This window comes from Callospermophilus lateralis, chromosome 4 (genome assembly GCF_048772815.1).
Source record: "Callospermophilus lateralis isolate mCalLat2 chromosome 4, mCalLat2.hap1, whole genome shotgun sequence".
Taxonomy (NCBI): Eukaryota; Metazoa; Chordata; class Mammalia; order Rodentia; family Sciuridae; genus Callospermophilus; species Callospermophilus lateralis.
Genome location: NC_135308.1, coordinates 48,767,310 through 48,999,286, shown reverse-complemented (window position 1 = coordinate 48,999,286; position 231,977 = coordinate 48,767,310). Strand labels below are relative to the sequence as shown.

The 231,977-nt window shown below is 37.3% G+C and overlaps 3 protein-coding genes across 14 annotated transcripts; 2 read left to right on the top strand and 1 right to left on the bottom strand.

The window, feature by feature from the left end:
• Window positions 1-5,078: 5,078 nt before the first annotated feature.
• Window positions 5,079-18,387, top strand: Vdac3 (voltage dependent anion channel 3). The gene is made up of 9 exons (XM_076852468.1): window positions 5,079-5,328; window positions 8,064-8,132; window positions 8,689-8,738; window positions 11,958-12,110; window positions 13,066-13,118; window positions 14,437-14,664; window positions 16,259-16,409; window positions 17,224-17,281; window positions 17,863-18,387. The coding sequence occupies exons 2-9, from the start codon at window positions 8,066-8,068 to the stop codon at window positions 17,952-17,954; spliced, it is 852 nt and encodes a 283-aa protein (XP_076708583.1). The 5' UTR covers window positions 5,079-5,328; window positions 8,064-8,065; the 3' UTR covers window positions 17,955-18,387.
• Window positions 18,388-28,090: 9,703 nt separating this feature from the next.
• On the bottom strand, window positions 28,091-129,625 carry Slc20a2 (solute carrier family 20 member 2). Of its 10 annotated transcripts, none has more exons than XM_076853789.1 (14): window positions 129,082-129,179; window positions 126,110-127,376; window positions 125,125-125,423; window positions 123,847-124,027; window positions 73,314-73,866; window positions 68,612-68,752; window positions 67,275-67,360; window positions 62,706-62,802; window positions 53,569-53,685; window positions 47,392-47,595; window positions 45,282-45,873; window positions 41,428-41,613; window positions 38,377-38,461; window positions 28,091-29,675 (listed from the first exon to the last, which is right to left on the bottom strand). In XM_076853789.1, exons 5-14 carry the CDS (start codon window positions 73,600-73,602, stop codon window positions 29,511-29,513), a joined length of 1,962 nt encoding a protein of 653 aa, XP_076709904.1. In that variant the 5' UTR covers window positions 73,603-73,866; window positions 123,847-124,027; window positions 125,125-125,423; window positions 126,110-127,376; window positions 129,082-129,179; the 3' UTR covers window positions 28,091-29,510. The 10 variants fall into 10 exon arrangements, with proteins under 10 accessions (XP_076709904.1, XP_076709909.1, XP_076709905.1 ...); XM_076853794.1 differs by lacking the exon at window positions 129,082-129,179 and adding an exon at window positions 115,327-115,636 and having other exon boundaries at window positions 126,110-129,056; XM_076853790.1 differs by lacking the exons at window positions 126,110-127,376; window positions 129,082-129,179 and adding an exon at window positions 129,484-129,625.
• On the top strand, window positions 129,525-142,040 carry Smim19 (small integral membrane protein 19). Of its 3 annotated transcripts, XM_076853800.1 has the most exons (6): window positions 129,525-129,646; window positions 133,042-133,118; window positions 133,578-133,715; window positions 135,357-135,478; window positions 138,140-138,228; window positions 139,938-142,040. In XM_076853800.1, the coding sequence occupies exons 3-5, from the start codon at window positions 133,582-133,584 to the stop codon at window positions 138,202-138,204; spliced, it is 321 nt and encodes a 106-aa protein (XP_076709915.1). In that variant the 5' UTR covers window positions 129,525-129,646; window positions 133,042-133,118; window positions 133,578-133,581; the 3' UTR covers window positions 138,205-138,228; window positions 139,938-142,040. The 3 variants fall into 3 exon arrangements, with proteins under 3 accessions (XP_076709915.1, XP_076709914.1, XP_076709916.1); XM_076853799.1 differs by lacking the exon at window positions 139,938-142,040 and having other exon boundaries at window positions 138,140-139,800; XM_076853801.1 differs by lacking the exons at window positions 129,525-129,646; window positions 139,938-142,040 and adding an exon at window positions 132,665-132,838 and having other exon boundaries at window positions 138,140-139,800.
• Window positions 142,041-231,977: the final 89,937 nt, after the last annotated feature.

The window sequence follows — 231,977 nt, the reverse complement described above, 5'->3', positions numbered from 1 at the left end:
CCCTGTAACCCCACTTATTGTTTCCCACTTTTTCAATACAAATATTCTCTCAAATTTGATGATGTTCTGGTGGCATTTTGAGCCTAAAGGGAATGGTAAGCTGATCCTTAGTTCTGTCCCTTGTGACCTTTGGTGCCTATGTTGAGATGGTGGCCTCCTCTATGTGGGCTTGTGATTCACTGTCTCCAGGAACCTAGTCCAGAGTGGTGTCTTGTGCATAAAAGGCTAGAAGGGTTGTAGAGGTGGGAAAGGACCGTAAGCTCCACAGCAACACTGTGTGTGACTTGGGGCAGAGGCTGTCATTACCAGGTAGTCCACAAGCCCTAGGAAGACTTTTTCATGGAAGGAGTAAGCAAAGAGGGATCCTCTAGGTCTGCAGCCTCTTCCCAATTGACAAAATATGTTCTGCCATGATGCAGACCAAACTGGGTCTGTATTTTTTTCTCAAAAGTAAGTGGTGAACCCCATTGTATTAGAACACTTCAAATCTGCTAAAGTCCTAAATCTGAAAAAAAAAAAAAAAACTTTAAAAGACTAACGTTACCCATAACCTATGCACAACATGAGCTCTGGAATCCCCTACTGGAGAAAAGAGGCTGTGTGCCTTTAATTTCCCTGGGTGTTAGTGGGTGTTACATGATTCTAATATCCCTCCCCATTACCACTCCCACTTCAGGGTGAGTCTTCACCTAATTATTCCATCTTCCTGGTGTTGTGGTATATCTGAGTCACTGGGTATGATCATGGCTCCTCTGTTCCAGGCTTTCAGGTGTGGTCTAAGTCTTCCTAGGACTTTGGCCAAAGAAAGTCTGTCTGCGGCTGAAACCTCCCTCTGGGTGGGCCCCATCTTACCATGAGTTTATTCTGGGGATCTCCATTTTAAAAATGAAGACAGTGAGTTCAGAGAGATCAAGCAGTTTGCCTGAGGTCACATGGCTTGTGAGTTACAGACCTAGGATTTAAACATTTTCTGGTTCCAAAGTGTATTCTTCCCTCCATACCACATTACATAGCTCATGAGCTGAAGTCCATCCCCAAACTTATCAAGTCGATTGGAACATAGATGTATATATATATATTCAATAAAAAAATCACAGGGAACTGTGTTGTTGTTCTTAGGTTATATGTAACTGTAGGGATGTCACCTTTTTTCCAATCTTTGGGGTAAATAGTACTTCACTAGGAAGTGCTTATGATTAAATAACTCTTTGGTTGTGTCAGCCAGGGTCTACCCCAACCTGTGGTACATTGAAAACTGGTTTTATCATAACTTTATAAACATTTGAAGCTCCTTTGGACACTCAAATTTGACTCTAACTTTGATATAAAGTCCCCAAACATACTATCCAATCCTGATTCACAACTATGAGAATCTAGAAGATCTTGAATCAGGTTTGGGGGAGTAAGAGGAAGGTTAGGGTTTTTGTCTTGACAATAGGAAACTGGCCCTTTAGGTTTAGCTTGACTTTTACCTTGTCATCTTGCTCCCTCTTGTGGCCAAAAGTGGGCCAATCAGAAAGCCTAATGTAAATTCCAGGTATGTGTGATTCCAGAAACATTTCCCAATTTCTGGGGGAAATTCCCCAAGGAACAGCACTCTCCTCCTCATAAATCTAGGTACTTCCCCACCTTATGAAAGTATGTCAAACTTTTCTAATTATAAAAGAAATACATGTTTCCAAATTTTAGAAATTTTGGAAAATATAGAAAAGGGTGAAGAAAATTAAAATAACTTATGCTCTGATTCAGCAAAAATAGTTACTGTCTGACTTTGGTAAATTTTACCAATTTTCTTTTTTTTTATATGCAGCTACATATACATATATACATGCAGCATTTATTTAATATGCAATGTTTCATCTATCATCAGCTCCATAATTAGTCATTACTTGTGCCCATATCTACTCCGTGAGCACCCTCTACCAAGTTCCACTGTTTCCCCATTGGAGGTAGACACTGATGTTTATCACTCCCTTGCTTCTTCTTAAAATGAAATCACAACACACACATACACACACACACACACACACACACACACACACACACTGATTATACTAGATATACCTTTGTTTCCTCCTTTTTTTTTTTCCTTCCGCCAAGGCTTTCTCCTGGATAATCAAATATTATCAGGCATGATTGAATCATAACCCAGAACATGGATGTAGTATACTTTATTTAATGAATCTTCTAAATGTTAGCCATTTAGAGTCTTTTATATTTTTTGCAACTTTAAATTATTTAAGCAATTAATGATAAATCTGGGTATAAATATATGATCACTTCCTTGAAGTGAGTGGATTCTAAGGTTATGAAATAAGTCCTTGATTCTGCTTTCCCTCTGCTGTGGAAGCCATTCCCCTCTTGTCCACATGAACCATTAAAAGAAGTCTTTAGTTTCCTCCCAGGTTCAAATAGGTGCTGGCACTGCTGTGTTCCTGTGCTCAGCTGCCTCCTTGTTATAAGGTGCCTTCTTCTCTTCAAAGATACCATCAGCATCAGTTCAGTAGGTAAGGGATCTTCAGGTCTCATCAGAATTTTTGAGTCCTTGAAAAGAAGCACATGGGCCCTTTTTCTATAAAGAAGGAAAATTAACACCATTGGCTTTAGAATCATATAGTATTCTTAACCCTTAGAGTCATTGAGCTACCAAAGCTTCACAGTAGTACTTCTGTTCTCAGCTGTTTTTTAAAATTTCTGAGAATATATCTATGCTAATTTTATGAATTTTTCATTCTAAAAGGCAATATAATCAGATCAGCAAGTTATCCTGATGATCTGAACAGGTGACCTGGATCCTGTGAACCCATTCATGGGGTGATACCATCTCTCTGGGCCTCTCAACCTGATGACTCTGCCACTTTGGGAAGTTTCTTCAAATATTACCTCTAAGCACAATGCCCTGTACACAGTAAATACTTAGCACATGTCTCTCAAAGGAAGGAGTCTAAAGTCCCTTTCTGCTCTAAAATTCTATAATTCTATAAAAATTCCATAGGAACAGAAGATTATTTACTACAATTTATGAGAACCAACTGCAGTTTTGAGGTAGTGAAGGCCAGAGTGTTGATATGGTCACTCTTAATCTCGATCCAGCTAACTTGACAGGGAGCAAAGGAAGGATGCCTTTCTGCAGCAGTTGTCTTCTGGAATGGTTTCTTTTATTGCCTTCCTGCTTCACTTGTTGGAGAGACAGCAGGTCTCTCTGGATGACCTGGGACTGGTCATGTCAGGTCCTTTCAGAAGACAAAACTTTGAAAAACAGGAGACAAGGAAAGAATGCTGCTAAATTCCTAAAGTGCTCTTTTAATGCCTGCTATACTTGACAAAGGTCAGGTCTGAGCCAAATAGGCAAATGAATAAATATGGGTTTTACTTGTACAGCTTTTAAACTCCTATTGCATATTAATTTTCATGTTGTTAACTAATAAACATTTTCCATCTGCCAGGTAGATTATGAACTCTGAATACAACATTTAATATCCATTATAATTTCACGAGGTACATATCATTTAGTTCTGTTTCACTGCTGTGGAAACAGATATAGAGAAGCTAAGTTGCTTGCCTAAGATCAGAGTTGGCAGAGCTGGAACACAAACTCAGCCTCTTTTGACTCCAAAGTTCATTTTTATTTAGACTACCAGGTTATACTGCTCTGTTCTTATGACATTTTTCACATTCTGTCTTATTCAGCAGATATCTGTCCAAGTCTTACCTTATGAGTCCCTCAGGGGCATTTAACTTACTTATCTCCCATTGACTGAAATTCCTTATGGCAGACAAGCAACAGTATTTGCCTATTGATTCAAGCAGCAACCTGTATTGTATAATGATATCCAGACTTTATGGTGTTGTTTTCTCCCTTTTATTTTAAAAAATTTAAAACTTACTGGAAAGTTTCAGTAAAATCTGTCTGTCTGTCTATCTATATATCTCTATATATCTTCTATCTAGATTCACCAATTGTTAACATTTTGTCACATTTGGTTTTTCTTTCTTTTTTTTTCTAAACGATTTGAGAGTTAGTTGCAGATATACTTTTAAATATTTCAGAATGTATCTCCTAAAAACAAGGTCACTTCTGCATAATCAAAACACATTATCCTCAAAACATTTTACATTGTTACAATACTAATATAATCTGCATTCAAAATTTCTCCAATTGTACTAATAATGTTTTTCAAGAGCTGTTTCTTATCCAGGGTCCACTTAGAATCACACATTGCTTTTAATGTCATATCTTTCTTTTGTCTCTTTTGCTGCAGAACAGCCCACTAGCCTTTCCAAAAACAAACAAACAAAACCATGAAACCGATTTTTTTTTTTTTTTTTTTTTGGTAGAAGTTCCCTCATTTTGGGTTTTTCTGATTCTTTCCTGATGAATAGGAACAATTACACAAGTTTGGCCAGAAAATTATCTTTTGTGTTCTTCTCTGCAACACATCGCCAGGCACATAACGTCATTCTCTACCATCCATGGTGAAGTTAAGTTTGGTTATTTAGTTAAGGGTGAATTTCTTGATGTGAAGGTACCCTTTTCTCTTGATAAGCAGCCTATGGGGCGATTCTTTGAAACCATAGCAATATCCTACCCAACCATCGTTTTTTTTTTTTTTTTTTTTTGCCTGAATCAATTACTACTACAGTGGTTCCAAATTGGTGGTTTTCTATTTACATAATCTCTCCTACACACTCATTACTTGGTATTCTCCTCTGAAGAGCTTTCCCTCCTCCATCTCCTCTCCCCCTCTTGAGTTATCTACTTCTACTTACCCTTTGGGGACCTATGTTTTCTCATCCTTAAGATGACGCAAGGGTGACATTCTTGTCACTCTGAGATGAAATTCCCAAAAAGATCTGCTAGACATCTACCAGAGAATGAGTATGGATGTCGTGCCCGCGGGAGTATCCATCCGGATACAGCAGGGTCCCCATCTCTAAGTGCCTTCCCCGCGCCCCTCCATGGCAACTGTAGCTAGGTGCCTTCAGGCGTTCTCGCGAGAACGAGCCCCTACAGGGACAAAGCTAGGAGCCCTGGACTCCGCCGCACCACGTCAACCCTCGCCCCAGCCACCTGCGCGCTGGACCCTCCTGCGCACGCGCGCCAGAGAAGTCGGACAGTTGGTGCCCATCCACCCGGGCGGCTCCTCTCAGCACCCAGACCCGAGGCGCGCGAGCGCGACAAGACACCACGGCGTAAACGCGCTCGGGGGCGTCAGGGGCGCGCAGGCGCCGCGGGGGGAGTGAGGCCGCGCAGGCGCGGACGGCGTTGGTTTGAAGAAGACCTTCAGCGTTGCCCTGGCGGAGCCGAGACAGGCCCTTAGGTTGGAGGTGAGGCGAGCTGAGGCCGCGTACCCGGAAGACCTGGGAAGGCCGGAGAGTGGGGGGACTTGATCCAGGGGAGATCGACGGAGGCGGGCTTAACAGAGGGCGGTGGAGGGAGACAGCGGTCTAACGGGGCGCGGGCCGGGCAGGCCGCGGAGGGCAGAGGGGACGCCGGCTCCTGCCAGGAACCTTGCTCCTTGGCCGCCTCAGGTGATGGAGCCGCAGCGAGCCGCGACCTTCCTACCACCCCGCGTGCGGACAGGACTTTGTAAGGCTAGAAAGGAGGTCGGTTTCTAGGGAAGTTGGGTCCTTGAACCCCAAACCACTCCCGCACCCTCATCCTCACCTTTCTCTCTGGAATTGTTGACCAGCGGGGTCTTACACTGCTGGCCGAAGGGAGGATGCTGTTCGTGCAACTTAAAAAGCAGAATCGAGGAACAAAAGGGGGCTCTCTACTGACAAGTTTGTGGTTGTGTAAAGCAATATTATCTAGTTAACGCCTTTTTAAAAATTCCAGTCTGCGTCTAATGCAACCTCGGTACACGGTGCATGTCTACGAAGTACATTTTGTAGAGCTAATAGAAATATGTGGTTATAGCTCCAGTAACAGGAAATCTCCCTGACTTCTTGCTTTTTGCTTGATCATACCAGCAATGCATTTCCCGTCAGAATCATGGACCTGAAAAATAATATTAAATTAGGCAGAATTGAGATCAGTAAACTAAATCAGCTACTTGACTTTTGCAAAGTATCTGATACTGGTTTTGAAAAATGACAAAATGAAAAAGATTATAACTAGTACCTAGAGGAATATATATGGGTGCTTGTGAATATTTCAGTGTATCTTTTCTCTTGTCACTAAGAAAAACTGAAAGCCTTACCCATTTCTATTTGAATATATAATTCCTGCTTTTCTATAATGATCTCCCAAAATACAGGCTTCTGGCAAAATTTCAACAAATGAATACTAGCATCCACTGTGATCATAATATGAAGTTAGAATTCAGAATATGTAAAAGTCTTGAATTGATTATTGGAGTATAAGGGACTGAATTGTAAAATAATTGCTCTGAAGTGAACTATGAAACTCTGTAGCTTAGAGCAAAGTTTTATTCTGGTTTGAGTCAACATATCCATACCACTCTTTTACCTTTACTACATTCTTTCCTCTTTGTTTTATAATTTGGTGGTGGTGGGGAATCGAACTTGGGGCCTCCTGCATGCCAGGCTAGCATTCCACCACTGAGCTACATTGCTAGCTTATATTCCTCTAAACTTTCTATATGGTTTTATATATATTGTACATGAAATTATGCATGTATGTATATAAAATACTCTGTCCTCTTAACTTTATATCATAGTGTCTGTTATATTTGACAGGTTTAGATTAAGGAACAAACTTTAATGAATTCTCAGTTAAGAAGTGCATGAGGGCTGGGGTTGTAGTTCAATGGTACACTTGCCTAGTCTCTGTGAGGCACTGGGTTCCATCCTCAGCACCATACAAAAATAAACAAATAATAAAGCTATTGTGTCCAACTATAACTAAAAAAATGTTTTTTTAAATTCCTCTTTAAAAAAATGTAGTACATGAAGCACTTCGAGTATGATGGTCAAGTATGATGGCATAGATAGAAACTTAGCAGAAGTTCAGATTAAGAGCTAGACTAAATATAAATAGCTGGACTAAATATAAATAATGTGTAAATAAATAGTTTGAATGCCTAGATGATTCAGATGTAGTAATTGTAAGTGCTAGCTGAAACTCTGGATTTTTCTGGTGTAATAAAAGTGTGTTCATGGAACTGGTTAAAGTGGTTCTGTAATTGGTTAGACATGGCTTTTGAATCTGTGAGAGGCACACAGCAGAACCTGCTGCAGGAAAGAGCTTCCATTATAGAAAAAGGGCAAAGGAATTGTATGTTCAGTAGTGTTGGTAGCTTTGGCGACTTTGATGTGAGGGTCATGTTGGCAGTAGACAAGTTGGGGCAAGATGTAAAGTCAAGGCAGCTTAGGTTTTCAAAGTTATAACTGCAGAGTTTACATCAACTTTGGTAAACAGATTACTGAAGATAGAATTTATCCTATTTTAGATAATGATAAAATTATAAACTTTAAGAAGAGCTTTGAAAAAGACCATATTCTGGATGAATATGTTTCAATTAGTATGGTAGCTTTTATTTAAGGCTTCTTTTAAGCCTTGTTTCAGAGAAGCAAAATGCTAATCCTGAGGATTTTTTCCTTTGTGTGTATGTGTGTGGTGCTGGGTATTGAACCCGGGACTTTGCTCATGTGTGCCATCACTGAACTACATTCCTTGCCCCAACTCTGAAGGTTTTGGTTACATATATTGTTACAGTTCCATAAAAATTTTACCTTGTGGCTGTACGCAGCTCATTGGCTATATAAAGTCCAGTAAAGCTTTTTCTGAAGTAAGTTTTGAAGGTTTTGTTTTGTTTTTAGAAGAGTATCATTTAACAGAGCACCCCCCTTCAACCTGTGAGAACTTTCTTTTCTTTGAAATGTAGTCAGAAAGATAACTTCTGACTCTCATGAGAAAACCTTTTATTTTCTAGTGTTCTGGAAAGCTCTTTTTTTAAGGAGCAGAATGCCTTTTCTTAACTTTGACATTAATGATGCAAAGGAAGAAAAAACTATGCCTCACAGGAGGAAAGAGTAGAACAACTTTAGGTGAATACAGACTAAGTGATTACTCCTTTGTTCTCATCTTTCTTTATAAGATATGTGTAACACACCGACTTACTGTGACCTAGGAAAGGCTGCCAAGGATGTCTTCAACAAGGGATATGGTAAGGATATACTATTCTAAATCTCCAGGTTTGGGTAAGGGTTAGTGTTGAATAGCTACTGTGTGTACAATAATGTGTTAGTAAAATAATGGTAAGCCAACATTAATTTACTTTACAAACTTTAAGGGGATAACTATTAACAGGCTATTAGACTTCATTCTTTAGAGAGAGTTCCTCAAAGCATTTATTTTTAGGTTTTAAAATTTTAGGCTGTGCACATTTAATTTTTTCCTGATAATATTAATTGTATGTTTCAACTTGTATATATATATTTGCATAATATTTTCCAGTAATTTTGTTTCTTGGAATAGTAAATATTCCTTTCATTCATTTGTTCTTTAACTTATATTTTAAAAGTATGTCTTTATTCATTTTGAGGGTCTTAAAAATTATACTTATTTCATTGTAATGCAGTTTCTTTCTGGAATACTCACCTAATGAGAATACCATGTATTTTCCATTTGGAAAGTATTCTGTGCTATTTTCTTAATTTCTGAGTGAAAAAAAATGGTGTGTCACATTTTATATATTACTTTGTTTTTGTTTGTGTATCTAGGGTTTGGCATGGTCAAAATAGATCTGAGAACCAAGTCTTGTAGTGGAGTGGTGAGTAGCTATTATATTTTGAATAGATGTAGCATAATTAACTTAAAAGGAACTTGCTTAAAAATAATTAATCTAGTTAAGTGGATTGGCATACTTTTGGAACTGTGCTCTTTCTTACAGTTTTGTTCTGCTCTTGATTTCACTAACTCAGCCAGTGAAACCTATAGACAATCAGATTAAATGTGGCAGAGATACTTGTGTTTGTCATAATGAGAATATTCTCCATCATACTCTTAGAAGATAGAGAATATGTATTTTTGACTCATATCATATCTTTGCATTCATGAAAATATATTACCAAAAACTTTATTGCCATTATAATGGGTTCATGTACGTTTTTTAATTAATTTCAATTTTAGTCTCTTCATGATTAGTTGAAACAAAATGTAGTAATAAAAGTATTTCTACATGTATGCACATGGGTAATTAATTCTTTAATTTTTAACTGATGATGTTCTTAACTTCCAGTCTTGTTCTCTCCCTTTTTTTTTTTTTCCTGGTGGTGCTGGGGATTCAGTTTTGAGGATTCAGTTGTCTCATGCTAGACAAGCATTATACTACTGAGCTATGTCCCTAGCCCCAACTTGTCCTTTTTTCCCCTGGAAGTAAGAATATAGTAAAGGATGTATTGACATTTTTTCAAAGCATCATTAGCCAAAGTTTTTATTCAATAAATCTCAGCAAATAGGTTAACTTTTTATTAACTTCATTCTCTGATTTCTCCTCATGAGCTCATCTTTTGTTTGTATTTACCTATTTGAACCCACGCAAAGTTTATTTCTGGAAATAAAGATTTAATTAGAAGGACAGAGGCATGGGGAATTCCTATATATTTTCTGTTGGACTCTATATAATTTTTGGTTTGTCACTATCATTCTTTTTCTGGGATTCTGTAGCATAAATAAATATACATATTCACCTGCCCTACTAATATTGGCATATTGTATGTATGTCTATGTGAAAAGAGAGAAATCATACATGTTTTGAGTAGGTTTTGGAATTTGTGCAAGTTATGTTTGTGTTGTGAATGTTATCAACTAAATTTTATCTCCCCTTTCATGCTGCTGTGGTGTGATTATATTCATTCAGATGGTAAGGAAAAAAGCTTATTTGTTTTTATGGTTGCTTTTGGTCTTGGTACTTGAAATTTAGGATACATTTCATTCACTGTTTCTTAGATTGTATCTGCATATTTTTATCATACAGTATCTATTTAACAGTAACATTTTTGTTCTGTTGCTTACTAACATGTAATATAGAGCTGTGGATGTTATATGCATGTTATAAATATATTTTTCACTTATTTGACCTAAGTATGAAATTAGACTGAAGCAGTTGTGGTTATGGAGTTCAACTTCTCTGAGATTTTTACCTTAGCATTTTAGTTTCTTGACAGAGCTTCAAACTAAGAAAAGTTGACAGTAACAAGGAAGACATGTAGACTATATCACTTTAATTTTATTCATAAAATTTTTCTAACACCAAAATTAATATCTGTGTTTCCTATGCTTGTCAAATTTATGAAAATATAAAAATACTAAAACAAAACAATTGTCACATTAAAGAATTACAAGGACTGTTAAACATGACTAACATTTTATCGCTTTTTTTCTAAGGCCTTGCTCTAAATGTGCAGCATGATAGTCTCTTTGAAAGCTTTCTGTGTGGTGCTGATAAACAGATCACAGTTTCCCAGTTGTTTCTTCTGCCTGTGGAACTCGAGTTAGGGGGCAGAGTTTTGTTAAAGGGAGGATTCATATTGCAGGCAGTGAAACAGAACTGGTCACGGTTGGCAGCCTTTTATTCTGTTGGCAGTATTTCAGAAATGCTCCTTGCAAACAGGACCAATCAGAATGTTTTTTTCTTGACAGTTGTAGATTGTCAGTGACAGGTGTTGACTGTTTGCATGCCCCTAGAAGGAGGTCTGTTTCTAATTGCTTATTGTCATATGACTGAAAGGATACTTAAATTGGGAGGAGGATATACTTAAGGCATTCATAGTAGCTGTTGGTAGAAAGCAACTTTATAAGGTAACAGGATGGAGAAGAAGGAAAGAAGGATAAATTGTAGCATTCTACTTTATTGTGAGAAATAGGTAGATAATTTCAAGTATTGAAATTGTTTATGTTGAAAGTTTTGTGGATAGTGTTGTAGACAAAAGCGGTTATTGTTTTCACAACATTGTGAATGTACTTAATACTTCACGTTAACATGTACGCTGTACACTTGAAAACTGTTAAAATGCTAAATTTTATGTTAAATGTATTTTTCCACAATAAAAATACATTAGAAAAAGTAATAGGCTGGGGGTTTAGCTTAGTGTTAGAGTGCTTGCCTAACCATGCACAAAGCCCTGGGTTTGATTACTTGTGCTGCAAAAATCAAACAAAAAACAAAACCCAAAGCACTGATTCTGTTAATGGGGAGGGGTAGTGCTTTGGGCTTTTTAAGGACTTCTAGATTTAATTAGTAGTTTGAAAGGCATTACAGAGAACTGATGATGTTTTTTAGACCATGAAAGTAAAATGTTTAAGATTCAATAATTTTGTCTTTTGGCATTTATTTTTAGTAAAGATATATTTCTTAAGGAGAGAATTATTTTTATTGTTTGCTTGTTTATTTATTTATTTTGATACTAGGGTTTAAACCCAGGGGTACTTTACCCCTGAGCTACATCTCCAGCTTTTTAAAAAAATTTTATAATAATTTTTTATAATAATTATTTTATTTGTTTATTTTTATACAGAACTAAGGATCAAACCCAGTGCCTCACGCATGCTAGGCAAGCAGTCTGCCACTGAGCTACAGCCCAAACCTCTAGCTCTTTTTATTTTTTATTTTGAGACAGGGTCTTGCAAAAAGTTGTGTAGGGCCTCACTGAGTTTGCTGAGGATGGCTTCAAACTTATAATCTTCCTGCCTCAGGCTCCTGAGTCACTGGGATTACAGAGTGTGTGCCACCACCCACAGCTTGAAGGAGAGAATTTAAGGTGCCCATTTAGGAAGAGTATATAGACCATTAAATATCAAAAAAGAAAGATGATTAATTAAGATATATATTAAGAGAGGAAAAGCAGAAGGAAAGCAGGATTGCTGTAAAGTAGGGTACTGGTATAAAAGTAAATTGTATTAGTTTCTGATGCATTGAGCTCTGCTTTCTGAAATTAATGTTTTCTCTTGGATGAGATAATTTTAAAGTAATTATCTTTTTGTTTACCAGGAATTTTCTACTTCGGGTCATGCTTATACTGATACAGGGAAAGCGTCGGGCAACCTAGAGACCAAATATAAGGTCTGTAACTATGGACTTACCTTCACCCAAAAATGGAACACAGACAATACTCTTGGGACAGAAATCTCTTTGGAGAATAAGGTAAGAGAAAGCATTAGAAGTTATTTGTAGGTTCAGTTTCTCTTGAAGATTGAATGATGAACAAACCCCAAATATAATCTGAATGAGGTCTTACGCCATATCTAATAGCTATATTTTTTCTATGCATGTGTTTTTTTTTTTTTGGTATATCTTACATTTCTAGAAATAAGGCTTTGTTTGTGAGTCCTGTGATTATTACATAACATCTTTTCTGATCAGTTCTGATTATTTTGTTATATAGTTGAACTTTTTCTGAGTAGAATAAACTATTTGCAGTAGTTGAGTTTTGTAATCATTGTAAAATTGGCTCCACAAAAAAATGTTTCTAAAATTCTTTAACATTTTCAAGAAGAAATATCAGTAGACATCTGTCAAGTGTCCACTATGTACAGGGCACTGTTTTTAAAAGTGTATCTGTATGCACGTTGTCATATAAACACATTACAGCTGAATAAATTATTTAAGTTGACTTGTTATATCATTACAGTAACTTCAAGAGAATGTAGCAAGATTATTTTGTTGTATTGGAATTTATTATTTTTGTTCTATAATTTATGTTATTTGCCTTAATAGGATTTGGCCTATACATTTTAACCTCCTTTTTTGAGATGGGGTCTCACGATGTTGGCCGAGCTGGCTTTGAGTTCCTGGGCTTAAGGGATCCTCCTGCCTCAGCCTCCGAAATAGCTGGGACTACAAGTACCTGCCCAGTTGGCTCAGCTTATAACCTGTTTTTTGATGGGAGAACCATGCGGAAGGCTAGGGGTGAGGGACGAAGAATAAGGGGACAGGGAAGGATGGGAGGTAATTTATTATATAATTTAATATCTGGCTTTCTTTAATGACTTCCTATTTTTGTTAAAGAGGAAGTTAGAGGAAACTTAAGAATTGGCTCTTTGAGTCAAATAAAGTATTAAAAATTACTAATTGTTCATTTAAAATCTTTGTTTTTCAGTTGGCTGATGGGTTGAAACTGACTCTTGATACCATATTTGTACCGAACACAGGGTAATTATCTAAACCCTATTTTATGAATTGTTTTTGAAGCCTTAAAGGTTTAGAAAGGAGTTTCGATGAAAGTTTAGAGGCAGGGAAAAATTAGGAGGCTCCTGTTAAGAATACTAGAGACATTGTGTATGAAAAGATAAAGAAAGATCCTTGAAGTAGGATAGCATTTTCATTTGAAAATTGAACAGATGAACAAAAATTTATGTATCTATTCCAGAGAGGCATATTGTAGAAAAAAAGTTTGGGAGCCAGAAGGGTCTAAGACCATAGGTATATCTTAAGCTGTTCTAAAGATTGATGGGTATGATATTCTTCTGAGAAGTTAATTTCTGAAGCAAATAATCTTCAGAATATAATATAATTTATGGACTCTAGAACACCATAATGAATAGTTTTGCTACTGACTTGATTTCTTAGCATACTCTGTAAAGAATGTGGATGTGTTATTTCCTCTAAGTTGGTTCCCGGCTATCTGAAGGACAAAGGTGCTGCATAAATGGAAAGTAGAATTTCTTCTCAGTTGTAACTAGTATCTTTCCTGTTACATGCTTAGTTACCTTTAGGACAAATATTCTCATCAGAGATTTGACTGGAATAGGACATGGATTATTAAGAACTAATTTTGTCTGTTCAGTATTATTCTTCAAAATAATACATTTCTTTCCATGATAAGTTAATAATGTGTATTGGGTGTTACTTTTGTGGCATTTGCAAACTTATAAAGAGATTTAGTTCTCATATGTCTGTGTACCTACATCTCCAGTATTAATTTGGCACTGAAAAATTTTATTCCTTTTTAAATAAAGTTTTAATTGACATTTTACATGTTTTATGGGTATTATGTGGTGTTTTGATATTTGTATACATTGTGTAATGTTCAAGTCATAATAAACGTCTCTGAACATTTATCATTTCATGGTGAAAACATCAAATCCTTTTTTCTTTTTTGAATTATATATAGTACATTATCTCTATGTATAGTAACCATACTGTGCAATAGAATGCCAAAGCTTAATATTTCCCATCTAACTTAGAAACTGTTGACCAACCTTTCCCCTTATAGTTTTATTTATGCCTTTATAAAATTAATCATGAAGGTACCCTGTTATTTGAACTTGCAGTGAAGAATAGATAATAATAGTATGTACATTTCTAATATTAGTAAACTTACATTTGTAGAGCTAAGAAATCTGAAACATTTTTACCATCCTTATGCCATCTACCAAAACAGTATTTACTTTGGGAGAGAGAGGGTCTTACCTCTAAAGATTCCTGCGTAATGGTTGAAACTTATGTTGTTCTCATTTGTTTTTTACAGAAAGAAGAGTGGGAAATTGAAGGCCTCCTATAAACGGGATTGTTTCAGTGTTGGCAGTAATGTTGATATAGATTTTTCTGGGCCAACCATTTATGGCTGGGCTGTATTGGCTTTTGAAGGTTGGCTTGCTGGCTATCAGATGAGTTTTGACACAGCTAAATCCAAACTGTCTCAGAATAATTTCGCCCTGGGTTATAAGGCTGCAGACTTCCAATTGCACACTCATGTGTGAGTATTTATACATTGATTCTTCTTTAGTACCAGTGCATTTGCCCCCCAAAAGGTGATAGTTAGCATATTGAGAAGATTAGAAGTGATGGTAATATGCCGTAGAGGATACCCAGCCTTGCTGTGTTTTCATTGTCAGCAGAACACTGTCAGGAGGCCAGTGCAGTAGTGCATATTGCTGCACTACTGGTAGTTACTGGCTTCTCAATCTTTACCCCAAGCTTTATTAAGCTCTAGAAACTGTAGGAGAACCACTACTTAAGAGACAACCCAGAACATGGGTTATCCTCTGGGTATAAAAAATCTTTTGGAGAGTTCTGCTTCTTCCTCTGCTACCCTGCTACCTATGCCATCTGGGCCATATCTGGAAACTGGTCTGTTTGGATTACTAAGAACATCTTCTGTTCTTCTATATTGATTGGAGCATCCTCAGTAATTCTATGGAGGCTTTCAGGTATCCTTGGTCAGAACTGCTTCTCCTATTACATTCAGAAGTAACAGAAGTCCTTAGAACTGTCCTGGGATTCAGTTGTGTAGCCTGTACTCTGTTGGCTGAACGAATCTGTACTTGTATTTTAAGTCTTGGCCAACTGAATATTGTACTGTACCAGGACATAAAAGAAAAGGGTGAGCCAGGCATGGTGGCAAACACCTGTAATCCCAGCGCCCTGGGAGGCTGAGACAGGAGGATCATTAGTTCAAAGCCAGCCTCAGCAAAAGCAAGGTGCTAAGCAACTCAGTGAGACACCCTGTCTCTAAATAAAATGCAAAATAGGGCTGGGGATGTGGCTCAGTGGTTGAGTGTCCCTGAGTTCAATCCCTGGTACCAAAAGAAGATAAAAGGGTAAGCTAAGTGTTTTTGAAGTATTACAGATTGCTCTCCACTAGATACTCTTATTCACTTATGATGGCTAAACAGAGTCAAACAGTGATATAGATAGGCATTGATACTGGTAAAATGGGAAACATGAAAGCTCATCTGTGATGTTTTAAATCTATAATTAGGTGCTTCTCTGGTGCCCCCTCAATATCTTAGGGATATGTTTTCTCTAGGGCTATGTTTTAAACAACATCCAGATTTGGCTTTCCTATATTTCTGCTTTTTAAAAATTTTCATAATCTTTATTGAACTCTCCTTTGAAGTTTCTAAATTTTATGAACATCCCAAAGATCATATTTACCTGCCTTTGTACAAAATTGAATCAGTCTAAGAAACTTACATTATAGCTGGGTGTGGTGGTGAATACCTGTAATCCCAGCAACTAAGTAGTCTAAGCAGGAAGATCACAGTTTGAGGCCAGCCTCAGCAATGTAGGGAGACCCTCTCTCAAAATAAACAATAAAAAGGACTAGGGATGTAGCTCAGTGATGGAGCAATAAATGAATCAAATGTTACTGTGTTCTCATTAGGTGATTATAAATTGCACAGTTGGATTAAGTTCCTTGTTTAATGGTCATTTATGTTAGAAATTTGCAGAAATCTTTAGTTGCAAAATGTAATCTATATTTAGATACTCTTAGAATTTGTTTCCATGTCAGAATAATGAATGGTACAAACTAATATTTATGACTTTTTCTTATGCTATGAAAACAGGAATGATGGCACTGAATTTGGAGGTTCTATCTACCAGAAAGTTAATGAGAAGATTGAAACATCAATAAACCTTGCATGGACAGCTGGTAGCAACAATACCCGTTTTGGCATTGCTGCTAAATATAAGCTGGATTGTAGAACTTCTCTATCTGTAAGAATGTGCTACCAGTTTGGATCTGCTCTTATGTTTTCATCTCAGCTATAGTTGAATGTTGTGATATGATTGTAGTTTGTGCATTCTTTATTAACTTTAATGAGATAGTTCATTGTGTAGTAAAAAGGTAATTGTGCCTGGGGGTAGGAATTATGGATTCTAGTCCTAGCTCTTCCTCTATTTGGCTATTGTCTGACCTTCTGAAGTAGTTTGATCTCTTTGGCCTTAGCAATTTCTTATCTGTAAACTCATGGGATAGGATTACTATTCTTGTTGTTATTGGTAGCTCTTAATAATAGTAAATCTACTCTTAGATTTCAGGGACTTAATGCTTAGGCTTTCCATATACTATTTCATTTAATCCTCCCTACTGTATGTGATGAGCAGTGTATATTTATCTCTGATTTATAAATGAGAAAACTGGTCTAGAAAGGTCAAAGTCACAGTTTGTGGCAGTGTCAAGATTTGAACCCATATCTGATTTTCTGTCAGCAGAGTTCATATTATAACCACTGTCAGGTTGTAAACTAGCATTTCAAAGAATTTAATTCATAGGCATATACCGTGAATTAAAAGAAATTTGCTCAGGGCCTTTAAGCACACATTCTCAAAGTTGCCACTATTCCTCCCAGCCCTATTGACTTCTTAAAAGGCTAATCTTTTTATTTATACAATTTTCAGTTTTACTAATTCTAGTTTGGCTCCAAAGTGCTTTTAGTTTTGGAAACTTGATGCATGAAGTAGTGGTTGTATTGGCTTACATATTGTGAAATTGATTGTCTTCTGTTTTTATTCCATCTCTTAATCTTAGGCTAAAGTAAACAATGCCAGCTTGATTGGACTGGGTTATACTCAGACTCTTCGACCAGGTATGTAAAAAAATTAATAACAGAGGGGTTCAGGTAGAAGGTGATAAAGGAACCATAAGAATAACTTATAGAAAGACATCCTACAGGGCTGAGGTTGTGGTTCAGCAGTAGAGTGCTCGTCTAACATGTGCAAGGCACTGGGTTCAATCCTCAGCGCCACATTAAAATAAATAAATAAAGTTATTATGTCCACCTACAGCTAAAAAGAAATCTATTAAAGAAAAAGAAAGATAACCTATAATCATTGTAGGTTGATTTCAGACCATTTTATAACATTTGATCAAGTACTTTCAGATCAAATACTTTCACATAGAAAGGGTTTATTTCTAACTATAATTTGGTCACTCTGGCTTTTTAGTTTGGTTGATCACTTATTGTTTGTAACCCTGAACTCCAAATAAAAGTTTGCTGTGATCATGCTTTAAGCATGTCAGATCAGAGGATAATGGATAACCCTATTCCAATTTAGTACAGCTTATACCCAGCTTATAATTCATGGAATTGACTGTCCATTAGTTCTAGAAACTTAGATCTGATTGTAATGTTGGCAATAACCGACTGTGGTGTTTTCTTCTTTCTAGGAGTCAAACTGACCCTGTCAGCTTTAATCGATGGAAAGAACTTCAGTGCAGGAGGGCACAAGGTTGGATTGGGATTTGAACTGGAAGCTTAATGTGGTTTTGAGTAAAGCATCAGATTTGTTCTTGGAAGTGAAGAGAAATGAACCCACTATGTTTTGGCCTTAAAATTCTTCTGTGAAATTTCAAAAGTGTGAACTTTTTATTCTTCCAAAGAATTGTAAATCTCCCCACACTGAAGTCTAGAGATTGCAAGTCCATCCTAAGGGAGGTTCTTGAAGGCATGCCTGGAAGTTGTCATGTTTGTGCCACATTTCAGTTGAGTTCTGCAGTGTTAATTTAAATTTTTTCCTCAGCGACAGTGTAGTGTCATGTTAAAGGAAATGATCTGATCCTCAAGTTTGTACATTACGTCCTGCATGTACCATACCACTTTTTCATGATGTTTTAATATATTGGTCTCTGTGCTATAGTGGAATCTTTGGTTTTGCATCAGAGTAAAATAAAATAAACCCATCACACTTGGAACACGATTGCTTATCTGATTTGCTAGTGGTGGTTTTCTTGTATTTGATGTGGTCTTTTCAAAAATACTTTCATAGATGGGATATGTATCAAAAGTGGTATTTCTAGAATGCTGTTGCCTATCCTTTCTACTTTCATTACCCTCACACTTTCATTGCTTGGGCTGAAGGATGAAAAGGTAGGTTTTGTTCTTCTGGGGAGAAATACGTCTGTTGAGGTACTTGCTTTCTCTTGTGGTGTGACAGGGTAGTGTCGTGATAGTAGTTTCATAAGTCTCCTGAGAAAGAGGGAGGGTGGGATTTGGTGAAAAGATGGAGCAAAGAAAAGAGTACGATTTGGGGAAATATTGGACGGGAAGTGATACTGGTAGAATAGCGCCAAAGCTATAGAAGGATGCCTCTGGATCCTCTGGGGCTTCAGAAAAATATTTTTGATTAGTTTATCTAGAAAAATGATAAGCAAAGAAGGAAGTACCATTGAGTACTTCCTTCTTTGCTTATCAGTAGATTTTAAGATTTTCAGGGCTTTCTAAAATCATATTATTTTTAAAAATCTATCTTCTTTTTTTTTTTTTTCTCTTTCGGGACAGGTCTCTCTTTGTTGTCCAGACTGACCTCAGATTTTCAGTCCTCTTGACTTAGCCTCCCAGGCAGCTGGGATTATAAACATATGCCACTATGCGTGGCTACCCTGTCTCTCTCTTTTTTAGTATACAAGTAATATATGCTGGTTGTAATAAATTCAAACTACCTAGAAATAAAAGTACCAATTCCCATTCCTTTTTCCAATCTTTTTTTTTCACTATTACTTTTATATACATATCCTTGCAGATATTTTTTTATTGTCTATAGATTTCATAAATACCTATACATAAAATGTTAAAAATGCATATCTTGTTTTGCAATATACTTTTTTTGGTGGGGGGAGGGTGTGGCACTGGGCATTGAACCCAGGGATGCTTTACCACAGAACCACAGCCCCAGTCCTTTTTCTTTCTTTCTTTCTTTTTTTAACTTCAGACTTGCAGTCCTCCTGTCTCACTTCCTAAGTTGCTGAGATTACAGGCATATGCCAATTACAATTGACTGCAATATATTTTTAAATTTAACATCATACCAGAGTCTGCTTTGTTCATGTCTGCTTCATATTTTTTATTTGCATGCTTTAGTGTAAATGTGACATAATTTATTCCCCCCAACACTTTTTTTTTTTTTTTTTTTTTTTTTGCTTTTTAACCAATGTAACATTGAATGTCATCATTCACTTTTGTGAACGAAGCACAGCAGCACTGCCTGGTAGAATTTTCTGTGATGATGAAATGATCTACATCTGCACTGCCCTATATAGTGGGCATGGTCCACAACATACCAATGATTTTTGAGCACATAAGGTGAAATAAGGGCAACTCAGTAAATGAACTTCTCATTTTATTTTATTTTAGTTAATTTAAAATAGCCCCATATAGCTAGTGGCTATTGGGCAGTGTAGTTCGGTAAGGGTTTTCTAACCATGAGATGGTCAAGTCAAGGTATAGGCATGTGGTAGGTAGTACAAAAATGACCTTTCAAAAATTTTGAACCTATTTATATTTCTTCCTAATGGTGTTCAAGTGCCTATTTTATTACATCCTAAGAAACACTGAATGTTAGCAGACTTTGAAATTATTACAAGGTTTGTTTATTTATTTGTTTTCGTGGTATTGGAAATTGAACCCAAGGCTTCACATGTGCCAGGTAAGTGTTCTACTACTAAACCACATCCCCAGCCCTTTATCACTTTTGTAGGAGAAAATATACTGGTTTTCCCCCATATTTTTATTGTATTATAGTTGTACATAATGGTGGGATTTGTTGTTATGTGTTTGTACATGCTCACAATGTAATAGTATAATTTGACTAATACCATTCCTAGTATTTCCCCTTCCTAGTATTTCCCCTTTCCCTCTCTTTCTCCCTCCCACTGGTCCTTTTTCTTTCTCTCTTTTTTTTTTTTTGTGTGTGTGTTTGTGTGTGTGTACTAGGGATTGAACCCAGGGGCGCTAAACCACTGAGCCGCATCCCGGCCCTTTTTGTGTTTTGAGACAAGTTCTTACTAAGTTGCTGAGGGACCTCGTGGAGTTACTGAGACTGGCTTTGAACTCGCTATCCTCCTGTCTTAGCTTCCCGAGCTTCTGGGATCCCAGGCGTGGAATACCACGCCTGGCCCTTTTCTCTACTGATCTTTGATTTTCATGAGATCTGCTGCCCCCCTGTCAGTAGACACATTTGCTTTTTGAAAATTTTTTGTGCAAGTTACCCCTCAGACCACCAAAACTGTCTTAACTTTACTAGACAATATCCTTTACCCAAATTATGGGTAAATGGGTAATAACTTGATATCACTTATATCTATAATACAAATCACATCATTTTATTTTTTCTAATATTATCTTTAGGGTTGAACCCTCATTACAAGTAATAAAATATAACATGAAGGTGGGTAAGCCATAAATTAGTTCTGCCTCAATTAACACCCCAATTTAATTAACATGTAGCTAGTGGCTATTGGGCAGTGTAGTTCTTACAAGAGAGTCCTGCTTCATGTGTGTGTGTGTGGATGGGATGCTGAGGTGGGCTGACTAGAGTGCGCCCAGGAATTCCATCATGGTGTGGGTTGGAGGAATGAGTCCTGCAAATTGGAGCCAGCTATAGTGTGTTTGAGAGCTTTGCTATCCAAGGGCAGTTCTTCAGTCTAGTATGATTAAAGATAATGGATAGAAATGATGGGGATTGGAACTCATAAGGATACGTGCAAGGAATTGCTGATGAGAATCACCCTTAATTATTTGTTATTTATGCCTGAGATGGTTTGTGTTTATGGCCTAGAATAGATGAGAAGGGGATTGCTATATTTTTGTATTTTTTTCCCTTTTGCTGTTTCTTTCAAATGATGTAATTGATATTGCAGAGCTGAAACCAAATTTTGTATTAATGATACAGTCATGTAAATATAAACATAAGTTCAGCCTTTATTCAGTAATTGTATTGAGTCATGGCTGTTTGGACTGTCTGCTAAGAATCCTTATCACTGACAGAGACATTAAGTTCTAGTAGAAAGAAAAGGATATAAGCTTTTGTATAAGCATCATGCTGGCCTTTTTATAAGAACCAATCTAATCCTGAAAACATCTTGGAGTCCAGAAATCCAGAAAAGAACACCATGAGAGAGGTTTCCCAGAACAGAATAGTTCGTGTGGTTTCTCATGGCTTCCTTCTCTCCCCCAGGAAATGCAAGCATTGCTGCTCACCTGTGCTGCTCCCCAACCCTTCTTGCCTCCTCCCTACCCCAGCTCTCTCTCCGCCATGTCTGTTTGGCCCTCACCACAGCCTGTGCTTGGCACACAGGAGCAAAAACTAACATGATAAATATATATTTTAACATCAGTGGCCTCATTGGTTCAGTGGCTTCACTCCTAGGAATTTACCTTGAGGAAATCATCAGAGATGCACTGATTTATGTGCACAGTTTCTCTCTGCAGTGTTCTTTGTAAGGATGAAAAATTGATAACCATTCAAATGTGGACCAGTAGGGCAATAGTTAAATAAATGATGGTATATTCATTAAATGGAATATTTGTCTGCCATTACATTCCATTTTTCTAAAGGAAACAGGACATTTCACAGTATAGTGTTAAACAGAAAAAAATAAAAGATTAATCTCAATTTTATTTAAAAAAATCTGTATGCAAATATGGGAGAAAATGCTCCAAAATATCTGTAGTCATTAGCCCAGGAAGGTAGAATTATAAGTAATTTTACTTTTTTATACTTTATATTTCCAGTTTTCTAAAGTGAATTTATTATTTCTGTAATAGAAAAAAGAAAAAAAAACTTCTACCGATTATTTGAAAAAAAAGGCAGAGGTGCCTAGAGTAGCACAACAGGCAGGGTGTCTAACAGGTGATGAGTGACTTCAAGGCTGAGCACTCAGGGTCCAGAGGCATTGGCCAAGACAAGAAATGCCATTCGTTCCTACCTGCTACCCTTTGGAAAGTTATCAAGTATTGGTGTTGCTTCTGAGAAACTAATAGGCATGAGGTTTTTATTTAAGTTTGTAATGAAAAATTAAAGTTAACCAGTAGTATTAATGGCTTCTGCAAGTGACCAGGAATATGTCTCAGTCCATTGCTAATTTAACGTCATACTCTCAGTATCTGTTCAGGGACAGAAGAGGACAATAAATATCTTAAAGTTTTATTTGGTTACTAAATGTCTGCTCTTGAAGATCACTGTGAACTTGGCTAGGGCTCAGGTTCTAGAACCTTGGATAGAAAGAGATCTAAGAAAGAGCTGAAGCCATTTCTGTGACTCTCTTGTGTTGTCGTTTGTGTGTCTATGTGTGAGGATTGCTGTTTTCTACACACACAGTCTGTATTCCCTTTAAACCTGTGCCTCTCATTCTGGATGCTTGATACTCTGTTTCCTCTGCTAGTTTTTCAGAGGACAGATCCCCCCGCTTTTGCTCTCACTTAGATGTTGGCATTCAGGTTCTGTCCTCACCTTCCCTGACTCTATACACTGGTTCTTAGTATATGTTGTTATATTTGTGTGAGGAGCTTTTGCTAATTACATTCACTTTTACCCAGGGGTTCCTATATACCTCTGGGGCCTTCCTGGAATAAGGATAATCTATTGAAGCCCCATTCTTCCTCACCCAGGTTTTAAACAAATTGTAAATTAAGACAAATTGTTAGTAGATAGAAGTAAAAATCATCCTTGCTACTGCTGGAAGCTGGTTGATGCTCTAGCTTAGGGTGAGAGTCGTAAGCTATACTGGGCCAGGACTGACGTCCCCTCCTTCCAGGCTGGATGGCATGGACCAGGGGAATGCTTTACTCCTAAGAGGAATTGACTCCATCATGTTCAGTTCATTCTTCCCCAGTGGCCAGCGATGAGGGGCGTAGCTCAGATAGAGCACATATGTAGCACATGCAAGGCCCCATATTCAATTTCTAGCTCCCAGCGGGGGAAAACCCCAAACCCCAAACCAAGCCAAAACAACAACAAACAACTAACTACACTTCCTTCCTTTGTTGGGTGAATGAAAGGGTACAGAGTGGGTTTTAAATATGGCCGAGGCACATGGAACTGGGAATAGTATTTTGTGTGTGCACTTTGAAGCTGTAGTTGGTTCCTACCTTTTCCCAGAAATTGATTTGTTGACCTAGGGAATGTGCCCAAAACTTGAGTTGCTGGGGCAAGTACAGTGTGTTCTTTGACACATCTTCCTAGAGATTCTCATGTTCCGACTTCACTCTGCCTTTAGACACCCTTACTCCCATCTGGTTCCTGGACAGCTGCTTCCTAAAGCCAGCTAGAATTCCCTCCTGAACTCCAAATCTCCTGTCAGATATTTCTCCTTTGACATTCTGCAGGCATCCAGAACCCACTTTCCCAAACAACCTATGCTTTCCAGGACCACTCTGCACTTGCAGTCTCTGCCAAATTTCAACCTTTTGTCTGAAAACTTCTCTGATTTCCTCAAATCACTTAGCAGCCCTTGCCCACGGCTCCTGCTCTGCCCCAAAGCCTCAGGATGGCAGCAGTCCCACTGCAGTTGTGTTTAATCTGTCTCCTCTCCTGCCTGTGAACTCCTAGCGGTCTTTTCATCTTCCTACCCTGGCCAGGTCAGTACCTGGCACATGAGGCTCTCCTGGATGTTTGCTGAAAGAATGAAAATAAGCCATTATAGGCAGGTGAGCCAAGTCAGACTCTCCAGTAATGAGGACTTTTGCAAGTGATCATGGTCACCTAAGACCATAAAAGGAAGCACAGATAATTTCTGGCATTTTTTTGCAACTCTAAATTATGATAACACTGTGTGAGACGACTTCCCTGCTGCAATTTTAAAGGGTCTGAAAAGATAGTCATAGTTGTAATTAAACTTAACGCCACTAGGTGCCGCTCTGGTTACCTGGGTGGTGCTTTCTGTCTTTGGAGTCATTCAATCCTTGCCCCTTCCCTATGAACTCATGGTTTGGAATCTCTTAAATTCAGGGTTTAGTTTAAACTTATGGGGCAAATCTGGGGAAAGGCAAAAAAATTGTTCATTCTGCTCTGGCCAAAATCCCTTTTGCTTTTTAAGTAGGTTTAGATCTTGCCACATGGAGAACTGTTGGTTGTTCTCAATACCTTGGAGAACGCTTTAATTAAAATCATATTTAATTCTTCATATTTCCTTCATAGAAACAGGCAGAACAAACCCCTTCCTTTTCTTCCTAGACTTCCTTTTCAAGTTCTTAATCACTGGTCAGTGTTCCTTCTCTAAATCTTCCTTCTAGATCTAGACTTTTTTGTTTGTTTACATTTTTTTTATCTTTGTTATAAACACATATCCTTTAAAAATTAATAATCCTGATTTTTTAGAGCAGCTTTAGTTTTACAGAAATCTGAACAGAAAGTAACAATATTCCCACATATTTGTTCGCTTCCTCAGCCCCTTACACTAGCATTCCTATTATTAACAGAGTGTATTAATATAGCACATTTGTTACAATCAATGAACCGCCAACAAATAGAGTTTGCTTTTTTGCACAGTCCTCCTTTTTATGGAGACTGCAGGGGAGGACAGTCTGACAGCCACTAAATTGGAAGAGACTGAGATAAGGGTCAGGAATCCTGGGGTCTTCTCCATCCCTGTTACCATTTGGCTACCTAAATGTTTTCTCATTCTGTGCCTTCATTTCCCTAGTGCCTGGCCAGGTCCAGGTGTTTCAAAGACCAAATAAAATAAGGGAAATGAAAATGTTTCAAAAAGGATGGAGGTGGGATGATGGTGTAGTGGGGATTTTTTTTCCTTTTTTTCATAATATGCTTCAGGTTGTTCTGTTGCTTTTTTGAGAGTAAAGGATGATATATTATAGAAATATGAGGGTGAAAATTCAAGTGTAGGGTTACATTTCCTATTTAACCACATTGTATAGGTCTCACCCATTTTTTTTTTTTTCCCATCAAGCAAGCAGATAACCCACACTCCACTTTCTTTTAGTCTGTAGGCAGTTTTGTCTTGTTAAGCTAGCTGTTTCCAGCACCCATTTCAGTGTTCTCAGAGGAGTTCTGGGGGGAATTGTTCAAAAAAAAAAATTGAAGCAGTGAGATTGGTTGTGGTGGTGCTCACAGCACTTGTAATCCTAGCTATTCAGGAGGTTGAGGCAGGAGAATCTAAAGTTCAAGACCAGTCTCAGCAACTTAGTGAGATCCTCTCTCAAATAATATAAAGGATTGGGGATGTAGCCTAGTGGCAAAGCTCCCCTGGGTTCAATCTCTAGTACAAAAAAAAAAAAAAAAAAATTGAGGTGGTGAGATCAGGTATGGAACACTCCCAGAATTCTATTCAGGAAGCTGAGGCAGGAAAGTCCACTAGTTGGAGGTCAGCCTGGGCAAGACAGACACCCTCCCATCTCAAAAAAAGAAAAAAGAAAAGTAATGAATAAAGGCTTCATGTACAGGAAAGGAAAACAAGCACTAGCATAGAGTCCTTGTTCTGGGCCAAGCCCTTCAATATACAGTCCTGTGAGATGGTCTCAATGTACACATTTTGCATATGAAACTGGAGCTAACAAGAGACTAAGGAAATTTCCCAAAGTCATTGCAATAAGCAGGAGCTGAAATCTGAAATCAGTTTTGCCTGACTCCAGGAGCTGCTCCTCCAGGATCATTATAAGGTAACAGGCAAATTTGGTTTCCCACAGTTAAGCAGAGTCTGGATACAATCTCATTTTAGAACAGCAAAACACTGCATAATCATCCTTTTTTTAAAAATTTTTGTCTTTATTCATTTATTTTTATGTGGTGCTGAGGATCGAGCCCAGTGCGTCATATATGCTAGGCAAGTGCTTTACCACTGAGCCACAACCCCAGCCCCAGTGTGTAGTCTAAATTCTTAAAGTGCCTTTTCCTGGTTCTGCTTTATAATTGAGTAAAATCATTGATGACACTGATCTTTACATTTTATTTTCCAAACTACAGGATTTAAATTTTTTTTCTTCTACTACTTGAGAATTCTGAAGCTTAATGCTGTAGTTTAGGAAGTGGAGGTGGAAGGACTTATTTAAAAAATTACCTCGCTGAAGATATTAGATAGTTGCTCACAAGTTCAGTCCCTCTGGAAGGAAGAAATCGAAGAAAAAGACAACTGTCTAAGGAGTTCCAGCTGCTTTTAATAGTATTCCAGCTCTGCCCCTGGGGAGCCCAGACACTGGGCAAGAGTCTCCAGGGTCCTTCCTCCCTTTGTAGGGCTCTCCTGTCTGTCCCAGGCTGTTCTCTTCTGTGTAGGAAAGCTGTCTAGAACACACACTAAGATGCCAGTGATTCATGTGTTTCCTTCTTAGAGTGTTTGCATTATTAAAGGGAGAGGCTGGTGAACTCTGAGGAAAGACTCTCAGGGATAACTGCAGGCTACTGGCCCACCAGAGCCTTCTACAAGCATCCCCTCCCCTGTGACATAACTCACCCTCTACCTGACCAGATTAACCTACCATCACCAATTGGCTAATCAGGGCATCTGCTTCCCCATCCTGTGGCCTGACGGGCTCCACCATTCACCAGAGCATTTGCTGTGCAATGACTTGAGGGGGACGAGTCTGGGTTAGAGTGGATTTTTCCCCTCCTCTAGGGGGTTCAGTTGTCAAGTGGTTAGCCCATCTATTTGTCAGATAATAAAACCTGGGAAAGGGGAGTGTAGTGTGCAAGGCTTCTCTCAAAACATTGCTGGTGAGGCGTGACCTTTGTCCCCATTCACTTGCTGGAAATCTGCCTCTGCCACCCGCCTACTTGGAGCTGCATCAGGACTCAGGTGGCAGTTCTCCAAGGACAGGGGCTGCAAACTAGAAAGGATCTACTGCCTGCATCCAGCAGACTGGTTTGTGCAATATTGCTTGCACTGTGTTGTGTTGCTATTTTTGTTATAGATTTTGGAACATATTGCACTTTCTTTATCAAAATCTTTATCAAAAGTGGGAAAATGAAAGGCATCAGGTGACTTAAAAAAATCAGTGATTCAGCATGGGGGCATGCTCCTGTAGGCGATCACCTGAGCTCAGAAATTAGAGGCCAACCTGGGCTACAGAGTAAGACGCCATCTCAAAAAACAGAGTTGGAGGACTAGATTTCTTTGTGGAGATGGAGTGTTCACACCTGGCCAGTGTTGTTCATCTGCTACCTCCTTAGCTCCTGAAGGGAAGGCAGCTTTTGGCTGCTGCTGCTGCTGCAGAATATTAAGGGGGATATTTTCCTCTGAAGCCTCAGGTGTTTTGTTGTTGTTGGCTGCTTGTGCCCAGATAGATAGGACCTGCACTTACCTGCTGGCCCTTAGCCTGGAAGTATGGCTAACTTAAGAGCCAAGCTGGAGAGGCTGAGCAGGAAGAGGGGTACTTCCTTTAGCAAAGTCCTGATCCAGGGACAAACCCTGTGGTCAGACAGCTCCAATATGTATGTGTTTGTTCCCAGTAGGGATTTCTGAATCCTGGCTGTGTAGGCCATTCTTTCCTTTTCTCGTTCCTGTGTATTTTCTGCATAACATGTAAGGGTAGTAAAATAGGGGAGAAAATGTATCTGAAAACTAAGAGGCCAAATTACATAGCTTTTATTTTTGTGGAAACTCTGAAAGATAAACATTTTGTAGCTATTCAGAAAAAGACTTCAGAAGCAAACTTTTGAGGGGCATTTTTTATTATAAATTTAATATGGTTGATTAATGAAAAATCACAATGAAGTACCGAGAAAATGTTTGTCAATATAAAAATTTTAGCAGCATTTCCATAGTTTCAGGCTCTAACATTAGTCATATTTCCTCCCGCTATCAAAAGAGAAGAGAATCCAGTGGGACTACAAGAGAGCATCAGGATCTCCCACTTAATAAAGGCCTCAAGGAAATCCTCACACCCAGTGTACCTTTAGTATTCAACTCCAGCCCCTGAATTTCTAGAATGTCAAAGCACATAAAAAAGCCTCACTGGCTTTAAAGTTAGAGACAATCCCTTTTTTTCAAGCTGCAGGGAAGAACAGGGATGGAAATTTAAACTGGACTTGATGTGTAGTGTCTAGTTACACATCTTTACATCTGTACATTCTCCACGCTGGTGACAATGAAAGGCCACTGCAGGGCTGACCAGTATCTGGTATGTGGCAGCAGTGGTGGTGCTGGTGGGGTGGGGAATCCAAGAGTGACATGAACAGGATGGGCGCTGGTGTCTCAACCACACACAATGCTCTGGGGCAAGTCAGAGCTTGGGTGGTCTTACTACATCCAGGTTAATGAGGAGGGGGTACAAACAACATGAAAAAATAATACTGGCAAACTATTCCCCTGCTTCTTTGGTACTTTCCAAAATTCTCTGATCAAAAAAGTATAAGGGAAGCACACCATTAAAAAATTACAGTTTTAAGTATTTACAAAAGTAATTATGATATATTACACAATAATCCATACATAGTATATGAACAAATACTTCAGTGAAAGCACTTGTGAACTCTGTCCTGGTATTATTTAATCACATGTGGGCCTATGTACACCTGCCCAAGTTTGTATTGTGTATCTTGTATCTCATTTATCTTACAGTATATTAAAGAAGAAAGTATCATGGAGGGGGGCAAAAAAAGATTTTCCAATCTATACTTTCTTTTGAAAAAGCCTTAACATTTGCCACAGAAATCATTATGTACAAGATTTATTGAATATTGAATTCTAGGCAATAACCTCCACTCCCATTTTGAATGTTTGAAATAATGCTACCTATTCTATGTATACAATATATATTTAATATATAAGTAACTGCACCACATTATATCACCACGATAACAGTTTAATACATATTACTATGTACAGTAGTTAAGTTAGCTCTGGAAGATGAATTTCTGCAGCCTGGGTGAGGTGTGTGGTCTGGAACCATTTGAAAAGGATGTGGAGAGCTGGTTGGGAGACAGCTGTGTGTGGTTGGGATGTGTGTGTGTGTGTGTGTGTGTGTGTGTGTCGGGGGCGGGGGAGGGAGGGAGAGGGGTGGAGAGAGAGAGAGACAGAGATATGAAGGAACACCTTCCACATATCCATGCTAGACTATCCCTTTAGTTTACTGGTTGGAAGAAGACAAATCACACATATGGAAGGATCCCATATATGAGAAGAGCCATGATAGCAGCACTGAATAACCCAGCCACTGGGACAGTCACAAACCAGGCCACAAAGATATTACGGAAGAGGCGCCAGTCCACGGCCTTTCGGGAGCGGATCCAGCCCACAGCCACCACGGAACCCACCTGCAGAAGCACAAACATTTAAAAGTAAAAACGAGGCCCCTGTATTTAAAGGTGAGACACAAAATTTACATTTAGCCAATGTAAATAGGCTAAGCACAGAAATAAACTACATTATAAAATTGACATTTATTTCCCCTAAGTTTGTTAAATGTTTGTTAGGCACAATTGTTTTAAGATTATTCCATTCCATATATAGTTGTGATGTACTTTTTCAACTACAATTCACATAAATATTATTGAATCTAAACTATCAACTATGACTCATAAGGTGACAGATATGGACATGTGCAAATTAGAATGTTAATAAATTCAAGTATTTTTCAAAAACACTCAAAGTTCATTTATGGCTTGTTGAAATTTTTGAAAGAAAAAAAAAAAGAAAACGTTATCCTAGAAAATGAAAATCCTAAGAAAATACAATGCTTTTAATATCTCATGCCTCACAGGGGGACTGATTATGCTGAGAGTTTAATAGGGTGCCCCTTGGTCACATGCAAGTTGGATTTTAAAGAACTATATAAAATATGCTTTGTCTCTATTAATCTCCAAACACTTAACAGTGGCCAATGAGATTCAAACAGGAAAGGTGATTTAAAGCATGAGTAATTTAACTACAGAAAAATAAAATAGAACACTTAAGATGGAAGCAAACTGGAAACCAAAAAACTAGCATATTTAAGTCTTTAGCCCAGTTTGCATATCTTTAATCACAACTAAGGCTGAACTTCATTTTTTTTTTAAGACTGGGAATTGAACCCAGGGGCACTTTACCATTGAGCTACATCCCCAGGGCTTTTTATTTTTTGAGACAGGGTCTTAGTTACTTAGGGCTTTGCTAAATTGCTGAGACTAGAGACTCCAACTTGTGATCTGTGCCTCAGTTTCCCCAGTTGCTGGGATTATAGGTGTACACTTCTGTGCCAGTTAAACTTTCTTTTGTGTAGTTACCCAATTTCATTCCTTCTAGTTTTTAACATATAAAAGTTGTTTAGTTTGAATATTTGACAAATACCTAATTATACATTATTTTAAATTTTCTAAAATAAAATTCTATTTTATTCTAAATTTAATAATATTCTTAAAATATTATTTAAAGCCATCAATTTATGTTCATGTAATTGGAGAGCTGTGGGTCTAATTTTGTTTTTCTAGCTACTCAATGTCACTTACTGGTTAATTTTTTTCTTCCTATAAACATGCTCATATATGATAGGTTTCATCTGTTCTTATACAAATATGTATTTTTAAAAATATTATTGTGATAAAATATGCATAACATAAAACTTACCATTTTAACTATTTTTAAAGGCATTTAAGTACATCTAATTGTTGTGCAACCTTCATCACCATCCACCTCCAGACCATTTTCATCACCCCAAATTGAAACTTAGTACTCACTAAACACTACGGAAACAGTAACAACGTATGAAACATAAAGGGAAACTAAATTTTAAATAATAGTGAAGAAAAAGGGAGAAGAGCTCCTTTCCCCCAGCACCTACTTTTAACTTATATTTCCTTAGAACACATACCATTAGTCTCTCCTCATCACTTCTCTTTTTACACCATTTGATACTCCTGATAATTTATCCTACCCCGAATAATCCCATTTTATAAAGTACCAAGAAAAATTCTGTGAGCAGGGGCAGGTATGTTGGAGATATCTTTATAAAACCTAGTTTCCCCCATCCCATCTCACAGTATGTTCTCATTCTGGTTTTCTTTCATATCTCTAAGCAAAGACTTAGGCCTTTTACATATATATCATTCACATTTCTTACTAGGATTATTCTAAAATGACTCCCCCCCCCACCCCCTGAAATCAATTTCCGTTATCTTTTCTAACTGGCTATGATGATAAGCTCTAGATTTTTTCTTTCTCTTGGGCTTGGGGTTTTTACTCTAGATGTCCTCGTACCTTTCCTGGAACTCAGCACATTTCTGTGGATCCCCTGTGAGGTCAGGCCCCACAGAGATGGAGAATTCACAGAGCCTACTTCCTGATAATCCAGAAGGTTGTAAACTTACAAGTGCTGAAATGTTCTTTTGATGTCATTTATTAACATCCTAAAGTTTTAAATCAATATTCATAGGTGAAGATAGGTTTTTGTTTGTGATTTTTTTGTGGGTGGATTTGTTTGTTTTTTACTTAATGATATACATACAGAAAGTACTCAGGTAGACAATGTACTGGGCAGCAGGTGTACAACAGTGTGAATGTACTTACTGACACACAGTTTTACACTTAAAATGGTTAAAGCAATACATTTTATGTTCCCTATATTCTTACATTTTACCACAATTTGCTGAATTTTCACAATTGTTTGTGATATTTTAAGTTAGATTTTCAGAATTAGGGTTATTCAGTGTATGCTTTATAGAATAAACTGGAAATATTCTAGTTTTGTTTTGCTTTCTTTTCCTCCTACATTGTGGAAAATTTATATGGTAATGGAATTATCTATTATTATTTTTTAATGGAAATGATGAATTAGAACAGGAGTCAGAAGTGCCACATTCTTTTTGCTCTTTTGGGGAGGATAACTTTTTTTGGAGAACTCCCTTATTTTCATTCTATTGCTCTGGTCAGGTTTCTCTACATTTTTCTACCTCTTATGTCAGTATTTTTTTGTCATGTACATTTTGCAAAAGCTAACTCATTTCACATTGATTTTCAGATCCTTCACATATAGCTGTGTGGTTCCTTTCATGATCTAAAAAAAAAAAAAAAAAAAAAAGAATTCTCTTCAAACTGGACAGGGTAGAGCACACCTGGAGTCCTAGCTGCTTGGGAGGCTGAGGTGGGAGGATTGCTGGAGCCCAGAAGTTCAAGGCCAACCTTGGCAACATAGTAACACCATTTCAAGAAAACACCAAATTCTCTATATCTGTTCGTACAATGTCTTTTCTCCTTTTAACTTAACTCCTCTTCCTTTGTTTTCCTTTGATGTGATTTGATAAATTTTATTAGTAACCACTCCATCTCCTTCTTCACTATTTTAAAAAATTTGCTTTAAATACTTCTTAAATCTTTCTTTTTTTCAGTTGACCATCTTTTTTTTAATTTTAAAATTTGTTTTAATTGGTTATACTCTTATATCTTTCTCCAGAATTTTTATTGTTGTGGACTTTTTATAAAATCCTAATTTGAATATTTGCTTATTTTATTTTTCCTTTGATAAACTGAACCATTTAAAGATAGGCATTTTCATTTTAGTGGAGCTTCAGTTGCCACAGGTTTTGCTATGTGTACACACAGAAACACACATGCACAGAGTTTTTAGTATTTTCCAAGAAAGCTGTCACTGTATTGTTTTTAAAACTCCTTGATTCAATTGTTACTTTAAAAAGCATTAAAAACTGTTCAAGGGGACATCTGTGTGTGTGTGTGTGTGTGTGTGTGTGTGTGTGTATAGTACTGGGGATTGAGCCCAGGGGAGCTCTACCACTGAGCTACATTCCTAGCCCCTTCTACTTTCTATTTTGAGACAGGGTTTCACTAAATTGCTGGGGCTGCCCTCAAACTTTTAATCTCCCTGCCTCAGCCTCCTGGCTCAGCCTCCTGAGTTAATGGCAGTTATAGGCACGTGCCACTGCATCCAGCTCCAAGGGATACATTCTTATTCCAATATTTACTTAATTTCTAGCTTGACACACTGTGATTAGAGGTTGTAGTTAGTTAATACAACTTCTATTTTTAAAATTTTGTCAATGGTCTTCTGAATTTATGATTAATTTTCATGATACCCAATAAGAAAGCCTATGATTAGTAGGGTACCAATTTGATATACAGCTGGTAATTATACTGTGTAAGTCCTTTTTTTACCCCTCAGTACTTTTCCTCTGCTTCATTTGTTATAGGATTGGACATACTAATGTCTAAGTTGTGACAGTTTCACTTAATGTACATGATTTAGTTGTTATATGTTATTTGGCTCATAAAAATTCCACAGTATTATGTCATCACTACTGATTGTGTCTTTTGTTGATATAAAAGAACATTTTTTGCTGTATTCTAACTTGCCTTTTAATAAATTAAATATGGGTCCAGCTTAAGATCATCATCATAAAACCAATAGCAGAACTACTAAGGAGTAGGGAAAACAGAGAGCAAAATCAGAGATTAAATTAGAAATTGTAATTCTAAATTTTTAAATCCTTAGAGTTTCTTATATGCTGTTCTAAATCCTAACACCAGTTGAAATCATCTATGTCACTAACAGGTTGACAATGTGGATAATTCACAAATGACAGTAATCTCAATCCAGACCACTATGGAATTAAAAAATTTTAAATAAGACAACACAGAATTACTATTAGAAAGCTCACAAACAAGTGTTTGTGTTCAGCAATGGTCTTAATGTGGTATGCGTTATGCTTTAGAGCTAAAGATCAAAGTGGATTAAGGTTCACAGAAGTGAACAATTAACAAATTGCTGAATATTTCAGGATATTTTTATTTCAAAGGCTAGTTTATATTTCTTTAATGAAGACTTTTTTTTTTTTTAAAAGGGCCCCAGATTCTCTTTTTAATTTTTTTTTTTTAGTTGTAGATGGACACAATACCTTTATTTATTTATTTATTTTTACATGGTACTGGGGATAGAACCCAGTGCCTCATGCATGCTAGACGAGCACTCTACCACTGAACCACAACCCCAAGCTTTTGACCTTACTCAGAGGTTTTACTCCAGGAAAATATCTAGTAAACTGAGCCCTCTGATATGAAACACAAAAATGTATAAAATGTAAATGCTTTTAGAGAGCAAAATCTATAATCAAAGGAGATTGTTTTATATGTGCTTTTGAAATAAAATGTGATACACTTTTTCTATTTGTTCTTTTCTGAATTATACATTCAGCTAACATTCATATCACAAAACATCTTAAATAGGTTATGACAAAATTTAAACTATGCACTAAATTATGTTCCCTTAGGTGAAAGTATGAATAAATGAAATCTACCCAGATAAACTCAAAAGCTCATTTAAAAAAAAGAGTTTCCATCTTTTTTCCTGCCAATTTCCCTTCAAATGAATGGCTCCAAGCAAGAAACTTAAAAATCAAATGCAGGATAATTACTCTTGAAAATCAGATGCAATCTAGTTATGATTTTATGTGGACATCAACACCCTCTGAATGTGTATGGACTCATGGCTCCCCCCACACAGGCCCCATTCTTAATACCGTCCCACATCTCTCATACTTCATCCCACGTTTGCCATTTGGGGATTGTTGCATGCAGAGGAAATATGCGATCTAAGAGAGTAAGTGTTATGGGGCGATGGCAGCTATGACCTCTTCCTAGCAATTCTATTATCTGGACTTGATGTGAGTGGTTTGCTCTCCCACAGCCCTGTATGTTCTCATGAGCCAGGACTCTACTTGTGCCTCCTAGAGTGACTAGCTCTAGTCTTTGTCCAGAAGTCCATGATCAATGACACTGAACAAACTGATAAGAATCCAAGTTGAGCTCTATCTTGTCCATTTCACTGATGACATCCCACTGTGGTCCAATGAGAAGAAGACTTGCTTTAGGTGCCAACAAGTATCACATCCCACAGACACAAAACTTATCAAATGCTTTGTATAGCTACTTTAGGTCAACAATAACATATTCATTCACAAAGGTCCTGTACAAACTGGATATAAATCCCTTAATAACATCTCTTTATTATAGTGTAAATATAAATACTGGGAAATGATATTAAAAGATAAAAATGAATAGATTACTTTTTAAAGGCATTTTATACTTTTCATCTATTTCTAGAAGTTGTGTTTTAGATTTTAGTGTTACTAGCAAAGTCAGTATTATCAGTTATAATACTTTACACATTAGTGTAAATGCTAATGTAGTTAGGTAAGTAACAGTTACCTAGGAAAAACAAACTGGTGCTGTTTTTTTTTTTTTAAGAGATATTTCAACTAGTGTGAGAGTATGCTTTTAAAAGTTTGCTAAAGTGCAGTTAACCATTAAAAAGACAGTGATTATTTATGCCTACAGAAAAGTTAAAAAGTTTAAGGGTTTAACAATCTTGTTAATATTTTCAAAGAGTCAACTATTGCTATATTAACCTTTATGCTATGTGCATGTACAGATATATCACAATGAATCCCACTTTTACGTATAATTATAATGCACCCATTGAAGGGAAACCAGGAGAGTAGAAGAAGGGGATTGGAGGGTGGGGGCAGGCAAGAGTACTTGGGCACACTGGGATTGAAATTGATGAATAACTCACAATGACTCCTACTATTGTGTATAAGTATAATGTACCAATAAAAACATAAAAAAGTAAAAGCCTTGGAAAAAAATCTTGGAAAACAATATGTATTTTTTCTATGTTCCCACATAGTGAAATGGAGAATTGAAGTGAGGTACAATAGGGGGAAGAAGATGGTCAGTTTTCCGGGTTTTTTTTTGTAAGTATTGGGGATTGCACACAGGGTCACTTCCTTTACCACTGAGCCATATCCCAGCCCTTTTTATTTTTTATTTTGAGGCAGGGTCTTCCTGAGGCTGGCCTCAAACTTGCAATTCTTCTGCCTCAGTCTTCTGATGGCCATTTTTCATTCATAGTTTCACATTGTTTGAAATATTTCAATAAATATGTACTTCTTTAGTAATTCTTATTTTTATATACTGTGGTACTAGGGATGGAACCCAGGGCCTCATGTATGCTAGGTGAGTGCTCTACCACTGAGCTACAACCCCAGTCCCTTTGGTAATTTTTTAAATAATCAAAATTAGAAAAATAACAATGATGATTGATAGGAGCACCTCACAACTTTCCCTGTCCTCTCCCTTATCCTGAAGAGGCAAGAGCAGAGAATTGGGGAGCAGGGCTTGGAACCACACAGACTATGTTGATACCTCAGTGTGACCATTCCTTGCTTGTGCAGCCTTGGGCACATTACTTAACCTTTCTAAGCCCTGGTTTCCACATCTGTGAAACTGGAGAAATCTTAGTATCCACCTCAAAAGGTTCTTGGGAAGGGCTGGGGTTGTAGCTCAGTGGAAGAGTGCTTTCCCGCATGTGGAAGGCTCTGGGTTTGATCCTCAGCACCATATAAAAAAATAAAATAAAGGCACTGTGTCTCTCTCTCTATATATATATTTTTAAAGTTCTTGGTAAGATAAAATGAATTAATATTTTATCTCTTTGGGTACACTCCAAAGAGTACCCAGCAAATACTTGCCCTAAACATGTTAGTCATGGGTTGGTTACCATGACAATGACTATCATGACTACAATTAGGAGGTACATAGCATGAGATGAAGATTTGAATCCTGGTTCTATCACATGATAACTCTATGATTTTTGGAAAGTGACCTAACTCCGGAGGCCTCAGTTTTCTCATCTATAAACTGGGAATAATTACTAATTTCACAGGGTTACTATGGGAAGTTAATGTTGTATTGTGCAGGAATAAAGCACTAAGCACAGGGCCTGGAATTCTGCATATACTTGGTAAGTGGAAGTGATTTTTATAGTGAGAATTTATAAAAATTGAGGTTTTTCTAATTGTAGCAAAAAAAAGGAAAAAACAAAACAAAACATAACAAGAAACTTCTTTCCACTGAGGCTGACTCTTCAAACCGCATGTCCCAGCTTTGTCTTAAACATTCTGGCCCACTTAGAATACTCTTATAAATGCCACCCTATCTAAACGTTTGAAGTACAAAGTCATTTGCATTTAACTGGCATTTGTTTATAAACATATTGGCTGGAATTTTAAAGTCATAGGTAAATGTAGATAACCATGTCTATCTTGTGGCTGCTGTATTCCCCCAGGAGCCCAGAGCATGGCAAGTACAAATGAGCTTTTCTTGAATGAAACTAGGGAAAAAATCTAGAAGTGGCTTTTGCTTTGTTGAGGGTGGTGAGTATTTCTGCACACAGAAGGCCCATGGGGGATATTTTGGAATTATCTTCAGATTCTGGGCAGACTTAGGCTATCGTAACTGTATTCTAGTCCTGGTTCCCTCTGCTTGACTTTAGATAATCTCCCGAAACTCATGGAGTCTATTTCTTCTTCATTAATCATCAAAACTCCTCATTGCTCCATTTGACCACCATGACAAGGAATTCCCTCTTGTTCAGCTCTGCGTCTTAGAGCATTCAGCAAGGGTCCATACTGGGAATTTAAGTTCATTTGGAACTTACTCTAAGGCTTTATAGTCACTTTGAACATGATATAGGAGGAGAAAAACCCTGACACAGCCATTGAGATGATTTATTTCTATTTCTACTTCCATGGTCAAGCCCTGGAACCCAGTAATGAGTTGGAACTCAGGGGCATGCCCTATTTGAGCCACACGGTTAGCACACACATGACCTTAATGCAAAATCCAGAGTGGAAACAATGAGGGAGGCACAAGCCAAAACAGAAGCATGAAGCCCATGTGTAAGGAAGGAAGGTCCTTGTATTCATGCATTGAGAGAGCAAAGTTTGAACTGTAAAAGGTGCCGTACTACAGAGCAGGAAAGACGGTTGGTCAGAAGGGCCAGTTTGAGGAAAGCAAATACGCACATCCAACAAGCTTCTGGCAGACCTGGCAAACCCTGAGATGCTTTTTTCCACTCCCCACACAATCACATATAAAAAGAGCTACCAGCTTTTCTGGAATTCACTTGGTGACTCTGGGCTGATCCTAGCAGCCCCATGAAAGGACAATCCTCTGCTGGCAGAGGCCTACCTTGCAGTGTGTGGTGCTGACAGGAAGCCCAATGTTGGAGGCGATGACCACAGTGAATGCCGAGGCCAGTTCAATGGTGAAGCCGCTGCAGGAGGGAGCACAAGAAGACATATCATAGGCGCTCTTTGTTGGCCTCACTGACACCCCGTGGGTGCAAAGTCTTACCAGAACATTCTTTGGTTGACTGCTGACTAGGACAGACTGCCATTAGCAGAACAAGAAACTGCTGCATAATGGCAACAATTCACACTAAGACTTTGCATTATACTTGTTGACAGTCCCAAACAGCCTTTTTTTTTCTGATATGTTTTCAAAAATCCCACACTACAGGAACTGGGTCAGAAATTCCTGCTGTGTAATAAGATGATAAATTAGTCATTTTTCTAAAGGAGCATAAGAAAAATATGCTTTCATTTTTTAAATGTGTGCTTATTACAAAAAAGCAATTTTTTCACAGATTATTAATGTTTCTTCAAAGAAAACTTCTAAAAGAATCTTGTTAAAATGAAGCTCAAGGGGTAAACTGAAAATCAGAAAAAAATTGCAAATGAAGAGGTCTAGTACATTTTAAAACAAGAGCAAAGACTTCCTGTAATAGGTAGTTGTATTCTGAAAGTTCTAAGTTTGTCAGTTAACCCCTTATATATCTAGAAGCTGTATGAGAGAACGACCACATGTAAAGCTCCGGACCCCCCTCCCACCCCCGCCCCACCCCCGCCCCAGAATAGCAGGGGCACATCCCATCTGGCTGAGCTAGAAGGAGGATGCCTAAGGTAACTACAGAAGGATGGTGGGTGAGAGCTGGGGTGGATGGAGAATTTTTAGGAAAGGAAGGCACTACTTTGGATCTTTTTGTTGTTGTTCTTTTTAGATATATATGACAGTAGAGTGTATTTTGACACATTATACATATGTGGAATATGACTTATTCTAATTAGGATCCCATTTCTTGTGGTTGTACATGATGTGGAGTTACACTGGTTGTGTATTCATATATAAGGAAAGGAAAGTTATGTCTGATTCATTCTCCTGTCTTTCCCATTCCCATCTTTCTTCCCTTCCCTTCATTCCCCTTTGTCTAATCCAATAAACTTCTAATATTTCCCTCCCTATTCTCCCTTGTTGCGGATTAGCATCAACATATCAGAGAGCACATTCAGCATTTGGTTTTTTTGGGTTGGCTTATTTCACTTAGCATCATATTCTCCAATTCCATCCATTTACTGGCAAATACCATAATTTCATTCTTCTTTATGGCTGAGTAATATTCCATTATGTATATATACCATGTCTTTTTTTTATCCATTCATCTGTTGTAGGGCACCTAGATTGGTTCCATAGCTTGGCTATTATAAGTTGAACTGCTGTAAACATTGCACAAGAAGTAAAATCAAGCATCAATATATGGGATTGTATCAAACTAAAAGGCTTTTTTTTTTTTAATGGGGGGGGGGGAGAATTCTTTAATATTCATTTTCTAGTTTTTGGCAGACCAACATCTTTGTTTTATATGTGGTGCTGAGGATCCAACCCGGGCCGCACGCATGCCAGGCAAGCGTGCTACCACTTGAGCCACATCCCCAGCCCCTAAAAGGCTTCTTCACAGCAAAGGAAATAATCAAGACCATGAACAGAGCACCTACAGAATGGGAGAAAATCTTTATCACCTGTACCTCAGATAGAGTACTAATCTCCAGGATATATAAAGAACTCAAAAAACTTAATACCAAAACCCCCCCCACCCCCAAAAATAAAAAAACAAAGAACCCAATCAATAAATGGGGAAAAGAACTGAACAGGCACTTCACAGAAGAAATATGAGTGGTCAAAAAATATATGAAAAAACTTTTTTAACATCTCTAACAATTAGAGAAATGCAAATTAAAACTACACCGAGATTCCATCTCACTCTAGTCAGAATGGTAATTATCAAGAATGCAAGTAACAATAAATGTTGGCGAGGATGTGGGGGGAAAAGCACACTCATACATTACTGGTGGGACTGCAAATTGGTGTAGCCAATATGGAAAGCAGTATGGAGATTCCTCAGAAATCTTGGAATGGAACCATCATTTGACCAACTTATTCCACTCCTTGGTATATACCCAAAGGACTTAAAATCAGAATACTACACTGACACAGCAGCATCGATGTTTATACTTTGGATCCTTAATGTCTTCCACAGACCCATGCATTAAAGGCCTGATCACCAGGATAGTATATCGAGAGGTGGTAGAACTTTTAGGAGATGGGACCTAGTGGGAAATCCTTAGGTCACCGGGGTGTGCCCTCGAAAGAGATGTTGAGACCCCAGCTTTTTCTTTCTCTCTGGCTTGAGAGGTGAGTGGTTTTTCTCTGCTACATGTTCCTGCCAGAGTGCTGCCTCATCACCGGTCCAAAGCAATGAGGCCAACCTATGATGGACTAGAACCTCTAAATCTCTTCTAAGTTGGTTATCTCAGGTATTTGGTTTGTTTTTAGATGCTAGGGATTGAACCCAGGGTCTCATGCATGCTAGGTAAGTGCTCTCCTACTAAACTACCTCTCCAGGTATTTTGTTATAGTGCTGAAAATCAAAAAGAAAAGAAGCCTGATGTGCTCTGATGATAGCTTCCCTAGAAAGGTAGAGCTGATGTGCATAAGGAATTTTGGAGAAAGATGGGCCCAGACACTGGTGCTGTTTGCCCTAGCCCTTCCTCTCCACTTGCTCTCAGGGTTTCACAATGGGAAAACCAACAGTGGAAGGACACTGGGGGCTGCCACAGGCTTTCCATTTTCCCTTCCCTCCTGCTCTGCTTCAGCTACTACTTCCCTCTGAACCTTTCTGTTCCACATCTCAGTGCCACTGTAGGTGAGTCAGGGGAGTGTGGTGACAGAGGGGGGTGACCAGTGGTGAACAAAAGTGGAAGAGGGGGTCACTCTTGTCCTTTGCCCCTTCCTCACTTGTGATCATCGATGGTGGACAAGCAGCATGGGTGCTCTCAGACACCAACTCAGGCTTGACAGCAGGCCTCAACAGCCAAGCCCTGTCAACCCAACCTGTTGGCTCACCTGGAAGGTGTGATTGGAGTGAGGTCTTTCCCCATGGTCTGGATCACTCTTCTTCCCCAAACCCAGAGACCTGTACAAATTCCAACTCCTCCATAAAACAGCAGCCAGACAGGAGTAGCTGCTTCTTGCATTACTCCACCGTGTTCATAAATCAACCACAAAGCTACCAGGGGACCAATGGCATTACTGGAAAGAAAAAGATTAATTATACATACACATGGTACACAATATACAGTGACTTCTCAGTCTCAAGAATGAGTCTTACTTTACTTGTGGCTTATCGCATAGTCTAGTGGTGATAAAACTTTTTTTGTATAGTCAAAAGCAGAAGCTGGAATTATTGTCTTAGTCATTTTTAAGTGTAGAGTTAAATAATTTTAAGTACACTTACACTGCTGTGAAATAGGTCTCTAGAACTTTTTTTTTTATCTTGCAAATGTAAAACTCTATATTCAGTAAACAGCAATCCTATGCACTTCTCCCCCAAGCGACTGGCAACTGTCACTCTGCTTTCTGGTTCTGATTTTGACCATTTCAGATGCCTTGGATAATTGGAATATAGTATTTATCTCTTTATTCAGGTTTATTTCACTTAAGTCTTCAGGGTTAATTCATGATGTAGCATGTGACAGGATTTCCTTTTTTTAAGTCTGACTGATACTCCACTGTATTTATATACCACATTTTGTTTAGCCATTGATCCTTCATTGGATATTTATGTTGCTTCCACCTCTTGGCTATTGTAAATAAGGCTGCTTTGACCATGTGTGTACAAATTATCTCTGAAACTCTGCACTAAATTCTTTGGGATTTGTACCCAGAAGTAGGATTGTTAGATCAAATGGTAGTTTTATCTTTAAATTTTTGAGGAATCTCCATTCTGTTTTCCATAGTGGTTAAGCCATTTTATATTCCTACTAATAGAGTACAGAGGTTCTAATTTTTCCACATCTTGCCAACATTTCTGTTTTTTTTTTTCTCCTGACAGTCATCCTAATGGGTGTGTCATTTACTAACTCTTTAAAAAGTTCTGAAAAATCACAAGAAGTGGACATAATAACCAAGTTCTGTTTTTCTTCTTTTTCCCCCCCAAATTTCTTTCCATTTCCACTGCCACATCTGCTACTGCTACTAATACTAGCTCCTGGTTTTGGTAGATCTGTCTGGTTCCATACGATGAAATCACAATTATTATTGCTCACCATGAATTCATGCAACCCCCCTGCAAACTAGGCAATGCCACTTTCTTTTTCCTGATGAGGAAACCAAGGCCAAGGTCAAGTTGCTGGCATGAAGAAGGACTGAGGCATGAATTCAGGCTCACTCAGGCACTCGCACCTAGGACATGCTATTGCCCCTCAGGCCTTAGGCAGCCCCGCAGAGAACTGACATGTTGTTTGTTTGTTTGTTTTTGGGTACTTGGGATTTAACCCAGGATTGCTTAACCACTGAGCCAATTCCCAGCCCTTTTAAAAAAATATTTTATTTAGAGATGGGGTTTCACTGAGTTGCTTAGTGCCTTGCTCAGTTGCTGAGGTTGTCTTTGAACCTGTGATCCTCCTGCCACAGTCTCCTGAGCCACTGGAATTACAAACGTGTGCCACCGTGCCCAGCACATGTGGGATTTTAATAGCTTTGCTAGCTCTAGTTTCCTCCTGCAGTCCAGCTGTGCAGAGTATAAGCTGAGAGTCACAAAGAACTGGCTCCCAAGTCTGCTTCTTTTTAGCTATGTGATCTTGGTGTCTTTGAAGGCTATTGCTTACCTGGCTCAAAGGGTTGTTTTCAAAAGGATTAGAATACGTTAGAAATGGTTCAGTATTGAAGCCTACTGCAAACTTTTCTTCGTTATTGTTTCTAGAACCTGGCTGTGATCAGGAGGCATCCTGCGCAAAGTCTCAAAACCAGAACCAAATTGCAAGCAATTGTTCCAAACTCTGGTCATCTAAAGTACTGAACACCCGGATTCTTCCTCTGAACTTGAAATACTGTTTTGGGGTGGTTTGTTACTTTTTCATAGATATGTTTGTCTAATCTCCCTAACTAAAGCTTAGTCTCCTAGAGGTGAGGAGCCCAATTCATAACACTCTGTCAGTACCAGGCCTTCAATGAAGAATTCTTAAAAATGAGGAGGAATGCAGTGGTGTGAGGGGCACACAAAAGTTAAGATAGGACATAACATGGAGCCCCAAATAAAATCACATGGAAATACCCATAAGACACTGAACAGAGCAGAGGATGCCCAGGCTTGTCTGGCTTCAAGACTTCTTTTAAAAAGAACAGAAGTGAAGTTTCGTATACATAGGCTAGGTACAGCACCCACAGAGAAGTCAATAATTGGGCAGTAAAAAAAAGTGGCAGCATGTTGTCCTAATTCAGACCAAAACATGAGCCCTGCATGTTAATGATAATAATAGGAGTGGTGACAATGGATTGGTTGCTGAGTATGTGAGGAAAACTGTCATAAGCATGAGATACCAGAATCTTACATCATCCTCACGGAAACCCTACGAATTTGGAACTAATTCGACCCTATTTTACAGATTGGGAAACTGAGGCTTTGGGGAGGCATATGACTTGTCTAGGGCTACACAACTAGAAGAGAATGAAGACTCAAAGTTGAGGCCCCTAGATTCTAGCAGACTTTGCTGCCTCCTCCAGAGTAAAGGCCTGGGGCTGAGCCAAGGCCACACCCTCCCCCAGTCTGATTCCCTCTGTTGCAGGAAGAAATGCCTCCACATAATCACACTGAAAGCCATAACTTAAAGCTACACCAGGTAGCTATGTAGTCTGCAAATGTGGAGTGGGGAAGACTACAGAGACCACAGGTGGTGCTGACCCTCCTCACAAGACGCCACTGAAGGAAAAGTGCTCAGTTACTCGATTTATCTCACACTTTGTAGTCCAACTGTCCTTCCACCCAGAGTCCAATCCTGGGGACTGTTGCTGCACCAGTGATCCTCTCCTGCAGCAGCCCTTCTGTGCAGCCTCCAGGGCTCTGCACAATCCCACCTAAATGCCTCTCGCTGGGATTCTGGAGCCACAGACACTGGCTGCTGCTGCTCCAGTGTGACCACAAGCCAGCAGTTCCTGAGTACAGCCTGGCTCTCATCACAGACTCTAGCCTGTGTGACATCCGCCATGCCTTTGCATGTGCTAACACTAACACCACAGTTGTCACTGGGAATAACTAAGACGGACATGTTATTGCCATTGGATTCTGGGAGCTGTTTTTTTATTTTACAGGGGAGAAAAATTGAGGCAAGAGGGCCTAAATATATAACATTTCCTCCAAGTAAATGCCTGTGCCCATTTTCTGCTTTGAAAACTCCTGTTAAACCTCCCAAGCCCTGTTTCAATGCTATCTGCCTGCCTCAGTCTCCTGAGTTACTGGGACCTGCACCCTGAAGATAGAAATTCTTTTCTGTGCTCTGGGGCCCTACATATTTCAGGTCTGACTGACTTGCTGACTATACAGTCTCCACTCTCTCCTCTCTCAAAGCTCTTGCTCTTCCTAGAGTATCCCAAGTACTCTCTGTCTTTGGCCTTTACACCTGCTGTTCCCTCTTCCCACGACATTCACCTGGCTGGCTCTCTCACCTCCTTCAGACCTGGCTCAACACGCTCTTCCCTGCACACTTACCTATCACTGCAGCCCTCCGCCAGCTCCCCCTTTCTATTTGATTATTCTTTGAACCTTCGTCACTATCTAGCGCACTATGCATGTCACTCCTGTGTTTATTATCAGTGCACTCCCCCCAGTAGGAGGGATTTTTGTCTGTGTTGTCTACTGCTATATTCTGGAACCCAAGAGACCCTCAATACAGACTCATTAAACAAATAAACATTTCGCTTACCTCACATCATTGCCACCATGAGCAAAGGACCCAAAACAGGCAGTGAGGACTTGCAGAAAATGGAACAGGAGATGGACCTCAGCAGTGTCCTTCTCTTCCTTTTCTTCTTCTGCAGGATCCTCTCGAGGCTGGCCAGGATCTGTCAGCTCAGATGCTAGTTTCATTTCCACACCACCCTCCTCTGCCTCGATCTCAGCTTCTGCAACTGCATTGCAATAGCTGGAGTAGCTGTCATAGCGAAGTCTCTTTTTAGAATAGGACACAGTGTCACCCACCAGTTTCTCACTATCTTCTGGGGCAGAGGACGAGTCAGTAGCTTTGAAAGTGGAGTGAACTGGCATCCCACAAATGGCTGCGGTGTAGCATGTGTAACTGTTGTTTCGTCGCAGGAGCCTGTAGTTGTTTTCCTGGGCAGGCTTCTCCTCGGGGCCCCTGTCTATGTGAATTTTGTGCAGCAAGTCTTTGTAGAGCCCCGAGTCTTTGTGTACAGTGTGATACACATGCCCGTCACTCCTCGTGTGGCCATCAAAGCCAAATGTGCCATTGGAGATCGGTGATTTTATAGAACCATGAGTCATGGAAAGGGCCCTTCCTGAAAAGGATTTTACAAAGTTTTATTTAAGACTAGAGGTGTAGCTCAGTGGTAAGAGAGCACACTTAATATGCAAAGGCTCTGGGTTCCATCCCTGGCACCAATCAAACAAAATGTTTTGTTTTTTAGCATCTTGAATATAAACCATGTCTGCAAAGAAATACTCCCTACCATTTCCTGGCATTGGTCCTGGAAGGTTGGATTATACAAAATTTTAATTCTTTTCTGTTTGCTTCATTTTCTAACTATAAAGTACAGTAATAGGGTTAAAATTAAAAATATAAACAAACTTGGAAGCATATAACAAAAGGGCAGAACTAACAACATAGTATGTCAAAATGATAAGTTCTTTTCAAAAGTATCTTCCAGAAATACAGCACTCTTTTCTGCTTCTAGCTATCTATAAAGGGAGAATTCTAATACGAAATTTTAGAAGAACTTCATACATGACGCTGGGTATGGTGATGCACACTTATAATCCCAGTGACTAGGGAGGCTGAGGCAGGAGGGTCACAAGTTTGAGGCCAGCCTCAGCAACTTACTAAGACCCTGTCTAAAAAGAAAGAAAAAAAAGATCTGGGGATATAGCTCAGGGGTAAAGTACCCCTGGGCCAATCCCAGTACCTCTGTACTACAGGAAAAAAAAAAATGGAAAAGGAAAAAAAAAAAAAACCTTAATTATATGAGGCAAAATACAGTTCACATTAGATAGGTAGTGTACTATGTGCTTCTTAACAGTGGGAGGCAGTATGTGTCAGATCAGCAGAACAAAATTAATTTTCCACCTTTAGAGGACTAGGAATATAGCTCAGTGGTAAAGCATATGTTCACCATGCAGGAGGCACACACAAAAACCAAAACCAATTTGTTTTCTCTGAGCTGTGCCTGAAAATAAACCTATGGAAAGCAGGTGCTGGGGGCCCACCTTGCAGGAGGGGAAGTGGCTAGACAGTCTTGAGCAGTCACTGTACATCAGGTTATAAGGCTAAAGGTTACCCCAGGTGGTCTGGGTGGTTTCTAAGGTTTCTGTGATTCTAGGTAGGATCATGTCCATGGGTTCCAATCTTAGCCTTCACTTCTTGTCTTCCCCGAGGAAGACGTCTGCAGTAGCCAAGTGAACCAGTCTTCAGCATTGGGGGAAGATTTGAGCAGATAAGCTGGGTGAGTGCAGCACGGCCACTGGCTGCGGTGGGCCCTTGGCACCTCAGAAAAGAATAAATAGCTCTGGGAAGAAAATCACAGGACAGGAGAGAGCCTGCTCTGGTGCCTGGAATGGCTTTCTGAGGTCTCTTTAGCTTCTGGGTTTTCTCAAAACATAGAATTAATTGAGGGACTAGAGATGTAGCACAGGGGTGAAGTGCAGGCTTAGTACATGAGGAGCCTTGGGTTCAACTCTAGCACCAACACTGAAACTCATGACATTGGGGAAAACTTTTGGATCTTCACACAGGCCTGGCTGGTTATCTGAGAAATGCCTTAGCACCTCTGGTAACCCCAAGTTCTGCAGGCGAGTCTTACCATAGGAGGCGCGTGGGTGGTTCCCCGACGACGTGCCTTCTGAGGCCCCAGATGCTTCCCCAGATGATCCTGTTAGAGGGACGGTGCTGTCATCATTTGCCTTGACACCTGGGAGCTCTTTGAAGACAGGGGACTCCGCTTCTTGGACTTTATTGAGGCTTTCCTCAGATACTCGTGATAAAGCACCCTCTTTCTGTAATTTTCCTAGAGAAAATAGAATCATAACTACAACTTTCGGAAGAGAATTCTGTTACTGAAAAGTGAATATTAAAATGTGAATATATCTCTATGCTTTAGTACTTACTTTGAGAGAAAATAAGGTACAGCTAGCCTGAGAAAATAAAGTAAAAAGCTTAATTATCTGTAAAACTCTAGCCGGGAAATTTATCTACTAAGGAAAAAGATGAGTATTTAGGGCCTGAGTTACTACATCTAAAAACCACAAAAAAGAGAGGGTTAAATTTGATCACCCAGAGCTCTCCCAGGGACAATGTTCTGTAAATCCACAATCATCTAGACTGGCCTCCTATTTCCTTAAACTAACCTCAGAATCACCGACATTTTCCAGTTTATCCTTTCTGTCTTCATAGATATTGTTCTAGCATTTTTTATTTTCTTCTGGTCTACGAATTATTGGTTTCAGATTTCTTTATCATACCAAATTTTATGAAACAAGAAAATATTTTTCCATCAAAGGAATAGGAAGATCCTACTTACTTAAAAAAAAAATCCTTCACTTTAAAAAGAAACAAAGAAGGGTGGTGGTGGCCTATGCCTGTAGTCCCAGCTACTCAGGAGGCTGAGGCAGGAGCATGGCTTGGGTCCAGGGGTTTGTGGCCAGCCTGGACGACATAAAACAAAACAAAAAATGAACTATGAAATTTTAAGAAGTTGTTTTAAAGCTCAAAAGTATTATTTTAATCAAATCTGATACATGGTGCTGCTAATAATTATCTTGAGCAAATTGCTAAGCTCTCACCTACATAAATGAAATGAAAATGAACTTTCAGTTCCTCTTCTGGACACCCTTGCACATATCTGTCTCTATCATCCATCTTTCTCTCTACCTAGACAGTCAGATTATAGAGATTGATTTTTTTAAAATGAAATTTGTTATGTCTTACAGGGAACACATATGTAAAAATATAAAATATACATAGGACTGCAGGTGTGACTCAGGGTCATATTGAAGCTCTGGGTTTTATCCCTAGCACTGCAAAAAGAAAAAAAAAGTACATAATGATTGCTCATCTTAAGTTGTTTATAATCTAGATGAAAGATAATATTTGTAAATATTATAACAAAAATTAACATTTATATGACAGGTATTATTATTTTTTCTCATTTTGCTAGTGAACAAACTGAGGCACAGAGAGATTAAGTCATTGGCCCCAGCCAGCTCACACAGATAGTAAGTGGCATTTAAATTTAACATTTATTTATTTATTTTGATTTTGATTTGTTATATATGACAACAGAATGCATTACAATTCATATTACACATTTAGAGCACAATTTTTCATATCTCTGGTTGTACACAAAGTAGAGTCACATCCTTCTTGTCTTCTCACAGGTACTTAGGGTAATGATGACCATTGCATTCCACCATCTTTCCTACCCCTATGCCCCCTCCCTTCCCTTTTCCTTTTTGCCCTAAGATTTAAATTCAGTCAGTAGCTTTGTGGTCCTGGTCCATGCCCTTAATCACTAATCTGTACTTAAAATACACACATAAAAAGAATATTTTTTTTGAAATATTGAATACTTTTTGAAGTACTGAAATCTCAAAATATACAAATTTTATTAAATAAAAACCTTGTAGAAAGCTAGCATGGGAATAGTATCAATTTCCTATTATGACATTACAGCCCAAACCTGGAAAGGAAAGATTTTAAGGTCTTGACATTAAGGTTTAGTTATCAGGAACAGTATTTAAAAATCAAAGCATTTATGTACATTTCATGACTCCAACAGATTAAACCAGGCAAATAGCATGAGTAAGAATGGCTCATCTCAGGATAGTTGTCTGTGTGAATGCAGACGGGAATGTTAATTCTCACGATAGGACAGGGCAGGAAGCAGCTCCATAGGATTAAGAAGCTGGGTTTTAATTAATTAGTGATATGGTTTCACTAATTAGTTTGATGTTGTATGCATTAATGTGAATTTTAAAAATTATTAGTTTTTAAATTTACATGCACTAATCTGATTATGTGTCTGTATAAATCTGACTTTTAAAACAAACAGAACTGTGTATTTAGTGGTGATTACCAGAACATCGAAAGTTCCACTGTCCCTCAAAACTCTGCCCCATCATAACGATGACAACCAGTGATCTGGTCTCTGACCTGACACTTTTGCTTTCTTCAGAAAGTCATCTAAATAAAATCATGACATGTCATTTTTTGAGACTGGCTCCTTTTTACTCAGCATAATGCCTTTCGATTCACCCATAAATTGACAGTTTATTCCTTTCAAATGTTGAGAGTAGGATTCCAATGTGTGGGGGCACCAAGATTTATTAATCTATTCTGTGGATATTCTGGATTGTTTCCAGCTTTTAGTGATATAAATAAAGGTGCTGTGAACAGTTTTTTTGTGTGAACTTAAGTTTTCATTTCTCTGGGGAATTACTCAAGAGTGGTATTTATGGTAAATATATTTTTAACTTTGTAAAAACACTGCCCAATTGTCTTCCTGTACCATTTTACATTCCCACCAGGAATATATGAGAGTTCCAGCTGTTCTTCTTCCTCATCAGTGTTTAGCATTGTCAGGTTTTTTTTTGTTTTTTGTTTTTTTTTTAAAGCGCCATTCAAATAGGAATGTAGTGATATTTCATGGTTATTTCATTTCCCTGATGGTTAGTGATGCTGAACACCTTGTCAGGGGCTTATTTGCAATTCATCTCTCTTCTCTGGTGAAGTGCCTACTCAAATACTTAGCTGTTTTAACTGGGTTACTTGTTTTCTGAAATTTCTTTATATATTATGAATACAAGAAGCTTCTCTTAATAGTACTTCTAAGAAAACAATAGTTTCTCATTTTGGTAAAGTGTAATTTATCAATTTCTTCTTACATGGATCATGTTTTAGGGGTCATATGTTAACCCTTGCTTAACCCAATATCATAAAAGTTTTTCCTTCTGTTTTTCTCCCCCGAAAGTCTTGTTTTTTTATTTTCCATTTATATATACAGTGCTTTTTTAGTTAATTTTTTTTGAGAGAGAGAGAGAGAGAGAGAGAGAGAGAGAGAGAGAGAGAGAGAGAATGTTTTAATATTTATTTTTTAGTTTTCAGTGGACACATCTTTATTTTATTTTTATGTGGTGCTGAGGATTGAACCCAGCGTCCCGTGCATGCCAGGCAAGCACGCTACCGCTTGAGCCACATCCCCAGCCCTTAATTTTTATAAGGTTTAAGATTTAGGGTAAAGTTCTTATTTTGGCATATGGATATTTGGTAGTTCCAATACCATTTGTTGAAAAGATTATCCCTTCTCCCTGATTTTCTAGGCATATTTTTCCTTTGAATCTTTGTGAAGAACTCATTTGCCAAATTTGTGTGGGTCTATTTCTGTATTGTATTCTGTTCCATTAATTTTACATGTCTATCTCTTCATAAATCACATTGTCATGTAGCTTTACAGTAAGTCTTTTTTTTTTTTCTTCTTTTCATTTCTTTCCAGTAATGGGGTGTAGCTCACCAATGAGCTCCTATAGTCCTACAGGACAATAAGTCCTATAGTCAGTTAGTAGGAATCCTCCAACTTTATTCTAATTTTTCAGAAATTATTTTGGCTATTCTAGTTTCTTTGAACTTATATATATAAATATTATAAGTATTCTGTCTAGATCAACAAAACATCCTCCTGGGATTTTTATTTTAATTATTTCAGTCTGTAGATCAATCTGAGAAGAACCAACATCTTTGCTGTACTGACTCTTGCATATTATCTAATTTTTTTTGAAACATGGATTTTCGAATTCAGATATGCCCATATTGAAACATGACTGTAAGGCTCATTAAAGGAATATAAATATTTCTCTCTCTTTTTGTGAGCCCCATAAAAGCATGTGGCTTCAAGGTTTGATGCTGAGAGCCATTGCCAAGTAGGAATGACGCATGGCAATTTCTTTGTCAGCCTACCCCATGTTGCTTAGAGGAAGTACTCTTCATTGTGGACCCAGGTCATTTGCAGTGACTTTGGATGAAAAGTGACCTTGCTCAATGACCAGGGCGGATCCAGGTTTAGGGTGGATCAGGGTTTAGGGCAGATCGGGATTTAGGGCGGTTCCAGGTTTAAGGTGATTCCTGCTGGGAATAGGGCGTATCCTGCTGCCTCAGGTGCCTTGAGTTCCCCTTGAGTTCTCACGGGAGAGAGAGAGTTTTTGGGATTCAGAGCCCAGTGGAGAGTGTGGATTTTGCCCAGAACGTGCTTGTAGAATGCCAGTGTGAGTTCGGGAATAAAGAATTGCTGTTTGAATCTACAAGGCTGTGAGTGGCTCGTGATTTTGTGCCCAGCTAGACTGCAGCAGTTTCAAATTCAACTATGTTGCTGGTAATAATAGCAAAATACCCTGACTGATTTTCTAGGCATATTTTATCTCCTTCCTTCCTTCCTTTGCTTGTAGTGCTGGGGACCAAACCCAGCCACTGAGTCACATAACCAGCCTAACCATAGTTTAGGTAGTTCTTCTTTTAGTTTTTTGTTTTTTTGACTGGGGATGAACCCTGTGGTGTTTTTACATTGAGCTGCATCTCTTGCTTTTTTTTACTTTTTATTTTGAGGCAGGGTCTTGCTAAATTGCTGGGCCTCACTAAGTTGCTAAAGCTGGCCTTGAACTTGTGATCTTCCTGCCTCAGTCTCCAGAGTCTCTGGGATAACTATGCCCATATTAAAAAATTTTTTTGAGGTATAATTTACATATGATAATATCCAGATTGACTGTCTATCTAATTAACTATTTTGGGGACCAAGGATTGAACCCAGGGGCCTTTATCCACTGAGCCACATCCCCAGCCCTTTTTGAGACAGGTTTCACTACGTTGTTTAGGGCCTCATTAAGTTGCTGAGACTGGCTTTGAACTTGCAATCCTCCTGCCTCAGTCTCTCCAGTCACTAGGATTTCAGGTATGTGCCAATGCACCTAGCAAAATCCAGATATTTTAAATGGTGAATAATCTGTAACAAATCAGCATATCCTATGACCATTTCCCCAATTAAAACATGAATAAATATTCCCATGTTCCTGAAAAGTTCCTTTGTGTCCCTTTAAATCATTTTCCAAACTCCCAGGCAACTGGTGATTTCTTCATTTTCACTTAGTTTTCACTATACTTGAATTTTAAGGAAACATCCATAAAATTTCTTAAGGTAAACTTACAGAGAGTTTATGAAACATGGAGTCATATGGCGTATGCATTCTTTTGTATCTGGCTTCTTTTGTTCAATATAACATCTATGAAATTCCTTATACGGTGTTCAATTCTCCTTATTGCTAAGTAGTCTTCTATTATACAAATATATAAACCACTTACCTGCTGGTGAACACTGGATTGTTTCCATTTTGGGGCTATTATGACTAAAAGATTTGTATGTAGATGTAGTATGTCTTTTTATGAACTTACATCTTTATTTCTCTTGGATAACTACTTAGGAGTGAAACTTCTGTGTCATATGGTAAGTATATGGTTACCTTTATAAAACAACTGCTAAGCTAATTTTCAAAGTGGTTGAATTACTTTACATTTTACCATAAGCGTATGAGAATTGCAGTTATTTCATTTCCTCACCAACACTTGGAATTACTTGTTTGTTTCAAATTTTTACTGATTCTTGTGGGTTGGAAGTAATATCTCCTGTGTTATTAATTTGCATCTCCCTGAAGGGTATTGATTTTCATCAGGCTGATAGAACTTGGCTGCATAGTTTATTTCCTGTTACTAATGGCAATGAGAGCCCCTGCTCACCTGAGTCACAAGTTACTAAGAAAAAGTTTAAGCCAGAAATTAGTTAGGAGCCAAGAGCCACGAGACTGGGCTTGTATCCCAATGTATGTTCTGGAGTTAACTGTACTTCCATTTCCTCCATTTGTGAGGAACTTGTTTGTTACATGGGAAATCACAGGAATTGGGAGAAATTTTTGTAATTCCAAAGAAATAAAAAAGTGCTTACCTGCTATTTTCCTCCGCATCCATGGACACACAAAGAGCCATACAAAAAGAGCGAAGAGTAGAGCAACACCAAAGGAAATGAGTGCTATTGCCCAGATGGGAAGAACCAGACCTAGCACTGGGAAATAAAAATGAAGAGCAATGTTGTCATTGGTCAAGTCTCATCTGTCATTGTGTTTTCCATTCTCTCAATCTTAAATGAATCAACTGGACTGTGTATTTAATAAAACTCTCAACCAAACCAAACCAAACCAAACATACTGTATGTATTCTTGGGCATAGAAAGCCATATTTTTTAAGACACTATACTTTATAAATATGTACTTAACCTGTCATTAAATTGATTACTAAAATATCACCAATTTGGCCAATCAGCATATTAAGTTGGGAATAAAGCCATTAATTGCATGTTATGTCACTATCTAAATTTCTGGGTGGATAAATGTGACTAAGAAGGAGTCAGCTGCCTTCCATCCTGACGGGCAGCCCATTTCTACCAGCGGGAAGAAGCTGAAATGTGGATGCTGCACGGCTCTGGGGTTGCTACCTTTTTGGTTCTTCATTAGTCAGCAGCCCTGCTTTAATGCACATGGCACTCTGACTACATATATGACCCTTTTTAACAAATCAGCTTAGAAATAAAAGTTGTTCAGAGGACATTGACTTTCAAGTGTAACTATGGAATTATAACAGAAAAACTTTCCATTGAAGTCTAGCAATGCACTTTGAGCAGTAATTATATTAATCAGTAAAAGGGAGGAAGTGAACGTGGTTTAGGAACGTCATCTTCCCACAGTGCTGTTTTGTGTTCAGAGCTCATCACTCTGATTTTGTCCATTTTCTCTCAGACACATTCATGAAGTATACAACTTAAGCATGCTCACCCATGAACACACATACACACACACATATATATATATATAGACCTACTATATTTTTACTTGTAATGGTAAGAATTTGCATTAGTTAATATATGCATCATCACAGAAATGTAAAATAATCACAGTACACAGTCATAAAAATAAGGCAGGCTGAGGTACACTGACAAGGAAAGAGGCCCAGGTGATAGAAGTCAGCTATATAATATATGTGCAGTTGTGACTCAATTTATGTTTAAAACAGAAAAAAAAAAACCCCAATTCCTAACTCCTGACATATATGCTAACACACAGAAAAAGTTCTGGAAAGATGCAGTGGTTTCTTCTATGGAGAAATGGGAAATTGGTGTGGGGCTTTAACTTCTTGATACAAGTACTTTTATACTGGCAACTTCCAAAATCCACAATAAGAATGTCACTTTGTAGTTTTTAAAACATTTTAAATTAATGACCTATTTAAAACTTAGCTCTTAAATAAGTAAAGTTTTTTTTTAATAATGCAGGCTTTGTTACCTTGTTCACTATTTTATATAAATAAACCAGCTCCACGCTACTCAATCATTATTAAATATTTTGATAACTGTAAGAGGTTACAGAATGGGTAGCCAATAATATCAGGGGGGAAGTTATATTAATGTGTATCAATATTTTAGAAAAACAACAGAGTTACCTAGTCTTTTTACAGCTAGAATGCCACTGGTAGAAATGTTGGCACTACTCCATTCTAAAACTCCAGGTGACATCAGACAGCTATGGACTTAGCACCATCCTCAGGCTGCACTGTTTTAAGTGGCAGCTGGTTCCACTCCAGCTCTGCCCATGAACCTGAAGCCCAGGGCTGCTCATAAAACCACAGGAGCTGACTCCACTGGGTTCTATTTCTGGCCATGGCTTCCTGGCTTCTGTTTTATATCTGCAAGTCACGGTCTTCACACTGTAACAAAGGATCACTCCACAGCTATTTCTTGCCCAAGTGAGTGGTAACTGTTCATTTACCAAAGTCAAACTGATAAACTAACAGCAAACCTACATTCTTACAGCTTCAAAGCATTTGGATTTGGAAGAGGTTTTCCCTTCTATGGTTTAGTTGATGATAAAACTGTCAAGTGTGTTACTTTTGGCTTCATTGCCTTAGCCTGGTCTAAGAGAGGGAAATCATACATATTGTGGGGGAGAGACTAACAATTTGAGTTACTTGATTTTTTTTGGTGAGTGAACACTTTTGCTATCAGGCCCTATATATTTTTTTTAAATTCTCTACTTATCTCCCCAAAGTAGAGAAGGCTGCTTCCTGTGCTTCTTCAAGCCCATCTCTACACTTCCCATTAGGGACATGTGAGGTCCTAAATGGTGACAGGGCCAAAAGGGGAAACTGAGGTCAATTTCAAGACTTTGATCCTTTGCTTAAACACTAAGACACTGTATCACTTGAGTTTGTACCTCTGTATCATTACATCTGCCTTGCTATCCATTTGACCTGGGCCAGAAAGTTCTGAGGTTACCCTCCTGGTCATGAAAATCTAGAATGGAAAGCAGGGTATAGACATAGTCTATCTGAGTGTGGGAGAAGTGGGGAGACAAAGTAAACAAATCCAAGAAAACAGGGGAAAAATTGTTCACAGTAAGAAAGGAGAAAGGAACCAAATGGGGATGGAGATCTTACCAAATTGTTCCAAGAATTTAGCAATTTAAGAGAGGATTGAAAGAAACAAGCCATTACTCTTAAAGCCTGCATGTAAGAAATGTAAGCTGATAGCTATTTATGTTATACATTCGCACTCTACACTAAACATATAAAATTGAGTTTCATGGATTATTAAAAAAACAGAGGGTTGGGGCTGTGGCTCAGCGGTAATGCACTTTCCTGGCATGTGAGAGGCACTGGGTTCGATTCTCAGCACCACATATAAATAAATAAAAATAAAGATCTATCAACAACTAAAAAAATATAAAAAAATAAAAAACTGAAAAAAATAAAAAAACAATTCTGCATAAAAGTTCATTATAGAAAAACACCCGAATCAATGTACACCCAAGGCAAAACTTTTTCTCTTCTAACTACTTAAGGTTAAGTTATATACTACAAAATCTTCAACAAAAATACTCTGTATTGGATTGTCTTCCTGGTGAGGGTCTCATATTGTTTCCAAATAATTACACCTTCAGAGGGCAACGAGGCATGGCACGTTGATTCCCTCTGTGGATAGACAAAGTAGGGCACAGCTTGAATTGCTCGTGTTCACTCAGCCAAAAGTGGCTGCCAGGAGCCAGAGCTGAGAGCTCTGAATCTCTATTCTCCACTTTAGCCACTAAATGGCCTTTCATCTCCGGTGCCTCTCATTTTCTGAACAAAAAAGATATGACGAATAGTGATTTAGCTCTAACCTCAAGCATCTTTACAATTCCAATCCAAATCCACAAAAGATCAGAAGATTCAAATCATTTAGGGAAGACGTAGAACATTTTATAAAAACTCCCTCTCCATTGTTATTCCTCTGCTATACCTCCTGTTTTTCCACAAACAGAATCATTAAAGAATCTATAAAATAACAAAATCATATGAAACCAAAAGGCTGCAGTTCATATCACTCCCCTTCTATCCCTTCTTACCATCTCTTCCCTACAGCCTTCCTTCTTATTAACTGCACAGATTTTGCCTTTGGTTTTAACTTTTATATAATACATGCTTAATACAAAATATCCTCAGTGTCTACCAAATTGTATGATGTACAATATGAAATTCCCCTATTACCCTCCCCTTTGCCTCCATTTCTTCCTACAGAAAGTGGGGACTATTTGGTACATGTCTTTTCAGGCATTTTCTAGATACATATAAACACATTCTACTGTGTTCGTGAGGATTTCTTTTTTCATTTTTTTAAAAAATTTAAAAGTAACAGGATTATTCAATATATACTATTCTATGCTTTCATTTCCTAGATGGTTCTATGTTGTGGCCATCTTTCCACAGTAACACACACACACACACACACACACACACACACACGTATGTATAAACACAGGCTGACCTGCTTTGCACTATCTTTCTTATCCTGCCTTTCCTGATAAACTGAAGTTACCAGTTTTGTTTTGTTTTTAATCAACATTTCAAAGCACTATAGGAGGTATCTTTGTAAAAAGGATCCTAGAACAACTTTTTTAAAAACATTTTTTAGTTGTAGATGTACACAATATCTTTATTTTTATTTATTTATTTTTAATGTGGAGCTGAAGATTGAACCCAGGGCCTCACACATGCAAGGCAAGCACTCTACCACTGAGCTACAACCCTAGCCCCCTAGAACAACATTTTTTTTTTTTTTTTAGGTATAAAGAGTTAATCAATTTTTTTTTTCATCTTTTTTTTTCCTAGAACAACTTTTTAAAGACAATTAAGCACATTTTTGAAAAAAAAAAAAAACATGCTATTTCCTAATTTGCTCTATCGTTGGGATTTTAAAATATGGTACCAGCTTTCTCAAACCAGGGGTCATTTGTAATAATTCTCGAAAGGAAGTGAATTTAAATCCTTAACTTTTGAATCCATCCCTTGGTGGTAACTGGAAACTTTTCTCACTCTAGTGCTTTCCCGAACCAGGACCAGGAATTGCTACAGTTACAATTCCTGCCTCTCCACAGTTTGCACTTTACAATCACAACTTGGAATACAGAGACCCATGGAGAACAAAGCTCCTTCTTACAAAGACAACTAGGGGCCTCAGGGGTTGTTGATGTTCTAATTTCCTTGGGACTAGACCAGAAGGAAGAGGAGGAGGGGAGAAAGAAGCAAAGGAGATGGCAGTGGAGAAGAGGAAGAAAAAGAAAAAAGGAGGAAGGGATAGAGGAGAAAAAGGAGGAGAAAGAAGGGGATGGAGATGGAAGAGGAAATGGAAGGAGGGGCAGTGGCAGAGGCAGCCACACCTCAGGTATAGGCTTGCTCTGGGGAAGCTGGAAACCAGGCTTGGTTATGTTTGAGAATTCATTTGCTGATAAAAAGGAGCGTAAGGGAAGATTGCTGGTTAGAACTTTAAAGAACCCTCATTATCTAAGAACTGTAATAAGGTAGCACTGTTCGTGGTCCAAGAGGTAATTAGTGCTGTGGTTCTCCAACTGTAAATGCATCAGCGTCACTGGAGGGCTCCCTGCTGAAACATGTGTTGTTGGGCTAAAGAACTTGCAGTTCGTATCAGGGCTGGGCCAGAGTAGTTCTGACATGTCACCAAGTGCTGCTGATATGGCTGGTCTAGGAACCTCACTTTGACTTAGAAGTCATATGTAACTACCAGGGCTTAATGAGGTGATCTGCTTTGTCTACTCAAAGAGGCATGCAATGAATTTCAGCATGAACTGTCTAAACATTGAACAAAAACCAGGTGCCACACAACTAAAGACTTTTTTCAATTAAAAACAAACGTCATGCTTGAATCCAATCCAAGTAAGCACTTCATTTCCTAAAGTTATCTTTGGTTCTTCCTAATCATTTTTTTAAAGAACAAAAATGCAAAGGCAATTTTTTAAAAGTATACACTCAGTCTCTGAAGTGTAAGAATGACTTTTATTTGAGATAAGTCATGTCAGATGCAAAGTAAAACAAATCAAACTAAGCCAAAGATATAAACAACTTAATAATTTAGAGTGGAGGAACAGAGGAAATCAAAACAAAACATTATTAACTCAACATCCAACAAATCCCCATTTGATTCATCTCCATGAATACAAATGCTATTTTTCAAAATCTCTTAATGGTAAAACTGGGCAAGATTAATGCTGTCACTCATTTCTCTTAGAGAATTTCATTCTTTTATTTCTGATGCTTCTGTGTATTATGTGAAACTGTTCTAAGAAAGAAAGAGAACCAAGAAGAATAAATTCTAGAAGGGCAGATGTATGTTGAGAGGAATGGATCAACTCAGTCACTGTTAAAATGACTCTCAGCTCAAGCTTATTACTAAGTATGTCGTCATGGCTACTTATGATACAGCTGGACAAGTTGAGATGCCACAAATGAGGAAGGAGTATGTAATTAAAGTCTAGTTTGAAGGGTAAATAATAATCTTCAGTGCTTAAATAAAAATAAGATTTGGCCCACCTATTGGATATTCTAGGAACATTCCCCAGGGACCAAAATATTAGCAAAGTTCTTTTATGATTTAATGGAGGAACAAAATGATTGGTCCTTCATTGGTCCAAAATGATTGGTCATAAACTTCTCCTTTCTCCTCCAGGTAACATCCCCTCCACCCAGCAACCCTGGAAAACTTCAGGTAAAATGTTCCACAAATATATTCAGGAAAAATAGAAAAATAGGATGACTCAGGATTTGCTGTTAACAACTGAGAAAATGAGGCTAATAATGACTGATGGTAATAAAAGAGTCTCTAACTTGATTAAAAGTGAGTTATGCATTAGGTGCCATGTTACATGCTCTGCCCACATTATCTCAGGAACCACAGTGTCCCTTTAATGGAGCTACTACTACTGTCCCTACTTTACAATAAGGAATGGGACTTAGGGAGTTGAGATGTTATGTTCCTTATACAATAGCTGCCTATCCCATACATGTACCAGGAACTTTACGACTGGGAATATTGTCTGTATTTCAATTGAATGATAACCTTCAACATCATTTTTAGATTTTTTAAATATTTCTAATTAAGGAGGTGGCAACCTTTTTCACAATAACGGGTATATAAAGTATATAAAAAATTTATAACCAGGTCCTTAAATATATTGGAAGTCATGTTTTAAAGAGAGTTAAGAGGAAGAATTTGCTAAGGTTGATGCAATTTTTATTGTCATTATCAGTAACGCTATACATACTTATAAGTACTTTCCTTCAGCTATCTCATGTATCGGCATAATGTCACAACAAAGACCATAGGGTTCAGGACTAGTCTCGTTCAAATTCTGGTCCTGCATCTTACTAGTTATATGATCTAGCGAATGCAGCATTGCTGTGCCTCTCTCCCAGCACAAGTGGGGTTGGCAACATCAACAATCCTCTAGAGGAGCTGAGAGGACTGGAAGGATTAATTCATGTAAAACTCAACTCAATGTATTTATGTTATCTATTTCTCACAATAACCCTGTGAAGTATGTGTATTGTCCTTTGTGTCTCATCCATCATATAGTTTAATTTTCCATAGATTAGTTTACTCTCTCAGTAAGATGTTTCTTTTAGCAAATGTACAAATAAAAATGTAAAAAAGTAGGGGAAAATAAAAAAAAATTTAAAGACAGTATATATAAAGTATATATTAAGTCAAAATTTAGAAGGAATCACACATTTGTATTCTGACATTTGGAAAAAAAAACAGGAAGCAACAATGGAGAGTGAAAAAAATGCAGAAACAAAATGAAATTATCTTATTTATACCAATTCTCACTTCTAGGACTTGGTGTTACAAAAGGCATCCTCAACTTTCATTAGCTCAGTCTCTCTCCTTCTCTCTCTTTTTCGTGTGTCTGTTGGGAACCCCCACATACATGGGCTCTCTGTGCCCTATGCACAGAGAACTGCTTTGCTTTTTGTTCAGCTATTCAAGCTCTAAGAGCCTTCATGAAATTAAGAACAAGGACTCATGAGCAAGATTACAAAGATGTCTCTTTGCCACATGTTACTTCCAGTGTGGCATTCCTGAGCCTTCCAGGCACCTAGAAAGCACACACTTGGTAGAAGGGTTTAACTCCAGCATATGGAACTGCCTTTTCTCTGCCTCTGATTTTCTTTTAATTTAATCATGGGACACTTTGGAAAGTCTGTGGCAAACAGTGTTCATAGTCCATGAATGATAACACCTGAAGAGACACCAGGCTGCTGTGATTGAGGTGAGGATTTCGTCTGTGTCCTTACTCTCATCTTCAGCTTTGTGCTTTTGGTATAACTTAAAGCAGCTATGATGCCTCCCTCTCCCTTGCTGAAGTCACCCAGTCTGGAAGTCTCAATAATGTTAAGTATCAAATCTTTAAGATCAATGTTTTTGAATGCGACAGAGATGGCAAAGTAAAAGGTTATAAAATGTTTATAACTATAATTGTTTAAAAACAATTTTTGAAAAATTTTCAGTACTGAAGTAAACAAAATATAATTTCATAAAATAAAATCAGGGAAAATTACATCAAGAAAACCTAATTTGAGAAATTTGTGAGGCATTCCCCTCATTTTGGAAGATGGCAGTTTTCAGTTATAGCACAATGTGCCATTTAACAGAAATATTATCTTCTGAGTAGAGGAGACTTTTCTGTCAGATGTAGCCAAAAACTAAATCATATCCATGACATTAATAAGATGAAATATGATGTAAATTCACATATATATTTACTTCATATATCCCCACAAAATTGTATGTATTCAGAATCTGGTTGTTTGAGACACATCTCATAAAAAAAAAAAAAAAAAAAAAAAAAACAGAGGGTGAATTCTCTTTACCAAATATGTACAGAGATTTTTTCTTTCTTACCCCAGTTGGGGTCTTGGGGGTCTCGCTGCATTGCCCAGGGTGGCCTAGAATGCATGGGCTCAAATGATCCTCTTGCCCCAGTCTTCCAAGTAACTAGGACTACTAGTACATCACTGTACCCAGCATATACAGAAATATTTAATAGGACATTACCCATTCATCAACATTGAAATGTGGGCACATTAGAATATTCTACATGAGTTTCTTTCTTTTACTATTCAGAATGTAAAAGAAAAGAATTTTTAACTGTCCCCTTCCCCCCAAACCCCAAACCAAAAAGAGTAATTCTGAAGAGAAAATCATCACTGGTTTCAGTATTGGCTTGTATTGGTTAGACTAATTAAGCTGACAATTTCCAGGTTGTTCCACATCTGCATCTACGGACTGCTTCTGCCACTGCACTGTAGATGGCTGGGTGGCTGCTACTTACCAGACGCCTGTGTAGCACTAGGATTTCTACCTCCCTTCCTTGACCCTTCACTGATCAGTAGTTATGTGCTATCAGATCAGGTTCTGAGACTCAGAGAAGTTCAGTAAGCAGTTGGGTAAATGGCAGAATGGGGATTTATTTATTTACTTTTTTAAAATTTAAACTGGAAAGCCTGTTGCCTTTGTAGTTCATGTATCCCTTAGGTATTTAGAACAGTAAATGCATTTACTGCTCTTTTCACTACTCCAAAGTGACCATCAATAATGTTTTTCACTGTCAGCCAGCAATAATGCAAACACCAAATAAATCAACACTGTTAGAAATAGAATGCACCTTGACGGCTGGATCTAAGTTTCCAGAGAATTCTTACCTGGTGCTCCTGTGTACATGATGGAAAAGACATTTATTGCTATAGTAGCAGCATAGAACAGTGGAAGTGCCCGGAGGCCATTGGGAACAGGGTCCTCCTGTGGAATAATGAGATAAAATGGGAGGTCAGGACTCCAGAGCCTCTGGAGACAACACCAGAAAAATGACACAAGACACTGTTACAAGAAAGTACCCCAAACCCCACTGTGGCCAAAAAGGCTGGTGTGTTACCACATGTGTTCTACTGCACATCTACAGGAATGGCATCAACTGGGGCCATCTCTTCTACACAAATGCACTTTCAAAGAGCCCACTATTGTGGCCAGCAGACACATTAAAGCACTACAGTCACATGAGCTGATGTCAGATTTAGAAACAGAAAAGAACTGTTGGGGGAGGTCAGTGCCTGGGGAACCAAAGCCCAGAGCTCAGCAACTACTTCTCTGAAACCTATGGAGCTTTGCCCCTAAAAGTCTACATTTGATAAATATTTTGAGACTCTAACACCTCTCTAAGTCAAATGACTTATGGATTATTGTATTACTATTAGATTTTATATGACTTTATAACACCAGTACTTTTCCATATATTATAATTTTCAAAATCTTTTCATAAGGTATAATATTTAACCTTCAACTACTAAAAGTAAAAAGAATTGTGGCTCTTTGTCTAATAAAACATTTATTTAAAACTTTAGCTCTCTGTTATGACATTCCCTCAATTTAATACATCAACAAGAATGGTATCACACATGTTTGAGGTTAAATTATATCTCAGAAACTACTATAAATTTAGTTTTAAGCAGATTTTGAATTTTGAAGCAATAATATGGCCAAGAACTCCACAACACAGCATTGGCACACAGGTATTGCTTAATTATTTCAAAAAGAAACTGATTTCTGATAACCACATGAGATGTTCTTGCATATTTATGTAAGTATTCCACCTACCAAGATAAAAAGAAAGTTAAGTCTAAAAATTGAAATGAGCTATCAAGATATGAATAAATAGAGGCTCTTTTAGAGATGCCAACTACAAAATGCAAACACGTATGGAAATCAAGGATGTTTGAGAAACAGTACAACTCATCAAGGACCTATTCTGGGATGGCTCAAGTAGCCTTCAGCACTTGTCAAGAGGCTTGTGTTGACTGGCAGTGAGACTTCAGGCATGTAAGAGCAGGGGCAGGCAGAAAGTGATGCAATTGCAGGAGAGCGCTACAGCCAGTTTAGGCAGGGATGGGCATAAGAGAAGCGAATGCTAAGACAAATGGGTTGGAACAAGGGGTGAGAGAGAGACAGCCAACATTCCAACCTGTGAGGTGACACATGAAAAGAATGCAGATTGGACTAAACACAAACACAAAACACTGGGATGCTGACTGTAAAGCATTCCAAAGCATTATTTTCTTAGGAACAATAGCTGTCTATAGAAAGATTACAGATCAACAACTTTGAAAGGTGGAAAGCCCCAAGTCTGAGGTTTTTTTTTTTTTTTTTTTTTTTTTTTGAGAGAGAGAGAGAGAGAGAGAGAGAGAGAGAGAGAGAGAGAGAGAGAAAAAATTTTTAATATTTATTTTTAGGCGGAGACAACATCTTTGTATTTGGTGCTGAGGATCGAACCCGGCCGCATGCATGCCAGGTGAGCACGCTACCGCTTGAGCCACATCCCCAGCCCAAGTCTGAGTTTTTTAACTGAATCACTTCATGTTTTCCCAAATAACCTACTCTCTATTTTTTTCAGTGCTGGGGATGGAACGGAGGGCCCTACTCATGCTAGGCAAGTACTCTACCACTGAGTTATAGCCCCAGCTCCAAAAACTCTTAAAATTCAAATGACAAATGTCTCATTAGACCTGTCTCATTTCTTCCCTTTCTCTTTCTCTCTCCCTCCCTCCCTTTCATCTGTCTACTCATCATCTCTCCCTACCCCTGCCAACCAAACATCTATCTCATCCATATTTAGTGTTGTGGGAAGAAGACTAAGAGGTAACCAACCAGAAGCTGGTGTAGGAGAGGCTTCCTAGGAAGTGTCACCTGAAGGTTGAGTAGGAGTTTGCCAGGCAAGGATGGATTCCAGGCAGAGGAAATAAAAAGGGTGAAGGCTGGCAGGCAAGACAGACTAGCACCTTCCAAGATGTAAACAAATATTAGAGTAGCTGCTCCAAGCCCAGGAAAAGGAATGGTGAGAAATGATGATGGCAAGTTTGTACTTATTTAAGAGAATGAGCTCTTTAATAGACCACTAGAAAATGCTAAAAGAAAAGAGCTGTATTTTCAAACAATATATAGCTGAAAAAAGGCATGTCCTTGATGTGCTGGAATGGCTCAAGCATAAGAGTATGCTATGGGAGTCCCCCCTGGTCCCCATAGAATATGTTCCAAGATCCCCAGTAGAGGCCTGAAACTGAGGGCAGTACCCAATCCCCATGTACTGTTTTTCCTATACATACATACCTGTAATAGAGTTCAACTTATAAATAAGGCAAGTAATATTAACAATAATAACTACTAATAAAATAAAACAATCACAAGAATGCAATGAAAACTTTTATGAATGAGCTCTCTCAAAATATTTATTATACTCATCCTGTGATGATGTGAGATAATATAATGCTTACATAATGAGATGGAGTGAGGTGAATGATGTAGGCATGGTGAAATAGCATTAGGTTTCTACCTAAGAGTTACTTGAAAACAAGCATTATGATACTGCCACAATAGAACTGATCATTGAAATGGCTAAATGACTAGTGGGTAGGTAATATACACAGAATGGATATACTAGGAAAAGGATGATTCACATCCTAGCTAAAATGGGAGCAGGGTGGTGGGAAATTTTATCACAATACTCAAATTGGCATGCAATATAAAGCTTCTGAATTATTTATTTTGGGAATTTTCCAATTAACATTTTTAGACAATAGTTGGTCATGGGTAGCTAAAACAATAGAAAGCAAAACTATAAAAAAAAAAAAAGGAATACTACAGTGCAACACAAAAAGGTGCTTTATTGCTTACAAAAACATTGTAACGATTCAACCAAGATGTCCAAGAAGAGATGAACAGTTTTTTAAAAATGTGTCTCTTCCAAAAAATAGAAGATATATAGCCATAAAAAAGATGAAATCCTGTCATTTGTGGTTATCATGGATGGAACTGAAGGATGTTATGTTAAGTGAAATAAGCCAGACACAGAAAAAAACAAAAAAACATTGTAAGTTCTTACTCATTTGTGGAAGCTATAAGAGTTAATAACCAAACTAGAAAGTAGAATGGAGGCCACCAGAGGGCAGAAAGGAGGTAGGAAGGAGGAATAGAGATGGTAGATAATGAGTACCAAAATATAGTTCAATGGGGGAAGTAGCTTGCTATAGTTTGGATACTGAATAGCTCCCAAAGGCCCATGTGTTTGGTCCCCAACACATGGCACTAATGGGAGGTGATGGAACTTTCAGGAGGTGGAGCCTAGAGGAAGAATTTAGGTCAGTAGGGGTATGCATCTAAAGGGAATATTAGGACCCTGGTCCTTATTCTTCCTCTCTTTTTGCTTCCCCAATCACAATAGAGTGAATAGGTTTCATTCATTGTGCTCCCTGCCATGATGCACTGGGTCTTCATGGGCCCAAAGCAACAGGATCAAGTGACGATGGAGTCAAACCTCTGAAACCATGAGCCAAAATAAACCTTTCCTCCCTATAAGTTGTTTATCTCAGGTACTTTGTCACAGTGACAGCTGACTAACATATAATTCTAATGTTATATAGCACAATAGGGTAATATAGTCTATATCAATTCATTTTATACATTTCAAAATAATTAGAGGAGAATAGTTTGAAGGTCCCCAATACATAGAAATAATAAAATGTGAGGACATGGAAATGCTAATTTTTCTGATTTGATGATTATATATTGGATCTATCAAACTGTACCCCACAAATACATATAAACATTACATGTGTATTTTAAAAATGAAATATAAAAAAGAAACATATTGCAATAACCCTTTGACAGTCAAATTAAAAAATGACAACTGAGTTTCTCTCCAGAATACTAATCTAAATTCTAATCTTATTTTATTTTTCAGACAAAATGCACACCATGTAGGCATATTTTCTTTTTTTGCATCCTTCCCTCAAATTAAGTTAGTATTTCAATCTTGATATCTCCATTTTTAAAAAATAGGAAAATATCTTTAGGAAATCTCCAGATGTTTTTAATGACAATCAATTTCAAAATCTTAATATCTCATTCTATTCTGCTTAACATTCAGGAAATAATTACCTTTCTTTTTTAAGGTCTGAGCACAATTCCTAGGAGTATTAACTAATGAACTAAATCAAAATTCCCCAAAACACTACTGGAGGTGCTATTTTCTGGGGGATTCATTGGATACTCGACCTTGGCTCATTTGGCCACTTAAGATAATGTCAGACTAACTCTGGAGTGCTGTACCTTAACAATGAAAATATACAATTCTCCCTCATACCCCCTTCTTACTATCAATTTCTATTGATAGTGAGCCAAAATTAGTCCTAAAATTTAATAAAAACAAAAATAGCCTCACTTACCTTTTTTAAGATGAACATTCTGATCAGTATAAACAGCACACCAGACATGAAACCAGACAACAGTGGAGATATAAACCAAGAGGCAACTAAATGATTAAAAAAGAGTCTAATGAATGTTAAAATTCATACATGATTGTGGTCATATTTTTATAATATGACATTGTATATAACAATATAGGTTATATACAGTTAATAAATATCACCAGAATAGTTTACTCAACTTAGAACCCAGCAAGCCCTCCTGACTCTGTATATTGCTTCACTCAGACACAAAGTAGCACATAACAGATTACACTATCAGCTCAGTGGAGTAGCTATCCCCCAAGCACTAGCCTTAGAAGACAGATTCCTTTGATTCCCACTGAGCCCTTTCACCTGCAGGTCCTGTACTTGTTCCAACAGTAAGGTTTTTTTTTGTTTGTTTTTTGTTTTCAAAGGTTGCCACCTTCCATTAGATTCCTAGCTCTGGTGGCACACTGAAACTATCTGGGGAGTTTTTAAAAACCACTTATGCTCTTAACTCTACTTCCAAAAATTTGATTGATCTGAAAAGTTTGGAATGAGGTCTGGGTGGTATTTTAAAATCACTTTTCTAGGTAGTTCTAAAGTGTAGCTAATTGATGACCACTCAGATATAAGGTAATTTTCCTGGTGGCTTGTGTTTCTGATTGGCAGCTCAGAGACCTGATTAACCTGGTGATTCTGGTAAAAGAATGAGCAACACAGAGGATGGCGATGGGGCAAAAGAGCCTTTTTCACTATGGGTGGGTTGATGTGCATGAGGTTGAGTGGATTTACCTTGTGCTAAAAGCATAGTCAGGAAGTAAACTGTTACTACTCTTGGAATGAGGGCTGGCCTGTTTTGGTCCCTGCTCAGCACACCTATAACCTCCAAGGAACACTACAATGCTTCCTCTCTAGGGGGCAGACTGGACAATGTCTTGACTGCAGGAAGGTTAATAACACTGGCTTCATTTGCCTCCCCATAACCATGAGCTCCTGGATTCAATGCCATTTTCCTTACTTCCGGCCTAGTCTTTCTCTGACCTTTACATAGACTTCAATCAAATAAATTTCTCTTCTGCTTGGGAAGAACAAATAAATATTGATTTTCAAAGCTGAATGACAATGTAAAATTTTAAAAGAATGGAGTTTAAAACTGTCTAACAGTTCACAATCTCCTTTAACAGAAATTCTAAGGGGGAAAGCATTACTCATACCATACAGGTCTTCTAAATCTTAACATTTGAAGGGAAAAATATAAAGTAACTTGTAATAAAACTTACTCTAGAAAAGGTAAACTTTCCTTCTTATAGGTAAAAGAAAATGGCAATTACCAATCTTGACAAGTTCCATCCACTGCACACCTTTTGTACCAATTGCAACAAGTGAGAATCCTATGGTTGAACCAACAATGCAATGAGTTCCTGAGATTGGAAGTCTCAGGAAGGATGCAATCAGCTGCCAAACAGCTGAACCTGTGAATTGAAAGATAAAAATGAAATAAAATCAGACACATAGTACAGTCTTAGCCACCAAGGTAAGAAGTCCAAATTATTATTCTCTATAACAACATTTCCCTGAGTTTAATTTTCTTTTCTTTTTTTAAAAAATATTTTTTAGTTGTCAATGGATCTTTTATTTTATTTATTTATATGTGGTGCTGAGGATTGAACCCAGGGCCTCACACATGCCAGACAAGTGCTCTACCACTGAGCTACAACTCCAGCCCCCCGAGCTTAATTTTCTATGGATTATTTTTTATAAAGTGCTGAGGACCAGACAAAAATTGCTCAATTACCTTGAAGGAAGGACTATCCCTTCTTCAACATGGAAGAGATTATGACGGCTATGTATTTAAAGGCAAGTCTCCTGATGCCAGTTATCACTTGCCTTTGTCACGTGAGGGTGAATATGCCAATGATGAACTTGTTTTGGTGTGAAGTTTGGCCAAAATCAGCAAGAGATTAAAGACTCTACCACACATAGACAGATAAGAAAGGCAACACACTGGGGAAAAGTTTTGTTACAGTTATGCCTTGTAGTCACATTATGAGGAGTGCTAAATATTGTCTATGCCACATTAGTCTGTAAAAGAGTGGAAATTACCCATTAAACATTTTTTTTGGTCTCTCATATGAAAAATAACTGTGATATTTAACCCAGAGTTGGGCGTCTGCTTTCAGATCCTGCTTGGTGTGTTTGGGAGCCCTTACTGTACCTTTGTGTCCTTTCCTTCCATTCCACCACTTTCCTAGGCTTAATGTTTTTCTAGGCTACAGTTCACTTGAGATATTTTCATAAGCAGATCAGATTTTGCAGTGAGTATTAAAAGCATCAGCTGGGAGAGATCGTTTTCAGAAGCAGTTGTTGAAAAGCCTGTTCAGAACTGTACAGGAATCAAGAGTCTGGCAGATAAGCTGGGTACATTATTAATCCCAAATGTTAATTCTGGAAGCCTGGTTGCTTGGCAGCAGCAGCACCTTTAAGCGGACCCCTGGCATTTTCTTCAAAGACATCCAAGTTACAGAAGAGTCATTTATGGCTGCACAGGTCCCAGTTTGTGAGGCAACATGGACAGCTGCTCCAGTGAGGGCCAGGCGTGCTGACCTTTGAGCTGAGGCTGGCTGTGACCCTGTGTCTACCTCTGAATCGTGTGTTGGGAGAAGAAGGGGCCAGCTTTGTGCTGCCAAGCTGGTAGCAGGCTCCATGGCAGCACCTAGGCTTCCCTGAGGTCAATTCCTTAAGCTTCATATCTGAGCCCTAGACTCTGCAGGGACTAAGTTGTTCTAAAAATAAAGCTAGAGTTCGGAGCATGTTTCATAGCCAGAACCATTACTTAAATCTAGGGATGTAAGAGAATGGTATAAACTCACCCCACTGCATTCAGACAAGATTTTCCTTTCCTTTCTCTGGCTGACTTTGTAATATATGTCCTGGAGGGGAGTTTGTAAGGAAAGGTAAGGGAGTGGGGACTGCCTGCAAGGGGAAGAAGGAAAAAGAGAGAGAGAGAGAGAGTGGGGAAGAATAAAGGAACAGCTGTAAGGAGGGGTAAACAGAGACAGGACTGGCTCGGGGACTTGGTAGTGAGCAGGGGCCTCCTAAACCTCAGGAATAGCTGAAGGTAAATGGTATTACACTCACATCCAGGGGGAAAGAGAGATTTTTAATGTAAGATAATAATATCCTACAAAGAGGAATGGGATTAACTATGGTATAAAGGTGTAAGAAAGCCTAGGGAAAAGGGGGAGTCAGGCATCCTTGAGGCAATAGGCTCCTGCAAAGACGAAAGAAATGGCAAAGGTTGAGGGTCACAGTGGAGACAGGCATTGGTGAGGGCGGTTCACAGAGCAGAAACAGGAGGTGAAGGATAAGCAGGGACTGGGCAGGGCTTGGCAGCCCTGGATGCTGAGTGGCTATAAGGGGTCTGTATGCTTCTTATGCGGTAGAAAGAAATAGTTTATGCCAACATGGGTATTACTATGAGAAGAATTCTCAGTAGGTATTGGCAACAGTTGGTGGTTTCATACAAAGTAGATAGATAATTGCTTTAGAGCTGAGTGTCAGAAGATAACTTGTTCAGGAAGTTGAGGGGCACCAACAATTTCTTCTACCAACCAACACAACTCTATCAGAAAAAACAGAGGCCCATGGATGGGGGAGAATTTACTAAGGAAAAAAAGAGAACATTATAGAACAGAATAAAAGGTCAGGGAGAGAGAGGGAGAAGAAAAAACTGAAGGAAGAATTTAAAAAGAGGAAGACTAGAAGAATCTGGACTTCTGAATAAAATTAGCTTTGGTTTTGGCCAATAATAATTACACTACCATCTTAAATTTATACAGTTCCTCTGCAAGGAGGTCCACTTTTAAATTCTAGGTAATTCATATAAACTCCCCCAACCCCAAATACAGGCTTTGAGATTCAACTAACCACACATGGAAAAAAAAAAAAAAAAAAAAAAAAAAGAAAGAAAGAAAAGAAAGACAGAGAAACCAAAGCAAACAATCATGTTATTGAAGCAAAACCTCAAATTGCTTTGGTAAACCCAAATTCTAGTTGAGGTAAGTATCCTTCATTCTTTCAGAAAAGAGCCAAGGCCAGGGGTGGGAAAAATGAAAAATTGGACAAGTTATATTGACTATACAAAAAATTAGTAGTGACATAAAACTCAGTTCACAAAACTTTCTAACTTAAGTCCTCAGGATAGCCTCAGTAACTAATAATCTCTTTAATAAACACAACCATTGCTCAAAAATTTTCCTCACAAGAAGAAAAAATTCAGTTACCACTGAATTTTGTCAGTGTTTCTATTTCGCCCATATTTTCAATGTATCTTGTCCACATTGTTGAGAAAAATCTCAAATTCAGCTTGATATGATTAAATCTTAGATATTTATCATAACTACCAAGGATGAATTTTACAAATAATGGTTATTTTTCTAAGGGAATTTCAAATATATCTGACTTCTGAGAAATACTTGTTCAGTGAAGGTAAATAAAATTCAATAATTAAAACAGTGGTTGGAATTAAAGCAATCTAGAAACTTACATCTTTACAATACAAAATGTTGAGAAACAGGAACCTCTTAGCTTATTGTGTTTTTAATATTGAACATCTTAGTATATCAGTCTGTTTCTGTCAGATGTCTTCAATGACTTCTAAAAGTAACTTGTTATAAAGAAAGATAGTGGGTGACCTTCAATATGGCAAGTAATCTCCACATTCTAGGTGCATAAGGAACGCTAGTGACACCATAAATAACTAGGGACCTGTGGAATGTGGCTGTGTTCTTGGTACACCAGCATCTTACCTCCTACTGCAGGACTCTTCCTACAAAAGGATATGTCCTGTTGAAAGCAGAAGGTGGTGGAATTCCTCTCTAACCCTCTTCTCCCTAACCAAATTACCCGTATAGATCAGCTGTTTGCTGTGATGTCATCTCTACCTAGAGGCAAGCAGAGAAAGAGTCCTGTCAGCTGCACTTAGTGTATTCCTGCCTGGACTTTTCTTTAAATTGTAAGGAAGTGTCCCCATAGTGTTTCAAGGCTACGGTCACTGTGGGCAAGGGAGAAATCACACTGACCAACCAGTTTATTTGCACATCAACACAGTTCACTCAGCTCAATTCTTTCCTTCATCTAGACAACTGAAAACTACCAATAAAAGGTCAATAGTATACGCAGGTGACATACAAATTATGTTTTGGCCAGAAAAACCCACACACGTATCAAAAGTCGTTCCTAGTGGTAGAAGCAGAAAATCAAAACAAGAGCCAAAAAAAAAAAGGACTACTGATAACAAAAAAGACCAGAACTGCTTGAAATGTAACCACTTAAATTCATTTGGTAATGGCACTAGAACTTAAATGAAGAACACAAGAGTTAACATAATAAATATTATCTGTTTAATTTTTGGTTCTGAGAATTCAACCCAGGGCCTTGTGTATACTAAACATGTATTCTGCCACTGAGCTATATTCTCACTCAGCCCCATGAGTGTTGGTTTTGTTGCTGTTGTTTGTTTTCCCAATGCTGGGGATGGAAGCCAGGGCCTTGCCCATGATAGGCAAGTTCTCTACCAATGAGCCACACCTCTAGCCCTCTAATTTATATATGCATATTTTTTGACAGTCACATTTCAAAACGCTCATCCTAAGTAAAACCATAAATCAACCTTCAAGGAAATTTCATAGGTAAACTTTGAAAACACATTTAGATAATATTATTTCTTTCATAACTTTTAAATAACTCCAAAACAATGAAGAGCTACTCTATATTTTTCAACTTTGTGAGAAGTATTCACCTATCTGAAATTTATTGTAACCATCAAGACTGCTAATAATTTGAGAAAATAAATGCTTTAAAAACCAAATTAAATGCAGAAAGTGAGAAGCAATCGAATAGTAAATATGAAACATCAAAACAGTTTTTGAAAAGTTAAAACAAAAATCACATTTATGGATATGGAGAGAGTTGTAGTAGGGAAATAGGCCAGTGGACACATCACTCATTGGTGTAAAGACTTATGCTACTTACCAACCATTGCGCTAACTTCCCCAGCCATAAGTGTTTCTACGGTATCGTTGTATAGGTTCACGTCAATGATACCTTTTCGAATAGTCTCTCCTACTTTGGCCCCCAACAACACAGAGCCGGTGGTTTCAAATATTGAAGCCAAAATGCATGCCTGCTTCAAGGTCACCACACCAGAGCCCACGGCGGTACCGAATGAATTGGCAACATCATTTGCACCAACAGAAAATGCCAAGATGAAAGCTATAATAAAACCCAAAATGACCATCCACAAATACTCATCCATGGCCATTTTGGAAAATAGGTTTCGGGTACTTTTCTTTCGAAGAAATATTTTAAATAAACAAAGCTTGAGGTTATAAACTTCGTAAGGCCGAGAGTTCTTGTAAACAGTGAGTTTGCTCTGGAAAGTGCTGGACAGTGTTAGAGTCTGAACAAACTGCTAACTGCTGGTTTTCAAACTACTGTCAGTACAGTTCATTTGGTTGTGTTCAGTCAGCAGTAAAACACATTCCATATTTTTTCTCCCAATCTGGGAAAGCTGTGATGTCTCCTCCTGTAACAAGAAAGAAAACAAAAGAAATCAATTACCCTAAGCAACATGTAACAGTATAACAGTTTGTTCTTTCAGAAATAAATGTTTTAAGCCTGCTAATGGGATCTAACTTTGGCATGTGACAGATCTAACCATAAAGCAATTCAAGGAAGATTATAATTAGACTCCCTCCGCCCATACCGAACAACAAATAAAACATAAAAAAATAAAGCTGGATTCTAGATTGTCAGAGGTTGAAGCATGCTTAATAATTATAGGCTGACAGTAAGCCCTACTAGGTTAAGTTTTTATATGCAATTTGAAAAACACATTTGGTCATTATTTTCAGTGAGTTGCAATTGCCTCAAGTGAGCAAAAGATCAAGAAATGAAATGTTAAGGCAGTTTTTCAAATATGTGGAATGGGCCTAGTTCCTTAGAACAGTGATAATCAACTCTGATCCTGTGACACCACAGAGTGTGGCTAATTATCTACCTGCACATGTAGGTACAGGGAATAAGCCCTTCATGCTATAAGTACACCACGCATTTGTCTAAAAGAAAGTCTATAAGCTATGGCTTAAGGTCATGCATACAGAGGGTGATGAAGGTGGGAACTAAAAGGCCTCTGAGGAGGAACATAGAAGACTAGAGAATGAAGTAGTCTATTAAAGCATGAGTCAGACCAAGTCACTATTCTGCTACTTCCCATCTCAAAGGAAAAGCCAGAGGCTTCACCCCCAACTGACTTCGACTCTTATCTACCTTCTCAATCTGGCTCCTTGCTATTCCTTGAAAACCTCAGGGCTTTTGTACCTGATGATCCCTCTGCCAGGAAAAATACTACCCTTTGACAGCTGCACAGCTCACTCCTCATTCCATTTAGGTGTCTGCTCAAATGTCACCATCCAGAGAGGTATTCTCTGACCTTAGAAAGGAGCAGCCCCTCCCACCTGCCATTATTCATCCCTCTTACCCTACTATTTTTCTTTCTCTACTTATCACCTGACTCATTGATTCATTCATTCTTGTTGCACTGTGTTCTCCCAACACAGGGATTTTTATTCACTGCTGAATCTCCAGTACATAGACGAGTGCCTGGTGTGGGGGGGGTGATCCATAATCAATTTGTTGAATAAATGAAGAAGCTATTAAACGAATACTTACTCCTGCTTTGAGGAAGGACAGGAGATGCTACAAAATATATCTGTGCAGTAAAAATGTCTCTAAATGCTTCCTAACTACAGTATTCTGTTGCTATAGAGTCAAGGTACCAAACCTGTGTATTTTTTCTGAAAGGTATTAGATGTATGGAATGGTACTAGCACAGTGTATTTCCTCATAAATATTTACTAAATTGCACTGAATGAATTAGGCTTATCTACAATGTCATATAGAATATAATACTTTGATCAATCAACTGTAAGTTATTTATGGGGAAAAAGCAGGACACAAATTTTTATATATATTGTGATTATGGCAATGCTAATAATGTACAATAAAACATGAAAAGATGGCCTGGGGATGTAGTTCAGTAATAGAGTACTTGCCTAGCATGTGCAAGACCCTGGGTTTGATCCCCAGCACTGCAGGGAAACAAATAACACACACACACACTAAAATCCACCAAAATGTGAGTTTGAGTAGTAGTGTGATAGATGATTTTTTTTCCCTTTCCTTCCTGAACTGTATATTGTGGATACAGAATGTTCAAATGAGAATAATATATAATAATAAGGGTCAACAAACATATTTATATTATCTATGTATACAAAGTTGTAGGCATACAATTAAACAGAAATGTACACTGATAAATCTTATCATTTTCTAAGATTTTTAGCCTATGCAATTCTGAAGATTCAGATTCTAAGTGAGAGAATGAAAAGACCACTCTGAAGCAAAAGACAATATTCTACTGAAAGACATTTATTAATATTATAGGCACATTAAATCTATAATTAAAAACCAAGGGGCTGGGACTTTAGCTCATGGTAGAGTACTTGCCTAGCACATGTGAGGCATTGGGTTCGATCCTCAGCACCACATATAAATTAATTAATTAATTAAACAAAGGTATTGTGTCCATGTACAATTTTAAGATAGATAACAATTTTTTTTGTACAACTAAAAATTTATTTTAAAAAATCAAAATCAAAATATTTGGAGCCAATGTTATCTATCTTAAAATTTAAACAAATTCTTGATGAAATCTTGTTTGTCAGACAAGACTGCCAAAAGGGCACATAAGAACAACATTCAGAGGTGGAATGGGGGCAGGAAAGATGGTGGAATGAGATGGACATCATTACCCTAGGTAATGTACACATGTGTGACTGCACATATGGTGCGACGCTACATCGTGTACAACCAGAGAAATGAAAAGTTGTGCTGCAACTGTGTACAATGAATCAAAATGCATTCTGCTGCCATATATACCTAATTAGAATAAATAACTAAAAAAGAATAAAAAATCAACAAATAAATTACCTAACATTACATCTCAAAACCCTAGAAGAATAATTTTAAAAAAAAGAACAACATCCAGCAAATATTTATTGGGAATTTCCTTTGGGCTAGTCACTAGGAATACAGTAAAAAGGAATAGATGTGGTTCTGGCACATAGGGGATTTCAGTTCAGTGAATCCCGTGAAGGAGGCAGACACTAAACAAATAATCATGTAAGTGTGACTACATGCTTCAGTGACAAGGGTTATGAAGGAAGGACACATGACAATCAAGTGTCATAAGAGCAAACTGGGGCATGACCTTATCTGAGGACAGGAAAGGCTTACCAGAGATCTACAGATGGTGAGAATTAATTCTGGGACTAGGGGAAGTATTTATTCCAGACAATTCTCAAGGTAGGAAGGAGAAGAGACTGGAGGCAGGCCAGGGAGAGGGAAACCATGATGAAAATTGAGGTGGGTCACATGAAAGACATTTGCCACCATGCAAACAATCTGACTACCAATATGGGTTTGAATTGGAGATGGGGCTCACATAATCAGACTTAGCATTTTTTTAAAGATCATTCTGGGTGCAGCATAGACAATGGACTGATAGAAGACAAGCATGAATGTGGTGAGACTAATCATGAGCCTACTACATGGTTCAGGCATGAGATGAGGAATCCTGGACCAGAGTGGTGATGGTGGTAGATGAAGGGAAGAAAAGCAAAACTCAACAGGACATGATGATGGTTTGCATACAGGGGTCGAAAAAGGTTAGATGCTACTAACATATGGAACTAGACTGAAAAATAACTCAGTGGGTTTTTTTCTTTTTTCCCTTTTGTGTTATTTTTAGTTTTACTTTTTAGTGTTAAGATAGGCTTTGACAACAGAACATTTCTTATGGATGTGCCACACTTAGAGGTAAATCATGAGCACAGAAGAGAAGAGTATACACCAGAGTAGCTGTGTCCTTTGCCCAGTTTTGCTCGGGAAGGTTATTAGTCATCTTTATGTTACCATTGTAATCATTTCAGCCTAGAGATTGCCTTTCCTATTTAGATAATCTTAGACTACTCATTTCCACAACTGTGTTTGTTTCTTAATTTGGCTTTTCTCTCTCACATTCATAATCCAAGCTAACTAGCCTGAGTCCAATAAGCATCAGGTTGAGAAAGGCTTGCCACTTTTTTTTTTGTAACCTAAATGATTTCTATATCTTAAATGTTCTATACTTAAACTTACAAGGCTCATGTTTGTTAACCAACACTTTGATTTTTCTCCCTTTTCTCCTTAATTTTTTATCAAACTTGAGCAAAATTTAAAAAAATGCTTAAATAATTACACAATCTGCTGGATAGAAAAAGATGGCAATGCTGCTGAATGGAGCCACTGGAGGGCCAGAGGATACTTTGCATAGGGCCCAAACCTTAACTGCCTAGAATGTAGAAGGCCAAAATCAGGATGAATGAGGTCTGATCAGGTATGATATATGAGAGTACTGTCTGTTTGAAAGTAGGATTTGAAGGTAGATATCAAAAATCAGTGGGGAAACATTGACACATTCAATAAGATGATGTTGAGATAACTGTAAATGACCGACTATTTGGAAGGGAAAAAAAAATAGATCCCTACCTCACACCAAAAATAAAAGATTTAAATGTAAAAGTCAAAACCTGAGAAGAATCAGAAAAAAAGAACAAGTAAATATTTACTTAATATTGGAATGGGGAAGACTAGACATAGCATAAAGGTAGTTAATAGAAGGAATCAATACACTAGAGTTCATAAAAATTATGTAGATGTGAGAGAGGAAGGTCTCAAGTGTGGAAATAGCACGGAGAAATACCATCTCTCTTTCCACAGCAATGACTTTCGACAAGGGGGCAGTACTGTTTAGAATTTTCAGCTAATGCTCTGGCTCTTTCTAACACCCCTACAAGGTCTTTTCTGGAAAAGGTCAACAGTACTACATCAAAACATGAAAGATGATTGGAACAAGCTTCTTAACTCTCTCTTACCCTGACTATGAAAGCCTCCTACATGGCTGAGATTTATAGGCATGAATATTACAAGACACTCTTCAATTTTCAAATGCCACAGACTTCTTCCATTTGAGGAACAAGAATCTTTAAAGTATTTTCCAACTATTCCAAGAGGCACTGAAGGGTTTCTTAAGTCCCATCTCCCAGACTTGTAATATGTCAACAAGTTCCTCCCTTTCTTTCCTCAGCATCTTCAGTGCTTCAGCTGCCTCCCACCACCCTGTTCCTTTATCTATGCACCAGCTCCACTCTTTCATCAGGCCCAATGAGGCCACTTGGCAGGACTCAAGTTAAGTATTAGATTATGTATTGTTTGTGACAATGGAGATCAAGTCCAGGGCTTCGTGCAAGCTAACTAAGCTTTCTACCACTGAGCTGCGCCACACCACTGCCTGGATTCTCTCTTTGTAATTTCTATCAGCATCAGTTGCATCTGTACCTAATATCCTCTCTCTCACACTATTAAAAGCAGGAATGCTGAATAATTGTGACATTTAACACATCTATGCAAAATGAAGTTTGGGTAGAAGGGTCTCTGCTCTGGAATGCTGTCAAAGCTAACATATGAGGAAATTTGCAGTTTTAAAGGATTGGTCCATAGTCAACCTCCTTTCCATTGTGTTTGCTCCTGGTCTGTGAAGACTTTTTACCTGAGATTTCATGGGCTACACTCAGACCAAGATTTCCCTCCAAAATTAGGTTACACATGTAGAGAACTCTGGCTCAGAAGCAATTTTCCAGTTTCCTCTCTTAAAGCCCAAAGGGTCTCATACCTACTCTCCAAAAAATGTAAAATCCATCTTCATGGACGCTAAGGTAAAATCTTGAATTCTGACACTGAGGTAGAAATATCAATGTACAAATATCTCTTTAGTGGTGATATACAATCTAATAATTGTTGCACAATAGGGACTTGGATTCCTCAGATGTGAAAATGACTATCATTTCCTAATTCTGAATATTTACTTTTAGAATCTTATTATTTGTAGAATAAAACATAGGGAAAATATTTCTTTTTAACATTTAGCATGTACATCTTGCCATACGGAGTTTCTAGTTAACAACAGTATAATACCTGAATAGCTCATGAAAACTTCCACTTCATGCTTTCAAATTTTTGAAAATAATTTAAAATGTAATAGTGTATTTACAATAGAAAATATTGAGCTTCACATATTCACAATAATAACAAAAATTGAAACCTTGCTGAAACTTTCCATGACCACCTTTAAATAGCATATTTACAAATATGCAGAGCAGTCAAGGAGAACACAGGAGCCTGAAGGAAAGGAGATGATATTTTGACTGAGGCAGAAGCAGGGAATAAAGAAAGGAAGGGAGGAGTAGGAAGGTAGAGAGGAGAAAGGAGGTGGGATGGAGGGAGAGTGGAAAGAGAAGCAAAGTCCATCAAAAGAAAAGGCAAGACAATCAAGCCAAATGTTAGCTCAGGCTTATAGCATAGGGAATGCAACAACTATGGATCCACACAATAGAAGCAGGAAGAAGGCAGGTTTACTCAATGAGGATAAAGAGCATGAACACGGAGCCCAAGAATAAAGATGAAAGACATCTAACATGAACGAGGTACAGACTTAAAACTGGAAAAGGAATTGCAAAGGCAGTTTGCTAATCTGTTGTGGCTTCCCTTCTGAGACTAAAAAAAGGGGGGGTATTTTCCCCCTACATGAAGAAGGGGACTTTCAGTATGAGCTCTGAGTCCATTCCTGTCCAGCCAGCTACTGGCTACACCACCCTGAGCAAGTCACCTAAATGACCCTCCGAAAATTGGAGGTAATAAACCATAACTTTTGGTTATGCACAACCTAGAAGTGATAACATAGTTGACTGCTGCTACCATTAGCAGATAAAGCCCTGATAGCTCAAAAGTCAGGATCTTTGAGGTCTAATCCTATCTCTGCTGTTAACTAGCAGTTGATCTTGGATAACTCACAAATGTGTTCTGAATCCAGTTTCATCATCTACAAAATGGGAATGATGGCAACATGTATTTTACAGAACTGTGAAGAGCAAAGCCAGTTATATAAAAATGTTTTATAAGTTGTGGTGAGCCCCAAGCAACTCGAAGTAAATGATATCACTTAGACAAAGGACAAATAACAAGATTCCAAAACACTTCTAGAAGGATCTTTCTTTCCATCTCTTTGCTCCCCATCCCATCTGGTAGTCGTGTGGATGTACCAAGTCACCTCCCTCTGGTCCTGCTCTTCTTCCTCAATGTACAAATCCTGGCCTTATCTTTGGTTAGAGTGACATACATTATAAGAGTCAGAAGCTTTTTTGAGGGGCAGAAGGTGAAGAAGTAGAGATTAAAAACAATAAAAAATTTCAAAAAGATAAAACCCCATTGGAAGATAAGTTGATAGTTTCTTATAAAGTAAAGGGTATTCTGACCACATAACCCAGTCATCTCCTCCTGAGTATATTTACCCAAAAGAAATGAGACTACTTTTCTACAAGGAATTTTTTATCTAAATTCTGAGGATGGTGGTGTTTTCAAATGAAAACAGTATAATGAAACTAGGAAGTGATGTACTTGTTTGACATTCATCAAACCTTGATGACTCTAGTTCTTGTTTTGAGAGTTGAGCTTTCTTGGCCTAAGTGGGGGGTGGGGTATAAGAAGGAAAGGGTGAAAGGAAGAGCCCATGGGATAAGGAAAGGGCAATAAAGAGAGTGGATAACAAAGAAAGCTGCAGAGCCTTCATCCCTGGGAACTGTCAAGATCAGAAGATATCTTCAGTGTTTGTCAAAACTCATGAAACTATACCCTTAAATTGGTAAACTTAATATTGTCTATAAAATTCAATAAAACTGATTAGAAAACAATACTGGTCAAAAAAAGTAACATTTGCTTTTGATATTTTTCTTTTCTATATTGCAAGCATTGCCCCTATCTCAAGTCCCTCAGGATGTTATATAAATTATATAGTTAAAAGAAAGAAAGAATAGTTCTCATATTCAATAAAAAGGGGACTCTTCCATTGAGACATATAAAACTTGCCAGTTCAACTAGGGTTCAGGGACAGGTTATTACATCATGTTTAAAACAATGATAGAGAAAAGCAAAGGATCAATTAGAGGAGATGTTGAGGCAGCAATGCAAACACGAAGTTCCACAGGAAAAGATTAAAGATGTAACTCTTCCAAAGTTAGATATGAGAAACAGGTCTGCTGCTGTCAGGTCACTGACCTTCTCCAAATCAATGATTTTGTACTTTATTAGAGAAACGAAGAGCAGGGCTTTCCTGTGAAAATAAGTCTCCCAAATGACTTATAAAGGGTCTAAAAGGTATAAACCCATTTATTGTCATTCACATTTAAGGCAAATATAAAAATTACCTGGAAATCATTCCCATAGGAGGATCCACAGATTGAAGACATTTTAAATCTGGACTTGTGGGTACTTATACTGAGAGCTTCAAGGAAGTTAAACAAAGTTTGAATATGAGCAACTCACAATAAAATTGTCACTTTGGTCTGTAATTCACATCAACTCTAAAATAAGTTCTATAAAGTTATCAATAATGTATCTGCAGTATTACATTCTGTAATACGATCACCCATGAGGACAGTTGAGAATGATTTAGACAGTTCTAAGAAATAGTATGTATTCTCATGTAGGAAATGGTTCTTGTAAACTTGCCAGGCTGTGTCAGATATATGGCAATTTCAGTACTCTATCTTGAATAAGGAGTATCCAGATAACATATGGGTGTGTTTTATGACATTAATCCCAAATGGAGATAAACTAGTTTGAAATATGGGCATATATAGTTATAAAAAGATGTTTTTTATAATGTCATTTATTATAATCATGAAAAAGAGGAAGCCATCTAACTGTCCCTAGACAGGGGAGTGGCTGGGAAAATAGTGGTAACTTCTAAAAATGAAATATTATATATTTACAAAAATGATGCAACTTGAGAGTTTTTCATGACATTGGCACATACTAATGCTAAGTAAAAAATGAGTATACAAAATTATATGTGGCCATAAGATCTCAAGTATGCTTAATAACTAGCAATAAGATTTAAAGAACCATGCCCAGGGTTGACAAACAAATTTTTTTTTCTTTTATTTCAGGTGCTAGGGATTGAACCCAGGGCCTCACACTTACTAGACAAGTACTCTACCACAGAGCCACATCTTTAGCTGCATCCCACCCCCCTATTTTCTACTATGAGCAATTACCAATTTATCATTGGAAGACCTTCCAGTACACTAAAAATAAAGTACATTTCTAAAAAAATTTAGGAATGTATCACTAAAGTATGCTTAGATTTCTTGAATAAACAAAATGAATTTATCATGAATCTATCCAGATTTTTGGCTTGGGGCTCTCAATAATTTTTTTTTCCATGCTTACTACCTATAGTGTAAGACATAAGATATTTGTTCCTTCATTTATCTGTTTTTCTCTTTTATCTTTTGTTCTGGGGGCTGAGTACTTGGTGAAAAGGTCTCTGGGTGGCCCTATAGCCTTCTTGCACACTCTGATTTGCAAGATGCTTAAGGTACCTACTCAGTCACACTTGATACTTCTCTCAAGATTTCCCTTCATCTTTCTTCTCCTTCTCTTGAGGTTTGGCCATCACAACTGAACCGAATTTAAAAATGTCCTTATGGTGCCAAGTACTTTGCAGTCTTCTTTTTTTTAATTTTTTACTGAAATAGTATTTCAAGCAGCAACCTACAATTACCCTTTTATTCCTGTTTTAGTTCAAAGAATTATAAAATCAGAGAACATTTGACTTTGAGGGTACTTTAGAAAATATCTAGTCCAATTTTAGTCATTTGAAAGATGTGACGGTCCTAAGTCAGAGTAAGTTTAAACAATGAGTTCCTAAACCCACTGTCTAGTCATGGTAGAAGAAACTCAAATGAAAACAGTATAATGAAACTAGGAAGTGATGTACTTGTTTGACATTCATCAAACCTTGATGACTCTAGTTCTTGTTTTGAGAGTTGAGCTTTCTTGGCCTAAGTGGGGGGTGGGGTATAAGAAGGAAAGGGTGAAAGGAAGAGCCCATGGAATAAGGAAAGGGCAATAAAGAGAGTGGATAACAAAGAAAGCTGCAGAGCCTTCATCCCTGGGAACTGTCAAGATCAGAAGATATCTTCAAGTCCTGTCCAACTCTATTATCCTACACCAACAAGAGACCACAGGATCTGGAAGAGGCATTTTAGTCTGAAACTGGGAACCACAGGATTGTCCTGCAGGGAGAGGGGCTGGAAATTTTTGACCCTTCTTAAGCAGGGCAATCGACAGACTTCATGAATTTATGGAACATGAAACTAACTTATTTTGGTGCTCCATCTAAAGTTTCCACTTGACCTGCAGGGGTCAGGCCTTCTGTAGCCTTTCTTCTCTCCAGCTTCATTCCTGCTGTATTCACTCTCCCTCCTACATTTTTCTCATTCTGACATTTAAATTTCTTTCCAGCTCATAAAGCTTTTGTATTATTTAGATGTTTTCCACATAGCCTTTGCTCTCTGGGAGTGTTATTATACAAGTCTATTAAGTAAATATATTTTTAAAGGATAAAGAAATAACCAGCAAAAATAATTAAAATGAGATAAAGTTCAAGGAGTTAAGAGTGATTTGGTCTAAAAAAGAAAAGATTTAGAAGGTACTACATGACTCCCACGGAAAATATTTTTTAAAAGTTGACAGACTGCCTCAGGAAGGGTGGGGGCCATTTCCTTGGTGATGTTCTAGTGGAATTGGAATGGCTATATGGTAGGTTACTGTAAATAAGCTTAAGTATTTGCATTTTAAATTTATAATTCAATGAGCCCATGGAAAAATGTTATAAGGAAATATATTTCAGCCACTCAAATCTGAGCACATAACACAAGGAAGCAGTCTTTCCTGTAATAAAAAAGACTGAACCAGGTACTGTGGTACATGCCTATAATCCCAGAAACTGAGGCAGGAGAATCACAAATTGGAGGAGGCCAACCTGGGCAAGACCTTGTCTCAAAATAAAAAATTAAAAGGGCTGGGGACATAACTCAGTCGTAAAGTACCCCTGGGTTCAATCCCCAGTACCAAGAAAAAAGAAAGAAAAGGAAAGAAAGACTGCATTTGGATAGGAAGAAAAAAATTATAACCAAATGAGCTGTTGCACTCTGAAATTAGTTCCCATTGAAAATGTGGAATTGACTACAATTGAGGTTTTTAAATGGATTATTACCTTGCTAGACTGTTTTAGGTACAATGCTGCTTTCAAGCAAAGGACAAGAATGACTAGCTGAGTTTTATACACTTATTCCCACTCTTAGAAAAGTCTTCTAAACATTCCTCCCTTTCACCCTTTCTTTTTTTTTTTTTAATTAATTTTTATTGTTGGTTGTCTTTCACCCTTTCTTGTACTCCCTCTAGATAGATTCCCCTGAGGTTCTAAGGTTTTTCCTTTTTCGCTAATAACCAAAAATACGTTGATTTTCACAAGCAAATCATTTATCATATGAAACTTTTATCAACTGGCAAACCTAGGATCCCATGTTCCAATTCTGTGCCCTTAAGTATTGGGTGGTTGGGCTAAGTTCCAAGAGCTATATTAGGGAAATACTTTCCTTTCAGCCAGTTTGAAATGGAACCATGAATGTAAATAGATATCCTGGTTCTTACATATTTATTTACTAATTTTTTCTGATTATTTTGGGGCTCAATCAAAACAGGGATAGAACTTATCAAAACCTTGATTTCCTGATACTACTACATAGTTTTTCTATAAATATACAATATTAATATGAATAGTTGATAAATAGTTAAGATAAAAATCATTTTCCATGCTCAACTTACAGCCCCATATTTCTTGTTCCATCCAGAGATTCTTAAGCAATAGTTTATAAGCAGCAGAAAAAGCAACAGAGTACAGATAATTATTAAATGTATTTACCCAGCCTCTTCCATTGTGCTATGTAGGAGAATGTCCAATTCTCAGAAGTGCTTCATTGGAAGTGTGGAAACTTGATTCAACTCCACCAATAATTTGTCAAATTAACAGGGTAATCAAGTTAAACAAGACAAAAATTCACAGAATTGCTCATTGCTAACTCAGGTAGAAATTTAGTAGTTCTATGGATTTCTTCCACAGAGACTACCTAAATTGGAATCTTTTTACTAAATCAAGAAACCATAAGCTTTTTTTTTTTTTTTTTTTTAACGTTACCATCAAAGAACCATGGAAATAGCTAAAATAACATAAAAGAGATAAGAGATCATAAAATTTCTTTGAAAACCATTTCCTCATTCTGAGAACACTGGCTTGCTCCTTTTGTATGATCAAGAACTGGCTCCCTTACCCTCTATTTTCTTCAGACAACATGGAGCAAGGGAGGATGCTCTGATATAAATAGAAAGACACTTCTTATAATAACCAGAATGCAACCAGACATAGTTCCTCTTTTATAATGTTTTACACAAGCTCAAAAAAGGAAGAAAAATGTGTAATTATTCTATCTTTTATCATTACCTGTTTACTTCTAACAAAGCTTTGGTATCTATTCGGGAGTGGCAGGGAGGGTAATTCAAATCACTGTCTACTGTCACTTTTTTTCAGCATGATAGCAATGGCTTCTCTCAGTTTTTATTCAGGAATGTTTTTATTTTGTCTTCACTTTTGAAAAATGGCTTTGTGGGAGATGGTTTCTTTCAGCACTTTCACTATGTCATCTCACTACCTTCTGGCTTTACTGTTTCAAGAGATGACAGGGTTTAAACCTTATTGGAATTCCACTGTATTTGACAGTCATTTTTCTCTTGCTGCTTTCAAGATTTCCTTTTTTGGTCTTTAAATCTTCTGACTACAATGAGTCTGAATGTAGATGTCTTTGTGTTTATTCTAATTGGAGTATGTTAAACTTCTTGGATTAGTATTTTTTCATAAAATTTGAAAAGTTAAAATATTTAAATTATTTTTTTTGCCCCCTTTTCCTAGTACTCTCATTGGTGCACTAATGGTGGCCCACATTTCTCTGTGGCTCTACTCATTTTTCTTTATTATTTTTTCTTTCGCTCTTCAGACTGTATAATCTTTTGTTCTGTCATCAAGTTTGCTGAATTTTCTGCCAACTCAAGTTTACTGCTCAACCTTTCTAGTAAATTTTTCATTTTAGTTAGTATACTTTTCAACTCCTGAATTTCCTTATTTTTAAAACATTTCTTTTAAATACTGGTAAAACACACAGAGCATAAAATTTACTATCTTAACAGCATTTAAGTGTACATACAGTTCAGTAGCATTAAAACCATTGACTCTGTTGTGCAAACATCACCACCATTCATCCATAGAACTCTTCATTTGTAAAACTAAATGTACCCATTGAACTACCTCTCCTTCTCTCACCCCATGGTAACCAATATTTTATTTTCTGTCTCTACAAATCTCACTACCTAAGTACTTCATAGAAGTAGAATCCTAACAGTATTTGTCCTTTGGCTACTGGTTTATTTCACTTAGCATATCTTGAGAGTCCATCCATGCTGTAGCCTGTATTGGAATTTCCTTCTCTTTTAAGACTATTATGTTTAATACATTACAAAATATAGTATATTCAATAATTTAAATTTATAATAATGTATATGTATGTATAATATACACATATTTCATTATATGTGTAGCTCACATTTGGTTTATCAATTCATTCATCAATGGGTTGCTTTATCTTTTAGCTGTTGTGAATAATACTGCTATTAAAATTGGTATAAAAATATTTCTTTGATACCATGCTTTTTTGTTCTTTCAGATATATATCCAGAGGTGGAACTGCTGGATCATCTGTTATTTATATTTTCTATTTTTTGAGAAATTTTCATTCCGTTTTCCACAGCAACTTCACTATTCATTATTTCCCAACAACAGTGTATAGTATTCCAAATTCTCCATATCCTTGTTAACATATGTTATTTTTTATCAGTTTTCTTTTTTCCTGTATATAGTAGCAATTCTAATGGGAATAAGATGATATCACATTGTGGCTTTGATTTTCATTTCCTTAGTGATCAGTGATGTTGAACATCTTTAATATGCTTGTTGGCCATTTTTAGATTTTTTTTATTTGTTTGTTTGGTCATGAAATTCATTTGGAAAAATAAGAGACCCAGAATAGCCAAAATAATCCATAGCGAGAAAAGTGAAGCAGGAGGCATCACAATATCAGACCTTAAAGTATACTACAGAGCCATAGTAACAAAAACAGCATGGTATTGGCACCAAAACAGACATCATAGGAAGGGGATAGGAAGGGCAGCAGAATACAACAGACACTAGTATGGCAGTATGTATAAACGTGGCTGTATAACCAACGTGATCCTGCAATCTGTACACGTGGGAATAATAAGAATTCATACCCCATTTGAAACAAATGTATATGATAAGTCAGGATCAATGTAATGTTTTGAGCAACTAATAAATTTCTGATGTTTAAAAAATACCAATTATACAGAATAAAAAACACAGATATAAACACATATAAATAGTTATCTCATACTATACTAAGACACCAAAAGCCTATATTAGAGAAAAGATAGCCTCTTCAACAAAAGGTACCGGGAAAACTGGAAATCCATATGTAGAAAAATGAAATCAAACCCCTATCTTTCACCCTGGTTGTACCCAACCTCCCACTCAACTCAACATGGATCAGGGACCTAGGCATTAGACCAAAGACCCTGCCCTAGTAGAAGAAAATGTAGGCCCAACTCTCCATTTGTAGATCTTATTTGAAGAGATGTCTATTCAACTCCTTTGCCCATTTTAAAATCAGGTTTTTCTTAATTTATGTTGAGTTATAGGATATTTTTTTATCTATTCTGGATATGAACCCCTTATCCAATATATGATTTATAAATATTAACTCCTATTCTGTAGGTTGGCTTTTCACTCTACTGTATCCTTTGATGTTCAGAAGTTTTAAATTCTCGTATGGTCCAATATTTTTACTTTTATCATCTGTTCTTTTGGTATCATAGCTCCACTGGTTCCTTTTTAAAAAATAATTTCTACCTCTTTATAAAAATATTCTTTATTTGATGAGCCACTACTAACCTACCTTCTTTTAATTCCTTAAACATTATTTCCTTTAGTCTATTTACAACAGCTAATCTGAAATCTTTGTCTGCAAAGTTCAGTATATAGGCCTTTCAAAAGCAACCTCTATTGCCTATCCCTTTTCCTTGTGTATGTTATACTATCCAGTTTCTTTAAATTTTGATTTTTTTTTCCTAAAAATTGACCCTTTCAGATAATATGGTATACCGACTCTGGTTACTTTCCCCCTTGTTTTTATATTTTAGTCTGGCTCTTTAGGGATCACCCAATGGACAGCATAAGCCATTTATTAGTCAAAGGTTAGCTTAAACCTCTTTAACCAATTACATTTTCATGCAATATCATGGGTGTGGGGCTTAAAGACTGCCTTAACAGCTCAGGGAGTAAGGGGAGGAAGGGACATCTAAAAACAAATGGCAGCACAAGGTATTCTTTAGGGAGTTAAAATTTCTCTGTATCCTGCCTACAGTGATGGTCATAAAAATCTCTGCATCTGTAAAACCTCAAGATATACACCAGAAAAAGTGACTTTTACTGCATGTAAATTAAACAGAAAAAGTGACCAGGATTTGCCTTTAGAAAAGCATGTATTTACATCTGTACTGCTCTTCCATAGATGGATCCAATCTAATCACAGGAGTTCCTAGAAGCTGACCTCTTAATATTTAGTGGAGAGATAAAAAATAAAATCTTTCTTATTATACCATTGCCTTTTCAGAACAAAATAAAAATTAATCTTCGAGAAGATCATTTTAATACTTAATGTAATATGATAATGTCAAGTTCTTATGCCTGATCAAAAGAAGTTTCTTCTAGATCACGCTTTGAGTCATTTTTCTTCAAATAAAAATTCTAGGTTTACTTAATTAGAACTGACAAGTCTGACAGAGCCTGAAGACATTACAACTTAAAAATCAGGGAAAACCCAAACAAAGGTTAAGGGAAAAAAAAAAAAGTAGAGATGGCCAAAATTAGGCCTGACAGAAAGAGGCACATGGCCGGATACGCACTGTACTAAGTCCCTAGGGATACTTCACTTTGCCCAGCAGACTAAGGCACAAAGTGACAGAGCTTCCCAGTGGTTCTCCATTCCTGTGCCAGCTGCCACTTTAATTTCAAGGCAGGTCTAATGCAACACTCTTTTTTTGTTTTGTTTTATTATTAGGGACTGAACTCAGGGGCACTCAGCCACTGACACATCCCCAGCCCTATTTTGTATTGTATTGTATTGTATTTAGAGACAGTGTCTCACTGGCTTTGAATTCATGATCCTCCTGCCTCAGCCTCCTGAGCCACAGGGATTACAAGTGTGCATCATAATGCCCAGCTTACCGTAACACTCTTACAAAAAAAACTTTGTAATAGATGTGTTCATCTATAACTCCTAACCACTTCACTGTGTTAACTACATTCATATCACATTTGTTTTAGTCTTTAGAGTAAAGGCAAAAACAAACAAAACAAAAGATGAAGAAGAAAGCAAAAACAAAAAGAAGAAAATACATTTAACTCACATCTTTAAACTGAGGTCCATTCTCCTCTTCCTCTTACAAGAGGCAGCATCTTGCCCTTGATGGCCATTAGTTTTCCTACCTTCTCTGTAGATGCTAACAATATTTTTTATATGCTCTATCCCTTTTAAGGACACAAAGAGACATATTTTGCTGGGCACAGTGGCACACTCTGTAATCCCAGTGGCTCAGAAGGCTGTTCACAAGCCAGCCTCAGCAAAAGTGAGGAGCTCAGCAAATCACTGTGACCTTATCTCTAAATAAAATACAAAATAGGGCTGGAGATGTGGCTCAGTGGTAGAGTGCCCCTGAGTTTAATACCCAGTACAAAAAAAAAGGGGGGGGGGACATTTTTTGTTCCTTTGAACTATTCAACTTGCAAATAATTCTATTAACTTCAACTGCCTGTTTATTCCACCCTGATGAGGCATTTCATATACCTGTGCTTATACAGAATGCAGGAAAGCCCTGGGTCTGAACTCAGTTGAGATTTCTTGGCAGCTGGGACATGCTGATGTCCCAGAAATTGCCCCATGATGATGATCACTTGGAACAATCCTTACCCACTGAATATCTGAATTACAGGGTTCACCTATATCTCTCTTTCCCCGTGTGGATATATCTTCACTTCTTTTGGAGGCAACAGTGCAGGGAATTACATAATTACATCTACCATCTAATTGTAGGAGGAGACGAGATGATAAAGATGAGGATGAAAAGAGGAGCACTCCTTGTGAGGATGAAGAACAGTAAGAAGGAACCTGAAAAACCAGCTTCTGACTTCTCAGAAATACTCATTTATGAGTAACAAAGGTTCCATATGAAAAGCCAGGTCTAAATCTGGGACATAGGATCCTGAATTCCTTCTATTTTCCCAAGGCAATTTGATTTTAGATTAAGTTTTAAGGTTCTGATCCCATTGAAAGTGGAGTTAATTTAGTCTCAATCTAATCCTGAGTGCCCAAAGTAGACCTGGTGACAGATTCCACTTCACTTTAGGCCAAGTTTTAGAACACACTTCAGAGAGAGACCCTTTAAATAACCATCAGAAGTACTTATTCTCACCTGTCACTATACAAAGCAGGTTAAAAGGGGGGCTGGAGGGCTATTGTTTTTTGCTCAATTTTTTATTAAATTGTCAGTCCCAAAACAGTTACTGCAAATAACCTTTAGTTAAGGCCACAAGGACACCCTAGCAGCATTAGGCAGAAATAATTGAGAGCCAGGACTATCTTAAAGTGCTATCATTTTTAGTTAACACTGGTGAGATACACTCTGATACTACAAAAATAAGTACTCTGGAAATACTAGCCAGGTGACTTGTTCTTTCCATCATCCCTCATCAGTGTCACTCAAGATGTTTCCTGAGGTCTACTGAATATGTTCCCACCAGTCCTTATTTTGCACTTAAGATCCTGAGTGATGGCGCCTTACCAAATTTAAATGGATAAGTACTATTTTAATTGTTTTAAAAATATGTTGGATCCCAGCTGCCTTCCTTTACTCTGCAAACAATACTGAACCTGACATACTGGCCAATTTGAGATCAGAGTTCATTGAAGATCCAGGGCAGTAGTAAGATCAGATGTTTGCTGATTACCTCTAGTGTTGAAGAATTAGCATAATTAACTTCTGTCAATCACTGCTCTACATCAGTTTGTGCAGGCTTCTTCCCAAGAGTCAACATCTCAAGTCTCTGTCTTAAAAATAGGTCAAATTTTTCCATTATAAGAATAATATGTGCTCATATAAAAATTTTGGATAAGTATAAAAAACTAGAAAGGAAAACAAGGAAAAATGCTCCCAGTCCACAACTGCAAAGTAACCACTATTACCATTTTAGTGTACTAATATCAGTTGGGTTAGGCAATTATGCAAGCCCCTGATAGGCCACTGCCAAATTAAATAAAAAATAATAGTCAATATTAAAATGAGTTAAAATAGTTTTTTAAAGTAAGTTTTTCATTTTTACTTAAGTAATATATGCTCAATGAAGAAAAAAATGACAAACATATAGCCAAAGAAAAGGGAGAAAATCACATATAAACTCATTTCCTAGAGAAAAAATTATTGCTTATATTTGGGGTATGCTTTTTTTTTTTTTCATGACCATGCAAACATACACTCCTTTTGCAAAAATAGGACATCAATACACAATATTTTATAAACTGCTATTTTTACTACATCTAGCATTATCATTTTAAAGTAGCTGTTAGTATTGCTGTATAGGGCAATACCATAAAGTATTTAACCAGTACATTTTAGTTGTTTCTGGGGATATTTTATTGAATGATTAGATCAATAATTCTTGCATAGTCAGTCTAATACAATAAAAGCTTTTTTATTCTGGCCTTTCCCTTCATGTTTAATTTTTTCATTATAATGAGACAAAGTTTATCCCAAAACACTGAGCTACTTTTATTTTTAATGGCAAATATATGAACTACCTATAGATTGATTTTAGAAAAAACTTAATTTTTCCAGGAAAAAATACCAAAAAGAATAACTATTTATTAATTTCTCTTTGTACAGAAATTAAAATAGTCTTTTGGGATAGAATCCAGGGTCACACATATGCTCTATCACTGAGCCACATCCCAGCCCAGATAATAACCTTTTGACTGCTATCATTAAGAACCTCAGCAACCAGATTTGGAATTTTTCCTATTGGTTATATAATTACTGAGAGTTCATGGCTTTCAAAGGAACTGTATTAGGAGAATCATTCAGGATATTAGAAATTGGCTTTCCATGCCCTCTAAAGGGTAAGACAATATCTATCTTAGTGGCCAACCACCATTATTCTAGGATCTCATATATTCTGAAAACAGACATAGATGATGCAGTTTGATGTCTGAGAGATCAGTTTTTCTCCCCCAAACGTATTAAGGTCCAAAGACAGTATACATGTTTGCAAACTTTATCTCTACATCCCCTATAAGGCAAAGTGGATTTTGAGCCAAACTGCCCTCACCTGTCTTTTCTCATTTCAAGGACTTTTTGATATTCTGCAAACATGTAATTAACTTTATAAAAGCCAAGAATCCCACATTCAAGTGCTAAAATGTTAAGGACATGACTCCTTGGCTAAGGGAGGGCATGTTTTTTTGGACACAGCAGTGCATTACTTGTGTGACACTTTTTAAATAGTACTAGCGAAACATGTCCTCAGAGAGCCCTTTCTTCATTCTGATCATAAAAGCTTTTATTGTACTAAATACTATACAAAGTATAACAAATAGACACAACTCTCAGCGGTTTGTGACCCAAGACAAACCGACCCAACCCAAGACAATTCCATCAAGCAAAAAGCACAAAGAAAATATATTAATGGACAAAAATATAACCAAATTTAAGAAGCATTTATATAATGTGAAAACCAAGTGTGTTGGGGGTCTGAGGTAGTGAGAAGAGGACTCTTTTAGGAGTCACTGTTTTGAGTCAGAAGGGCAAGAATTGATACCTCCCTAAATCTGGATAACTCATGACACGACAGAGGACAGAGGTTCTGTGGTCTTGAACATTTTGACTGAATTATTTGACATTAATTTGTTTTAATTACCTCCTAAGTTTACCATTGGGTTATTTGCTGTAGAAACAAACCTGTCCAGATAAAATATTCCTGTCCTACACTTGCAGTGGAGACCCATGAACGTATATATTGCTTGGATTTTCTGTACGTCCTTCTACATTACCCGCTACTTCTAGAGTGTCCAGTGGAATTCCCCATGGCAGGGATGAAGAATGGCATCTCTGCAGGTGGTATGTCACCTCACTCCTGAACTTTTTTTGTCCTGTGGAAGTGACAAGAATTGGGGAAACAGGGTATAAACTATTCCCACAGTCTCCTCTCTTCTGACACTAGCTTCATGGTGACCTATCTAACCAGCAGTTTCTGTTATATAAAGGTCATGGGCTAAGGTCAAGAGGGAGCCCTTGTTTTGAATACATGCCATTTCTACCCGAATTTTCCTCTAGGTGGCTGTGGAAAAGTCCAATGGGAAGGGAGAGACTTTTAGTAACACTGCTGAAACAAAGTAGGATATACCGATAGCACACCATTATCACTCTCACATTATTTCACTTGATCCCATTTAAAATGGGTACTGTTGGGGCTGAGGGTGTGGCTTAGTCGTATAGCACTTGCTGGGCATGTGTGAGGCTCTGGGTTTCATCCCCAACAAACCCCACACATTTCTCATTTCAAGGACTTTTTAATACTCTGCAAACATGTAATTAACTATAGTTATAAAAGCCAAGAATGCTACATATCCCATATTCAAGTGCACACACATACACACACACAAAGGCAAAATCAAAATGAATATTGTCTTAATTACTAAATTCAAAAAAGTAATTGCAAAATTTTCCAGATTAAATATTAATCTTCTCTAAGTGACAAAAAGGAATCCAGAGCAAAGTTAGAGCTACAAGGGACTTTGAGAGGTCATTTAGCTCCTGACTTCAGAGATAACATTGGAAACATTGCAAACAAATATAAATGCAGTTTTAGATGACTTCAGGAAAAAGTTTACATCTTCCATCATCTAAAGTCTCCCTTTTGTTATATGATTCTTCTTAATATCTCTTCTAGTGTTTCTCAAGCATTAGCATGCATCAGAATTGCTTTAGAGGTTTGTTAAAAATGCAGATCCATGGGCTTCACTGCCACAATTTCTGAATCAATAGGTCTTGGGTGGGCCTGAGAATGTGCATTTCTCAGATTCCTAGTTAGTGCTGATGTTAAGAATACAGGGACCACATCATGAGAACTACTATCCTAATCTAACCCTTACTGGACTCAACCATTCCAATCTGAATGGAAACAGATACTAGTTGGCCTCATTCTTTGTACTGAGGCATACATATACTTGAGTAACAATTCAAGAGTCCACCAGTCAGTTTTTTCCCCTCCAGGCTAAATAATAGAAGTTCTCTAACCTCTTATTATAGGCATCATTTTCCAACCCTTTAATCTTTTTTTTTTTTTTTTTTTTTTTTGAGGTTCTTTGTTGAGGCTTCTCCAAGCTTCTTTCAGCTGTGGAGCCATGAACCTGACGCAGAATCTTAGTCAGGGACTGGCTAAGGCTGGTATAAAGAAAGGAGTGATTCATGGATTTATACAGTATATGCATATTTATTAATCTCCAATACCCAAGCTTGCCTTATTAGCTCTTCCTCTGAGTCATGTTCTTCTGATTCCTTAATAAGCTGCCGTAATGCTTCATAGACCCTCATGATACCTGTTTTCTGAGAAGCTTAAAGCTCTCCTCTAACTAATTTCACAGTTGACTCGACATTTTAAACCAGTGCAAGGTTAAATAATTTGTCCAACTACAAATCAGTTCAGGAGGGAAGAGAGAATCTGCAACTCAAATTCAGATTTCTAATTCAATATCACTTTATAAGAAAGCTGCTTTTCATATTTATTGGACTTTCTATCAAACTCACCCCACCACATACTGAGTTTCAGATATAAATAACACTGCTCAATCTCCTCTGCAGAACTGATAAGAAAACTAGAGCCGTGGGCAAGCTTCTGGGGTGAGTGTTTTCACTTATTTCCATCACTTCCACAGCTACTGAAAGAGGAAGAGAGTTATCACTCTAGGGGGAACAAGAGCCTGTCCCAATCCCATTTGTTAAAAGCCCAATGAACTGAAAGCTAAACTACCCTCAACTCACCTCATTCCATCTTATTTCCCTTTTCTTCCTTTTGCCAGTTTATTTATTGTATGTCAGAGGGCCCAGTTTCTGTATACTGCCAAATTTTAGCACATGCATTTTTTTGAGAGTAGGAACTATGCTCTCTTTGTGAATTGTATGTGCTCTGGGGGTGCTTAATACATGCTAAATAATAACAACAGTGCCAGTAGTTCCTGGAGAAATCAGCATTCCTCCCAAGAGGCAGATCCTATTACTATATACTTGTGTCCAACAAGGCAAAGCTGGAGGCATCCCTCTGCTCACTCACTCTTTCTTTCATTTTAGATAACACAGTTGAAAATGAATATAACAGTCTCTTGCTACCAAATTTCCTTTTGAAAAAGAATATTCTAGGGATGTAATCACTGAGCATTTGGTTGCAAACCAAAAGACAGCCTGTTATATACAGCCATGCAGACAAGTTACTTATTAAAAAACCTCATGTGGGGGTTGGGAGTGTAGCCTAAGCATCTGCAAGGCCTTGGGCTCCATTGCCATCACAGCCAAAAAATGAAAACAAAACCTCATGGGGATGAAGGAGACCCAGAGAAAAGAGTCCTTTCTGCTTCCCCGAAAACTTCCTCAAAGCTTCAGAGCAGAAAGCTATGCTCTAAGAATAATAGTAACAGTAAAATAAATCAGTTGCAATCAGTAGCAATCTGTCAAAGCCTCTGGGTCTCTAAGCATGTAAAGAGGTAGAGCACTAGGGTGAGAGGACAGTGACTGCAGCTCAAACAGGACTGAGGACAGATGTGCACATCACCTGCAGTGGGAATGACAGCAACATAAGGTGTGGGTGGGTGTGCATAGCACATGGCCAAAACTGAGGGCTCCTAGGCTCTTTCTACAGATCGCAAGACTGCGTGTGTTTCTGGACATGTGGACCCCGTTTTGTGACTGTAGTGGCCGAGCTGTAATCTGTCACAAGGTCATAACCAGTCTGAGCCTCCACTCATATGAGGGAACCACAACCAGTATCACCTCATTGGGTGCAAAGAATAAGTAGTGAAGAGAATTCTAGAACCAGCAAACACAGGTGATTCTGACACTGCCACTTACATAATTAATACTATCTCCTCTTTCATGCACCTGATCACTCTCTCACAGCACATAAATCTTCAAAACAAACACTCTGGAAGTGTTTATGAGCATTTTAACAACTCAACCTAAAATACATGTTTCACTAAAATAGAAATCAATATAAACTTAAAAAAAATGGACAAAATCTAATCAGCTTTTCTTTTTGGCAAGCCAAAAAAATACAACTAATGAATTTTAGTTTGAACCTAACATACAACTACAACATACCCTGAAAAACACCCCTTGGAGATTCTGATGGCACCTTACTAACAATGAAAAGAACACGAACTGTTACATTCTTTGAATAATGTACATATTCTGAAGAATATACTGGAACAGAATCCTGTTTTCTGCCGAAGATGACATGAGAGAATTTTCTGTTATAATTAATCTAGACTATAAATTATTCTTCTGCTCAATAAAAAACTATGATTAAAAAAAGTTTCTTTCTAAAAATAGCGTAGGAATTCAGTTCTATTTTCCTTTCTTACATTCTTTTCCTACTAAATGTACCCATGAAACATTTCCTTTCATTGTTGACACCTTATGTCATTTGTATTTAAAAATCAGACAACACATAATAACAAAGAAGTTTTAAATGAAGTTTTTTGCAAAATAGAAAAATGGCATCCACAGTACTGAGGGTCTGCCTTCCTCCTTGCTCACAAATGAAGATCTGGAAGACTAATTGTTTTATTAAACTCAATATTCTTGAGCTGATGTAATTTATACATTAATTGATAAAAGAATTTTTGCCTAGTTGTGTGTCATAAGCAAGCTGTTTTGTCATGAAGTCAGTCTACCCTGAATGCAAACACATTCAAAACAAGCAAAATGCTTCTGATTTACTTTAAAATATTGAATACTAAAGTCATTAGTTTTCCTCAGCCCAAAATTAAGTTAGTAATAACTTGTTAGATTAAAGACACTTAAGGGAAGAGACTTTCAAGGCCTCTGAATAATTTTGATAACTAATTCAATCAAATAGAGGATGCTTCAAATTACTCTCTAACATCTTTCTCATAATTTAATTTTTTAACAAATGCTTCCGTTTAGGAGCATATGGGTCTATTTTTAAGCACAAAATCTTTTTTTAAAAAGCTAATCATCTATACATTTAACAAAATTACATTTGATGCTCCCATTATTTTTGCAGTATAAACTTGTAGAGCCGGGTACAACAGGAATTTGCTTTGAACATTTTTCACCCAAGAGTTAGGTTACCATAGAAAATAAAGCTAAATGTGACACAATATAATGTTTCTGTATTTACAGGAACCATTTCGACTAATCAAACATTTTAACAGATAAAATAAGTAATAATCTATAGGTTGCTATTGAAAAAATAAAAATAAGAATAAAATAATTTCTCTTGGGAAACTGAATAATGCAGGTTTCTTTCCTCAGTACACATTTAAAGAAAAAGCTTTTGCCACCATCTTACATGGTCCTAAAGTACCAATCCCAAAGTTTCCAGTTTTCCCAAGAGTTAAAAATTTCTATGATAGTCACATTAGGAAGATTTGAGGCGCAAAGAACAAAGAGAACTCTTAAAAATTCACTCAGTACTTACAAGTAGTTTCAAAGGAAATCTGAACCACAATTCTTCAGAAGTTTGCTCTCCGGATCATAAACACAATCTGAAGTCTAAAATAGATATCCTATCACATTAGGCGGAGAAGTCACATTTCAGCTTACTAACTTCTACTTGGGTAAACAGTTTTACAACTCATAGAACAAACCCTGGCTAAAATTAACTGCAGCCGAGCAGCAGGCAGGAACACGCTGATTTGCATCATGTGTGCCGGGATTTATTCACTAGGACAACATCGGTGTCCTCTTAATGGGAAATTTGGCCAAGGGGCGTGCCCTGGTGAACAATACATAGCATCATGATTATGCTAATTATTGAATTCAGTCCAATAATACTAACTTCTTTTAAGTTGGTTTTGCAAGTACTGACAAAGAGAAAGAGTAAGCTCTTTTCTGCAACAGGCAATCACTTGATTTTTATGCACATTCAAATCAGACAAAACTTTGGCAACAAGGTGGCAGTACTGCATGCTCTTTCACAAGGAAAAGCAGATTAAAAGGACATTCGGTAAGATTATTTAAACAGCATGATTTAAATGGGGTACTGTGTGAAATTAAGTAGGCATCAAATACACATACCAATAAGCCTATCAATTGAGTACCCTTCAATAAAATCTTTCTGAATAGTTAATGAACTAATTGCATCCACATGCTTTCTGGCTCTGTCTTCCGTACCTCCCAAGGAGTTGCTATGAGGACACAGGTTCACTAATAAATCACAACTGAGAACAAACATCTCAAATATTTGCAAAAGACAATGTCCTTGGCAAGAAGCATTTTGAAGTATATTTAACTGCTCGGCTGGCTGCAACTGGAAAAACTGTTCTCTATAGGTGACCAAACATCCTCAAAGCATATTAAAGCTCAAGAAACAATTAACAACCCCAAGAATACAGCTGACACTTTAAAGAAAATTAGAATATGGTATTCTTTAAAAAATACAAATGCCCTATTAAGTAAAACTTAGAACAAAGACAGAACTGTTTAGCATCTATTCAAGATGATTCTGATAAGTTTGCTTTAGGCAATTCACTTCTGATGACATATTTTACTCTTATTGGATACTTCACAAATTATATTAAAGCATTTTCAAACATCAATCAAATCTCCAAACAGCTCTGCTAGATGTCACTCCCCATCCTTTTAAAAACAGATATAAAGTAATTCAATGACTTGAATCAACACTGGATTATTCCATCCCTCTTCTAAACCCTCTATGACATTTCTTCCATATTAACTATTTAGCTATAATCCTACAGACTTTTTGGAGCTGTTTTCCTAATTTAAAAATGTCATGTTAGTTTACACTTAGGAGTTATTTTACTCAACTCCCAAATCCCAGGTCTGAGCTTCAGAGACTTAAAAATCATTCCTTGATTCTTACTACTGGCAGTTTCCTGTACATGGACCCTTAAAACACGAAGCATTGTCCATCTGCGGCATGCATGCCAAAAGTAGCGAACGGGTTGATTTTCGTTGGCATAAACTGGTACCTGATAGTATAATCTCCTTCCTGTTGTTTACAAAAACTGTTGGCTGCTAGTCTGACTTTCCACCCCCCTGACCAAACTCAGGCTGCTGTAGCTGGCACCTACCCCATCTCTACAAGATGGTGGTGTGCACTCCATGCCACTCCAAGTTGCAAGTCCCTGAAAGTGGGCATTTTCATTATGCTAATAGGAAAGAAGTCAGCACTAACTTCTTTTTGACTGGCTGACCTTGAGTTAATATAATTATTCTCAGTAATCCACAGCAAACTTACTCTGGAATTCTTAAAGCCAAAAGAGGGTATTGTGAGGCTTTTCTCCCCTTACTCCCTTTTGCAGCACAGGAGATTGAACCCAAGGGTGCTTAACCACTGAGCTACATCCCCAGCCCCTCTTGCCCGCCCCCCACTTTTTTTTTAAGACAGGGTCTCTCACTCCATTGCCCAGGCTGGCCTCAAACTTGCAATCACCCTAATTTAGCCTCTTGAGTAGTTAGGATTAGACATAAATGCCACAATACTTGGCTTGTGAGGCATTTTTGACATAATAAGTCTAACTCTATTATGCCCAAGTAGTCTTCAAGTCAAAACATTACTCTTCCCTGTGACAGATTTTGCACTGAAGAACAATTTGATGTATGTTGGATTCTATATCCATAATACTGAAGGCAGAAGACACAGAGCAATTTTCCAGCTTCTCATAGATGAAATATGCTGAGTGTGACTCTGCTGTTTCCTTCAACAGCAACCACACCTGTTCCAAAATTCAAGAACCAAAACATTCCAAAGAAAATAGTGTATCCTTCAATTTACATTAGTCACTTTGCTGTTTCCTTTTCATTACTGAAAATAACTTAAGACAACTGCATTTTTTTCTAGGTATACTTATGAAAGTAGGGAAAAGTCAGTAAATCATTTGTTCTCAGAATTTTTGATATGGGAGTGGAGGGATAGGTAGCACCATCCAAATGAAGGTTGGTGATCTATGGAATCTTTAATCCAGTAGATTTATGAAATTTTTTAAACTGCCAATTTTATGAATCCATGCTAATGAATTAACCTAGATAGCAACCTTCAAGTGCAATAACATATGCAATTCTAACATTTCTAATTGTCACTTTAAAAAAGAGTGATTATAGGTATGTGGAGCTCAGGAGGCTGAGGCAGAAAGATCACAAGTTCAAAGCAAGCCTCATCAACTTAAAGAGGTCCTAAGCAATTTAATGAGACTCTGTCTCAAAATAATAATAATAATAATAAAAGGCTAGGGATGTGGCTCAATGAAGCACCCCTGGATTCAATCCCTGGTATTAAAAAAAAAAAGAAAGAAAAAAGGAGCGGGCTGGGATTGTGGCTCAGCGGTAGAGAGCTTGCGTAGCACGGGTGGGACACGGGTTTGATTCTCAGCACCACATAAAAATAAAGGGATTGTGTTGTATCCATCTACAAAAAAGATTCTCTCTCTCTCTCTAAAAAAAAAAAAAAAAAGGAAAGATGAAATTAATTTTAGTAATATATCTTATTATCTTATTTAACTCAGTATGTCCATAGTTTTTTGGACTATTATTTCAACATGCAATGATTTTAAAACTATTCATATCATATATCTTTAGTTTATACTATTTTGTGAAATCTAGGGTGCATTTTACAATTAGGGCATCTAAATTTGAATGATTCGTATTTCAAGTGCTCAGTAATTATATGTACTTCCAGAATATCAGAATATCGTATTAGAAACATCTTTCTAACAACAGTTTTTTACAACATATATTAACATGCACAGATAGTGGGCATGTGCTAACTCACATGCATTAGTAAACAGAAAATACAATATGGGGGGACACAAGGATGAGAAAAATCTAGTTTTGTCCTGAAGGATTCAGAGTCTAAAGGGTTTGCATTCTTAATCTCTGAAATAAAACATAAAATGTTCTGTTTTTGTGAAGTATCTGTTTTCTGTAGAGATAACTTTCTTTATGGCTTTATCAAAAAAGAGTCTGTCACCCAAAAAAGTAAAGAGCCATGAGGCTAGTCTGGCAGTAGATGGTGGCAGAAGAAAATTGAAGAATTGAGATAGAAAGTGGGGGAAAGACATTTAGACAGAAATGAAGATAAGTAAACCTAAAGAAGGGAAAAAGAAAAAAAATTTCACTATTAAGTATGAAATTCAATTACAAAATCATATAACAATATGGTATGTTCTCGTTACTATGCTATATGCTGAGGACAGAAATGAAAGAAAAGTCTTTGTGTTGAAGGAGTTCATATGTTAGTGAGAGGAACTGACTTACCCCAGCAAACAACGTTTTGGGAAGTATAAATATACAGTTTATATGCAGTGTGTTATTGCAGAGAGTGAAGGTCACACAAGAGGGACGTGGTCCATTTTTTGAATGAAGGTTATTTTCTGATGAAATTTTAAATATGTGTTCCGAATTACTTGAGATTCTATATTTTATTTGGGAAATTTTAAAAAGAGTCATAGATCAAAGAGGGATTAGTATTCTAAAATATCTAACAACCATATCTGGAAATGGAAGTAAGGTTTCCATTCTATTATCTCTATGTTAAATCTGATGACTTGGTCCAGCTACTGAAAGTGATAGGGTATGGAAAAAATTCAGATTTTACCATGGTTCTCAGTTTTTTCATAGGATGATACAAAATACTAGAAGCCTTCAACATATGAATACTTAAGAAAAAAAAAAACACGTATCAACCTAATTAGGGAAGAAATCCTTTGGATGGTAGGCATACAGTCAGAAAGACCTGGGTTCAAAATCTAATGCACCACCTACCAGCCCTGCAATCTCAGGAACCTTACTAATGTCTGTGTGTCTGTTTCCTTATCTGTAAAAAAGGCACGACAAGATGACATCAAAGGACTGTGAGATGTGAGAATTCAACCAGATGATGCACAGCACTAGCATCCAGGTACTCTGAGTAAATGGTTGTAGCTATTATGATTATACTACTTCTACCATCAGTGTAGTATATACTGAAGGTCAATTTTGGGATATTTACTGAAAGAGTATTAAAGGCTCCCTGCTCTTGTAGTTCAAAACTTCAGAAAATAAAAGTTAAAAGGAACTCCAAATGAATACTAAGTATTTCAGGGAAAACTGGGATCTGTAAACACTCTTAAAACCCTGTAACTATCACAGACAGTTTAATTTTTCTATCATATTGCCTCCAACCCTAGCCTGAGGCTGAATCAGAATTTAGGACACTGACCAAATAATAAAGCAAATTGCATATCTCGGTAGATTGTTGCAGTAATGACCCCCTATCTACTCCAACATCCCTGTATCATTAGCCTTAGGCAGTCTCTTCCCCAATGACTCTGGGCTTGGCCAGCAGGACAACAGCAAACTTAACCCCAAACCTTGAAAAGTTCTGTCTCTCTGGGACTTGCCGTCTCTTGCTGCTCTTTGAAACCCTGAGGCTACTATACGAAGCAGCCCTGACTAGCCTACTGAGGACAAGAAGACCATATGGAGCAAAGACCCATATACACATAGACCTGCCAACTGCCAGATATGTGAGTGAGGCCATCCTAAAACACAGAACCCCTTACCAAGCTGCCATTTCACTGCAAAGATCAGCCAGGTTAGTTCAAATCAGAACCTCCTAGGTGACTCAAAATTGTGAGACAAAAGAAATGTGTGTGTGTGTGTGTGTGTGTGTGTGTGTGTGTGTAAGACTTTAGTATTAGGTGGTTTGTTCAGTAGCAAAAGCTCACTAACACACGTATATATGCAGACAGTAGAATGAATCAGATGTAACTTTCCCATGTTCATATATGAATACATGACCAGTGTAAACTCCACATCATGTACAACCACAAGAATGAGAAGTTATACTCCATATATGTATGCTATATCAAAATACATCTACTGTCATATATAACTAAAAAGAACAAATAAAAAATATTTGAAAAAAAGGTAAGGTTTTAGGAAGCTAAAAAAAATCTATACAATAAAGAATCATTTTTACATCCTAACTTTCAAAATGATTACATTGGTATAAGCCATAGCTATTCAGTTTTTCTGAACCCTAAACAGAGTATTAATTTATATACACATGAACAGAGAACACTAAAAAGAATACAACTTTTTCTAAAGCATGTAATTTTTTGCAAATTAAAAAAATGATGTAAGTAATAGCAAACTCAAGATGTTTCTTTAAAAAATGTTAGCAAGGGAGGTGGAATGTGATAGACATCATTATCCAAAGTACATGTATGAAGACTCGAATTGGGTGTCAACATATTTTATACATAAACAGATTATGAAAAATTGTGGTATATATGTTTAATAAGAATTGTAATGCAAAAAAAACCAAAGTACATGTATAAAGGCATGAATTGGCATGAACATACTCTATATACAAAGATATGAAAAATTGTACTCTATATGTGTAATAAGAACTGTAATGCATTCCACTGTCATGTATTTAAAAAAATAAAATCAATAAAACTAAAAAAAAGGAATAAGCTTTATTGGATGAAACTGGAAAGTAAATAAAAATTATAATTAAAACAAAAAATGCATATATGTACACTCATATATGTAGTAGGCCTTCTATGTCTGAGGGTTCCACATCTGTGGATCAACCAACAACAGACTGAAAATATTTGGAAAAAATAAACTATGCTTGTATTGAAAAAAAATGTAAATATCTAATTCAGCATAATTTTATGAAGTAATTGATAACAGGACTGTGAAAGTAAAGGAAGCATTATCATTGTTTTGTTTGAATATTTGTTTTAAAGCAGTTAATTTTTTAAAAGTATATTAGAATACTAGTGGGAAATTTTGCACTAACATTTGCACTAACAAACATTTGTTAAACAGTTGATTCCTGCTACTATGAAACTCCCAAACACTTGCAAGATTTGTATGAATGGCAAGATGCCTATGACTAGCAGAAAATGTTATAATAAATGACTGTTCTGCCTTCAAAAGTCCTATAATCTGATGAGACAGGATAGTATACATAAACTTTATCATGTAAAGGAGTAATGAGTAAGCATCTCCAAGGACAAAAATTCATTCCAATAGGAAGGCAAGAAAAGAAGTTTCCACTTGTGTTCATCAAGAAAGGCAACTTGGTGAAAATGACAACGGAATTGAGCTTTCTATGTACTGATAGGCTTTCAACAGCAAAAGGAGTGGAAAAAACAATATATAAAAGCAATATCACAAGCAAAGACAGAGAAAGGAAAGCTACAATGTATGTCTGAGGAATAGCTTGGATTCAGATTTTAGTTCCATCAATTAATAGCTGTTTTAATTACTGATAAAGTTATTTGATTTCTCCAAATCTAGGCTATGAAGTATCCAATGAGTATGGAGTCTACAGCTTTTTTTTTAGTATGGTCTACCTTACTTTCCCAGGAAAAGAAGGCTCTAAGAGGGTGCTTTAACAGAACTGTACTGATGAGTTCAATCAAATCCCATCTCCACCATTTATCAGCGTCAAGACCACAGGAAGTTATCTGACAAAATTCCCCCTGCCCAACTGTAAATTCAAGATAAGACTACTACCTCCAATGACTGTTGCAAAAAGAGCACACATCAATTACACAAAACAGAACTTGACAACATATTTAAAAAATTATATACGTACATGTGTGTAAATACCCAGACACACTCACATACACATATACATATATGCTAGATAAAGTAACAATGAAGGGAAAGTCCTGGTCAAACCACTTGTAGGTAGTAATCAGAGAACCTAATTTGGGGTTCTGTAATTTTAGGTTCCCTTGCCATCTTATTTTTAGTGGAATGAAATTTACAGGGTAAGAATGAAAGGGTCCACATAAAAACAACCCAAAGTCACAAGTTTTACTACTAGAATTTCAGACATATATTCTAATGGTCCTGCTATTCTCCTATCAAGTCCCTGAATATTTATAAGATTTGTATGAAGAGTAGATGCCCAATCGTGTAGTAGTATCAATTTACTGAGATATTTGGGAAATCAAGATTTTCTGATTTTTAATAAATAGTTGTGCTGTGAATACATATGATCTATATCCAACTGGATAAGCTGAGAAGTAATCACTTTTAGGAAGAGCAGTTAAAAATTAACTTCAAGCTGGGCATGGTGGCACACATCTGTAATCCCAGTGGATTGGGAGGCTGAGACAAGAGGATTGAGAGTTCAAAGCCAGCCTCAGCAAAAGCGAGGCACTAAGCAACTCAGTGAGACCTTGTCTCTAAATAAAATACAAAATAGGCCTGGGGACGTGGCTCAGTGGTTGAGTGCCCCTGAGTTCAATCCCTGGTCTCCCATACCTCCTCTCCAAAATTAACTTCAAATTAGAAATGAAATATCTATGAGATTCTAACTGTACTTAGCTATAAGAATCCAGCAGGTAGCTGGTTTCAACAGGAAGACATAGACTAGGTATCTTGATAAATGTACATGATTAAATACTTAAGCACAAAGTATTGCATTTTTAAAAAGTACAGTGATTGCTCATTTTTTCAAAGCAGCAGCAATAAGCAACACTACAAACACAGAAGCATCAACAACTCAGCTTTAAGAACTATGACAGTCTAAAAATTATAATAATCCAACAGGCCCTTCTCAGAAACACCAGAGACCAGATCCTTTACATAGGAATTTGTTCGCAAACAGGTAGTGGACAAACAATCCTTTTTATAGGAACTAGTTCACAAGCAGTTAGTAGACAATCCAGGGGTATCCTTGGCTGACTGTAGTTTGTGAAGTAATAGATGATTATCCATTTTAGACCTTAATGCTTTCATTGTAAGAGTTGATTTCTTCATTTCCTTAATATTATATTCTCTCTAAAATTGCCAGGAGAGGGTGTATTTCCCAGTTTTTTTGATTCATATTTACCCAAAATTGTTCTTTTTTAAAAAAACTTCCAACTGGAAAGTATACTTTTTTATTTTCCCAACTGAGAACCTTTCATGAAAACCATATTGAAAAAAGGAGCTATTGATAGAATCAGTCTTTTAAAAGGCTTTTAAACAGAATAAAACATTCTTTTTAAATAAGGTAAAAATGTGAAAGGGTAAGTTATAAATTCCAATCAATATTTTGATTTTGAAATAGAAAACTCTTTTCATTCTTATTCATGATTATTAAAGGAATAGGCAACTAGTTTGAGTATTCTACTTGTTCATATGCAGCCTACTGGGGACATAGATGCCCAGATCATAGGACTAGTATTTACTGTTGATTATACCAATTTTATAGTGAAAGTATTTTGGCGGGGGAGGGCAAATAAACAATCCAAACATCCCCAAAACAATATTCAAAAGAATCTCTGAGATCATTTTCTAAATAAAGCAATCTCCCTCAAAACCACCTTTAACTTAAACTAACACTGGGCACTTTAAAAACAGGAAGAATAAATCATATTAAAGTTACAATTCTTTATAATGTATTGGACAATTCTGAGACATGTGGAGAAAGAAAAGTATTAAAAATAACCAAGAAAAGGATTAGACAGCAGCTACAATACAAAGGCTAGGGGTAAGACCAAAATTAGAAACATATAATGTCTAGAGAACTGTCCATATAAGGGTATCTTTAGATCAGTAACTAAATTGGGATAATCCACTGGGCTAAATAAACAGCTGCCACCATCCTAATGGCTGGTTCCCCATCTCTCATTCAGAAATCTCTGGGCTTCAAAAGATAAATATGATGTGACTTTATGCCATAATATTCAATTAACATTCAGTGTTTGGGGACATTTTAAAAGCTGGTCCTAACTTTCCTAGTCCTAGATGATAAACTTCATATACTTTTATCTTTCCTTTCTACAGAAGTATGAAAAAGCAATAGAAGAAGACAAAACTGTGGAGCCTTCCTAACTACAGCTATTGTTGCATATATACTTATATTCCCCAGCCCCATAGAGCTCCTGATTCCCTGAGCAGGCTGCTGTTAGTTTACTCTCACTCACTTTCTGTTAGGCTTTCGGAGAGCTGCTTTGCCTGGTATAAAGCATGAGGGAAATGCAATGAATGGGATCCTATCTCTGAAGAGTTCAGTGTGCTCTGGAAAACAGACCTATAAATAATTATAACACAGCAAATCCTATAATGGAAATTTGTGCAAAAGTAAGGGGTACAATTGTCTTTGGAGCTGGAGGGTGGGGTAGGGGAATTATTGCCATGGAAATGCCCAGGTAGAAAAAAGGTGAGAGGCATTCTAGGAAGAGCAATCACAACAGGTAAAGGCCAAGAGGTAGGAAACAACACAGCATGTTCTGGGAACAGCAGATGGGACATGAGTGGGAGAAGAGGGAGATTAGGCTACAAAAGAACAGACTGATGAGACATCAATAAGGTCCATGTGTGCTTAGTCCATTGCCCTGTGGCCCTGAGGCTCTCAGCTCTGGATACACATTAAAATCTTCTGGAAAGTTTAAAGCAAAATACTCATGCCTGTTACTTGTTAATTGGTCTGGCATGGGACTGGGGCATCAGTATTTTTTAAAACTTACCATGTAATTCTAATATGTGGTCAGGGGTAAGAACATCACTGCAGGCAACAAGGGTCAATAAAATTATGTACACAGGATAGTATGAAAAATTAAGTTAACTGGGTAGCCATGTGAAGAGCAGATGAGAGACAGAGACACTGGGAAGGAAGGTATTCATTTACAGGCTACAAAAGCAGGCAAGAGAGGAGTCTTAACCAGTAATTATTAACCTATGGGTTACTGACTTGTATGACTGTCAATGGTAAAGGCTAAAAGCCTTCCATAGGAGAAATGCATATATCTCAAGAAATGTACATTCCATTTCAGGACACTCTGAACTGCTTTCAGTAATGGATTCAGCTTAAGAAACCCTGGTGCAAAAGCGCTGATGACAAAGAGGAAGCCGAGACTTCTGAAGCAGAACCAATAGCACTGATGACTTGACTGAGGGGAAAGAAGAGGAATTAGGAATGACATTATAATTGTCAGGGGCCATCTGAAACACTGAATACTTAAGGTACTGAGTTGCTTAATTTTTCCCAATTCTATAAGACAGATTGCTCTCATATCTATTTCATAGTTGAGGAAACAGATTTTTAGATGTTAATTAGCTTTTCCAAATTCCCATGGAGATAAGTGGTGGAGCAGGAATTTAATCCCATACAGTTGTAACTCCAGAGCACAACAAGAGATGTTAACCTCTTTCCCTACTTCCTCCGATGAATATACCTAAAACAGAGGAGACAGGAGGATACAGAAGGAGAAGGTTTGAGATAAAAGGTGGGGGTCAGGAATATAACAATTTAGTTTTAGACATGCTATGTTTAAGATGGTTCAAAACCTGGCATGGTGGCACACACCTGTAGTCCTAGCAACTCGGGAGGCTGAGGCAGAAAGAAGGATTGCAGGTCCAAGGCTAGCCTCAACAACTTATCGAGGCCCTAAGACACTTAGCAAGACCTTGTCTCAAAGCTCAATGGTAAAGTGCCCCTTGGGTCAATCCCCAGGTACAAAAAAAAAAAAAAAAAGGACATGAGATAGAGATTATACGACCTGTTAAATGAGGAAGAAGAAAACTAGAAAAGAAATGAAGAGGTGAGAGCAGAATATACACTAATAGATGGTTTATGGAGTCTGCTCTATGGTCAGGTGCTATGCTAAATGCTATCATTATCTCTCCTTTATAAGTGAAGGCCAGACATGGGGGATCAGTATCCCATGGTGCACCACTAAGTAAGAAAGCTGGATTGAAATCCACCAACCCATCTTAACCTCTAACCTATACCTCTAACCATGGTGTCCTAAGTGGCCGCAGCCTCCAACCTGTTCCAAGACTACTAGCTAGTGTTGTTTTTTTTTTTTTTTAAGTTTCATATAAAAAGTTTTTATAATTATAATATTTACCCATTTCTATAACCTAAAGGATTTGTTTCAATTATTTGAAAGATAAAAGGAGAGATTTTGGTCCTAACCTACACAAATGCTAGAGATGCACTTTATTTACAAGTATGCAAACGTATGTAAATGATAAAGCATAAATTTCATAGTATTATTATTATCCATGTCAGAATCCAAGACAATTGGTCTAATGGCGATAGTATGCCTGTCTTTCCAAAAGCCTCTGTGAGGACACTATTTCTCAATGGTGAAATTTCCTTTTTTAACTCATTCTTTTAGCTTAAAAGATTGTGGGTTTTCTTCTTTTCAAAGTAACAAAAATGAAATCTTAAAACCATACCATACTACAAATCCAGACTAGCTGCTTCAGGTTGAATAGCGATACACACTGCAGGTTCAGATAAAAACTTTTAGTATTTCAATTTTTAGCACCTTTGAAATACCTGTACTGACAATTATGTAGACTTTGAATCAGTAGTATTCCTTCTATAAAACTACTTATCTATCTATCTATCTATCTATCTATCTATTTATTTATTTTTAGTTGTAGTTGGACACAATACCTTTCTTTTATTTATTTTTATGTGGGGCTGAGGATAGAACCCAGGGCCTCACACATGCCAGATGAGTGCTCTACTGCTGAGCCACAACCTCAGCCCCATATAAAACTACTTTTAAAGAGACTTCAATATCATTTCAGAACTTTCTTCTGTTTTAGAATTAAGGTACTTGAAAGTAAAGAAATAAAATTCCAATTAAAAAAGTATTTAGCATAAAAAATAAGGAAATAAAATTTAAAAAGTATTTAAAGTCCTGTTGTACAACCTTTTACTTAGAGTGGAATTCTTCCCAAAGCTCCTATCCCTGTCATCCATCACAGGTTAGAAATACTCTAAAGAGTAAGGAGTCAACTACCTTCCAGGGCAGCCCATCCCATTGCTGGAAAGAACTTACTATAATGATCTTAGATCAAGTCAAAATCCTTTGCCTTGTAATTTCAACTAATTGATTCAAACATTTACTGATGATATATGTGTCCCATAAGTTCTATGTACCATTTTAGTCTTCCTATTCCCCAACCTTAAAAGGTTGCCACCACTGTTCTTTTACATTCTCGTCCTTCAGGTACAAAAATCAAATTCCTTTAGCAATCTTTTTTCATGTTGCTTCATTTCTCGATACATCACGAATTCTTTATCTCCCTCCTTTGCCAGTGTTTCATCTAGAATGTGGTTCATAGACTTAAACACAATTTGTCAAATGTAATCTAACTAGACAATCAACAGGGAAACAGACTCAATGTAATCTAGGCATGCACTAATGAAACCTAAGATTACTCCATTTTTAGCAGCCACATCAGAAATAGCTCATATAAGCCTATGATCAAATAAACTCCTATTTTTCATCTTGTGCATTTGAGATTGCCTGTCACCCCCAAACATTTCTCAACTCTTTCAAATGGTTTATCCTTAGTATATTTTATCTTGCTCATTTTTAACATTATTATGATCTTTTAGAGTATTCTGAATCTAAAGTCTGTTACCTATATTATTAGCTATTTCTCCTAGAATTATGTCATCTGGAAATCAGACACACTTATTTCAATACAAGTCTTCACAGAAAGAAGACACTGTGGTTTAAAATGTATTTGTGGGAACTTAAAGGACTTTATACGTTCTCTTGGCTTAATACACTAAGACATGCATTATCAACTTCTAACCTTTTCTGTGGCCTCCTCTTTAGGAGTGCTATTCAAAGGGATTCTAGGAACTATAAAAACCATTCTGGTCACTAGGATTCACTAGTATCCAATATTTCTAAAATAGTTGATTCTCCTATGTAATGATCAACTTAATACCCAGAGGAACCAATTAACTAGAAATCAATCAACATTCTCATTAATTTTCACTAAAGAGAAGGTACCCCAAAACTAAGAAATATGACCAAAAACAAACTATGAACTACAACAATACTTTAAAAATAAAAGCATGAGTACCTAAGGCTATATATATAAAGATATGTGTTACACCATTGTTTGTAGTAGCAAATTAAAGAAAAAAAAGAACAATAAGAGAAACATTGAATCTCCATGCAAAAGGAATTGGCTGAATAAATTTTTCTATAAAGCCACATCAAGGGGCTATTCATATTTTATTAATAATGGCTACCAAATTTATTTTATTTTTTCCATGTTGGGGATCAAACCCAAGGCCTTGATCATGCTTATGCAAGCACTCTACCACTGAGTTACACCCTTAGCCCTGTTTATATTTTGAAATTGAGTCAAATCTGTATCTATGGCCTCAAGAAATACCTGATACATTAAGGATGAGAAACAAACTTCAGAATAATGTATAGTATATATACATTAAAAACAAAACTCATAGCCTTTGTCATTATGTATGTTTCTATAGTACAAAAAAAAGTATGGAAGAAATCCATAAGAGGCTGTGAACATGGGTGGGGATTTTCGTTTATCTCTGCCTGCTTAGACTTGATATAGGTAAATACTGATTTTTTTAAACTAAAAAAACTAATTGCTACTGACAACAGAAATCTATCTATACTTAGATTTCACTCCCACACACCACTCAAGTTTTCCAAATGCTTTATTTTCCAAAAAGTTTCCTTTCTATGTTATAGATCAAGCTCAATTTCCTTCTTGACATTTCAATGAGTCTGAATTTTTCATTGTGTGAACTCTACTTCATACACACTCTTCTGTAATAAACACAAAAACTATGGTATAGTTTAAATATGTCTACCATTCACCTTCACCTGTGATTTTTTTTCCTACATGATTTTTTCCTTCAGGAAAATATTAATTTAGCAGAGCCCAATATAAAAAACTACATATAGCTCATCCTAATCCAATACAGAGGTGATAGATAAGCACAACAGTATGAAATACTAGGGCAAAGAAATATGAGCATAGAAGCCAATCCTGTTAATTCAGTGGTTTTCAATCTTGGCTGAACAGCAGAATTACCTAGGAAGCTTTTTAAAAAATACCTATGCTTGAGCACCACTTCTAGAGATTATAATTGAACTGGCTCTAGTATAGGTACTCACTCTGTTTCAAAAACTAGCTAGATGATAAAAATGTGCAATTGAAGTTAAGAACCAGTTTTGTTTTTAAATACTTTTCAAACTTCTTCCAACTTTTTACAAAGAACATTTCCTTCATCAGTTATTTTAAGGCAAGTAAATACATTTGGGAAAGCTAAAATCTACCAATAAGTTAATGCCAGTCCACCATCCATAATTTATATTATCCCCAGGTTAACTTTTGATGCTAAACTTAAAATTTCTCAAAGTTATAGGTATACAATTAAGAGTCCTTCATATATCAAAAGCATATTTGTAGCCTTACCCTAATAATGATTTATAATCTATTATTAATCTGGGAGACAATGATTTTATAAAACATCTTAGGGCCCCAAATATCATGTTAGAAAACTAAAGTGCCAACATTGCTCAATCAATTACTTCAATGTTATTGGACAATCAGTCAATTAATGAATTCCAATTCTTCATGCTAACCTTTACAAGTATGTAAAATATTCATCATCACATTGATAAAATACAACTTGAAATATTTCCCATTCAAATTTAGTATCTGAGAACAATAATATTCCCCACAGGAAAAATGTCAACAAAATTTGAAAGGGATTCATTAACAAAATGAAATATTTATTTAGTACATGTAATATTACAGCATATAAGACAAGATTCTATACTTTGGACTCATACTACAAATTTACACAAAAAATATTTTAAAACAAAGGGCATTTTATATTATTTAAAATGGTCAGTCAGCATTAAGAAATAATTGTCTATATATATCTAAAAGTGCTGACTATATAAGCATATATTTTCAAAGACACCTACACTGATGCATTAAAAAAATACTTTCACCTAGTGAACGAATTCTTAAGCAATACAGAGGAAAATGAAAACTTAGGTCTGCTCAAAAACTGGCACACAAATGTTCACAGCAACTTTATTTGTAACAGCCCCAAACTATAAAACAATCCAAATGTCCCATAATGGGCAAATGGTTAAACTACAGTACATCTCCACCAGAGAATATTCCTCAGCAACAAGGACTATTGACACACACAACTAGTTATGATTCTAAGGGTATTATATTAAGTGAAAAGAGCCAACCTCCAAAGGTCATATACTGCATGATTTCATTTATATAATATTCTCAAAATGACAGAATTATAGCAATCTAGAACCAATTCGTGGTTACCAATGGATGGATGAGGGACAGCTATAAGGGGATAGCAAGGGGAAGCCTTGAGGTGGTGGTAGATCAATTGTTTTGATTGTGGTGATGGTTACTCAAATCTATATATGATCAACTGCACAGAAATACACACACACACACACACACACACACACACACACATAAATGAGTGTATATAAGCTAGTGAAATCCTAGTAAGTTCTGTGGATTAAACCAATGGCAATTTTCTTGTTGTGATCTCATACTTCTGCTACCTTGGGGGCAGATGAGGTAAGCAAAAGGAACATGAGATACCTATTTGTGCAACTTCCTGTGAATATGTAATCATTTTAAAACAAAAAGTTAAAAAAGATGGCTGGAATATTTCCAGAGTATTTACTGTGTACCCAGTACTACAGTTTATCTCTTTCAACTTAATAAACAATAGATGAGGTAGATGCTAATATCCTCACTTTTCAGATGAGGAAACTGAAGGACAAAGAAGATAAGAAATTCAATCAGTCACAAAGCTGGTTTTCTTGAGAAAACTTCAAGAGAGTTTAAGAAAAGTAGGATAATTCTGAAGCAAAGATTTTAAGAAAAAGGTATTTTTGCATCAAGAAGAAATTTTTAAAGAACCTTAAAATAGTGAGAGTAGGTGAAATGCTATAGAGCTAAATCTTTAAAAACCCATATTTGCAGCATACTATGCTAAATATTATATCTTCCAAGAATCTAAAATCCATAATGTACCTTAGCCTAGGATACCTGAATATGCTTGACCTGAGATGCATTTGAAAATGGTTATTTTTATTACTTTTTCAACTTACATTGAGAAACAGGAAGAAAATTAACACACGATTTCTCTTCTTAGAAAAGATGTTAATTGAATGGGAGTAGATAAAAGTGAGCCAAAAATCTGATATAACTTAAAGAAAGTACTCCAAATTGAAGAAAATAAAACTGACTATAACATAGCCTACTGATGAAAGAAAATGGCAAGACAAAGGAAAGTCAACAATTATCAAATGCAAGGTGGAAGAGTCTAAATCAGATTAAAAACATGAATCTGCATGTACTAAATATCAGCAAGCAAAATAAATGTCTATTTGCAGCAAAACAATTTTAAATAAAACCATGCAGACAAGATTGGTTTCAGTCTCACACAGAAAAAGCAAAAGAAAAACTTCTCTTTTTCACCCCATCTCCAATTTAAATCACTGTATATTTTAACAACATGTCAAAAACCAGAGGCAATCCCAGGATAAATTCAATGGATTATTAAGAAGTTTGTTACTCTGGTTGTAAAGCCTCTGAGACAGAACTGTTTTTGTAGAGAGAAATAGCATCTTATTTAATTTGAAAGATCAAGTGAAACCCCAAGAAGGCAATATTGAAGACACTGGGAAAAATTAATCACCCTTTTAAGGTGTAGACAATCTAGTAATCCACATAATGTGCTGCTTGAAGAGAGTAAGTGCTGCCTGGTCCGCCCTTGGGATCACCTCTAATATCAAGGATATTCCTTCCTCTTAAGTCTTCTTAATGGCAAATGCAAATGCTGTTATGACATCAATATGTTGTTTTCTTAGAAGCATTGTAAAATCCCAACTCAGGATATAGCAGGCAGGAATCTTAACTTGACATTCAAAAATATTTCCACGGTGGATCTGGAGTGGAATGGCCATACCACTGTACTCCCATCCATGGCTTCAGTTAACATGAAAAATCTGAAAAATAATTCTTGTCATCATAGGTCCTTGGAACTTCGTCCTCACTCACAGAGAGTTAAGATGAAAAAGCATATACATACAATTAGGAGACATCTGTTATATATTCTTTATAACTCTCTACTTCTGAAGAGCTTGTCTAAGAGGTTAATTTGTTTCTTCCAGGTAAGACCCTCAGACATCAGACTTTAAGAAAAGCCAAAATCCAGGCCATTCTGTTTGGTGGACAGTATCTTTAATTTCTGGGAGATTATACCAAGGAACTGTATTTCCACTACTGTCAGATTCTAATCTATAGGAAACATAAATTTTGGAAGTTTTCGTAACTAAATATCCTCCTTGAATTGGAATAATTTTAGGTGTGGTAACGAGATGCGGTTATGCTTTGAGAGAAGGTTTTCCATTCTGAATATATTACTTATAAGTGAAGTGATTTAATATCTGATATTTGCTTCAAAATAATATGTGGTGAAAACTGAATATGAGTTTTTGACAAGATTGGCCAAAATCATCATGATAAAGCTGGGTGATAGGGATATGAAATTAATTATACAATTTTGTCTTCTTTGGATATGTCTGAAAATTTCCAACATACAAAGTTTGTATATCCTTCCTTGTATAGGATATAAAACATACCTATATAATAAGGAATACTGAGAATTATGCAGAAATCCAGATTCTCTGAAAGCTTCCAGGCCAAACATCTCATCTAGTAAGTTTCTTATTTCTAAAATGCAGAACTAGGACATGATGATTTCTGTAAGGTCACTGTCTTCAGAATACTGTTTTTTTTTTTTTTTTTCCACCCTCTGTTAACTGTATATAGCAACTGATTCTACATTGAGATGGCACAGGTGTTGAGATAAGGTGTGACGTCAAGCAGCTCAAGAACCACAGGTACCACCATCAGCTCTGATCACAAGAGGAAAAAAAAAAAATAGGGAGCTAAGTGACTACAGTCATTTGGGGGAAAAAAATGTATTTTCCACACGTATGGCGAAAATGCTCACTCCTCAAAAATCTGCTTAAGATATATTTCAGTCTCATATCACATAAAATGTAAAATGGCCAGACCCTTTAATACAATAACTTTTTCCTGAATACAATATCTAGACAATGTTATCATAAATGTCTTCTGAAGACTGCTTATCAAAGTACTGTTTATAATAGTGAAAAAATCTGATACCTAAATTACCACCAAACCAGATGGTTAAGTAGGTTATGGTACATTCTTACAATGGAACTCCATGAAGCTGTTTTAAAAATGAAGATATAAATCCATAATCATAGGGGCATGGCAAAGGGACACAGGAACCAACAGAGCTCTGAATGGCCAAAGCTATAAAAATTTGAGCAATAATTTTGGATAACCCAAAGTATAAATAAATATCCATTAGTCTATTTAATAAGTAAATGACAGAGGATAGATAAATCTCCTGGACAGAAGAAATTACCTGCACAGAATAATTCCAAATAATATATGTAGATACTCTGCCCTAACTGTGGGTTGCCAAGAGGAAACATGTAAAAGGGAGAAAAAAGGGGAACTTCATAGTGAGAAAATCTGACAAACACTATTCCAGCAAGGTCATTAACGTCAAAATCAACATTCACCTTTGAAATGAAGTGATGAAAATGTCCTTTTACCTATATGATCTCCCTACCCCAAATTCCTAACTCTACTCTAACCATGTTTCCTCCAGGAAGACTAATACAAGTCTCAAGTGAGGAACATTCTACAAAAACATCTGGCTAATGCATCTCAAAACTATCGAGGTAATAAAAAAAATAAATCTGAGAAACTGCCATAGACAAGTGGAATCTAAGGAGATATGATGACTAAATGTAGCATGGTTTCTTGGGATCAGATACTGGGACAGAAGATATGAGGTAAAAATTAAGGAAATCTGAATAAAGTATAAACTTTTGTTAATAATAATGTATTGATATTTGTTCATAACATTAATGTAAATGTTAATAACAGAGGAAACTGGATGTGGAGTATATCAGAACTCTCTATAATATCTTTGCAACTTTTTTGTAAATGTAGAACTTTCCTAAAAGAGGTTATTTTTAGAAAGTGAGATTTAAAAAAAATATTTTTAGTTGTAGATGGACACAATTTCTTTATTTTATTTATTTATTATTATGTGGTGTTGAGGATTGAACCTAGTGCCTCACATGTGCTAGGCAAGTGCTCCACCACTGAGTTACAACCCCAGCCCCAGAAAATATTTTAAATGAAGATATAGACTTATAATATCATCGAAGTGTGGCCAAGATAAAATAAAGAGTTATAACATGTATATTATGAACCTATTTGCTTTGAAAATGTATGCATATGTATTTATAAATAAAAAGTCACGAAACCAGGCTGGCAATGCAGCTCAGTGGTAGAACACTTGCCTGGCATGCCTGAGGCCCTGGGTTCAATCCCCAGCATCACAAAAATAACAACAAAAAAGTCAGGAAACCATATATCCAAGATGTTAAACTCTGATGGTAGAATTATTAGTGATTTTCACTGCTTTTTTATTCCTTTCTGTGTTATCTGTTTTTGGTTTTTCATTAAGCAATGCCTACTCTTAACACTGGGCCTCATTACTTGTAAAATCAGGAAAAAAAGTTTTTTTGTTTTGCTTTCTTTTCTTTTCTTTTTGGGAAAAAAAATATGTATACAAAACAGAATTAACAGAGTACTCCTTAACACAAAACAAAATGCATTTATAAGACAGCCAAATTTTTAAAGGTAAAAGTTTAAAAAGTTAATACAGAAAAGTGATTGAAAGACTGGGATTTCATTAAAGTCCTGGTTTCATCACTTACTGTCACTGGACAGTTGCATAGCCTTCCTCAATTTCCTCATTTATTCAATGTTCTACAACAAACCTATTGATCTGCAGAACTCCCCTAAATTTTTTTTTTACTTATCCATATAAACATATATTGTATATTCTATATGAATATGTATATTTCTTTACAATAAATTTTATTAGAAAATCACATAATAGCAAGAATTAAGGTATGTCATGAGCCTGACCATACAGGTGACTATTATTGTTGGCAATATTAATTTTAAAAAATCCAGGTACAAATAAAACACTAAGAGGAAAAAGTTTCTCATAGAATGTAACTGGGAGCAAAGACATAACCAGTACCTCAGCTCATTCTACTCATCTGCAGAAATTTCCCAAACATTTCTGCAGGCTAGACATTCATTGTGGCAATTAAACATGCTATTGTTAACATGACCACAGCACTACTGAGAATATTCCAGTTAACACAAATGAAAGCCACTTTTCATAATCAGCTTAAACTAGCTTTCAAATATTAATGCACATTTTTCCTTCTATGGGAATACAGATTACCTATGAATATGTCAACATAAATTAATACCAGCCATAAAATACATACTAAACTTATTTAAACCTCTAAGTTATAAATAAAATAAAACTTTTTAGAAAGCAGTTTTAAAAGAAACATATATTTTTAACTTTATTAAAATCTTGAGTTAGTATTCTAGCTCAATATTGTCCTCCCTAAGTAGAAGGGATATCAAAATCTGTGGATATCAAAATCTGCAAATGGTCAAGTTCCTTATATAAAATGGTATAGTATTTGCACACATCCTCTTATGTATTTTAAATATTTAGGTTACTTATAATACCTAATACAATGTAAATTCTATGCAAATAGTTGTTATATAGCTTAGGGAATAATGACAAGGAAAAAAGTCTATACATGTTCGGTACAGAAACAATTTGTTATTTAAAAAAAAATTTTTTTTTTGGCTGGGGATGTGGCTCAAGCGGTAACATGCTTGCCTGGCATTCGTGGGGCGCTGAGTTCGATCCTCAGCACCACATAAAATAAAAAGATGTTGTGTCCACCGAAAACTGAAAAATAAATACTGAAAAAAATTCTCTCTCTCTCTTTAAAAATAATATATATATATATATATATATATATATATATATATATTTTTTTTTTTTTTTTTTTTTTTGATCCAGGGTCAGCTCAATCTGTGGATATGGAACTACTGGATATGGAACTAGCAGATACAAAGGGTTGACTGTACTGATATTTTAAAATTATCCCAATTATAAAACTTATATATAGAAAACTACAAGAGATTAATTCAATCACACTATGAATTTTTTAAAGGCCAAACAACCCAGGGTACAAGAATAATTTTTACCTAACCTGATATATCAATATGGTCTAGGCAACAGATCAAAAATCGGGTAACTTAGGAAGATAATGAAACACAAAATAATATTGAATGATTGTGCCAATTTCTTCTACACCAGAAATGTAAATTGTTCAGTCAGGGTCTGTTCAAGAAACTGATTTAAATAAAATCTTTTAAAGTAACAAAAAAAGTAACTTTGCTCCAGTCTCAAAAACATATACATATTCCAGGAAATACAGTCAGGTTGGTATATATATAAAAACCTAATGCCACAACCCTATGAAAACTTTATCTAATTTTTACTCCAAGTTTCTGGAAAGTAGTCATTACAAAGACCTATTCCAATGATGGTGAAATTCTTCCTGCTAAACTGCCTTTAGAAGTGTGTGGTACATTTTTTTTCAAATATACTCAACTGCTACAAATTTTAACTTCTTGGAGAATGCGCTTCAGTTATGAGGAGACACCAAAGTCACTGAAAGATAGCTAAGTAGATCAAGCTAAATAAACTTTTGGTTATGAAAAGAAGAATGAAAAGAAAAGGGATTTATTATAAGGTACTATTGCTATTTTTTTTTAAATAAACCTCAAAAGCAAAAACTATAAAATGGGAATTCTAAGCATTTTTGAGCAGCCACATTATCTCTGTGGTTCTGAGTTAACTCCCCAAAAAGAATTTTCTTTTTTCCTGTTCCATGTTCTGTCCTGGTTGTTTTTTCTCCAAATTCTAAACAATAACTGAATAAGGGACCATACTGGCATCTCATACAGATTATCTCATTTAATCTATATGTCAACACTACTAGATAATATCATTTTACAAATGAAGAAACTGAGGCTGAATGTTTTGAATAACTTGCCTGATCCACACAGGTAATAAGGGACAAATTACTACTTCACGTTAAAATGTATATACATTTACCAAGTATACACTTATATTCCTGATTTTTTTACGTCTCTGAACTCTGATCCCTTAGCTTATTACTTTAAGAGCATTTGCCACATTTTTTTTTCAGTTTAAAAATAAGAATTACATCTTCATATGTAGACCTTTGGTTGCTATTACAATCATTCACTTATTAACATTCCCTACTCAATTACAGCTTCCAGAGACAGTAGGCCATTCCTTATTCATCTCTACAGTCCCAAAACACAGAAAAAGACTTAGCATACCTACGAATTCCTTGTTAGTAACTTAACTGTGGTGCCGAGGACTAGCTGCTGAAGTGTGGTGACTCTCTCTGAATCATTACTGGACACTTAGTTGTTCTCTCAGCTCCCAGATACCTGACCACCACCGTCACAGGGAGGGCTTAGGCAAAAAGAGTATTCAATATGACCAGTTCCTAGTTGTAGGGATATTCTTAGTATCTTATTACCATGATATGTGATATATAGTTTTTCTTTAAGTTGAAGAACTACACTCAAATCAGTCAGCCTCTAACAGTTCAAACACATTATAAAAACCAAATTACAGCACATTCATAAATAAGAACATACAGAGGAATAATGGAAAAATAGGAGAAATGTAAATCAACAAACAGTATAAAATAAAGTCTCCCCACAAGCTATCTTTTCATTATAATACAACTAGAGTCCTAAGGGGCAAGACCACACAATTTATGTTTTCCCACACATGAAACTAGAGTCAGTTGTTAATAGCACTTCGGGAATGTAACAGTATAATTACAAAATGACACAAGTTAATATTTAAGGAGACATCATGTCTTTCAAAAATAAAAGGAACAGTTGCAAGATTAAGTCTTTTTTTTTAAACAATAAAGTTCTTAGAACTTAAAAGGAAATGCAAAACAATGCAATCATAAAACTAGTTAATGAAATTACTGGAACTTTTTATTCTTTTAGGGGATGTTTTACCTAATAAATGTTAAAGCTGTGGTTTCAGTTTTCTTTCCATTTCTAAAAACTCTTAATTAATAGACTCCTTTTCTACTAGTACTTACCTTTCTCTTTCTGTTCTTCCCATGCCCCACCCCAAACTTGATTTGGCTATTCTTTAATCTTTTAAAAAACAGGAGTAATAAATTCTCCAACTCTTGACAAAAGAGTTAAAATGACAGTACCATATGACTATCTGAACTCTTGAAAGGAGTATTAATCTTCTAGAATATCAATTTAATTCTTAGAAGCAGAAAACACAGGAAGCTTAATGTTCTAAGAAAAGTTAATAATAATTGATTCATCCTGGCTACTCAGGAAATACTCGGCAAGGATCTGTGTTCTATGCAGAGACTGACAAGAAATCCATCTAGTAATAGCTATCACACAGGGACAAGGGAAATAGAAAAGAGTTCATGGAGTAAATGCACAATGACTAAAAAGTACAGGAAGAAAATATTAATTTGGTGCTGAGAAGCAACAAAGCTAGATGACACAGAGGACAGATCAGTAAGCTACACAGACAGAAATAAATCCAAGACTGAGGTGCTAGAGGAAATGGACCATCACAGGGGATGAGAGTAAAGTACAAGTGGACAAGAGGTAAAACGGGCAGGAGCCAAGGATGACAGGTACTGAGTTATAAGAGATAACACAAAAGACTGAAAGTAGCAGATGGGGAAGGAGGTATACTCATCTTAAGAAAGGGTAAAGAGAAGAGAAAACATTTTCAATGGGAGGCTAAATTGTGGAAGTAGGCAAATAACAAATAAATCAATCAAGAAATTCTAGACAGAAGAGAGTAAAAATGTGAAAGTGGGAAAAAGTAGTAAGTAGATAGGACAGAAGATGAAAGAATTAAAAGAATGAAGTAACAAAAACAGGCCTACTGGGGAAGGAAATAGTAAAGCTAAACAAATCCTTTATGGAATTTTGCTTCATTAAATTTTGTTCTTTTTCTTCCTATTGGGTAAAACTTGATTCACAAGAGCAAAAACTTTCCTTAATTTATAGAAGAGAAAATAGATACTCATCATCAATTATAGAGTCATAACAAGTAAAAAAAGAAGACAATATAATTTATTTATATCAAGTATTGTTAACGCTAGCCAACAATCTAATTTCCTACTAAAGTGTGTATCTATACATTAATGACCTTACTGACGACTGTTTGATTTAGTTAGAAAAGCTTTCTTTCTCTCTCTGTGCATTTGGAGAAATCCCTGTTCCTTACTGTCTCCATCAACACACAAAAGGCAAGGGTAAGAAGGTAACACATCAACATCACTAAAAGAAGTTTGATGGAAATTTAATACAAGGGTTAAAATATTTTACTTGTTTTAAATTTCTACCACTCATTATTCTGGTTTTCCAGATAGATAATGCAAAACAGAAATCACCTTTCATTTCCATTTAGAAAATAAGAGCAACAACAAAACACTGAATGAGAACATAAAAATAGAAAAGAGCAAAGCTGAAAAGAATGGAAATTATTCTATTCTTGAACCTGAAAAATAATTGGGGTAGAATAGCAACCAAAGGTTTACATATGAAGATGTAATTCTTATTTTTGAACTGAAAAAAAAAATATGATAATCAGACCATCTGTGCCAAAAACTTTTTCAAGAAAAAAACAGGCATCTACAAAGGCTAGGAGAAGATGAAACTAAAGTCATAATGAATATGAACAAGAAGCAGCACATCATTCTATAAAGAAACAATTTATCCACACTTCACACCCTTGTGACTATTTGATAAGAGTCAATTTCATAAGGGCCTAAATTCCACCGAATGGTTCCTATTTTCCCTAATGCCATTTCTCTATCCACACAGGAAAAAAAACAAAAACAAAAAAAAAATTCTCCAATCATAAGCAAATTACCAGCTATTACCCTAATGGAAAATAATACACAAAAAGTGTTAACAAAGATGATGTAAGACACACATAAAGAAATGTGCTAGAATCTTGTCATTTCTATTTTCAGAACTATCTTCTTTCAGCTGCTCAAAAATCCTAAATGGTATTGGAGTTCCTTCTTGAAATGTAATTCTTCAGTTTTTTTTACCATATTCTTCCACAAATATTTTAATGAGTCACTGGGCCATTCAGTCCACTCACAGGCATCTGACACATAATTTACTTCTGGAAATGGCTGCCACTCCAACAGGCTTTGGAAGGCTTCTTGAAGAAATAAAGCTGGTCTGTTGGTCTCTATTGAGGACATGCTGAAACTAGGATTATCTCTCATATTCAAAGATGACAAAGAAGCCAATCGTACTCTGTTTCCAAGGTAAGATGCCTTAAAAAAAGAAAGAGTTAAAAATCAACCAGATTAAAAAAAATTCTAATAATGCCATGCAAACTCTTACACAACATTATATTTTAGGTGATTAAAAAGTAAATAATTCCCAACAAGAAATTTTAATGTTTCACTTCAGCTTTAAAAATACAATTAGGAAAAAAAAAAAAAAACTTTTTAAAGGGTACCACAGGATAGACAGTCAAAATATTATAAATAATCAATAATTCCTGAAAATAATAATAAAAAAAGCACTGGTTACACTGGATGGAAATTCTGGTGATAGCCTTTTCAATCTTTACCATGGTCTGATCAGAAGACAAGATTTTGACAAAATACTACTTTTCTGCCTTTGTATATTAGTCGGAAATAGTATGCCCAAGCGTACTTTATATTTGGCTGTAAAATGAGCTATGGAATTGATGACCTGAAAAGTAGGCAATTTGGCTCTTCAGAGCCAAAATTCTGGAATTATGTACTATCTGGCCATAAAATTTTGGTACAAATGAACTAGCTCTAGGTAAGTCATTTAACTCTGCCCTGATTGTCTTATCTATAAAATACAGGGCTAATTCTTTTTATAGGCAGGAGAGGCATTAGAATCACCTCAAGATGGTTTAAAATACAGACACACAGGTCCAATGCAGCCTTACTGAATCTGAATCTCTGAGGTAAAGCAAAGAGACTTGTAAATTTTATAATAAATCCTGGGTCACTATGATGTACACTCCTGGTTAATATACTAGCTATGTTTAGGATCCAGTTCTAGAACCTAAAAGTCATAAAATGGGATAGTAAAGATTTCATGAAATTATCCTAGTATCATAAAGGGAGAGACTGAAAAATCAAGTCTGATGTGCCAAAACTGGACGAATACTTCCATACAGATTCTTTTAACTCAATTTTTCCAAATTAGTTCCTCAGATATTAAAACAGAACACAAACTTTGGGGCAATATTTTATAATTTAAGCCATCACATGTTAAAATGATAGCAGCATGTCAGTTCTTCACTGTCTCAAATTATGAAGCAACCCCCAAGAACAAATGACATAACAACCTTCCCAGTAGAAATGATTTATAGTACAGAGTACTATACCTGCAAAGTGTGTGTCCACCCTGGCTGCTAACCAGGTTTGTGGCCCATGCTTCATTCAAGGGCACTTCCTCCTCTGATTCCTGGACAGCGGTGGGGTGATGTGTACACTTCCCTAACTGTGGAGTCATTTAGATTCAGTGATTGCTGATGCCCGATGTCCCCCAAATTATATTGTCAGTTCCAATAAAAGGAATATGTAATTGGACTTTCAGAGAATATAATTTTTTCTTCATCTTGCTGGGTTTTGTTTGCAGCCCTCATCTAATTGCACATGGCTTCCAACTGACTTTACTCCAGGCCTGTCACCAAATCAACAGCACAATTTTACATTTTTTTGCACCAAAAAAAAAAAAAAAAAAAAAAATTACATGGTTAGAAGTCTACTAACCAATAGTGTTCTCTATTATAGCTCAATACAAGCTGAAAAAGTTGATCAAAATTCCATGAAAGGACAAAGCAAATGGACAAAAAAGGAAACCATCAGTAACACCCACATCATGATAAATTATTAAGATTTTAAATCCAGTAAATGTTTAAAGAAAAAAAAAGGCAGTAAGATATCAAATGTTGCCTAGTATTATTTTATTTGGAGTAAGTTTTTCAACACTACATTTCTAACAAAGTCATTGTCCTATGTTCTGGTGAATCATTATTCTAGAATTCAATAGCTGTAAAGAATTCAATTCTTTACTCAGCTTTGAGATACTAAATTCTCTCCCTGTCTTTAGTCATTTCCACACATAGTGTTCCCTTGACCAATTCATCATCAACCTCTTCTATATGGAAAATTTAGCATTGTTTCTGCAGCCCAGAGCCAGCCCAGAGCCACTGCAATCTTTTATGCTACTTTGAAATTTTAAAAAGATAATCTTTTACAGCTGCAAAATAGTGAAACTTTTAGATTTCCCTCTTTGACATATAAAGTAAAACATTCCAGAGAAGCCATGAGAACTCTGAAGAGCCAAACTGCCTACTTATTACTTACATCATGATCTTGAGCTAGAAACAATTACTTTGCTGTGCCTCTGTCTCTTCATTTGAAAAACAGGGTCATGATTATACCTACTTCAAAGAATTGCTGTAAGATTCAAACAAATAAACATGTAAAGGGATTGGGGCAGTAGCTGGCACATTTTAAGCACTACATAAATGTTTGCTATTACTGCTTTATTTAGCTCCAAATTCTCATACAGCTTTACATGTGCATACAAGGTTTACCCAACTAACAATGCCTATGCTTTTGAATATCTTTGATGTTTTCCCATGGTAACTAATATTCACTCAACAAGTACACACAAACCTACTCTCTCTATATATTATACTGGATATCAAGGCAGTTCTCAAAAATGGGACTGTATAGATAAATACTCCTTGGCCTTGGGGAGCTTCTATTTTGGTTGAGGAAACAAACTATATGAAATACAATACAACATCAAGTAAGATTAAATGCCAAAGAGTGTGGTATAAACAGGTAACATTCAAAGAGCTCAAGGTGGGCTGCAGACTTGGCAGAAAAGGTAAGGCTGGAGAGGTCCTACAACAAAAGGTATGCAGGACCTTCACTAAAAGGAAGAGTATCCCAGTGTACTATTCTTACCACAAATATTTAACTCGCATCCTGCATAAGTCAAGCTCTGTTCTAGGGCCTTGGGATAAGGCAATAAGAAAGACAGAAAAAAATTATCTGCATTCTGGGAGCTTAAAGGGCACTCCATAGGAGAGCCAAGTTTTGCTCTGATTTGTTTTTTCTGGTGGGAATGGCAACAAGAGCTTTACCACAGAGCTACATCCCCAGCCTGAGGCAAGTTTTGAAATGAGAAATGAGAAGAGTTTGTCTTCCTATCACAGGAAACACAGCATCACTTAAATGCCTTGTGGACAGGAGCCCATATTTTTACTAAGTCATTAAGACTTTCCAATAGTGACAAACATAAATGGTTGTTGTTAACAATTCAGTAATTTTTCACATACTTTAATACACTATACTCTAAATCTGTTCCATTGTTTATAAAGCACACTAAGGACATATTCTCCATATTTCTTAATACAAATAACAAAAGAAATTTACAAACATATATAATTATTACCAGGATAGGTTTTGTTAACAGTTCCTAAATTTTTCCCAAAGAAAGCCTCATAATGCTTTGCTTGTATACTTTTCTGCTTTAGAGTATTCCTTACCTCCATTTTTTCCCTTTATTTAACTTCATCTACCAGAGACGTGCCCACAAATATCAAAGCTGGGATAGTGCCTATAGTAGCATGTGGTGGCAACAATCCCAAAGGTTAAGGATTCACTCCAAAATAAAATAAGTGCATCTTTTTCTTCTTAAATCAATCCATGGATGACAACTACCCATTCATTCCCTTCCCAAAGACAATGCCTTCAGTAAAGAACCCTGTTAGAAATACTGACTGACAAAGATTTCTCAGTCTTTTCCTCTTTCCAATGGTGGACCACTAGAATCTTTAGATAGGAAGTTCCAATATGCTTTAATCACAAATACACACTTCTCCAACTCTCCAAACCTTCCAATAACATCTACTCTCACAATATGCAAATTGTTAGACCCCACTCTCATTCTCAGGATTTTGGAACTGTCATTCCTATAAAAATTATCAAAGCTGCTAAAACTATTTAATTAAATCCAATCAAAACCTTAATTTCTTAATGCACAAAGTACTAGCCTCAATAGTGAATGTTTAAGATAGTTAAAGGCAAGCTAAAAATCAGGCACATAAATCTTTCACAACTACCTACACTGCAGATTAATCTAAGTCCTAACATTATATGCCAAATGAAATTGTGCAAGACTCCAACAAAGTAATAGCCAGATCACTGTTTCTTTACTTGGGTATTCAAAAATTAGCCTTCAGGCTTCATTATGTCATTTGTTTACTCTTAATTAAGAATGCCACTTAGAAATTAGATATGAAAAGAGGCCATAAAGGCTTTCCTAAAATTTACCTTTTTTCCATGTCAGTGCATAGTCTGTTCATTGGGTGATATTATATAATAGGAACTTGGATTATAAAGAGATGTGCTTTGGAAATTATTGAATACCCAAATAAAAGGACTAATTTCAGTCCTATGAAATTTTAAAGCCAATTTTTAAAAACACATTAATTTACTCTGATCCTTTTTATATTGCCAGCACTCTTATTTTACAAAAGTAGATATAAACCTCTCATGTACATATTTCACATATGGACACATTCAAATCAAACTCATGTATTCAAATATTTGGAGCAACCTTTGCTTTTGTTAAAAAAAAAAAATTATCCCTGAGATAAAGCATCTAGACCTCTTGGCTCAGTATGCAACACTGCCTATTATTGTTTCTCATTTTCAAATTTCATAGTCAAACTATGTGGTTACAAACTAATAAATACTAATATAAATAAAGCTGTTATGCTATTGTACCAAGTAACGATCTTAATCTTGTCAGAGGCGAGCTTAATTGTAGCAGAAGCTCCACAAAGGCCAGAAGAATATAACCTCTACAGCCTCAACATAGTTTTGTACGAATTATAATTAGCAGTCAGCTGATCTGAAGAACTTGCTCAAAAACGACTTCAAGCACGTGGGCAAATGGCCCTTTATTTGCAAGGCTGCACCAACCACTGAAATCTGATCACTCCAATACTGATTCTGAAATTCTACATGAATTCATTACCTGTCTCATGTTGGAAAACACGTTTTTCAAGTCACTACACCTTTTTCCCCCTAAATGCAGCAGTCATTTAAGCTAACAATCCTTACTCTACAGCATCCTGGCCACATCCAGTTTTTCAAACATTCCAACTGTCTCAGCCAAGCACCGTTTATTATGATCTGGGTAAAAGGAAAGGCAGTGTGGATAGCACACGCTTCTTCTGAAAGAGTACACTTATATATTAAAAGTAACCCTACGGTCTCTTGGGCAAAAAGAAAACCTCCGAGTGCCCCATCTTAACCTCGGCTCGCTGGACAATGCACCTTGCCCCCTCCCACGCCGAGTCCCGCGGGGCGCCAAGGCTGGCGGGAAGCTGCGCGGAACTCCCGGTGATGACCCGTCCCTGCTACTTCCCGCCCGATTTTAGCGAAGGCGCGGCACAGCACACGACGACCAGATCCACGCGGACGAACAGGCGCGGAGCCCAAACCCACCGCCGCGGGGCCCTAGCGCCGGGCCGGGGGCGCGCGGAGGGAGGGGCACTGAGGGAAGGGCCCGCGGGGCGCGGCGACGCCGCGGGGGTGGGAAGGGCGCTCGGCTCCACTCACGCGCCCGGGGGCGGCACCGGGGCCATCGCTGCGGCTCTCGCCTTCAAAAACTGAAAAGGGGGAAGGCTTAAAAAAAAAAAAAAAAAAAAAGAGACCTGGCTCCTCGTTTCATCCGGAAACCGACAGGCCGGCAGGAAATGACGAAGGCAGAGGTCGTCCGAGTCCGCTCGGTAACCGGTCCCGCGCGCCCGCCGACTCCGGGGAGGAGAGCCCGGAGCGGAGCAGCACCGGCCTCGTGCCGCCTCCAGAGCGAGCCGCGTGAGTGGCCCCGCGTCCCCGCGCTCCCGGTCCCGGCGGTCGCGTCACCGGCCCCGCCCTGCCGCGCCGCCCCGCCCCGCCCCGCCTGGCTGCGGCCGAGGGCAGCATCGCCGCCCGCCGGGCTCCGAGCACCTGCCTCGCCCTGCCCGGGCCTAGGCGGAATAGGGAACTCTGATGCTCTCGGTTCCAGGAGCGCAGGCAGGAAAGATGAACAACCCGTCTGCAACGTCTCGTGGGGCGAGACGGCCCGGGGCAGCAGGGGTTTCGCAGGAGTGTTTTGAGATGGAATCTCTCGCAGCCTGCCCGCGAGCGGCGGAAACTGTAAAAAGATCCCGGGACATTTTGGAGGTCCCTGCCCGCGGCCCCCTTCTGGGATAGAATTTTTTTTTTTTTTTTTTTTTTTTTAACCCGTCGGACTTGATTTTCTTCCGCGAGGACCAGATCTCCTACGATCCAGGTCGCAGCTGGAAGAGTTCAGGTTTGGGCATCAGATGTGTTTGACAGCCCTATCCAATGTGGCTTTGTGCAAGTTACATAACCGACCACCGCCACCTGTTACCACCCTAGTTTTCTATTCTGTAAAATGGAGCTTTAGTGCCTCCCTGTAGGGTTCTTGCGAAAATTAAATGTGGACTGCCCAGTACAGAAGCCTTCCTCCTGTAGGGGCGAAGGCCTATTAGCCTGCTTCCTTCTGCTTTCAGAACCCAAATCTTTAGTAAAAGATTTAGTAAAAGATTTCCACTCTATTTATGCAGTGGATTTTGTTTGTAGAAACTGATTCTAATCTGAATGTCACGCATTAAAAGAACAAGGTTCTAAGTGAGAAACAAAAATTATAACATTCTAGGCAGAATAAGTGAGGGTAGAACAACCTGGATATTGTATGTGTCCAAAGTAAGGACTCTAATTTTAAAATTTATGATACAATCACTTGATCCCCAGAAAAGGTCTCAACGTTAAAACCAAGTCCTAGCTGTCAGGTTTTGGGCAGCTTTATCTGGATATGTTTGTTTCCCTGGGACTTAATTCAGCTCTTCCTACTGAAATAATTCAACCATTACATCACGGGATAAATGTGAAAAAAAGGTCAGTTTTCTCAAAAGAGCCCTGAATGGCACTCTAGGCACATGACAAACTATGTTGGTAATCTTGCCCAAACATTAACTTACCAGGAATGAACCACTGAAATACCCCTAGGCATTTTACTTCAGATTCAGAGGAAGGCTGTGGTAGCATGCATTAATCACTCACAGGTGTATGTGTGTACACTTGGTCAGACTGAGCACGGTATGCTGGGAGGGGATGATCAAAGTTCAGACCACATGTGGACCTTGGGTCTGTACTGTGACTCTGAACTAGACCATTTCTTATTCCTGGCAGTCTTACAAAGCATACCATTGGTTATGATTGAGGACTGGGCAGGAAAATCCTACCCTCAGTGCAAATCTTTCACAACTACACTAAAAATAACTCAAGTGCATGTCCCTGGAACCATGGAATAGTGTCATTGCATACCAATGATGTTGTATAATATGTGTTTTATAGTTCACAATAAAGTTTTACCATTCTGGGCCAGCAGTAATTAGAAATACTCTTCTAAATATAATTAAGGGGTTACATATTTATAGCAAGAGGAAATCAAGCTTTGGGTAACAATATACCACTTACTGAGTGGCACAGGAACAGAATTTTGTAAAAGTTAAAACAAGAAATTAACCTGGTTTATTCAGGCATTAGAAAATAGGTAGGAGATACTCTCTCAGTTTGTCAGATAAAGAGCACCTGCAAAATGTCCTAGTAGCCACTGCTCTATTGTTCCCTGTTTTTCCCCCAGTTTGTTAATATCTTCCAATCCTGAAAGTTACCACCCTTGTGGAATAACTGTTTGGCCCTTCTGTGACCTCTCAAATCAGATACTTAAACTCATTTCTTTTTGCCTAACATGGTCATTGTTGTTATTTAAACATTTTGGCACCAACAATGGTTGAGATTCCATAAATTACAAAAACAATTATAGCATCTGGTCTTCCAGAAGTCTCCATCTCTAAAGTAGGCCAATTACTTATTATAAATCATGTTAAATTCAAAGAACTTCTGGAGTTCAGTTTAGAGAATAAGAATTAAAAATGAGAATATGCCAGTACCCCATATCATCCACTTTCAAAAACAAATGAAAAGTTCATACTCATTAACATCTGGGAATTGTGTATCATCTAAAGTTTAATTAAGTAGTATTTATATCTTATAAGTTTGTTTAACATAAGTTCTGTTTTTATTGTTCAATAGCTAATTTTCACAAAACCAATTGAATGTTCACCAGATATCAGTAGATGTTTTAGAGAAATTACTTTGGCCCTTATTGTTGGGAGTTTAAATTAAATGACTTCACAAAATCCACTTTATTCTCAATGAATTACAGTATGTTCCCAAACAGCTGACAAAGTTTTCCAGGGTCAGAAGGGAGAAAACATGTCACCTATTTAAGAAGCAGACCTCTTCTGAAGTTTCATTCATTTTATATAGAAGCAAGAGAGAAGAAAGAAAACCAACTGTTCCCTCAGTACATAGTTATTCATCTTACTGAACCAAATATAGATTAATGAACATTTGGGTGACTTACAGGGTGGAAGAATTTCTGCAATGCCTTCATTGTTGTAGGCAGCCTCAAAAAAAAAAAAAATTGCAAAACAACTTGGACATTCCAGATACTCTTTTTCTTGGTATTAAAAAATGGCGGGCTGTCTTATTCTTAGAAACTACAGTACAGTTATCACCTATCATTTGTTCTGTTTTTCTCCTTTTTATAGAGTGTCCAAAACAACACTTCTCTATTCCTTTCACATATTAGATCATTTTACTTAAGTCCAACACAAGGGAGAAACATCCTCTTTAAGAAAAATTCAGTTAACTTCCCACATATAAGAAAACCATTACTCTTTTACTTGAGATTTGATACACTTTCAATTACCACTCTTATTTTGTGTGGGAATGTCCAAAGAATGCATTTCCTTCAAAAGAAGTCACAGCTGTATAAATAGCAAAAAGTAACTTTTTATCCCATAGTTTCTTTAAGCCAAATTGGGCCTGAAGGACAAAAGTAGATAAACTCCAAACTTGCATTTTGGGACACATGTGGAAGAGCACTTTTCCTAGGCTGCTGTCAGGAGTGGGACATCTCAGCATCATAAGAGGGTTAGTTGGCACTGTGTTTTAAAGTATTCTGTTGCTTACATGTGGATGATGGTTACAATTTGGAAACTGTAATGACGTTTCAACTTCATTCTTTTAGTAATTTTTTTTTTTTTTTTTTTTTTTTTTTTTTAGTACTGGGCTGAACCTATTGGTTCTCTATCACTGAGCTAATCCTTTGCCCTCTTTATTTTATTTTGGCACAGGGACTTGCTCAGTTGCTCTGGCTGGCCTTGAACTTGGTATCCTCCTGCATCAGCCTCCCAAGTCACTAGGATTATAGGTAAGTGCCCCATGCCCAGCCACTTAGTAACATGTTTTATCCTGCATTGTAACCTTTAGGTAGCAGCTGTAATGTTTCAAAGTCAAGTAAGGGGAAATGTATTAGTTGCCTTAATTATCTAGTCAGGGAGTCAATAGACTTTTCCTTAAAGAGCCAGACCAAAGATATTTAGGCTTGTGAACTGTGAGACAAATTGAGGATAGTATATAGGTACTTGTAATCATTTAAAGTGTATCCATTTAGGGACTGGGGCATACATAGCTTGGTGGCAGAGAGTGTTCTTAGTATATTTGAGGCCCTGGGTTTGATTCCTGACTCAAAAAATTAAAATAAATAAGTAATATATAGTAGAATTGTAAACTCATTCTTGTCTTGAGGATTATACAAAAACAGATGATGGACTGGATTTAACCAGCAGGTCCTATGGACACCAACTCTATTTTCTTTTCTCTTTTATAGCCCCATGGCTGGAAGTTATGGAGTGATGGGTGATGATGGTTCTATTGATTACACTGTTCATGAAGCCTGGAATGAAGCCACCAATGTTTACTTGATAGTGATCCTTGTTAGCTTTGGTCTCTTCATGTATGCCAAGAGGTAAATCTGGTAGCATCTCAAAACAAATAAGAAACTGGACATTTGAAGATTTTGCAGGATTTTTGTTTTAAAAATTTGAATTGAATACATAAAAATAATTTCATTAGAATTTGTATTCCTCCTCTGACATATGCTATTGATTCTCTGGTCTCAAGCACAGGTGACTGAGGTACTGCTTTGATAATCCCATTGCTTTAAGAGGTAAAGATTTAAGTACAGCTCTTGACATCCAAGCCAGCTACTCTAAACTTTCATTTCTGTCACTTCTACTATTGCCTAATTTTCATCATGAGCCTGGGTTCTTTGTCACTCTTTAATGAGCACATTTTTTGGCCCAAGTCCCTGAAATATAGAAACTGCTATGTATTCAGTACATCTCTCTTTGCCCAGTTAAAGCTTTTCCTTGTTTCTTGTGCATGACACTCTCATGGTATTTTAAACAATATTTGTCTTGTCTGGTTACTGATCTCTTCATTTCACAAAAACTTCAGTCCCTCAGAACAAGGTACTTGTATTTTACCTTTGGATCTTTTACCTTTATGTGTCACAATATTTCCTGCTTTAATTCCAGATGCCATAGCCTAATATAGCTGTCTTCTTTTATACTCCTTGGTGCTTGTTCCCTTAGAAGAGTAAAAATAAATAAACAAGGAGGAGGTTGGATTTAAGGAGGAAAAGCTGGGCTGTAGATATAGTTCAGTGGTAGAGCGCTTGCCTAGTGTGCATAGGCCTTGTTCTCAATCTTCTGCACCTAAAAACAAAAACAAACAAAACAAAAAAAAAAAAAAAAAAAGGGAAAGCAGTATTAGTTCTGAGTAGTATCTCCTTATACCCATATGCTTCTGGTGTCCTCTACCAAGATAAAAAACAGAAGTCATTAAATAGTTCAAAATAATTAATATTCCAGAGATTATTTATTTTTGGCCTGGGGATGGTTCAGAGCCCACACTTGCTCTCAGATACATATGCTTATCCTTCCTGGCCATGTGGCTCTCCTGGAGCAGCTGGACTGTTGGCTGCTGGGACTGCAGGTGGTGGGTGGGAGAAGGCTCCACATGTCACCACTGATCTACTTGTAGGTGATAGTTTCCTCTAAAAAGAGCCATCATCTCCTCCCCACTTTTCTTTTAAAATCAGAGGCATACTGTTGCTGTTTTTAAAAAGTTGTCCTCACTAGGGCCATGTTATTATATTTAAGAAATATTTCAATTCATAATTTTATAACTTAAGTTCTGCTCACATCAGTGTATTCTCCAATCCAGTAGTTCGACTTCATTTGGATGACATGAGAGGGAGAAAAATAAGGTGTTTTTTTGTTGGTAGATTTTTTTTTTTCACATAATATCTGGCTTTTTTAGGAATTAAGAATCACAATGGAGGCAATTCACTTTGTAGAGTAAATGAATGTTTTTAGCATTTCTTTTCTCTTATAGCCACATAGCTGTACATGTACAGCTACAAGCTTTTTAATGAAAGAAAGAGTACATGAGCCAAAGAATCATATCCTAAAGACAAATTAGAATAACATAGACTTATCCTTTAAGTCTTTTAATGCGGCATCTAATTACCAGGATCATGAGAATATTACAATCCTATAGACACTCGTACAAATCTCTTTTCTGCGCTGTTTTTGTATTTTAGGAATAAAAGGAAAATTATGAGGATATTCAGCGTGCCACCTACTGAAGAAACGTCAGAGCCCAACTTTTATGACACAATGAGCAAAATTCGCTTAAGACAACAGCTGGAAATGTATTCCATTTGTAAGTAGTTCTGTGTTGAACTGTATCCACATGCATATTTAAAATTTCTGGAATTGAGTCCAAGGTTATGAACAATAGTTAGAATTAAAAACTTAGCACTTTTTTTCAGATGTTTAACATAGTTTCAGAAAAGGGACATTTTCTATGAAGCTACCAGACCTTTTGCTTGCACAGAGCACTTTCCAAGACCCCGAGGATTGTCTTAGCAATGTGTTCACATGATCATATTTTTATAAATTTGGGGGGAAAAATTAAGATTCTAGCCATCATTTGAGCCTGCTCTCTGTTCTTCTAACTTTTTTTCCTTGGACTTTCTTCCATATGGAGTGGCATTGAAGTAGCCAAGAATATTTTGGGGATCTGGCTAAAAGGAATTTGAGTTGGAGATATATTAAGTTTGGTTTGAAGTATGTATTTATAGAGTTTGTAGTCACTTATATTATAATTACTGCAAGTCAAAGTAGTAAAGAGATGGCTTCTAGGAGGATGATGTGACATCAGAGTGTTAGGTCAGGGGGTCATATCTCAAAGTTAATATGTCCTATAGTACTGAGCACTGCAAATATGTAAGCAGCAGAGAATAACAAAGTTTAAAATGTATGGGTCCTTGAGCCGGGCATGGTGGTGCATGTCCATAATCCCAGCTACTAAGGAGGCTGGGGCAACTTAGTGGGACTCCATCTCAAAAAAGAAAAAAGAAAAACATGTATTGGTCCAGAGTGAATTGTGCATGTAAACCATAACCTTTTATGCCTCCATTTAAAAGAAAAAGGTATGATTTGCATGGTTAGTGAGAAAAGCAAGAAGTGTATGTTGCTATAGTTATAAAATCAAATGATCAGAACATCCTTCTTTTTTAAAATGTCAATGTGATATAAATGCTCTGTATAATCATATAAGCATCAAGGGAGACATGGAAAGATGTACAACAGGTAATTGACATTTATTGCCTTGATGAGAGCTGTGTAGGGGTTAAGGAAAAAGGACTGGACAATTTTAAAGAGAAATGTCCACAGTAAAAACTGAAATGTGTGTGCACATGTGTTATCAGTACAAAATAAGAAACAAAACTTAATTTAACACAGCAGTATTATTCATAATAGCTAAAAGGTGGAAACAACTCAGATGTCCTTATCAGATGAGTAGAAAAGAAGAATATGCTACATATACACAATAGAATGTTGTTATGCTTTTAAAAGGAAGGCAGTTCTGACCCATGCTACAATATGGATGAAGCTTGAAGATGTTATGCTAAGTAAAATAAGCCAGTCACAAAAAGGACAGATACTATGTTCACTTACATGAGGCAAGTCAAAAAGAAAAAAAAAAAAAAAAGTAGAAAGGTGGTTGCCAGGGTGTGTAGAGAGCTATTTTTTAATGGGTGCAGAACTCAGTTTAGAATGATGAAGAGTTCTATGGATGGATGGTGGTGATGTTTGCACAACAGCATGAATGTTAATGCCACTGAATTGTGCATCTAAAAGTGTTTAAAATAGCAAATTTTATATTATATATATATATATTTTAAAGAAATCCTTTTAAAAATATTTTTTAAAATATAGAAAGTCAGAAGCTCTATGTAGAAAATTATAAGTAAAGAATTAAGTTTTCACTGATACTCAAAACAAGTTCTCTTGCGAGTAGTATACTGTAACATAGCAGGTACAATTATAAACTCAGTGTACCATTTTTTCTTTTTTGATGGGAATGACATAAAATTTATGAGAATTCCTATTTGCAGAATATATTAGTTTTCTTTTGCTGCTGTAGCAAGTTACCACAAAATTAGTGATTTAAAATGATACAAATGCATTATCTATCAGTTTTGTAGATTAGAAGTCATACAACAGTCTTGCTGGGCTGAAAGGAAAGTGTAGGCAGGTTTCCATTTTCCTGGAGGATCTAAGGGAAAATCTGTTGCCTAGCCCTTTCCAGCTCCTAAAGACTGCCTACATTCCTTGGTCGATGGCCCCATTCCTTCATTTTATAAGCCAGACACATTGCATCTGTCTGACTGTTTTTCCACACTTATATTTCCCCCTGTCTGTGAATTTATCCAGGAAAGGTTCTCTGATTCTAGGGGCCCGTGTGATTATACTGGGCCCAATAATCCAGGTTAATCTCCCCATCACCTCAATTACATCTTCAAAGTCTCTTTTGTAACATAGTCACAGATTATGGGGATTAGAATGTGGATATTTTGGGGTGGCATTATTCAAGAATATATATGGTGTGGATTTGCATATTTAAGAATCCCAACATAATGGATCATTCTTATATTGATAACTTATGTTATCAGTCTTAGACTTCTAAGTTAATGTATTTAAATTTCTTATGGTGCAGACAAAAGCATTATTATTAACTTAAGGTGAGAATAAAGGATAAGAAAGGAAATTGCAAATCATTAATAGCTTAATAAATATTAACCCTATATTTTAAAGTTCTGAGTAATCCTGATATGTAATAATAATAAACGTAAAAGTGGATTGAGCAATGTTGAGAATTCAGAAGATCAGAATGTGTAATGTTTCCTCTAAAGAATAAAATTGCCTAATTCTTAACTGTTTTTTTTTAAACTGAGACTCATTACAACAATTTAATAATGTTAGGTAGTAATTATTTAGCATTTTTATTAATTTTATCTTTTTATTTTTTTAATAGCAAGGAAATATGATCACCAGCAGCCACAAAACCAAACTGACAGTGTGCAGCTCTCATTGGAATGAGACCTCAGACAACAAGCAACAGAAGTAATTGTTATTAAACAGTACAGTAGCAACTCCTGATTCTTTCTGCTAAATCATAAATAACATTTTAAAAAATTTCTGTCTGTATATACAAAATCATTTTATTTGTGATTTTTTTTTCCCATCTTTTTTGCATTGTTTAGCTTTTTAAAATTGCTTCTCCTAGTCATTTGGTACACATCCATAGGACTCAAAAGGCCTGAACACACAGAGCCTATAAATACCCAGAAAGATACAGTTAACCAGAGATGGGGACTTTACCTTGCAGGGAATCTTTGATTTTTTTCAGGATACTGACAGTGAGAAATAAAGGCCTATCTTTGGAAGTTAAATTTCTGGAGATTATGCCACCTTCATTAGGATATTTTTCCAAAATAAAAAATCTAGTTAGTAAAATAAGTTCCTTTAAGATTTTCTAATTTAAGTGTAATATCAGTAATAGACTAATTTGTGTTCTCATTACTGTTAATGACTCTAATTAGAGATCTTTGCTTCTTCAGAACTTGTACACCTAGACCATCTTTTCTATCATGATGCATACCCATCCACTAATTTTAGAAGTTTTTCATAACTGAATTTTACCCCTTAATTGTGTTCCAGGAGTTTTTGTTTGTTTTGTTGTTGTTTTGGTTGGAACATCATGGGCTTTCTTTAGGCCCTACTGGGGTCGTCTGTTGGAAAAATGGATACCTCTACATGGGTATTGGAAACTTCCTTTTCAGTCATATCATTATCACTTGTAGTGTTACTCTCTGGTTTCTTTTGCTTTTTTAGCATAATAAGCTTTTCTGAAGATCCTCCTCTCTTGTTCCATTTTATACTATAGAATGAAATGTTTTTCCTAATTTTCATATTTATTTAAATACAACTTGTTGGAAATAGTGGTAGGGAAGTTCAACTGTTCAATTCTTACTCAAAGAATCAGTTTTGAATTAAAGCTATTCTTAATTTTAAGAGCTAATAGTGGGCTGGGGATGTGGCTCAAACAGTAGTGCGCTCGCCTGGCATGCGTGCAGCCCGGGTTCGATCCTCAGCACCACATACAAACAAAGATGTTGTGTCCGCCGAAAACTAAAAAATAAAATATTTTAAAAAAAAAGAGCTAATAGTAACTTCAATTTTTATTTCCTTTTTATTGTGAAATTAAAGAATATAAGTTTAATATGAAAATTAAAGTTTAGACAAAATAAAACCAGGGTTATTGCATTTACTTTTAAAATTTGATTATATCATTCAAAAATGTATATGTTGTACATAGTGCATTTTTGACCAAATGGAATAATTCTTTCTTAATTCACAAAAGAATCTGGATGTACCCCTTCTATAGAGAATTAAAAGGTGACTCAAGGATTATAAATGGTTTTAAATATGGGCTGGTGTAGCAGACAGGCAAAGGGACAATCTTAATTTTTGCTTTGTCTTAGGATAACCCCTGTTTGTTTTCATGAGCAGAGAATTTAGTCTGGGGAACAATCTAGGCAGATTACAGAATTAAGAATTTAATTGGGGCACAATCTGAGCAAATCATAAAAACTGGCTATCTCAGATGGTTTATAAATTAATGTATATAAATAAATATAAATGTAAATCACACAATTAAATCAGTTGTTTTATTTGTGTCCAGTAGATACAGTCAAAAACTGGTAGATTGTTGAGCATCGAACCTTGGCAAGTGACAGAGGATGAAATTACTCCTCATTTTTTCCTTATAGCTAAGTGATGGGAATTGCACACACCCCACTGGCAGAAACAACAGCAAGTTGAGCTTTGAAGTTTCTTCCCTGCTTCAACAGCTGGGCTGGGAAAGGGTGGAAGCCCTGCAGCCACACTTCAAAGTAACACCAGCTGATTGCCCTGCTTCTGCCCTGCATCTACGGAGGATCCCATGGAACTATTTTTTTTGGAAGAAAAATGGGATGACTAACAAACTAGTAATGAACTAGTAATGAATGCTCTCCTTTTTCTTGTTTCTTCTTTTTTTAATGCATTGGATATTTAGCAGTAAGCATTGGTCAGCCTCTATTGGTGCACAGCTTGAGTGTGTTAAATAACTGGATGTTTAGTTGATGCCAGCCAGCTGCACTAAGGGAAGAAATTAGCTTCCAAAGGGCACAGATGTTTGCTATTGGCCTCACACTGTGTTGTTAGGTTGAGTTATTTATATGATTCACCAGAAAATCAAATACAGGATTTATGGTAAAATTGTAATGTCCAAAATATTTTTTAAGTATTCAATAGAAATGAGATAAAGTAGTAGTAATAAAAATGAGTTTCAGATATTAAAATGAATAAATTTAACCTGGAAAATATAATTAAGGAATGGAAGAGACAAAAGAATATTGTATGGAGCCAACTAATTCATCAACCAGTGGTTATAGGGTTTATAGACAGGGTGTTGGTAATATACCATTCCTATTGTATATTCTATTTCAACAGCAGAAGTAGAATGCAAATATATGGCAGAAATCTGTATGGAAAGAAGGTGGGCATTTGGCTTACCGCCAACCTATATGCAAAATAGGATCATAAAACAGGGACTTATGCTTAGTTTTCATTTATTTTCCACTTAACTCCCTAATAAAACCGGAGTCAAACTTAGACAAAACTGTAAAGCAGGAAACATTTCCCAGCCCTTCCCATTTGTCCCTCTTCATCCTTGTATAAACCTATGGGGGAAAGATAGATCTTGTACGAGAATTTAAGAGTGGTGAAGGAATTAAGCTGAGAACTAAGATTGTGTAGAACTCTACAGACTCCTGTAGCAGATGTGGAAACTTTCCTTGATTTCCTAACCCCAGTGAAAAGAGTGGTGTTTAGCATTGGATTCTGTTATAACACATACCCTATATTTACTTTAATAATAGTAATAGTTTTTGAAAAACTATGTATGTAATGATGTGGAATGTGATGATCGTTATTATCCAAAGTACAGGTATGAAAACACGAATTGGTATGAATATACTATGTATACAACTAGAGATAGGAAAAATTGTGCTGTATGTGTAGTAAGAACTGTAATGCATTCCTCTACCATATATAAATTTTTTTAAAAAACTATGTAAGTTAGAAATATTCCACTTTCTATTCTTCTATGTAGGAAGATAAGAGAGGCCACACACTGGCTAGGCTTATAGGTCCAGCCCCAATTTTTATATTGAAAGAGCACTTTATTGTTCATCTTTTAGGTTTGAGATACATATGTACATACAAACATATTTACTTATGTCTTTGCACTGGAGATTTGGTGCTGGAGATTGATTGCTGGGTCTTGTGCATACTAAGTAGGAGCTCTATCACTGAGCCACATCCCCAGTCCTATGAAAATACATTTTGACAAATTTCAGACTAGCTGAAGAAAGTTGGGGATTTTGAACTGCAACTAGTTTGATGTTGTTAAACTTAACTTTCAGAATAAGAAATCTGAATTTCTTGAAAAAATACTCTATAAAACGTATTTATGAGAGAACAAGTAAGTGGATGTTTTGTTATTTTTGTTGTTTTTTCGCTGGGGAGAGGGGTTACATATATCTCTTAGTAACACTTTTATTTTGAAGTTTAAAAATCAGGGTAGGGGATGCAGCTCAGTGGAAGAGTACTCTCCTGGCATGCACAAGGCCATTGTTTCAATTCCCAGTGCTACAAAAATAAATTAATTAAAATCCCCCCCCCCAAAAAAATCAGGCCCATTTATAGGTGACTACAATTTAATATAATTCTTATATCTGAAAGGATTTCTACCACCTGATGTTAACATGTTATCTAGCCCAAAATAAATGCTTAGTAAATACTTGTTGAAGTAACTAGTTAATTTACTTGAAAGAATTTGTAGAATTTATATTTTTTTGTGTGTGTTTTTAAGAAATGTTTGTAGGTTACTGTTTCTGTCAATGGCAGAGTAATTTTGTCAGGCTAACTCCTATAGAGTTCAGAACAAAATGTTTTAACTCTTTGAAGGTAACAATAGGCAGATAAACTAGAAGGAAGTTGACCCTTGAAAGAAGGGGACTGGATTTGTCTGTACATGTCCTGAAGAAATTTCCAGTGCACAGTTCAGGAGCATGCTAGAACTGAAGGAGGAAGCTACTGTCCTCCTGTTTTGAGGAATATGAGGACAAAGTTCAAGGCTTCTGAAGAGACTCCAAAGTGAGGTGGACATCACAAAAAAAGTGAACCATAGAAAGAGAACTTCCAGGGCCACGTGTTGGTGTCATACACCGGTAATCCCAGTGGCTCAGGAGGCTGAGGAAGGAGGATTCCAAGTTTGAGGATAGCCTCAGCAACTAAGTAAGGTCCTAAGCAACTTATCAAGACTCTGTCTCAAAATAAAAAATAAAAAGGGGTTTGGGATGTGGCTCCATGGTTAAGCACCCTGAGTTCAATCTCTAGTACCGAAAAGAAAAAAGAAAAAGAAAGAAAGAGGACTTTGGCTAGACTCAGAGTGATACATCTAGTGTTGCCGAGTCCTCGGCTAGTCCCTGAGTGATACATCTAGCAGGGAGACTCAGGAGTCTGGCAGAAAGCAAATAGCTAAATGACTGAAAGAACTGAGCAGTTTCCAGCCACTGCCCTTCTTAGGAATTACAGTTTGATTCCTGCCAAATGAGTTCCCAGCTAGAACAAAAAATACACTTTCCAGGGGAAGGAAATAGAACCTAGAGACACCATATTGTTTACGATGTCCACAATAAGAAATTATAAGAATGGGAAGAACAAGAAAACAAGACCCAGAGTTTTAAAAAAATAAATTAGAAAAAATGGTCAATATAAACTGACTTTTCAAAATGACTCAGACATTGAAGTTGTAAACATAGACTTTGCAGCTATTACAAATATGTTTAGTTAGGTTAAATACTTTCAGATAAATTACAATTGAAAGGATTTTTCAGCAGCAGATCTGCTACACAGAACTGCAAAAGGAATCTGTTTGGTCTAAAGAAAAATGACAGCAGATGGAAACACAATCTAAGCAAACTATAGGCATATGGGACCATATGGGACAAGACTGATGGAATAAGAGAGTCTTTTTTTTTTTTTTTTAACTAAATAGGGATAAAAATCATATAGGAGTTTCTTACACTACTATAACTTTTCTATAAGCTTGAAATTATTTTTCAAAGTCATAGAAATAAAGAATTTATAAATAAATTTCTTAGTAAATCAGGTTTTATTTTTTCATATCATACCAATCATCACCAAAACTGAAAAACTGCCAAGGTATCTATATTAGTACATTTTCTGTTGCTATAACAAACTACCTATGGCTTGGAACTTTATAAAGAAAATAAAGGTATATTTAGCTTATAGTTTCAGAGGCTGAAAGTCAAAGATAGGGCCATCCTATCAATTCAGTCAACGGTAAGGATTCCTTGGGTACATCATGTCATGCAAAGAAAAGAAAAGAGTAGGATTTTGCTTGGTGTGTGTGTGTGTGTGTGTGTGAGAGAGAGAGAGAGAGAGAGAGAGAGAGAGAGAGAGAGAGGGAGAGGGAGAAACTGGGGTTTGATCCCAGGGCCGTGAGCATGATAGGTAAACACCCTACCACTGAACTATATCCCCAGCCTTGAAAAGACTAATTCTGTAGGCCATAGTCAAAAGTCTATAGTCTCACCTCTGCAAGACAGGAATATAGACGGGTGTTTAAAACAAAAGCAAACCAAAAGAACACCATAACTGATCAACTTCCCTTTGTCTGGTGTTCAGGTTTTCCTTACTCATCTGTGTACCTTGAATACAGTAGGTGTTCAACAAGTAATTAAATCAGATTGAATCTACTGTTATTTATGTTATCCCAGAAAGCAGTCAGGCCTATGAAATACCCTCATTCTCAGTTTTTAAAAAAATTTTTTCAACCAAAAAAGAACAGCAGTGATTTTACCATTCTTGTGGCTCTCTGCTGATTAGTATACTTTGAAAATGGTTAAGCCCAATAATACATTATATTATTCTCCAAAAAGCAAAAGAGGGAGGATGGGGTTTTCCCAAAAAATATTCCAGAACACAATGTACCATGCATTTTTAAGGCGTTATAAATTTGTAAAAATGTGTAATTAGGCTGGAAGTGGTAAATGGTTTACCTAGCATATGTGAGCCCTGGGTTCAATCCCCAGCACTGTGCACATGGGTGATCTCTTGCTCTTACACACACACACACACACACACACACACACACATTTACACATTTTTAAAATGTTATTTAAAAACTTTTTAGCAATGAGTGAGTGAGTTATAATATTTGCCTTTCCAAATTAGTTTATACTACTATTTTAATTGATTTTCAAGATCTAAGGTCTTAAAACCAATGATAATGGCCAGCAAACTCAAAGTTATTTGAATTTCAAAAAGAAGGAACTAAAAGAGATGGCAGGGGCCTGATGTGGTGGTGAATGCCTGTAATCCTAGCAACTCCAGAGGCTGAGGCGAGAGAATTTTTTGTCTTTAAGGCCAGCCATAGTGAGGCCCTATCTCAAAAAATAAAAAGCACCAGGAAGGACTGGGAAGTAGCTCAGTGGTAGAGTGTCCTTGAGATCAATCCCCAGGACCAAATAAATAAATAATTTAAAAAAGATTTTATAAAAAGATTGCAGGTACTATACATACTTGTTAACTGGTATTTGGGCAATCTTGAGTGGACCAATCACAATGTTTTATTTTTATTTTTATTTTTTTGGTGGAGGGGTAAGGCACCAGGGATTGAATCCAGGGTCACTTAACCACTGAGCCACATCCCCAGCCCTTTTTATTTTTTATTTTGAGACAGGGTCTCACAAAGTTGCTGAGACTGGCTTTGAATTTGCAAAAGAGCCAATCACATTTTTAAGAGTAGTCATGGTCAGCTAGGATGTGGTAGCACAGGCCAGTGACTCATGAGGCTAAGGCAGGAGGATCCAAAGTTCGAGTCCAGCCTGAGCAATTTAGCAAGACCTTGTCTAACAATTAAAAAAAGAAAAAGGAGCTGGAGATGGTGGCATGTACCTGTAATCCTAGTGACTCAGGAGGCTGAGTCAGAAAGATTGCAAATTCAAGGCCAGCCTCAGCAACTAACAAATCCCTAAGCAACTTGGTGAGAACCTGTCTCAAAATAAAATAATAATAATAATAAAAAGGGTTGGGGATGTGGTTAAGTGCCCTGGGGTTCAATCTCTGGTACCAAAAAAGTAAAAAATAGAAAAAAAAGAACTGTGAATGTAGCTCAGGGATAAAGCACCCCTGGGTTCTATACCCTGTACCACAAAAATTAATGAGTGGTAGGTAGTAGTCATGATGCAGGGTATTGGTTTTTGTTTTTTTTTTCAAATTAATGTTCTCCACTGTTATATTCAGATTCAGCAAATGACCATATCACTCCAAGTATTGTGACATCTCATTTTGAATTTATTTCCACATTTATAAATTTCCACATTTATAATTCTTAGGTGAAGACCAATATGCTATTGTCTAGTACCACAGTAAAACATCTATCCATCAAACTTTGTATATTGGAAGCTAGCTACAACTGAGCAAATATGTCAACTGTCCAAAATACTGGAAATTCACTAGCCTTGCTAATTGCAGAAAAACTTTATGCAGCCTTTTTTGGGCTGTCAAGACTTTTAGTAGCAAATCTCTTTGAGAAAGTAGTCTCTTTTCTTTCCTGAGACTTTTGATCATCAGACTTTGTTCTCTCTTTTCATCTTAAAGACCTGTGATGTTTTCCACAGAGGTCTGGAGTTTGGATTTTAGAAATGCTAGTTCCAAGAACAGATTTTCATTTATCTACAAATTATAAATAAATAAGAGTGGTTGGAAACTAAATTACTTGAAATTTGCATTTAATTACAGGCCAGCTTCACTTAAGGTTCTGGATGTTTTGGATCACTTCTTAGATGCCTTATTTAATGGTCCGTGGTCCCATTGCCATAGTGAAATAGAATTAATAACAAGTATTCTATGCTGACTTAATACTTGACAAACATATCATTCTTTGTTAAAAAAAAATATCCTGGCAAATCTAGCAGGTTTCAAAAGGATTCTAATTTTTTAGAAACACAAGTCCTTAATTATAGCTGTAGAGAAATTTGAGATGAACATATTAACTAACACATGACATATATAGACAGTGTACTGTCCTGCTGGCTAACAGCTTTGACTGAAGCCTGACATTTTCTTTTTCAAGCTGTTTGAGAGTAAAATTAACTTGAAATACTTCTGAATGGAAGGAAGTCATTTCATAGTCCAAATTATCTTTTTTCCTTTTGAATTCTATTAGAACTTGTCATTACAGGCCAATCAAAAGGATCTTGTACATATTTTTTTTTCTAAAACTTGAAATAAAATTTGAATTTAGTTTATATTTAATTGCATTTAATATAATCAAAGGGGACTTTGTCTATATGGTAGGACATATATAGAAAATACCAATATAGATTTTCTGTATATGGTAGGACAATTTTGAAAACACTAGTGTAGACAATAAACTGAACAAAAATTTAATTAAAATAATAGAATTGGAAACCTGAATTCCAAGCTGTTTAAATTGATACCTAATCTGTTTGCATGTAACCACATCATTAACCTCACTTTGTTTATTCCTTAATAGGACTAAGATTGCCTTTATCCCAGGGATGTTCAGATTCTAAACTATATGCCATTTGAGATCCTTGGAAGACCAGTAAAGATCTGTGGTGATGTTGTTATTGTTCAGTATTCTTTTAATATATTACTGAATTATACGCTTAAGAGTTTGAAAGAACAAATTGAGTGTGGGTAGAGTCTCTAATCCCCCCAGCTACTAGATTATTTGTTCTTTCACTTTCTCTGCAGTCCCAGGAAAAGCCACTAGTAAGGAAGACTTTTAAAGTACATAAACCAAATCATCTAAACAAAATTGCATCTATGAACACACAGTTATCACTCATTTGGATTACATTTTAAAAACTTTCAGTCTAATGTATCATTATCTTCATGTAATTATGATATTCCCATTTTTCAGATGGAAATATGGGCACTGAGAAATTAAGGGAGAGGCCCAATGATGAAAACTGGAATCATTTATCTCTTGTGGAACTTTCCACTCTGTTTCTGTGGTTCTCATAATAGAAACAGAAAGGTCTGAAGGTTTAAGCTTTCAGAGGACAATAATGCAGATATGATGCCTGGGGAATAATGTAGCATGCTTAATTTGTTGGATAACAAAGCAGGCTTATTCAAGTCTCTTTGAGATAAAAGGAAAGTCAAGCAAATGGCAGAGAGTAATTTATCCTTACAATATTTTTAAAGTATCACTCCCAAACACTCAAATTTAAGGGACTCTTCTTTTTTCTTTTTGTTCATTTGATTACCTGATAGTTTATAAATCACGGGTCTGTTTCGTACATTTTGTACCAGACAAGTCTGGGCATACAAATATTGTAGAGAGTTCACAAAAGCCACTTAACATACTTGGTTGTCATTTAAATTATGACTTTGGAAACAAAAGAAGACAAGCCCTTTTACAGTGATAGGCAGGTTTACATAAATTGCTACATGAACTGAATTCAGGATAATTTCAGTTCATATTGAAAAATTCTTCCATTGACACTCTGCCATAATACTCTATAATATTTTGCAAAATATTCACAGTGATTAATAAGCATGACAGTTCCACTACCTTCTCTTCTGTGTACTCATTATGTAAGTCATGGAATCTGTGGCCCCACCTACCCCCAGGCTTTCCATGAATGATTGGATGAAATATAGCTTTTCCTCCAAATATCCTGCCACATTATAGACCAAGAAAAGAAAGCCCAGAGACAAGACTTAGGAGCACAGATGAAACTTGAGTTTTGTAAATTTGCTTCCCCTATTATCTCTCTTGCAACAATTTCAGTTCAATGACTCAAGAATATCCAAGGAAGAGAAGAAAGAGGAGAAGTTAAAAGAATTAAAAAAAAAAAGACCCCTGCAGTTCATGTATTCTCAGTGGCCCAGAGCACTGCAGTGGGTACGTGTATTTGGAGAGGTTAGCAGTGTAAGCCCAGGTTGAGGCAGATTGGAGTTTAATCCCTGCCTATAATTTACCAGCAGTTTTCTGCACCTCATCTATAAAATGGGGAAAGTCACTTCTGCTTCAAAGAACTATTTTCAGGGTTAAATAAAATACCCAATGTTTACTGCTCAGTGATGTGTCTGCCAGAACATGTATTCCATAAGAGTGGTTACTGTGGTTGTTATACATGCTTTGAGTCAGTCTATAAATTTATGCTAAATACAAAGTGAAATATTGCTAGAAAGGACCAGGAAAAGACTGTTCAGAGGAGTGAAATATTTGTGTTATGTAATTAAAAAGGAAGGAAGTTTCTTACTTTAATAACATACAGTCAGAGAACTATATGCATAAATTATGCTAAAACTTGCTTTAATGAATAAAAGAAGAATATATAGATATCAGTGTTAGATTTCAATTCTAGAATTATCCTTTGAGCAATTTCTTTACTTTTGCTCTTTGGCTCTCTCGACTTCCACCCTTTGAGGGAAGTAGTGGGGATAGTATAGTAAAACTACATGTGTGGGGGGGAAGTGATATCTATATCTCTATTTATCTACCTACCTTCCTCCTTATCATCTATCACCTACTACACACAAGAAGTTATATAAGATAGTGATTATTTTAAGATTAGAATAATTTTTTTATTCTAAGTAGACTTTTTATTTTAGAAGAATTTGATTCCTTTAAAAAATACTTTATTTAGATTGTATATGATGTGATGTTTTCACATGTTGACACAACACACATATGCATGTAGTAAAGCAATTACTACAGTCAAAATATTACATAACCCTCTTCTCACATAAATTCCTTTTTCCTCTCTTTCTCTTTTGTGTGGGTTAAGAATGCCTAAAATCTACTCTGACAGTAGCAAATTTCTAGTATCCAGTACAATATTATTCACTATAGTTTTTATGTTGTATATTAGCTACCCAGAACTTCTTTATTTTAGATAACTGTGTCTTTGTACCCTTTGACCTATCTCTCTTAATTTCCTTCATTTTCCCTTAAAATTATTTTAAGGGCCAAAAATTAATCTAATGTAGACATACATATTTTCTTTATAAAACCATTTACATTATTGCTTATCTAATTATTTTGTGATTTATATAATTAAAAATTAACCTCAAAGGGGTTGTGATTTGGATAGGGTACATGAAATATCTTCTGGAGTGGATGACAACATTTGATTCCTTAACCTGGGTAGTAATTACAAGGATGTCCTTATAATTACTCATTAAGTGATACATTGGTTTTGTGTGGTTTTGGGTGCCTTTATTTTAAAACAAAAAATTTCTCAGTTATTGTATGAACTCCTACAAAAGGGAAATGTAAAGGACTAGTTTAGTGAAACTTCATTATTTTTTTAAAAAACATATAAAGTAGAACTAACAAAAAATAAGTCAAAGATCTCAATTCCTATCTTTTTATGGTGTCATTCCACCAATGCAATAAATTATTAGGGAAGTTTTCCGTTTTCAAGTATAAAATTCTAGCTGGCAGGGCTGGGGTTATGACTCAGCAGTAGAGCGCTCACCTAGCATGGGCAAGGCACTGGGTTCAATCCTCAGCACCACATAAAAATAAATAAATAAAATAAAGGTATTTATTGTGTCCAACTACAACTAAAAAAAAATATTTAAAAAAATTCTAGCTGGCAGTTTCTGTAAATATGTAGTAGTATTAATGATGTCAACAATAGCAGTACATATGGCAATTTACATAACAATTGCTGTTAATTTCAAAAGATAAATCAAATTATAATGAGGACCCAGGATTTCAGTAGTGGCAAAGATAATAGAGCCCATTTAAAAATAAGAAGTGTACACAAGAACTGGGGTGGTGGTGGCTCCATGGTAGAGAATATGAGGCCTTGGGTTCTATCTCCCAAAACAAAGAAAAGTGGAGCAAGGATGGGGGGAGAGAAAAAACACAAATGGATGACCAGTTGATTGAGTGAGTCCATTTTTGTGTGGTTATTAAAAGAATTAAAAAGATGGCTTTGCTATTATAGGTATGTCTTGAACATTACCTCCAGAGAAAGATATAAAAATCACAATTATTCTCTATGTGGAAGATATATGAATCAGTATCTTCAGGATATTTTGTTAATAAGAAAAAGAAACTAGCTCAAGTTTTCTCTAGATAAGAGAATACAGAGGTATCTTAGGAAATCCAGGACTTTATAAGTGGGAACCTGTCAGAAACCAAGGAAGATGTGAATTTTGTCCCTTTCCCCCTTCAAACTCTTGATATGCTTCTCTTTGCAGAATGACTCCTTCTTCTCTGCAGACCTTCACTCCATTCCACCTATCGATTCCTGATTATTAGCATTAGTTATGGCTGCCAAATGGTATACGACCTCACAGGACCAGCATCTGATGCAACTAAGTCTGTCTGGGGAGAGAGTCTGATTCACTCAGCATTAGTCAAGTGTCCAGTGATGGTCTGAATAATGGTGAGTAAAAGAGACCATAGCAGTGGAAGGTTTTGGCTAAGGTAATGTAGTGGTGAGAGGAAATGGCTTAATAGAATTCAACATAGATAATGACACGGCCACTAAAATGAATCACTCATTCCTTCCACTGTGAGTCAGACTGTGCTACAGATTCAGGGATGAATAATATCTAGTTCCTATACTGGATGAGGTCAAACTTCAAAAAACAAGACAGAATTACTAAAGAAATCCTTTAAAGAACATAAAATGAAAGAAATATGAAAAAAGTCATTCAGGATCCTAAGGAAGGTAATGACTAATTTCATAGATGGGTAACAGCAAAACAATCGAGAAGAATGAGTATTAAAACTCACAAAATACATTCAACTAGGCAAAAAATTGGTCAATTTACTTGCATCAAAATTGGGAATTTTTCTTCAGAGAAGGGCAGGTACGGATGACATGTAACCCGAATGATGGTCAAAAGATTTTTGCAATACCTAAAACTTACTTAGTTAATGCAAATCAGTAAGAAAATGGTGAATGCTCTGATGGAAAATGGGCAAACATAATAAACAAGTAATTACCAGATGAGAAAATCAAAAGCAACAAGCATCCGAGATGATAAAACTCATCCTTAATCAATTTTCACCAATCAGACCGACAAAGATACCAAGTGGAATAGTGATAAGTGGGAGCAGGGGGTGTGGGGCTCTATCCTTGAATGGGAGTGTTAATCAGTGCATCCATCCTGAAAAGCATTCTGGCAGTGTGTATCAATGTATGCACTATAAGGATGTCCTTATAATTACTCATTAAGTGATACATTGGTTTTGTGTGGTTTTGGTTGCCTTTATTTTAAAACAAAATAAACCAGTTCAGGAAGATGAGAATGAAGAGGTGAAGAGGTGAGACCAGCTTGGAAGAGTCATGAGTTTGGTTTTGATTGTAAAGACAATGGTCAACCAAGAAAAGACTCTAAACAGACCAGTGATAGCCAGAACAAAACTGATGGCAATGTCAGGCAACATGGAGTTAAAAACAGACTGCATGTGTGGGAGAATGGAAGCTTAGAAAATGGATTAAAGGGTGTGTGTGTGTGTGTGTGTGTGTGTACACAGATAATTTCTCTACTATTTTGCATTCTGTTTTGTATACACACAGTGAACAAAACAGAATGCAAAATAATAGAGACATCAACTATTATCAAAAAAGAATAGCAAAATACATTTAGTAAAGTTAAGAATTAAGTATATCATTTAATATTCATAAGGTTCTTTTTTCCCATGAAGCAAATTGTTTATATTTTTATTGTGAAAAATACTGTTTAGAATTCTGTAGTATAATTATTAAGAGCATTACTTAAGCAGGCAAATGAAATACACATAGAGATGTAAGAATACAGTCATTATCCTGATCCTTTGATCTTATCTGACAGGTGAGGTCTCAGCAGTTTGGTGGTTTCTGACAGCTACTTTTAATAACTACTATGAAAACTTAGAATCTAATGACTCTTTAAAATTTTAAATTGCTCTTTAAAGAATGTAGCTGCCAAGGCTGGGATTGTGGCTCAGTGGTAGAGCGCTTACCTAGCACATGTGAAGCACTAGGTTCAATCCTCAGTATCATATAAAAATAAATAAACAAAATGAAGGCATTGTGTCCATCTACAACTAAAAGAAAGGGAAAAAAAAGGATATAACTGCTAGACATGGTGGTGCATACCTGTAATCCCAGTGACTTGGGAGATTGCGACAGGAGCATCACAAGTTTGAGTTCAGCCTCTGCACCTCAGCAAGGCCCTAAACAATTTAGCAAGACTCTGTCTCAAAAAAATAAATAAATAAATAAATAAAAGGGCGGGTATGTAGTTCAGTTGTTAAGTGCACCTGGGTTCAATCCTCCATACCAAAACAAACAAACAAATAAACAAAATAACATGACTACTCTTTATGGGATTATGGATGAGCTTTCCAAATGTTTTACATTTTCTACAATAAGGCCACATCCCTGTAATTTACTGTTTCTCCAACTAAATTCTGACTTTTCGTTTAGATAAACTTAGGATTTGTTTTAGATAATTGTAAAGCTAAACCTACTTGTGAAATTAGCTGGTGATCCAGCAGTTAGATAACGTCACTGCCACCCCTGTGGCAAAGCACTGTCAACCTGGAGAGTGCAGGGAAGTCAGTCCCTGTGATGGACAGATTCTCTGCTTTGACATTACCTCCACAGTTCTTGTGATTTCAAAAGCATGAAGCACACCAGTCCAATGAAGTACACAGTCAGTCAATAAGTGCTTGTTAGCTTCTGTTTTGTGTGTAGAGATTTAATTACCTCTACTCTTAGAAACTGTTCATTTTGGTTTCTGTAACCTGAATATTAATTAACAACCTATTCTCTTTCCTGTATATCTCCTCATCTCGGGACAATGCCAATGCTGAGAATACACAAAGTCCTTTTCTAACTTGCTTCTAGTTTTCTAATTTCTCTTTCTTCTTCTGCCTCTCTCCTTGCTTTTTGTCAGCCCCAGTCTCTTGTCTTTCCTTTTGTACCCACTGTCCTAGGCTTAATGGTTTGTGTTTTCATTAATCCGTGAGACAGCTTCATTGAGACTTAGGCACCACCTAGACAAAAGGACTCTCAGGGTAGAATGTACATGTCTCCAAGTAGACTTCATCAAGATTAGGTTGGAGCTCATTTGCAATGAAGTACATTACAGCCAAAGAACTATGTGCATATTAGATTACTTGCTAGGATGATTAAAAAATAAAATAGATACTTAGTATGGAGACTAGCTTTTTAATTTGAAAATAGCATCCAAACACTAGAAAGGGTGTTCAGTTGTGCCCTGAATGTAATATGTGGTGTTCGTCAGGTCTAACTTCCTTTCTGGTCTTAATTTAAGCAACTTTGAAGAATTGCTTCATGCTTTTCTGTCATTATGATGCACTTTAATATGTTAAAATAATAAATTATTAATAACTAATTCACATAGCTGTACTCAATGCTACAGGTGAACTCCAAAAAAGTAGTATGGAAATAAAATTATGAAAAGAACGAATAGAATTTTAAATGACTAAGCTCTGTGAAAGAATTCTATTGCTAATTTTTCAATAATTAGCAAATGAACCTTCTTGTGAATAAGGTAGAAGCATGATAAAGTGGGAAAATAATGGGATTTGCAGTAATGAGAACTAGATTTTGGTTCTGGTCTTGCAAAGTATGAACTGATCTGTATTGTATCAAAGCAGCCTTAGGCACAGTTTCCACTTGGCAGAATTTTTTTTTTCACAATGTTATTGCACTTTGCAAATTAGAAAATACTAGAAGAGTATGCCACTATTATTCTCAGTCTTTTTTTCCCCACCTTTTTGTGCACTGCTAGGGATCAAACCCAGGCAGGGCCTTCCACATGCTAAGCAAGCACACTGCCAGTGACCTACACCACCAGCCCTGTAGGGCCTTTTAATATATATGTTCTATAGGCTTTCCTGCATTTCTGTAGTTGAGACAGAGCTGATCTCATACATTTCTGTATAGATAAGGAAACTAAGTATCAGGAAAGTTTAGCAATTAATATAACATTACCAAAGGTGACAGAGGCAAACCTAAATTCAGATTTTCTTACTCCAAAATTGGTACATGCTGTGGTTAGATATGGTTTGAGTATGTCCCCCCCAAAATTCATGCATTGAGGACCTAGGATGGTGGTATTGGGAGGTGGTAGGACATTTAAGATGTGAGTGCTAGTGGGAGGTCCTTAGGTCAACTGGGAGCATGCCCTTGGAAGAGATGGTGGGAACCCAGTGTCTTTCTGGCTCTCCTGTTTTAAGATGTGATCTCTTACTCCCACATGCTTTATTGCTTCTGTTGTACACTATAGAGCCCCCACCAGAGCCTCTGCCATGCTGTTTGGACTTTTAGCCTTCAAACTGTGAGCTAAATAAACATCTTTTCTTGATCTTAGTTAGTCTTCATCAGGTATTCCATTGCAGCAATGTAAAACAAATGAATGCAGTACATTTTCTACTATACCATGTTATCTCAGACTTCAGGAGTAGGAACTGGAGGGAGAGGGAAAGAGATGGGTGCTTATACATTCATATGCTTTTTCCTATTACAGTGCAAAGTGGAAGGGTATTGACTTCAGTGGAAACAATCTTAGCTAAAATTCTTGCTCTATCACTTACTAGTAGTATCAGCTTGAATGTAATTCTTAACTTCACTGAGTCTCTGCTAGTTTAGATTTTAAATGTTCCCTAAAGGCCAAAAGTGTTAAAAGCTTAGTTCCCCAGCTTCATGTTATTGAAAGTATTGGGAACTTTAAGAGGTGGGGCTTAGTGGAAAGTCTGTAGGTCATAGGGATGTGGCTTTAATGGCACTGTGGGATTCTAGTCTTTTCTTCTTTCTCTGTTTGTGTCATGGCCATACGGTGTCTGGTTTGCTCCACCACATGCTCCCTATCATGATGTGCTTTCTTGCTACAGGCCCAAAGATAGAGCCAACTGGTTATGGACTTAAACTTCCAAAACTATGAGCCAAAATAAACATTTCCTATTTATAGGGAGATTGTCTCAGTTTTTTTTTTTTTTTTTCTTATCGTAATTGAAAGCTAACTGGCACAATCTACATTGAGTCAAATATAGAATGAAGATACTAATATAGAACAGGCAAAGATAATGGAATGAATATGACCTAACTTTCCTGTGTACATATATGAATACGCCATAGTGAATCTCACCATCGTATACATCCACAAGACACTAATATAAAAAAGAAACTGTAAGTAAATAGCAGAAAGATTGATAGAGTAGAGGGAAGAGAATAAGGGAAGGGAGGAGGAGAGAGAGGGAAAGGGGAAGTATTAGGAACTCAAATAGAACAAATTATATTCCATGCTTTTATGATTATATCAAAATGAATCTTAATGTTATGTATAACTAAAAAGAACCATTAAAACAAATTTTAAACAAAACAAAAAAACTTACAGTGGTAGTGTGTGTGTGAATATATATATATTATATATATAATATATATATATATATTATATGTGTGTGTGTGTGTGTGTGTGTGTGTGTGTGTGTGTGTGTAGGAGAAAGAGAAAGAAAGGGAGAGAAAGAAAGAGATGAGTTGGCTCACACAACTGTGAAGCTGCAAATCTACAGTTATGCCTGAGGCTAGAGGCCCATGGAACTCAGAGTTGCATGCAGTCTGAGTCCCCAAGCAATCTGCTGACAGAATTCCTTCTTGCTTTGGACTTGTCAGTGTTCTATTAAGACCTTCAGTGAAATGGACAAGGTCCACCACATTATGGAGGGTTATCCAATTAAGTCAAAGTCCAACAATTATACATATTACTCTCATCCAACAAAATTTTTCATTATCTCTAACAAGTATACAGGATGTATGGAGGTGGTGACCTTGTATATAGCATAATTTTAATAAATGAAAATATTCTCAATCCTAAAAAATAATAAAGGTACTAATATCTAATTTGTAGGTTGGCTAGGAGTAACTAAAATGATATGTGTATTTTACATAGTGTATAATAAACATCCATTAAACAAAGTATTCAGACCCACATAGGTGTGAAAGAAAAGGAAAAAAAATACATCTAAAGTGACTTATGGGATGCCAGTAGTTCTGCCTTCAGAACTATGGATGCCTTAAGAAATCATGTTGGATACCAGGAAAAGAAAAACATTCTCATTTTCCATGAATTTCCTTAATTCCAGTCATTCTAACCATCAAAATTTCCTGCAGTTCAGAATACTCTTTCTTTCCTGAGAAAATAATGAGATGATTTCTTGATGGCTTACGGAAATGGAAGATGTGCAATCTCAGAGGACAGACTGAGTACATGACTTTGTAAATGCTATTAAAATGCTAATTAACAATATTTTTAAATTCCAAAAATAGAATAGAAGGGGTGTCATTCATAAGCTAGAAAGTTCAATCAATTTCTGTAAAACAGAAATGTATATAAGAGAAGGTGACGCAGTAGGTGGTAGAAAGACTAAATTGCTAATGGAGGGACTGTGAGGTTGAGAGGTTTTTGAGTAAATCCTGACCTACAGGGTAGAGAGAGCCTTCAAACTCCCATGGTAGATTTAAAGTGGGGCTGAGAAGGGAGATCTATTAAATATCTGTATATTAAAATTAATCCTTCCTGATATTTCCCACTTTTCTTATCAGAGTATCTGGTAGCTGGGTGTTCAACTACTAAGCAAAGAAAAAACATTTTTAAAAATTATATTAAATTTACTTTTAAACTGTTACATAAAAATAGAAAAACCATATATACTAATAGGGTAATATGTAGTTTCTTTCAATACCTGGACACACGATGTAATGTTTAAATCAGGTTAAACATATCTATCTCCCCAAGCATCTATCATTTTGTTATGGTGAAAAGTTTTATTTTTTTTCCTTCTAGCTTTTTGAAATATACATTTCTAAAGAAATTGAAAGGATTCCCAGGGAGAACTAACTTGGGTGATATTGGTGGTCCAGTACAATATCACTCTCTGCAGCATTCTGCATAGTGACTCCTCCCAGCCTGCCTGGCCAATCTAAAACAAAATGTGCCCAGGAGAAAGCTCCACCTCTGCACCAGGCATTCCCAGTTGACCTTTGGTTTTCCTCATTTCCACATATAAACAAAGATCATCAGACTTTTGAGTCAAACCTGCAACATGGAAGAGAAAGAACAAGTCAACAAAGAGAAAGATATCGACCCCTAGAAGAGACAGAATTGGTTAACGAAACAAAAGAGATAGGTGTGGTAGCATGTATCTGTAACCCCAACCTCTAGGTAGGCTGAGGTTAAAGGATCACCTGAGTCTTCCAGTTTGGAACTAGCCTGGGCAACAGAATGAGACCCAGTCTCAAACAAAAAAAAAAAAAAAAAAAAAAAAAAAAAAGAAGAAGAAGAAGAAGAAGAAGAAGAAGAAGAAGAAGAAGAAGAAGAAGAAGAAGAAGAAGAAAAGAAAAGAAACAAAGAAACAGAAGACACCATTTTCAATATGAAAATTGGGGGGGGGATGGGGGCAGGAAAGATGGTGGAATGAGATGGACATCGTTACCCTAGCTGCTTGTACGACTGCACATACGGTGCAATGCTACATCGTGTACAACCAGAGAAATGAAAAGTTATGCTACAGTTGTGTACCTAATTGCTGACATATGCACCTAATTAGAATAAATAAATAAATATTTTTTAAAAAATAACTAAATTTTTTTTAAAAATCCGAAAATTAGTACAGCCACAAAGTTATAAGTAAATAATATATCTGTGAAAGAGGACGTATGCTGTGAAAAAGGAAGAAGGGCTTGGAATGTAGCTCAGTGGTACAGTGTGTGCTTAGCACGAGAGGTTCTAGGTTCCATCCCCAGCACCATATTTAAAAGAAAAAAGAAATGCCCAGCGCCGCAGTGCACACTTGTTATTCCAGCTGCTTGGGAGGCTAAGGCAGAAGGATGGCAAGTTCAAAGTCAGTCTCAGCAACTTAGCGAGACCATGTCTTTAAAAAACAAACAAACAAAAATGGCTGGGGGAAAACCAAAACAAAACAAAAAACACACAAAAAAAAAAAAAGAAAGAAAAAAGAAATGAAACAAAATTAGAAAAGAACTGTGGTGGGAAAGGGAGAAGAAAGAAAGACAAAGATTGCTGAAATTGTAAATTCAGTACAAAGGCAGGATGATAAAGTCAAAAAAACTGCTCAGAAATTAAACCAAAATGACAAACATATCATATCAGAAGTTGTAGAGGGAGAGATTATAGGATGGGGTGGGGGACAGGGAGTAGGGAGCCACAGCTGGACATTTTACTATAAAGTTTGAGAACCCAAGACATTTTTTTTTTTTTAAATCTAAAGGCTTCTAGAGATAAAACAGGAAAGAAGTCTACAAGACAGAAGTTATTCAGTGCTAGATTAATGGTAGAATAAAAGCACTTCGAAATGGACAAGTTCTCAGAAAATTTACTTCCTGCCCACTACCTTACTGGAAAAGATTGGGAAGGTTTTTTTGGTAAAATGAGTAGAATCTAAGATATAGCAGACGTCAAAAAGCAACCACGTCCAGATAAGAACATGAGGATTCTGAAAGGGAGGTTCCTGGAGAAATAGCATAACCATCTATTAAAAACAAATAAAATAGTTGTACTCTCAAAAAAAATAATGACGATAATATAATGTCATTGGATACAAAAAGGTAACCAGAAACTTAGGGGGGTGGGGGAAAGGCTGTATAAAAACTGGAGTTTCAAGAAGAAAAATGGATTATGTTCCAAGAAAGGAATGAAATGAATAGGGATACGATGGAGAAGACATATTATGTTAACACGTGTGCTCCTGCTCCTTCTTCAAAAACAACAAAAGAGTAATGACAAAATTGAGAGGAAGAAAGTAAAAGAAAGACATTTTTCAAATACAAGGCAAATTCAGGCAAACTGAATTTTATGTTAGAATCATTCTTACGTGAGAGGTTCAAGTGCCAGGAAGAAAGCATTATTTGTAGATGCTATTTGAGTATTTGGTGAACAACATTTACAGTCATTATAATATAGATGCTGTTAATTACTTTTTAATGTTTAAAATAACTTTAAAGGAAAATATCAGGAAAGTTCATTATGGCTGTAAATCAGGCTATGAACATTACCAACTCTAATAATTTAAAATAAAGGTTCAGCTGACACAAGTTGCAACGAAGAGAAAGAGCTAAGCTACCAACTCTCACCACACCAAACTAGAAGGAGTCCTCTGTAATGGAACAGGAAATGTACGTGGAAGTGTTTGGTGAGGGTGCTAACCCCCTGTCATAGAAAAGGGTGAGTAGATGATATTTAAAGCTGATAAATCTTATATAAAATGGTATAAATGTATAGTTTATAAATGCAGAGCTGACTACTAGAATACGTGAAAATATGACAATGTTAAAAGTGGTGACTGGTGGGAAGAGAGGAATTAGAGGGGAGCAGGGCAGAGGAAGGTTGCTTTCATTATAATCCTTTTATGATTTTCTTAATATGACAAAAATTCTAATTTTTTCCCATTTAAATTAATTAAAGTACAGTATGCATTGTGTTATGTTAGGCCTTTTTCATGTTTTCCTTCTGACATGCAGAATGTTTACTGTGTGCTATCTATTCTTTGTGCCTCTATTATCCAGATCCTGTCAGTATGATACAAAAACTATCATCATTTCCATTTTACAGGTAGTAAACTTAAAGAATTTTAGGAGTATTACATAAATCACTTAAATCTGTGAAGCTCCTAAGAGCAGAATCAGAATTACAGACAGGCAGGGGAGTTCTTACTTATTCCAATTGATTAACCAATGCTCAGATGGAGGTGCACATTTATTTAACAGCAGAAACGGCTCTGGAAAGAGTGGAGGGAAGGATTTTCTCTCCACGGCTCTGAAGCTGTTGATATGTAAGGGTACATATCAAAGGATCAGGTGAAAGAAATCAAGGTGAATGTTTTAAGTAAGATAGTATCTGATGAGATGGATTTCTACAAGAGTTCCAAGTGTGGAATTATAGAATTTCAAGAAAAAAAATGTTTATATAGACCAATCAATTTTGCTCTGAGGTGGCCTCCACTCCCACCCCCAGAAATGTGTCCCCATACCCAAGGATAGTTAAAACTTTCAAGCTTGGATCTTGAATCCTTTTTGTACTAAGTTAATAACTTCAGTGCACCTGTCTTTCCCCAATCTCTAATTTTCTTTGAGGAACACATAATGTGTTACCCTACTCAATTTTAATAAATTTATTTGACTTGAAGAAATTTGGGGGCAGGAGTTAGGGGTGAGTACTGGGGATCAAACTCAAGGGCACTCAACCACTGAGCCACATCTCCAGCCCTATTTTGTATTTTTATTTAGAGACAGATCTCACTGAGTTGTTTAGTGTCTTGCTTTTGCTGAGGCTGGTTTTGAATTGGCTATCCTCCTGCCTTAACCTTCCAAGCCACTGGGATTATAGGTGTGTGCCACCGAGCCCGTCAGAAAAATTTTAATAGATTGAAAAGGGAACAAATCCAAACAAAACTACTATTTAAAAGAAAAAAAAAAGGTACCTCTTATTTTAATTTCAGATTTTTTTTTCCATTATTCTGCCTTGACAACTTCCTCTTCTTGCTTCAACAGACAATTTCTTTGATGTAGCAAAGCTTGATGCACATTTTTGGGACTATCTGAAAATGCCTACCTTGTTATCTCTGATTTAAATAGTTTGCTTTTCAAATCAAATTCAGTATCCATGCTATCATACTCCACTCATACTGACAGCGTGATCTGTTCTTAAATCTGGATGAGTTGGGGTGTGAATTCTGATGGTTTGAACTCTAATAGAAGCACACAAAACATTTTCTTCATTAGATATATGGACTCTTAATCAGATTATACTGTATTTTTTCCCCAAATTTTAGTTGGTACATTATAGTTGTATATAATGATGGGGTTTGTTGTTATATATTCATACATGCACACAATATAACAATATAATTTGGCCAATATCACTCACCAGCACTTCCTCCTCCCTCCCCTCTTCCCACCCCTTGGTCCTTTCTACTACTGATTTTCCTTTGATTTTTAGGAGATCTACCTTCTCCTTTCTTTTCCTTTTTCCTCTCTAGCTTCTACATATAAGAGAAAAGAAAGGACCCTTGACCTTCTTAGTTGGACTTATTTTGCTTCACACAATGATGGTATCTAATTCCATCCATTTTCCTGCAAATACCATAATTTCATTTTTCTTCATTGCTGAATAAAATTCCATTGTGTATATATACCACATTTTCTTTATCCATTCATCCATTGATGGACTCCTAGGCTAATTCCATAGTTTGGCTACTGTGAATTGTGCTGCTAGTTTATATATGGGCATGCATGTATCATTATAGTAAGATGACTTTAATTCTTCAGGTTAAATACCTAGGTGTGGTATAGTTGGGTCACATGGTAGTCTTTTTTAAAAATATTTATTTTTCACTTGTAGTTGGTCACACTACCTTTATTTTATTTATTTATTTGTATGTGGTGCTGAGGATTGAACCAAGGGCCTCGCACATGCCAGGCAAGAATGCTACTGATGAGCCACAACCCCAGTCCACATGGTAGTCTTTTATTAAACTGTATTTTAAATTTTACTCTCCCTTGAATCTTTTAGGAATTCACTTCTTCAGGTTTTCCCATTCTCTCCAACCTATTGTCAACCAACATCATGAATGATTAGTCTTCACTTTCTGTCTCTACTTTCTTAATTTACAACTCCTTCTCAAACTCCTGAAATCTGACTTTCTTCTCCTTCCCTCCTCCAAAGTCCTAAAATGTTGTTATAGTCCATTCTAGTCCTCCTCTGTTCATGTACCAGAGCTCAGAAGGACATTTTATATCATATGGCAGGAAATTAAAAAATGAACTTCATTGCGGGGAACTTGCATAATTCATGAGTAATTTAGAAAAGATTGTACATATATTTTCTTTTTCTTTCCATCATGTAATACTATGGGATCTTTGTCTTAAGTAAGGGATCCTCTCTCCCTGGGTCTTCCTTTGAAGGTAACAGCCAGCTATGGTTTGGACAATGTGTTCCCCTGAAGATACATATGTTGTAAAAACTTAATGAAAGACTTAATCCTTAGGGTGGTGCTGTTGGTTAGTGATGGAACCTAGTGGGAGGTCTTCCAATACTTGGGGAACTGTGGCCCCTTCTTCTCTCTCCCTTTCATTTCTTGGCCTTAAGGTGAGCAGCTTTGCTCCACCATGCACTTCCACAGTGACGTGCTTCCTTGCCACAGGCCCAGAAGCCACAGGGCCAACTGATCATAGACTAGAACCAGCAAAACTGTGAGCCAAAATGAAACTTTTTTCATTATAAATTGTTTTTATATTTGTTAGAGTGACAAAAAGCTGATTAACACATACTTGTTTGGAGGATTTTATTACCTCACATTAAGGAATTATCTGGGAGCTCCAGATGCCCTGTCTGGGGAGAGGAAGCTACAAGTCTCAAGCTACAATTCTCTTGGTTCCAGAGATGATAGCTCTTAATTCCCACCTATACCCTTCCCTCTTCCTATCCCAGTTGGCTTATTGTCCAAACAATCAGAATGAATTTCCTTAGTCACTGTCAAACAGTTCTCTTTGTTTCCTTACCCCTAACCCTGCTGAAGTAAAATGCCAACATCCAGTAGTGAAAGAGAGTGGACTCTACCCAGTCCTTACCTCTGTGTCAGCTGTGGAGCATTTGATACCACTGACTACTCCCTCTTCTTGAAACTCCCATTTTTCTTGATTTTTTCCAATTATCCTCCTACTTGTCTGACCTTCTTTATCTCATTCACTAGTTCTCTTTATGTCTTCTCTATGTGAAAGTTTTAAAAACTTAATGAATAGTATTTAAATAGGAAGACTCAAGAATTTCAATATTTTGTATAGTATTTAGCTATGTGGGAAATAGAAATACACAAAGAAATAACTAAAAGACTTGAATGTGTTATATCTAGGAAGATTAGGAGTCATCAGAAAGGAGGGATATTTATTTTTGTAATAGTTCTATGCACTGTTTGACTTTTAAACATTTATTTATTTAATGGTACTGGCAATTGAATCCAGGACCTTGTACATGCTAGGCAAGTGCTCTATCACTGAGCTACATCTTCAGCCCTAAAAAACATATTTTTTTGTACGCGGCTTTAGAGTCAGAGCAAAATTGAGAGGAAGATGAAAAAAAATTGTGTGTATGTGTGTGTGTATAAACTTTTAGGGGTAAATGACAAGGAGTGCAATTGCTGGATTATATAGTAGAGTTTTTGGGTTTGTAAGAAACTTCAAATTGTTTTCCAAAGTGACTGTATACTTTTGCATTCTCAGCAGCAATGAATAAGAGAGTTCCTATTATTCTACATCCTTGTCAATATCTGGTGTTGTCAGTGTTCTAAATTTTGGCCATTCTGATGGGTATGTATTGCTATCTTATTGTTTTAATTTTCATTTCCCTGAGGACATAAGATGTGGAGCAACTTTGAATGTATTTATTTGCTTCCATATTGTTTAAGAAAGGGCAGGGAATTACTTGCAGATAAATGCACCTTAGCTGATACACCGTTTCACCTTTTCTTTTGGTACTAGGGATTGAACCTAGGGATGCTCAATCACTTAGCCACATTCCCCAGCCTTTTTTTAATGTTTTATTTTGAGACAGGGTCAGTGTAAGTTGCTTAGGGCCTCATTAAATTGCTGAGACTGGGTTTGGACTTGTAATCCTCCCACGTCAGCCTTCCAAATTGCTGAGATTACAGGTGTGCCCAGCTCATTCACTTTTAACTTTAACAGAAAGCAAGAACTAGGGTAATAAAAATAGCCCCCAATAAACCAAGTATAGCAATAAATGCATATATTTTACTCTCTCCATTATATTATTTCTTATAGGTCAAAATTTTCAGATTGAGTAAAAAAATCAAATGTATTGTCTAAAGGATGGGTAAATATAGGTTAATAAAACAAAAATACAGCAAGAATTAACACAACATCATTAGACAAAATAAACTTAACACAAAGCACTTCAAAGGCACCTGTAAGATGGACTCATCATAAACTTTTATGTGTTGAGTAAGAGAGTATCAAAATGTGAGCATCAAAGCAAAAATTGACAGAAAATTAATAGAAGCTTGAGTACTTAACATAACTCTGAATATTTGACAGAGAAATAGACCAACAGGTTAAACATAGGAAGTAGGGACCATCAACTTTCTCTGTAAGGGTTCAGTGAGTCAGTATTTTAGATATTGTAGGCTTCACAGTTTCTGCCACAATCTTCTTTTTGTTGTTCTTTGTTTATTTTTCTTTTATTTTTTCAGTTCTGGAGACTGAACCCAAGGATGCTTAGCCACTGAGCTACACTCCCAGTCCTTTTAATTTTTATTTTGAGACAGGGTCTTGCTAAATTGCTTAGGGCCTCCCTAAGTTGTTGAGGCTGGTTTCAAACTCACGATCCTCCTGCCTCAGGCTCTTGAGTCTCTGGGATTACAGGGATGCACCACCATGCCTGGCTTGTTTTTGTTTTCTGTACAACCCTTTAAACACATAAAAATTATTCTGGTTTGTTGGCATGAAAAACGACCAAAAGTTAGATTTTGCTCATGAGCCATGGTTTGCAAACTCAATGAAGTAGAAAATAATATATTTAGTAAGGCAATATAATTAATTTGAAAGGTACAAATCAAACTTCAAAAGTTTTTTCTCTATGCTTATATAATGAAAGCTCTTTTGATTGCAAGTTTTGAAATCATCTCATGTCAGTGTAAGCAGTAAAGAAGTCCTTGTTATGAGATTGAAGAGTTATTGTTATAAAAAATACAATGAGTATGTTTTCTTTTTCGAGTGGAGTATAATGTTAGTGATATTCCAAATAATCCTTCTTAATAAGAGAAGTTGGTACAAAGCTGGATTTAAATATCAGTTCTGCTACCAACTAGCTTAATGGTCTACAGCACATGCTTAGAAAAATGCCTAATAACTAATAGTCATTTGATCATTAGTTATTATTGATGTTAATCAGTTTCAGAGAACTCTGGGAATTTAGTTGTTTGACTGGGTAGATGCCCCTCTGTGAGTGCAGAGCAGATAGACTTCAGGATGTTTTATGGAGACATCAATTTTCCCTCTAGTGCCCTTCTTAAATTTCCAAGATTTCCCCTCTTGTTGTTAATCTAAGACAAGGGTGAAATAATAACATAGAATACAACTGAGGCCAATAAAAAAGCTAGATACTAGAAAATCTGTAACAAGAATTCAGAATAAAAGTCCTCAAATATATAAACTGGAAAAAAAAATTGGCATTGATTACATTTGGGAAATGCCTAAAATGTATTCTGAACATTTCAGCTGAAAAATGACTTATTTTGTTAATTTTTTCATCTTTTTATTATGTAATCATTCTTAAAAATTATTTCAGTTGTTTTATGTTTTAAAAATTACATAAGCAAAAACAGATCATTATTTCTATTTTTAAATGAAATTAAGTTAACCTAAAATACTTAAAGTTAGGTGTAAATAGCAAAAAGCAGTGTATGACTTAAAAAAAATTTAAAAATGTACACTGACAAATGGTCAAGAAAACTCTGTGTGTGTGTGTGTGTGTGTGTGTGTGTGTGTGTGTGTGTGTGATGACTATATTGGCAATGGTGAACCAAAAGACTATCCAGAATTTTTGCAATAAGGAAATTTAATAGCTTCAGGATTATGATTTTGAGCAAATTTCATATGACTACAGTGCCTTTACACCTTTTCCTTTACACCTTCTTGAATATAATTATTGTTAATTCAGGGCTAAGGCAGATGTCAAGTCAATATGATAGCAAATTTCTTCGATATCGGGACATAGATATAATTATGTACATGTTTATATTTCATTTGATCATTTAGCAAACTATGGTTTTGTATGTTTGCTTTTTAGTTTTGTCTATTGAGGTTATTTAATTTTTTCAAGATTTGAGAGATGGGACTTGCTATTGTTTTTCTGGAGAATTAAAATATGCAAATAAATTATTAGGATATTTATAATTGGATTTTATTTAACAGTACTATTGTACAAATGCAAAAATATTATTTTCTAAATCTATGGGGATGCATAATGTGAAATAATAAATAACTTAAACCATAAAAAAAATAAAGGAGATTGAAGAGTTATTTCTCAAAACCTATAATCCTTTCTGCTTCAGTTCCAACCCTGGTCCCCATGTGACCAACAGAAGTGTCCACTGCTGTGAGTGGAAAAAGGCATTAGAGGAGAAGGGGCCTGTGGGCTCAGCAGGTACTCAGAACCCTGTGTGATAACCCTGTGTGGTTATCTGTGTGATGATAACCTTCAGAGGTGATGTCTGCATACACACTCTCGCGTGCTTATGTGGCTGCCCATTTACCCATGGATGGCACCTCCTTATGTTCTCCCCACTTCTCCCTGCTTCCAACGGTGAATTTTAACCTATGAATAGATAATAATTTAGTGTGTTGTGTTTAACAATTTCAAAAATGAATAACAGAAAACAGAATATCTTATCTATAAGGTTAAATACTATTTTAAGATTTGATTTTTTTTGTTTTATACATAAATACATATTTACCTCAAAAGCTTATGAAATATTGAATTCCCATGTACAACTACAACTACATTCTCCTCTTCTCTGAAAGAGGAGAACCCCAAATCTATTCTGGCTATGGTGGTGGAGTCTACAATGTCCAATGATGACTGTCTGTTCCTTGGTCAGATGTGGCTTGGACCAGGTTTGTCTCTTTCCATTAGATTTTGCTCATGAGCCATGGTTTGCATCATTTATGGATGATGTTAGCAATTAACTAACTCCTTCTCCACACACATCTGAAAGGGGATTGTTAGCTTGAGGCATGAAAAGGTAACACTGGCTTGTTATACTTTTGTGAAGTTTTGATGTGAAAGCTATATTTTCTTAGTAAAATGAATAGAAGATCATTAATCTCTTACTGTGTTCTCTATGATTTTAAATAACATTAGCGTTGTCTACTCCAACACTTAGAAAGACTGAGATGTATAGCATGTGTGGCTATTTCACAGTCTTTGTTTTTTTTATGACAATTTCAATTCTTCCAAGGTTATTGTTCTGTTTAGCTCTCCTTTTTGCATTATATTGATATGTTTCTATAAAATCACTTATTAAGTCTAGCTTCTCAAACAAATTTATAGTAATTTGTAGAAGGCATTCTTTTATACTTATTAACTTTCTTCTGTGTCTCCTTTCTAATAATTAATATTCTATATTTATTTTTTCTTAAGTACACTTGCTAAAGGTCTTACTTTTTTGTTGTTGTTGTATGTTTGTAGAGAAACATATAATTCAAATATATAAATTCAAATTAACTTCCCATTCTTGTGGTTGTACATGATGTGGAGTTACATGGGCCATGTAGTCATATATGAACATAGGAAATTTATGTCCAATTCATTCTACTGTCTTTCCTATACCCATCTCCCTTCCCTGCTCTTCATTCCTTCATCTAATCCAATTAACTTTGTATTTATTTAATTCTATTACTTTTGCTGTTAGCTTTCTCAATTTCTTCCTTCTGTCTTTAGATTTGAATTTTTATGTTTCTTTTCTATTTTCTTAAGAATTCTTGATTTATTTAACCTTTTCCTGATCCGTAGTAAAATCATCTTATGTTGTGAATTTTCTTAAATTCTGTTTTGGTCTGATTCCCTAATTGAAGTGTTTTCAAGTTTAACCATCTTAATTTAAACTTTTATTTCTTTATTTCTGATATTATTATATTATGACAACAGAATATGGCCTATATATTTTTGGATTTTTGAAATTAAGTGAAGTTTTAAATGCTGATAAATATATGAGATTTTTTTAAAACTTAGTAAATTCCTTCTGGAATGCCTGGCCAGCTTACCACCCTTCTCTGAGAATTGTTCTCTCTGTTCACAGGGTGAATTTCTCTAGTAGGAAACTTTGCCTTCAATTCCCACACTGTACCCAACCCCAATTCCCTAATAGCTACTTGGACCAAGAGATACCTGACCCTAGTCAAACCAATCAGTTTTTTCCTTCTACTAATTTGAAACTGAGGTATAGTGATGATATGGAGGGGAGGAAGACCATCTTCATTATTGGTTCCTGGCATCTTTCCAGTTCCTGTTTTATTCTTTTCTTGAAATCTGACTATACTTCTGAACTTTGAGTTCCAAGAGATAGTCTTGTATTCTGCAGTATTCTCCCTGTCTTGGTTTAAGGTAGTTTAAGTGGATTTTTATTACCTGTGTAAAGTAAGGTTATGAAGTTTGGATACAAAACCAAACTCAGTTTATCTTTGTTCCATTAAAAGTGATTTATCTTGGGGCTGGGGCTGTAGCTCAGTGGTAGAGCTCTAGCATGCATGAGGCACTGGGTTCCATCCCCGGCACCACAAAAATAAACTAATAAAATAAAGGTATCATGTCCATTGACAACTACAAAATAAATATTTAAAACAAAAAAGTAATTTATCTTGGAGCTGCTGGTGTAGCTCCATGGTAGAGCACTTGCCTACCACTATATACTACCCCTGGGTTGATACCCAGCAATAAAACAAAGGAATTTGTTTTAATCTGTTGGGGAGAGATTTGCCTTCCCTTCCAGGTGGTGGAGATCAGAGCCTTGTAGTACCTATTGAGCCTCTTATCCATGAGAAAGAGGCAAACTGCTTAATTTTTCTCAACAATCAGGGCTTTTCCTAGAATCAAAAGCTGTTATAAAAGAAAAGAAGATAGGTCTGGGGCTGTAACTGAGTGGTGGCATGCTCGCCTCACATGTGGAAGGCACTGGGGCACCCACTGGGTCCTCTATGGGTTCTCAGCACCACATAAAAATAAAATAAAGGTACAGTGTCCACCTACAACGAAAAAATATATTTTAAAAAAGAAGATAATAGGACTCTCTCTTTGTGTAGGGGTGTCAGGGTGTGAGGCCAAGCCCTTAAAGGTGGAAGAGGAAGGGAAAGAAGCAGAAACTGATGAGCATACTGAAAATGGAACTGTTTTTCCTGGAAGAACCAGGCAAGTGAACAAGACAAGGACCTCTATTAGGAGTGGTTTCTGGGAGCTATGGATCTGTCAAAGGACACAATTATATCAGTTGAGTTTAATGCTCTTAGTTGGCTTTGTTTTTATTCTAGAATTGGATGATACTTAATTCCATAAAATTGAAATATTCCAGTGACCCGAGCAGAGGAGGTTGGTTTTGGACAGAAAGCTGAAGAAAGCAGAAACAAAAAGCAAAGAGGTGATTGGTCTTTTCAAAGTTACTTTCCTCATAAGGTCATGACAAAGAGACAATAATAGAAAAACAACTGATTGGTTAATACCAGGCTACTTTTTTTATGTGTAAGGATTAAGGAAGAGAGAACTTCATTTTATGCCAATTGAACTGGCCTGTTTGTGAAATTTGACTATTATCTCTCTAATCCTGGTTTCTGGGAAGGACAGATAAACAGCTTAAGTTTCAATTTGGTGACTTGGAACTTTAGCATGAGTGACTCCTTTGTGATTTTTAGTCTGGTCTGTTGGGTACATGCACTTAGTCCAAAAAGATGACCTCCTGTAATTTTTATTTTCCAGATCTAAGACCCTACTGACCAACAATTCATGTTTTTAATCATTGTCCTGCAAAAAGTTTGGTTCTTTTATTTATTTTTGCTCCTAATTTTATTCTCCTTTGACTAACACCACAGGCAAGCAATCATTCTCAGGTATGTGAGATATTAAGTATGAAATCATTTACCATTGTTTCACGTGCATGTATTTTTTTAAAGTAAGCTATAATTCACATAATAAATAACTCACCCTTTAAAAAATGTGTAATTCAGTTGGGTGTGGTGGTGTACCTCTGGGTTCAATCCCCTGTACTGCAAAATAATAACAACAATAATAAAGTAAAAGTAAAATTAAATTAAAATAAAATGTAAAATTCAATGGTTTTGAATACATACATTATGTTGCACAACCATCTCCACTATTTTGCATGCCTTATTAATTTATATAAAGGTATTATGCTATGTTATCATTCTGTTTTTGCTATTTTTACCAATGGTTGTATCTTTTAAAATTGACCAATGTCCACACATCTGGTTTATTGTTTCTAACTTAATCATTCCATAGTGTACATTCATCACAATTTTCTTATTTATTCTCTCTGTGATGAACACTGAGGTTATCTTCGAATCTCCAACATAACAACCAGTGCTGCAATGAACATGCTCTTAGTGTTCCCTTGTAGGCCAATGTGATAATGTCTCTTTTGGACATTATTAGCCTGGAAGTAGGCTAATCCTTTGACTAAATTGCAGCTGATGACTCTAGAACAGCTGCCTCAATGCATGCCTCCACTGGAGAACTCAGCAATGGGGCACCCACTGGGTCCTCTATGGGTTCTCAGGATTAGCTGCTTTCTATTTTTGCCATTCTAGCAGGTATACAGGGATATCCAGTGCCTCACATGTGCCAGGCAAGTGCTCTACCACTGAGCTACACCCCCAGGCCCATAAAGGGATACATTCTTATTGTTTTCATTTCATTTGTCATCACAATTGAGATTGAATGTATCTTCATATGCTTATTAGTTTTGTGAGCTTCCTTTTTTTGAATTGCCTGTTTGGTGATTTGCCCCACTCCCCTTCAATCCTGTCTTGTTTACTTCTTTATTTTCCTTCCCTGGGTACTCTGGATATTAGTCCCTGTTTGGTTTGAGATACTACAGATATCCTCATCAATCTGATCTCCTGTTATTTTTTCTCATGGTCTCTCATTCTTCAGTAGGGTAGAGAATTTAAATTGCCTACATCCAGAGCCTGTGCCAGTTAACTGCTAAGCATTCCTATGGGTGGAAATATGACTGTATCAGCACGAACATTGTCACAGCTAACCACAAAGTGGGAGTGACCCTGGCCCCTGTCAGAGATGTCTGCTCTGCTGCCATCTGGCTTTGCTGTGATAACCTCTAAGACAACTTCCTTACCCTCCTATCCCCTCACCTGTCAACTGTGAATCAAAGGTGACTTTCACACCCACTGAGGTAGTGGGTAGGAAGACCCTGAAGTGGAGTGAGGGAATGACATGGGAAAAAGAAGGGACAGAGAACTAAACCTGTTGGAGAATTTGAAGGGGGTATGGTGAGCATAACTATTCACTAGGCTTTCAAATAAAAATGGTTTAATGAAGAATTGGTACAGAGAGCTGGTTTATAGTAAAAGAGACTCAGAGAAAATATGGGGTTGGGGTCTACTGAGGATTTCCCCTCTTTAAGAAGGAAAGCTGATAATCTATTTCATCAGCAATGGAGGCCTTGAGATATATGGGAGCTACATTGGGAGTTGCATTAGAGCCTCCTGAAGTGGGCTCTAACTCAGATATCAAAGCCTTGAGTAAAGTGACAGATTCTGGGCTAAGATGTCTTAGCTGAAAGCAGAAGAAAACAGGGGCAAATACTTAAAAATGCTGAGAAAGACTTTCACAATCATACCAAATTGTAACAACTAAATTCTATACTTTGCTCCCAATGCTATTGGTAAGGTTTAAGCCTTAAGAGTTGGACTCTGGTGATTGCATTGGAAGGCTGAATCACTCTGGTGATTGAATTGGGAGGCAGTCAGACCCTAGACCTCCATGGGGGACTTGCTTCCCCACACCATTGCTGATCCAATGTGGGAAGGTCTCCCTTGGGAAAAATACATCTTTGGATACTAGGGTTGAAAAAAACAGCCTAAGTGGGTGTTTACACAAAGGAAAGACACCTCCTACAATCTACTCAGTCCATTTTTTCCTATCCATGACCTGGAACTAAGAAGTTTAGTGGGAAATAGAGCTCAGCCTACTCTTTTTTTTCAGAGTAGAAATTAGAAATTTGTTAAAGGACAGCAGAAAAGACTACTCCCGGAGGAAGAAGGGGACCCAAGAGGTGGGAATCTGTGGAAGGGCTGTTCTTTCCCCTTTTTATAGTTCTTTCAGTGATGGAATGTAGGTTGGAGGCCTACAGGTGGGCTTAATTATCACCTTTTGGGATGGGCTATCTCCAAGTCTGTTGGGGCTGTTTTCCTGGGCTCCATTAACATTTCTTTGAGGTGGACTTTGGCCTAGGGCCTTTTCAGGACTTCATTAACATTCCATGAGTTGTCCTGCGTTTTCCTGAGTCATTCCCAGCATGGCCTCCATTTTTGATTTCACTCGATATTAGACCCGATTTACCTAACTACACTGACTACCTAACTTTAAATCTGGCTTCATTCCCCCCTCTAATTTGGGAACTCCTTACTGCTGTGAGGAAGGGGGGCGAAGAAAATCTCTCTGGCTTCTTCAGGCTGAAAAGGGACGGTGTGGGGCAAGCAGTTTGGAGTCCCCCTTTAAAAATCGGGTCTATCGAGTGGGTCCATGATAGAAGTCTGATTGAGAAGTAATAGACTGGAGGGCCATTTGAGTGATGGGTGGTCTATAAGAGAAACAAGAATTCATTAGTACTGGAACCAGATTGATGCAGCAATAAATCCCATAGCACAGGAATATGCCAATGAGTATGATGGCAAAGACAAAGACTAACAATGTTATCCACCAGGAAGTACCAAGAACCAGGAGCTAAGATATTGTTTCCATGACAAAGTTGCTGAGGACATGGCTTCTATTTGAGCATGTAAATCTTTAAGGATATTTGTCACATTGCCAGAATTGTCAGGGATGTAAACACAACATTTAACTTTTAGGGTTATAGATGTCCTTTTCCTTAAGATACAGTTTAATAACTTAATGTCATCTGACTTGCAAAATCCTTTTACTAGTATGACCTCTGTGTCTAATAGAGAAATCTTTAATTCTGTTACTTAGGGCTGGATAACCATACTAGCAAACACCATGCCTACCTGTGTAGGTTAGAAATAAAGGCCTTGAACTAAAAACTACTCTGGCAGTTCCTTTTGATAGTTATCAGCATTCCTGTCTGAGAATCTCTTTTGAAGCCTCCAGTTTACTTATTTATGGAAGTTACATTTAACTATTATTTTATTTAAAATGCCCAGGAATAGCTGTGTTTTGGCTTTGACTGTCTTTGCTAAGTGTTTAAGATGAAGCAAGTCAAACTGACTTTTGTTTCCATCTATTGTTAACAGTCAGCTGAGTTTCCCTGGGAGTCCTCGGGAACTTTACAGCAGCTTCTCAGATCTGCTGGTGCCATTTGCGCTAGGATGGGTCCAGGCCTTGCTTGACCATGTGGCTTCCCTCGGAAGCATCAGGCATGTCTCCCTTTTCTGATGACCCTCCTCTTCACAGCAAATGCACTGATTGGCTTTCTGTACTCCACTGGTCTCATTAATCTCCCTGATCGGGAGGTTATGTGGCCTAGAGTTGCAAAGCTCTTTGGAAAAGTCCCCTATCCCCTGACTCAGACTGACTCAGAGGGCAAGAGCCAAATTTTTAATTTTAAAACTTAATCTTAAACATCCAGCAAATAAGTTTTAACAGCCTTATATTAAGAGCACTGGGCTTTAATGTCTATCTCTCTATCCTGTAGGTGATAACTCCTTATCTTACATTAACCCAGGTTGTGAGTTCTTAAATCAGTACCTCTGCAAAACATCAGCCTACTCTTATGATTAAGAAACTAAGAGAGGAAGGTGGAGTCCAACTCCAACTGTAAGGCTCTCTGGTAAAATTATTCATAGAGCTGCTTGGCCCAGCAAAACAAGATGATAACATTTGTATTGAGTTTTTGCAAATAAAATAACCAAAAATAACATTGCCAGGGGACCTACTTGGATTCCAAGAACTTATGTCATAATGGGAAAAAAGAGTCTGATGGGTGTGGAAGTTTGTGGTTGACTTAAACATCTTGCCACTGTTTATGTGTACCTAACTGAAAATAAGAACCACATAGAAAGATGGAGAGCCAAAGGACAGAGAAGCAGATTATTTAAGATGTATTTTGGGTCCATTGAATTCATCCATGAATGAAATTGATACTTTCTGTTCATTTTGGTACTTTCATTCTTGCTTAAAGCTGTTTAAGTTGGATTTCTATTGCTGGTATCCAAAAGGTTCTGACTATGGGAGTGGTATTTATTGAAAAGGAGAATGAAAATTTTATTTAGTTGTATTTATTACCTGGAAAACTCCAGAAAATGAGATGGAAACTTGTAAAAACAAATAAAAAGATGGTGCTTTTTTTCCTCAATAAATGTTGCTGGGGCATTAAATCCCTATTTCACACCAAAATAGCTTTCAGGAAAACAAAAAAAAATTATTAAATCATAAAGGAAAGAAAATAAAATCCAAACAAAATTTCAAATCTGATTTTGGAATCAGAAAAGCTTCTCTTAATCTTCAAGTCAAAGCAGAAAATAAGCAAACAAACAAGACAGATTTGTTGAAAAACAAACTCTTCTGTTTTAATAATAGTAAATAATAATAAAGCAAAGGATGAAAATTCTATCAGAGAATTCATAAGGAATAGGTTTGGGAATTCCAGAAACCATTTTTGGGAGTGAGAAAGATAATTTGATTTTGGATAAGTTCATGGGAACAACTCTGAAATAAACTAGAGAGAGACATGTGTCCAAAACCTGAGGATGATCACAAAGTAACTGGTATGCATTTGTGATAATTTAGCATACAGATGACAGTTGATGCTACTAGAGTAGATGGAATCACCTAGGAATGAGAAAAAAAGTGGTCCCAAAATCTTGTAGAGAATGTTGACATTTAAGTAACAAATAGGAAGAAAATCCCAGAAAGACTCTGAGCTCCTCAGGGAAGGAGGGGCTCCATGTCTGACTTATCTTTGTAACCTAGATAATACCTAGCACTGTGTCAGGTACATTTGATAATCAATACAAACCCTTATGATTGTTTCCATTTTCAAAATTAACTTAAAAATTGGTCCATTCATATGATTTGATATTTAATTGGTATGGAAAGATCATCTTGATGCCCCTGTGCCTCAACTACTGTTTTTCCTCCCTGAAATCACTAAAAATTAACATTTTTTGTGTATCTTTTCAGAGATAGTTTATGCATATGCAAGCAGATAAAACTTTTTTTCCAAATGACAATATTTTTGGAGATTATATTATTTCAATAAAGCTGTATAGTGTGTTTTTATGTTTATAATATTAAAATGCATACATTACCATAATTTATTTAACCAGGCCCTTTTTTGTAGATATTTAAATTATTGCTTTAACTAACAATGCTGAAATAGAAAACTTTGATTGAGATCATTTTGCAGTGATGTTTTTGAAATTGTCAATTGGATTAGATGGACCTAGAGGCCTGAGAATTGCCTTTTCTGTGTGTTTCCTGTTAGAGTGAGCCATGGGAGACCTTTTCTTTTTTTCCTCCATGAGATTGGAGGGCAGAAGTGAAGAAATAGCCATATTGAATACTTTAAAGATCAGAACAAGATCACCAGGTGTTTCTGTAGCTCATAAAAGTTGTTATTTATCTGCCCCCACATCCCCTCTAACCTTATAACAAATTCTGTTATATTTCTCAAATGCTTTTATAGCTTACTTTAAAAATATTTAAATATGTGGCCCCTTTGGAACTTTTCAATATGTTTACCCAGTAGTTCTGAACTATTTTTTTGTGCATATTCTGTTCTTGTTTCCTTTAATTTTATGCCATCTTCATTATATTTTACATTCCTATATATATTTGAGTCTTTTTTGGTGGGGAGAGGGGTGTCTTTCTAATCCTTTTAGCTAAATTTACATGCAACATGCTATTTTACCTATTAAATTTTTAAAAATTTTAAAATAACTGGTTGACCCAATCCCATTTTATTATCCTCTTTTTCAGAATTGTACTGGCTAATCTTATTTGTTTATTTTTACAAGCAAAGTTTAGACTATTCTTCTCTAATTTAAAGATCCATTTAGAGGGGCTGGGGTTATGGCTCAGTGGTAGTGCACTTGCCTAGCATGCATGAGGCACTGCATTTGATTCTCAGAACCACATACAAATAAATAAAATAAAGGTCCATCAACAACTCATTTTAAAAAATCCATTTAGAAACTTTATTGGAATTGTATTAAATTTATAGATCAACTTTTGGAAATTTGGTATGATGTTGAATCTTACTAAGACCATAGTACACCTTTCTGCTTGAACAGTTTTACTTTGGTATTCAAGAATAAATTATAAAATTTTACTTATAGAAACTGCATATTTGTTGGTAAGTTTATTTCCATTTATTATATTTTTTTAAAAAAACATGATTGAAATCATCTTTTCTTCCATTGTATTTTCCAACTGGCTATGACTAGTACATTTTTTCTCATTAGATTTGTAAATGGGACACATCTGAACTAAACTGTTTAGCAGGACAACATCATACCATTAAAACTGCTTTTTTTTTTTTCTCTGTAGATTTCCTAAATAGTCTTAAAAACAGTAAGTTAAGTACTGCACTCTCTTGCAAGTTTCTCTTTAAGCCACTCAGTTCCAAAATTCCTTAGCAAGGTCACAGATGGTGTCCCCTCTCTGCTGGTATTTTAGTCAAATCAAGGTTTTTGTTTATGCTTTTTTCTTCAGGCCAAATAATGAGCTATTTTTGGTTAAAGTTGGAGTTTGATCTCATCAAGCCTCTAAACTGAACACTCAGGATGCTGGCCAGCAGTGCTGTTATCTGTTCTGAGGACCCCACTGGTGTGGGTAATTGTGCAAGTCTGTAGAAATTGCTAAGGCCTTATTTTCATACCCTCTCATGAACTGATACAACTCTGCAGTACTGATTTTATGAATCACATGCTTTCATCATATTAGTTAATTAGAAATGATTAGAACAGCAAGAGATTTTTGAGTCTTGTATGTAGTCTTTCATCTTAAGGATGAGGAAAGCACATGCTAAAGTAAAAAAAATAATATATATATCTCCCATAGTTAAAAACAAAGGACAAACCTCATGATTTCAGATGACAAGCCTAGTGCTTTCTCTTCCACCTTAAACACTCCTTTCTCCTTTAACCTGTAATGCTTCAACATTTCAAAGGATCCTTCTCCAGTCATTGTCTCCCTTGTGAGTAACAGAGTGAAAACCACCTGGTCAACTACAAAATGCTCTCATTGGTAAATCAGGCCAAGCAGCTGTGTGTGACTTCTGCCTGTCTCTGAACATTTTTGTTAATCTGGCAATTCTAAAAAATGTAGTCCAGAGATCCCTGTGAGACCACAGGAGCCTCTTAGGAAATTTGCAAATTAAAAAGTATATTCATAGTGATAGTCTCTCATTTACTTAAGAATGGTTTTTGGAATCTTCCAAGAAGGTAGGTTGAGGATATAAAGATGAGCATTTTCAGAGATTTACTAAGTTTGTTCTCCTTCTAAAACTTTATGTCATACTTACTATAGTCTCTTTAAATTCACTATTGTCTAATAAATGGTTATTTTAAAATCCTGAAGTCTGCCTAGATCCTGCACAGAAGCATAAGAAGTAATTCTACTTTGTTGTCTTGGTTTGTTATCATACTTTAAAATTTTTGTCTAATATTTCTAATTTAAAAATTTAGTAATATTTTATTCTAAAATAAAATAAAATATTTATCATATACTCTTGTTAGTTTTGAGGGTGAATTATGGGCTCTTTCTACTCAGAGCTTCACTATACACATAAAAAGAGGCTTCTTTGCTTCAAAAGAGAGAAAACTTTGCCAAAGAAACAAGGTGAAATGATAAGTGTTTTTTAGTCAGATTTGTGTTGTTATGACCCAAAGACCCAACAAGCACAGCTTAAAGGAGGAAAGGTTTATTTGGGCTCACAGTTTGAGAGTCTCTGTTTTCAGAGATCTTAGTCCATAGTCAGCTGAATCCATAGCTCTGGGCCTGAGGTGAGGCACAGCATCATGGTGGAGGGCCTGGCTGAGGAAAGCAGCTCAGGACTGGGCAGCCGGGAAGCAGATAGAGAGCTCTGCTCACCACACCCCTTAACTTCCTCCAGCCACACCCTACCTGTCTACAGTTGCCACCCAATCAATCCATATGAGTGATCCCTTGATTAGGTTACAACTCTAATCATTTCACCTCTGATGAATCTTGTATCGTCTCATACATGAGTTTGGGGAGGATACCTCATATCTAAACCATAATAATAAGAAACAAAAATATAGTGAAAGTGACCTTTCCCTTGGTTGTGTCCATGTTAACAACTTATTATTAGTTTTGAAAGTATTATGATAGACAACTTATAGCTTTTCATCCAGCATGAGAGGAACTTAGAAGTCAACACTCTGTCCCATCAACAAGAGCTGAACAAACTGAAAATGTAAGAACTCTTCTTAGATCCATCAGTAAGCTGAGTTCACAGGGCAGACTACGGTCCACAACATTAGACAGGCAAACAGAGACCCACAGCCTGCTAGAACAGGAATTCCAGAGCAGCAAAGCAGCAACCTCTGTGGTTTTGTGAGTTTTACCTCCATGAGCCTGACCAGGTTCCCACAGAGAAAACTCCTCTCATACTTCCAGCAGGGGAAGAGAAAAAGGAACCATTTTGAAATCTGGGAGTGCATTCTGTAATTCTTCACCAAGTTTTTCCTCAGGAGAAATTAATTAACCAAAACCTGACTCGCTGGGATTTTATCAGGACCCAGTAGAAGGGAAATACCCTAAACCAGCATCCTCTAGCCATCCCATTCCACAGGGTGGGAGAAAATGAGAAGCACAGGTGACACCCACAATGTAGGGACACAGGCACACTAAAGAACTGAAGGCTGATTATGGGACATAGGTGCTTCCCATTCACCACACTTCACCACCACATCACTAAAGTTCTATTTACCATTTTCTTTTATCATAGTACATTATATTTAGCTATTAAAAAAATTAAAGGGCACATTAACAGCAAGGAAAAAAAAAAGAAAAGCAAAAGAAAAAAGTTGGAAGAGGCTGAACAAGAATCAGAACCAGAGTCAAAAATGACAAGAATGTTGAAGTTATCAGGCCATGAATTTTAAAAAATGATGATAAAAATGCTAAGGACTTTAATAAATAAAATACACAGAAGGTAAGAACAAATAAAGAATATAAGGGAAATGGAAATCCTAAGAAAGAACAGAAAAGAAATGCTAGAGATCCAGACAATTGTAACAAAAACAAAGAACATCTTTTATAGGTTTATTGGTAGACTGGATGGAAACAGTTGAGAAAAGAATCTCTGATGAGCAATAGAAAACTCCAAAACTGAAAACATAGATAATAAAGACTAAAAAAGGAAAGAGGGAAGAGAAGGAGGGAGGGAGGGAGGGAGGCAAGCAGGCTGGCCCAAGAACTGTAAGGCAACAACAAAAGATGTAACACCATATAGTGGGAATACTAGGAGAAGAAATAGAGAAAAACAATATTTGAAATAATAATGACTAAGAATTACCCCAAAATTGATGTCAGATACTAACCCATAGATCCAGGAATCTCCGAGAATACCAAGAAGGATAAATGCCCCAAACAAAAACAACCTACTATACCTAGCGAGGTGTTGTGGCACTCACCTGTAATCCCAGATACTTGGGAATCTGAGGAAGGAAGATTACAAGTTCAAGTCCAGCCTGAACATCATAGCAAGAGCCTATCTCAACAAACAAAACAAACAAAACCTCCCCCTATACCTAGGCATACATATTCAAACTACAGAAAATCAAAAGTAAAGGAAAAAATTCTGTAAAAATCCAGAAAGAAAAAACCAGCTATTTATAAGAGGAACAAAGATTAAGAATTACTTTGACTTCTCAGAAACCACATAAGCAAGAAGTGGAATGCTGAGTCAAAATGCCAAGAGAAAAATGCTAAGAGAAATAGTCAAAATACTAAGAGAAAAACAAACAAACAAAAACCCAGACCAACCTAGAATTAAATACCCTAAGAAATTATCTTTCAAAAGTTAATAAATAAATATTTTTAAAAAGTTAATAAGAAATAGACATGTTCAAACCAAACAAAAATCGAGGGAAATTGTCAGTAGGCGTATTTAAAAAAAAAACTTAAAAGAGGTTCTTTAGGAGAAGAAAATAATGTAGGTCAGAAACTTGAACCTACATGAAGAAGAGCATCAATAAAAAAGTAATAAATGAAGGTTAAAACAAAAACTTTTATTTTTCTTATTCTCAATTGATCTAATAGATCAATTTGTTAAAATAATTACAACAAAGTATTCATACATATCTTTATATATGTTATGTATGATCATACATAGAAATGAATGGCCACCATGATACAAGAGACAGAAAGAAGGAATTAGGAATATTTTGTTATTATTAGGTACTTGAACTACAAGTGGCATAGTATTATTTGAAAAAGGAATTGCAAACTCCAGCAGCATTTTTAAAAGAAGTATTATTGATGTGCTGAGAAAATAGAGAAAATGGAATCATATGGAATGCTCAATTAAAACTTCAAAGGCATAAAAATAGTAGTGAACAAAAGAACTCTTGAAGCTTAATAACAAGAAAAGGAATAGCTTATTTAAAAATAGGCCAAAAGGGGCTGGAGATGTAGCTCAGTAGTAGAGTGCTTGCCTAGCATGCATGAGGTCCTGGGTTCGATCCCCAGCACCACAGTAGAAGTAGTAGTCATAATAATAATAATAATAATAAAGACACCCAGATGGTAAGTAAATATAGGAAAAGATATTTAAGATTATAGGTCATTAGATTAAAATGACAATGAGATTCCACAAGACACATGTTAGAACAGCCAAAATCTAAAACACTGACAACACCAAATCCTGACTAGGATATAGACTAACTCTCACTGACTGCAGATGGGACTGCAGAAATGTTATTGCCACTTTGGAAGACAATTTATCAGTTGCTTACAAAACTAAACATACTCTTGTCATACAGTCTAGCCTTGATATTTACCCAAATCACTTAAATTCACACAAAAATAAATCTACACAAAAATAAATTACATAAATCCACACAAAAACCTGTATGTGGATGTTTATAACTGTTCTATTCATAATTGCCAAAAGTGGGAAGCAACCAAGATACCCTTCAGTAGATGAACGGATACATATACTGTGGTAGACCAACTATTGAATATTATTCAGTGCTAGAAATAAATCAGCTGTCAAGTCAAGAAGACGTGGAGGAACTTAAGTGCATTTTAGTAAGTGAAAGAAGCCAATCTGAAAAGACTGCAGATTGTGTGATTCCTTATGGAAAGGCAAAGCTATAGACAGGAAAGAGACAAGTGATTGTCAGGGATGAGTGAAGTCAGAATGAATAAGCAGAACACAGAGGATTTTTTTGGGCAATGGCACCACTCTAAATGATATTACCATACACACTTGTCAAAGCCCATAGGCATGCTGGTGCACACCTGTTATCCCAGTGACTCAGGAGGCTGAATCAGGAGAACTGCAAGTTTGAGGCCATTCAGCAATTTAGTGAGGTCCTAAGCTACTTAGCAAGACCCTGTGTCAAAATAATTTTTTTTAAGAAAAAGGGCTGGTGATGTGGTACCGTAGTTAAGTACCCCTGGGTTCAATTCCCAGTACCAAAAAGAAAAAAAAAAGTTCATGTAAAGTACAAAACCAAGAGCAAACCCTCATGTAAACTATGAACCTTTGTTGATAATGATGTCTCAATGTAGGTTCATCGACCATAACAAATGTAGGATGTTGATAGTGATGTGGACGTGGAGTGAGCAGTCTCTACATATATAAAACATCTTAATAATTTTCCCCAATACTTCTGTGAACCTAAAAATTCTCTAAAACAAAATTTATGGAGGAAAAAAAAGGGAAGATATTTTGGTGCCCCTTACATGGTGGCATCACTTGAAGATAGTTCACTCAGAATTAAAGGAAAAGAAATTAAATGTTTTAAGTATAGATGTGATAAGCTCTTAAAAAGCTAAAAAGTTACTTTCAGGTTTTCATATAAGAAATTAGACAACCTCCAAAGTCTTTCACAGAGTAAGTCATCTGATTACATTGGCTGGAGAAGAGCCCAAAGTACCTGGAAGACTTATGAAACCTTTTAGAGCTGACATTGCTGAACATTTGCCGGTTGAAAAGACAGCAGAGGAAACCATGGTTGTTGCCACTGTCTTAAGACACAGTAGCCTGTTGTATTGAAGATTTGGCTATAAACATGATGATCAAATTAATAGCTCTTCTGAAGAACTGTACTTTTGCTTACCATGAGGATGGATCTATAGATGTGCCTGGACTTGCTCTTTTGCATCTGCCCCCACCATCAGCCCTAACTAATTCAGGATCTTGTATGGGGATCACTTTGGTGAAACACAAATAGTCGAATAGCTTTTTCTTTCTGACAATAAACCTGCTGCTTGGCAAGAAACGCGAAGTGTTGAATAACTTTTTTTTTTTGAATCTCCTGGTTTATCCTGGAATGGGTCTGTTGACATTTGCACAGATGATGGAAACGCCAAGTTGAGTAAACCTGATGGTACCTCAGCATGAACCCAGGTGGGAGCATTAAATTGCACCAGTAATTATTATATTCTTCGCTGCCACATGTATGCAGTTCAGAAAAAATAACAAATACTCTTGCTTAAACTGATGAAGCACTTGATGAAGCTTATAAAAGCTGTTAAATTCATTAAACCTTCACTGTTTTAAATACTTCTGAGTGAGAGAAAGGGAAGTATGTAAGAATCATTTTGGCTGCATGCATAATAAAAAGATTGTCTCTGGAAAATTACTCAAACAACTGCTTCAGTTAACCAGCTATTTTTGTTATGAAACCCCATTTTAACTTAATAGACACATTGTGATTATTCAGACCTGAGTATTTTGCAGACATTGTGTTGAAGAGGAACAAAGTGAAACTTTGAGTTCATTCAAAACAATTGTCAGTTTCTCCTGCCAATGATAAAAGTTGAACTTTCCATGGAAAATTAGAAGACTGTAAAACCTGAATCTATGGCTTTGAGTTTCACAGCTTTCCTTGTAAGAGAGGTGGTGGCATTAGAGAATTTTTGGTATGAAATAGATCAGTATTTGGAAAGTCTGTATAATTCAGCAACCCATGTTTCCCAAGTGACAAATGTGTGATTTTATAAAGACACTTATGAGGGACTGGGGTTGTGGCTCAGGGGTAGAGCGCTCGCCTCACACGTGCAAGGCCCTGGGTTTGATCCTCAGTACCACATAAAAATGAATAGATAAAATAAAGGTATTGTGCCCAATTACAACTAAAAAATAAATATTCTTTTAAAAAAGATACTTATGAATAAAATATCCAAAGTGTCAAGTAGACCAATGGATATAATCATATGAAGAGTATATTATTGATTACTGATTGCACATTGTAACCGACCATTCAATCTACTTCTTCTCATATTTTGTTTAGCATCAAAATAGAATGTCCACATTATTTGAAAAGGCTATTAAAATACTCCTCCTTTCCCAAATATCTGTATGAGGTTAGATTTTCTTCAACCAAAATATCACATCACAATAGACTGGATACAGAAGCAAATGCAAAAGCCATCTGGTATGAGCTCAGACATTGAACAGATTTGTCAAAATGCAAACAAGGTTACTCTTCTAACTAAATTTTTCTTATGTTTTGGGAAATACAGTTTAAAATATAGTTTAAGAAATATCATTTGTGTTTCCATGTAATAGATCTATTAAAATTATTTTTACATGAATATGTACATACCAAATATTTGAGAACTGTTGTGTTGATCTATTTCTCTGTACATCACTTAGGATATATCAGTTAATCTAATAATATTGAGTCATGCTTATTCAAATCTATTTGACTGCTTATGTTTTCCCTATTTTTTCTACTAGTTCTCATTCTGGCTAGTCCCAAACTATTGGCTACATATTTCACAGCATGATTCTGAACTTATAGCCATTCCACCACCTTCTTTCTTGCTAACAGAACCCATTTTGTTTTCTCCTCCTTTGAATGCCCTTAACCTTTGGAGCAAGTTAGGCCTCTCTCTACCCTCAAGATTTTATTCTAAGCTGCGCATGGTGGCACATACCTGTAATCCCAGTGGCTTGGGAGGCTGAGGCAGGAGAATCATGAGTTCAAAGTCAGCCACAAAAACTTAACGAGGCACTTAGTAACTCATTGAGACCCTGTCTCTAAATAAATTATTAAAAAAGGACTGGGGATATGGCTCAGTGGTTAAGTACTCCTGGGTTCAATCCCCAGTACTAAAAAAAAGAGAAAAGACTTTATCCTCTTTGCCATGTCATTGGTTTAGGCATGGTTGTGAGGCATAGTTCTAACCAATGAGATGTGAAAAACCTATTGGGAACCTTGGGAATTTTTTTTAATCAATCTTTTGTTTTTAGTTGGTGCTGGGGATTGAGCCCAGAGTCTTGTTCATGTTGAGTACATACTTTACCTCTGAGCTACATCCCAAGCCCTTTCAGTCTTCAAACGGGATAAAGACAGTGTTGACTCCCTCTTTCTGCCTAGGTAGTGTTGTGGACACATAAAGTTCAGAGCCACTATAGTCATTTGGGGACCATCAGGAGAACCAGCTAGTGAACAAGCCAGGGTGCACTGGATGGCAGACTATAAAGAGGCAATCCAGCCTTAATGACATTGATGTTCTAGAAAATTAACTAGCCCTGCCACTGACAAATCCCTAGATTTCTTATAAAGTAGCTAATACATTTCCCATGGCAAGCCATTTTATTGAGGGTTTACGTTTAATTTCAGCTGAAAATATCCAGACCCTGTTGGACATTGATACAAGTTATTTTACTTGCCTCCTCAGACTCCCATCTGACTCTCCAATCTCTGGTTCCCTCAGGTGGGAAAGCCATGCTGCAGAATGAAGAGCCATGCTGCAGAACTATGCCTCACAACTGTGCCATGGGCTGTTAGGCCCTAAGATGGGCTCAGTACTATCTTCCTGGTAAGAAAGAGGATAAGTTGTTGAATCTCTCTGTGCCTTGCTTTCTTCATTTATAAAAGGAGGATTACAAGTAGGCTATTTCATTTTTGTGGGGAGGACTGAAAGAGATGATGGTAGGTCCAGGACATAGCTTAATGGCAGAGCGCATGCTTAGTTAGCATGCATGAGATCCTGGGTTTGATACCCAACATCTCACCCCCCCCCCCCGGCCCTGCAAATTGATGGTAATATGTTTAAGCCATTTGAAGCAATTTCAACCTTCTCTCAGTCCATAAAAGTGGGATTCAGATGAGGTGAATAGTATCTTTGGCCATAAACTTTGGTTAAGACCAAACTCAAGTTGATTATATGAAGTCGCCAAGCAGAAGTAAAGTTCCTCTTTAAAAGTTGCCCCCTTTACTTACAAGATGGCAATTTCATGTGGTTCCATTTAATACCCCTGGAGGTTGTACAGGAAACAAGAACAGCTAAAGGACCAGCTCTGTGCAGCCCACAGTGATCTGAGATTAAACAGTAATTAAGCAGGTGGCTGCCAAGGAGTCAACTTCTGTGAAAACAGACTTATAAGTATGCAGCAAGTGAGGCAAATCAAAATAATCAAATGGGAGTTTGTGTATATGATTTGAAAACAGTAAAGTGCTGGCCAAATGTTATTATAAGAATAATAGTTTGTCATATAAAACATCTTTAGTGCCTTACCCACGAAAACTATACATTTTAATAGTAATACATTTGATATTTTAGCTATTTGCTTCAAAAGGCCAAAATGGAATTAATGGCAGCACCATAGACATTGTGAATTGTGTTCATCTAATGATCCTGGTTAGACCACAGACATTGTAATAAAAGGTCTTCTTAAACTTTTGAGAATCTGATAACTTAGGTGTCTTTTTCACTGAATTGGCTTATATTTAAATTAGAGCATTAGTACAGAGTAGGAAATGTGACCTGTTGATACTCTCCTTGTGGAATAATAATTTGCCAGCTAAAATGATCTTCATTTTTTTCAAAACACCAAGAATTTGACCAACATTGTTCATGAACCACTCACCACCACACTCAGGGCAAGGCCTGCTGGAGCTCTCCTGGTCACCCTGTGTCTCATTTCATAAACAGAGGAGCTACACATGAGAACTAGACAAGATGTGCCCAGAAAAAGAATGTGTGGCCTCACATTACCTTATAGTCTGTTTCCTCTTAGTCCTGGGAGCTACCAGGTTTCCAGGGGAACGTCCCTTCTCTTTTGATGTTTACAAGGGAGAGAACCCAGGCTACCCACATGTGACCTGTCATCCTAGTGAGCAAGCTTAGAGGTGACTAGAGGGTTAAGGAGAAGCCTCTGAGTGTGGGCCAGGGAAAGAAGTGGGAATACCCAAAAGGTTCAGTCTGTTTGAAAGGGCACTTTCTGTTTGTAATCTTTGCCTGTGCCCTGGCATTCTGATGTGGACCTATTCATGCCCATGGAAACCTTCCCTGCAGAGTCCTGGCTTGGCCTCGAGGCTGAGCCGCACTTGTCCCAGGGACTGTGCCAGCTTAGGAGCTCCATGGTGGTCTCAGTCCCAACCCAAAGCTCCCTTTTGTTTCCCAGTGGCTTTTATCCCAAGCTCTGGGAAAATAATATAAGCAAAGCTCAATGAGGATTGATCATGAGGTCTGTAAGGACCCCACACTTTGACTCAAAACCTGGTGTTCAGCACTGGCACCCTAAGCCCAGGATCATTTTAACTGGCCAGCCCCTTTGAGCTCTCAGGACTGAAGAACTTGTGATGAGACAATAGAAGTTGGGCTTCCTCAGTGCATACGTCTTTAGACTCCTGTGACCTTTCTCCTACATTCATCAGGAGATTACCTCTGGGGAGAAGAAAGACTAGGATTAGGGGAGGGAAAACGTGGCTTCAATTTTATTCACAATACGTTATTATATTGCTTTTATAAAATGAATGGTTTGCTGCAAAGCTTTTACAACAAAATATTAATGTGATATTTGGAGGTTGATTTAATTTCCCTGTGTGTTCCTCAGTTTTTAAACTTAATACTGTACCTCAAATATTGATAATGGTAAAATCAGTAGCAATCTCTTTTGCCCTAATTTGGATCTGGAATATTTCCCAAAGTCCCATGTGTCAAAAGCTTAGTCCAGCTTTGTACTATTGGAAGGTGGAAGAAACTTTGATAGGGGGGCCCAGTGGGAGGTGTTAGGTGATTGGAGGTGTGTCCTTGGAGAGAATAGTGAGACTCTAACCCCTCCTCTTTCTCTCTTTCACATGCTGGCCATGAGATGAACCACTTTGCTCCACTATATATTCTTCACCATAATGTGCTGCCTCACCAAGGCCAAAAAGGAATAGAGCTAACTGACCATAGACTGAAAACTCCAACACCAAAGCCAAAATAAATCTTCTCTCATTATAATTTACTTAACTCAGGTATATTATTATAGCACTGGAAAGTTAAGTAACAAGACAAATTTCTCCTTAAATTTTTTTTTCTAGTTTTCCTGAAGTATAATTGATAATTAAATTTGTATGTATTTAAAATGCACAAAGTGATTTTATATATATATATATATATATATATATATATATATATATATATATATATCCTGAGATGATTAACACAATCAAATTCATTAATATATTCTTCACTTCACACAGTTGTTTTTTTTAATTTTTAATTTTTATTTTTTGGTGTAATGAGAGAAGAATTTGTTAAACTCTCTCTGTACTTCTCACATTTGTCTTCCAATGAGCATACTTATCTTTTATGGTTGAAAAAAAATCTTTTTTAAAGCAGGTGTTGAGCTATTGTTTATACAAGGTGCCATGAGGTTGGGGCTATGTAGAGAGTTGTTTGGAATATGTACACTATGCTTTATAAAAATATGACACCGAAGGACCTGAGGTCAATGGGGGAGCAGGATAAAAACATTGAACCCATAGCATAAATTGAAACTGTAATGTGTTGGTCTCCTGAACAGGTCAAAGGTAAGCACCTCTGTGGTATGATGGGTGGGTGCCATTTCAGACTATACTTCTCAGAAAGTTAGCCTATATCCAAAGGGCAAGAGCAGAGAACAGTAACCAAAAGTGGGAAGAACCCAGGACAGTCAGTAAAGGAGGTTGTTCCCTTTTCCCAGACTGTACTGAAGGAAAACAAACCACCTTAGCAGTTCAGGAATAAAGATGGAGACATTTTTTTCTTTTGCAAATAAAAAAGAACTCTGACAGAAAAAAGAAAGCTGATTTATTTAGAGCAAAGAGTATGGTGGGGAGACATCAGGAGATAGATGATGCAAGAAGCTGAGAATCAGACCCAATCTCAACCATTGTTCTTGGTTTCATGACAAGGCTCTCATTATTTGCTCAGTGAAGAGGCTTGAAGCATCGGGGCAAAACTTCAAGGTACAGACTTTTAATTTTGTTGTGTCTAAGAATACCTGAGTTATATACAGGAAAATGAATTTAGTTCATTAGATCTCAGAGTGTAAATTCATCCTTAGCACATACCTGGGTTACTTTAAGACAGTTTCAAATTAAACTATCTGCCAAGTAGTGTTGCAGGTTTTAACTTACCAGGTCAAAAGTCATCTGTGAAGAATCAATAAAACCTGGTAATGATACCTGCTTTCCTAACTTAAAGAATGTTATTTTGACAAAGCTTATTTCGTTCAGTCGTAGTACATATTATGAAAGGGTCTAACATATCACACTTATCAGTCAATAGATACAGATTGAACATGTATTATATATATACCAGGTACTGGGTTAGACACTAGGGATATTAGTCACCTTTTCACTGCTACGTCCAGAACACCTGACAAGAACGAGTTTAGAGGAGGAAAAGTTTGTTTGGTGCTTATAGTTTCAGATCCATAGACTGACAATTCTCACCTCTGGATCAGAGGTGAGAAAGAGGATCACAATGGAAGGGTATAGAAGAGGAAACCAGCTTAGAGCATGGCCACCAGGAAGGAGGGAGGGAAGGGGCAGGAGGGGTGGGAGGGGGGGGGAGAGAGAGAGAGAGAGAGAGAGAGAGAGAGAGAGAGAGAGAGAGAGAGAAGCATCTCACTCACTGGGTGCAAAATATAAACCCAAAGGCACACCCCCAATAGCCCACCACCTCCAGCCACACCCTACCTGCCTACAGTTACCACCCAGTTAATCTCTGTCAGTGGATTAATGCACTGATTAGGTTAAGGCTCTTTAAACCCAATAATTTTACCTCTAAACTGTCTTGCATTGTCTCACACATGAGCTTTTGGGGGATATTTAATATCTAAATCATAACACTAGGATACCATGATAAGGAATCAGGTACAGTCCTGCACAAAGGAGACATTCCCTAAATGGATACCGCTGTTCTTTCTCTTAAAAATATCCCACTTGGCTGTGTAGGTCCCTAAGAACTCGGAAGAATCTTGACATTGTTGAAAACAACAAATTCTTTTCAATACAACTCATTTCTAATCAAACCAGCTCATACATATTTTAATGTCAATTTTGTGTGTTAAACTCACCAGCCTATGATGCCCAACATTATACTAGATGTTTCTGTAAAGGTGTTTTTGAATAAGAGTAAGTTATTTATTTATTATAATTTTTTTTTTGTAATTGTAGATGGACAGAATGCCTTTATTTTATTTGTTTATTTATATGTGGTGCTGAGGATCGAACCCAATGCCTCATGAATGCTAGCCAAGCACTCTACTGCTGAGCTACAGCCCCAGCCCCTAAGAGTAATATTTAAATGGTGGACTTTGAATAAAGCAGACTGTGCTTCCTAATAATGGGTGGGCCTCATCCACTCAGTCAAAGCAAACAGAATTCTGCCAGCAGAAGGCCTTTGGCTCAGACTGTCACTCTCCCCTGGGTCTCCAGTCCATTGGCCTCTCCTGCAAAATTTAGATCTGCACCACTATGACTACATGAGTCAGTTCCTTAGAATAAACATTTCTCTACATCCACATATCCCACTGGTTCTGTTTCTCTGGAGAACCCTGATTAATATGCATGTACACCTACAAAACCTCACATAATGCACACTGAAGAAAGTGAAATGTCAAGGAAATGGTGATGCAAGACGGTCCACAGCTACTGACTCTTTCCATTGTCAGTGAACATAGATGGGTTTTAGTTGCTATTATGGCTCGAATCTTAAATGCCCCCCAAAGACCCACATGCTAAAGGCTTGGGAGCCAGCCTGTGGCCCTTTTGGGAAGTGGTGCAACCTTTAGAAGATAGGGCCTACTGGAAAAAATTTAGGTCACTGGGGAAGGCCCTTGAAAGGGATATTAAGACCAAAGCCATTTCCTGTTTCTTTCTTTTTTTCCTGGCCACCAGGAAGTAAGTAGCCTCCTCTGCTACATACTTTCCACCATGATGTTATGCTACTAGAGGACCAGACAACTGTGGACTGAAACATCTGAAACCATGAGCCAAAATAAGCATTTCCTCTTTTTAAAAAATATTTTTTTAGTTGTAGTTGGACATAATACCTTTATTTTATTTATTTTTATGTAGTACTGAGGATCAAATTCAGTGTCTCACACGTGCTAGGTGAGCGCTCTGCCACTAAGCCCCAACCCCAGCCCCAGCATTTCCTCTTTTAAGATAAATTTTCTCAGGTATTTTGTCATAGCAACAGAAAGCTGATTAACACAGTTGTGAAAGATGTAAAGAGTCTTTAAAATCATCTATATACTCAGTATTCAAATTCTTTCCAAACAAAATCTTATATAGAATCCAAATATACCAAAATGGGACAAAAAACCCCACTTATGCCAATGTGAGGCATGTCTCCCAAACTCCAATGTTTTGGTTCATTGTTTACCAACAAGATTAATATAATGCCCTCACTCTCATATCTGCTTGCATATCCCAATGTTACTTTATTGTAATACTATTCAAGTCTGCTCCAAAATTATTATAGATAGAAATTCCTAGCTCAGGAACAATAATAATAAGACAAGTTTATAAATTCAATAAAAATGTTCCTACCAAACCAATGGAATTTAATATAATAATGTTAATTTCATTTGCCAAATGATGTTGTTTTGCTCAAATTGAATTGCTACTGGTAACATGAATATGATAATGACTTCTATGGAGAAGTTTTTTTTGTGTGTGTTCAACATGACTTTACTGGTGTGCATTTGTATGAAAAAGAGAGAGAAATAAAATTCCTCATGCCTTTCCCTATTAAAAATTACAGGACAACCTTCCTTTATATGGAGGTTTCATGATATCATTTGATATGAATATTGTTGAGAACTTTTCAGTTCTTTTCTGGATATTCCATGAAAATTAAAGCAGTACTGCCTGATGTCAAAGGCAGGAGACATCCAAGCTCTGGTGGTGGGCAGCAGCCCCTGATTGTAAGATGGACAGCTAAATGCTTCAGACAAAAGCTTATATGAGTTCTCATCAACATGCAAACACTAACAGAAGAGAAAAGGCAAATGTGGCAAAATGCTAGTAATCAGTTCATCTAAATGAAGGGTGTATGGAAGTTCTTATGTTGTTCTTTCAACTATTCTGTTAAGTTTAAATTTTTTAAATTAAAAAGTTGGTAGAAAAAGAAATATGGAGAATTCAGAGCTTCTAAGACTATGTATAGACACATAGTGTGAGACACATTAATCTACTTCATCTATTTATTTTATAGATGAGAAATTTGAGGCCCTTAGGAGAATGTTATAGTGTGAATTAGTGGAGAATCACGATTAGAACATCAGACCCTCATACTGACTATGGTGACCATACTGACTATGACTTGTAAGGTTTGAGCCCTACAATTTCTTACAGGGTTATGCTGTTATAAGAAACGAGGGAGGACTTCACCATTCACTGGCATTTTTATAGCATTACAAACCTGACTTTTGAGAACATAGTATCTTGTATACTCCAAACACATCACTGTCATGATAAAGAGAGTCCAACATGACTGGAGAAGGAGAGGAGGCTCCTTGCAGTAGGGGGAATAAGTTTTTCTTTGAAAAATGAAGCACTTCATTTATACATAGAAAAAAATTTTGTCTTTATGCTCCAGCTACCACCAAATTCTCTTACAGTCAGTAATACTTGAAGCTGTATGGGACCAGAGGGAGTGTGACCTGAGGCCATACGTACGCCATGACCCAACTGAAGGTACTTGTATTCTTTAGATCCACTTCCAGCCCTGCACTTTAATATCGTATCAGTAAAAACAAGAGAATGCAAAGCTTAGAGAAAGAACAAACATTACTATACATAGAAGCACTTTGAAAAATAAGAGAACAAAATAAAAGGCAAAATGTTTTAGGAAATGTTCATCCTTGAAACTACCATTTCCCCAAGGGACAGGAATCTGATTCTGGGGTTAAATAACTCGTTGGCTGAAAGACGCGATTACTGCCAAAGAGTCTAAAATGTCTAAGGAGTTGAAAAGAATTTATGAAGGGTTTGAGCAAATGCTATTGTCTCTATCCTACTGAGAGGGTCAAGTTCATGGGAAAAAGCCAGGGGAAAAAGTCAAGTCATGTTTTAAGTGAAACACAGACTCTGTAGGTATTCATCAGCGGAAATTACATGCAGAGAGAGCTTTTCAAAGAAAACCTTATTCCCCCTACTGCAAATATACAGAACTGCAAATATGTGGCAAAAGCGAACCATCTTTTGGTTTTCAATAAACAGGCAACTGTTTCCATAAGCTATAATCTAGTTCTTAAAAGTCTACACTTACGATTAAGTTGTGGATGAACCCATCTGACCACAAACCTTAGAAGTTGTGCAATGTTTTCCACAAATGTTAGGTTCACAGTTCATTAAAAAGATCCTGAATCTTGGGCCGGGGTGCCAGTTAGCATGCTGGTGCCTTTGGGAGAGTCTGGTGGTGGGAAATAAAAATCTGTAAACTGTCTGGGCAATTGAGAAACCAAAGTTTATGAGCTGCCCAAGCAATTCCACTCATTGTTTATATTTCACCTCCCCTGGAGCACAAAGAAAATCAGCACAGCTGGTCCAGGTGGGGGATTGAAAGTCTTTAAACAGCATCCAACCTTGTGGAACTGCTCATCTGACCAGGAAGGTGGTTTCTGATAAGAGGTACCTCTTTTAGATGTTGCTGATCCCCAGAAGTGTCAGCCCACTCGACTCATTCCTCATATCCATCCCCTCCCTGGATGATATCACCTAATTTTATGGTTGCATCCATCTGCTCCTAATGTATCTTTCCCAACCTGGATCTCCAACCTGGATCTATCCCATATACACATATTTTGGGTTGCTCCACTTGGAGTCCTTCTAGCTTCTCAGGCTTAATATATCCCAAATGGAAATCAACAACTTCTGGTTTGGTTGGAAGGATCCATTATACACCTAGAATCATGTTTGACAATTCCTGACATCCTTATGAATATTTCTTGACTCTTCCCTCTTCTCCATCCTTCCCTTGGCTGTTTCAGCATCTCTTCCCACACTGCTGTGTTATCCCTGCTTGATGCTCCTACCATGGGCGTGTTCTGCTTGATTTCATCCATCAATGGCTGGCTCCTTATTTCCCACAGGAATAAACTCAAGCTCTTCAGGACAGCATAGAAGGCCTTTTGGTCTGATTTCTACCTCTCCTTGACTCAACTCTTACATTTCACCATACCAGAAGTTGGGGGTGTGCGTGTGCTACATTGTTTCCAGGTATGTGCTCCCCTCACCCCCACATATCTGTGTAAATCTGAAATGCCCTTCTCCAGCCTCACTTTCTTACTTGGGCTAGTTGCTACACTGATCTCCTCAATCTTGATTCAAGTGCTCCCTCTTCCTGGAAGTGGTTTTGTCTTACCTTTTTGGGTTAGGTGTGGTCCCTCTTCGTTTTATGTCTTTTATGTCTCACTTATACACTCACTTTTAAGCAGAGACTGTGTATTCAACAGAAACTCGTGTAAAATGTTTTACTGAATGGTAAATAAATTATCTAAGTTTATTTTTCTGATTCCTAAGGAACTATTTCCAAAACAAATAACCACGATATGATACACCTACCCCCACAAAGAGGCCTGTTGGGCACCTCTTGAGGGAAGGTGAGCTGGAAGCTCTCCTACTTGTGACATGATCAACAATAACTCTGAAAGGCCTAGATGATTGATGCTATCAGCCAAAGATCTGAATGACAGTGTAATGAAAGGATTGGACTCAGGAAATAGGGCTGTGTCTGTGGTTTACTAGTCCAATGAATTGAGCTCCCTTTTGGAACCCGATCTTAATCGCCAAAGGAGACCTTTCAATTAAAGAAACTCAAAGTTATCTTTAGAGTTCAGGAAATACCATTGTTTAAAACAAAGTAGTTTTGCCCAGGAACTAAACTGTGATGAATGGTAAGGAGGGGAACACATTTGCTGTGGATATCCAGTTGTGACACCTTAGTGAGGATCCTATTCCCTAGGGCGGTGGGAGACATTAGGCAAGGCTAGAGAGTCGCTGTTTGTTGTGACTGGGGGATGCGTGGAGGGAATGCCACTGACCTGTGGTGGGTAGTAGCTAGGCATGCTGCTAAAAATGCACAGGGCAGCCCCCGCCCCACCCCAGCAAGGAATAATCTGGGCAAAATGTCAACAGTGCTGAGGTGGAGAAACCCTGCCCAGGGCTTTAGCCCTTCACTTTTGTCTCCTGATTTGACAATAGGCCCTTGGCTCAGGTTACAGAGGTTCCATCTGCTGCACAAAACACGGAGCCAAGCACACACATCCTCTGCAGACACTAGGAAAGGTCATAGTCATTGAATCATCATGAGAGTTCAGGAGTCACCTTAGAAAATTTGTCCAGACCACTACATTCTAGTGTCCTAACTACATTAGGTAGAGGTAGGGGAGGTTGGTTCTGGACCAATTTGTGATATAGTCACATTTATAATATTCACCTTACATCTAGTGAACCATCCATTGTCTTATGGGTTCCTACCCATGAGGATTTCACAGTCTAATGGAAGATACATGCCTGCTAAGAGCCACATTGCCCTTTCCCCTTTGAAATGTTTTCTTGAAGCCTTTCCAGATTATTGGGACTCTCTCTTTGACCCCTTTCACTTTAATTCCCTAGTTCCTGTGGTTTCTATTGCACTGCTTAGTTATATGGCTGGGTGTTATCCATTGACGGTTCCTGTGCTATAGTCATATCCTTACCTGGATTCCAATCCTTCTAGAAGTTTCTGTGACCCCTCAATGTCTACCATACCACTGAGAGTATAGCAGAAATTCATTAAAACTTGTTTGATGGATTTCTACTTTCTTAACAAATAATTAGATAGTCACAAAAAAAGGGCCAACTGTTAATGTGATAAATCTGTTCCTATCAAGTTTATTCTTAATGATTCCTTTTCTCTGTACATTCTCCTTCTTCTCCTTGCACTTCTACTATAATTTGGAAATTCTCATAGTGGGAGTTTCAAGGGGGTAGGAGGAAATAGACTTCTTAAAAGGAGAAGATGTTATAGGACACTGAAAGTTGGAGGCCCATTTCCCCCTTACCCCTTTCCTAGACCCTCCCACAGACCAGTAGGAAGTGACTGACTCTTTACTCTTTTTATATTCTGTTATAATTTGTATCTTAAATACCCATTGGAGATCCATGTCCTAAAAGGCTTGGTCCCCAGTTTGGTGCTATTGGAAAGTGGTAGAAACTTGAGAGGTCATTAGATTGTTGGGAGCATGCCCTGAAAGGGAACTGTGGGACCCTGGTCTCTTCCTCTTTTTCTTTCTTTTACTTCCAGCCATGAGAGTGGTTTTGGGCTGCCATGTGCTTCCACCATGATATGTCACCTGACCGAAGGCCCCAAAGCAACAGGACCGATTCATCATGTATAAAAACTGCTAAAATTATGATCCAGAATAAACCATTTATCTTTAGAAACTGATCATGTTAGGTAGTTGTTACAGTAATGGAAAATGGACAATCATATATCCCTTTCAAACCTGTTGTTGAAATAGAAGCTTAAAGTGTCTGTGGTCAGGGAGACATGATGACAGAACAAATTAATAGAAAGAGGATTTGTATATCTCCCTCCTCTCATGTCTTTCCTTTCCATTCTCATCTTTGCATGCTGATATTCAAGTTATTACTAATGTCCAGTTGGGCTGAGACTTGGGACTATGACAACTGGGGATTTTTGTGGCTAAAACATATAATGCTCCTATGTTTGTGATGATACTTGCAACATCTGTGCTGTCAGATACTCTTGATTCAATAGAATATATAAAATTTTCAGGACCTTCCAAGACTAAACACAGAATTGGAAATGCTTTCAAAAAAACCCCACATCATAACAACAACAACAAAACAAAAACAAAGACAAAACATCTTGTTAGAGGTTTAGGCTTAAACTAATGATGATATGGACATAAATGACTTTTTTTTTTTCCTGTAGTGCTAGGGATTGAACCCAGGGCCTTGTGCATGCAAGGCAAGCACTCTACCAACTGAGCTATATCCTCAGCCCCCCATAAATGACTATTTTCTATCATTGCTTGCATTAGGTAGTCAATCTTGGGCCCTGGCTCATCCAAGCATAATTGAATAAATAGCAATTAATTCCAGATTTTAAATCTTCATTAATCACACCTGCTAATAAAGATGCTTATAATTTTCTAAGCATTTTTAAGACGCAGAAGACTTGAAAGCCAATCCTTGTTTTGACCCAAAGCAAATCACTTTACTTTTCTAAAATGTGGATGATTGTCCCTGCCCAACTTGCCTCGGGTTGCACTGGGAGAAATGGAGTCTATGGCAATACTCACTTCCCCTTAAAAACCAACCAACCAACCCTTGGAACTGTCTGACTCATTTCATCTTGTAAATGGAGCTCCTCACATTAATGTATTCTGCATCATTATTATAAGGATGACAGGAGAAAAGTGTCAAGGTAGGCAGGCCCAGCAAAAAAGGAGGAAGGCCAGAGGCCAGGCTGCACCCCCTTTCCTCCCCTCTAGCCTGATTGTCTCCCATCTGCAGGCCACCCCATGGTTCCACCAGGTTCCCTGGGGAGAGCTGGAGACTTAGCACTTCTCAGTTGCTGACTATTGGCAGACAGTGTTCTGCATTCTCAGGGTGGCAGAGCCAAGAGGAGTGGCAACGCCCATTCTGACTCTCCTACCCTCCACCTCTGCACCTTCCCAGTCAGCTGGTGCTTCTGTTCCTTGGCGGGCAGCCTGGTTAGCTCACACAGGCTTCCAGGCTCCTCCTAAGGTCGAGTCTTTTTCCCAGCCCCAGGCTCTCCCACAGCATTGCCCGCCAGCCTGGCTGGGATCCTGCATTGTGCTGAGGAGCAAGGAACTAAGTGTTGGTGGGAAATATTATGCAATTCCTAGGGATTATGGTAATGTGTAGTCACCCTCAATTTAATCATAAGTATAGACAGTTAAACTCTAGATTATAGGCATCAAAAGTTGTTGACTGTTTACTAAAATCTAAGAGGGTAATACAATATTATCCAACAGTACATATTCATTACGGGAGAAAAAGGAAGTTCTTTTAAATGTCTCCACTGCATGTAATTTACTCTGATGAATACCCACAGAGTATGTGTTTCATGTCAAGTGCAAATTAATTTTCCCTCTGGCTCTTTCCCATGAACTTGCCACTAGGCTATAGCTACTTAATCTCAACACCACTGGAATTCTAGAAAACTCCTCTACTAAATTAGAGTACTGGAATAATTCCCTCCTGCCCTGTCTCTTGCCTCATTTGGTCAGCTCAAAGCATGGGTACCCTTGTCTCTGTTAGTCCCTTTACCTTTTGTTCCATCTTTCCTGGAGTCCCACATGTGGGACATCCTCACATCTCTCACTCCTGTTACCTCCACACCAACTCTCTTCCATGAGTCCTTCATCTAGTCTCCAGAGAATCCATTCTCATTTCTATGTTATAGAAAAGGTAGGAGGAAAAAAACTAGCAATGAGCCCAGATATATTTGCTTAAGTGCCTTAAAACACATTTTGAAGATGACCATCAAACCCTACTCTGAAAGAGCACAAAATTGCTACTTTTAGGGTTAAGAGTTAATATTCAGGATGTCAAACTGAATTATTAAAATATAATGAGGTGGCACTGATGTTGGAAAAATCATTATCTGACTCTATACCAGAAGGGGTCCCTGCTAAAGGCCAACCTCTCGCCTCATGTGCTCTGTATCCCTTCTCGCTCTCTCAAAGCCTTCAAGTTTATAGCTTACCCTTTCTATTTCCAGTAATTTCTCTCTCCATCGAACCATTCACATAAACAAATTTATCCTAGTATCTCTCATCTTTAAAAAAAATGAAATTATCTCTTGACTCTAGCTAGTGTCACCAATTTCATGTTGATGTGTTGCCTTTTGATCCTGTCTCGGATTCCTTTTCTCCCATCCTCCCTTTAATCTGCACCAGTTTAGTATTGGAAAATGTAGCCTCTAACCGGGTGGCTGTGTGCAAAGGGGTGGGGTTTTATTATTAGGATAAAGCAGAGAATACACACTGGGGGATGGTTAGCTGTCTGCCATGTTACAAGACTGTGAAATGCTTTAACTTTGAGTTAGGGTAAATTTGTGTCTGTCTATCTACCTATCTACCTATCTATCTATCTATCTTCTATCTTTTGACTGACTATATCATGTTTTGTCCTTGTTGTAGATTATCTAGATTGACAGGTTCTATACCTGAGAAATATCTCTGTCTTGTTGCTGCTCATGAAAACAGTCTGCTGACAGTCTAATCGTTGTTCTTTAGAGATAAGCTGTCTTTTCTCTATGGCTGCTTTTAAGACTTTCTCTTCATTTTGGTTATCTGGTTTCACAATGATGTAACTTGGGCCTAATTTCTGGTTATTTAGCTTGGGATTCCTTTCATTTCTAAGTCTGAGAATTTGTGTTTTTTATCAGCTCTGGAAAGTCACCGTTTGATGTTTGATAATTCTTTTTTCTTATGGAATTCCAATTTCCTGTGCTTTGTACCTTCTCTTTATATCTTTTATCATGTCTGTTCCACATTTTTATTTCTTTGTGCTGAATTCTGGGTAAGATATTTGGGTGTTTTTCTGTTTATAAATATTCCCTTCTCTTCTATTTCCAACAAAATGTTCTATTAAAGCACAGTAATGTCTTATTGTAAAATCTACTCTCTTTCTCTCTCTCTCATCCTTGAGCAGATTTCAACATTAAATAGTTGTACACATCAAGTTTCAGATGTCTATTCTTAATAAAGTAAATCTTATGTTGTACCAAAGTGATTTTTGTGAAATTAGGGGGAAAACATCCTCTCCTTTCTAAGTAGATAATTGTGTGGATTGCTTCTAACAACCTTTGTTCCAAGCAGTTTTTTTTTAAAAGAAGACTTTTAGTTTGAAGTCCCAATCTTTTCCCTCATTTTGCTGCAATCTCTAGGCACTGAGTGAACCCTGTACTGGTCAGTGGGAACTGTAGGGCTAGGGATTGTTCTTTCTGTCCTACTTGAAAGAGGATTGAACATTCCTTCAGTCCCACATGGTGTGCAGTGCTGCTCTGATCCTCCAGATCCAAAAGGAATCAGATAAAACTGGATGCTTCTTGCTAAGTAAGAGAATGTGTTGGGTTGGGTGCCTCAGAAATTCTTAGCATGTTGAATGTCACAATTAGATATAAAACGGGCATCTAGATACTGGATGCTGAACAGGTTAGACCTACTCTTAGCCAAATTTCATTATCTTCTAGAGTAATGATTCACATGAAATTGCTGGTCCATGATTATCTCACTACAACAAACACCCTGTGGTTGCCTGGGCATTGATAACTGCCTTGGTGAACATACCTCTCAATTTCCATAAGTCACATTTACTTACATACCTAGTTCTTAAAAGCTGGCCATTGACCTTACAAAACAGAAACTGCTTCAAGAGTAGACTCTGCAACAGGTTTTTGAAAACAGCTCTAGATTATCTGATGGAAACTTCTTCATCATGGCTGGTGAGAACATGTGCTTAGTTGTGGTGGTAAGGCCTTAGGGGAATATTTTCAATACTCCTGTTTCATTGGATCTACCCTCTTCAGTTCTAAGTGTTTTTTTTTTTTTTTTTTTGTGTGTGTGTGTGTGTGTGTGTGTGTGTGTGTGTTGGTGGGGTGTTGGTGGTTAGGGTTAGGGTTAGGGTCCTGTCAGCCCTGGCAATAATTTGGGCTAAGTGATACTTGGGCTTGGATATCATACTCCATTTAGGTTAAAACCTTAGTTGTGACACTATGTGAACTTAGAAAATTACCTAGCCTTTCTGAGCTTAGCTCCCTCAAGGGAAAGGCATGGATAATAATAGTGTAGGCCTCCTGTGAGTACTCAGTAAGACAAGGTAAAGCATTTAACACAGTTCTTGGCACATGTTAAGCACTCAAGAAATGTAAGCTCCTGGTTTTATGGGTGGTGATGGAAAAAATGAGCAAGAGAAAATGCTCCAGGCTCTGTTTTCACTTGACCTAGTACTGTTTTGTTTTGCTTTTTTTTTCTCCCTCCTAATTAATTCCTCATCCAAAAGCACAGGATGTGAAGCTGTCTTGTCTCCTACTTATATCCTGGTTCTGCTATTTACTAGTTAAGTGACCGTAGAAAAGCATATTGCTTAGAATGGGTAATAAAAATAACAAATCTCTTGTCTTGTCACAGAAAGGTTCGCATTTCATTCATGCAATGGTTGGCTGTAGGTTCAAGGAAGCTACCTCTGTGTGGTGCTAAGCCCTCCTGGCTGTTTACTTTATGTGATTCCCAGAATAAGACCTCCACAATCACCCTGGCAGAGGAAGAGCTGGGGTTGGGATGGAAATATTGGGGGCAATGTAATTGGTAAGTGTTCCTGTTTCTGCCCACAGAAAATCTCTAAGCCTCTCTGTGCCTCTTTCTCCTTATCTATAAAATGGAAATACCTCCCAGGCTGTTATGAGAATCAATAGTGCATATGATTCCATATTCCATTTAATAATATACTTGTCAGGGTCCTGGCAGAAAACAGATGACACACTGGGAAGAATTTATTGTTCTTAGGAGAAAATAATTAATGAGACTAGGTCAACAGGTGTGGACAGAGTTGAGGACCACTAAGGGATATGTCTAATATCAGATTCCTTTGATGCAGGTCCAGCCCAGCTGGAACCCAAGAAGCTTGTGATACATTTTGGAGAGGTCAGGTCCCCTGGACACAGAGCTGGCAGATCTAAGTGGGGGTAGAGGAATGATCAGAACAGTACTTAGGATAGTAGGTGCTCTATAAACCTCCACCAAACCTGTAAAGCTCAATCTACATCACTGTAGGGCAGTTGGGCTTGTGAAGTGTTGATGACTTATCATACTCCACATTGGTCTCATTTCATTTTCTGACCTTTTTCTCCCCCTTCACTGAAACAGACAGTGAAAAGGCTGGAACTTAGGTTGCAGCCAAAATCCAGAAGGCCATGTCTATGACAAGTGGCATAGTCAACATGCACATGATCCTTTCGGTGGCACGAGGACCCAACAAGTCCTCATCTCCCCACACACCCAAGCTAATATAACGGTCTACCAACTGGTCTCCCTGCTCCATGCCAATTCCATTCTTTTTTGGGGGGTTGGAGAATACTGGGGATTGAACTCAGGGGCACTGGACCACTGAGCCACATCCCCAGCCCTATTTTGTATTTTATTTAGAGACAGGGTCTCACTGAGTTGCTTAGCACCTGGATTTTGTTGAAGCTGGCTTTGAAATCTTGATCCTCCTGCCTTAGCCTCCTGAGCTGCTGGGATGCAGCGTGTGCTATCATGCCAGGCCATGCCAACTCCATTATGCCACTTTTAAAATAACAGTCAGTGCTTCCTTCTTTCATGAAAAAAGAAGTCCAAACTGCTCACCCTGAGATCCAAAGCTACCATTTATTTCTCACCTCGACAGCACCCTCCACCTAAGAACTATTCCAGTCACGTGTTCACAATTTTCCACATTTTTCTCCCCTGGATCTTGGCTCCCGATGGAATGAGCACCCATGGTCACTTGGCAAAGTCCTACCTCTCTTTCAAGGGTCAAGTCAATACCAACCTGAGTACAACTCCTTTTCTTAATCCCTGCAAGAAGGAAAAAATCCCTGTTCATCCTCCATGTCCTTCTGCTCCATGATTGTCTTTTATATATGTGCCTCTCTCCTTTACTAGATAATATGCAAATCACCAGAACAGTCTTCATTTCTTTCTCTTCATTTCATCTTTGTTATGGGGCTTAGCATGGTGTTTATCATGCAGTAGATACTTAGTACATATTTGTGGAATTGAAATAAGTCCAATTCCATTTTGAATCTATTTCAAAATAGCTCCCTAAAGAGTTAGGGAAAGAGAAGCCCCCATTGCCAGGTCTTTAATTTAGGTAGATCTCTTTTTGAAATGCCATAATCTCAAACGGGTACCAATAGATGAATAGGTATAATGAAGGACAGAGGTTGATGAACCAGGTAGGAAGGTCTTCCTGGTAGGTCTCTAATGATGTCAATCATTAAAAGAATATGAAGGGAGCTATGTTGGCTCTGGTTTTCGTTAGAGGTCACAGTTCTGAGAAGAGTGGACCTCTCCTTTTATTTTGCACAGTAAGGCAAAGGAGCAAAGGAGTCTGGTACTGGCTGATAGCTTTGTGATCTCCCATTTCAAATCAGTGAGAGGCATGGAAACAGAAAGTCTGACTCTCCCTAAGGTGCCTGTTGAAAGGAGTCATAGAAATTCTTTCCATAAAATTTGCATACACAGCTCTGGGGAGAGGGTGAGGGAGTTGTCATAATCCCTGCTCACCTCTTGCAGCCTCTCAATTATTTCTTTGCAAAAATATCTTCATTTTTTTATTATTTGAATTGCTAAGAAGGCTTTTCTGTCCTCCAATACAGTCTGTAAATTGAGGGCAGCCACCTTCCCTGAGATGGACTTTGGAGCCTCAGCTCCCTCCCACTGCTCTGCTCTCACATTCCCTCTGGGAAGTTGCTGGGTGTTTCCTGTTCCTCTGACCTACCCCCTGCTGCTGCCTCAGAACATCAGGACACTGCTCCTCCCAGTCTCTCCCTTCTTTAAGCAGTGGCAGCTTAGAAATAATATCCTGTGTTTGTGTAGCATGTTCCAGCAAGACTTCCAAAGCCCTTTGCAAACATCAGCTCATTCTCACTGCACCTCTCCCTTTTCTCACCATGTTGTGGCAAAGAAATTGTGGAGAGAGCACGTGGTTTGACAGAATGGAGGGACTTGCATTTGTAAGGTAAAATAAGAGTTTAAAAACATGGAAAAAGTCAGAAAGCCTAAGTTCTTCATTTTGGAATAAAGTTCCCTCTGGAGTTTTCCCCCTTACTTTAGATTCAGTCCATCTGGCTGCTTTCTTGGTGATATTTCAGCACAGTGCAAATACTTCACAACACTGCCGGGGAGAGCAGTCTCCCTGCGTTTTGCTAGCCTGATGAGATCTTTGAAAACATGACTTGAGTTTGTGTGTGTATGTAGTTAGGGAGCTTGCTGTAGTTTTGACTCAGCTGGAGGAATGAAGCACTTACTAGTTTAACTCCTTGACCTTCCTAATAAACTCCCCATTTTATGGATGGAAAACTGAGGAGTCAGAGATGAGCCAGATCCTTGAACCCACACCTCTTTCCACTGAACTGTGGCTCTGTGTTCTGTTGAATTTGATGGGACATGTGAGACGTAGACTTGAAGACCACAAGCATTCACATTCATCTCTCGACTTCAATTGCTTGTTTCTGGGCCTGGGAACAGTTGAGTAGATGTCTCCACCTTCTAGATGCTTTGCCTTTTGCCTTGGACCTGCCACTTTCAGTGTTTTGGATAGAAACCTGATCAGGTAGCCAAGTTCCCAGTCATGTCTCAGCACCTAATAGCCATGGATTAATTCATACCTCTCCCCTCAGGCTTTATCATCTCCAGGCTCATCCAATTATGATACTTAGACATAGAAGTTCATCTGGCTCTGATTTCAAACTCAGATCTAATCTATCTAGTGGAACCAGAGAATACCACTAAGGTCAAGCTCAGACCACCACTCATATCCATTTAAAAAGGGAATGGCGCCCTCCTGTAATGAAAAAATAAGGAAACTCTTCAGTCTTCAGCACTCCATAATATAATCTTGATTTGCCCAATGCTTAATTTCCATTATTCCTTTTTGCAAGGCCTATGCTCACGTTTCAACCAGACTTCTTGCCATCCTTGAAGGTGCTCCAAACCTTCCCATTCCATTCATTAGTATTCATTTGCTCTATTCCTCACCCTGGAATGCCCTCCCCAATTCCCATTTCCACCAAGCAAATCTTATTCTTTTTTCAAAGTTTTTTTCTAATGAAGATTCCTTGAAGTTGAAATCCTACGTATCTTCTTGAAAACCCCAAAACAGATTGTGTTTCTCTCACAGAACAGATCTTACACCACCCTGAAGCAAAACTCTTTTTGTCTTATCCAAATGCAACTTCTATTGTATATTCCTAAAAACAAGTATGTGCCTCCTCTCTTCTTTCATTTTTACACAGTACATATCATGGGACTTGACATAATAGATGCCAAATAAATGTTTGTGGGTTATATGGATGAATATGTGCACTAACTAAATGCTCAGTAAATATCTGTTGAAACTTATTTGTTAATGATTCCTAACTCTGCTTCTCCAGCTATGACCTCATCTAACCTCCAGTTTTGTATTCCAGATGTCTTCAAGAATATATATGGTAAATGTGTGTAGCATGTCCCAAACTGAACTGACCATCCCTTCACCCCCACTCCAATTTCATTCTTTTTCTTTTTGTCTCATAAATCCTCCCAGCTTGTACCTTTGTAAGAGTCTCTATATGTGGGGGCTCAATGAACATCAGAAGCTGGATCAAGTAGCCAAGTTCCCAGCACCTAACATCCATGGATTAATCACTATCACAAAATTATAGGATGTCGGAGCTGGAAGCAACTGTGGTGCTAACCCCTTCATTACAGACGAAGAAACCAAGCTCCCAAAGGGATTTGTACAGAACCAGAGGCGGAGCTATCACAAGACTCCAATCTTCTCATTCTTGGCCAAGGTGTCTCTGTCCTCATTAGATCTGACACGACCTTTCTAAGCTCTTTTGTTCTTCCAGGTGCTTCAGGTGGTTATTTTCCAAGTTGCTGCATGCTTCAGCATCTCTTTTTCTGTGACTCCCACAGAATGATATTTGACAGTACAGGTCTTCAGAATCTGCAGCTCAGGACTTACACAAAGCTGTTGGCTTTTCTAGAACAGTCTGCTATAACTCTATCCCCACTCCGTACACACCCCATCATCCCCATGCCTGGTGAGCCTGTTTCTCTAGAAACTTCTAATGTGTAGCTGGTAGCAACTTTTCATTGCTAACCAAGCTGCAGGCTCAAGTTTTCTTCATCTTATCTAACATCCCCTACAAAGCTAAAGATAACTTCAGATATTTTGAAGCTTTGAATAGTTAATCAATTCACAAAAGGTTATTTAGAGCATGATTTAAAATGACCAAACTTCCATAGAACACAGTTCTAACCAGACAATGTGCACTTGGGCTAAATCATCTGAGCTCACAGACAGCCCTCAGGGTGACACTGATGAGAAATTATGTACATCTGGTCTGCTGAGCTTAACGGCCTGCAAGCCTGCTCAGCTGACTCATCCCTTTCCAAGGCAGGGAGATGGAGAGAAACAACATTTTTTGAGGACTTACTATGCATTTTACATATGTGATCTCCTTGAATTTAATCCTCTCAGTAATTCTGTGTGGTAATATTCTCTTTTTGCCAAACAAAGAAGCACATACAAAAGTGTGGCCACTTATTCAGGCAGATATAACCAGAAGCAGAGCCAGGTTTTCTCTGGTTCCAAAGACTAAGCTTTGACTATTTCACCTGTAGTTTTCTTCCTGTCTGCCTTTCTTCCTCCTTCCTTCTTTCTTTGTTTTCTTTACTTCTTTCTTTCTTGAAAAGCCAAATGCTTTTTTCCCACCTGAAATGATATGTAAAACTTGAATACATAAAACACCTAAGAGCAGAATTGTTTTTGCTTTATTGGTAATGGACAAAAACTGGAAACACCCCAAAGATCCACCAATAGGTGAACAAATTAACTTTGGTATATCCATACAATGGAGTACAGCTCAGCAATAAAAAAGAATGAAGTAGTGACACATGAAGATCATGGGTGAATCTTAAAATAATTATGCCAAGTGAAAGAAATCAGACACAAAAGAATATAATAATTCCATTTACCTGAAAGTATAGGAAAGGCAAATCCAATCTATGGTGACAGAAGACAGAACAGAGGGTTCCTGGGGAAAGAGTGCTTATTATAAATTGTCTAAGGAAACACTTAGGGGCAGTGGAAATGTTTCTGTATGTGGATTATGGTGGTGATGAATACAACCGTCAATAAAAAATGTGCACATCTTTATCTTCATGTATAAATTATACCCCAATAACATTAGGGTTTTTGTTTGTCTTTTAAAATAGAACCGCTATATGGAGGAAGGAATGTCCTACTTGATGCTGGTAGTGACCTTTCAACTTCCAAAGGAACCCTAAGATTGTTTTGTAGAAATTTGCATCTTCAGGAAGCGTTTTAACCACACCAAGGTTCATCACACAGCCATGTGTCACCCAGGCAGTCTAAGCTTTGTAAAGATACAGGATCTGTTCATTTAAGAGTAAACTTCTTCAATGTTCTTCCTAAGGGGTGCATACTTCAGGCAAAAGATGTGATAAGCTCTGTCTTTGATAAGAAGAGCTTCTGGTATAGCTTGTTCTCTGTACAGTAAAAAGAATGGTAATGCAAAATTCGTGTTAGATCAATGAAACTCAGGAATATTTATGAGTGGAAGTATGTGTGTGTATGTGTGTGTGTATGCATAAATTTGTTTTGCAACACTAGGATGCAGTAAATATTGTTTTATTGTTTAAAATCAAATAACATCCAGCCCCCAGACCAAACTGACTACAGCAGTGTATGCTCAATGTCAGTTTTTATTGCCTCAGAGCAGGGCAAGAGTCCTGTTGTATTTAGCACTTCAGAAAATAGAAGTGTCTCCGTTATTGAGTTGATTCTGGTCAGTGTCCAGTGTCCAACCTCTAGTGGTCCATTTCAAAGATCTGCAGCTCTGATCCCAAGCTGAAGCCAGAGGACTTCGCATTAAAGCTCTAAATTAAAGAGTCACTTAGGGCCCTTGAAATCATGCCCCTGTGGAGTTCTGGGTTCAAGGCACCCTGGCCCCTCTTACCTCCAGTTGCCCTTAACATCCTCCTTTCTCTGAGGGTTGAGAAATCTTCCCTCTCTACTCATCACCCTCCCTCCTCTCTCCCCAATTAGGTATTTATCTCCTAAGATTCTGGAAGCTTTTTCTAGGGCAATTCAGCTTAATCCCTCTCATGAAACCTGAAACAGAGCTGACAAAGTGCAGGGGGTAGGAGAGTAACGTGGAAAGGGCAAGACAGCACAGTCTGCCAGTCCATCTGGTCACAGAGATCTTTTATTCTTTTCTTGGTGAATCCACAGCAGGAAAAGATGAGCCAGAAATTAGTTTCTTTATTAATGACTCAACCAATTGAATAGGAGAGCTTATATTTATATTTATGTAACATCTATAAAGAAAAGAACCATGTTTATATTATTCATGATTTTTTTCCCTGCACCATTTGGGACAATAAAGGTGAATGATTAGTGTTGGAAGAAAGAAAATAAAAGTAAAGGAAGTGGCCAGAAGAATATTCAGCACATACAGTTGGTTAACTTTGGGAAGTGGAAATCTGTGGGGGCTCTCACTTACATATCTATGAATTGTATTTCTTTTAGTCAGTTTTTCATCACTATAACCAAAAACCTAACAAGAAAAATGTAGAAGAGTAAAAGTTTGACTCACAGTTTCAGAGGTTTAGTTCATGGTCGGCTGACTCTATAGCTCTGAGTTCGAGGTAAATTAGACTATTCCGGTGAAAGGTGTGGCAGAGGAAAGCACTTAGAACATGACAGCACTTAGAACAGACAGAGAGTTCTGCTCCCAAGGACAAAATGTAAACCACAAAGGCACACCCTTGGTGACTTACTTCCTCCAGTCACATCTTACCTGCCTGAAGTTACTGCCCAGTTAATCTATACCAGCAGGTTAATGTATTAATTAGGTTAAGGTCCTCATAACCCAATCATTTCACCTCTGAATTTTTTTGTGCACAGAATTTACTGAACAGGATAGAATTAGGTAGGAGGAGAGTGTCATTCAAGGAAAAAGTTAGCAAAGCTGTCTGGAGTAGGTAGATGTAAGGTAGGATAGAAAAGAAATAAAAGGTAAACAGAAAGGAGACAAAGGAAGGACAAGGAAAATATAGTCTAAAAGACTTGTGCTTAAGTTCTTCATATGTTCCCTCCCAAAGCCAGTTTTCCTCCCAGGACTGTTATTTCCAAATTTCTGGGAAATCTATAAATCTTTACTCACAATCTTAAAGTTACTAGAAATTCACCCATGTATAAAAATTGTCCTGTGCACTGGTAATTAGCCCACAAAATGCATATATTTCTAGAACAGAGTGAGTAAAGGGAAATAAGAAACCTATAATATAAGGTGCTTTGCCAGAAACTTATAATAGAGAGTACCTTCCCAACATTATCTATCGATCAGATAGTGGAGAAGGTGTCAATCTAAGGATCCCCAAAACCATCTTGTGATCACTGGTGGATGTCATCTTCACCTATAATTTCATGCCCACACCTCTCCTTTTAAAATGAAAGCCTAAAAACCCCAGTGTCTCTTACTCTTGAGATAGCCCACCTCCTCTCTTGCTTTCCTAAGTAAATCTCTGTGCCTCGATATCTGACATGCCTAGAAATTCTTTTCTACAGTATTTGTCAAGGACTCCATCATCCTGAGTTGAGGCCTTCTTTAGGACCTCCTCAGTCAACCCCCCAGTGATAGATATTTTATGAGCCACAATCTCTAAGGCTGACATAAAATGGAAGCTAAAGCATCTGTAAGTTCACTGAGTGAACTGAGAGTCTTGGTTGATGCTTTCCATTATTCTTAGAGCAGTGGTTATGGCTGAACAAGCAGGACCAGGACTAGGGCAGACAAGGTACCAGGCCACTTATCTGGGGTTCAGATTGAATTGAGTGCCAACAAGTTCAGGCATTTAAAAAATAATTTCCTTCAAAATTTAATTTTGAAATATTTATGGACTTACAGGAAGTTACATCAATGACATACCCAATGGTGCCATCTTATATCTCTATAGTGTAATATCAAAACATTGTTCTTAGAACATTACTGTCAATTATACAATAGAAGTCTTTTTGTTGTTGTTGTTGGTGGTGTTGGGGTTTGAACCCATAGACTTATGCATCTAGGATGCTACATAAACACTCTACCAACTGGGCTTATCCCCAGCCCCAAATAGCCATTTTTTAAAACTTGTATTCATGTGTGTGCATGTGCTGTGCATGCATGTGCATGCACAACTTAAGATAAGTAATATTTTATTAAAACATATATGCTGACAGGGTTGGTTTCTCCTGAGGCTCCTCTCCTTGGCTTGCAGATAGTTGTCTTCTCCCTGAGTCTTCTCGTGGTCTTCCCTCTGTGTGTGTCTGTGTCTTCCCTTATATTTTTTCTGGTACCAGGGATAAGACCCAAGGATGCTTAGCCTCTGAGCCACATCTCTGGGCTTTTTATTTTGAGACAGGGTCTCACTACATTGATTATGGTCTTGCTAAGTTCCTGAGGTTGACATTAAACTTGCAATTCTCTTGCCTCAGCCTCCCAAGCTGCTGGAATTACAGTTGTGTGCCACTGTGCCTGACATAATATAATAATTTTTATGTAATAATTTTAAAGATCAAAATTAATGCCCACAGACCCCCCATGATGAACAAAATATCAAAGTTTTAAATAAAGACAATATCCATAAAAGCTCTGTGCTAACCATGTTGGCACCTGAGGCTAAAGGAAAAAAATAGTACTATTTGTTTGTCATGAATATTTTTACATTAATTTTGATTTTAAGAACATTGTATTACAGCATTATTTATCTTGACAAATGAGTTTTTGGAAGCCCCTTAGGTTTTGTGCCTGAGACAAGTGCCCTGCTTGCCTATGCACCAGGCTTTGCAAGTGAGGGCACCATGAGGTAGGGCCCTGTGGGGCACTTGCCTGAAGGCAGGAGAGCAGAGAATGAGCCTCTTCCTGCTGCTCTTTTCTGCTGCCATCTGCTCTGCTTTCTGGGTCAGGCAGGGTGGTGCTGGTCCTGTGATTCAACCCCAATTACATGCTGCAAGATGCAGAGCTCCCTTTTCAGGGCCAGATGGATCACAGCAGTCTGTGGCTCTGTCCCCTCTCTCTGGCCCCTGGCTTCCTCTGAAGCACAGCTCTGCCCTGAGCTGAGCAGTCACACAGCACATCATCCCATCTTTGTGCCAAGAAATTCAAAAGGGACAGTGACTCACCTTCATTTTTCTTTCCTGGATATTTTCAGTTTTACACTAGTATTTCATTGCATCCATCTTGATTTGTTAAGGCTGCCATTACAAAGTACCCAGATTGTGTGGCTTCCATAACAGACATTTATTTCTGATATTCCTGGAGGGTGGAAGTCAGAGATTCCAGGGGCTGACAGGGTTGGTTTCTCCTGAGGCTCCTCTCTCGGCTTGCAAATAGTTGTCTCCTCCCTGAGTCTTCTCGTGGTCTTCCCTCTGTGTGTGTCTGTGTCCTCCCTTATCTTCAGAAAGACACCAGTTATATTAGAATAGAGTCCACCCTAATGACCTCATTTTAACTGAATTACCTTCTTGAAGGTCCAACCTCTAAATGCAGTCACATTCTGAGGCACAGGGTGTGTTAGGATTTCAATATTTAAAATGGGGGAAGGGGACATAGTCACATCGCCCTTAACAATATTTTAACCACTGTTTTCCTGGCATGGAAACCCGCATGGGAAGCGCTCTACTGGTGGGCTGCTGAGGCACCTATTTGTATTCTGGCTGCCTAGCGTGTGTTTTTCCCCTTCCTCCTTTCATCTTGGCTGCATGCCTGACAAAAGAAAGCCACTGAAGTCTTTTTCTAGGCCTTTTACTTTGGAGTAACAAGTGCTAGGAGGATGAATTCTGAGGCCACCAGAAGCTGCCTCTTCTAGCACATGGAAGAAGCTCATCAGCCACCAAAGATAATAAGGTCAAGACACCACAGGAGGAGTAAAGACAATCCTGGATCCAGTTAGCCTGTCATGGACTCTGTCCCTTAGTCCCTCTCACATGGGTCATTACTCTTGTTTTTGCTTAACTTAATGAAAGCTATGCTTCTGTCCATTGTAATATAAAAAGTCTTGACTCATGTGATTCCTGTTAGCTGTGAGAAATCCTGCATGGGAACCAAAGGCCTATTATTTTATCTGTGCTTAGGTCCTAAAGAACTACTTCATTCTAGGATATTTCAAATAGGTTTCTGGGGGTGATATCTTTCTTTCCTGCATTGAACTACTTATAAAATGGAATTCAACAAGTATAGAATAGCAGGGTAGTACAGGTTCAGAATTTGAGACAAAAATATTTGAAACTAAATAATACTAATGTGGTTGAATTGATTGTGTTCATTTTTGGACATAATGAGGCAGGAAAGTATTGGCACTCTGAAATCAGCCTGTAGAGATGGGTCACAGTGGCCCAATGTATCACCATTTTTACCTTTAGGGATTCTTTGGGAAAGGCCTGGTTACATTCACCATATTGTGCCAAACACTATAGACCCAGTGGAGGTAAGACAGGTCTTTGTCACCAAAATCATCTTGCTGTGAAGACAAAGATGTTCAAAAATGTATAACCAAAAAGAATATTATACTTTTTATGGAAATGCTAACATAATCTGACCCCAAAGTAAACATGGCACAGAGTACCATGTGCAAAATTTGTGAAGCAAATTTTGAAGTTGGTTCTATTTATCTTAAAACCCTCAGTGAGATGGAAATTATAAAAAGGGACAAGGGAAGGAAAGTGCAGATGGGTGGGTTGGTACTAGTCCCTTCACCTTGAGCCTAGGGCTAGGACTTTCCTAGGGCCACTTAGAGGGCTTTGAATGAGGTTCTTGTATTTGGGAGGCTTGAAGGAATGGTCTCATGCCTAAGAAAACCAAAGTTGCTTATGACAGTGAGATAGAAGTAGTGCCACTAAGAGTTGTCATGCACCTGGAGTTTGCTAATAAAGCACAAAGAGTTCCCTGTAGACCCAGTGGGTCTGTGAAGAAGAGAGATCCATCCTAATTCTATCAAATAGGCTGATCAGAGGGACCAGGAAACTGAGTAAGAAAAACAAGTAGCCCGTGGGCAGGAAAGGCTGAAAAAGCATGGGAGATAAGGTCCTAGTGACCAGAATTTCTGAGGAACCCACTAGATAAAAAGTCCTTCTTCACCATCTGCCTGGCACTAAGAGCACAACCAACTAAGGACAGCCCCATACGATTACCTCTCCTCCATCCTTTCCTCACTACCCCATCACAGTACTGAGTGTGGGGGAGGTGAGCAAGACCACAGGCCCTCCCATATAAGCAGGCTGCCTATCATAGTACAGGAATGGGAGGAAATCTTCACTTTGAGTGAAGACTGAAGCATTACATTCATACTTTAGACCGAATGTCCTCATTTCTGAGTATTTATAATGAACACAGAGCTGTCTTACTTAAGAGTGAGCAAAGAAGTCAGGATTGTGTCCAATTCTCCACCCAAGGGTAGTGTGTTAGCTTGCAGACACTAGGGCAAAATACCTGTTGCTTTAGGCCTGTGGCAGAACAGTACATCATGGTGGGAACACATGGTAAAGGAGTCTGCTTACCTCATGCCAGCTGGGAAAAAGAGGGGTTGGCGGGGGGGGGGGGGAGAGAGAGAGAGAGAGAGAGAGAGAGAGAGAGAGAAAGAGAAAGAGATATTAGGGAATGGGTTCCCAGGGCACACCCTCAATGACCTAACTTCCTTCCTCTAGGCCCCACTATTAAAAGTTCTACCCACTCCCAATAGTGTCATGGCAGGTGACCAAGTCTTTAACACATGGGTCTTTGGAGAACGTTTCTATAGCAGGTAGGGATGATTACCTTCCATAAGTACATTTAAAAGAACAATGGGAGAAAAAATTAAGTTTGTTTTGAGCATATCCCATGTGTCAGTTTTAAAAATGTTATCATGCAGTAGTATATCCTAATAGCTAAACACCAAAAATAAGAACAATAAGAATAGCTTGTATTCAATATAAGTTATTTACTGAGTATTTGCCTTGCACACAGAACTACCCTGGAAATACAAATACTGATATCATGTAGTTCTCAACACGTGGGGCTGGCAACCTAAAGAAGGAAGACCAATACAAATATAATTAACTCTGACCTGAGGTTGACCAGGAGGACAGCTGTCAATCAAGTCACATGCCTCTTGCTAAGAAAAGCATTGGCAGGAAATGTGTGCTGACAGGAGATGAAATTCAGCCAGGGAAGGAGATAGCTCACACTTTCTTTGGCTATTTATTTTTTCCCTTGCTATTTGCAAGTATGCTAAGTTCATGTTTATTTTATCACTTGCTATTGTTTCACAAATAGAAGGCTGGTTTCTTGTTCTTATAAACAGGCCTTTTGTGAAGCTCATGAACGACAAGAAAAAACTAAAAACTTATGAACTCTCAGAGTACTGCCTGGCCCCAAAAGTTCGGAGACAATTTAAATGCAATGACACAGAATATGGGGAGACGAATTTGAAGCGGGGAAGAACAGCCATTCACGGAGTATCTTCTTGTAAGAGATTGGCAAAATCTGTTGACCAACTGTTCATCTAAAGTAGAGGCAAGAAAGAGGGATGGGCAGACTCCTTGTTCTTCTGGCATCTTGTCCTGACCACCACACACTCACTCTTTCACTCCCAAACCCTTCCTTTTCTGAAGGGCATCTCTGTCACACGCTTTAAACCACATGTGACCCGTACAAGAGGATATGGGCAGCACAATCTCAGAATTCTGAGAGAAATGAAGAAGAATCTAAATGCAGTTAGTAAAAGTTCCATCTGAGAAACTTCTTGGACAGTTTGTTCTCAGAATAAAGGACTGTGAAGATTTATCAAACTCAGCAAGAAAGAAAAGTAACACGAGGGAATGGGTCAACCTAGAGTGTGCAAAAAGTGGGGGTGAGGTCCCTGCTCTGTGTAGGGAGAAGCTGCTATGATGAGATGGCAGGAGCAGAGTGGGGCTTTGGCAGGTAGAGCCATGGGATCTTGCCACTCTCTGGGCTTCCACAACAGGAACCACAGGCTGTTCACACCGAGCAGATTCACCTTGCCAGATGCATTAGTGTCCTGTGGCCGCCATAACAGATTAAGGCACACTAGGTGGTTTAGGAAACAGAAACTTATTATCTCAGAGTTCTGGAGGCCAAAAGTCCAAACTCAAGGTGTCAGCAGGACCAATCTTCTTCTGAAAGCTCTAAAACAAAATCCTTCCTTGCTTCTTCTAGTATCCAGTAGTTTCCGGAGTTCCTTGGCTAGTAGCCTTATCATTCCAATCTCTGCTTCTATCTCCACAGAGTCATCTTCTCTGTTTCTCTGTGTGACCTTCCTCTTATAAGGAGACAAATATTAGACATTGGACTCATTCTAATCCAACAGGACCTTGTTTAAGTTTACAATACTGGGTGTGGAAGAGGTAAGCAAGACCATCTTCAAACCCTCTCTCCAAATAGGGTCATATTTTCCAGGTTGACATGAATTTGGGGGACCTTATTCAACTCGCTGAGTCTTGATTCCACATTCACCAAGCAACATTCTGATTTTGTTCTGTAGAACTGAACTACATTAATTTGTCACTTACTAAGTTATGTTTCTATCTTCTTCTTTGTTTTGGCCGTGCTGAGTATTGAAGTCAGGGCCTCCAGCATGCTGGGCAAGTACTCTACTGCTGAGCTATAACTCCAGCCCAACTTAGTTTCTTGATATAGACTTGAAGCATCATTCTGGCTTTATATGTTTTGATGTGCTTTGATTAAACCTCCACAGTCACACATTCTCAGAATAAATAAGTTCTCCAGAACTTTCACACATTGCACATATTATTCTCTTAATGTTATGGTTTGGATATTTAGTGTCCCCCAAAACTCATGTGTTAGACAATGCAAGAATTTTCAGAGGTGAAATGATTAGGTTATGAGAGTCCTAACCTAATCAGTGAATTATTCCACTGATAGGGTTTAACTGGGTGATAACTTTAGGCCAGTAGGGTGTGACTGGAGGAGGTAGGTCAGTGGGGGATATGCCTTTGTGGTTATGTTTTGTTCCTGGTGAGCAGAACTCTCTGTTTCTCTGTTTCCATGTCTTGAGCTACTTTCCTCCATCATACTCTGGGCCCACAGATGTGGAGCTAGCCATTCATATATTGAACCTCTGAAACCATAAGCCCCAAATAAAATTTTCCTCCTCTATTTGTTCTCCTCAGGTCCTTTGGTCACAGTGACAAAAATGCTGAGTACAACACTTAATATTAATAAGAGCTTCATGAAAATAAGTATACCAAGTTAATTTTATTTACCAGTATATATCCTCACTTAGCATAGTATGTATATAATGGTAGTTCAATAATTGAATAAACTAAATAATAAACTAATTTCAGATAAACTAATTTTGTTAACATTTTAATTTACTGTGCTCAATATATCACATGAAATAACAATCAGGTTTATAACAGCAGCATTTTGAGATAAGGACTACTTTTTTAAAAATTTTTTTTGGTGGTGGTGGTGCTAGGGATCATACCCAGGGCCTCACACTTGCTAGACAAGCACTGTACCACTAAGCTATACTCCTAACCCTGAGACTACTTTTCAGATCATTTTAAAATAGAGAAACTGAGGCTTAGGAAGGACAAGTGGCTCATCAAGCTCTGGAAACTGTTCAGTCTCAAGCTCAGGAGTGGCTACTTAGGTTAGTGTAAGACACCTGCTGTCAGGCTGATCTGATTGTTCTTTATTGTTTTACAGTTTGTTTGAAATATGATACGTTGCAATTGATGAACAAATTTCGTTTTTCATTTTTTTTACCTTGCAATTTATTTGTTGAGGAAATCTAGAGTTTCCCACAGTCTGTTTTTTCTGATCATATCCCTAAGGGGTGGTTTTAACTTGTTACTCTGTCCACTATATTTTTGTAGGTTAGTGGTTAAATCTAGGACTTGTTCTGATTCAAGGTGGCTTTTTGTCAAAAGGGACATAATATTTGAGTATCTCTCTTTTGGCAATGTTAATAGCTCTTGGTAATCATGCCCAGAACCATAAATTATGCATCACAAAATTATGACATTCTATAATTCCTTCTTCATCTATTAGTGGACTACTTCTTTAAAGAGAAGCTTCCCTTCCTCAACCTATTTGGTTATAGCAAGGTACAATTTGGTTAGGAAAAATGAATTCTCCTCCTGATACCTTTAGTGGGAAACAGGATTTAAATACAATAATCTGGGCTATAGGAGTGCTCAATTTTAGTGAATGGCCATTATTTTTAGGCCTTTTCAATAGATAGAACTAAGGAACAATTTTTTTTCAAAGATAAAATACATGATTAATTTTCCCATCAATACAAATACATTAAAATCAAATTCAAGATTATATTGTTTTTACTCAATCTGCCAGCCTCACACTTATAATTCAATCTTGCCAAACTTAAATTTTTCCATTCTCCCATGACCAAATTTTGGTTCACAATGGCACCACTGTAATGACTGGTTTGCTTCATCTCACAATCTATGTACAATAATTTCAATAATACCAACACTATCATCAACAATATTATTACTGAGAACAAGTTTGGTTTTCTTTTAAGTAGTTCTTTTTGTTCTTAGGATCTCAGTATGGAAATACAGTCAAATTACTGTGATTTAAAGTTCCTTGAACTATCTCATCTCTGTGGGTTATGCCACCAACTCAATACACAATTAGGTTCATGTGTTTCATGTCTTACCATTTTTAGGAATTTCTTTTTTTCTTCTTAAGTTTAATGTTGTTTTGTAATTATAAAAAATTTAATTGGCTTTAAAATCAAATCTATCAAACAAGGCATAGTCATAGAAGTCTAGGTTCTATATGTATTATGTTAATAATACATCAAAAAATCTTTTATGTCTCCCTGTAATTTTTTTCCATTTTAAAAAATACAAAATTGGACATATTTATAGAAATATGTGTTTATATGTATGTGAATATTCACAACCCTTGTTTTTATCACATAAATTACATAAATATATCACCTAAATCACCTTTTACACTAAGCATGTATATAATAACTATGTAGTAGTAATATATAGAACTATTTTCTTTAGGCTGGAGATGTGGCTCAGTGGTAAAGCACTAGTATGCGGCAGGCCCTGGGCTCTATCCCCAGCACACAGACATACATTTTATATATGTATTTATGAATGAAAAGGAGAGAGAGAGACGCTTTCTTTTTTCAGTTGAATATCTTACCATTTTTTGAAGATACCATTATCAACCAGACCCGCATGTGTAGACAATTGAATGGCTGTCAATCTTTGGTTAATTAATACTATAAGAATAACTGTATGCATGTATCTTTTCACATTTTTATCTCATTGTTTTTGGGATAAATAATTAAAAGTGGGAAAACGTCTCAGTTTATAAATGCATATATAACTTTGCTAGATATTATTGCCAAATTCCCCTTCATAGAAATTATACCATTTTGTATGCTTCCAGCAACGTGTGAAAATGCCTGCTTTTTCAGATTACTCCGCAGCATCTGTTATCAAATATTTTTATTTTTATTTTTTTTAATGTTGGTTGAATTTTTAAGATCTTAAAAAAAATTTATTTTTTCAGTCTGCTAGTTGAGAGATGGTATCTCAGCAAGGACTCTCTGTGTGTGTATGTGTGTGTTGAAGGGCCATTTAGATTTCATTTTCTGTGACTTGTCTATTCATTTCTCTAGTCCAAGTTTCTATCAGTGTATTGACCTTTTTCTTCTTTAGTTTGGAAACTATTCATATGTTAGGGATAATAGCCCTTTGTCTATAATATTTCTCCCAGTTCATAATACTTTGCTTATGGTATTTTGCCATGAAAATTTTCTTTTTGATGTAATCAAATTTATCAATATTTTCTCTCATTGTTTCTGTATTTTAAGTCTTAGAAACATTTCCTCTGAGCCCAGGTCACAAAGAAATTCATGCATGTTTTCTTCTAGTATTGTAGAGCTTAATTTTCACATTTAAGTTTTTGTTTCATTTGGAATCTATCCCAGCGTACCATGTGAAGAATGGATTCAACGTTATCTTTTTCTACATGTCTATCCTGGAATCCTAAAGCCACTTGTTAAAATATATTCTTCCCCTGCTTATTTGAGATGCTTCCTTGATATACTAAGTTTCCATAAGCAATTTTGCCAAATTCCTCTCCATATGAATGATACCATTTTGCATTCCCACTAGTCATGTGTAAGAATGTCTGCCTCCCTGGATCTTTTCCTAGATTTTCTAGTCTGCTCTATGTGCTTATTTAGTTGTAGAAACTTTATATTTTCTTGTCTCCCCCACTTCCATTGTTTTATTTATCAGGGGCTTCCTGGCTATTCTTGATTTTATGTTTTTCAAGTAAACGATTCACTCTTTTATAATTTATACTATTTTAAACTTTAAAATCAACTTTACCTCCATAAAGTCATCAAGACCCTGGTGATCCACTCAATTTCAGCCCCAGTGCCTAAATGCTTCTTACAGAAAGAAGCCTCTCAGGCTGGAAGGGGAAAGTGGCAATGAGGCATAAAGTGGGGACTTCTAAGCATTTGGTCAAGAGAAAAAAGAGACTGAGATACATATCTTTGGCAAACTTAAAGTTCAAGTATAACTTTCCTCTTACCCATAAAATGATGCCTCACTTGATTTATCTTGGTTATAGAGAAATAGGAAGATTACATTTTCTTTATGAATTAATAGAGAAGTTTGAGTGAATTTGTGATGCCGCTCCTCCTTTCTCTTGATTTTCTTATTTCTCTCAATAGCATAACCACTCTCTTTGTCATCTAAACGGGAAATTTTGCACCTCTCCCACATGCTTTTCATCCAATCAGTCATCAAGGCTCATAGGTTCCTCCTTCAGTGTCTTCTTTTTTTCCAGGATAATTAGATCAGCAGTGTTTCAAGGTTCAAACCATAATGTTCCTTGGTTCAAACCATGTTGTTCCACTGGCTACTGTAATTTTAAAAAGAAACATATATGTTCCACAGTCAATTTCACTTATAAATATGCATATACTCTTCTAATTAATTAATGTCAACCCATTTTAAGTTTAAGGAGTAAAATATATCAAACTCCACGAACAGATGGTCCTGCCTATTTAGCATGTAGTATACGTGTCAGTATTGTTCATTGTAGGACCTTAGAACAAAACACCATGCCTTCTCCAAACTGGAGCCAGTTACTGTATAAATCCATTTTCTGTGGGATGCAGATGGATCTTTTAAAATTATCTATATACACATTTATACACACATTCATAGATTAAAAATAATATACCTTACCTAGAAACAAATTTTTTAGAATCTAAAGATATTGTTAGATTTCACTCCTAGGTGTATAGCAAAAGTAGGAAGTACTCACGTCCACCAAGAGACAAGCACAAGAATGTTTGTAGTAGCTTTAGTAATAAAAACCCCAAATTGCATACAACACAGATGACCATCAGCAAGAGATTGGGTAAGTGAATTGGAATGTGTTCCTTCAATGGAATGCTACAACAATAAAAAGAATGGACTACACTAAAATTTATTAATATGGATGACTCAGAGACAGAAGGGTGGGCAAAAGGGGAACAGAGAAAGAGTTCATGGGGTGTAGTTCTGTTTTTATGAAATCCAATATGTTAAAACCAATCTTTGATGATAAAGTCAGAACAATGGGAGTGGGTACAGCCTAAAAAGTGGCATAAGGGAACCTCCTGCAGTGTTGGAGATATTCCATCTCTTCCTCTGGGTGGTCACTGAATGAGTGTATAACTATGCAAAAATTCATTGATTTGTATATTTAAGATTTGTAAACTTTCCTCAATGTATGTTATACTCGAGTAATCATAATGATAAAAAGTCTCAGATAACCCCCTTTCTAAATCCTCAAAGAGAATTCTCCAAAACTCCTTAGCCCCCAAATATCTGGCACAATAAAATTCACGTTGTTGCACAAGGCCAGTAGTCACAGAACTCAGTGTATTCTGTGCACTGGGTGCCCCCTGGAGCACAAACAGATCCACATCTCACAGTGTAATTGGAATGGAATTTCTCAGCCTCTTATCTCAATCATCATGTGAGTAAGGGAAATCTGGTCCAATTAGTGGATTAGGAACAAGATAAAGTGAGATTGAAATTCCCATACAGAAAAATAGAAATTCTCATGCAAGATCAGAGCTGGCTTCATAAGCAATTGTAAATTCCCTGAGGATGGAGGATCACCATCCTATTTATTATTTTATCCTTTGAGACTTTTACACTGTGACTTCAACAAATAGAGTAGAAAATCAGAATGAATAAATGGGTAGATGGATGGATGGATGGATGGAACTTTATGTCCTTCGTAAAACAAAGTTTAATCATTCCTAAATACATGCTTTCTTTGTGGCAAGTTCCTCCTTAGTGCTTCATGATTAGAACAAGCCTCCTTGATATCTTCCCCTCCAATTCTATTGTGTCTTTGATGAAATATAATTTTTCAATTTTCTCAGTGTTCTTCCTTGGTAAAATACATCCTGTTTTCATAATTTGTGTCCTATGGTGAAATTTTCTAGTGATAAGAAATGACTTTCTCACATTTGCTTTTCATGGGAATTGGCAATTATAACAGAGTCAAGTTAGTTTAAAATACATAGAATATGTAGATATTGGGTTTTGTCACTGAAGTTTTAATGTAAAAATCAGACAATCGTTTCAACTTAAGGACGGAGACTTTCTCGTTGAGAGTCAGTCACCCCAGCCTGAGATCAGGGCAAGTCAAGGTCCTTCCACCCAGGGAAGGGGTGTGAATTGACTATTTTTTCCCAGGCTGGTGGAGGCTCAGCCTAGTACTCTGATAAATTGTTGCTGGGTCTCTAAAATTTGTTAGAACAGAAGTGTTTTTAAAGACAACTGTACCTCCACTGAAATACTGCTGAGGAAGGAAGACCCATAGGTGCCTTCTCTTTGCCACTCCTTAAAATATTTAGGGTATTCTTCCTTTTTTACCCTATCTCTACCCTTAACTGTCCAGAGAATTGAACTCCTTCTGTATGCTGGGTTAGAACCAGGATTTCTCAACCTTAGCATTCTTGATATTTGGGCCAAATAATCCTTTTACTGTGGGGCTTCTGTAATGCTCTCTAGGATGTTTAGTAGCTTCCCTAGTGTCTCCTACTGGATGCCAGTAGCACACCTTGTCCCAGTTGTGGCAACCAGAATGTCTCCAGACATTGACAAATATTCCCCGTTGAGAAGCACTGGGTTAGGCTGATGAGATAGATACGAGGGCCAACTCAAAGCCTAGGGACCCAGCTCCCACTGTCATGTTGATAAGCCACAGGGCAGGGAGCAGTAAAACATGAACTCCATAACTCCATAATAGCCATCGGGTGGGGTGGAGGTAAAGGTCACCAGGTATAGGAAGAGAAGGTGACAAAATGAAAATTTTATGACAATATTTTCTGCCTGGAGGCAGATCACAAAGCACTCACATGGGATTGCAAAGTTGGTGAGATCAAGGAATATGTTTAACAAAACCTTCTGAACCAAATCTAAGAGTTATGGCATCTGCTTTAGAAATCCCTCTAGTATAGAAATAAGGGAACCTGGGTTTCCCCAATTTTTCCGTAATTCAATTCTTGGATTTCAAAGACTACCTAATGTTTCCAAATTCCTGAGTTGCCAAAGAACCATAGTGGGAACTAAAGCAACAATGAGCAGGTACACACAGGCAAGGAACTGCTCCTTACTGTGTATCTACTACACGTGTCCTTGATCCTCAACGGCACGCTCTCCACAGCTGAGAGAAGGACTGTGTGTTGACTGTTCATTTTGTATGATGCCAGATTCTTTCCCTTTCTCATAAAGGACCCTGCCTAGTTCCTTAGCTACAAAGGTGGGCACAGGACCCAGATTGGAGTTATCAAAATTCCTAACCCTTGGCCACAGTCAATAGCAGCCAAAATTATTTTTGAATGTTTTTCAAAGTTGGGGGAGAGAAAATCTCCCTTTTCTGTTCAGGAAGAATACCTGAAAGAATAACTTACAGGAATAAAAGTTTATCTTGGTTCACAGTTTTGGAGGTTTAGTCCATGGTTGCCGATTCCATTGCTCTAAGCCCAAGGTGAGGCAGAACATCATGGAGGAAGAAGGTGATGGAGAGAAGCTGCTCTACTCAGGGCACTAGGAAGCAGAGAGAGAAAGGGGAAGTGGCTGTAGGCAAGATGAACCTCTCTAGGGCAGCCCCAGTGACCCAACTCCTCCAGCCAGGCCCCACCTGCACACAGTTACCCTCTAGTTAATCTATCAAACTAAGATGGACTGGTTAGGTTTCAGCTCTCACAATCCAATTATTTCACCTCTGAATACTTCCACATTAACGCAGGAGGTTTTTGGGGACACTTGGTATCCAAACCATAGCATCAAGCATAGGAACATTACAGGGTTTATGCTTTGACAAACAAACCAATACAGAAAAAAATAAAAATCTTTTGTGTCAGAACTACATTCTGACAATGGCTACTCAGATAAGAAAATATTCAGAGAGTTCTCAGCAGTTGCAAAGGAAAAAAGGGAACATTTTGAATTCCCCTATTATTATGCTTTATTGCTCCTTCAACCAAAGTCCATTTTCTGTAACATTCTGGGGAAAATGAGTATAATTTAAGAAGCATCCAAAAACTTACCCACACTTCCACTGTTTAAAACCTGATGGTGAATTTAGTTTATTTTGGTTCTTAGCTCAAGAAAGATTTCAGTTGTTTTAAGGGGGAAAAAAAAAAACAGCCCTGGATAAGATGATTGTTCTCTAAGATGGAGTACTGAGTTAGTACATGAGGAATGTGTAGATATGGGAACTGGACAAAAGGAAAATTCAAGGTAGGAAAAGAAAGACACAAAGAGTAGATGAAAGAAATCCCTTCACAGCTCAAGTCAGGAGGTTTCCATTTCAAAGTGTATTTCTCTCTTGTCCCTCATTAAGTTCTTAATAAGGAGTTTTAAAAACTGGACCTGCACATATTTCCTTAATAATTTAGCTCAAAAATCTCATAGACCAGGATGGCTACAATTTTAAAACGATTTTTTAAAGCCAGGAAATAACAAGTGTTGGTGAGGACATGGAAAAACTGGGACCTTTGTGCACTGCTGTTGGAAATGTAAAATGGGAAGTCTCTGTGGCAAATAGTATAGTGTTCCCTTAAAAAAAATGAAAATAGAAATATCATATGATAAGGGCCAGCAATTCCATTTCTGGGTATAGAAAATAATCAAAAGCAGGGACTCAAAGAGATATTTATACACTCTTGTTTATAGCAACATTACTCACAATATTCAAGGGTTTATTGATGGGTGAATGAATAAACAAAATGTGGTCTCTCCTTAAACCTTATTGCAGATTAAACTATTGATTCCATCCCAGGTCTCCTGTTTAACTTTAAAAAGGAAGGAAATTCTCCAGACACATCCTAAACATGGATAAACCTTGAGAACAGTATGCTAAATGAAATAAGACAGTCACAAAAACAAAAGCTGTGTATGATTACACTCACAGGATGTACCCCGAGTACTCCAATCATGGAAAGTAGAAAGGGTTTATCAGGTCTAGGGAAGGAGAAATAGGAAATTATTGTTTAATGGGTACAGAGTTTCAGTTTTGCAAGATGTGAAAAGAGATTTGGAGGTGGATGTTGGAGAAAGTTGAGCAACAGTGTAAATATACTTAATACCACTGAACTGCACATGTAAACAGGATTAGGGGGTGTGGATTTAATGTTTGTGTTTACTTTGCTACAGGTTTTTTTTTAAGAAAAACCCCATAGGCCACAGGACAGGTCCCTTTCCTGGAGTCCAGTGTCTCACCCTGCCAGATTCCCATGCGTCACCCTGGAATGCAGTGAGTAACACCTGGGATCTTATTGCAGATTGAACTATTGATTCCATCCCAGGCCTCCTGAATCAGAAATTCAGAGCCCAGGAATTACAGTTTTAACAAACTGCTGTAGTTTAGATGTTGAATGTTCCCCAAAGGTGTTAAAGGCTTGACTGCCGCCCCCAGATAGTATCATTGGATGTGGAACTTTAAGGAGGTGGGGCCTAGTGAGAGATGCTTAGGTGGTTGGGGAGCTGGGGGTTTGCCTGTAGTGATATTATGGAACCCCAGACTCTTTCTCTTTTGATTTCTTCTTCTCTCTTTGCTCCCTGGCTCATGATGTAAGTAGTTTTGCTCTGCACTCCTGTCATGATGGGCTGTCTTACCACTGGCCCAAAGCTATGGGGCCAGACAGTCATGGACTGCAATCTCCAAAATTGTAAGCTGAAATAAATCTTTCCTCCTTATAAGTTGATTATCTCTAGTATTTTATCATAGTACCAGAAAGCGGACTAACATACAAGCTCACCAGGTGATTCTGATGCCTCTCAAGTCAGAAAATCATTGTCCTAGGGTAATAGAAGTAGGACAATAGGCAGAAATATGTTTCAAGATTCAGTATATTTATTGAAGACAGAATATGGAAAGGCACTGGATTGATGGCGGGGTGGGCAATGAGAGGAATCAATAGGTAGAGATTGAATAGATACGTATTAAATAAGTGAATGTGTTTTTTAAAATGTTCTCCTGATAATTTTTCTTATTTTACTCTCAAGTCAGAAAAAAAAAGGCAAAGCATCAAGTTGGAGAACAGGAAACAAATAGGCTAGAGTTGTTATATAATCTTCAGAAATCCAATGCAAGGTAGGTTTTAATTAAGTGTATACTTGAAAGACTGACAAATAAATGGCAGGTAAATGGTGGAGTTACAGATTTGCTTCCCAACAGGACTAGTGAAGTCATGCAGAAAACCCACACACATAAACAAATCCCCACACGGAGAATTCTGAGCATAACTCTTCTTGCTTTTGGTACAAATGTTATCAGGGAAATGATACATAGAATGTGATTGGAGACTGAGTGATTTACTGGGAAGAGGATTTTCTGTTTGAAAATTGGGACTGTCCTAGGCAAAAATAGTTGGTCATCCTGTTATAACACAGACTTGCAGAATTTTCAAACCCAAGTAGAGCTTATCTGTACTGTGGTTCACCACTGTGGTTGCAGATTAGAATTCCTAGAAGAACTTCTAAAATAATCCAATTTCTGGACCTCACACAGCACCAATTAAGTCCACATATCTTGGTACAAGACTCAGACATCAACAGTTTTTAAAAGCTCCCCAAGGGATTCTAATGAGCATCTGGGATTGAGAACAACCAATCTAATCCAGCTACTCTGCTGGATTAATGAGAAATCTGATATCACCAAAAGTTATTTGTCCAAGGTCATACAACTATCACGGGGTCAAAGTCGGCTTCTGACTCTTGGGACAGTGTTCTTTCCATAACATCTAATCCTTTCATAGATAATAATTACTAATTATTTACCTGCCACCCCCTGTCCAGTCCTGTTAATCAGGGCAACTCACCCACACATCACGAGTCCAGCCCTCAACAAAATGACCTTTGGGCTTCCAGCTGTATGTCCTCAATGTTGAAGTCCAGGGCATTTTCCCTTGCTCCCTCCTGACCCGCCTCCCTACCACCTCTTCTAAATTCTCCTAATCTCCAAGCTGGTTTCTTAGGTTCAGCCCCCATTTCTTGCTCATGGCTCCCCTTTGCTTCCATTTCCAGATTTGGCCTTAATGGTTTGACTCCATCACTTTCTCACTTTAGTCTTGGACACCCAGGGAAGCCTATCTGGGGCTAGGGGCCACCCTCTGCAGCAGCCTGTTTGGCCAGCACCACCATCAGAAGGGTTCAGACAAAGCTTCTGTAATCCCCTGGTTTATTTTGTTGAAAACACCAAACCTCAGGCCTGACAAACCTGCCCCTACCTGACCAGGAAAAATACTGAGGAATGATGGGGGTGATGACGACAGGAGCAAAGGACACTTGTGCTCTTCAAGCAGGATGAAGCAAAAAGCCTCAGAAAAGAAACGGAAAGAACACAGGTTCAGAGTGAAAGGCAAACAGTGAGAAACCCCCTCTACCTTGGGTGGCCACGCTCCATCGCCCCATCTTCCTGAGGGCACTGAAGTCTTCCTACGATTGTAGCTGGAGGGCCTTCTGCAGCCTAGGTCCTTGTGGCCAAGAGGGCACCCGCATGGCCCCTTCCTTCTATGTGGTGGTTTGATGTGGTTTGGCTGGGCTGTCAATCCATGTTTTCTCCTGTGGTTTAACTTGAAAGCAGATGTCAGTTAGCGGTCAGTGGTCTGTAACCTGGCTTCTCTTCACAAGCACATGGGCCCCATTCCAGACCCACTAAGTCAGAATTCCTGGGAACAGATCCAGGAAAGTTTATTTCTCAAAGCTCCCCAGATAAGCGGGCAGCAGAGGTAGACGTGGAAAACATTGCTGTCCATTATAGAGACTGTTTCCTGTTTGTACCCTTCTTCCCATGATACCATCCAGGTTCCTGGGGCCCTGGCTGGGTGCTTCAGTTCTATGACTTGCTGGGCATCAATACATCCACCTTCATGATTTCTCCAGGCCTCAGAGCTGCAGCTCCTCTAGGTTCCCACAGGCTTAAGAGTTGTGTGGAGGAGGGTAAGGGGAGAGCCGTTTGACTCCTTCGACAGACAATCCATTGCCTGTTGGTGGTTATGGGGGTCTTGATTTAACATCTGAGAACCATCTTGAAAGTTAACTGCCATTTTATGAGATAAATTTGGCTTTCTTGTACTTCCTCTTCCTCAAATTCCCCCCCACTCCCATTAGTGACCTACCCCATGGTACCATAACCCTAAGCCAATCCCAGAAGGACATGACCCCTTGACTCTGGAAAGCCCCATGGTGCCATTGATCTAAACCAATCCCATGCTATTCCCCACCCGCCTAGCTCTGACACAAGCACCCCCTAGCCTATTCCCTAGCACCACAGCTACAATTCCAAACCCCTACCCGACAAAAGCTGAGCACCCAAACATCTCGGGTGCCTCTTTCCACTCTATAGAGAGATGGTCTTTGTTTGGATCTCTACCTGGTCTCTGTCCTTCATTTCTCACTTGCCTGTCTCTTGTTTTCTAACTTTCCTTTCAGTAGTATTTTTTTAATTTAGGTAGGTTATTATATTTGTTATTTAAACGTTAAGGAACAAGCTGGACATGGTATCATAGGCTTTTAATCCCAGGCTCTCAGGAAGCTGAGCCACTTAGCAAGACCCTGTCTCAAAAACCAAAAATTAAAATTAAGGAACAAATAATATGTGAATCAGACATACTTTTAAAATTGGTCAAATTCTGTTATATGAAAATATGACTATGCAGCATGGAACCCGATATTCTCTGTAATTAATATGCCTCCCCTCAAAAAAGGAGTGTATGTAAATCTGCAGTGTGATCTATAGTCCACCAGGGGGCACCCAAGTCCTATACCTCATAGTCTTTTTTTTTTTTTTCCCAAGTCTTTTGTAGTGCCAAACTCGGGGAAAGAGCAAAACCTTTTTCCAGGAGCCCTGAGCTTTCATGGTTTGCTTTCAAAAAAGAATTCGACACTTGTTTAAAAACCATAATGTTCCAAACTCCACAAACAATAAGAACAGTGATTATTGAAAGGTTGTCATATTGTGAATAGTGCAGGGGAAGAAGTCAATAAGAGAAACCCAAGTTACCCAGAAGGGGTAGACCTTTGTGACCCTTTTCCAGACCAGATTCTGAAACTCTAGGAGATAAGGAAAATTCCTTCTAACCATAAACTATTTAACAATGTCTGGTTAAGAGTCCAATTAGAACCGCCCAGCATAGGTCAAAGTGACCTAGAGTTGTCATGGCAATGGGTACTTGAAAGTCTGATGTCATCTTGCTATGAGTCAAAAGTCAAGAGGTGGACCTAGGCAGGACTCTCTGGAAACTTCTCTGAAATTCTCAGTAAAACTGGAGTGCAGGAGAGGCACACTGTCCCTCTTCTCTCCCTTAATAGTGTCCCCTTTTCCTATCACTTCAATAAACTCTTGCCTGTTATTCAGAGTGACGTGTCTGAAATATTTCTGACTTGGTCACAAGAACTGGAGTTTGAAGGAAGAACTTTGTACTGCCTCAGTTTCTTGGAAGGCTCTAACCCTCTAACACTTGCAGCATCAGGACCATGCCCCACTGCACAACCTGGGAAACTGCAGTAATCTTCAGGAAGCTCAGAGAGGAAGGAGCTGATCACCACCAAGGCTTCTGGTCTTGGCAGAATGCTGGGCATCAGACTGGGCAAAGGGTAGCAGAACTGCTGATTTCAAAAGATCATGTTGGCTGGCCACTGTGGAGATACAGAGACCATGAAAGCCTTTCAGATTCTTTTGCCTCCCCAGGTGAAGTGACGGAGGCCTGTTGATGACTGAGATTGGATTTCTTGCCTCAGGAGAATGGCAAGTTCCTTTTATTTGATTTATCAAAAAGAAAGGTGATGCTTCCTGCACACCTGGATAAGGGATGGCTAATATAATTATAGTCAATTATAAATTCATAAAAGAAATGCAACAAAATTCAGATGAATAGGAAAAGTCAATGCATAATTCTTTCCTCTTTCCCTTTGTCCAAGGATATACTGAAACACCTGCATGTGACAGGCACTGGAGACACAGTGGAGACATCAGGAGGAAAGAACTCAGGCCGCCATTAGGAGCTCATGGTCTAGGGGGAAGGGCAGGCAGGGAAGAGTTTGGAGCAGGAGGGGCTGGCGTACAAAGTGGTGGGGTCAGAAGAAGGACAGTAGATTCAGGTCTCCTGGTTCTTAAGCCAGAATTCTTTTTACTACATGATAATTCTATGATGCACCATCTGAATGCCCAAAAGTTGGCAATGGTACACTGCTCTATTTGGATCTTTAATGTCTCCCAAAGGTCCATGTGTTAAAGGTTTGCTCAGCAAGGTAGCGCTCTTGGAGGTGGTAGGAACTTTGAGAGGTGGGGCTTAGTGGCAGGTGTTGGGAGCATGTGTTTGAAAGGGATAGTGGGACCCCTTCTTCTTTTTCTTTCTTTTGAGCCCTGGCCCTGAGGTCAGAGGGCTCTCTGAGACAAGAGTATGGAGAGGTGGAACCTAAGGAAAGCTGGGAGACTCAAGAGCTCAAGTCTCCCAGTTCCAAGGCAGGGCTTTTTTCATATGGTTCCCTGCAGAGCACCTTCTGGATGTCTGGAAGCTGGCAATGACACACAGCACGACTGTACACTCCCACCATGATGTGTGACCTCAACATGTGAATTCATGTGTGTCCTGGAGAATGTTGCCCTGGGAGTCTGTCCCCATTTGGGTAACTCTTTGCTGTCACCTGGCTGTCTTGTCTTTGTAGCCCTAACTTTACACTTGTCCATTCATTAGATTTGCATTTATTAAGGGCCCTCTAGGGGTGTGCAATACTGAACGAGATGACATCTGATCAACTGTAAAGAAGGTGAAACAAAGAAAGGATGGCATTATCAGTCTCATAAATGAACACAAGTCCAAATTCCTACCATAGTTTCTTCTGTAGCTAGGATGAGATGCGTCTGGTGGGTTGAGGGGAAACATGGAGAATGTTCTAATGTTAAAATACAGCCTCCATTAGACAAGGGAGGCTGCCAGAAATATCCATTATCTGTAAGCTCCAAGTCCAAAATGAAAAGACACTAGAGGAATAATAAGTATAGGAAACGTCTCACTAACTTGCATGTTATAAAGTTGCATTTTGGAGGTTATAAAATGCAGATTTTTTTTTTCTTTTACACAGATCTTCCAACCATAAAAAAGAAAATCATGGAGCATCCCAAAGTTGCCTAGCTTGGTCCTTTTTCTATCACTCTGCATCTTTCTGCAAGAGAATAAATTAATAAGTCAGGAGTTAGGACCCAGAGATATGTTTTAGACTTACAGGACCTGACAGCTCACTGGAAATCAATGAAATGCACTTTAGGAAACATCACGCTAAAGTGATATGGTTGGAGACTATTTTAATCTCACTGCAGGTGGTTACTATCCCCTTGGGTTCTATCTTGACTTTGAACCACTGTGTTTTCTTTACAAAACCTCCTTTTGCAATGGAAATGCTCTGTGTTTAAGAAGGAAGAAATTATCTTTCCCAAACAGACATCATGATGCTAACAGATTTTGTGCCTGTTCCTTTCGTCCTCAGCATCACTCTCTCAGGTAAGCTCAAGTTAAACTAAATTAAACTGTGATTGTAGAATTATTTAAGCAAAGAAAGCAAAACTACAGTGTTGCTCGCGTTGAAATTGCAAACAGGCACACGTCTCTAGGATAATCTTTAGAATGTGGCTTGAATGGATAATTCTATGTAATCTGAATATTGCTAAAGAAGTCACATCTATAAATTCCATAAGGTTTATGTTCTGACTATTTATTGTATATTACTCCTTTTGTATCATTGTGAGTATGGTAGGAAGTATTAAAAGCAGGGCAAATATTACTGAATGCAGATGGATACTCAGAGGATTGTTAAAATATTTGCCATAGAAATTTTTTATATCAACATTTTTGTATCATATCAATTAGGAATTACTAGGTCTGTGGGTCGATATTTAATTTTGTCCAGTAGGTCTTGTAGATGTATATAAATATTTTAATAACTTTGTGTACATGGGAAGATTTGGTCTATTTGTATATCACAATTGAACAAAAAAATATATCAAATGTCTCTCAATATGTGTGTATTACCATGACTGTTATTCACCTGAAAATAGAGGAATATTTGATAAGGAAAGTGGACAAATAAAAGATAAGAGAGAAAGGCCAAAAGAGAAGAGAGAATAAAGAGAGAAATGTAGGAGAAAAGGAAAGACTGAAAAGCACAGGAGACAGTGGTCATTTTATGTAACCTTGAGAATAGAAAACTGTTCTCACGGAAATCAGAAACCATCTAAACCCAAGAAGCTGAGGGTGAGAAAAGTGGTGTTCCATTAGCAATCTGTATTTATTTCTCAGCACTAGTTTCACCACATTTCATTATTGCAATGTTCGGATGGAGAACTGGAGGTAGTAGGATAAACTTGCCCAAGTTCAGAAATAAATCCTAGACTTAAAAGTCATAGGGCTATGAGGCACACCTGGACATTATCTTATCTTCAAGAAGTTTTAATCTGCCAATACTAAAGATATCAATCAACTTCTGTTTTTTCGAATAATGAAGGTACAAGAGTCTGGTGTTTTTCTGCCTTAATTTATCAGAGCATTCATTTACTGGGGGAAAAAAATTGATCCTGACCTTGCTTTTCCTGGAGAAATCATCTCACTGGTTAGCAAGGGTAATTAGCATAAACTCTCTAGGATCAACTCTATATCATCTTCTATGCACAATAAGAATTCCATAAAAATTTGGAATTGGAGGGAAACCTTGTTCTCCATGGAGAAGGTTTTAAGAGTTTGGGAATGAAACCTGACCTGTACCAGTCTCTCATAGGTCTGTAATAAACCTAACACCCTGTAAGCAGATCTCACATTTGTGACTATTTCTAGATCCTCTGGATTCTATTTATAATTTAAATGTGTATCATTTTTCTTAAAATACTTTAACCTTACCACTCATTGTAAAGACACTTTTAATCACACAAAACTACTTTTTTCAAGTTGTAGGGGAAAATCCTTAACTTTTCATATTTCTAGCTTTGGTAAAAAAAGAGTAACATCTCTTATGTTGCTGATTCATATTTTGTCTGTTTGTGTCTGTTCCCAGAAA

What these genes read in the sequence shown, in the direction of transcription:
- Vdac3 (XM_076852468.1), top strand. Translation starts at nt 8,066, where the DNA reads ATGTGTAACACACCGACTTACTGTGACCTAGGAAAGGCTGCCAAGGAT. An exon ending in CCAAGTCTTGTAGTGGAGTG is followed by an intron (nt 8,739 to 11,957) that starts GTGAGTAGCTAT and finishes TTTGTTTACCAG; the next exon opens with GAATTTTCTACTTCGGGTCA. An exon ending in AAATCTCTTTGGAGAATAAG is followed by an intron (nt 12,111 to 13,065) that starts GTAAGAGAAAGC and finishes TTTGTTTTTCAG; the next exon opens with TTGGCTGATGGGTTGAAACT.
- Slc20a2 (XM_076853790.1), bottom strand. Translation starts at nt 73,602, where the DNA reads ATGGCCATGGATGAGTATTTGTGGATGGTCATTTTGGGTTTTATTATA. An exon ending in CATGTACACAGGAGCACCAG is followed by an intron (nt 53,686 to 62,705) that starts GTAAGAATTCTC and finishes TTTATTTCCCAG; the next exon opens with TGCTAGGTCTGGTTCTTCCC. An exon ending in CATGGTGGCAATGATGTGAG is followed by an intron (nt 41,614 to 45,281) that starts GTAAGCGAAATG and finishes TTTTCTTTCCAG; the next exon opens with TAATGCCATTGGTCCCCTGG.
- Smim19 (XM_076853800.1), top strand. Translation starts at nt 133,582, where the DNA reads ATGGCTGGAAGTTATGGAGTGATGGGTGATGATGGTTCTATTGATTAC. An exon ending in CTCTTCATGTATGCCAAGAG is followed by an intron (nt 133,716 to 135,356) that starts GTAAATCTGGTA and finishes TTTGTATTTTAG; the next exon opens with GAATAAAAGGAAAATTATGA. An exon ending in GCTGGAAATGTATTCCATTT is followed by an intron (nt 135,479 to 138,139) that starts GTAAGTAGTTCT and finishes TTTTTTTAATAG; the next exon opens with CAAGGAAATATGATCACCAG.